General features: G+C 41.3%; 7 protein-coding genes and 1 non-coding gene across 11 annotated transcripts; 4 read left to right on the forward strand and 4 right to left on the reverse strand.

Moving 5' to 3' along the window:
- The first annotated feature begins 20,464 nt into the window (after positions 1 to 20,464).
- On the forward strand, positions 20,465 to 44,887 carry MIS18BP1 (MIS18 binding protein 1). The gene is made up of 16 exons (XM_063290588.1): positions 20,465 to 21,048; positions 21,700 to 21,831; positions 24,637 to 25,052; positions 26,238 to 26,320; positions 27,367 to 27,497; positions 28,449 to 28,539; positions 31,730 to 31,884; positions 34,200 to 34,366; positions 36,485 to 36,593; positions 38,834 to 39,719; positions 40,036 to 40,208; positions 40,737 to 40,876; positions 41,749 to 41,894; positions 42,311 to 42,395; positions 43,065 to 43,122; positions 44,327 to 44,887. Exons 1-16 carry the CDS (start codon positions 20,472 to 20,474, stop codon positions 44,416 to 44,418), a joined length of 3,441 nt encoding a protein of 1,146 aa, XP_063146658.1. The 5' UTR covers positions 20,465 to 20,471; the 3' UTR covers positions 44,419 to 44,887.
- A 6,177-nt stretch (positions 44,888 to 51,064) lies between these two features.
- On the reverse strand, positions 51,065 to 101,963 carry FANCM (FA complementation group M). The gene is made up of 23 exons (XM_063289093.1): positions 101,492 to 101,963; positions 98,223 to 98,395; positions 96,132 to 96,209; positions 95,310 to 95,468; positions 93,493 to 93,624; positions 92,001 to 92,133; positions 87,625 to 87,747; positions 86,833 to 86,931; positions 86,185 to 86,369; positions 84,570 to 84,776; positions 83,288 to 83,522; positions 78,783 to 78,940; positions 77,569 to 77,721; positions 69,905 to 71,768; positions 67,914 to 67,990; positions 67,753 to 67,818; positions 58,637 to 58,771; positions 57,448 to 57,604; positions 56,859 to 56,965; positions 54,759 to 55,274; positions 53,097 to 53,445; positions 51,914 to 52,205; positions 51,065 to 51,279 (listed from the first exon to the last, which is right to left on the reverse strand). The coding sequence occupies exons 1-23, from the start codon at positions 101,961 to 101,963 to the stop codon at positions 51,165 to 51,167; spliced, it is 5,985 nt and encodes a 1,994-aa protein (XP_063145163.1). The 3' UTR covers positions 51,065 to 51,164.
- Positions 101,964 to 102,692: 729 nt separating this feature from the next.
- Positions 102,693 to 114,266, forward strand: FKBP3 (FKBP prolyl isomerase 3). The gene is made up of 6 exons (XM_063290591.1): positions 102,693 to 102,981; positions 108,431 to 108,532; positions 109,184 to 109,291; positions 110,219 to 110,354; positions 110,726 to 110,793; positions 111,649 to 114,266. Exons 1-6 carry the CDS (start codon positions 102,880 to 102,882, stop codon positions 111,802 to 111,804), a joined length of 672 nt encoding a protein of 223 aa, XP_063146661.1. The 5' UTR covers positions 102,693 to 102,879; the 3' UTR covers positions 111,805 to 114,266.
- On the reverse strand, positions 113,454 to 141,870 carry PRPF39 (pre-mRNA processing factor 39). Of its 2 annotated transcripts, none has more exons than XM_063290589.1 (14): positions 141,753 to 141,870; positions 136,273 to 136,636; positions 132,653 to 132,778; positions 131,872 to 131,990; positions 130,818 to 130,985; positions 128,026 to 128,194; positions 126,619 to 126,726; positions 123,937 to 124,101; positions 123,489 to 123,615; positions 118,775 to 119,043; positions 116,731 to 116,915; positions 116,342 to 116,416; positions 115,205 to 115,325; positions 113,454 to 114,154 (listed from the first exon to the last, which is right to left on the reverse strand). In XM_063290589.1, the coding sequence occupies exons 2-14, from the start codon at positions 136,600 to 136,602 to the stop codon at positions 114,098 to 114,100; spliced, it is 2,019 nt and encodes a 672-aa protein (XP_063146659.1). In that variant the 5' UTR covers positions 136,603 to 136,636; positions 141,753 to 141,870; the 3' UTR covers positions 113,454 to 114,097. The 2 variants fall into 2 exon arrangements, with proteins under 2 accessions (XP_063146659.1, XP_063146660.1); XM_063290590.1 differs by lacking the exon at positions 141,753 to 141,870 and adding an exon at positions 141,226 to 141,243.
- Positions 118,631 to 118,714, reverse strand: LOC134488708 (small nucleolar RNA SNORD127). Its single transcript, XR_010067025.1, has one exon. It is a non-coding gene; the product is annotated as a small nucleolar RNA SNORD127 (small nucleolar RNA).
- A 4,337-nt stretch (positions 141,871 to 146,207) lies between the features above and the next one.
- TOGARAM1 (TOG array regulator of axonemal microtubules 1) lies at positions 146,208 to 178,672 on the reverse strand. Of its 3 annotated transcripts, none has more exons than XM_063290593.1 (22): positions 177,503 to 178,672; positions 173,452 to 173,503; positions 171,551 to 171,685; positions 170,400 to 170,696; positions 168,892 to 169,157; positions 168,246 to 168,478; positions 166,984 to 167,084; positions 164,180 to 164,347; positions 163,263 to 163,361; positions 162,601 to 162,776; positions 161,534 to 161,690; positions 160,676 to 160,753; positions 159,742 to 159,895; positions 159,301 to 159,406; positions 156,756 to 156,991; positions 154,883 to 155,041; positions 153,847 to 153,973; positions 152,650 to 152,765; positions 151,495 to 151,684; positions 149,019 to 149,238; positions 147,885 to 147,971; positions 146,208 to 147,355 (listed from the first exon to the last, which is right to left on the reverse strand). In XM_063290593.1, exons 1-22 carry the CDS (start codon positions 178,655 to 178,657, stop codon positions 147,102 to 147,104), a joined length of 4,566 nt encoding a protein of 1,521 aa, XP_063146663.1. In that variant the 5' UTR covers positions 178,658 to 178,672; the 3' UTR covers positions 146,208 to 147,101. The 3 variants fall into 3 exon arrangements, with proteins under 3 accessions (XP_063146663.1, XP_063146662.1, XP_063146664.1); XM_063290592.1 differs by having other exon boundaries at positions 159,742 to 159,901; XM_063290594.1 differs by having other exon boundaries at positions 147,216 to 147,355; positions 147,885 to 147,951; positions 159,742 to 159,901.
- A 511-nt stretch (positions 178,673 to 179,183) lies between these two features.
- KLHL28 (kelch like family member 28) lies at positions 179,184 to 193,989 on the forward strand. Its single transcript, XM_063290595.1, has 5 exons — positions 179,184 to 179,304; positions 182,357 to 183,255; positions 184,845 to 185,288; positions 187,534 to 187,742; positions 189,769 to 193,989. Exons 2-5 carry the CDS (start codon positions 182,357 to 182,359, stop codon positions 189,930 to 189,932), a joined length of 1,716 nt encoding a protein of 571 aa, XP_063146665.1. The 5' UTR covers positions 179,184 to 179,304; the 3' UTR covers positions 189,933 to 193,989.
- A 7,518-nt stretch (positions 193,990 to 201,507) lies between these two features.
- TMX1 (thioredoxin related transmembrane protein 1) lies at positions 201,508 to 212,945 on the forward strand. Its single transcript, XM_063290596.1, has 8 exons — positions 201,508 to 201,736; positions 203,557 to 203,672; positions 204,758 to 204,803; positions 206,879 to 207,007; positions 209,010 to 209,055; positions 209,147 to 209,248; positions 209,335 to 209,404; positions 211,205 to 212,945. The coding sequence occupies exons 1-8, from the start codon at positions 201,543 to 201,545 to the stop codon at positions 211,372 to 211,374; spliced, it is 873 nt and encodes a 290-aa protein (XP_063146666.1). The 5' UTR covers positions 201,508 to 201,542; the 3' UTR covers positions 211,375 to 212,945.
- Positions 212,946 to 288,358: the final 75,413 nt, after the last annotated feature.

Raw genomic sequence — 288,358 nt, forward strand, 5'->3', positions numbered from 1 at the left:
TTTGTACAATTCATTGAAACATGAACTAACCGAACAACCACATTTGTATGATATGCTAAGCCACAAAAGAGCCTAATCAGGATAAAAGCTAATCATACTTAGCATGTTGTGGGAATACATCGGTTAGGTCTCTTTACTTGACTTAGTTGAATATGTGTGAGTGCAGAGCCTCTGATTTTAGGAGACCAATAAATGGGCTGCAAAACATACAGTAGGTTTTTCTCTTTAACTACACTTATTTTTCCCTTGTACCATCCAAATGTAATCACTGGCCCATCCTCCAAGATCCACATGTGGCCTTTGAGCAACACTGTTTTGCATTTTTTCCCCGCAAGAAATGCTCCATTATGACAGGCTTAACTTGTGGAGAATGTGCCTTGATAACAATGCAGAAGGGGAACAACGATAGACCAGAGTTACACAAAAATTCAGTAGTCCAGCTGAAATGGCATATGGATCATCACTTGGAAAAACAATCCGCCCAGAGTTCCTCTTTTGGGGGAGATGGGTGGTAACTAAATTTGAATAATAAATAAATAAATAAATTCACTGCTCTGGGGTTGAAATACTGTATATCTGAGTAAATACAGGGAAATAATGCTTTCCCTTGGACATACTGGGTTCACACAATATACTAAACCCTAAACTAGGTTGACAATGCACAATTGCTGTTCTCGCATAAGAATATGCCTAAGAATATTAATTAGATTAAGATTTAACATGATGCCTGCTACATGTAACATACTAAGATCGTCACTGGTATAGAGACAAATAAAACCCCTTCTCCGTTATCTCTAAATGGACAGATCACATACAAGGAAACCAAGGTAATAGTATGCAATTAGTACGCATGTTAGGAAATTCTAGGATAGGGAAATGACCAGTAAATGTTTTAAAAGACCATGTAGGGAATGAAGTGCCTTTGTATGTACAATAAATGTAAAGTTTAATTATATAAGGCAAAAGTATACATTAAACTAATGAGAAATGGACACGTGTTATGCATGTTTTTAACTAACATAGCCATCCCAATGCTGGTATTTATTTTATTCATTTGTATTTATTAAACAGATTTCTACGCCACAGCAATCAAAAGACTCTCAGCAGCTTACATACAAAAAGTACAATTTAAAAAGATGAAACACCATAAACAGTACAAAATGCAACAGTACTGGGAGACAGATCGTACAACAAATTGTTGCTGAACAAACATTTCTCTTTATCTGTTGGCCTCCTCTACCCATTGGGCATGGAACTGTACCATGCCCAATGATACAGTTATACCACAAACCTGGGCTTCCAAAAATGCTGAACTATCCACTACCCAGTGCCATTTTAGCTTAGTCTCACCTGTTCTGTAAACCCACCTCTTGGCATTATGATAATACTGTAGGAACAACCACCAGTCAGAAAATATCAGGGACGGTCAGACCCCTGACAGTGTCTTTCTGATCCTTGAAGTTTCAAAATGGGTATGAAAGGAATCCAACTAGGAAAGGAGAAGATCTCCATCTAGTGGAGGCATGAAATACCTCCTTCCACTGTACCCATTAGCCTGTTGCAAATAAAATACATGTTATGGCACATTATATTGTGCACTCAATTCTTTGCTCTAATACTCCTTTGAGATGCATATCCCTTTTTCCTTTCTTTTTTGTTTGCAATTACACATAAATGGCATGCATGTAGCAGATTTCCAATTCGAATCCTCTTCATCCTACATCTATCCCTTTGGGCTCTCGAAGAAGATAGGTGGCCAAATGTGTGGAGGTAGGAGGGGACTAGCACTTAACAGCTGGGAGGGGAAAAGGGCTGGAGTGAAGAAGCAAAGTAGGGAGGAGTAGGTGTCACGCCAATAGCCAGAGACAGGATGTTCTGTTTCTTCTAGAATTTTTTTTTCCTGTGCCCTCAAGGCAGTGTTGACTCCTGGCGACTGTCTGGACAAGTCCCTGCAGTTTTCTTGGCAATATTTTAGAAGTGGTTTGCCATTGCCTTCTTTCTAGGGCTGATGGTGACTGGCCCAAGGTCACCCAGCTGGCTTTGTGCTTAGGGCAGGGCTAGAACTCATAGTCTCCCAGTTTTTAGCCTGGTACTTTAACCACTACACCAGACTGGCCCTCTTCTAGAATTTAGGAGGTGTTTTTGGATTTTTCTTTATTATTTTAACTAAGTTTTAAATCAGTTGAAATAAACTCATGAAGAAAGGGAAGAGTTTCACCAGGGGCTACTATCCATGTTGCATTAATGAAACTTATACATTTATCACATCTATTGTCAGCATATTTCTTAAATTAATGCTGTACTTTCTCTAAGGAAATAGCCATGCAAGTATTCCAGGGCAGCAAAAAGTTATATCTGTATTATATTCCAAAATGTCTGTCACTGAAGAGGAAAATGCACTTTGGTTTTTCTGTAAATTGGGCTTATTTGTGAGGTAAAGCAATCACATGCAAATTGTGATTATGGTGATAAGAACTCTTGCCTGAAGTCTCACAGATAAGATCAAAGTGAAGAACTCTGTAAAATTCTGATTATTGAAAGATTTAAATCTATTAATTGATTGATTAAAAATGTCTGAATACTGCCCATATTGTATGATTTATATGGTAGAGGCCCCCACAAGTACTGTTCTTCTGCCTCATCATGGGGTGGGGGGGTTCTTGGGAGGGATGAGTGAAGAACCTTGGGAGTGTATGCCATGCATATATACTCCCAGCAGGGTCACCCAAGGCATGAAGGTCATCCCAGCTCTCCAGCTAAAGCAAGCAGGCATTTATACTGGGCAGCAGCGATAAAGGAAGATGCTGGAGGCAGATGATCACTTTAGTGACAATGGCAAAGACATCAATTCATACTGCATGGGAGAAGGCAATGGCAAGCCACTCCTGTATTTCTGCCAAGAAAACCACATGGATCAAAAATATAAAATGATTGATGATATAGCTAGGTGATGGGCCCCTCAGGTCAGATGGCACACAATATGCCACTGAGCAAGAGCTGAGGATCTTCCAGAGTACTAATGGCATTTATGATGTGGCTAAATTAAAGCCTTCAGGACATCTAATTGCTGATGTCGCCATACAGAAAAAGAAAATCCGAAGCTGCAGAGATAGAATTACAGGAGGAACATGGCATGGACACAGAAAAGCTTAACACGGTGATAGAAGAAATGAAATGACTACAAATTGACATTTTAGGCAGCAGTGAATTGCGATGGACTGGTCGGGGATGCTTTCAGTCAGAAGTTCACACTGTTTATTACTCAGGACATGAAAAACAAAGAAAAAATGGTGTTGTTTGTAATGGCATGTGGAAATGACCTTGGGAGACAGGAGGAAGAGCCGCAGACCGGACAACTGGCATGTAAAAGGTATCTCAGCCCACAGAAGAAGGAGGGGGGCATGGGAAGCATTTCAGAAGGGACCCTCCCTAGTTCTTCCAGAGAATAAAAGGAAAGGAGGGGAAGAATACTTTCAGTCTTGCAAGATTCTGTTAATGGAATCCTACAATAAAGATAGAGCTAGTACTCCTGGGTGTGCTTCTTTCTGGACTACCATGAAGGGCTAACATTGCTTTTATACTTAGGAAGGGTAAGGACAGTACTTGGCTACAATGCAATCAATGACCAAATAATATCAATTAGAATTTGTGGACAGCCCTTTAATATGACGATCGTTCAAGTTTATGCTCCAACCACCAAAGCAGAAGAAGAGGTTGATGAGTTTTAGGATCAAGTTCAATTTGAAATTGACAAAACTTCAAAGCAATATGTGCTGCTTGTGATCAATGTCGAAGTTGGAAACATGAAAGAGGATAATGTAGTTGATTGAATGGCTTAGGAAACCAAAATGAAGCACCAGACTGACTTATCAATTTCTGCCACTCCAATAATTTCTTCATAGCTAACACTGTCTTCAAACAATCAAAATGACATGTCTATACATGGACATCACCAAATGGAGTATACAGAAATAAAATTGACTATATTATTGCTAAAAGGAGGTGGAGGAGCTCAATTATAACATCAAAGACATGGCCAGGTGCCGACTGTGGAACAGATCGCAAACTGCTCATATGCAAGTTCCAAATTAAGCTAAAGAAGAAGGAAGCCAGTCAGCTTGCATGATATGATCTTGAGCACATACCCACCATTTTCAAGGAAAACATCAGGAATCACTTTGAAGTCCTCAACCTCATTGATGGAGAACCAGAGCAATTATGGAATGAACTTAAAGAAGTTAGTAAGGATGAATGCAAAAAGAGACTGCCAAAAATGAAGAAAGAGGAGGCAAACTGGATGTTAGAACAAACCATGGAAATTGCCAAGAAGAGAAGAGAAGCCAAAGCCAGGGAAAACAAAAATCTCAGAGAGGAACTTAACGAAGAGTTTCAGAGAGCTGTTAGAAAAGACAAGAAGCAGTATTACAACAACATCTGTAAAGACACTGAAGATGGAAACAGACATAGACAAACAAGGAAAGTCTTTCAGAAGATCTCTGAACTCAGAAGGAGGCTCCAACCTTGAATTGATATGCTAACAGACTCCAATGGACAGATAGTAACCGATTCAAAGAAGATAAAAGGAAGATGGAGTACACTGAAATACTGTACAGTATGGATGTCAACATCCAAGATACCTTAGAAGATTTTCCCTACTTACAGTAACCTCCAGTACTAGGAGATGAAATTAGATCAGCACTCCGGTCATTACTAGGTCAGGAGGCTACAGGAACTGGTGGAATACCCCACTGAAATATGGCAAGCAACAGAAGAAGAATCAGTACAGGTTCTAACCAAGCTTTGCCAGCAAATCTGGAGAATGACAAAGTGGCCAACAGATTGGAAGAGGTCAATCTACATTCCAATACCAAAAAAAGGAGACTTAACAGAATGTGCAAACTATAGCCATTCCTCATTTAGCAACTACCTCAGCTAGTGGCCATTTGCAAATGCAACAGTAATAAATGGTAATAAAAAATTCATTTTCTGACCAATGTGTGCATTTACAGCCCAGTTTCATGCACCTGACAACACATGCTGGAGTGAGAGTAACACTGGTGTAGCTGTACGAGATCACTTTATTTGAATGAGACGACAGTAACCAGTGATCTTTGCAGTCTTTTTTTTCTCCCTTTCTCTCTCTCACATGTTCACTCAGCAACCATTTTGCTAATGACCAAGTCATTGGAACGGAACATGGTCGCTAAACGAGAAGGGTGTATATTGTACAATATCCTTAATTTCACATGTTAGCAAAATACTGTTTAGGGTCATCCGATGCAGGTTAGAGCCATACATAGAAAAAGAGATGCCAGATGTTCAAGCTGGCTTTAGAAAAGGCCGAGGAACACAAGACATTATTGCTGATGCATGCTGGATAATTGAGAAAGCCAAAGAGCACCAAAAAGAAATCAATATATAATGTATCGATTATAGGAAGGCTTTCAACTGTGTTGATCATGTCAAGCTGTGGAATGTGCTCAGAAAAATGGGAATCCCAGAACATCATATTGTCCTCATGAGAAACTTATATACAGGTCAAGAAGCCACAGTATGGACAGGCATGGAGGGCACAAAGCTTCTATGCAAAACTCTGACTCTTACTCTTCAGAGAAAATCATGCTGAGGGTAAAAGGGGAAGAACTGGAAACAGAGGAGGAAAACTGCAATAGTAGGAAGACGATGTACAAGCACGAGGCTGGAAGGGAGAGAGAAGATGTGTTGTAACTGTTATCTCAGTATAGTCTGAGCTGGGAAAGGAAGTGCAAAAGCAGTGTCCAGTCTGCCAGCATTCTGCAAGCTGCAGCATTTTAAAGGCATTCAAGAGAAGCTGTTTTAAAACGTTTCCCCCCCCCCTTTACTTTGGTGAATGAGTATGGCTGTCTTTAAAATGAAATTGAGATTTCAAGAATTATGCAAAAGTAAATAAGCCCATGGTGAAAGGTGAAAGGTCCCCTGTGCAAGCACTGAGTCATGTCTGACCCTTTGGGGGGATGCCACTTTTGCAACATTTTCTTGGCAGACTATAGCAGGGTGCTTTGCCATTGCCTTCCCCAGTCGTCACCTTCCCCAGCAAGCTGGGTGCTCACTTTACCGACCTCAAAATGGAAGGCTGAGTCAACCTGAGCCGCTACCCAAGAATCCAGCTTCTGCTGGGATCGAATTCGGGTCGTGGGGAGAGTTTTCAGTAGCAATACTGCTGCCTACCACTCTGCACCACATGAGGCTTCAAATAAGCCCATACCTCCCATTAAATTATTGTTTTAAATATTAGCTCTATAAAATGGTAAAGGTCTATCACTTTGATATATAAATTAAATTTTAATTATTAAAAGTCATATATTTCTTGCCCAAAACTATCCCCAAAGTTTTATTCATGGAAGAGGGGGCACATAAATGTAGCTTATCATTTAGGTTATCATTAGGTCATGGTACTGCAAACTTTAAGAACCCCAGCCTCACACTAATGGAATAAAATATGCACTAAACACACATTGGCTGGGTCTACACATCATACTAAGCCTGGTTTATTTTATAAGCCATAGTGAACGTGTTCACATATTGCACTAAAGCATAAACCATACTTACCATCTACAAAAGCTAGATTCATATAACATGCTAAGACACAAAGAAGCCACATTATGCCAGAGTTTAAAAAAAATATGTTCTTTGTTTTTTATTATTTTAATTTAATGGCTGCCCATCTCAAATTCATGACTCTGGGCAGCTAACAGTCTTAAAAGAAAATATAAAAGCATAAAGAAAAGAAAAATAGAAAACAACCCACATAGAAATGGCAGCCGGAATAAAAACAGACCCATCAATCACACATCAACATAACCAATGTACAGGCTTGCCTCCACCTCCTGATCCCCCTGGGCTGGTGACAAAACGAAGTCTTTAAGGCGTTATGAAAGGCTGACAGCACTGGGGCCAATCTAATCTTGGCGGGAATTATGTTCCAAAAGGTGGGTACCGCAACAGAAAATTTTGGCAATCCAAAGCTACTTTATTATCTATGATTTACTCAGTGGACCCAGTATCTGGGATTGTACAAGATACTAGCCATAAACTAACCACATGGGCAAGGTTTACAAAAAATACTAGGCTGAAATATGGTTGTTGTTGGTTCAGTATATCATTTAAATGTAGTCACAGAACGAGTATAATTATATGACTTCCTGTATGGAGATAACCTTGAAGAAAATATGCAGCAGCATTTAGGAAAACATCAGTTTAGTCTGGAAAGACAGGAATAGGTGAGGAAGAACCTTGCCTTGACCCTCTTCGATATATGAGGGATGGAAAGAGAAATTTTGTCTGGCTTTCAAGATTCTGTTATTATAGCCTGTATCAGTAAAGCAGAGTTCTAGTATTTCTTGAGCTGTCTGTTTCCTGACCCGGTCTACTTTGAGAGGCTGACACTTCTAGACTGGGCTCACACAAGACAGTTGTCTAGGCTAAAATAGGGGTTTGGGGGAACTAAAACAACAATCCCCCTTTCCTCTTTGACATCCAGTTTGCAGAACTTGGTAATTTTCAATTTCTTTAAAATACCTTTTCCTATATATGTTCTCTTTGACAAGTCTCATGTGTTGTTATTGTTGTTTGAGAACACTACATGTGGAACAACAAATAGGGGTCTCCGGGGATCATTATGTTGTTTAAAAAGTGGTTGGCTGAGTTTCATGCATTTAATCCCAGGACAACAGTTAGGCTTAATGACACATTCTGTGTTGGAGAACACTCCCGGGAATACCATGGATAGCCAAGAAAACAAACAAATGGATGATTGAACAAATCAACCCAGGGTTCTCACTCAAGGCACAAATGACCAGCTCACTTTTTCATACTTCACATATCATCTTATTTGAAGACCTAGCTCTCTGGAGAAGTCTATAAAGTTGGGAAAAGTGGAAGGAAAGAGAAGAAGACAATCAGCAGCAAGGCAGATGGACTCAATTACACTGGTGATGGCTGTACAGCCATTGGACAGTGGATGGCAGACAGATCATCATGAAGAAAGTCCATCCATGTGATTGCTAAGAGTCAATGCCAGGATGGCACATAAACAGTCAATGATTAGCTGACAAAGATAGACGTAAAAAGAGAATTCTTAGGGCTGAGAGTTCCAAGCTTGGGAAAACGGCTTATTTTGTACTACAATTTTCCCAATGTGGTGTTATCCAGAGATATTGGACTTTTTGTTGTTGTTTATTCGTTTAGTCGCTTCCGACTCTTCGTGACTTTATGGACCAGCCCACGCCAGAGCTTCCTGTCGGTCTTGCCCTTGGTCGGACCCTCTTCCTTTTGCCCTCCACTCTCCCTAGCATCAGCATCTTCTCCAGGGTGTCCTGTCTTCTCATTATGTGGCCAAAGTATTTCAGTTTTGCCTTTAATATCATTCCCTCAAGTGAGCAGTCTGGCTTTATTTCCTGGAGGATGGACTGGTTTGATCTTCTTGCAGTCCAAGGCACTCTCAGAATTTTCCTCCAACACCACAGTTCAAAAGCATCTATCTTCCTTCTCTCAGCCTTCCTTATGGTCCAGCTCTCGCAGCCATATGTTACTACGGGGAACACCATTGCTTTAACTTTAATATCTTTCCCTCAAGTGAGCAGTCTGAATCTGAAAACCTTTGCCTAGCACTGTGCTTTGAGTGTTACTACTTCTCTAATAGAAAGGGCTTGAAATGGAACAAATAAGTTCGACCAACATGTTTGTATAGTCCACTAAAGTGAATTCAAATTAGCAGACTGTCATTAGTAAAACAAGAGCCAGAGGCATGGCTGGCATTCCCTACAGTGTAATTTGATCTTGTTCTCAGCGGCTAATTATATGAACAAACACATCTTCCATTAACTCTGCCTGATAAACTGCTTTTGGGTGGATACTATCTGCAAGACGTGCAAAATCCTACTTATTTTCTTCTTTTACAAGGGAAAGATACCTATGTTTGTATATTGCATACTGTATATGCATGTTGTATCTTGTTTGTAGTCCATTATTTTATTTATTTATTTATATTTATTTGTTTATTTTTATTCCCCCTTTATTATTTCTATAAATAACTCAAGGCAGTGAACATACCTAATACTCCTTCCTCCTCCTACTGTATTTTCCCCACAACAGCAACCCTGTGAGGTGAGAGAGGGTGACTGGCCCAAGGTCACCCAGCCGGCTTTCATGCCTAAGGTGGGACTAGAACTCTCAGACTCCTGGTTTCTAGCCTGGAGCCTTCACCACTAGACCAAACTGGCTCTTATTCTGTTTATCCTGCTGAAGTCCAAGGGGATAAACAGAACAATGGCAAAAATATAATAGAACCAGAAAAAGTATCTGTGCAAATGTAACAGATAAGCCATAATTTTTAGATGCACCTAGGAACTAACCATTTATGAAGGTTAAAATAATTTGACTTAAACTCAGTTACAGCTAATGACTGGAAAATAAGTATAGCTGGTTCCTTTGCTCAGCCAAGCAACAAGGCCATGCCCGTACTGCAGATGGGGACTATTTTGAACTTGGCTGATCAGAAGCCTGGAACATGTTGTTTTTATCAGTCCATTAACGTTTGTAGCTGTGGTTAGAACTGTTAAGGACTACTACAATAAACTTGTCCAATTAGGTTTAAAACGAAGCCAACCAAGCTTATATGCAGATGTCTCCAGTTCACAGAGGGCTTAGAAAATTCTATATAACTGAGCACAAATGCACAACTTGAGAAATCCCACATCTGAATGCCAGTTTTAACCTCTGTGTGAACTTGTACCTTTACATATCCCTTTAGGTATCCTTTTTGTAGTACCACTATATCTGATATGTCATATTTACAACAAAGGAAGGCAGCCTTGAATTTAAGACAACCCCCACTTCCAAAAACAAAGATCAGATTAAAAATGTATGTATTAAAAAAAATGTATCTGCTCAACTTCCCTACTTTATCAACTAATGGTGTTAGCTCCCACTAAAATTAGTCCTGAGGACTTTTCCTCCTAATAAATATGCACAAATCACTGACTCATATATGTTTGAACATAGATGCAATGGCCAGAGGCCACAGTCCAAAAAAGGGCAGGACAAAATATAGGTAGTCCTCACTTACCAACCACAATTGGGACCGGCAACTCCACCGCTAAGCTCCACAGAAGCTAAGCGAAAAATCATCTGACCAGGCCAAACTTATGACATCACTTCTGCTTCCGTTATTAAGCGAATCACTGCAGTCATTAAGCGAGACATAATGTGACCATGACTTGCGATTTCACTTCTGCGTCCTCCATTAATTCTGCTTGTTGGAAGCCAGTTGTGAAGCTCACAAATGTTAATCAGGTGACTGCGACAGTCATTAATATGCGCCAGTTGTGAAGCACCTAAATGGTGATCACATGACTGCAGGATACTACAACAGCTGCAAATGCAAGGATTAGTCACAAAGCTGCATTTATTCAACCATCTTAACTTTGAACGGTTGCTAAACAAGGCAGTCGGTAAGCAAGGACTATCTGTAAATAAATAAATGATTGCCCATATACAAATCACACACAATCATGCAAACTCAAGAAAGGGAGAAACTGGATATCTTATTCAGCAAGCATAAAACAATACATATTTATTCTGTAAGATGTCCCATTGACTTCAATAATTCTTATTCCTTGGTAAACACACTTAGGAGTTTTAGTTCTGATCTGTGTGTATGCTAGCCTCATTCTCCTCTCTTTCCCCCTCCATATGTAAGAGGATAAAATTGTCTCTGTCCATGGAGAGTCTCCACCGATTGAGAATCTTGATTTTTCCCAAGCTCTTATATGCATGAAAAGCTTCCATAGATACCAGCAATCAAATAGGAAAACTGTTTTAATTAGATAAAGAATTGGCTTTCTCCCTACCTCCCCCCCTTTTTTTTTATTAATACAAGTATATGTGGATAAATAGACCAGTAATATTTGCACAGTTATTTGCACAATGGCAGCAAACAGAACTGCAACTCTGAGATGTTGAATAGATTGTAATTTCTCACAAACTTGAAAGTTACATGATAGAAGAATCCATAGTCTTTCAGATAACATATCCATTAACTCTGAGTTCCTATGTGTGCAAACAGACTACACTGACTGATTATGTGCCATCAAGTCGTTGTCGATTCTTAGCAAACACAGAGATTTTCTCCATGACAATCTGTCCCTAACCTGGTCTTTCAAGTCTGCCAACAGTGCACTCATTGTCACTGTAACTGGGTTCATTTACCTTGCTGCTGATCATCCTCTTCTTTCCTTTCCTTCTACCTTTCCCAACATTACAGCCTTTTCTAGAGAGCTGGGTCTTCGCATAATGTGTCTGAAGAAAGATAATTAAACAGATTGCATTGGTTTCTGATTTTTTTAAAACTATGTGAAATTCAGTTTTCATTCAGAGAAGAACAAGCATCCTGGGAAATACCTATAAAATATTTTGTGGCAGCTTTTCACTGAGCAGTACTGAAATGCTTTGTAACATTTCTGGAGCATGGACTGATCAGTACTAGACAGTGCTTTCTATTTTAACTAGATTATAACATGAAATAAGGAAACTTTAAACCAAAATGTCCATGACATACTGTATACTAACATAATACACCTTATTGTTGTTGTTGCTTACTCGTTTAGTCGCTTCCGACTCTTTGTGACTTTATGGACCAGCCCATGCCAGAACTTCCTGTCGGTTGTCAACACCCCCAGCTCCCCCAGGGACGAGTCCGTCACCTCTAGAATATCATCCATCCACCTTGCCCTTGGTCGGCCCCTCTTCCTTTTGCCTTCCACTCTCCCCAGCATCAGCACCTCCTGTCTTCTCATTATGTGGCCAAAGTATTTCAGTTTTGCCTTTAATATCGTTCCCTCAAGTGAGCAGTCTGGCTTTATTTCCTGGAGGATGGACTGGTTTGATCTTCTTGCAGTCCAAGGCACTCTCAGAATTTTCCTCCAACACCACAGTTCAAAAGCATCTATCTTCCTTCTCTCAGCCTTCCTTATGGTCCAGCTCTCGCAGCCATATGTTACTACGGGGAACACCATTGCTTTAACTATGCGGACCTTTGTTGTCAGTGTGATGTCTCTGCTCTTGACTATTTTATCGAGATTGGTCATTGCTCTTCTCCCAAGGATTAAGCGTCTTCTGATTTCCTGACTGCAGTCAGCATCTGCAGTAATCTTTGCACCTAGGAATACAAAGTCTTTCACTGCTTCTACATTTTCTCCCTCTATTTGCCAGTTATCAATCAAGCTGGTTGCCATAATCTTGGTTTTTTTGAGGTTTAGCTGCAAGCCAGCTTTTGCACTTTCTTCTTTCACCTTCATCATAAGGCTCCTCAGTTCCTCTTCGCTTTCAGCCATCAAAGTGGTATCATCTGCATATCTGAGATTGTTAATGTTTCTTCCAGTGATTTTAACTCCAGCCTTGGATTCCGCAAGCCCTGCATGTCGCATGATGTGTTCTGCATACAAGTTGAATAGGTAGGGTGAGAGTATACAGCCCTGCCGTACTCCTTTCCCAATCTTAAACCAGTCCGTTGTTCCGTGGTCTGTTCTTACTGTTGCTACTTGGTCGTTATACAGATTCTTCAGGAGGCAGACAAGATGACTTGGTATCCCCATACCACTAAGAATTTGCCACAATTTGTTATGGTCCACACAGTCAAAGGCTTTAGAATAGTCAATAAAACAGAAATAGATGTTTTTCTGAAACTCCCTGGCTTTTTCCATTATCCAGCGGATATTGGCAATTTGGTCCCTAGTTCCTTTGCCTTTTCTAAACCCAGCTTGTACATCTGGCAATTCTCGCTCCATGAATTGCTGAAGTCTACCTTGCAGGATCTTGAGGATTACCTTACTGGCCTGTGAAATGAGTGCCACTGTTCGACAGTTTGAGCATTCTTTAGTGTTTCCCTTTTTTGGTATGGAGATATAGGTTGATTTTTTCGAATCTGATGGCCATTCTTGCGTTTTCCAAATTTGCTGGCATATGGCATGCATTACCTTGACCGCATCGTCTCGCAAGATTTTGAACAGTTCAGCTGGGATGCCGTCGTCTCCTGCTGCCTTGTTATTAGCAATGCTTCTTAAGGCCCATTCAACCTCACTCTTCAGAATGTCTGGCTCTAACTCACTGACCACACTGTCAAAGCTATCCCCAATATTGCTATCCTTCCTATGCAGGTCTTCCGTATATTCTTGCCACTTTTTCTTGATCTCTTCTTATACAATGGCTACGTCTCATAACATTAGTGAATTCTAAACTGATAGAATGCCTATATGTTCATAACTATAATTTTAGGCTCTATAAAACAACTTTCCAAAGGCCAAGAGTAGAGGTCATCCTCACTTCGGAGGGTAAACTGTTGCATAGGAGGGGAGCCCCAACAGAGAACACCCACTTTTGGTCCCCCTCCCAGTTAGACAGGGATCCTGAGCAGGTGTTCTCTTACAGTCTGGATCAGGAAGGCAGATTTGCAGGAAATGTATTCTCTTAGATACATAGGCTTTAGGCCATTAGGGCTTTAAGATAGCAATCATCACCTTGAATTGCACTTGGAAACATTCTGGTAGCCAGTGTATCTTCTGCAGCAATGGTATAATATGGCACTATCAAGACTAATTGGCAAGCATGCCAGCTGGTGCTTTTGGTAGAAGCTGGAGTTTCCAGGTTGTCTTCAAGGGAAGCCCCATATAGGGCTCCCTACACTGAAGTCATCTAAACTTATTTATATTATATATAAATAAGTTTAGATGACTGCAATGTAGCTGTCATCTAAACTTATTTAGCTTCAACTGGTCCAGAATGCGGCTGCGTGAGCAGTTATTGGTGCCCCCAAAAAGGCACATGTAACACCGCTGCTGCGCAAGCTGCACTGGGTGCCAGTTTGCTTCTGGGTCCAATTCAAGGTGTTGGTTATGACCTTTAAAGCCCTACATGGCATGGGGACAGGTTACCTGAGAGACTGCCTCATCCCCATCACATCGACCCACCCTACCCGGTCATGCAGAGAGGGCATGCTACGAACCCCGCCGGTAAGGGAATTCCACCTGGTGGGGTCCAGGAAGCGGGCCTTCTCTGCAGTGGCACCCGCCCTCTGGAATATTCTGCCCCCGGAGGTGAGACAGGCCCATTTGCTCCTGGACTTCCGGAAGAACCTAAAAACCTGGTTCTGCCGCCTCGCTTGGGGTGGGAGGGGCACCAGTTCATCTTGCGGGTGGCTAGTATCATAGATCTTTCCCCAAAAAACAAGATCTGCACTGCTTGGATTTTATATTTTATATCTATTTTATTTTTTACTGATATATTTCTATTGTAATTTATATGTTTTGATTGGGATTTTATCGTAAACCGCCCAGAGTCCCCTTTTCGGGAGAGATGGGCGGTGATAGAAATTTGAAAAATAAATAAATAAATATTTATATAAACTTATTTATATTATATATGATATGTACTGTATATTGCAGTCATCTAAACTTACAGAAATATAATGCAGCACAATCTTATACAGGTTGTATTCACTTGACAACCACAACTGGGACCAGCAACTCCACCACTAAGCGACATAGTTGTTAAGTGAAACATCACGTGACCATGGATTTATGTCAGTTCTGCTGTGGTTAAGTGAATCACCCATGCTCATTAAGCGACACATCATATGACTGTGACTTGTAATTTTACTGCTGGATTCTTCATTGACTTTGCTTGTTGGAAGCCAGTTGTGAAGCTCGCAAATGGCAATCACATGACCATAGGACACTGCGACGGTTGTAAATGAACGCCGGTTGCGAAGTGCCTGAATCACAATCACATGACCACAGGGATACTGCAACAGTTGTAACTTCAAGGACCAGTCATGAAGTTACTTCGCTAAAGGACCGGTCACTAAATAAAGCAGTTGTTAGCCAACGAATACCTTTATGTTTCAAGTATTAGGCTATGTCACTGGTTCTTAAACTGGGTGTAATTACTCCTAAAGTGGTAATTTGGGCATATGCTGGGGTAATGGAGCAATCTGAAATTGCTTGCTTGTGAGTTGAGGATAGTTTGGGCTGCTGCTGCTGAGATGCTTGTGTAAAATAGTTTAGTTTTTGCTAAAGCTTTTTTTTTTTTAAAGCATTTATGAATAACTATAGATTGGAGATTTTGGCATTAAGCTCAAAGATTTATACTCTTTGTCATATAATAAAAATAAGTCAATGTACTTTGTTTAGTATGGTCAATCTTTTATTAATTTATTATGTGCCATCAAGTCATTTTCAACTCCTAGTGGCCACATGGATTTTCTCCGTAATGAACTAAACCTAAACTGTTCTTTCAAGTCTCCCAATGGTGCAGTCATCGCCACTGTAACTGAGTCCATCCACCTTGCTGCTGGTCATCCCCTTCTCCTCTTTCTTTCTACCTTTCCCAGAATTAGAGCCTTTTCCAGAGAGCTAGGTCTTTGATGTATCTGAAGTAGGATAATTTGAGCCTGGTCATTTGTGTGTTCTCAAGTGAGAACTCTGGATTGATTTGTTTGATGATCCATTTGTTTGTTTTCTTGGCTGTCCACAATGTACTCAGGAGTCTTCTCCAACACCAAAGTTCAAAGGCATCAATACTCTTCCTGTCCTGCTTCTTTAAAGTCTATTTATTAATTTATACTGAATATTATTTGTATACCTTTAGTAATTTTCTTTGTCCACTGATTGCCATTATATCTTTTGAGACTATCTTTATTTTAAATGAATAAATAAAAGGGAAAAAAGTCTTTTTTGTGTGTGGGGGTTAATGACATTATTTGAGACTGGAAAAGGGGTAGTTGTGTCAAACCCATTTAAAAACCACTGTGCTAAGTTACAGTTTGTTTAATTGTGTTGCTGTGTTGATGTAGGCAAATGGCTGAGTTTGCATAACAAACTGAACCATAAACCATGCTTTATAAACTCCAGTGAGTTATAAACTACCTCAGCTTTGATGGAGAACCAACCTTGACAGTTTCCCATTGAAGTAATCAGCTTTCTCACAGAGATTTCACAAATTGGGATGTCAACATCCTTTTTTAGCCAAACCAAGGAATTATATTAGCTCCATAGTATTCTATTTTGGGTTCACACATTGCATTAAACTATAATCTGGTTTGCTTGAGTTTGGTTTTGCCTATGAACTACAGCCACTGTGGTGGATAAAACTATTGTTCGTGGCTTAGCACAATGGGTGAAGTCAGCTGTCATGCAATGGATGAACCAAGCAGTGAGTGAAGAAATCACAAAGACCCCAGGTAGAAAGCAGATAAAAGTTTCTTAGGACACACTTTCTAAAGCCGAAAATTAGAAATTAAAGTCCAGGAAATAGGGAGAGCATCACATTGGATATAGCTGCCCGAGGAACCATGTATGTGTGTGTGTGTGTGTGTTTTCCCCCCTGTTCAATCAATTCCCGGAGACTGCCTGAACAAGCCCTTGCAGTTTTCTTGGCAAGGTTTTTCGGAAGCGGTTTGCCATTGCCTCCTTCCTAGGGCTGAGAGAGAGTGACTGGCCCAGCTGGCTTCATGCCTAAGGCGGAACTAGACCACACAGTCTCTCGGTTTCTAGCCTGATGCCTTAACCACTACACCAAACTGGCTCTCACGTATATGTATTACAGTAATGTTATAATTATAAGCCTGATTGTACACACACACAATTATTTCGTATAATATCGATAAGACTATCTTTTCATCAAAGGTTAATCGTACGGTTTAGTCACTGCAAATGAAATAAATACTGAACCAATGAATAAATAACCATTCATACTCAGGGTTCAACTAACTGGATGTAGGAAAGTAATAAAATATTGGCGCGGCCTCCTGCCCATCCTACTCCTATTCTTTTGCCCTTGCGGCGAGGCGTTCTATTCTTTTTAAGGTCCGCCCCTGACGTCATCCTAAAGGAACCGCCCTAGCCAGCGACTGACCTTCCCTTCGGCTGGCAATCTTTGCCAGACTCCAAAATGGCCCACCAAGCCGCGCATAGCGGCGGCGACTATGATGACGTTTACACAGCCATTCCAGCTCATCGACCAATCAGCGGCAGACAGGGTGGTGCGCGAGGAATTCGAACTGTGTGGCGGTTGACGTCCGCGCTGTGGGTGGGCGGACGGACGGACGGACGAACGAACGGACAGGACCGGACGGAGGGGAGAAAAGGTGGGTGGACAAATGGCTACTCGCTGAGGTAGCTTCAAGGGCGGGAAGCGGGGTGGCTGTGGGTCTTTTCCGTCAGCTGCTTTCGAGCTGTCCGGGCCGGGGGTTGGATGGCGGGGAAAAGATTTTGCTGCAGGGCCTGCTTCCACACCAGCGAAAGCCCCCTTTTTCCTCCCCGCCTCGCAGCTCCGGATGAGAGCGCCACTAAGCCCTTCAGGACGTTCGCGGGAAATCCTCTGGTGGGTGATTTATTAAAATATTATTTCAACCTACTCCTGATTTCATATGTTTAGGACTTGTTAAGATAAGAGTCGAAGCCCTCACAGGTCTGCAGGGCTCCAGGTTGGGGAACCCCTGGAACTTTGGGGCAGCCCCTGAAAAGTACCCTCCTCCTCTCAGGACTTGTCTCTGTCAGATTTGGGGGCGCTTTCGTCTGCCACGTGGAGATCAGGCTGCTGAGCTACTTGGCAGGGATATTGTAACCCGGTAATCCATCAACTCCTTTACGGAGTATGAGAAGGCAGTAGCAAAGAGTTAAAGGAAGATTTTGCATTTACATAGTTTTGTTTTTTTGAAGAATCCCTGGCTTTCGCAACTTCACTCTGTTCTTGCAGAACAGGGGTGGGCAGCCTACACTCCCAGAACCACTGGTAGCACTCCAGTTCTGTTTACTACTATGGCCGTGCAAGCTCCCTCTGATTATCATAGGAATGGAATGATAAATGACTGGTGAAAATAGACGGTAATTCCTGCTGCTTTGAGGTGGGAAAAAATGAATACAGTACTGTATTCTAAATCCTCAGATAGCCATCTCAAAGGAAAAGCAGAGGAATCCCCCTAAATTTGTCCCCAAATCCCAGTCCATCCAAACTTCCACAGCAAGGTCACAGAGAGGTCTTCTTAACCTCTCAGCAGCTTTTGAAACCATCGACCATGCTATCCTTTTGGGTTGGCTCAGGGAGTTGGGGTGGGTGGTGTGGTTTTGTGCTGGTTCACCTCCTTCCTCCAGGGCCAGTCCCAATCAGTGTTGATAGGGAGCGAGAGATCCTGCCCACAGTCCCTCCTTTGTGGGGTGCCACAGGGTTTGGTTCTCTCCCTGCTCCTCTTTAACATCTACATGAAACCACTGGCTGAGATCATCCGTTGCCACGGGGTGAGATATCATCAATACACTGATGATACTCAACTATACATCTCCATCCTGGGTGACATAAGTGATGCTGTGTCTACCCTTTCTCAGTGCCTGGAGGCTGTGGGGGTCTGGATGGGGAACAACAGACTTCAGCTGAACCCTGGTAAGACAGAGTGGCTGTGGGTTAGGGGCTCCCGGGTATCCAGGAACTTACCATCTTTAGCTCTGGATGGGGTTGCACTGCCCCAGACAGATCTGATGTGAAACCTGGGGGTTCTCCTGGACTCACAGCTCCTGCTCGAAGAGCAGGTGGCAGTCGTGGCCAGGGGAGCCTTTGCGCAGCTTTGTGTTGTGCACCAGCTGTGCCCCTTCCTGGATCGGGAAGCCCTCCAGTCACTCATGCCCTAGTCATCTTCCATATAGACTTGTAACACGCTGTACATGGGGCTACATTGAAGAGCATCTGGAAGCTACAGCTGGTTCAGAATGTGGCCGCGTGAGCAGTTTTAGGAGCCCCAGGGATGGTGCATATAACACCTTTGCTGCGCAAGCTGCATTGGGTGCCAGTTTGCTTCTGGTTCCAATTCAAGGTGTTGGTTATCACCTTCAAAGCCCTACATGGCATGGGTCCAGGTTACCTGAGGGACCGCCTCACCCCCGCTACATCAACCCGTCCCACCTGGTCAGGCAGCGAGGGCATGTTACGGACCTTGTCCATGAGGGATTACCGATTGGCAGGGTCCAGGAGGAGGGCCTTCTCTGCTGTGGCGCCTGCCCTTTGGAATAAGTTACCCCCAGAGGTAAGACAGGCCCCCACTCTCCTGGCCTTCTGGAAGGGGGTTAAAACCTGGCTGGGCCATCTTGCTTGGGGTGGGAGGGGGGATAGCCACTCATGGGGGTGGTTGCCACCGTGATGAGGCCAACAATAAGATCTTTGTTTGCCATCTTGAATTTATAGTTTATATTTTGTATTTTTACATTTATATATATATATATATATATATGTATATATATATATACACACACACTGTGTTGTTTTAGTGACATGTTATTTTTGTCATTAAACTGCCCAGAGTTGTTGTATACAAGATGGGTGATGGAGGAATATGACAAATAAATAAATAAATAAAGATTACATCAAAGTGACAATAAGGTGGTGCTGTGATGCAAAACTTGACCCTAAGCACTGTACTTGCAACCTGATGTCTGATGTAAATATATAAGTTTTGGATTTTGTGTCATGGCACATTTAACATGTCATTCCTCCTCCATTTCCGATCACTAGTGTCTGTGCCAGTCCCAGCACTCTGTGGACCTCACCTTCTCTAAAAGTGTTATATGTGACCCTTGGCAAGCAAGTGTTTGCTTGCCTTGTTAAAAACGAATAAACACGATACTGTTCTTGCTCTCTGGAAGAACTGCAGCCTTGGTGTAATCCCGTTGTATGAGGAGAGTTGTTCTACCCTACGGTAACCAAAAATCAGAAGGAAAATGGTAGTGCTCACAAAAGCCTATGCCTTTTAATAAAATTTGTTACCCTGAAAAGTAACAAAGACTACCAGACTCCTCCAAAGTTAATTCCAGTAACTTTGAAATAAATGTTGTTAGCTTCATTTGGGTTTGCTAAAGTGCCTGATGGATTATCTATGCTGGAAGAGTATATCATCTGTTCTTCTTCTGAATTTTGCAGACAAAATTTGTATGCTCTACATCATGGGTTATGTATTCAACCCTTAGATGGATTGATTGCTCAATATCTTATGTCATTCTGGTGCAATTTCTATGTTGCAGCAGCCTTATATTACCGGATAGAAAATGTCCTTTCATATTTTAGAACTAAATTTTCAAAATGCCACTAGGTACATTTCATTATATTGTGTTAGTATGTTTCTCATTTGCAATTTAAGCATTAAATAATTTAGAGAATTTAGATGCATTTAGCATGGGTTGTCACAAAGTTGGTTCCTGTTACTTCATAACATAACTAATTTTTTTTAAAGCTAAAATGTAATGGAATACAGTTCACATTTGCAGATCTCAGACATTTTCCATTTAATTTAAAAAGTCATCTATAATAAAACGAGCTTGTTTTTGGAGATGCTATACCTTTAGAAGATTGAATGATTTCAACATCTCTACTTCTGTTTAACAGGAAAGGAAAAAATGTCCTTGAAAGCAGTTTCTCTACATAATATCCCTGGTGGTACACCTTTAAAGGATTTTGTAAAATTCCAAGTGAATTGTACTTCTGATTCGGCAGAAATTCTTCCTTCAGTGGTTCTTGCTTGCCAAAAAATTTGCTCGGGCAAAGAGATTAAAAGAATAAATGTTTTCCAGTCCACTTTAATATCTGGTGATATGCATTCTAAAGAATTCCTTGACTTCAGTGAAATAAAACCACCTTCTGAAGGAGCCCTGGGGCTGGTTTCTTCATGTCAGAAACAGAAAACTATGCCACTGACAAGGAGTGCCTTTCTAAAACGTAAAGCTTGTGAGCCATTATCTCTTGAATCGCCAGCAAAAATCTTCTCAAGAATGAAAAAAAGAGCAGTTCTTGTCAAAGAGAAAAACAATCCTCTAGAAACTAAATTGTTGGACTCAAAAAGTACCACAGATTATATTCTCACTCCTGAGAGGCACCGTGCCTTTCTGCAAAGACCAGAAAAAATACCCATAGTTGAAGATAAACCAGAGACAAAGCTGGATGAGGATTTTCTTGAAGAATCCAATGTAGAAACAGGTTGGTGTATAAATTCTTCCATATTTGCTTTGCTTAATGGCAGTATCTGACTTAGATGTGTGAGATATGATTACAAAAATAACCTGACTAAGGCTTCTACCTAGCAGTGATAGAAATTAGGCAGCCTGCTCCCAGCCTTAACTTAGACTTCTGTTATAAAATATTTGCTAATAGGTTTACCTTCACAATATGCTTGAACAAACTCCCCATTTCATCTGTTACCTATTGCTTTCCCCCCAACTTTCTCTTATTGTTCATTTTTTACACCCTGTATATTTCTGCCCTGCATGCACAAAGCTGCTTTAAACCACACTTGAATCATTGTTTCCCAACACCACTTCTTAAAGATAGCTGTCATTTGTAGCGTCCTGGCCCTCCAGCAACAGTATGCAGTCAAAAAATTAACTAATGGGATAATAGAGGAGTGATGAGGAAATATTTAATTAATTAACAGATTGTCAAATTATATGTTGGGCACTCCTGAGATCTCTCAGAAGCACATCTGAATTTCCTCAGTGATAACCCTTGTCTGTTGCTCTGGTTATATTGTATGAAGAAGACTATTAAATACAGTCTTCTAAAAGATTATCTTTAATATACTGGGTATTGAAAACTACTTGTCAGCGGGTTTGAGAGTTTTTGCCTTTTCAGTTTCAGTGGCAAATCCTACTGCAGTGAACAAAAATCTATGTACTGCAATAACAAGTCCTCCAGTTCTGGAATCACCTAACAAGTTCTTCTCTCGTGTGAAACAGAAGTTGCAGGAGAATCTGCTGCAAAAAGGTAATTCTTTTCATAGGCAATGAGAGGCTTTGCATATATTTTGTCTTGAAATTCTGTCTTCAATCTTTCCATCTGCAGGCTGCAACAATGTCTTGTGGTCATTGCAGAAAGTATAATTTTCTTGTAAAAAATGTTCTGCTTTTGATCACTAAAGTTACATGGAAAACTACCAAATGATTTGTAGTTGCTTTTATTTGTTTATTCATCATTCTAATTACAGATTGGGAACTTCTGAAATTTCCTCTGATGCCATAAAAATATATGCATTTACTTTTCTCAAAATAGAAATGGTCATCAGGTAGCACATGCACCTTTCAGCAAGCTCTTCATATATATATATATTTATTAATAATTTTTATGCAGATAAAAGATACATGTAAAGAAAAAAATAAGGCAGGCAGGCAAGCAAAACAAAGAAAGAAAAATAGTTAAAGAAACAAGAATCAGATATATAAGCGACTTCCAACCTTCTTTTCAATCATTATAAACAAACTTATTATCACTCCTTCCTCTTGATATTACAAAAATCCCTTCAGCCCCTTATTTAGTTCTTTTTCAATCATCAAATCATCACTTTTTTCCATGTTTAGCAAAAAGTCCATAAAATATTTCCAGGCTTTTATAAAAGTACTTACTGTTTTGTTCCTGACCAAAGAGGTCAGTTTTGCCCTTTCTGCCAATTCTGACATCTTCACAATCCATTCCTCCATTGTGGGACTTTCAGTATTCTTCCATCTCTGTGCATATAATAATTGTGCTGCAGTTACCATATATAAAATAAGTCTTCCATGAGACTTTTCTAATTGGCTATCTATAAATCCCAGTAAAAAGAGTTCTGGCTTTTTCTTGCTACTGATCTTTAAAATTCTTGGTATCATTGTACGTATTTGTATCCAAAATTTTCTGGCTTTTTCACAAATCCACCATGCATGGTAAAGTGTCCCTTCACGTTTTTCACATTTCCAGCTCCTCATTATTGCTAATCACTCCATCGTGGTTTGTCCACAGCTCATGCCTTCCATCAGGAAAGAAAAGTGGGGCTAGGGCAAAATGGGCAGACTGCTGGAGCTTGCCAGGCCTTCCCGGTGAGGATAGGCACACAAACAAACCTCTCCACGCAGGTTGAAGCAGGTGATAGCTCTCTGATTTGTCCTGTATGGAGTATCGTTCTCTGCAGGAGTCAACAGGAATGACGGCAGTCTGTTCCTCCTACATGGAGAAAGGAATATCAGGGTAACGGAATGATGTCATTCCATTAAGGTCCTCCATTGAGTCACATGGCCCACACTGACAGACTGTGATCTGGATCAGATCCAATTTTCCACTGGTACTCTGAAAGCACTGGATGTTGGCCTCATTCATTAATGCAAAACACTGCAAAATAGACTATAGATAATACTTCTGAGTTATCACTTCAGTGAAGTGTTCAAAAGGTTTTCTTCTACATTAAATCTTTTCTTTATTTTTCTTTATTTTTATGTTTTATTGTAATTTCTTTGATTGTGAGCTGCCCAGAGTTGTTGAGAGTAGGGATACATAAACATTTAATAAGTAATAATTATTATTATTTCCTGATGAGTCTTGAGTTTATCAAGTGTGTTTGATCATAAATGAGGCTTTGAAGAAAAAACAAAATAACTCTTCAGTTGCAAGCTTATATAAAGAATGAGATGCTATTTACAGGTAGTCCTTGTTTAACAATGCTCATTGGGACCAGAAACTCCATTGTTAAGTGATGCAATTGTAAGTTGAAAAACTATGTGACCATGCCACTTAGTGGCAGCAGTTCTGGCAGTCCCGGTTGCCGTCATTAGAGGACTGTATGGGTCGTTAAGCGAGGACCTCACATGATCATGACTTCTGACTTCCTGCCAGCTTCCTCATTGACTTTGCTTGTGGGAAGCCGGCAGGGAAGGTCGCAAATTGTGTAAGTATGAGGTCCAATTGTAACTACCACTCATTCAGTGCTGTCGCAAGTTTTGACTGTCACTGACTGAGTGATCATTAAACAAGGATCACCTGTATTTATTTAATTCATTTATTTGCTAACATTTATATCCCACCCAGCTTCAAAGATTCCAGGAGGCTAACATCCAAATAAAGCTCATAATATAGTACTGTAAATATCACAATGATAATGTAACAATAAGTTAAAGGCAAAAACTTTCAAATGTCTCTAACCCTTGTGTGCATTTTGGCTTTACCTTATGTGGGAATGTGGGGACTGTACAGATTTCAGGGGGTATCATATTGTACAAGGATGGGGCAACTATTGAAGTGACCCATTTCTGGGTCCTTCATCCTTTGATTTATTGAGGGAAGGGACATCCTGAGCATCCCTTCAGGTATGATTAAATGGAATGGAGAGATCCTCTCTGGAGCAAACAAGTTGCATAAGCAGCCTGGTCTTAAGCTATGTAGGACTTTAGGTAACAACTAGTACACTATGTTCTATTCTGAAACAAACTTGTAACCAGTGCAGCACCTGTAATATTTGTGTGGTACTGCTGTACTGATTTTTACTTACCAACATACAAACTGCTACATTTTGTATGAGTTGAAGTTCCTGAGTATTTTTCAAGGGCAGCTCCAAGTAGAACATGTAGCAGTAATCAAACTTTGATGTGTTAAGGGATGAATAACTACCACTAAAGCCGCCTGTTCTAAGAAATTAACATGACTGAGGAAAAAAATGTTTTATGGATGCATAACAACTGATCCTGAAACAGTAGTTATCAAGTGAATGTTTCCTGTAGCAGATGCTTCACTGTACTAAATTAAAATTTGTCTCTCCTTTGCCTTCAGCAAAGCAACCTTTAATCACATCCAGTCCAACAAAAAAGCTTACTACTTTTAATGAAGAATGTCTAAGTACTACTGCTTGCCAGGATGAGGAGTTTATTGTGGAACCTGCTGAATTGGTCAATGAGACTTTTAACATAATGCCTAATCCTCTGATTGTGAGTGATGGTCCTGTTAAATCTAGAGAATTCTTGAAGGAAGGAGCATCTGGAAAATGTCCTCAAGAAAGAGGAGTGGTACATCCATCCAATAAAAACTATGGCCAAAAAGGAGGAGAAAATTTAGGTGCCTGGCCACAGAAATCTTCCCAGCACTTGTGTGATATAATTTTTGCTACTCCAAAAGTCCATATACCAAGGAAACAAAGACATGCTTCCAAGGTGCCCTTGGATGAACCTGACACAGGAACAAATGAAAAGGTAGGAGCTTTTATTTTATTTTATCCATTTTTTTAAAAAAGATCTTGGCTGGCTGGAAGAACAATACACACCAGCCATAGCCAAACATAACTAAAAGGGGCTCCACAACCACCTTTTCTTGTGTTACAATATTTTTTTCACTACTGGTGGTTGTTTCAGTTCAAACATTCTTATCAGAACAGGTAATCTTGGTTATAACTGGTCCACCAGGATATTTTCTGTTAGCTGTTTCATTGAAAAAATGGCAGTGAGTAGGCTTGCACAGTGCTTCAGGTTCTGTTTCAGAAAGGCATTTTGTAGTACTTGGGAGAGTGAATTTGCAAGTTGTTTGCAACTCTAAAACAGCTGCTTTTCCTGGCATTACCTGGCAGCTGCAGATAATATATTACTTTCTGAACCCTAATTCTTATCTTATCTTATCTGTCTAGTAATTTGTTTTCATATTGCTCTTTTAGGCAATATTTTTAGGGAAGGTTAATCTTGAAGAGGCGTAACTCTGGAAAAATGCTCTTTCTTTAAATAATTTTAGAAAAATCCTGGAAATTGCTAACTCCTTACAGAGACATCTCCATTTGTTTGTACCAGCGTGAATATCAGGGATTGAATAAATGATCCAGAGACATGTGGAATCCTGCAATTTTTATTTAAAAAATTATATGTCTGAAATCTGTTTTTTAAATTGGTTTTAAATTTCTGTAATATAATAATGGAGTCTCCATTTCCTTCAGAATCTCAGAATAACTTCAGAAACTTTTAGAACTTCAGAATAAACAAATCTGTAGGCTTCAAGCTTTTCCTGGATTCAATTCCTGCTTTGGGATTGTTTATAAAGATAGTGGGATATATAAAAAGAGGCGAATGGCTTTGTGCATATTGTGTATATCATTCTCTCTTACTGTTTGCTTGAATGGCACAACATATATACATAAAAGATAGGGTACATTATAACACTAGCCATGCAAGTTCTTTGCTCCAAAGTTTCAGAATAAAATGCTTTGTATTTGGGGTCAAATCATATAAACACATGTGCACATTTTGAATTTAAGTACTGATCACAAATACAAGGAAGTAGCATGAATCTGAGAAGGTCTTTGGACTATGTGTTTTTGCAGTTGGGTGCAAACTAATAACAATTATGACAAAAAATAATTATAGTTCCTATTTTTTCTAATTTGGTTCTCAAAGGAAAAACAGGTGATACGTATCAGCAGATGGAGAATCAAAGTGATCAATAACAATACTGCTGTGTGTCTGGAAGGAAAACGGAGGCAAGTGACTGCTTTTCACTTCTGTTTAAATATGTCTATATGGTTTTTAATCATTGCCATGGATAGCCCTTGGATTTAGTATTATTGAATTATTTTATTGGGTTTATCTCTAAAAGCTAGACTTCTATAAGTTTGTCTCAGAGGAGCCTAGAGTAATTTAAAAGAAAAGGAAAGACGAGTTACAAATACAGTGAACCTCTAAAGCAATAAAAAACAAAGGAAAGCAAAATAGGCAAACTTAGAGTAGTTGTCATGCCATAAATTTAGCAGTGGACAGCTTTGTAAGAATGAAAAGTTGAGTTTGGATTGATTCCTTGATCTTGTTTTCCAAGTAATGCTGTGGATGACAGAATTATCTCTTCTCCCATGCTATTTTTTGAAAATCTTGGTATCCAGCTCCTTCCCTTCCTCCCTCTCTTCCTTTGCCAGCCTACATTTTGTAAAACTAAAAAGATGGGGTTTAGGTACTAAATTGTAGTAATCCTTGCTGGGCATTGTAATGTGAATGGGTTATTATTCACTGAATTCTCTCATGTATTCCTTTCATTTGCATTCTACCTTTCTGTTTAATCCGAGCATATAAAGTAGCTTACAATTTAAGTTCCTTAGAGAAAATTGAATATATTCTAGATATTACCTACATCTTGAATAGGCTTATGTATTTATCAAAATTTATTACTTCTGTCCAGTCCATCCTATACCAGTTAGATAAAACAATTAACAAAGGCCTTAAACCCTTTTACAGTAAATTCAAAAGGGGCCTGCAATTGTTTCTTCATAAGGAAAATACTTGACAAGTCCGTCTTCTTCACAGAATGAAATACATAATTCACAATATAAAATGCATACCTTGTGCCCAATAATATGATTTTTCTAGAAAATCATTTTGTACAGAGTACTTTTTAGTTCTTCGGTTCAGATTCATAGAGGGAAGTGGGAGAAAGAAATTATAATGGACTCACAGTACTTTTCTAGCTGGAATCCTAAGGAAGTATAATGATGAGATTAATTCTTTTCTAATTAGGATTTGTCCCCTTTTATTTTAGAGATATGAAGAATATCTTCTGGCATAGCAATGCAATTGTAGAACGCATTGCACACAATCAAGTCAAAACCTTGACAGGAAATGTCTACATGTTAGAAGGGCATATTGATCCAGTTAATATGAAGAAAGAAGGTAGGAGAAAAGGAAAACCACAGTGACAGCCTAGGATTTTCATACGCTTCTTATGAAGATGGATTCTACCTTGCTGCTTCTTTTCCATCTGTTTATGCTGACCTAACTTCAGCTGGCCTGTTACCCAAACTGTCAATCTCTAGCAGTTATTCATGAGTAGATCTTGTCCTACACTGGGACCTGTGTGGCACCTGCACAGACTAAAATAGGGTAACAATATAAGAGCTAGTATTGATCTCTGTGCTGCTGAATGCAGGTACTTAACTTCCGGTTCCCTTCTGGTGTTTGATGAAATCTTCTACTAGCAGCAGCACATGTCTGATCTGTGCTTGTCATATAAGGTTGTAAAATACCACATTACTAAATATCAGTTTGTTTCAAATGATAGCTTGAATAAGTAATAGTGTTTGCAATAAGGGTTTAATATATTTATTATACCTATTGATAAATTTGCTTAATGTGACTAGGATGATGATGATGATTGAAATAACCTCATAAAGGGCAGGACTTTGTGATTCTAATTTGCAAGGGGTACAGAAATCTGTATTCTCGTTTTATTTGTGTATGCTACCCAATATAATCTAAGTTGCTTTTTGAGTTTATGTGCTCCCTCTCAAAATTTGCCTCCTTTTTTAATTTAATACTGATGATTGTACAATAGTAGCATCAGCTTAAATAGAATCTTGGATGTCAATAACTTCTAAAATATGTAAGTTTTTTCTATCTAGAAGATGCCAAGATGACATTTGCATAAAAACAAATGTAAGCATTATTTTTTTAAAAAGAGGGGATATAATAATGATTAGATATAATTTGGGATTTTCCTAAAATTCTGTAATCCTGTAAGATTATCCCTGTTTTGATCTCCTTCAAAGGTTTGAAAAATGGGTATATGAAGCACCCTTCTAAAACATAACAACTGTCCAAAGGCTATACCTTTGTTTCAAACAGGAATACCATCTAAATTCATAAAGAAGTTTGGGACTGGAATCCCAAGAAATTGGAAAATGCTTGTTGATGATTTGCTTCATTACTTTAAAAGGTCAGTGTCACTGAAAATATTTGTTTTTTGAGTCATTGTGGTGGATGTGATTGTTGGTAATAATTTCTTCTTTGAAATATGTAAGAAAAACTTTGTGAAAAGGTCTACAGATTTATTTATACTGTTGTATTTCATGTATGACCTCAGGTAGTTTATACTAATTTTATCCTTTCTCTTGAGTCAATTTCTAGAGTATTTCTACTGACAGTTCCCCAAACTGCGGTCAGTAATGTTTCAGTGGGAAGATTGGTTATCCTTGGCTGTTTGAAAGAAGAGCAAATTTGATACAGGGACTTTGATACAGGGACTTTGTGGGCATCCAGGTCTGCTTCTGCAAAGCTCTATGGCAGGGATGGGGAAACTCTTTCCTGTTGGGCTGAATACAACTATGGGGGGATCCCTATTTAACTCAGTAGGCTTCTTTCTATGGCCCTATTATGTTCCCTTGCAGTTGTCAAAAAGGGAGAAAAAGGTTGGATGAAATGCTATGAAAGTGCTCCCTTTCTTTTTGGTAGAGGGAAAAAGCTAGTGTATCCTGCTGTTATCTGTTTTGTCTTGCCCCCCTCTCTAATCTTTTCCCTCTTGTTTTCTTCCTGTCAGTGACAGGAAGGGGTAAAAGCATCGCGTTTTTCTATATGTGGGAATTAGGAAAAAATGCCCAAATGTCCTCCTGCACAAGGAAAAAGAAACTGTTATTTCCTTCATGCATATTCATTCATTCATTCTTCAAACTTCTATTACCGTCCATCTCCCCCAAGGAAGGGGGACTCTGGGTGGTTTACAATAAAACCAAGATTAAAATCATAAAATATAAGTTACAATAAATGCAATAATAAATAAAAATGAGATAAATACCAAACCCAAGAGGCAACGTTCTTATTCGGTGGGAAAGATCTATTGTGCTAGCCACCCCCAGGACAAGCTATTACCTCTCCCACCCAAAGCGAGGCGGCAGAACCAGGTTTTCAAGTTCATATACAGAAGCTCAAAGAAATTTCTTTATTTCACTGATCAGAAAGATGTGAGGACATCAGAGGTAGCGTTTTGGAGGGAGGTACAGTATATCTGTGCTGCCTCAATCACTGAGGTAACTTTAGACCTTCTAGGTCCCCTTTCCATCACTTGCCTGAAATCTAAGCCAGGCAAGAGGAACTTCAGCTTGTAAGCATCTAACCCATGAGACTGTTCCATTCAAGCATGGCATCTCTCTTCTACACATATATCCCTGCTCTCAGTCCATTCCATTCTACTTCATCTATACCTTATTTCTTTCCCTTTTCTAGAGAAAGTGGAGGGCGGGGTGTCAGTTGACACCAATAGATAACTGAGAAAACACAGGAGGCTTCTGCTGATTTGTCAGGTATATGCTGAGGTGGCAGAGCTGTACCCATAGGGTAAAAGTGAAAGGTTTCATCCTCTCCCAGAAGTACTCTGGGTTTTCCACACATGGCCCTACCTTCCTGCACCTTGGGATAGCTGCTTCATAATGATTTGTTGCTACCATCTACCTCTCAGAGGAATGCTTTCACCTAGCCTATAGCCTTACAGCAGGTAATAGAAAAAAATAAAGTGGTTAAAAATGAAATAATTGAAGTAAAGTGGTTAACAATGAAATAATTTCTATAGTACCACCTTCTAGGAAGCGTGTGACATGGGAATTCAGTTCACCTGCCACAAGTGATGAATAAAATTATTTTATTGAAAACAAAAATAGACTGTAAAAATACCTTTCATTGCTTTTAGTGGTCACATGTAAATCATGCCATGGCAAAGGAGATAAAATATATCACCATTCAAAACACAGCATCTGAAAAGCATATGCCATAGCAAACCTTTAAAGGACAATATAAGATTCTTACCAGACACACAATGATAAATGCACTAATAAAAAGGCAGCACTCACGAAAAGAGGTGGCAAATATTAGAAACTATAAACTAACTATTATTAACTAGCAGACCCAGAAAATAAATTACTTGATGCAATTCTTAGCTAATCTTTCTCTGTTCCTCTAGAGACTAAATGATGCTTGGAATAGATACTACCTATAAGCCAATTTTCCTTCCTGCTTCCCACAAATTCCAGTTCAACCTTGGAGGAAAATCTTGACACTCTTTTCTCCTCATACCTTGGCACACTTTGCTCCTTTTCTTCCAGTTCTAACTCAAATTTTTTTCAAGACAAATACTTTTCACTGGAATAGGGAGAAGTTGGGGAGAATCTCTTCCTGTATACCTGAGCAGGAGTGTACCACACTAAGGAAGATTCCACTTGAACTTATGGACAGTCTATTAGAAAAAACTCATGGAAGATTGTTTTTATATATGGTAACTGCAGCAAGATTATTATATGCACCAAGATGGAAAGATCCAGAAATATCTACAGTGGAGGAATGGTTGGTGAAGACGACAGAATTTGCAGAAATGGCAAAATTGACTTGTTTGATTAGGGAAAAGACAATAAATACATTTATTAGTGACTGGAAACTTTTATGGACTTTTTGCTGAAAATGGAAAAGAATGAACTGGTGATTTATGGATTTGATGATTAGAAAGGGTAAAATATGGGAAGAAGAAAATCATGATGTAAACTTAAAAAAGGGAGGACGGACAATAAATTTATTTGTAACTGCTTTAAAGAAAATTGGAAGCTGCTTTATACTTCTTTTCCTTTTCTTTTTTCTTTATTCACCATTTTTCTTTTCTCTTTCTTAAATTTGTATAGTTTTATTATTGCATAAAGTTCTTCAGTAACAATTAATTTTTTTAAGAAAGGAAGATTCCATTTGAGAAATGTATGTGCTGGTTTTGCAGCCAACAGTTTGGAATCTTGTGAAGGCAGGTCAGCTTCGAAACACAGGCCTTCTCCTGCTGCTATAGGCAGAGTCCTAGGAAACAGACGTTTCTGGAGGAATGGATGGCAGCAGGGGTTGGGGTTAATGGAATTGCCTCCGTCTGTTAAAGACAGCCTTCTAGAACAGGTGCGGGTCTGGATAGGCATCTCAGGCTTGCTGTAATTCCACATATTCGATCTAAGCAGACTACTTCAGAAAGGGCTCTCTTGTGTTTCAGAAAGGAGGAGCTGCAGCATAATTACCGGTACCAGTGTTAATGTTTTAAAGATAATATATATGAAAAAAATCTTAAAAGATTGAGGTGATTAATGTTACTTACCCAAACCTTTAAATCTTAGGAGAGAACAGCAAGCATTACCTGGAAGTGGGGATAGCAAAGCAAGAGAAACTGAATGCTCAGAAGAACTGGATCTGCCCCAAAATATTGAGAGAAAATGTAAAAGAAAAGACACCACTTATGATGTATTACCACTGCAAAATAGTAAAATATATGGTACGTATATTCTTTCTGTGGTTCTTGGAAGGTTATGGTAGCAAAACAGTATTTTAAAAAATGCTGCTGTATTTATGATGTTCCCATCCCCCAGTAATCTCCTATGAAATTTACATTTGTTCACAATGGGAGAAGCTATTGAAACCAAATGGGTGGGAGGTAGAAATGGTTGCAAATATACTGAGAAATACTAAAATGTTTGTTGGAAGGTTTCAAACAAACGCACCCCCGTTCTATATTTTTCCTTGGCAAACCGCCATTTTCTCCCCCCAGAATACTGTCTTCTTGCAATATTGCCTTCCCCTTGAGTGAGGTAAAAGATTAAAAGTTACAAAATAGACTGGGTTCCAAGAGGGGATGCCAGAGATTAAAATGTAAAAGGAAGCCCAGCTGTTAAAACAAAGAATTCCCTTCCAATTTAATCAGAAATCATGGAACACAAAAGGTTGCCCATTCACAGACTTTAGCAGAGCCCCTTCAGGTAAAGGTTCTTCCCCAGCCAAACAGACCTCCATAATCCAGTCACAAAAGATTCCTCCCAAGGTGAACAGTCCAGGCTAGTAGACAACACCAACAGCAGGGGGCCTGACCACAGAGCGCCTCCTCTCTGAACTCTGGTAAACTGCACTTCCCTCAAGTTCCTAGCGGGTGGGAACACCTTTGCATAGCAACATATAAGGGGCTGGTTGGGAAATACATGCGTGGCCACCTTCCAACCAGCATACTCTGTACATTCTCTTGGACAATAAAACAATTACCTCTGCTCAAGCAATTGCCTGTGTTTCTTCATTCCCGGCTAAGGATGAACCCTTGGTAAGTTTTCCTTCCAACATGTTTTTAAAGATCAGCAGTTGCTTGGGAATGGCTGCTTGCCTGGTGAATTTTAACTCTTTTTGTGAAATCTAAACAGTTTCTCTTTTCTTCCCAGTCTAATTACATCATGCCTCATTTCTAGCCAGTTTTGTTCTCCTCTTCTCTTTCCTACGTCCCCAGTGCAGTTACCTCTACCTTGAGCCCAGATGTCCATCCATTTTTCCCTTTAATTTTGCTGTTTCTGTTTCTGTTTTTTTTTTTTTAAGTGGGGAGATGAGTGTGTACTTTTGTGTTCTTATCTGTGATGATTGTATGAGAGATACACATTGGCATATACAGATGTGGAATTAATGGATTTTAAAATAAGGAATATTAATGTAATTAAAATTAATTAATTTTAATGTAATGATGATTGCAATTAATATCCTCTTTTTCATGGCTGTGCCCTTTTGTGGAATATAGCTTTTGAGGTGCAGCTGAAATGAACATTAGAAGAGCCAGTATGGTCTAGTGGTTAAGCTGCTGGGTAGAAACCAGGAGGCTGTGAGTTCTAGTCGTGCCTTAGGCATGAAAGCTGGCTGGGTGACCTTGGGCCAGTCACTCTCTCTCAGCCCAACCCAACTCACAGGGTGGTTGTTGTGGGGAAAATAGGAGGAGGGAGTATTAGGTAAGTTCGCCGCCTTGAGTTATTTATAAAAATAGTAAAGGTGGGATAAAAATCAAACAAATAAATAAATAAATTAAACTGCAGCCACTCCTTGTTTAGCGACTACCTCGTTTAGCGACCATTTACAAATATGACTAATAAAAAAAATGTGCACACTTGGGACCAAATTTTGTGCACCTCACAACAATGCACGTTGGAGTGAGAGTAACATTGGCATAGCTGTATGAGAAAACTTTATCTAAATGAGATGGCAGCAACCAGTGATCTTCGCAGCGCCTCTTTCTCTTTCTCAATCATGTGCTAGCTTAGCAACCATTTCACTTAGTGACCATTTCACTTCCAATTTAAAGAACAGATTGTGGTTGCTAAACAAGGAAAGGGTGTATTAGCCCAGATTATTCCACTAACCCTGTTAGTTCTACGCTCCAATGTATTCTATGGATTGTGAAAGAGGTATATCTAGATGAACATAATGTTCAGATGCAGGTAAGTTACATGGCAGGAAATAGCCTTTTGTATTAAATGTTTTAAAGAAACCCAAACTAACAATTTCTATTACCAATAACTGTTGCTTCTATAGACTCCTGTCTTTGTTGTAAGTCATCTTAAGCTAATAAAAATTTACTGAACTTTTATGAAATCTGTTTATATCATATCCTGTGTTCAGAGAGAACTGAATTAAATGCTCAAGTAGGGTTACTTCATCTTTTCCTTTGGTCCTCTGTGAGGGTGCTTGCAACTTCATGTTGGCACTTATAGTCCAGTGCCCTATTACACAGTGGTAGAAATTTATCTGTTGCTGAAGAATATTTTGTTTCTTTCTTTTCCTTGATAGGTATGCAGATGAAAACAACGAATCTGCAGAATGACCATGATACAGGCTTCACCCGTAGTGGGAGGCGTGTCAAGCCACCCATGCAGTTCTGGTGTGGGGAACGAATACTTATTGATCAGGCATTAAATGTCACCATGACCAAAGGAGGTACCAACTACTTATCACCTGTAAGATTTCCTTTTTTCCCTATATGTTAATTATTCTGGAGTGATGGAAGTGATAGAAATTTTAAGCAGGTGCTTGTAGGCATTTTGGATGGAGATAAATAAACTGATAAAATTATGGATTGAAAAATTCACTGATATGGATAGTGATATCTAATTTATCTTGGAAATGGTTGCACTTTCCCTGAGGCTAAAGGAGTCAGTTGAGGTAATCTGAGGGTGCTCCTGGATTCAACATTTTGAAAAAAAAAAATGTGTAGATAACACCAGTGAGTGAGTCTGTTATTTGCTGCCTTTTACCTAGTGGTAAAAGGAGGGTTGAGGTTGAGGGACGCGGTGGCGCTGCGGGTCGGCGGTTCGAAACTGCGCGGCGGGGTGAGCTCCCGTTGCTCGTCCCAGCTTCTGCACACCAAGCAGTTCGAAAACATGCAAATGTGAGTAGATTAATTGGTACCGCTTCGGCGGGAAGGTAACGGCGTTCCGTGAGTCATGCTGGCCACATGACCCGGAAGTGTCCTATGGACAACGCCGGCTCCAAGGCTTTGAAACGGAGATGAGCACCGCCCCCTAGAGTCGGACACGACTGGACTTTACGTCAAGGGAAACCTTTACCTTTACCTACCTAGTGGTTGGCTTGTGATGACCTTTTTAGACAAAGCTAGCTTTGTCTGTGGGACATATGCTGTGTCTATATTTTCAATGAATTGTTGGAATGTTATTCATGCTGCTGTATTTAAATATAGTTATAAACATAAATGTGTACACACTATGATAGCAAGCAGACTGACATTCAGAATATATTATGTAGTTTTCTCTCAGTTATACATATGGTTTCATCATTTCAGGTCCAGTTTAAAAATGCTGGGTTTGGGCTTTAAGGAGTAAAAGTTTGCTTGCTTGCTTGTTTTTTAAACTAAAACACCATGCTGTCCTAGTTTGCTCCTTCTACTTGCTCCAGAAGGCTGGACCAAATGTTTCAGGTGTCCTTGTGATGAAGTAGAAGGTTTCCTGCCCTCAGTTACTGATCCTGCTTGTTCACCATTGGGAGTTCCCTTCTCATTTTTGCTTCCTTGTTTGTTTCTTTTTTTTCTTCTTCGCATGACCTCAAATAGCCTAAACAGTCCAGCATTATCCTTAATAGAGATGCTTTGAGTTTCAAACATTCCCTGATACTTCTGAGGTCTGATTCTTCTGAGAAATATTCCAATGCTGTGAAAAAATTGTAGTAGTACTAGAATACTCTTGGTGCGGTAGAACCATTCCAAGGATGGAAAGTTTTGACTTGAAACATTTTGAGCACTTTTATATTAAGAGCCTGACCAGAAGCAGTCTTTGCAGTGGTCCCACATTTACAGGATGTGGGGAGGAGGGATTGGAATTTTAAAGAGAAAATGATCATATTATTGGGTTGCTGATTCTACTGAACAATTGTAAAGAACTTACAATTTCTATATTTTGTTGATGCTTATTGCAGTACTGTTAGCAATTTCTGAAACTGTTATTTTGAAATCTTGTACATTACCTTAAAGCAGCAACTGTACCCTGAAAGGTACTGTATATTCAGATAATAAAATTTGTAGTGCATAAGGCTTGAGCTTTCAATGGACTGAGAGAGTAGGTTCAAATCATAGAATCATAAAGTTGGAAAAGACCATTTAAGACATTGAACCAAATCTCCTGCTAACTTCAAGAAATCAAAAAAAGTTTCTGCTTGAAGACATCCAGTATGGGGGAGACCAATAGTTCAGAAATTTTTAGAAAATTACAAAATCGTATATTAGAAAGACAGTTAGTTAGAACATGCCTTCCTGTATTTTGCAATCTGGATTGATAGTGAACAAGTTGTGGCCATTTGCGTGAAACAGCCTCAGGTAGCTGAAGAATGCCTGTCTATAATTACCCAGTTACCTTTTCTCAAGTCTTTTTTTTTTTGCAAGACAGCTTCTATCCCATAATAATCCTCATTACATTTCTTGCAATCTATTCCAATTTGTCTGAATCCGTTTTAAAGCATGGTATTAAGAAAATCAACAGAGTACTCAAGGTGGAATTTGACTAGTAGAGGATAGAATGGCACTTTTTGAAATTATATGGCTCTGTTTGCTTTTCTTGTTCCTCAAGACAGTGAGCAGCACAAAACCTAAGGATAGGCAGACTTTCAAGTCTCCAAGGAAAAATGGTGAGAGTCTTTTAAAGGAACATACAGAAACGTCTCCCAACCAAGCTAAAGGTAGAGAATATTTTAGTTTATTTTTGAAGTTACTGATTCAAAAATTCTATTAGTGAACAGGTTTCCCCACCTTTACTTGCAGAACATGATGGATAATGGGTTTTACCCATGCTAGGGTCATAACTGCTATTAGTTTACAAAAGAATTTTCTTCAGGTCAGTTAAGTACATGATCAGAGAGGTAGACAGAGGGGCAGGAAGTGTGTGTATTGATCTTCTTTATAGCTAGTAACTTTCCCCATGCAATTTTCTAAGGCATGACTTGTACTGTTTCAGGTATATATTATGACAAAGTTTGGGCATTTTGCAGTATTAATGTTGCGTGAGCTGGACTTGATTGCATTAGGGTTCCCTTAAATGTAAGACATTTTCCAAAAGTTTTGTTCTCTTCTGCCTTTCTGTTCTAAGGGAAAAGTCAGTTGGATTGCCAGTATTCAGGTTTTGTTTGTAAAATTATTTCTGCCCTGCCTCTTCTCTTCAAAAGAGTCGTCATATCCATAAAAATAATAAATATAAATTTATGTAAACATAAAAACAACATTAAACTAAGCATTAAAACAGATTCAAACCATATCAAAAAAGCTGTAAGAAAATGGCCCATATGAAAATTTCTAAGATGGGGTGGAAGGCCTGTGGCTCTTCTGATATTGCTGAACTGTAATACCCAGAAGCTCCAGCTGGCATGGACAATGATGGGAGATGATGATAGTCATTGTTAGCCACCAGTGGAATATAGATTCCCCAGCCCAGCTCTATAGAATTTTTGGCTTACCTTTATCAGTGTTGCCCAAACTGCAGATCGGAGCTGCTTTTGAAGGACAATGTTGTAAGAGAACTATGGGGAGTTCATCTTTTCCAGCTCCGTCTGCTGCATTACTTAGTGACATAGCAGGTGACAGCAGACTAGAATTGGAGATGCAGTGCCTGTGGTCTGCAATCTTCCTGATGATGTGCCAACAGTTCACAATTTTAAGTGCAAGCTACTGCATTTGGGTGGCCAGGACTGCGCAGGAATATGGCCTATGCACTGTCTTCCCAAACTGGCTATGATAATCTTGGTGTGGCATTAAATTAACTGTGGCTTCTTGTACAGTACTGGGAGATTTCAGTGTTGAAGGTGCTCAGTCCAAAGTGGTTTAAAAAGTCATCTTCTCTAATTATCATGGCCCTGTCCCAACAACTCTTTCATCCCACACATCAGTTTGGGCACACACTGGATTTGATACTCTGTTTGGGTGAATTTGGTGATCCAAAGGTAGGGAGCCCTGCATCGCTCCCTGGTCAATTGGTACAAACCACTGCAAAAGCAAGATTGGTTAAAATGGTCCAGGCCGGGTAACTGATGAGTTGGAAAAGGAGGACAACTGAAATTAAATAAAGACAGCAGAGAAATTGTTGGTAAATAGGAAAGTGAACTCAGACATTAAAGTTCCTGTTTTGGATGGAGTTGCATTTCCCTGAAACAGCAGGTTCAGAGTCTGGGGTTACTCTGTGATCCTCAGCGCTTATTGGACGTGGTCGAGGCAAGGGGTGTTTCTATACCGTTACGGGTTATGTGCCTGTGCAACCCTCCTTGTACCAGGCACATTTGGATAGTTTTCCATACCTGGGTTATACAATATCGTGACTATGCAAAGTATTCTACATAGGCTATGCTGGCAAATTGTTCGAAGCCGCAGTTGATGTAAAATAGGACGGTTTAGCTGCTAGCCTATGAAAGATACAGGGATTATATACCTGTACTAAAAAGATATGCACTGGTTACCAGTTGTTTACCAGGCACAATTTAAACTGTTGGGGCTTAAAGGAAAGCATTGTCTCTCACGTTAACAAATCTGTCTGGCTGTTCAGTCCTGCAGGAGAGGTTGTTTTGAAAATGCCCCCTCTGTTTAAAGCCCTTCTTTCTGGCATGTAAGAGAGGGTTTTCTCCTGTTCCAATGATACGGAATACATTCCCTTGGAGCTGACTTTTGTTCCTACTCTCAGTATTTTAAAAAGACACACCTCTTTTGTTATGCTTCTAATGGTTAATTTTAGGGTAAGATTTAGTATTGATTTTTGTTTTTAAATTGTTATGTTTGTTTTTGCTTTTTAAATTCTGTTAGTTGCCTTGAATGCTTGCCAGAGTAGAAAGTTAGAGAATACATTAATTCTATTAATAAATTATACTTTATTTTCACTGATTTAGAGCTTAAGCTAACATTTATTTCCAAATCTTTCTTCCAAAACGATTTTACCTAGGAAGAACTAATACAAAATCTGAGAGCATAACTAGGAAAACGGAATGTAAATTGAAGCAAAAATCAGAACACCTTATTTCAGATACTGAGGAAAATTATTCTGAATTTGTCATTAAAGATATTTGCAAGAAGACAGCCGTTGTTATATTGACACCATTGAACCAGAAAATGTCACAAGAAAAGCAGCACTCAAAGGATAACAGGAGGCCCAGAAAGGAGCAAAATGTGGCTAAGAAGGGGGCAAAGATTACTTGCTATGAAAGAAGCTTGGCTGATGGAGAGTTAGACACTTTGAAATGCCCATTAAATTTGTTGAAACAGTGTCACCAAGCTGAGAAAGTTGTGGAAAGTGTTCCTTGCATAGATGAAGATGAATCTAGTGAAGATATCCCATGTATCAAAAGGAAAGCACAACCTTTCAAAAGAGAAACATTCAACAAAGAGCATAATAATACACAAAAACCATGTGAGCTCATGGGTACCGAGACTTGTAGAGAACCTTCTCGGAGCGGAAAGATGCGATGTTCTTACTCTGGCCAAAAGGGCATGCTGAAAGAATTTTGTAACAAGATTTCTTCTCCTGGCTTGGGTACCAGTTCTGGGCTAGAGAAACGGAATAGACAAAAGTCACAGAAGAGGTTCAAGAAGGCCAGAAAGAATGCCCTTGGATCAGAGACTGAAAGTGAAAACAGCATTGAGGAATTTCCTGTGAAAGAAAGTAGGTTAAAAATAGCGGCCAGGATAACTAATGGTCACATTTCAACTAGTGGAGAAAGCTTGCCTGTGATCAGAAGGACGTGCAGCCAAAGAACGTTAGGAAATGCTGTGGAGTCTCTTCCAGATAATAATGAAGACTGGACTGAAGAAGAATTGCTAAAGTTGTATAGGCAAGTAGTGATGGTCTGACCATAACTTTCCCTTATGCTGTAAGATGGTGTCTGTAAAGTTGTAACCTACAGAGCTTTTCTAATGCAAGATAAAGAAATCTGATTCCATATTAGTCAGCAAAGTTATTTGAAAGCTTTATTTTCCTAATCCCCTAAGCAATCCTATAAATGATTTTCCTCCTTTACAACTCCCAACTTCTCTGCAAATTCCTGATCTTTTCTACCTCTCTTCTACCTCCCCTTTTAGATTCTTTGTAGTGCCCACCCATCACACTATCGATACCAAAATCATAGCATAATCCTTCATGTTTTATAGGGCAGTGGCTTCTTTTCCTAAACACAAAAATGGTTTTTGGTTGGATGTGGCAAAGACTGTGGGAACGCGATCTGCTGAAGAATGCCAGCAGAAGTACATGACAGAGCAGGAAGGTAGAAAATGGGCCCCAAAGAGGACCACCAAGCCTGGAAAAATGGAGGAAAGAGGTACACGTCCTGATCTCTTCCCTGTCTTCTCCCATGCAAAGCCAAACGCGCTTCAAGATTCCAGTTCTGAGAGAATGTGGTTGTGGGAGTCTGGGTAGACTATCTGCAGGAGCACAGCGTTTTCCTGTTTGTTTAGGGGTGCACTTGAATTTTGCAAAATTAGGCAAGCACTTTCTGTTTTAAGATAATTAAAGACCAATTTTTGAATCTGTACTTGAGAATATTGGGAGAGGTTCTCAGAATGCTGAGAAGAGATACCAGGGCAGTGACAGGGTGAGAATCTGTATTATTTTTCACTTGTTGGAAAAGATGGCTATGTATGTGTTAATTCTGTCTTTAAAATCACTCAATGAACCCATATGTGTATGTTGTTTAAACACAATTTGGACAAGGGTTGAACAACATTCCAGTCTAAAAAGTTGAGGTTACTGAAGACAACATAAAGGTTTTAAGTGGCTTCTAACCTTTGTCTACAATTTCCATCCTCTTGCAAAAAAGAATCTCCATGTCAGTTTGTACCATTCTTGCTGGTAGATAGGGGGACAAAGCAGCCATTGGCAAAGGTGGGAACACTGAAAAGAAAACAACAGATGCGGAACTTCCTTGAACAGATGCCCAAGGATAACCACGATGACATCTTTGCTGCAACTCCTTTTCAGAATAAGAACACAAAAGTAAATATACCTGTTATATATATTAGAATACTTCTAGGTGGGATCCATCAGAAGGGGCTTACTAGGAATGCTAGAAAAGCCCATTACAAGCTGGAAAGTTGTCCTTTTTCTAGTCTTGCAAATTGGGATATCGGTTCATCCTTGATTTTGTTCTGGCCTTCAAAAATAAGTTTGTAGGAATCATGGCTTACGACTGGATCTTGAGATCAATCCAAAATGTACAGTATATATCCCTACAACAGACATTCCCCAAAATTTCTGGCATCAGGTGGGATTCTACCTATTGCAGAGAGTTGCAAATACACTGTTAGTTGTGAGTAGCTAATAGAAGTACAAAAGAAGGAAAATACAGAAAAAACCACACACCCACACTGTTGTACTTTGCTGTTGTGTTATTTATATATGAACCATTCTCTAGAATTCTCCCCATCTATAGCAGCAACCCCCACTCTGGTCCTTCTCCTTGAGAGTTTCTTTCAAATGATACTGTAGATTTATTGGACTAGGCCTCTGTCTTTTCCATTTGCCTATCCTTTACTCGACTTCCTAACTGCTTCTGGGCCTTTTCCCTTACAGATCTTCACAACCTGGATTCTCTCACACAGCTTTCCAATCATTACCCTGCCCATGTAACTCTTCCTGTCAGTAAGGCCCACTTCAGTTATTAAAACTATGCTTCTTTCACATAAATAACTAACAATTATCCACCTTGATTATGGATAATTTGCAATAATTGCATCAGCTTAACTAATCAGTGAAAAAGTGCAATAGAATGTAGGTGACATGAGAAAGATGCTCTTGGTTGGGGATAGTATCGTGAACTTACAGCAAACACCTTCTTTTTCTGGGGATAACAAAGATATGATCTGTAGTTGCCACAGTTCTGCGTGGCCCCAGAGGAGGATGTTTTCCAGTTGAAAGACAGTCATCCTGTCACACCTGCTTCAGCTATTTTCCCTTGGGTGAAGACACCCCAGTGTGACCATGTCAGCCCTGGTATGCTGGAATCCCTGGATAGGTAGGTACTCTGGATAGAGTCTACTCATTATTTTAAATGGGAAAAGTAACTGCCGTATTATGGGCAGAACTCATTCTAGGTTCACTGAGGTCACTGTTGGCAAGTGTGTAAAATTCACACATAAATACACGATGCTGGCAATAAGATAAGATTGGGGCAAGCAACAGGGACACTGGGCTATGTGAGCATTCTGGAACATGCTGCTTTGGGTTGGGGGACAAAAGCAGGAGAAACTATTGAAAATAAAAGGATATTAAGCAGCAGATTTTGTGGGGGAAGATAATAAGAATAAGCATCTGGTGCTGCTGCAAGCTCTCTGATGATAAGCAGAGTTGGCCTTGCTTGTTGCATCAGATAAGCAAGTGACACACATTCACATACGCAAATTATCTGCTTAATTTTTTTTTTAATTTTAGAAAAGATCGTGAAAAACATGTCTTTCACATGCAAAATAATATCAAAGGCAAGGAGCGCACGTGGCAGAATGTAAAGAGGAAATTGGTAATGCTTTTCCTTCGTTTCTCCTATTTGAAGACAGATTCCTGCATCTTTACTTTTAAAAGGCAATTAGTGCATTTTTCTTGTCTGTCTAAGAGGCTCTAGAAGCTATTAATTGGGCCTGGTTACACTTTCGGTAACAATATTTTTTTCTGAATAAATAAAAACAGTTATCAAATCCATTTCAGATGCAAACATTTATTAAGAGCTAAAAATGAAAAAGGAACCTGAAGGACAGAGAGACAAGAGGAGGTCAGAACAAAGTGCCAGCAAAGTTTCTTAATCAACCTCATCAGAGGACTTTCGTGGCTTTGCTTGGTGGTTCTGAGATCTGTTGAACCACAAATGCCCCTGTTTTCAAGGACAATTCATAAAACCATTTTCCAGTAACAAGCTGTTATTTTCTGTTTATTCACAATCTTGAAAAAAATGGTTCTTGGCTGGTTACCTACTGGCTGACCATCCTAATCTAGAGACTTTAGCATCTCCCTCTGCTTGCACGTAGCATCTGGGAGTTGCAGCCTGAAGTGGATATTCCAAGACTTCAAGATTAATCAGATGTAAACTGCAGCCCAGGGTCCTTGGCTGGCTTGTTTATTCTGGGCACCTGCCACAAAGCTTTTTTACAAGCTGCTTGTTTGGAGGGAGTAATATATCCTTTGTTTCCATCAGGCGGGGACAGTGTTCACTACTCCCACATCTCGAAGAACAAATGTCTTTAATTTTGAAGGTAGGCATGTTGCATTTGCCTTATACTACTTTGTCAAGGTTTAGGATTGGACTTGGAGTCCCCAATATGGCACCATGAAGCATCAATATGGCTGCAGCCGTGTCCTTTTTTAAAAAAGCATTCTAAATAACAGTGTAACAAAAAAATGGAAATCTGGCACATTGCAAAGCAAAGGTTACATCGTCAATGCAGATCTTTTGTGAATGGGCAAGCATCCAGTTTGCAAGAATACCTACAATGTGTCCTCAGAATTCAAAGTGTTTCCAACAGTCCAAAAAGGGGGAGCCATGGGTTGGATGATCACAAGACCTGATTCTGATTCTGATTGCCAATTGAAGGGAAGGAGTTTTTTGGCCTTATATATAGTACCTTTCCCTTTTGAGAGGTTCCAAAGAAATTTCTGTGCATTATATGAATATGGGGGTAGTATCAGATGGAGGGATGGAAGTAGTAGTCTATGCTGCATATATGAGAAATGTTGCAGAATGCAGTAGAAAACAGCATGTTTCAGGGTTTGGTAATTTGAAAGTATTTCCTTCTGCACCATTCATTTGCAAGCCTGAACATGAAGCCAGAAGACAAAGGTGCTCACGGGGTTTAGTGACTGCATAATTAAGAATTAGTTCTAGACTCAGGGACCCAATTTTACTACTGCTATTTTCCTGAATATATTTCCCAGGGTGGGAAATCTCAATTTTAAATGTAGATATTCAGTAATTGAAATCTGTAAGTATTAACACTGGACTGCCCTACACAAATTACAGAGATAATCTGTTCTTTTGGACTTTACAGAAATTTTTATTTAATTGTTAAATGAATCAAGCCTGATTCCTGGGACCGTGACATAACTTTGCATATGATTTGTCATATTCTCCTAAGTTGGTTGGTTTGGGGTAGGGTTTTCTTTATTTATTTTTTTATTCCCAGTCTAGCCTTCAACCCTGGGATTCCTTGGCCTGACCTTGCTTAGCTTTTGAGGATCAGCCAGAGTCAGTTTAGGTGTTGCTGTCTGGTGTGTCATAATATGATCCCTGACTGGTGAATTTAGATTCACTTCTGTCTCATGCAGTGTAGAATTTCTCCCTCCAGGATCAGCTGAGCCTTTCACATGTTGGCTAGAAGATTCTGTTGAGGATGGCATCACATGGGAGAACTTTAGATACTGTCATCCTTGTAACCAGATTTTCTTCTCATCTTGCTATAGATATTGCAACTTCTGATGGGGTGGGGCATCTCTTCCAAGTGGAACAAGGAATACAGTCTGATGAAGAGGATGATATGTATTTTTCCACATAGCCAGGAGCTACCTGCCTCAGGCTCAAACTGTGCCAATTTTGGGGGGACATTCTCATCTCACCTTCTAGCTTCAGTGATTTCTCCAGGCTATTTTTAATCAATTGCAAATGGCCGAGTTTTGATTTCAGTCTGTTTTGAGTTGAATTAAGTGGCTCCTCAGTTCTATGCTGTCAAAGTGTTCAAAATATGGAGAAATCTACCATAGGTACTTATCTTTCTTCTTTAGAAGAAGTGATGTGGAGATTATGTGGAGAAGTAGCTGTGGTGATTACCTTTTTTTTTAATAGAAGTAAAATAATGTTTTTAAAAGTTACTTGTCCAATAAGCCTCAAGAGCATTGTTTGTAATAGCAAAGGATCTCTATATTTTCTCTGCAAAGAACAGTGATTATGTATTTTTGTATTAAACTTGCTTTCTTAGTACCTTTTAAATGTTTCTGATACCTTTTTAATTTGGCAGTTACAGAGAAACCGGATACACAAAATACAATTGAAAACGTGCATTAGCCCACTATGTAGTTTGCTTCTGTCTGGCATGTTTTGTGAACCAAGATAAGTTAGTTCAATAAATCTGGGGTAACACATTGTGTATACACAGCTACTTGGTCAGTGTATAAGCTAGAAGTGGCACACTCTAACAATTTTGAGAAGAGGAAAGTAATAGGAGAACTATTCCAGACTTTCTATGAAAAGGAATAAGGTCTTCTAGAATTCTGCTGCCTCTTCTAGTGAGCAGGTAGCATTCATTAGGGTTTTTTTCTTATATTGATAACTGTACCAACATCTGCATATATACTACAGCTGGCTTTTTAAAACCCTTTAAATGACTACTCTACAATCAACTTGTGGTCTGTGAGCCACTGTATACAGGCAGTAGGCAGTGGGGAAGGGAGATAATGTAAGAATAACCAGCCCTCTCATTAATTGCTCTTTTCCTCATGGTAGGCCTACTGAAAATAATTTTACAGTGAGTACAATATTTGTGAATGAACATTGCTGTTGGAAATCATTGCATATTTAATAGCCGTGATTGACTCTCATACACCATGGGAGCTATTTCAAGTGTTTAAATAGCTTTCTTACATGGTAATCTGCAAAAACTTTCAGTGGTAATGTAGGGTACTAACTGTTGTACTAAGGCTACAAATCTCTGCTGTAATACTCAGAATGTCCACTAGATGACAGCAAAGGGACCCCAAACTCTACTGTCATCTATTGGTTGTCTGTAATGTTTCAGTTTTGATCTTATGCTGTACTAGTCTCTTCCCCCGCTGGAAAATACCTCTTGCATGAACCAATGCTTGAATTATGAAAGTTGTGGCAGGATGAACCCCTCATCCCACAGAGTTGGGCGCTGACATCAGCTGTTGTGTATTAAGCCAAGATATAAGATTTATTTGATGTTGTGCCTTACTATCCTCTTCAGTTCTGCAGCTATTCCCTTGTCTAAATCTGTGTCATAAAACAGACTGTTCTACTGTATTTATGTGCCACTATGTCATCTAATGGGAAGCTGTGGAATTTGCCCCTAGGCTATATTAACTGAGTATGATTTGTAGTACAGCTGTATTTCAGTGGCCCTTAGCTATCTGTGTGATCTATCTGTTTAGCGAATTATGCTACAAATAAATGTTTCCTGCATTTCAGAAAAAAAAATTAAACCAATATAGAAGACTTCTCAACAAAATATACTGCTGGATAGTATGGTTTCTAAGATAGCTAGTTACCAGTGTTGTCTTTCAGCCCTTCATAGTAATGTGACAATTAAACAAAAGACAAGTCTGAGAACTAACTTTTATTTATTTGCTAGATTTGTATGACCACCCAATTTGCAAAAAGTGATTCTGGGCAAATTCTAATTGGTAGGAACATTATGTTCTTTGAAAAAAACAAAATGACAGGAAGGTAAAGCAGTATGTTGAGTTAGCCACTTAGTACCTATCCTGCCATGAGAACATTTGAAAATTTAATTGTTGATTTGGCATTAATACTCTTATGAATATACATCTTGGTTAAGAATCTAAGCCATTAATTGATCTGCTTGGATGAAGACTTAGTCTTTGTGAGATGGTTGAACTTTGGCACTTAGAACAAAGTTAAACTGCTAATGAAATTAAGCACTGGGGAGCGGAGCAAGATTAGATCAATGTACTACCTATTCCCAGGGCACAGAAGCCTCATGCAGGGACTTGCTTTCCTATGTATGGAGTAAATGATGTGGGAATTGGTACCTATGCATATCATTCCTACATTTCCACTGAACAGTTCCTTGAAAAGACCTTCACCATTCAGTGGGAAGACCTGAAAATGGGGAGTAACAGCATCTGCATTTATCTTAACCACAACTGAGATTGTCTTTTCAGGTTTCTGATAGCAGATATGGCTGTAAGGGTTCATTTCAATATGCCTATTGTCCTCTGATTTTCACACTAAATGTGCAAGATCTTTTAAAGAGCTCATTAAGAGATTAGTAACACTGCATTCTTGCTCACATTCCCAAACCAACAGATGTGCAATTTAAGAACTTCAAAGAAAAATAGTCCTTCATCGCTTTTGGAGCAAGTTCTGGCTGAGCTAGCAATATTTACTATTAATGGCCGTAATAGTTCAGTAACCAGGTAATTACAGATTGCTTCTAAGCATTTCTCACAGTAAAATCTCTTCAGTTTTTAAAAACCTAAGGGATTGAATAACACAAGTTAGAAGCAGCTTTCTCCAAACTATGTAGCAGACCAGCTGCACAGCCCAATTAGTTTTTACTTATTGAGAAAATTGCTTGTGGTTTCCTAATTTCTCTGTTCTATCTTTTCCATTCCTCCAAATGTTATCTTAATGAGAATTTCAATAAGACACTTTGATGGTTAGCTCTTCACACACTGGAAAGAGACCTTGGAAGGAAGAATATGCAAAATAATGAGTTTACAATGTGTTCCTCAAGAGGTCTGTACTGAGAATAAAGAATCCTTTATGAGAGTTTTTGTCCAAGCTCAGAACAAAAAACCAGGGACAAATGCAGGATTGTACATTGTTTCAGATATTCTAGCCTGCTGTGATTATTTTGTTTTTAAACATTGCCAAAGCCAAATGCATTAGTTAATTAAACAGCAGGCACAGGATCCATTCTGAGAGGAGGAGATGGGTGAGCATAAGAGATAAGAGCACATGTCCAACATCGGAGAATCATTTTGGATGCTACTGCTGGTAGAATCAAGATTATAGACCCAAAGGGACCTTGAGGAGACTAAGGCAAGGTAACTATTACATGTCTATCCCTACTCCACCCCACCTCCCATAATCTATAATCCTGTGTACTTAGACCAGTGTTTCCCAACTTTAAGACATGTGAACTTTGACTTCCAGAATTCTCCAGCCAGACATGCTGGCTGGGGAATTCTAGGAGTTGAACTCCACACATCTTAAAGTTGCTAAGGTTGAGAAACACTGACTTAGACCAAACAATATTCTGACTTGTTAAGAGGGAAGGATCTTTTCCTCCCCCTCTGCTTGCTTTTCATCCCCCTTACAATTCTCTATTTTTCTTCTCAAAATAGCCACCATCCCTCCAAAAATTCTATTTATTTTCAGATTCAGATTTGGAAGCCCAACATGGAATTGTCTGAATCTTCAGGGGGCAAGTTGCTCCACAGAAGGGTGGGAGTCACTGAGAAGGCTCAACCATTGCATTCTCTTGATGGAGGGACTCCTAAAGCTTTCCTGCCAGTTCTCTCTGGATGAGCAGTCAACCTGGAGAAGGGAGACTATAAGAGATACCCAAACCCTGAGCTTCCAAGGTGACAATCAGCACCTTGAATTGCAAATGCAGCTCCCGTTAGCAGTGTGACATGGGCAAATCTAGGTGCATTCATAGCTACAGCCTATTGCATGCTGTACCAGATGAAGCTTCAAATGGTCTTCAAGGGCAACCCTATGTAGAGTAAGTTGCAGGCCAGATGAGAAATTACAAGAGCATGGATGATGGGCACAATGGCTGTCGATTCAGTAATAGGCAAAACGGGCACACAAAATATTGTTTAAAAACCTTTATCACCCCTGTTAGTCCTCGATTTACAACCACAATAGGGACTGGAAAATTTGTTGTTAAGTGATGCCATCATTAACTGAGGCATCATGTGACCACATTGCTTAGCGACGTTAATCCCCATTGCTGTCCTTAAGCAAGGTCATGGATCATAAAGCAAGCATCTCAGTGGGGAAGCTGACAGGAAGTTGCAGGTCTTGGCTGCTGCTGGATGGGAAAGGGAGGGAGTGCATGGGTGGCTAGGCAGGTGCAGTGTGAGTGCAATGGGGCTTCAGGTGGCTGCTGCCAGGTGGGGGAGGGTGTGCAAGTGGCCAGGGAAGGTGTATGTGGCCATGGAGGTGCGGCGCAAGCACAGTGTGGCTTGGGATGTGAGAGGGTGTGTGGGTGGCCAGTGAGGTGTGGTGCGAGCACAGAGGGGCCTGGGGGGTGCACGGGTGGGGGAGAATTAACAACTTGCGACCTTCCCAGCCGGCTTCCCTATTGACTTTGCTTGTGGAAAGCTGGCAGGGAAGCTAACAAATCGTGATCACGTGACTGTGGGACACTGCAACTGTCCTAAATGTGAGCAGGTTGCCGAGTGTCCAGATCGTGATCACATGACTGCGGGGATGCTGGAACAGCCGGAACTTAGTCATAACCACCACTCATTTCACACCGTCATAACTTCAAGCAGTGGCTGAATGAGTGGTCATTAACCGAGGACTAGCTGCATGGCTTCCATCTGCTGTTCAAGTAGGAGCCATGAGTCCAGCAAGCCAGTTCCATGTGCTGGTTTCAGTGGAGGAGGCAAATGCCCATGAAATCAGCAGGCTAGATCCAGGCGCAGTGCAAGTGATGGTGTGCAAGGCTTGCAGAGGTGCTGGGGAACAAACACGCTGAGGAGAAAGTCTGATAGAAGATGCAACAGTGGGAAGCAGCGAGGTGCGAGGAGTGTGCTGATACAGGCAGCTAGAGTGCTACATTTGCAGCGAGGCTTGTGAAGAGTCTTGGCTGGAGAAGCAGGGGGAAGAGGCACAAGAAGAGGACAAGTGTAAGAAGATGGGAGTGACAGGATACGGGAGATGACAGGAGTAGAATTGGGAAGTCGAATGAAGACTGTGTGCACAACAGCTTACTGGAGGCTGAAGAGTAGATGTAAGCCAGGTCAAGTCCGTAATCAAAAACGCCCAATGTCTTGGAAAGCGCAGAGAGAAAAACCAGAGACTTGGTCAAGAACATGCTGAGGTTGAAAAAGTAGCAGGAGTCGGGAGCAACAAAATGTGGATTACATAGCCAGATGCTGAAGTGGCTTCCAGTAATGGGAGGTGGTCCGTGAGCAGTTTAAATCCTTTCCCTGCCAAGTGTGTGCAGCTGACTCTCCTCTTGCTCAGCAGTTGCCAATATTGGGGCACCAGGTTGCTTGCAGGGTCAGCTAGCTGTTGTTTACTCAGGAGGTACTTATTTTGACAGGGTCTAGGACTCTCAAGTGGGGGGGGCGGTATTCCTCCCTGGTTCTTGGAACCCACGCTGGCCAAGGAAGGGTATCTGCTAATGTAACACCTGGCAGGACCTGCTCCACCCACATCTTGGAGCCTGGCCCTGAGGCCATGGCAGCCAGCTCTGTTTGAGGCAGCACAACCTTGTCCAGAACTAAAAACAGACTGTCTAGATTTAGTTGGCTTTCTAATCCCCAGTCCCTTTTGGAGGTGAGGGTCCCAAGGTTTGTTGACCATTACAACCAGATAAGTATATTTTGGCTGTTCGGTTCATGGGATATGTTGGTCTATTCTTACTGATTCATTGCTGAGTGTAGTTTCTTATCTAATCTTTTTAAAAAAATTCTACTTGGCCAATTTTGCTGATTTAGGGTGACTGATAGCATTGACTACAACCCTATCTATTTTTGTAGCTTTGGGGGAAAAGCAAGGGAACTCATACTCTTATAAAGATAATTCAACAGAGTCTGAAGTTTGTTCCACTGGAACATTCAAAATATTTCCAAAGAAATTCTGAATGAAGCTGTTTAATTCCAAGTTTAAAATAAACCTTTTTGTGTCCATGCGATGCAGATTACAGATGAACAAGGCAATTGAAAGAGGTCCTTTGCAACACACATGAGTGAAGCAACCTTGCTCAAAGCATTAAACAACTACATCTTCCAGAAGGGTCAGAACAGCTGCTTTAAAGGCTTTTCTTGGTTGTCTCCACAGCTTTCCAAACCAAATGGCTGCTTTAGCATTTTGAGGAATGCTTTACTGACGTTAATGTGCTTTGTGAAGCACTTCCTTAGAATACTTTGCACAGACCCTAATACACACCCCTATGCAGAAGACAGTTCTGTGCATCTGACAAATCCTTTCAATCCCTCTTTCTTTTAACATCTCCCTCTCCAAGTATCTACAGAACAGGAAGACTACACGGGTGGTTTTCATAGCATCAAACCTTTATCCTTTAATTGAGAAAAATAGCTGCCTTCAGAAGTAAGAGAAAGCAGAAAGGATTTCTTCATCTACTTAAGAGCCTTCCTTCATAAGCATACCTATGGAGTAAGTAGTAACCTAAGGAAGGAGGACACATTTACTATTGCCTGATTTCTATAGAGGAACAGGACATCTTGCAATACAGAAACTCAGTTTGTTTGAAATTTTATTTACATATCTTACACTGAATGAAAGTAATAATAAAGTGCTTCTGTTTAAAAGGGATGCCCCACTTTGATTCGTAGGGGGTCATGTGACAATCATGGGCAGCATCTGAGTATCAAAGGTGTAGTGGATGTAGCGGTAGACCTCCTCTGCTTTCTGCAGATTGACCTGAGTGCGGCCTGCCATCTCACTTGGAGTACTGGAAAGGAAGAAGGAAAGGAATGCTTCTCATTAAGGCATCAGTTGTAGTCAGTAGCCTTCATCAATAACACAAGCAGGAAGAATAGGAAAACTACTGGAAAAGACAGAACAATCAGAAAGGTTCACATGGAGGTCATAATGGCAATACCTGGCTGTGTTGTTGGCTTAAATATTCGGGTCCTATACATTCTCGTGGCTACCTTTATTGATTTAATTTACGTGGCCACCCATCCTGCCATAGTGACTCTGGATGGCTAAAAACATATAAGCACTGTACAAAACAACATCAAAATGAATGACATACAATCTCTCTGATCTACTGTATGAAAACTAACGATATATGTGAGAATACCCAACTAAACTTTCTGAATAAAGACAGTGACTTTAAACCTTTTTTTGAACAATACAACAGTTCCTAATGCATTATCACTGGATGAATCATCGGCTGTCGGATTAGAAGTTTCTGGTTTGATTTACAGTAAAGCACCAAAGGAGAGATGGCTTTTACCATGACAGCTCGATAAAATTTTCAGATTCAAAAAAGACAGAACAAAATGTAGCCCACCGTAACCAATCGATCTGCTTTTAACCAACAAATGGTCCAGCTCAGAACAATCAAAGGGGAACTGTACCTGTTCGCCATCTCTTTCAGAGAATCAAAATGGTGGCACAAGGCCAGAGCCAGAGTGTAGCTGACACAGGGAATGCTCAAATAGAAATGGAAAACATCTTGTCTGGGTCCCTCGACTTCTGTTGGCACATGGATGGCTGCGTTCTTCCGCTGTTCCACCAAAGCTAGTTCCTTTAGCAAGTTCGCCGTTTCCACTTGGCAGGCACTGAAGAGCACTTTGATTCCTGCCTGACTGAACGCGGATAACATCCCATCATAGGGCTTGGTTCTGTGGAATACCCTCCACACTTCTCCTGAAAGGTTGAAACACAAAAACTCACCATCCACATTTCTCACACTGGCACGACACACGGACACACAAACAAGCTAATGACATTTTAGCCTAGTCTTCTGTGCAAACCCAGTTCCTGTGATTAGTTTACAGTCAGTTTGTCACATCAATACATAACACCTGAGTTGAGCAAACCACAGGTGAGCAAATATATACAAAAGAAGAAACCACAGCAGCTCAGACCAAAATCAAATCAAATCAAATTACAGCCAAAAGCTCAGAAAATCAGTGAGATAAAACCTACATACACGCGCACACACACACACACACACACACACACACACACACACACTGTGTGTGTGTGTGTGTGTGTGTGTGTGTCTACAAGTAGTAAAATATAATGTAAGATATGTAACAAATAATAGAAACAATACAAGGTAAGGAATACAATAATGGTAGAGTAAGGTAAAATACAAGTAAATAGATGAAAGTCAAAATCTTCAGCTGAAAGGAAGGTGAGTAGAACAAACAGAGGCACAGAACTAAGCATCCTGGGAGGATATACTAGTCCTCATTAAACTTTGAAAGTCTGGATAAAATTGTTTTCACAGTCTTGCAAAATGTCAGGAATGATGGGGCAAGGCATGCCTCTAGGAACAAAATCCTCCAAAGGTGATAAAGTCTTTCTTCTGATCCATGACCTGCTCATCTCCCAAAGAGGCAGGACCCTGATGTAATTCTCTTGCTCCTTCCCAGTTTGTAACTCTCTTTCTAGTCTCCCATTCAGGAAGCACCCTCTTGAGGTACGGCTTTTTTCCTATTTAGCAATTAATCTCATAACCAGCAAAGCTAAAAACTGTACCTGAAGAACAGCTGAGTCCCAGAGGGAGACCTACTAGGCCAAGATACCAACCTGTCCTAGTTCTTTCCTTCTCCACAATTATACAGATCCGATCAAACTTGCTCTTCAGCTGTTGTATTCTCTGGACCATTTTACTCCGATGTGTATTGTTCACTAATTCTGTCTGACACTTCCTTTCCACTGCCAGACGGTTGCTGACAATATAATCGCAGGAACCCAGAGAACAAATCTGAACCTTGACTCCATGAACAGTTTTCAGGGTTGAAATGACTTCTGGCCCGGAGGAGATCTCATGGTTATCCACCAGAATGCAGAGAGGCGCTTGGTTCTTTGAGTTCCTTAAGGACAGCTCACTGGAGGAAGAAGGAAGTCCAGGAGGGTTCTCTGAAGACGTTTCTGGCTGCAAAGATCACAACAAAAATCACTCAGCAGGTTTAGAACAGCAAATATCTAAAGAAATTGGGGGATGGTCTTTTAGTATTTGTACTGTGTCAGTCAAAGTACCTACTGCCTGCAGGTACACAGAAAATACAGATTACAATTTCTAATTAAAGAGACATCATTGGGAAAAATATTTGCTGGAAGAATGGAAAAATGCCATTTTTAATTTAGGATGGCTATCTTCTAATATTGCTACAGAAGAAAAGCTTAGTCATTCTCCATTTAAAGTTTTATGTACATATATGTTCCTTCTGTTAAAGGTAAAGGTTTCCCTTGACGTAAAGTCCAGTCGTGTCCGACTCTAGGGGGCGGTGCTCATCTCCGTTTCAAAGCCTTGGAGCCGGCGTTATCCATAGGACACTTCCGGGTCATGTGGCCAGCATGACTCACGGAACGCCGTTACCTTCCCGCCGAAGCGGTACCAATTAATCTACTCACATTTGCATGTTTTCGAACTGCTTGGTGTGCAGGAGCTGGGACGAGCAACGGGAGCTCACCCCGCCGCGCGGTTTCGAACCGCCGACCTTCCGATCGACAGCTCAGCGGTTTAACCCGCAGCGCCACCGCGTCCCTTCTGTTAAATGTCAATATTTTTACAGTGTGCACACTTCTTTAGTCTCATAGAACCATATGGTTGGAAGGGGCCTTCTAGCTCCTGCTTGAACAAAGCCAATAAAGAACAGTCCACCACCTGTTTGGGTAATCGTTTCTCTGCTGGAGTCTTACTGTTAGAAAGTTTTCCCTACTTCATTTGGAATTTGCCTTCCTGTAATTTAAATCCATTATTCTATGTTCTGCATTCTGGAACCAGAGAAAATAATTCTTGATCTTCATTTTTGTGACACACTTTCAGGTACCTGAAGGGTGCTGTTATATCCCTCCTTAGTCATCTCTTCTCCAAGCTAAACTTATCTAGATCCGTCATTCTCTCCCTGTAGCTCTTGGTTTCTAGTTCCTTGAGCAACTTTGTTGCCATTCTGTGAACCTGTTTTAATTTCTTCTTAGAGTGTTGTCTAGCATTGACTATAGCAGTCAAGGCTGGGCCTGACTTATTGCAAAATGAGTAGATAGACTAAATGGACTAACACAACATACTAATAATATGTCAGAATTAGCGACTGCGAGGGTCTATGAAATCTTTTACTGAAGATTCTCAAGAGAAATGTGGCAAGGGCTTAAACCAATCACTTTTTAAAGGTTTCTCCTGACTCCTTAGTTCCATTATTCTAAGCATTGCCACAGAAAAAGCAGTAATTAAAAAAACAGCCCTACCTTCAGCATAGTCTGGAACTGTCCACCCAGAAGCTCTGATTTGCACTGATCTTTGCTTTGAGGATGAAAATCCAACTGTTCCAAGCATACCTGGGCATGGCTTTCTTGCGGTTGGCAGCTTTTAAGTTCTGGAACTGACAATTTTTGGTGCAGAGTCTGATCCATAGTTAAGGAAGTAACATTAGAATCCTTATCAGCTTTAGCACTGACTCGTGACTCCATCAGTTCTTCCTTTTTATCAGTTCCCTCATCTTCACTAGATCTGTTAAGAATCCGAACCCAAGTTAATCTCTTTGGCACCAATGGAGTTCCTGTTTTCTGTTTCACATGGCCCTCTTTCAGTTTTTTCCTGTGCCGGGTCTGGTATTGTTTTTTCCCATTCACAAAACTTTCTTCCCCTAAAAGGTCAAAATTGATGCACATTTCTTCTTCATTGGAACTACTTCTGGGGTTACCTTCTTCATTGTCCTCAACACAGAAACTATCCTCTACGTAGCATTCATCTTGCTCTGGAATCTGAGAAGAAGCAGGACAAATCCTGACAAATAGCTATGTCTCATAAAAGAGAGGAGCAAAATGAAATGTTATTAGACATTATCAGTAATATGCTAGTCATACTGGGTGTCATGCGCTGCCTACCTCCGAGTAACACACAGACACTGATTCCGTTGAAGCAGGCTCTGGTTTATTCGTAGTGTAGATACAGTGGTAGAAAAAAGCTGAGAGTGACAGGAGCGCGCCGGTGCGGGGTTTAAATACCCTGCGCCGGTCAGCGCCCCCTCACTCGAGGTTACGTCACCCCCCCTTTGTCCAACATGCTGTCTTGCCGGTAGGTGAGGGGTTGCGAGGCCCCGCTGGCGCTCCGGGATCGCCCATCATCGGTTTCCTTATTCCTCCGGTGATTGCTGTCAGCTGGGCGATCTCCGTTGCGCTAGCGCTAACAGCTTGGGTGTGCCTCGCGATCCGTTTAGCCATTGTATCTTGTTCTTTCGTCTTTGTGAGTTGATGGCTGCTTATCTTGAGCCCCTTCCCCTGTTTCCTTGTTATTGTCATGTGTGCCATTGCGCTGATGTCTTCAGCTCAACGGCACTCATGACACTGGGTCTCTGACCACTACTGATCCCAGTTCAGAGTTTTAGCACTTAAAAACCTTTACAACATAGGTTCAAGATACTTTAAAACCTGCCTAATTGAATATGTATCTAAAAGTATATTAAAATCTTCAATATAAAACCTTCTCTTGGTGCCTGGCCTATCTTCTTCGTAGCTGTGTCTCAGTGATGGAATGCTCTTGCATAGCTCCCATTTTGTTGACCTTTTGACAGCTTGCAAAGAACTATTTTTCCAAGTGCTTATGTGCTTCCATGTGCTTTTATCTAGTTCTTGTGATCATGCTCACTTTTAGCTATTCATATTTCTCTATATGTATTCGTGTCCAAAAACAGCAGGAATTAAATTGTCTGATTTCACAAACTGAAGCAGAGTGAAACCCAATTAATAATTGGATGGGAGATCACCAGGAAATCCCAGGGCTAAGGATGTGTCCATGAAGTCATCGAGAGTATGGTCAAAGATTTTACTTCGTACACAGTGCATTCGGAAAGTATTCAGACCCCCTTCACTTTTTAAAATTTTGTTATGTTCCAGCCTGATACGACAATCATTCAAATTCATTTTTTTTCTCATTACTCTACACTCAGTACCCCATAATGACAAAGTGAAAACAGAATTTTAGAAATGTCTGTAAATTTATTAAAAAGGAAAAACTGAAGATCAGCCTGGTCACTCTGTTTCGTACCTGCTGTAGCTTCCAAGTAATCTTTAAAGCCCCATGAGGTAGTCTAGATGTATGATAATAAAGGTATTACTTACTATTGCCAAGTTTTGCCAGCTCAGGTAGGACTGTAAAAATCTCCTTAAAACATTCTCACTTGTGATTGTTGTATTTGGAACGTTTCTGTTTTCTATTAGGTAAACCACCATGAAAATGTTCCTTACAATACAATGATACATAGGCATTTCAAAGCATTTGCAGATTCAGACCAATCAGTGATTTGGTTCCATTTATTACAGTACCACTTTCTTTGTTTGACTTGTTACCTGTGAGAAAACAGCCATTGGACTGTATCCTTTATGCACCATCTTGTACTTGTTGCCAACAGCTGGACTACGTACAGATTTCAGATAAACTGCCTGCATCTCAGATTCTGTGTAGAGAAAGAAAAAGGACAGACAGAAAAGTAATTGAAACCACACTCGATCTTCAGTCTTGTCTTTCTCTCAAGGTGGAAGGAATCTCCACTTGGTATTTTTGTCATATAAAAGCTGTAACCTATAGAAAGGTTTGCTTATGGACCCATTATAATTCCTTTTATACACGTATCTCCATGGGCTTATAGTTACTCTGGAAGGGGAACTTCTAGCAGACCAACAGCAGTTTCTTTCCAAGGAAAGTCGCATATTTAGGTGTTGGGGAGAGGAATTAGCAAGAATGTAATGGGAACTTTAACATCCACCCCGCCCCCCGCAACACACAGACACTGCTGTTTCAAAATTAAAAGCCAGGAGCAGAAATGGAAATATGTTATTCATATCTAAGAAAGTTACTTGTTGGACCATGAAAAGACACGAATAAGTTCAAAGAGAGTATCAATTGATTGGGGTAAAAAAAAAGATTTTCACTACATACCATTTAAATCCTGAGCAATCTGTGTCTCATCATTAAGAAACTGAACAAGGGAGGGACTAAATTCATTGTCTGAACTTATACTTTCATCAGATGAAATTTCCTCAGCTCCTTCTTCAGAAAGTTCTGCCTCGTCATCTATGAAATGCTTGGCTGCATTCTACATGATGCAAAAGAGAGTTCTGGATACAATTCCATTTCAAAGAATTCACTTTAGAACTGAAACATAAAACCCACTTAACAGAAAGCTATAAATTTCAATAATGGCAGGCTGGCCAAAAAATACATTAGCTGGAACTAAGGATCTGTTTCCAAAGAGCTTACAGCAAATTACAAATGAGGCTGTTCTTAAATTCTAGCAGCTGATTCATGGACCATTCTTGGGATCCTCTAAGTCTGCTAAAGTGCTTCACCTCCAGGTGTCAAGGTTTTAAATTACTGAAATAGAAATTTATATTTACCAAAAGGAGAACAGGATTCTGACTGTTTAAAATACACTATACTGTTATGCTATACAAAACCAACTAGACAGTTGTTTGCTATATAAATATGTTAACTGCCGAGAATGTTCAGGTGCGATCAATAAATGGGCAAAGCTACAGTTTTCTGTTTTTTCCCAAAAGTGCAGCCACCTGGGAAATTTGACTCAGATGATGGCTTACTCTATTTGTATTAAAAACGACCAGGTCAGAATTTCCTTTCTCATGCTTTTATTATGCATAATGTTTAAAATGTTAGTTCGTTAATTTTTTAGGGCTTGATTTGCCTGACTGGGAATAACTTTTTCTTGATTGTACATTTGGTATAAATTTATTTATTATTTGTTTGCTGCCTCAATCACCAAAATAACTTTAGACAAAAGGACTCTTTCTAAAGAAATTATGTTCATTCTGAATCCTGCAGAATTCTGGAGGATTTCTAGCGTTATCAGTTCAAAGGCAAGATTATAGTGAGAAAAACATATTCACACCAGACAAGTCTCATCTCGTTTCATGTCAGAAATGCAGGAAGTAGAAAGGGGGAGCTATTAATTAAAATCTAAACAATTAAAAACATTTAATAAAATATAAAATGTATATAGCTTTAGCCCAATACCGGGTCACTTTGATGGCAGAGGAGTTTCCAACCAGTAAGTCACGCTGTGTGCATGTCGGACCAGACAAGTTATTCCCACTGATAGTAACATCCTTACCTTGATCGCAGCTTTGTCCCCTCCCTTCTGCCTTTTCATATCTTTAACTGGCTTCTTGGTGCAGCTCTTTCGGCCACGCGACACTGGGTTTGATTTCTTGGCCAAATCTATGCTTTCATCACTAGAGACATCTGACTAAAATGTAACACAGTCATTGATTAAAAATAACATCAAAATCAGCTTTTTCATTACAAATACATATAGTGATGCAGAGAGTTTTAAAAATTAACAGTCAGACGAAACCAGAACTTTTCTTATTAGGACTTATGGACTCTCAACTAGAAGAGGCTCATGGACGATTGGTTTTATATATGGTAACTGCAGCGAGGTTATTATATGCACAAAGATTGAAAACTATAGAAATGCCCATAATGGAGGAACGGATTGTGAAGATGGCTGAGTGTGCAGAAATGGTTAAATTGACTTGTTTGATCAAGGAGGGAGCTACAATTACTTTTATAAAAGACTGGAAACCCTTTATAGACTTTTTGCTGAAAATAGATAAAAATGAACTGCCGATTTTGGGACTTACTGATTAAAAAGGTTTGTTTATGGGAAGAAGGGAACTATGATATGCAACATGGGAGGGTGGAGATGGAAATTGCTATGTTTGTAACTATTGCTAAAAAGATTGGAAGTTGCTTCTTTAGCTATCTTTCTTTTTCTTGCTTGTTATCCTTCACTTTTTCTTTTACCCTTTTATAATCTTTTTCTTTTTCATCTTCTATGTTTTGGTAGTTTTTAAATCTTTGTAAAACCTTTTAATAAAAAATTATTTTAAAAAATAGCTTTTTCATGTCTCCAAGCCTGTATTCTCCCTCGTACTGAAAGCTGAAAGAGATGATAGGAAGGTTTTAGGAAATGTGCCACTCGCTGTGCAAGGCTTTAAAAACGGGAGGGAGGGAGGAATACATTTGCCATCTCATTTACTGTTCTTTTCAGTAATTGCTTACATCTTTGGAGCTCTTTAGCACAGGGTTCCTCAACCTTGGCAACTCTAAGCTTTGCTAGCTGGGGAATTCTGGGAGTTGAAGTCCGCACAGCTTAGAGTTGCCAAGGTTGAGGAACCCTGCTTTAGCACACTGAATTTCCCAACAGTCGATAGTTAAGGCATCATGCTTTGCACTCATAACAAATGGCATCAGCAGGTGTGGCCCAAAAGCCTCCCATACAGGGCACTGATATTGCCCCAGTAGCACTGTGGAAAGTGAACTGGTTTCCAGGCCCAATGTATACCATATATTCCTTTGATTTTTCAAGTCTTGAGTGGTTTGGGTCTCAGTTATTTTAAGAGTTGCCTTTACCCCCTTAACTCCCTGTATGTCATGCGCTGCCTACCTCTGAATAACATTCAGACACTGGTTTGCGAATCAGGCTCTGGTTTATTGCAGGGCAGGTACAGCGTTGGTAGAAAAAAGCTGAGAGTGACAGGAGCGCGCCGGTGCGGGGTTTAAATACCCCGCGCCGGTCAGCGCCCCCTCGCTCACGGTCACGTCACCCCCCTTTGTCCCATGCGTTGCCCTGCCGGTGGGTGAGGGTTTCCGGGATCGCCCATCATCAGGTTTCCATTCTTCTGCTGATTGCTTTCAGCTGGGCGATCCCCGTTGTATTGCCGCTGATGGCTTGGGTGGCTCCGTGATCCGTTTAGCTATTGTTTGTTAGCCGTTAGTCGTTGTGGGTTGATGGCTACTTAACTTGTACCCCTTCACCTATTTCCTTGTCATTGTCATGTGTGCCATTGCGCTGATGACTTTAGCTCAACGGCACTCATGACATACTGCCCCCTTTTCGAATAGTGTTCTCCCCCGGTTTTCTGGGTTTTCCCCGTGGAGCTGTCAAAACGCCACATTTTTTTTTTTTTTTTTCAAAGTTCCCGCCGGAGTAGTTGTCGCCCCTCCCTTTGCTCCTCCCTCTGCCACGTGCCTTCCCAGGGTGTGTCCATGGTGCGCATGCTCGGGTCCTGACCTGGCGTGCGCATGCTCCAGCCACACCCTGTTTGTTTGGCTCAGTTCGGCGAGGCGAGAGGCGTGGCTGGTCGGGTGCTTCTCAGCTCCAGGTAGGGCCCTTCTTTTCTTATTTAGAGTGCGTCGCCTTTGTTGTGTCTCCTGGGCGTTGCCCCCAGGTTGCCCTGTTGACTTGCTTGCCACTCCCCCGCGGCCGGGGGGCGGGGGGAGGGTGCTGGCGATCGTTTGTCACCACCCCGTGGGCCCGGGGCGGGGGGAGTGAGTCCCGGGGGGGGGAAGGTCCACCCAAGTCGCGGGCTTGGGGGGGGCCCTTTCCCTTGGGGCACGGGAGGCGGGGGGGGGCCTGCGGGGGGGGTGTTTGGTTTTGCTGACCTTGGTTGCGGTTTGTCGGGGTATGCCCGGTGAAATGCTCTGGTCAGGTCAGGCGCGTTAACGTTGTGCGCCGCCACCCATTCCGGGTGGGGGAAGTGTTTCCACCTGACCAGATAGTGTAGAGTTCCTCGTTGCTTGCGGGAGTCGAGAATGTCCCTTATCTCGAAGTGGTGCTGCCCGTCGATCATTAGCGGTGCGGGCTGTGGCGTGCTTGGGTGCCATCGGGAGGTGGTTGCCGGTTTTAGGAGGCTGGTGTGGAACACCGGGTGGAGTCTCCGGAGGTTGTGTGGCAGGTCCAGGCGTATTGCTACCGGGTTCACTATTTGCGTGACTCGGAACGGCCCGATGTACTTAGGCCCCAGTTTTTTCGAGGGTTGGGTTGACTTTAGGAACTTGGTGGATAGATAGGCCATATCCCCCGCCTGGAACGTCGGTTGTTGGCGCCGGTGCTTGTCGGCCTGCTCTTTGTAGGCAGCCTGTGCCTCCTTCAGCGCCGCCGTGATTACTGGCCATGCTTCCGCGATCTTCCGTCCCCAGTCGCTAGCGTCCACCTGGGGTTCCGGGGGTTGAGGTAGCTCCGGTATGGGGACGAAGTCGCGCCCCGAGACTACTTCGAACGGAGTTTTCCCCGTGCTCGTGTGGACGGCGTTGTTGTATGCGACTTCGGCGAACGGGAGCAGTTCAGCCCAGTCGTCTTGGTGGTAGTTAGTATATGATCGTATAAATTGCTCTAAGGTGGCATTAAGAACCTCAGTGGCTCCGTCCGTCTGAGGGTGCCAAGCCGTAGATAGGGCCTGTTGGGTCCCCGTCAGCTTCAGGAAGGCCCGCCAGAATTTGGAGGTGAACTGTGTGCCCCTGTCGGTCACCACCCGTGCGGGACATCCGTGTAGCCTGTACACGTGGATGAGGAAGAGTTTGGCTAGCTGTTGTGAGGATGGGACCGACGTGCAGGGGATGAAGTGGGCCTGCTTTGAGAAGTAGTCCTTCACCACCCAAATGGCCGTTTTCTTCTGGCTGGGTGGGAGGTCCACTATAAAATCCATAGAGATTTCCTCCCATGGGCGGGAGGGTTCTGCCACCCGTTGCAATAGCCCCGCGGGTTTGCCTGGTGCCCGTTTGACCCTAGCGCACGTTGGGCAGGACGCCACGTAGGTTTTTACGTCTCGCCTGAGCACGGGCCACCAGAATTGACGCCGTGTTAGGTGTAGGGTCTTGAGGAACCCAAAGTGTCCCGCTTGCTTGGCGTCGTGTGACCTATGCAAGATCGCCTGGCGTTGCGAGTCCGGGACGTAGATTCTGCCTTCCCCCCATGCCAGGTCTTGCGCCATCGTTACCTTGTCGGGGTTTGCCAGGAGCCAGGGGTCGGTTTTGAGGGCGGCGGCGAGGTCCGTGCGCATTCCCCCTGGTAGTTGCGGTTGGCTTCTTTCCGTCGCCGGTTGTCCCGCCGTCGGCTGCGCCGTAGAGTCGAGCTGCCTCCGTGCGCCGCTTCGGGTGGTCACGGCCATCCCCAGTTGCGAGGCGGATAGGACCGTCCCAATGGTGTCTGGGGCGGGCTCTTCGTCTTGAGGCAGTCGGGAGAGGGCGTCGGCCAGGAAGTTCTTCTTGCCCGGCATGAACTTCAGCTGGAAATCAAAGCGGCTGAAGAATTGGGCCCATCGGACCTGTTTTGGGCTAAGGCGTCTAGGCGTTCGTAGGGCCTCGAGGTTCCGGTGGTCCGTCCAGACCTCGAATGGTTGGGTGGCTCCCTCGAGTAGGTGTCGCCATGTCTCTAGTGCCGATTTCACCGCGAAGGCTTCTTTCTCCCAGACGTGCCATCGCCTCTCTGTCTCGGAGAACTTCCTTGACAGGTAGGCGCATGGTTTCAGGAGTCCCGTGGGGTCTTTCTGTAGCAGGATGGCTCCCAGGGAGAAGTCTGAGGCGTCGGCTTGGACCACGAACGGCCGTTCTGGGTCCGGGTGCGCGAGGATTGGCTCCGTAGTGAACAGCGCTTTCAGCTTGTCGAATGCGGTCTGGCACGCGGGAGTCCAATTCAGCACTGTGCCTGGGTTCTTGGCGCGTCGGGTGTCCCCCACCCCTTTGGTTTTGAGGAGGTCCGTTAAGGGGAGGGCTATCTCAGCGAACCCCCGGGCGAATGACCTGTAGAAATTCGCGAATCCCAGGAAGCTCTGTAGTTGCCGTCTGTTGCGGGGCCGCTCCCAGTTTAGCACCGCTTCGACTTTTGCGGGGTCCATTTCGATGCCGTCCCCGGAGATTCGATACCCCAGATAGTCTAGGCGCTCTTTGTGAAACTCGCACTTTGTAGGCTTTGCATAGAGCTGCGCCCTTCTGAGCTTGTCGAGGACTTGCCTGACTAGGGTTACATGTTCCTCGTGCGTTTTTGTGTAAATAAGGACGTCGTCGATGTAGACCAGGACCCCTTTAAACAGATGTTCATGCAGTACCTCATTGATGAGCTGCATGAACACCCCAGGGGCCCCCGCGAGTCCGAAGGGCAGTACCATGTACTGGAAAGCGCCTAGGGGGCAGTTAAACGCCGTCTTCCATTCGTCCCCCTCCCTGATTCGGATGCGATAGTACGCCTCGCGAAGGTCCAATTTGGAAAAGACTTTGCCCGTGGACAGGTGGGCGAGCATGTCCTTCACCAGGGGTAAGGGGTATTTGTTGGACAGGGAAGCCGCGTTTAGGCCCCGGTAGTCGGTGCAGAGCCGTAGGGTCCCGTCTTTCTTCTCCCGGAATAAGACGGGGGCTCCGACCGGTGAGCATGCTGGCTCTATGAATCCCCTGTCTAGGTTTTTATCGATGAACTCCCGGAGGGTTGCCATCTCCTTCGGGGTCATCGAATAGATCTTTGGTCGAGGTAAGGGGACGTCGGGCAGTAGGTCGATCCGGCAATCCATCTTGCGGTGGGGGGGTAGTTGGTCAGCCTCTGCCTCTCCGAAGACCTCGGAGAAGTCGGCGTATTGTTCTGGTAGGTCTGCTGTGGTAGCGGCGTTGTCTTGTGTGGTCGCCTCCGCTCGTCCTACCGTGGGGTTGCTTTTGCCAGCTGGTACTGGTGCTCGATACTCGCCGTCGCCGAATGTGAAGGTGCGGGTCGCCCAGTTGATCCGCGGGTTGTTTGTCGCGAGCCATGGCATCCCCAGGACTGCAATGGGCCGTCCGATGTGCGTGACTACGAACGATGTGCGCTCGGTGTGAGTGCCCATTTGCAGGGTGACCGGCTCGGTTTGTAGCGTGGCTGGTTTCCCTCCCGCTGTAGAGCCGTCCAGCTGGTGGAATGCCAGCGGCGTGGGGAGGGGGAAGCAGCGGAGGTCGAGTTTGGCGACTAGGTCGGGGTGGATGAGGTTTTTTGAGCACCCCGAGTCCACTAGTGCCGCGGCCGTGGTGGCTCCGTTGCCGGCAGAGAGTTGAATTGCTGCCAATATTACGGAGCTTTTGTCGTTTCGTTGAGGTGGTCCGCGTTGCTGTCCCACCGCCTGCCTCGCCACGCGTCTCAGAGCAGGTGGGGAGCATTTTCCGCCGGCTGGTCGGGGTCGGTATTGTCCTCTTCCCCCCAGTAAGCGTCCCAGCCCTCTTCCGGTGTCGCTGTGGCCACGGTCATTCGGCGGTGAGGAGGCGGCCCCGGGTTGGGTGGTTTGGGGCTAATTTTCGGGGTGGGCTTGGGCGCGCTGGTCGGCGGTCGGTTGGCGAAGCAATCCGCCGTCTTGTGCCCTAATTTGCCACACCTCCCGCAGGGCTCCCGGTTGAACTTCTTTTTTGGGTATATGGGGCCGGCCATCCCCCCGTGTGGTGCGGGTACCTTTTTCCCGGCATAGTTTGTGTCTTCCGTGGTTGTCATGAGGAAGGTGCGGTGCGCGTGTTCGGCTTTCCCCGCGAGGTGGATCCACCCGTGTAACGTTTCTGGGTCGTCGCGGTAGAGGGCCCATTGGAGAACGTCGCGGTTGAGCCCCCTTTTGAAGATTTCCAGCAGGGTGGTCTCGGACCAGTCGCTGACCTTCCCCGCGAGGGCTTTGAACTCCAGGGCGTAGTCAGGGACCGTGCGTGTGCCCTGTTTAAGTCTTTGGAGTGCGCTTTTCGCCCGTACTTTGGCTAGGGGGTCTTCGAAGTAGTTTTTCATCTCTTTGATGAAAGCAGGGAAGGTGGCGAGGGCGGGGGAGCTGGACTCGTACAGTTGGACGTACCAGTCCGCCGCCCTGTCTTGGAGTTTGATCGCCACGGCGGCGATCTTGTCGGCCTCGGAGTCATAGGAGTGTCCGTGCCTCCCCATGAACTCCCTAGCGTTGGTCACGAAAAACGAGAGTTTTGTGGGGGTCCCATCGAAGAAGATGGGGAAGTCCTTTGGGGCCCGGGCGTTTTGTGCGGCCCCGCCTCTCGCTTCCCGGGGTGTGGTGTCGGCCGCCTGTGCCGTCTGCTGGCTCTCCGCTGGCCCGTGTGGGTTCGGTGCTTCGCTCGGGGTGTGGGCTTGTGCGGGGACGTCGGGTGGCGCGGGGGGCATAAGCGCCTGGAGCATGGTCCGGAGTTCCGTCAGTTGAGCCCGCATGGCCGCGAGTTCAGCTCGTGCCTCCTCGTCCACAGCCCGCGCCGCCGCTAGGGCCGGTTCCGTTGGCGCGTCCTCGGGGGTGGGTTGCCGGCGGGGTTCATCGTCCCTCTGCCGCGGGTCCGCTTCCTCCGCCGTCTGATGGGTGTCTCCGTCGTCCTCCTCCGTGTTGAGCGCCGTGGGGCTGTCGCTCCACGCCCGTTGCTGGGGTGCGATGTGGAGCGCGGGGTCCTCCGCTGGTTTCGGAAGTCGTGCTGCTCCCTCCCGCGGTCGGGTTGCCTCCGTCGCCATCTCCCCTTGGGGTTGGAGCTGAGGCTCGGGTCGGGTGGGGTGGGCGTCCATGGCTCCGGGAGTCCGCGGTGCCTCTGGCCTTGGTCGGTCCTCCTCTGTCTCTTGCCGCGCGGCTCGCCCTCCTTGCCCGCGCCGTTCCGGCCTCATCTTGCTGGTCTTCTTGCCGTCTACTCCTCCCGCGGCTCGTTGTCGTCCGGTGGGGCTCGGCGAGGCTGAGTTTATGACTCTCAGCTTTATGTCATGCGCTGCCTACCTCTGAATAACATTCAGACACTGGTTTGCGAATCAGGCTCTGGTTTATTGCAGGGCAGGTACAGCGTTGGTAGAAAAAAGCTGAGAGTGACAGGAGCGCGCCGGTGCGGGGTTTAAATACCCCGCGCCGGTCAGCGCCCCCTCGCTCACGGTCACGTCACCCCCCTTTGTCCCATGCGTTGCCCTGCCGGTGGGTGAGGGTTTCCGGGATCGCCCATCATCAGGTTTCCATTCTTCTGCTGATTGCTTTCAGCTGGGCGATCCCCGTTGTATTGCCGCTGATGGCTTGGGTGGCTCCGTGATCCGTTTAGCTATTGTTTGTTAGCCGTTAGTCGTTGTGGGTTGATGGCTACTTAACTTGTACCCCTTCACCTATTTCCTTGTCATTGTCATGTGTGCCATTGCGCTGATGACTTTAGCTCAACGGCACTCATGACACTGTATTTTATGGTCGATAACACAAGGATTTCTTATTTGTCTGCTACAAAATGGGGTTAGCTAGATGAAGAAGGGACAGAGTCTTCTCGTATCTCTTGAAATCCCACTACTGTTACAGGCCACTTAGGGCTGAATTTTTCTTTGGCTTGAGTCGAGTTTTAGTGTGAAGAATTTTTAACTTATTTTAGCACTCTCTTGTTTGGAAGTTTACGATTTGTTCAGCAACTGTACTGATTTCTGTTATTCTATCACTTTATTGGATGTTTATTATATAAATTACCTGAGATCGCATAGTTAAAAGCAGCCTAAAATATCTTTAAATACATACTGTAAATGTATGGACAGTTAAGTTCATCTGTTCCTTTGAGTCTGAATAGCAATAATGGGTTGTTGTCCTACTACTACTGATAAAGTATTCCATCCAATGAGAAGACAACCCTGTTACACAGAATAATTACAATTGCTATGACGAACCATTTTACAAATTGCCATAGAGTGTAGTTCTATGTTCTACTGCCTTTACTACTAACCCCTTTTTCTCTGCATGTATAAATGTTTGTATAGTATATGTGAGTGTATGTGGATGTGTGTGTGTATATGCATTCACACATTCATATATGCATAAATCACAAATGATACATCTTATAAAATAAGCTTATGCCATAACAAATTTATTAAACTTGAAAAATAAGACGGTTGTTTTTGCTGAAACAAGCTAACGTCACTAGTCAGTGTGTATAATAATGAGGGATTTAGACCAATGGCCTGATGTGGTATAAAATAGCTTTCAGTTTTCCAATATTGTGAACAGTATTACAATATTATTATTGCAAAATAAAAAAAATATTTTACTGTTAGAGTAGACAGATATGTGATGGGGGGAGGGGAGGTGCCTTCATGGGAGGTGCCTCCTGGACAAATCCATGCAGTTTTTGTGGCAACATTTTAGAAATGGTTTATCTTCTTCCTAGGGCTGAGAGAATGACTAGCTTTGTGCCTAAGGCAGGACTAGAACTCCCAGTCTCCCAGTTTCTAGTCTGCTGACTTTAACCAATACACCAAATTGGCTCTCATTTGAACATTACCAGACCTTTTACTTAAAAACTTAAATTAAAAAGAAATTCTTCTCCTATGTTAGCAAACTAAGCAATCCTGCCATGCTGATGGACAACATAAAATTTTACTTAGATATGCTTATTCAAGCCAAGTTGAGCGACACATGTTTTAGGTACATTCTTTCTACACTATTCAGAGAAGAAACTTACTGCAATGAGTGGACGCTTCCGTTTCTTGACAGCATGAATTGGTGATTCAAAGTCACAGTCACTAATCTAAGAAAGAATGAATGAATGAACATCTATTTAGAAGTCCCAAAGAGTAATGTTTTATTTACTTAAAATTGCTTAATTGTAGCTAAATTACTCACATCTGGAGTTCTCAAAATGTTTCTTTTTCTCTTTTTTTTCTTGAGAGAAGACAATTTTTCACCTTCATTGCTGTCTCCTACAGTGAAGAATTAATAAAAAGAACCTGAAAATTTCCCCATGCAATGTACTAATTAGTTAGACAGAAAATATACATTTCAAAATATGTAAGGCAATTTCTTGTTTGCCAGAAATTCCCTAACAATGCAAAGCTAGAGAGGTTAAAACAGTATTTCCCATCAGGGGAACAAAATAAAAGAGATGGGAAAACATTAGGCATGGGTCCAGGGTACCCGAGGGACCGTCTCATCCCCACTGCACATCAACCCGTCCCACCCGATCATGCAGGGAGGGCATGTTACGGACCCCGTCTGTAAGAGAATTCCATCTGGCAGGGTCCAGGGAGCAGGCCTTCTCTGCAGTGGCCCCTGCCCTTTGGAACATCCTTCCCCCAGAGATAAGATAGATTCCATCTCTTGTGGCCTTTAGAAAACAACTGAAGACCTGGTTTTGCCACCTTGCCTGGGTCAAGGAGGGAAATAATCACTCCTGTAAATGGCTGGTGCCCTAAAATGGCCCTTTAGATGTATGTGAGTGGTATTATAACTATTATTGTCATGTGGATTTTATACTATATTTATGGTTTATATTATTATACTGTATTTGATATTTATTGTGTTTATAATAGATGCTTTTACCGTTGTTGTAAACAGCCCAGAGTCCCTCCTTTGTGGGGAGATGGGCACTGGCAAAATTCAATCAATCAATCAATCAATCAATCAATCAATCAGCTTTACTTATTGAATCTGGACATGACTGCTGTCCATACAAATAAGCCCTCTAGCACAAGAAGCATATCCAACTAGCTGAGTTTCTGTATTTTGTTTCTCATCCCTAATCAAGTGCATTATTCTTTATTTTGAGGAGGAAATAAGAGATATACCAAGAGGTCAGTCTGATACAATATTTCAAAGCAGCAAATCAAATCTTGCTTATCAGTCTTAGGACAGCTTTATGATGATTTCCAAGAATCATTCTTTTACCTACAAATGCTTCTGTGTGCATTTAAATGTACAAACCCAGCAACTGTAAAAAAATAAATAAATAGGGATCATATATATTCTCACAAGAAGATGCACCATTTGAAATTAGGATTATTTTAGTTAATGTAACATGGAAATAACTTAAAAGTTCTAGAAATTATTCTCTAGGGGTATGAAGAGCTTCAAAATGGCATTCAAAGCTATGCTCAAGCACCTTCTAAAAGTGCTCTGACAAAGTGTAGTGGCCTCATTTCCAAATGGAGCAAAATGGCTGTGCCACCTCATTCCAACCAAAAAGGCAAGTGGGCTATCCAAAGTGGTTAGCCGATCTCAGTGCTTTGACAAAGCACCTCCACTCCACACACCCCTTTTATTCTCACATACTCCAATTCATATTTAAGTAGTTTGATGTACACTGCCTGCAGCACTATCTTTTAAAAAGAGCACAGCTTCTTAGGAAGCCTAGTGAACTTTAATAAAACTAAAGTTCATGGAGAGACAAATGTGATGCCCTTAAAGGGCTGCATGTTATGTGGTAGCCATGTTCATTAATTTTACATAATGTTTTATGTATCTTATTTCTGTTTTGCATATTGGTATTTGGAACATGTTCTCTTTTCTTGAAAAGCAAATCATAAATAACAGTTAACTAATAGGAAAGCAAATTATATATGATTGTTTCCTTGCAATGACACAGAGATACCCAAATCACTGATTTAGCTTCAGAAAACCTGGGAGTTATTTTTATATGTGAACAATTACTACTAATATGTGTGAGAGAATCTATGAGTTCTAACATATTTATATTTGAGCATTCAAGAATCAGAAGATGCATTATGTCATCTAGATATAGCTGCATCATTTTTCTTACACATTCATTCTTGCATTTAAAATCTTAACTTCAGCAGAAAGCCTGCTAGAATAATTTAGGTTTTCATTTTTGGTCTTACCAGGTTCATGGGATGGAACATCCTCTACTCCAAAAGCTGATTTTGCCAAGACTTTAACTATACTGCTGTTTGCTTTCCTTGAAACTCTCCTCTGTGAGATTTCTGGATTATTTCTAGAGCAAGAACCCACAGTTCTAATATGTATCACCTGTCCACCTCTTGGTGTGGAACACACAGTTTCTACGAAGTTTGGTGACTGGTAAAATCTCTGTCTTGCTGGTGTCAAAGGAGATGCCAAGGAAATAGCATGTTCAATCACTGCTCGACCAGAATTCTGGTTTTGCAAGTTTAATGGTGTAGAAGATTTAGTCACATTAAAATCTTCATTAATAGGATATTTCTTTACCAAGCTACTATCTGAGAGAGAGGTTTCAACCCTATTGGAGTGACTAGCTACAGGGCTCCCCCTATTTTTCATGGAGTTCATTTGCTCTAAGGTCTCATCTTCTGACTCTTGAAAAGAAAATCCAAGGTCAAAGTTAAGAGAGAACAAATCCTGAGAAGCATTATACAGCTCTCCATGATCATGGGGGTTTGCTTTGCTTCCATGATCGAGATCACCAGAGACCTCCACTGCTTTATCTCTATGTGGTATCAAAGAAGGTACGGGATTTGCTTTGCAAACAGAGACAAGTTTGTCAGAAAAATGCCATTCAAAGATTCTTGCTTTGTTACTCTGTGCGTTGGCTTGGCTACACAAGCCAGGTAATTCTGAAGGCATCCCCATTTTTTCAACTGGAGGATGGCTACTCTCTGCACAGTGATTTCTCAATAAACGCATAGAACAATCTTCATCAGGGCTTACATTTCTTCCAGATCGTTTGCACATTTTTTTACAGCTTTTACCACCATCCCTTTCCAAAGAATTCATCATTGGATTATCATTTACTATTGACAGTTTTCCCCCTTGAATTCCATTCTGTTCTTCAGTTTCATCCTCAAAAATGTCATCCCAGCTAAGATCATTTACACTGCTAATGAAAGTATCTGGAATGTTATTTGTTTCCAAATGATAGGTATCCACTGAACACTGTTTATGGGTATTTAAGAGTTCACAGCTGTTCGGAGGTGAAATGGATACACTCTTGAAACATACATTTTTTTCTGGAAAAATATTGTCTTTAGACCTACTGGAAACATATTGCTGCAATGAATCAAATTGCGGGCCTTCATTCACCCTCTTTTCCAAAGAAGCAAAGCATTCATTCAGAGATGGCGGGGACTGCGACAGAAGTCTTGCTACATTTATCTGGATGTCTTTTCCCCAAGAAAGGTCTTCATCAGCATTTGCTTCAGAAAACCCAAACAAATCAGTATCTGGCACTGGTAGATAAAATAAAGATGAAAGATGTGAATCATCTGCAAAGCAACCATAGCCAGAATCCACACACTGTCCATTCTGTATGCAACTTTCAGGGGCCGGCTGAATTATTTTTGTTACAGCCTTTTCAGGATTAACATGAGTGCTTCCTTGAATACTTGTGTTGGTGGCTGCATCCATATTTTCTTGATTCTCATCTGCCAAACTTTTATGTCCTGTAGCTTCAAGAAATGGTGATATGCTTGTTGAAAAGCAATCTGAAAAGCTGTCATCCTTTTTAGCATGAGCTGCAGTTTCTACACCAATCACTTGAGGTCTTCTCACAGATTTAAAACTGGCCGCTTTAAAGAGTGACATACATTCTGCATCAAACTCCTGTAAGGAATGTTTCCCTTTGGCTATAGCTGCTGCTTTCTTCCCAGATAATGATCCTTTTTCAAGAGCCACAGTATCACAGCACCTTTTGTTTATCTGAACATTTGATGCATGAACATCTTCCCGAGGAACATAAGGTTGAATTTCCAACTCATAGGTGCACTCTCCCTAGTTAAGACAATAAAGAAAAAAAAAACTTTATTTTTGAAGTTTACACAGTTACAATCTTTACCTTTGCATCATTTGTATTCACTATGCTGCTGTCATTTTACAGAATGGAAATTGATAGAAAAGAGGAAGCATATGCCCAAGTTCACTCAATGAGCCTTCTACCTTTTCAGGTAATTTATTTGAAATTCAAGGCCAATGCTGTCAACTTGAGCACATTGATTTGCTTCTTCTTTTTGAATGTGACAAGACTGAATAGAAAGGGAGGAGTTGCATCATACGTTACATTAATAAAAATAATAGTTATTATTCAATTTATATTCTTTTTTGCACAAAATATACTCAAGATGACAGAAATATTCACAACTGCATAGCAATCTAAGGGAATCCACTTGGTGGCTTTAAAATAAATTGAAATTTGGGTGGATCAAAGTAAGTGGGTTAATATAATTGAAAGAAGGAATAAAAACAATGTTGTTATTGATGACTACTATTGGCTATCCAGCCAAGGATAAGACTTTCCAAAAGTTAATTGCAGAGATTTCAAAGAGGCAAGAAACAGTAGCAATGGGGGACTGTAAGTATATCAATTGTTGGAAGATAAATTTTGCCCAGCATGGTCCTTCAGGAAAATTCCACACTTCTGTCACTCACAACTTTCTATTTCAGAAGATGCAAGAAGATTCAAGTGGATACTCTTGATTTAATGTTAACCAATAGGGAGGACTTAACTGAAAAAAAGTAGAAGTAGCAATAATATTTATAATAATATATTATTATTTTCCATGTAATGCTAACATTATTGATTTTAAATAAAAATTAAAGATGAGTATAGTGATATGCATATTACATACTTCAAGAAAACACATTTTAATAAATTCAGAACAATAATAAGTCAGATTCCATGGCAAGTGAAACTAATGAGAAATTAAGTTCTAAAAAAATCTGAATCACAAAGAATTCAAATGAGAGAAAATGGAGGACAACAGAAGCCGGTGTCAGTGAACAAAAATATATATATGGTTCTGCAGCCTCGCTTGGGGTGGAGAGGGGAATAGAGTTACATGGGGATGGTTGTTATAGACCACTCCTCCCACACTTGGGCTGTTTTAGATGTTTCATAGCTTGGATTTTTTATTCTTTATTTCTATTTATAGTATTTTTACTGGATTTTATTTTTTGTATTATTCTGATGGTTTTAATCACTTGTTGTAAACCGCCCAGAGGCCTCCGACGGGAGGAGATGGGCGGGGATAAATTAGATAAATAAATAAACAAATATATTTAAAAAACTAGGTTATCAAACACTCACTGAAGATAGCAAAAGGCTGATAGATACAAAGGAAAGGCATGACTTTCTTACTTTGGCTCATTTTTCTCCAAAAAGAGGGTAGCATTAAGGAACTATTAACTCAATCAATCAACCAAGCAGCAAACAACAGCCCAATCAAAGAACTCCCAAGGAGAGAACCACACCCCCACCAGCACAAGCAGGGCAAGCCACGGTATATAAACTGAGAGCAAGGCCCACTCCCTCTTCGCACTGAAGATGTTGCCTAGTCTGGCAATGAAACGTCTGCAAGAAAAAAACAGGGCTCAGAACACCAAGGACTCCACAAGAAGAACTTTTCTATAATTTTGGACTGCTAAATGCACATAACCTTTTTTACAGAAACAAACAAATCTGATAAAGATATAAAAAAGCAATCCTCTGGGGAAGGTAGAGTACTTAAATTTCACATCAGTTAGCATGATTCCAGAGTCACTGGGAGTCAGATGGCATATACATCATCATCATCATCATCATGAATGTCTCACTAAATGCTTTATAAAGAGTATAGTAAAGAGTGAAAAGACTCCATCAAGTTCAAATAGACTCCAGATTACTAAGCAGACATATCCATGCAGTTTTCTTTGCAACAGTATGGAAATAGTTTGCTTCTCTCTCTCCTTAATCTAGCCTCCAGTTCTGAAATTCCATGGTAGTCTCCCATCCAGCTACCAACCAGGCTCAAATCTGCTTAGTTTTTGAGCCCAGACAAAGCCAGCCAGGTGCTGCCACCTGCTGAATTAGATTAACAAGTACAGTTTTATTTTCTTACATGTCCAAGTAACAATTTAATGTTCCATGGCAAAATCATACCTACATTTTTGGACTGCAAAACTTGATTGCCAGAAGTATTTTAGAAAGCGTCATGCTTATTTTTAAAAAATGGATTAAAAACAGATTATGTAAAAAATCACAATCCCCGATCAGCTTGCAATTTAAGAGCTTTTGCTGCCTGTTCTAATGCTGAGCATTTAAATGATGATGATTTTAATTAGTCATCAATGGAATGTGTGTCTGCTAGAAAATGGAAAGCTGTTCTGCTCCTGATAGTTTAATTTCCATTACTGAGTCAACTATATATATTCTCTATGAGTGAATCACAATGAATGAATCACAGTGTATGAATCACACAATGAATGACCCACAGTGTAAGGCAGTGTATGTACATGTGCAAAATCAAAAGTTATATAAAATTATCTACATAGTATGTATTCATCTGAGCTGCTGGAGATATAATCAGATGAGGTCCTGACATCTTGCCTTATCAAGGTTTAAATCAAAGAAATATGGGAGCATGAGAACAGCAAACTGGAGATCAAAGGTACATCATACAGCAAGACACATTAGAAAAATAGGAGGATAATTCATAATTCATCTTCAGGGATGCTATTCAAAATGCCCAATGAAATGCATGCCTAAGGCTTACAGAATCAGAGAAAAAGAGAGTTGGGAGGGGGTGTACTGGCCATCCAACCCTCTGCTCATTACAGGAATCCAAATTAAGGAATTCTGTCAGATGGCTGTTCAGCTTCTACTTCAACACATCCAATGAAGGGCAGCCCACTGTCCCTCAGAGTAATTAGTTCCACTGTCAAAAATGTTTTTCCTAACATTCAGCTGGGAGCTGCCCTGTACAACTATATATAATTCTATGACCTTCACTTGGGGATAATAGAAAACAGAGATGTCATTCTCAGAGTGACACTCCTTCATGTACTTGAAGAGTTATCATATCCCCTCTCAAACTCTTCACAAGGCTACCTCTACTCAGTTCCCTCAGCCTCTAAGACTTAGTTCTAATCCCCTGATCATTCTTACTGACCTTTTTATCTGTTCCAATTTGTCTGACTTCTTCTTAAAGCATGGTGCCCTGGACACAGTACATGAGGTCAGGTCTGACTAATGCAGAACAGAGTGAACTATTAGTTCTCTGATTTGGAAACTCAACACTTCCACTGATGCAGTCAAAAACTGTATTCGTCTTTTTTGGAAACTACTTATATTGGGTTCAGCTACAATTCCTACATACGTGGATTCTCATACATTCTCAAGCCAGATATCCCATTCCATATTTCTAGATTTATTTATTTTTTGCATTAATAACTTTGCCTTTAATTACTAAATTCCATTCTAGTACTTCTGTAACCTAACTCTGTCTACTAAAGCAATAGGCATTTCTTCGAGTTTTGTATCATCTGTAAATTTTATGAGTGTTCTTCCCCAAGTCATCATTAAAATTGTTGAGAAGTACCAGTCACAGGACAAAATCCTAAGGTACTCCATATCCTCACTCTAGTTTGATAAAGAACTGCTAATGACTTAATAAACCCATCTTCATAAACTTCCAATGCTGGCACTGGGTGAAATGAAGCCACGTTTTAATGAATTTGTTAGCAAACTTCATGTAATCCTAGAGGGACTGCTGCTGTCATACATTACAATATACTGAAGAAGCAAATATCTCAATCTAGCCAGGATCAAGCCCCTTATTAGCACTTATTAGTGCTTAATTTTGCACATGTGGGATACCCCTACTGAATATTCCATAAAAAATTAAGACTTGCCCAGACCAAGGTCCATCTTAGTCCAGCGTTTTGTTTCCCTCAGTAGCCAGCCATTTGCCTTTATGATGCTGACAAGGAGGAGATATACCCTTTCCTGCCACTGTTGCCTTGCAACTGCTATTTGGAGGCATGCTACCTCCAAGGTTAATGTTTGAGATACATAGCCTTTAATTCCAGGAGGATTTTGTTTAAAGCTAAGATGGTGCTACTGGCTAATTGGTAATTTTCACTATGCTTCCGGCAATAAATCCTGGACAAGACCCAGTGCTTATCATATCTGCTGTTAATTGTGAAACCCATTTACCCCCAAAACATTAGGGTTTCCCCACATGTCATTGACAGCACCTCTGCCGTTATATTTGTTTATAAACTGGAGATTCAGACTCAATATCGTTGGATCTGTCCTGAAACAGGAACACTGACTAAAAGAAAAAAAATAGTCACAAACCAAAAGATTCTCCCATTTGGGGCCATTCTTTTTTTGGTCATTTTTATGATTGCTGTTGCAATAGGAGTAACTACTATATGGGAACAGGCACTATATCCACACTCCTGCACATTCTGGAGCACTTTTTGGAGATTAAACCTGAAACACTGCACAGCTCTATTTTTCTTTTTACAAGATTGTGCCTGATTTAACAACTAGAAGTCAGCTTAAACATTTCCAGAGAGAAAGTAAACTATGTTCTAACCCATACCTTCATTATGCTGTTCTTCCTAAGCATCAGGAAATGACCAGGTAGGAAGTCCATCCTTTTTTTTTTTCCACTAATATTACCCTGTGGGCGGAAACTTCTTAGCTGAGGGGAAATGGAAATGCATCTCCAATTTTATGTAGAGTTCTAGAAGCTGCATGCTAAGGCCATGTGATTTACAAAGACTCTAAAAAACTGAGACAACCTTGAATGTTCTAAAAAACCAGAACATTGGCAAAATGAAAAATAATAAAAATGGATATAGGATTATAGGATTCCAAAGCGCTGGTATTAGGGTATAGCCAATCAGTGCTTGATTAATAAAAACAACTGAGAGGTGAACTTGTATGACAAGATATACCAGTCCATCCTATTTAATCTGAATAAAAATACATTATTCTGGGTTGTTAAGATAGTTATTTATCCAAAATGACCATGCCAATTGATGCAAAAGATAAAACATGTTGTATGTTTGAGAACTGTGGATTTTTGGGATACTAGAGATTATTTGCAAAAGAATAAGTACTATGGAAAATGAGAATCAGAAGCATTTGGTGTTCTGGATTTCTGCTTTTATACAGCTCTGCAATGAGGGGAGAATAACCATGGACAAAAGAAAGATTTAACAACATGGACAAAAAATTATTAGAGGTCTCTTTTCTTCAAGATACCTTCCTAAAGAGAACATATATAATTTCCTGAAGTTCACATTTTTAAAGATTTGCTTGCAAATTTATTCTTCTTTCTGGTTATGTTTGTTTACTGTCACTGTCTTGAAGTCCTAATTCCATTACACTTTTGGTAACACTGAAATTCAAAAAGAATGGAAGTACCGTCACCTTTTTTATGAATCCTTCCCCCCGCCCCACTGTTATCTACAATGTAACTACCAAACTAGTTAAAAGTCACTGGGAAAAATGAGTAACTTTATGAGTCATTATCTGAAAAAGTCAAACTAATTGCTAGTGAAAAAACTACCTATCAATAAGCTTCATTACCTTGAGATCAGGCAAAATAGTAAGTTTTTAATAGGTGTGTCAACATCTTCTTAAAGAGAGGGCATAATCTTCCTTGGTTTATTGTGCTTGAATAAAACACATACAGAGACATGCTTTGGGCACATCAAATCTATTCCAGAATCCTGTTTCACAAAGAGGCCAATCAGCTGCATGTGGGAGCTTAGAAACAGGATATGAGGGCAGTTCACTCACCTGTTCATGTCTCATTTGCTCTATCATGTCCATAACACTAATGAAGTGGAAGCAACGATCAGAGTGATCCACCAGATAGGTAGGGAAAGGCCGGTTCTGCCAGACTCTCCATTCTGTGAGCGACAGTTCATGAACTTCTTTAGTTTCCAACTCCTAAGATTTCAAAACACAAAGAGAACAAAATGCTCCCAATACTTCTCACAGCCCAGATTTATCAAAAGAATAATCCAAAATAAAGATCTTAGCTTATAAAGAAAATCTTAACTTTTATTGTGTTTTTCATACAATAAAAAAGCATTTTATTTTAGCACCAATTTACTATTTAACAGACTGAGAATGCTGAAGCATTCATTTCTTGTACTCCACAGTATTTCTAAGTTTATACATATAAATCACAATATTCGTTTGTTTAGTTATAGCAGCCATATAGTTCCTCCTTTTTTACTTCCTTGTGTAAAATAATTTAATTCCTTTTTAAGATCAATATCTACAACAACTTTCTCCAACAAGTGCAGATTCTTGGGGCTTCAAGGATTTTTTAGCAATGACCATATTGGCTGTGAATTCTAAGAGTTGAAGTCCATAGAATAAGGAGGGCATCCAGATGAAAGGAGGTTATTATCTTTTAAGGATCATGTCTGTTGTAACTGATTGCCACAAGATCCTTTATTTACAATGATTAGATGCTGCATTAAGTGCCTGGCATTTCCTCTAATCATCTGAAGTTGTATTTGTATATTTTTAAAGAAGAAAGTCTTGAAGGTATGTATGTGTAAAGGTAAAGGTAAAGGTTCCCCTTGACATTAAGTCCAGTCGTGTCCGACTCTAGGGGGCGGTGCTCATCTCCGTTTCAAAGCCGAAGAGCCGGCATTTGTCCGTAGACACTTCCGTGGTCATGTGGCCGGCATGACATGGAATGCCGTTACCTGCCCACTGAAGCGGTACCTATTAATCGACTCACATTTGCATGTTTTCGAACTGCTAGGTTGGCAGAAGCTGGGACTAGCAATGGGAGCTCACCCCGTCACACGGATTTGAACCGCCGACCTTCCGATCGGCAAGCTCAGCAGCTCAGCGGTTTAATATTTATATTAAAACATATCTGTTACCCTTGACAACAGCTCAAGGCATTTTTTCCTGGCTTAAGTACTTTTTTCATGATCTTGAGCCAGGCGACATTACTCCAAACAAAGTACGTAAATGTTTCAACTTACTGTTCTCATATCTTTGCACTCTAATGTTACAAAGTGACTCCGTGGCATTATTGGCTGTTTTATTCCTTCACCAGCTTTAATTTTATATAGTCTATCCCATCTTTCAAATTCCTCGGCTGTAAGACTCCAGCTTTCAGTTGGACTGGCTTGCTTTGCACCTGGCAAATATTTGGAGGTAAGAAGGAAATTGGTATTTGCAACAAAAACAGTAAGAAGAAAATTCTCTTGCTTGAATGCCCAGTGCATGACTTGCCAGAAAGCTCTTTCAGATACCATGGTGCTTAAAAGTTTTTGAACCCTTCTGAATTTTCAATATTTCTGCATAAATGCGCAGAGGGTACATACTTGTATGTGGCAAAAGTATGTGAACCTTTGCTTTCAGTAATTTGGGCAGTAATAACTGCAACTAAACATTTCCAATAATTGTTGATCAGTTTTGCACATCAGCTTGGAGGGATTTTAGCCCGTTCCTCCTTATAGAAAAGCTTCAACTCAGGGACTGTGAGGATTGTGGGTTCAGATATCCCAATAGTAAGAAATTTCTCTGGAACCAGTCAGGTCTCAGTAAAGTATTTCTTTTATTGAAAGATACAGTTCCACCTCCATCTACATCTAAAGACTCAAGCGAATGAGATTTCCCAATTCCCTCCTTTTACTAGTCCCAGTTTCATGCCTTCATTTGAAATTGAATATTTACAACTGCTATTGGTTTTACAACATGATTCCCAGCAATATCCTTTACTGACCGTTTGCTGATAAGGAGTTAGCAACAACATTCTGGTGTCAGCCTGCTGGGTCACTTTGAGATGTCTGTTTCTCACACAGCAATCAAACCTCCCCCTCCCTCCTTTACAGCCCTTGACAGAGGAGAAGGACCAGAAGGGGTTTTATGGCTTCTGGGACCAAACCTCTGACAGGGATGTTGGTGGACTTCCTTGCATGAATTGCCCGCTTCAGGTCCTTCCACTTCTTAAACCATTTCTGTAGGATTAAGGTCAGGACTTTGACTTGGCTATTGTAAAACTGTCGTCTGCTTTAATCATTCTTTGGTTGTATGATTTGTGTGTTTTGAGTCGTCTTGCTGCATGACCCACTTTTTCTTGAGCTTCACTTCAGACAGATACCCTGACATTCTCCGGTAGAATTTGCTGCTACAATTCAGAATTCATAGTTCCATCAATAATGGCAAGCCCTCTTTGCTCTTATTGGAGAGTAGTGGCTTTCTCCTTGCAACCCTGCCATGCAGACCGTTGTTGTTCAGTGTTCTCCTGATGGTGGCCTCATGAACCCTGACATTTGCCAATGCAAGAGAGACCTTTAGTGCCTTAGAGGTTACCCGGGGATTCTTTGAGAGCTCCTGGAGTATTACACACCTTGCTCTTGGTATGATGTTGGTTGGTCGACCATTCCTGGGGAGGGTAACAATGGTATTGAATTGCCTCCATTTGTACACAGTCTGTCTGACAGTGGACTGGTGGAGTCCAAACTTTTTGGAAATAATTTAGTAACCTTTTCCAGCATGGTGACCATCAACAAATGTTTCTTTGCAGATCCTCAGAAAACTCCTTTGTTTGAGCCATGGTATACTTACACATACCTGTGTTGTGAAGATCAGACTTCGATAGTGAATACCCAGAATTCGGTTCTTTAAATAATTATCATCCCATTGATTGAAACAACTGACCCTCATTTCCCCTTCAAATGAGCTGATAATCCTAGAGGTTCACATACTTTCGCCACACACAAATACATAGCTTTTGATCATTTTCCTCAATAAAGAATTTATTTGTTTAACTGGGTTCTCTTTATCTAGTTTTAGGACTTGTATGGAGAACAGATCACATTTTAGGTTATATTTATGCAGAAATATTGAAAATTCAAGTGTTCAGAAACCTTTTAGCACCACTGTACTTATAGTCCATAGTCAGATTATTACCCAACTGTACTGGGCATGCTCTATGATGGATCCTGCTGAGGGAGAACTGTGAACTGTAACCATCATATTCTCTCCTGTTTCATGTCTTTGCCTGGCTATGCAGCAATATCAGTTGGTTGAGGCCTCTTTGTTTGCTATGCGAGATTCACGAGAAGCAAGCTGAGCTACTGAACTAAGTTCTATCACATGAGATCAGACCATTTGCTATAATCATCCAGGCTAAATAAACCTTTCAAAGCACTTTCTCTTTCATGATTTTAAACATATTGGCATTTTTCCTCCTTACGATCTCTGAAAAATCACTATTAAAAAGCAACAGCTGCTTTTATATTCATGGCCAACTTAGCCGTATGCAGGTCTTTTAAATAATGGTGTTTTGATATAAATTTTGCAGTGAAAATCAGAAAAACAAATGGATCTGGTTCAGCCTATAAACTTTTAGATCTAATGGGCTAAATTTGAGAAATGAATGAATGAATGAAAGCAGTACCACAGAAGGCTATGCATGCTTTGAAATAATTCAGAAGTAGTGCTTTGGACCTTAAATGAACACAGTATCTCTCTGCTATTCATTAAAGCAGGCATATTGTCATGAGTACTGATGGTGAGCAGGAGGCGGCCCCTATCCAGGGGGGAAAATGCATGTGTAGTTTAGAGACTTTGAGCTGTCACTCAAAGAAACCCAGAACAGACCTGCCTTGAGTTTTGGGGTTTATCTCTCTGGGTTTTCCCACACTTCTTCAGTTTGGTAGGATTTTCTGTCTACAATAGCAGTAATAAACACTAGAGACTTCTTCCTCGTCTCGGCGTGGTCCTTGCTTAGTCAGGGCACATATCTTTTTTTAAGCTTCTGTTTGAGCCTGAAAAAAGATGCTGCTGCATTAAGCGTCTGATTAAAAATACAGATTTAATTATTTGACCTGTAGGAGCTTTTTTTCAGGCTCACATGGAAGCCTGAGAAAGATGTGCTCGCTCATCTTTTCCAAAGCACTTTTTCAAAATAATTTTTGAAGTGTACATAGTCCTATATTGCCATATTCATGCACATCAATGGAAAATTATACACACACACATGCACAAATTATATATAGAATTATTATATTGGAGATTGCTGAAATGAGTGTTAATTCATCCTCCAAGGACATGTATTTATGCAGTGGTATTTCTTCCTCTGTTGCTATTCCCCCCCGCCCCAAAAGAAGCTTATAGATCTCTTAAGTGCCTCCTTGTCTCTTAGATCCCTTTATTCCATTTTTGCACAAACGTAAGCTATTATTTATGAGTAACCCAAAACTGCTTTGTTGCTTTTCTAACATTTATTTTTCTTCACTGGACAGAGATACACAGGCATTCCCAGTCACAATTTCTGATCAGAGATCAACACAGATGATGTTTGAAAATACTTATGGCTCTGGCCTAATTTAGAGGATAAGAGTCACTGAGATAGTAAATACTACATATGCAGAATCAATACTTGTTACCGCTCCCCAAATTTCTCTTCATTGGCCGTGGGAGTGTTGATGCTGCTGGCATCTGTAGTTCAGCAATACATTGAAGGCAACAAGCCCCCCTCTGCTGTATGCAAAGGCATTAAAACAAACACTTACTGTACGTAGTAAGCATTTTTTCCCACTTCTATGTTTCCAGTATCAAGTGCAATAAATTTCTGACATAAACAGTAAGATTACCAAGGCTGCCTTGCCTTGCTCAGAAACATTTCTGGGATATCTGGTTGCCTTCTTAAATGGGCTAGATGGATAAAGAAAGACTTGAGCTCACTCAGGTTGAGCTCAGTTTCTGGTAGCTACGTACAAACACCATGTTTTCTTCATCATACAAATATTAATGCCAAGCAATTTTGGCACAGAGTTAGAGAAGAAGCACTATTTGCTTCTTCTCAGTGCCTAGAAAACAAGATCTAGAATGTTGCTAAAAATAGATTGTGATTCAACTGTGATCACAAACATGCTCTATAAGGAAAGAGCCCTGGCTGAAAGAATTCAGAAAAGGTTCTACGGCAGGGTTTCTCAGCCACAGAACTTTAAGATGGGGGGACATGCTGGCTGGGGAATTCTGGGCATTGAATTCACCCATCTTAAAGTTGCTGGGAAATTCTATGGCAATTATCTTCTTTATTCAGTTTAAATAAGTCAAGGAATCATACAAATTGATTTAGTTAAAAAGAGACCAACGTTTTTTTTTCAGTAGATGAGATGTGCCATGCGACAATGTTAAACAGGTATTTCACAAAGATAGGAATTATGCTTTGAGTAAGAATAAGAAATTGGTAAAACCTAACACACCAAGGTATTCATCTCAGTCAGCCTTCTAGTTAAACACCATCATGCCATTCCTGTCTAGCTTAAAGAGGTATACTATTTTATTTAATTTTTATGGCTAATATATATGACCTTTCTTTTTATGCAACGTATGAAAGAATTCTAGGTTTTGTTGATCATAATTCTGCCAATCAGTTACACTGGGCAACCTTCCTGTACCTTGTACGAGGGACAGCTTTGGTGTGTGTGTGGGTGGCCACTCAAATTCAATGGATGTCTTCTCTTCTTACCTGCACTTGTAGAATTGAGAAAACCCTTTTGCCTCAAAGCAAGGCTCCTCTTCTCTTTTGAGCTGGATGTGGAAGTGTCTGTCTCCCTCTCTGCAGGTGTAATCAGCATCCGGTGCATTTTGGGGTTTAGGCCTTCTGGAATCATACGTGGGCTGTGCTGGTACAAATGGAGGCCTTTATTTTTAGAAAGAGTTTTCAGAAGATTTTTTCTGTTGGATTGGCTTTGATTGTAAGTCTATAGAGGAGAGAAGAATTTGGCATTTTTTTATGGTAAAACTCCTAATCTTTTCCTAGTTCACTTAATTGCAAGTGTGCTTTACACTAAAGCAGGCTTACAGGCCTAGTTTACTTCCTTTAATACAATCCTTCTGGGTACCAGCTCACTATCAATCAGCATTCTGTTTTTCACATGCAAACAAATACCAATATCCTAGTTTTCAACCCATAAAGTGATTTGATAACATTTCTGGAACTTACTGTACATCAGAAGTTGCTTTGCAGAACTCACATTATGTCCTCTCACTATGAGACCAACCTCTGATAATGTATCAGGTGAAGATTTTTAATTTTTATTCAGTTTATAGAGATAGGCAAAGCAAAGTACTTAAACAGTCACTATACTTAATTAAATCTATGTTAACATTTTTAGTCAAAGGCCAGCTAATACATTAACCCTTAAAATGCCCCATGATGTATACAATAACAAAGGATTAAACCATGACCAGGGACTCCATAACTCTTATTGACTGAAGGAACATAATAATGCGAAAAGAAAGTATCGTTAATGTAAGGTGGCCAGAGGATTTATTGGAGCAGAGCAAAACAGCAGCATCATAATTGTGACTCCACTGACATGCTGTTACAGATCACGCTGTCCACAACTACCCTAACTTCAGCTCTTAGTCTGAGAAATCTGATAACCAGTCTAAATAATAAAAAAAAACAGTCAAATCTCTTCTCCCTACATTTACTGAACTAATAATAAATAATCTTTCCTTTGTCAGTTTTATGGAAATAGGTTTTCTGGACATAATCCTAAATGCCTCTAGCAGCAACCCCTGTCCCAAGTCCTACAGACTGTACTACTGCCATCGTCAGAACCACCACCACCACCACTGGGGTGCCAGGTTCTGTTAGATAATACTTTCTTTCAGCCTTATTTGGTGGCAAAACCTAGGATCTGAATGGATTTTTTGGGGGAAAAAATAGAACACTAAAATCACTGTGTGTAGAATTTGTTAGGAAGGAGCAAAACAAACTTCTGTTTGCAGTCTCATCTTACTCGCTCTTCCCTTCCTTCAGAAAGAATGACAACAATGCGCCCTTGCCGTTTGCGTCCAGTTCGGCCCATTCGCTGCACAAGACGAATCGGACTTTTTTGAGCATCAAAACAAATTATGAGGTCCACTTCTCCAATATCCAAGCCTTCTTCTCCTACGCATGTGGAGACCAATGTGTTGTAGCCACCCTCCCGGAAACGCTTCACTACCTAAAGGAAAAAACAGCTTAAGTTTTCACTTGATTCTTGCAGGGCTTAAGAAAACAAATCCATGTTGCAAGGAAATACTGCGAGAGCAGTGGCGTCATAGAACTCGGAATATGCATGAGATGCCGGGAAATGAGGATCGGTGTACCTCTCAAGAATAGTGGGGAATGGGGTATTGAAGCAGGCACTGTAGTTAATATGGAACAATTGAATTTTTTTAGATAATAGCCCTACTTAAACAGATAGGGTCAGTTCAAATTGTTCAATTGTCCAGTACATTTTAGGAACTTTATCAATTACTATACTGCTCTATTACAAAACATATTGTTTTTTACACAAAGTAAGCAATTGATAATAAGCACAATCACAAAGATCCAAAGGAAGGAAGAACAGAAATACTGTACACAGTTACTTCTCTGGCCCTATCCATGCAACTCTCTTATCCAGCCCAAAGTAGTTATAGTGTTAGCATGTCATGTGAACACTCTAACCAGTTGGAGACAGGGATAGATGGGGCTAATTTCATCCCAAGCAGTTCCAAAATAACCTTAACGACTGTAAGTAACTTGGTGAACCATATGTGCACAGTTGAGAAGCTTAATGAAGCAATAAGCATTTTCCCTGCTGCTGAATCAGAGAAGAGCCCCATAAAATGACCTTCACTAAGCACTGCCTTCTTTTTACTTCTTCTCTGTAGGCACCTTGACAAAAGGGGTAGAAAATAGGCAGAAAACGGTGAGAGTGGATAAGGGCCTCCTTATTCTCTAAGGGGTCAAACTTGATTGGGGCACTATGTATTTTTAAACCTGTGTTCTGTTGGGAGAGAGAGAGGGGGACTGGCAGGACATGACAGTCACCTGGTTTCTTCTGGGTGATGGAAGAACTTTGAAAGCCACTCCTGGTTTTCTGCATCTCTGGCACTTGGGAGCAAGCCAGTTTCTCAAGGGAGCAGCTGATTTATGCACACAAAGCTATGAAATTCTGCTTCTCGTTACATCTTTATCTCTATAGAAGGAATAACTACTTCTCGTATTAAAAATAACTAATAGGTAACACGTTTTATTATTTGAAAAACACAACAATATTACAGATCTGAAAAACACTAACAGTTCTGTAGCCAAATAGTGATCACATGCTCATGGCTGTAAGCAGGGCAGTTACATGTTTGCTAGTTTTATTCATTTCAAGTGAATTTAACTAATATCTGAGCACAGCACTGGAACCCTGGTGAAATTAGATTTTACACAGTGCAGCATGTTTTAAGAATTTTTCTATGGGTATTGCTGCATTACAAAACTATTTTCTTGGCACCTGAAATCTGTTTGGGATGATAATTTACAAATTTATTAAGGATGACATTTGTTATGCCATGCAGGACAATTTGTATCCCTGTCCCCACTCACTTCATTACCTCAAGCTGTTCCTTCTGTGTAAAACCCTTTGTGCTTTTGCCTGTAGAATGGCCTACAAAAGTCATGACTCTCACAACTGGGTAGTGATAGCTAAGCATCTCCGCAATTTCCTGAACACTGTCACGGAAGGAGGAGAAGATCATCACTCTGGTATCTGCAGGTCTGACTTCAGATGTAGTCTGATCTATGTAATATAGAAAGCAAACCAATAACCTACAACTTAGTGAACACAGATGGAGAAATTTGGTACAGGTTGCCACAAGCACAATCTCTAGTTAATCAATTTCACTGGATAGCATGCCTAATCAAGACTAAGCATCATGCTAGTAAAATGGAACTAGTAAAGTTAAATAAGTACACAAAGAACATTTATTTTTAAAGGATAAATTGTGCCAAACTGAAAGCCACACATTCTGGAAAGCCAAATATTTAGCCAGAGTCTTTTAGATAAGGACAGTATAAAATGAATGGTAAAATATTAAAGAATAAATAATTCATACTTCATAAGATTCAAAGCAGAAAGTATTAGGGTACAGAATATAAATCTAACAGGAGACTGCTCGTGTTAAATTGAATCAGAGTTTTCACCAATACTATTTGATTACTGTAGCCTTTTTCTTAGCAGTTGAATTACATCCTGTATTTACCTTCATGTTCTCTCCAGGATCTGAAATGTTCTACTACAACTTCTTCTAATTTCTTTAACTTCGGATGGCCATAAATGAAAGTCTTCATGTTTTCAGTTCCTGCTAAGCCCAAAATTTTTAATTTTAGACATAAAAATAGGTAGACAGCCTTAACTTTTTAAAAACCTCTATGAAAGGTTACCATTCATATTATAAAATTGTCTCCTTAATAATATTACTAAGGGGAAAACCTGTAAGCTATATTGTACAGTTAAGGATTTATATATTCATTCAAACATAAACTTCAGAAAGAGACCCAGTTTGGTATAGTGGTTAAGGCACCAGGCTAGAAACTGGAAGGACGTGCGTTTTATCTCTGCCTTAGGCATGAAACCAGCTAGATAACTTTGGGCCAGTCATACTCTCAGCCCTAGGAAAAAAGCAATGGCAAACCACTTCCAAAAAAGTTGCCCAAAAGACTGTATAGACTTATTGAGGTAGTTACCAGGAGTCAATACTGACTTGAAGGCCCTTCAAAAAGGTATGAATGAACACACACACACACACAAGGCGGGGGGGACACCTTTGTCAAAATAAATAAGAGTGATTTCAAATTTAAACCAAAACAGGGATACCTCTTAATATCTGAAAACAATTAACTTTACCCCTAAGCAGCAATATTCATGCTACATAAAGACAGCCTTCACCTGGAATATCCATGGGTATTTTAAAGATATCCTTCATTCCTAAGTAGAGTCACTTGACATACTGAACAAACAGCACTGCTGTATTTTGACTAGATAAATTGCCAACCTAGTTCAGAGATGCTGCCCTTTGATGAGGTCAAAGTTGGGTTAAGAAACATGTTTTCAAGCTGGTTGTACAGTACCATGAATTCCTCATTACGCCCAAGTTCATTTTTGGCTCGAGTCATACCTTAGAAAGAAAGGTAAGTGAATTTAAAAACATTAAACTTTAGATCTCTGGCTTCCACAAACTGCACATCAAGCTAGACATTAGAATTTGTTTTGCAGTCTGCAGTGAAAATTAAACAGATATGTGTGCTGGTTAATGACCACAATAAAGTCCTCTCAGACATAGATAAGGAATAAAGCATTATTACAACATAATTAATACATTCATTATTTCTCCACTCTTATTGCATCTGCGGAATGCCGCCCAGCGGCCCTGTTTAAGATTAGCCAATCCCTTTTAGGGAAGGGGGAGTCAGAAATTCATCTACAGGGCCATGCTGAGGAATTTTCTGGGCATCTGCAGGATAAAATTGCTTGGATCTGGTCCCAGCTGGACTCTGAGCGTGAGTCAGAATCTGGGGAGATACCCAGGGAATGTACTCACCATGTTATCTGGGAACAGTTTGACCCTGCTGAACCCGAGAAAGTGGATAGGATCCTCCAGACTGTAAATCCCACCACTTGCCAATTAGATCCATGTCCCTCCTGGCTGGTGAAAGCAGCACGGGAGGTGATATGTGGTTGGGTCCAGGCAATGGTAAACATATCCTTGAGAGAGGGGGTGTTCCCAGCAGCCTTTAAGGAAGCGCTGGTGCACCCCCTCCTCAAGAAACCATCATTGGACCCTACTATTCTGGACAATTTTCGTCCAGTCTCCCACCTCCCCTTTTTGGGGAAGGTGGTTGAGAAAGTGGTGGCATTGCAGCTCCAGAGGATTCTGGATGAAACGGATTATCTAGACCCCTTTCAGTCAGGTTTCAGGCCCGGATATGGGACGCAAATGGCACTGGTTGCACTTATGGAGGATCTGCGGCAGGAGCAGGATGGAGGCAGTGCATCCATCCTTGCTTTTCTTGACCTCTCAGCGGCTTTTGATACCATCGACCATGGTATCCTTCTAGACTGACTCAGGGAGTTGGGGGTAGGCGGTGTGGTCCTGTGCTGGTTCACCTCCTTCCTCCAGGGTCAGTCCCAGTCAGTGTTGATAGGGAGCAAGAGATCCAGCCCACGGCCCCTACTTTGTGGGGTGCCACAGGGTTCAGTACTCTCTCCTCTCCTTTTTAATATCTACATGAAACCACTGGGCGAGATCATCTGTCACCACGGGATGAGGTATCATCAATATGCTGATGATTCTCAGCTATACATCTCCATCCCGGGGGAAGTAAGTGATGCTGTGGCTACCCTTTACAGGTGCCTGGGGGCTGTTGGGGTCTGGATGGGGAACTACAGGCTTTGGCTGAACCCTGGTAAGAGGGAGTGGCTGCAGATTAATGGCTCGTCATCTGGGAAATTGTCATCTTTAGTTCTGGATGGGGTTGCACTGCCCCAGACAGACCCGGTCCGTAACTTGGGGGTCCTCCTGGACTTATGACTCCTGTTTGAAGAGCAGGTGGCAGTCGTGGCCAGGAGGGCCTTTACACAACTTTGTGTTGTTTGCCAGTTACGCCCTTTCCTGGACCGAGAGGCCCTTCGAACAGTTACTCATGCCCTGGTTATCTCCCTGGTTATATTATAGACTACTATAATGCAGTCTACATGGGGCTACCAGAAGCTACAGCTGGTCCAGAACGCAGCCATGCGGGCAATTTTAGGTGCCCCAAGGGTGGCACATGTAACACCTCTGTTGCACGAGCTGTGCTGGGTTTCAGTTTGCTTCCAGATCCAATTCAAGGTGTTGGTTATGACCTTTAAAGCCCTACATGGCATGGGGCCAGGTTACCTGAAGGACTGTCTCGTCCCCGTCACATCGATTTGCCCCACCTGGGCATGCAGTGAGGGCATGCTATGGACCCCGTTGGCTAGAGAATTCCATCTGGTGGGGTAGTGGAAGCGTGCCTTCTCTGCAGTAGCTCCTACCCTCTGGAACATTCTTCCCTCAGAGGTGAGACAGGCCCCCTCGCTCCTGGACTTTTGCAAGAAATTAAAGGCCTGGTTCTACCACCATGCCTGGGGCGGGAAGGAGAATACTCACTCCTGGGGATGGCTTGCCCCCTAAAATGGCCCTGTGTTATCTGCGGACTGATAGAGAACTCTGGACCATCTGGACTTTATCATTTTATATGTTATTCTATATTTATATTTATTATATAATATTTATATTGTATTGTTATTTAATTTTCTTTTTATTGTAAACCACCCAGAGTCCCTCTTCGTGGGGAGATGGATTAGATAGATAGATAGATACAGTTGGAAGAGACATTAAAGATCTTTTAAGTCAAAGTGCCAGTGATATAGTGACTCCACTATAATGGCTTCCGTGATAGGTTTCCATCCTTTTTCTGCCTCAAATCCCGTAAAGAAGGACAGCTCATTCCAACCCCCTTCCGGCAGTTATTCTCCTATGAAATAGCTGGCATCATTATGAAGTTCTTTCTAATATTGTTAGATTCTCTTTTCTTGAAGAATGGCTTTATTAGCTTTGCAACAGCTAATCAAATATTTGAAAATGGCTGTGTCAATTTTCAAGGCTATCATGTCTAACACTACTTAAAAATGTACTTCAAATACATTCAAGATAGCTTTGAGCTTATGGAGTATTAAAGATTAGGAATGAATATATATATATATATATATATATATATATATATAGAGAGAGAGAGAGAGAGAGAGTGTTTGTGTGTGTGTGACAGGGTGTAAGATGCAGGCAGGAACAGGGTATGAGCTAGACCCCCCCAAGTCCAGATGGGAGATTCTACAGAAGATTGTGGAGTATAACAGGGTTAAGATCCTGTGGGGCTTCCAGATCCAGACAGACAGGCAGGTACTGGCCAGTCAACCAGACATCATACTAGTAGACAAGGACCAGAAGACAGCAGTGGTGATAGATGTAGTGGTGCCAAGTGACAGCAACATCAGGAAAAAGGAGTACGAAAAGCTGGAGAAGAACCAGGTCCTGAAGGAGGAACTAGAGAGGATGTGGAAAGTGAAGGCCAAAGTGGTCCCAGTGGTGGTAGGGACACTTGGGGCTGTGACTCCTAAGCTGGGAGAGTGATTCCAGCAGATCCCAGGACCAACCTCAGAGCTCTCTGTCCAGAAGAGTGCAATGATAGGAACAGTTAAGATACTGTGCAGAACCTCAAGCTCCCAGACCTCTGGTAGAGGACCCAAGCTTGAGGAAGACACATACCACCCATAGGGGTGAGAAGGAAGATAGATAGATAGATAGATAGATAAAATAAATCTATCTTGGGTGAACTGAGAGAACCAAATTAAATAGAACAGAGGCTTTGCTTTGGATAGACACATTTCTCATATTCATGATGTGCCTCCATCCTTGATTCTTCTGCGATCATTACTGAAGACAATACAAGTCCCATTTTCATCAGACCTAGGTGGCATTTTTATCTACTGCTCTGATGTCAGAAATAACATCTCAGGAATGGGCCAGTACAGGGACTTCCAGTTGGGACATGGCGAACTGAACAGTTGTGCCAGCAGGTTCAGCAGGTGGAACTGACAACACAGCAATTTTTTTCGGGCTCAGGCAGATTTTCCTGAAGCCCAGGAGTGTTCTCCAGATAAAGGAAAACACCTGGAATCTTCCCATCAGTTCTCCGGACAGCTGCTTGCAACCAGAGGATCGCAAACAGCGTTTTGCGTCCAACTGGTAAGAGCTAGCTGGGAGGCTGGGACACCATTTTCCAAGCCTTCACTGAATTCCAATTTCCTCAAGAACATCCGTCTTATATCAATTTGTGGGTATGTGCAAGTCAGTTATTCCTCCCAACTAAAAGCAGTATTTTCCCTTTTGTCAGCTCTTTATACCCGAAGATAATCAACGGTGCCTCTGCCAGAATGGATGAATTGTATGTTTTTTCCTCTGGTATGAACTGATTGATTATGTCGAAATCACTATCAATATCTGGATCTTCTATATTACTACATGCCAATTTCTTCCTGAAAAACATTTTGGTTTTTGCGATGTTACACTATTTTCCAAACTTCTGTCAATTTTAAAAAAGATAAACTTATCGATGGGAAAATGTTTTTGATAACTTTAAAAGCTTGACAATATATAAATATATTTCAAGTTAATTTATGAATTAGCAAATGTGAAAACAATGTTCTATTCCCATATCTTCTGAATTTCTAAATACATTCAATTTCTAGTATTCCTTTACAAATATTTTAATAGATATATAAAATACATCTAAATGCCCATGGTAGAGTTGGAATGGAAATAAAACCAGATTTTAAGTAGGCATTCCTTACCTTTTGATCCATCCAAAATTCCACGTAAGAAGATATGCAATGATCTCATTCCCATTTGTAGTAATAGTTCGTAACCATGATACAAACTAATACAAAGAGCAAAATCTCCTTCTATTACACCTTGGTGAATTCCCTGGGGAAAAATCATCTCTAATTTCAGCAAAAGAATTATAGTTATACAGATTTATATGTAACAGGAATTTTACTGTGATTCTACCTACAGTTTAAGTAAATAATAACATAAAGTAGACTTCTACCGAGAGTAACTCTCTAAGTACTTTTTATTCCGTTACCAGCTTACTGAGAAAATGAATATTTTGAAGGCTGAAATGCTATATACAGTAAATGGCACAGAGAACTGTAGTGAGAGGAATCCCATTTTGAGATTCAGTCACTGCAAGAATCTGAATTTATTTGGATAAATGGGCAACGACATCCAAAGCCTACACAAATTTATATAGATTCCATCTCAGGTGAGCTTTTAAAAGAGGAGGGGGCAGCTCTACTTTGCTTTTTTCTCAAAGGAAGTATGGGTGCATCTCTTCCTTAGCCATTTCAGAGCCAGATAAGGAATTCTGTAACCCAAAGGTTGGGTTGGAGATCCAGAAAAAATGTATCAATTTAAAGGGCACTGGAGCTGGATGTGAGATTAGAGCTTTGGTTTTAATTTTATGGAAAATGAGTTGAACTATGCTGCTTTTTCATTTTGTCTTAGCTCTGTGCATGCACATGGATGCTCCTGGCTGAAGGAGCAAAGCCTGGACGATGGTTTTAGAATTTTCTTTTCCTTTCTCCTTTTGTTTATTCAATCCAATCTTTGTTTTAGTACTTTACTTTTAGTCTTTAGTACTTTAATTTTAATCTGTTTTAGTACTTTAATTTTAGTACTCATAATAAATACTTGGATTCTTACTGAGCCAGTTATTTTAATTCTGAAAGGATTTTAATCTAAGCACATGTTTCTCCCCACTTAGTTAGCTACAAAAAGGAAGGAAAGCAGGGAAAGAGATCACCACTTTACCTATTCCTGAGTGCCACTGTGAAAAAGTGCCAGGTGGTGGCATTTACTGAACAGGCTCTGCCAAGAGTGTGGAGGATGCGGTAGCAACTGAGAGGCCTGTCCCGTGGGAATCAAGAGGGGCCAGTCCAGCACATCCCAGACATGCATTTGAATGTCACTCATTACAAATATGATTATACATGTCATGAGTACTGATGGCGAGCAGGAGGGGGCCTCTATCCAGGGTGGAAAACGCATGCGTAGTACTGAGGAATTAAGCAGCCATTCAAAGAGACACAGATCAGACCCACCTTAACTTTTGGGGTTTATATGTCTGGGTTTTTCCCACGCTTCTTCAGTTTGTTAGGATTCTGTTTTATGTAGCAGTAATAAACGCTAGAGACCTACTCCTTGACTCAGCGTGATTTCTGACTGTTAGGACAATACCGAAGGAAACACAACTCAGATACGCAGACTGCTGGGAATATGTACCTCAAAATGTGAAGCAGGATTTTTCCTAAATTGATCTCGTGCTAGAATTATCTGATACTTTGTAAGAGCAGGTATTTCACGTTGTGATAAGACCCGAAGTCTAGTTAGCCGACTGGTAAACATTTCCAAGACCTGCATATAAAACAGAAGACACAAATGAAATTTATCCATATCACAAATGGCTTTGCACAGCACAGAGAAACAATTCCTAGTATGAGCTATTTCACCACAGGATGAACTAAAGAGACACTCAAGGCTTCTAAACAAGTAGTTATCCAGTCTCTTATTGTTTAGTAGATGGGTGGCAGATTCTGAGAGGTAAGGGATACAACTCGGCCTCCTTCTGCAGGGCCCCAGAAGGACATCCAGTGACATTATCGGACTAAATGACCAAAATTTTTCAGTGTGATAGTAGTGGTGGCAGCATGTGGCTGTGAGAAAGTGATACTTTTGTGGAAGTGTTAAGCCTCTGGGAGACAAACCATTAGTATTCTCAACCACTCATTGCCTGAAACTGCACCACCAAAATTCAGGCATTTTGCCACTGAATTTTGATGGCATGATTGGGGGTGAGTGGGTGTGTTAAGGGCTGCATTCAATCTGCAGTTAGACATTAACAAGTTATACACCCTGAAATCCATTGCCCATCAGATACTGGCTGTGAAAGCCTACACCAGTATTTTGACATAAACCTACAAAGACATAAATACAAAGGGCCCAATTATTTGAAAAGGTGCCTCCAACATTATTTAAGCCATATGATAAGATCAGTCAGAAAAGTCCTGTTCTGGTCCCAAAGATAGTTATAATTCATTGTGTGCTGACTTGGAGTAAGGCCTTCTCCTTGGCAGAATCCCAGTTATACAATTCTCTACCTAGAATACATTTTGTTCCCTGTCTTGTCTTAGTCTTCTGTTGGACAAGCTTGTTCTTCCAGGCACTTGCAGGTTAACAACTATTCTAGGACAAGACTTTTGATTTAATTATTTTACAGGAGCTCACTTTGTTTTTTTGCCTTTCATCAAACTTTTCCATGAAAGATTGTTTTTAATATTTTTGTATACCATTCTGGGCTCCTCTAGGAAGAACAGAGGTATAAAAAGAAAGTAATTGGGAATGTAATAATAAAACAGTAATTAAATGCATTAACCAAAACCAAGATGATAACTACAGAAGACAGTAGATCTGGCCTCAAATACAACTCATCATTATCTTCTAAAATCAATAGATAGTAATTTCTTTTGAGGCTAGTTCTGTAGATTCTCTTAAATATCCACTGGAGACTTTAATTTCAACAAAGATCTGTTTGTTACACACACTTATAAAGGAATCATAATTACAGCTCACTGTAATGTGATCTGCACAGGGCCAACTAGGAAATGAAAAAACAGAATCCCCTAAAATCCTTTTTAAGTTCAGCACCCAGTTAATTACAAAACTGCCCAAAGCTCGTCTCTGAGTTCTTCGAAGAATAAACCACAGCCTTTGATCAGACATGCTGGAGTGACTTTATTGAGAGAAACTTCAGCAAAATGCAAACACAATCAGGATAATTCACCATTGAGCGTTAAGCATCCCATTGTCCATTTTGCTTTAATTACACATTTCATTGTTTTAAGTTTTAAACTTTCAGAAAATAAGTTCAGAAACACTAGTAAATCCAATATTTTATTTAACAAGCTCAATGAGCAGAACTTCTTTAGCAAAATGAAAAAATAAATTTAGTAATTCAAATGGCAAATAAAATTTTGCTTAATTCTTACATGTTATTTCTACCTTCCTTGATTTTCATAGTTCTAAAACGAAGTAGAACTCACCCGTATATATGCATTCTGAATTTCAGCCAATTCTTTCCCAAGTGGAACAACACATTTTTCGACCCGTCGCTCGTAAGAATAAGGCTGAATATCAGGAGAATCTTCAGAGCAAAGTTCTATGTGTGAAATTAACAGGTTGGTAATAACTTGCTGCACAGCCTGTGAAGAAGTGGCAAAGAAGTTGTTATGATCTTGATCAGCCTCATGTTAGCATGGTAAAGATCAGACATATCTGGACACAGCGTTTCAGAGAGCTAAATTCTTTTAGACACTTATAACCTTTCCTAATCTCTACAGACTGTTTTGCAAATCTTACAGAACAGCAGGATTGAATGAGGGAAGAATTCAATTTGGCCTAACTGTGGAGTTTGTGGTACACGCATTAAGATACAAATACAGGATTACTTGACACAGAATTGCTAAGATCAGGCTGGTTATGCATGTACGATTTTTAAATTTTAAAAATATATTGGGATAAACTTGTGAGTATATTGCAAAAGCTTTTTCCTCAGAACTGATAACATATAAAAAATATTTTTACCCCAAACGTAAATAGTGGATATGTCACATTCTCAACGTGCACCTGCAGAAGATACCAGTGGCTTCCAATATTTTATTAATGACATCTATTAAGGAATAGTTTTTGCCGGTTCCATCTTGTCAGTTTAAACCCTCAGCTGATAAAGAAACCATACCATAGAAGGAAACAGCTTTGCAGAACTGAGACGTGCACTCAAGCACAGCAATTATTTTAAAGATCGACACAGATAATGTATGATTACTAAGAAAATCTAGGTCCCTGAACAAAAGGAATTGGCTCACCTTTGCATCACTGCCAGGAGTTGCAGTTAGAGCCAAGACTCGAAACTCTTTGGTATATTTGCATAATTCTTTCACAACCTGAAGGGAGAATAACTTTAATTACCACTAAGTTTGTTCTATTAGAACCAAAATAATTCTAATAAAATGCAAATATGAACAGCTGGCAGCTTCCAACGTAAGCTGCAGAGCGTGAGCTGGAAGTGTTCCTGGTGTCCCGTGCCGGCTGTTCGTGAGGCTTTCCAGGAGCGCTTTCAACACGAGCTGCAGCGTGCGCGCTGATCCTCCAGGAAGCCTGCGTCCGCTTCCTCCAGTTCCGCCACCACCCCAACAGTGCCTCCCACACAGCCGCCTCCTTTGCCTGGAGAGCCACTGCTGGCTCTCTTGCCTCGCCTGGCGATAGAGAACGCCATGCCTCGCTGACCTGCCACCTCCTCCCCAGCCAGGCCTGGCAAGCTCTCTTCGGCAGATGAGGCTCCGCCACCCTGCCGCACTCATCCCAGGACTGCACTCACCCAGTGCCTGGGTCCCGGGCCAGCAGCAGGAGGGAGAAGATGGCAAAGGTCAGCAGAGTGCAGGGCAGCCACAAGGGCAGAGATGGGGGGAGACCGGCAGGTTGGGGGAGTTGAAGCAAAAGCGAGAGCGGCAGGGCAGGAAAAGTGTGAGGTCCTCGCTTAACAATGGCGCTGTCCCAGCCACAATCAAGACTACTGGAACTGCTATTGCTAAGCAGTGCAGTCACATGTTGTTTCGCCCAATGACATCACTTAGTGACAGAAATTCCAGTCCCAATTGTGATTGTAAGTCAAGGACTACCTGTACAGAAAATATGTACTGGCAAAGCAGGAAGCAAAGCCTGGAGGGAGGTTTGACAACACTCCCATAATCTGAACAAGTCTGATTAGGTTTTTTTTTTTTTTTAGGTGATCTCTCCTCTAAGCTGGTTATGGTTCCCTGGGGAGGTCATGACCCACACTTTGAAAACCTCTTCTCTAGAGTCTTAAACTTACAGTATAATTTCTGAAACAGATGGACATATTTAAAATATCTGGAATATGTACACAATGTCTTCTTTAAAAAGAAATTCTGTTACTTCTGGAGATCTAAGAACCACACACAGAGTTTATAACTCAAACATTCCACATTTTATGGTTCTTCCTGTTCTGACTTCCACTGTTATGGCATCGTCAGAAATTAGGGTTTAAAAGATGAGGGAGACAGCATGTTTTCTATCAAAATAGCTGTTGACTTCTCTTTCCCAGGAATCTTTTCATTTCATTGGCCTCTGGCCAAATGTTTTTTCTTGAAAAATTTCTATATTTTCTTTGCTAACATTCTTATCCAAATTATATTATTTATATGATGCCTCTTCGGTTATGTTGAAGAGAAATGTAGAAAAAAGTAGAAAAAGTAGATTAGTCCTACACCAATTAAAAAGAATCTGGAAAGAAGTTAAAAAAAGAAACAGAAAAGAAGTACATTCTTGTGGCTTACTGGCAACCTTTTAAATTACAGCTAAAACAGAATCAATTTCAGATTTTTTACTTATAACATGAGATTTAAGAACTACCTAGTGGCAAAAATTAATCTACCATATTTCTGTTTTTTTAACATGTATATAATGGTGGTGTGCCTGTAGGATGAGAAGTGGAGTTTTTCAACTCTCGTCCCAGAAATCCTGTGTCTTGATACAGTCTTTTTCAGTACATACATTGAAGAGTCTATATAAAAATACTATTCTAATTCAGTTCCAAATAGCCTCTTGATGTTCTGAAGTACTCATCAACAGGTGGGAGTGGCTTAACTAGCATCTAAAGCAGTGGTAGACAACGTACAGTTCTTGATCAAATTTCAAAATCCCTGTTTAGGAAATCAGTTCAAACTTATAGAAAGAGCTGACTGTCCTTTCCCTCCAATCTACTGCTTGGGAGAGAAAGAGCAGAAAAGAGAAATGGATGCCTTCATCAATTTTTGGCTCTGGCCACACGCATTGTTTCCTCCAGTCTAACGTGTGCTCCCCAACAGATGGCTTTTCAAATAATAATCTAGTCAATTATATAGGACAGAGTATTAAGCTTGTACAATACACAATACCTGACAATATGCATGATTTCCAAGAGCTTTGTGGGCTTCATCAATAACCAGGCATTTAATTTCTGCTGCTGGACATGTTCCACGAGATAGATCATTTGCCATTATTTGTGGAGTGAGAAAGAAGACTCTTTTGTTGCACCAGATTTCTTTCCGATCAACAATTTGGGTACCTCCTGAAAAAAGATGAGCAAAATCTGTAGTGATGTCTAAACATACATACCACAGGCATTTCACTGGTAATTCACATGAAATGCATATTCTACCAAAGTTAACATTAAAAGATTCCTGGCAAAGAGAAGTCAACCATTCTGGCTCTTCTTGACCTCTCAGCGGCTTTCGATACCATCGACCATGGTATCCTTTTGGGTCGGCTCAGGGAGTTGGGGGTGGGTGGCGTAGTTTTGCACTGGTTCACCTCCTTCCTCCAGGGCTGGTCCCAATCGGTGGTGATAGGGCAGGAGAGATCGGCCCCACGGCCCCTTCTTTGTGGGGTGCCACAGGGATCAGTACTCTCCCCTCTCCTTTTTAACATCTACATGAAACCACTGGGTAAGATCATCCGTCACCATGGGATGAGGTATCATCAGTATGCTGATGATACTCAACTGTATATGTCCATCCCAGGTGAAGTAAGTGATGCTGTGACCACCCTTTCCGAGTGCCTGGGGGCTGTGGGGGCCTGGATGGGGAACAACAGGCTTCGACTGAACCCTAGTAAGACGGAGTGGCTGTGGATTAATGGCACCTCAGGTGCCAGGAACTTGTCATCTTTAATGCTGGATGGGGTTGCACTGCCCCAGACAGACCCGGTGCGTAACTTGGGGGTCCTCTTGGACTCACAACTCCTGCTCGAAGATCAAGTGGCAGTCGTGGCCAGGAGGGCCTTTGCGCAACTTCAGGTTCTGCGCCAGTTACACCCTTTCCTAGACCAAGAGGCCCTTCGAATGGTCACTCATGCCCTGGTCATCTCCCATATAGACTACTGTAATGAGCTCTACATGGGGCTACCCTTGAAGAATATCCAGAAGCTTCAGCTGGTGCAGAATGCAGCTGCACGGACAAGCTTGGGCGTTCCAAGATCAGCACACATAACACCTCTACTGCGTGAGCTGCATTGGGTTCCAGTTTGTTTCCGGGTCCAATTCAAGGTGTTGGTTATTACCTTTAAAGCCCTACATGGCATGGGGCCAGGATATCTGAGGGACCGTCTCATCCCTATTACATCGACCCGCCCCACCCGGTCATGCAGAGAAGGCATGTTACAGACCCCATCCATAAAAGAATTTCATCTAGCGGGGTCTCGGAATCGTGGCTTCTCTGCTGTAGCTCCCGCCCTTTGGAACATCCTCCCCCCAGAGGCGAGATAAGCCCCCTTGCTCCTGGACTTCCGAAAAAAGATTAAAGACCTGGTTTTGTCAGCAGGCTTGGAATGGGAGGGGGAATAGTTATACCTGGGGATGGCTAGTGCCCTAAGTGATTTTGAGGGGCCTGTTACACTCACAGACTGATTAAAATCTTTTGCCACTTAGATTTTATTATATCTTTATTTTATTGCATTGTTGTATTGAAGTGGTTTTAAATTTTAACTTCATTTTATTGTAAACTGCCCAGAGTCCCCCATGAGGTGGAGACAGGCGGTGAATAAATTTATAAATAAATAAAAATAAAAATAAATGCATTCTTATACTTTAAAAATCAGCCTACAGGTTCCTACACTGCTAGCCAGAGAAACATTTTTACGTTACAGCATTTCAGAATAAAAGAAGAAAAAAAATCTTGCTCTATCCCATTTTAATCAGAATGATAGTACTGAAAATGGGAAATTACTTGCATTTTGCATGAAGTACCAGTCAGTGATCATGAATATTGTCATAGATCAAACTGAGGAGGTTCAATGCACTATTTTTTTTCCAATCTAAAGCCCACCAAATGTGTTGGACTACAAAGCACCTAATAGTCGCACTAGCTTGCAAAACAGAAACTACAGTTCAAAGCCTGGCCAAGAACTGATTCATTGCAAGGCATCTTGTCTGTGTTTAGGTACTACAGAAGCATACTGTACATATGTATACATGGGGGAGATGGGCGGTGATAGAAATATGATAAATAAAATAAAAAATAAAATAAATATACACTCCATCTTGTAAACCGACAGGAAGCTCTGGCGTGGGCTGGTCCATGAAGTCACGAAGAGTCGGAAGCGACTAAACGAATAAACAACAACCATCTTGTAAATAAAATACTCACGGTAGTCAGAATCCAGTCCTCTACACACTTTAACCATGCAGAGGACTGGTTCTTAAACTGGGGGTAATTAACCTCAAGGAGGTAATTTGGGCATATCCTGGGGATAATGGAGATATTTTTAATTGCTTGTGAGTCAGTTTGGGACTGCCCCTGCCAAGACACTTCAGTTAAACAACGGAGTCAGGTTTTTTTGTGCGGGCAATGACATTATTCGAGAAAAGGGGTAATTGGTAAAAATTTGGGGAAAGGGTAATTGGTCAAACAGTTTAAGAAGCACCAATGAGAGGATTTAATTGCTAGAATTAATCACATTTCTCTTAACCATCTTGGGAGCAAACAGACTTGGTGAAAGTCAAAAATTAGCACACAAGCAGGAATGCAAAGAATTCTTAAGAAAAAAACAGCATATTCATTGTAATTCCAGGTATCTTTTTTCCCCAAATTATGCAGTTTTGTACAGAAGGATGGATTTTGCAGATAAGTACCTAACATTTAAAAATAAATTAACAAGGATCTGCCTGCTGCTCCAAAGAGTCAGCACAACTGTTATTCAATTTATTCTGTATACTTTAGAACTATATGCAGCATGCTTCAGTGTTTTTTTAAAACAAGGTTGCTGAATAAAGTACAAGATAGTAACTACAACATGAAATTAACAACCCAACCATGGCTTAGAATGTATGTGATCAACAGAAATTGGGCTGCTTGGAAGTGGTTCTGACAAATCAGGACCTCAATCCAACTGCAACTGGGCATGTAAAAAGGAAAAAAATCCTTTCAGTTCAGTTGCACGACTGGTCCGTTTCCTCGGAAGCAAGGGGTGCCCTTGTCTTTATCTGGAACTTCTTTTCAGCTTCACAATCTCTCTTATAGCACTGGTTACTATCGCTTCCCACCCAAGCACTGATCACATCCCGCGTAGCTTTTCAAGGGAGCAGGCAAAGATACGAGCTCCTCTCCGATCACGGATCACGCAAAACAGCGCATTCCTGGGCACGTGCAGGGCGCGACCAAGCACCCACCTGTCATCTCGGCCATATGCACAGCGGGGATGCCCAGGAGGCGGGCGCAGGCCTCCCGTTGCTGAGCCACTAACGGCTTGGTCGGGGCCAGGAAGAGGATCTTGCCGCCAGGAAACCACCGGTAGAAATTGTACATGACCACGGCGGCCACCAGTGTTTTGCCCAGCCCGGTCGGCAAGCAGAGCAGCGTGTTGGCCAGGAGCGCCTCCCGCGCCGCTCGAACCTGGTAAGAACGTTCCTCGACGCGCCCGCCGGTCGGGAACATCCACAGAGCGCCCGGCGCGCCGCCGATGAATCCACGCGCACCGCGACTGGCTGGAGGAGAAGGCCAGGATCGCGAATCCGCTGCCTCGGCCTCCACGGCCGCCGCCAGCAGCGCCGCCTCCTCCTCCTCTTCTTCCACCGCCGGCACAGGAGTAGGCTGCGCTCCCCATGCTTGGAAGAGCGTGGCCTGCCGGCTTCTGCCTTTCATTTCACCAGCGCCTCCGCCGCCTTCCCGCTGTCCTCCCGCAACCCACCTCAGCCGGCAGCGACGCCATCTTGACGGCCATCGAAAACCCCGCCACCTCCGAGGAGGCCTCTGATTGGCCGAGCCCAAGAGGGCGGCCCGATCACGTGCTCCCTTGTCTCACTCTTCATCGCCATCACGGAAGGGGGCGTTTTGGCGGGAGGGAGAAGCGACTTTTTTTGCCATTCATTATAGAAGTGCCTGCAGACGTGCAAATACGGTGATATATGTTTCCACCAGTCGCCTCCAAGGATCTCCCAAAGAACTGCTAAGAAGATCACACACGAGCATTTGGTTTTACATCTCCATTTCTGAAAATACACAGTCCAGCCGTTGACATCCACTCTGTCTTTAACGTCTTAACTCTGAATCGCGAAAGGCTGGACAGAAGTCAAAGCAGGAGTGGACTACATTTCCCAGCATACATTGCGGAGATTTCTTGCGATTGCTACTTTGGCCAGTTTCTCTGGTAGATTTGGTTTTGTGTTTTTAATGCCCAGTGCACCGCGCAGTCCCTCTATAGCAGAAGATATGAGGTAGAAATAGAAGGCGGGAAGGTAGAAGTGGGAGTTTTAGAGGGAGCAATCAACTCTCAAGGACAGACTACAATACCCAGCATGCATCAGGAGCTGCTCCGCTAGCCTGGCTTTTGCGTCGTCCCAATTATGTGACAGCAGTGAGCCTCTCCTTTCCCGGATAGGACTACGCTACCCAGCAAGCCCAACAGGAAGAGGCAAACGGAACCGCGTCTGGATGGAGGTCGCGGGGCGCACCAAGGCATGCTGGGGTTGTACTTCCGGCGGTGGGCGTGTGAGGGGCCCCTGAAGCGCGGAAGAGTTCCCGAACTTGTTCCGAACAGGCGCTCGCGTGAGGCGATGCCATGGCGGACCGCGCGCGCCCTTGGAGCCTGGAGGAGCTGCGGAGCGACGCGCTGCCCAAGCGGGAGATTGTCCACTTTCTGCAGGAGCAAGCGGCACACAGGGTGGGGGCCGGAGGCGCGATCTGACGGGTGGGCAGGCTGCATTCACACGTTTACGTGGGGTAGAATGGGCGCGTGTCGCCGCCGTGCTTTAATTTGGCCGGGAGATGTGTGTGAAGTTGTGAGGTCCCCTTCCCCCCTGCCTTTTTTGCCCTCGTTTCGTCCCCCATTTCCCCTTGGTCAAGGCTCCCCATTTGTTAACCCTGTCCCGCCCGTCGGACCAAACCATATAGATCTCTTCAGACGTGACGAGAGCCTTTAGGTGGGGCCGACTTCTCTTTCCTCCCTTTTTCATCTCACGTGACTGCGGTATTCCCCCATGCCAGCTTGGGTTTATCTGAAAGGGTTGTAGGGATAGCGGGAAAAACAGACTTTCTACGCCTACGGGGGTTCGTCTCTCCTTTTCAGACAGGAGAATCAATGCTTCAGTGGGAAGCGACAGCGTTGTAGAAAGACGTTTCTCATTCTCACGTTATAATCTTTCTAGACCTTTCCAGGTACCGGGATGAATGGTTGAAGGAAAACTGGTTTGCGCCATAATGAAAATCAGTACTCCCTTACCAAAAAGCTTCTCCTAGAGCATGTCTGTACTTTTTTTGCAAGTATGAGTGAGAATGAATGCATACAAATATGGCCATCCAATTATGGCTAAAATGATTTAATGATCTTTTTTTTTTCGTTCTAAAAGTTTGGGTTCTCTAAGGCCAAGAAACCCATTGAAAAATGCACCAGGTTCTCTGTTTAGTATTTGAAGCAGCCCATTTAATAATTACTTGTCAGGTGATCGCTTACTTTCTGGCATATGGCTATTGTAGGTGGGGTATATCCTTCCTCCCCATTACTTGATAGGATTCCTTCTGTACTTTGATATTGCATTTAATGGTCTTAGTTGCTTGTTGTAAAGGCCCTGCAGGCTAGTAATTTACAGCTCATTCTCTATAGAGATCTCTATGTCTAAGTGTGAAGGTTTATAATTTTTAGCTGGTAAGGAAAGCATATACAACTTTAATGAATTTTCAAAATTACTTAATAGTTCTTAATGCCAATTGTGGCTGTTTATTTATTTCATTTATTTGCCATCTGCTTAGAGGAGCTATTTCTGTTTGTTTGGGGCTTATTTATTTGCATATTTATTGTCTGCCTTTTCAGAATGTATAATCTCATGTTTGAACCTGGAAACAAAAGATGTTTATAGGACTATGTTTAAGAAATGAGTTTCCTCTCTGGAATGAGGAGAAATGTCTGGAAACCTTCGGTTCTAGACACATTTGTAGAGACATGCTTTTAAAAGATCTTTAAATGTCATAGAGATCGATAGTCTGATTCCATTACTGACAAGCCAGGATGGAGTAGTTTATAGTTACAGATTGGTCATGCAGTAATTACTTCAATGCAGGCTTTAATGCATTGATTTTTTGCCATTCTTTTAACTGATCATTGGATGCCACTGGGACACTTTGCCTTGAATTCCAGAGCATGCCAGAACATTAAAATTACGTGCTGCTGTTAAGGGCAGTAATCTAATTTTTTTTTGAAATGCAGAAAATCTGTCCTTTGGATAATGCAGCAAAAACAAGACATAGGCCTTGGAGACAGGTTTCTGCATGCATTCATCTGATATTATCTGTAATAATTTGAAAGGAATTTCTGGGGAATAAAAAGCCCTAATTTTTTAAATTGAAATTGTTCTTATGAATTCTTTAAGAAACAAAGAAGCTTTCAGTTTACAGTGCACAGGAGAAAGATAATGTATAACTGAAAGCTTCTTTGACTCTTTCTTCTATTTTTAATTTTAGCTGAAATAGATCTTGGACATGAGATCATAGGCATGCCTATATGGAATTTCCCACATGGATGAACCAGCCCCTGAGATTATTGTTTTTAAAAACAATTTGATTTGTTTTTAAATTTATTTAAAGCTGATCTGCAATCTCATGAGCTGCTTATATTGCAAATGAATTGTATGTTTATCTTCCATAAAATTGGCAGATATGAAAAATGAAGAGAGATGTTTATTCTACAGAAGAGAATGATACTCTTTTCACTGTGTCTTTTGCTCTTTTTCTGCCTTATGATTGAGTTGCATTTTGCAGTTTGCTGTGACTGCTTTGAAAGGAGTTCTTTGTATAGGAATCCCAAGTTCCAGGATTTCAGGAGCAATAATTGGATTTATTTGATGCTGGTAGAAACTTTGGATATGCTTCAAATTTCTGCATTGTAAAGTGTATATCTATCTATCTATCTATCTATCTATCTATCTAATCTATCTAATCTATCTAATCTATCTAATCTATCTATCTAATTTATCCCCGCCCATCTCCTCCCATCGGAGGCCTCTGGGCGGTTTACAACAAATGATTAAAACCATCAGAATAATAAAATACAATAAAAATTCTATAAATAGAAATAAAAATAAAGAAGAAAAATCCAAGCGATGAAAGATCTAAAACAGTCCAAGTGTGGGAGGAGTGGTCTATAACAACCATCTCCATGTAACTCTATTCCCCTCTCCACCCCAAGTGAGGTGGCAGAACCAGGTCTTCAGACTCTGCCGAAAGGCCAGGAGCGATGGGGCCAATCTCACCTCCGGGGGCAGCATGTTCCACAGGGCGGGAGCTACTGCGGAGAAGGCCCGCTTCCTGGACCCCGCCAGATGAAATTCTTTTACAGACGGGGTCCGTAGCATGCCCTCTCTGCATGATCGGGTGGGACAGGTTGATGTAATGGGGAAGAGGCGGTCCTTCAGGTAACCTGGCCCCATGCCACGTAGGGCTTTAAAGGTGATAACCAACACTTTGAATTGGACCCGGAAGCAAACTGGTACCCAATGCAGCTCGCGCAGCAGTGGTGTTACATGTGCCCTTCTGGGGGCACCAAAAACAGCTCACGCAGCTGCATTCTGGACCAGCTGAAGGTTCCGGATACTTTTCAAGGGTAGCCCCATGTAGAGCGCTTTACAGTAGTCTATCGAAGGGCATGAGTGACTGTTCGAAGGGCCTCCTGGTCCAGGAAGGGACGTAACTGGTGCACAGCACGTAGCTGCAGAAAGGCTCTCCTGGCCACAGCTGCCACCTGCTCTTCGAGCAGGAGCCGTGAGTCCAGGAGGACCCCCAAGTTACGCACTGGGTCTGTCTGGGGCAGTGCAACCCCATCCAGAACCAGAGATGTTAATGTCCTGGATACAGAACAACCAATAACCCACACCCACTCAGTCTTACCGGGGTTCAGTTGAAGCCTGTTGTTCCCCATCCAGGCCCCCACAGCCCCCAGACACTCAGAGATGGTGGTCACGGCATCCCTTATTTCACCCGGGATGGAGATATACAATTGAGTATCATCAGCATACTGATGATACCTCATCCCATGGTGACGGATGATCTCACCCAGCGGTTTCATGTAGATGTTAAAAAGGAGAGGGGAGAGTACTGATTCCTGTGGCACCCCACAAAGAAGGGTCCATGGGGCCGATATCTCCTCCCCTATCAACACCAACTGGGATCGGCCCTGGAGGAAGGAGGTGAACCAGCGGAAGACTACTCCGCCCACCCCCAACTCCCTGAGATGCCCAAAAAGGATACCATGGTCGATGGTATCGAAAGCCGCTGAGAGATCAAGGAGAGCGAGGATGGATGCACTACCTCCATCCCACTCCCGCCAGAGATCATCCATAAGTGTGACCAATGCCGTTTCCATCCCATAACCGGGCCTGAAACCGGACTGAAAGGGGTCTAGATAATCCGTTTCCTCCAGGACCCTCTGGAGCTGCAAAGCCACCACTTTCTCAACCACCTTCCCTGAAAAGGGGAGGTGGGAGACTGGATGAAAATTGTCCAGAACAGTAGGGTCCAGCGATGGCTTCTTGAGGAGGGGGTGTACCAACGCCTCTTTAAAGGCTGCCGGAAACACCCTCTCTCCCAAGGATGTATTAACCATCGCATGGACCCAACCACATGTCACCTTCCGAGCTGCTTTTACTAGCCAGGAGGGACACGGGTCTAGATGGCATTTGTGGTGGCATTTACTGTCCGTAGGATCCTGTCCACTTCCTCAGGTCCAACAGGATCAAACTGCTCCCAGATAACTGGGTAAGCCTGTTCCCCTGGTATCTCTCCAGACCATGCCTCATGCCTGGAGTCCAACTTGGAGCAGATCCAAGGGATTTTGTCCTGCAGATGCTCAGCAAATTCCTCCGCACGGCCCTGTAGGTGGGTCACTGAACACACCTTCCCCCAAAGGGATTGAATGATCTTAAATTGGGCCGTCAGGCGGCATTCTGCAGACGCAATAAGAGTGGAGAAGTATTGACATTTCGCCGCTTTTATCGCCACAAGGTAGGCCTTAATAGCGGCTTTTACCTGTGTTCGGTCGAATTCAGTCTGTCTTCCTCCAGTGGCGCTCTAGGCATCTCTTAACCCTCTTCAGAACCCTCAACTCCTCCGTAAACCACGGGGAGTGCCGGGTTCGATGGGACAAGAGAGGCCGCACAGGCACAATCCTGTCCAAGGCCCCGGCCGCCTCCCTATTCCAGGCTGCAGCTAGGGCCTCCGCTGGATCGTGCAGCAGATCACCGGGTATCACCCCCAGTTCCCTCTGAAACCCTGCCGGGTCCATCAGTTGCCAGGGGTGGACCAATCGAATGGGTCCTGCCTCCCTGGTGGGGGGTGGCATAAGAGAATCTCAGGGCCATCAGGGTGTGATCTGACCATGACAAAGGGGACAGCTGTAACTCTCCCCTCAGATCACATTGCCACTGCTCCAACAAGAAAACCAAGTCTGGGGTGTGACCACTGTCTCGAGTCGGGTCCCAAATTATCTGGGACAGGCCCATGGCTGCCATGGTAGCCATGAACTCCCGAGCTGCCTCTGAGGCACACCCCAGGGATGGCAGGTTGAAGTTCCCCAGAACCATAAGCCTGGGGAACTCCACCGCCAGCCCTGAGACGGCCTCAGGCAGGGAGGTTGTCATGCAGCAGGGAGGCTGGTAGAGCAGCAACACTCCGAACTGTTCTCGGGAACCCAACTTGAAGAACAGGGTCTCACAACCAGCCACTTGTGGAGCAGGGCCCCCGAAGGCCACAAGAGACTCTCGGATGACAACAGCCACCCCTCCTCCCCTGCCCTGGGATCTCGGCTGGTGCCATACTGTAAACCCAGCTGGCCACATTTCCGAAAGGGGCACCCTCCCTTCCACGCCCAGCCAGGTCTCAGTAATACATGCCAGGTCTGCCCCCTCCTCTGTGATCAAGTCACATATGAGGGGGGGCTTGTTATTAACTGACCTGGCATTAAGAAACAGCAGCCGGAAACCAGGGCCCCTATGGATCTGCTGACCAGATGGTATATACCATTCCATACCAAAACCATGGTATATACCATTCCAGTTCACTTTGCAGTGTAGGCAAATTTGTCATTTATTACATGAAGCTGAGCTTACCTTAAGTTTTGTTTCTAGTTTCTTGCAGAGCACAAGTTGCTTGGTCAGATAAAAAATGTGGCTAAAACTGCTACCAAGGATCAGTTAATAACAGCATACAACCAGCTTTTTGAAACAAAGGTAGGTTCCTGTCTTGTTTAAAAGGAGTTATTATATTATATTTTTATGCACAAGTCTTATGTTTGTCTTATTTTACCAGTGCTTTATCTGTAAACTGAAAATAGATGGAAAGCTCAGTGGATAGATCAGGTACTTTTTTCTAAAAAGGTGCTGGGCATCTCTAGTTAAAATGCACCACGGACTTGCTGTGCTGAAGAAGTTCTTTTCCAAATTCTTAGATGTACTACTTCTAATCAGAGTAGGATGAGTATATAAAAATGGTCAAACTAACTTTCAAAACTCATTTGTTACTTGAATGTTCTCTCCAGAACTAGATAGCACTCATCCATTTTATATGGGAGAACAATACTGACATTTTAGAGGAAGATTTTAAGATTGCACCAAGAGAATATATGTGAAATGGCTTGAAGTTTCAAAATCACCAGTACTAATAACAACAACAAAAGGCCGTACAGCTTGAATCCGCACATATACTATGCTGATACATTACGACATCCTAGGTTCTTAAGAAGAACTTGATGCTAATGAAGGTCAAGCAGCAGCTAAAGAACTGGTAGCTGTGATTTCACATTGTTGTGTATAATAATAATAAATGTTACTACTGCTAATAATATCCTTAGATAGATCACTAAAAGGTATGTTCTTTTCCAGAGCTTTAAGGACACAGAGAGTACTGAGCAAGTGGCAGAACAGGTGAAAAATGTCAAGATTGATGAAGGCCAACCGAAAAAGACAAAACCTGAAGAAGTTGTTGATGAGGTAATCTGGGGCATACCTCAATCATATTTTTCGATTTCTGGTAGAGGAGTACATAAAAAAACTGTACAAATAAGAGAGGGATATAAAAGAATAACAATATGCCTAGTATAGCATGGATATGTAAGAACCAGGTTTAGTTGCCTATTGAAAACACTGCTGTGATTATAAAAAACATAGTGCAAAATAGGGGGTTATAGCTTTTATATCTAAGTTAATTCACAGTGTGATAATTAAAAGTGTCTGAATTTGAGCTGGCAGTGACTTCTGTTTTGCTCTATATCATTTCGAGTTCTATTCTTATTTCTGAAATCAGTTGCTTTTTCTCTGTATGGGACAAATAGGTCAACTCAGGCTTGAACACATAATCCTTTTAAAATAAAAAATATTTATGTTCAAATATTTATTTATTTGTCATGTTTATTTACTGCCCATCTCATGTACGACTCTGGGCGGTTATATATATTATTAAATATATATATGACTTTGAGCTTAATGGTGTATGTATATCACAATCCTCCATCTATTTTTTCAGGACTGAACTCCACTGTAGTAAGTAGGACACATTTCTGGAAATGTGTGTATAAAATGATACATTGTTTGTCAGTTCATAGTTTTACACTTTTTTCGGACCAGCTGCATAAAGACATTTGCAAAGAATTTTCAGTTAAACTGTGGTCCTAATCTTCACAGAGCTATTAATTAGCAGTTTTTCCAGTTGCTAAAAAGATTTGTTGCACATAGATAAATACCCCCTCCCCTAGAAGGGGGACAGAACCCATGCAAATCCGTGTAAAATGTATACTTCTCCAACTGAGAGTGTATGAAAAGGAAGGTGGACTGTATATACCATTCTAAAGATAGACTATACAAAACAACCCTTTGAAATAGTGAGGTTGACTGTTTTGTTTCTTTCCACTTTCAATGCAGGCCTCCCCAAAATATGCTAAGTCAATTCTGAAAAAGGGGGATAAAATCAACTTTCCGAAAAAGGGTGATGTTGTTCACTGCTGGTATACAGGAAAGCTGCAAGATGGAACAGTCTTTGACAGTAATGTTCAGACAAGTAAGTGTTTAGAAAAAGATAGCTCTTTTTTAAAAAGCTGGCAAAGCTTTTGAAGGTTCGAGTGGCCTTCATTGAAGGCATGATGATGGAGCTGCAGTGTTAAAATAAATTGGAGTTGAGTAAAACTGTACTCCAAATGCTCTACAATTTGCATTTTTTCAAGCCAGAATGGAGGTGTTTTCTGTCCATTGTGGAGAGAAAGAAGGTAGAAAGACTTTACTGGAGTTTTTGTGAATCAAGCCAGGTCTTCCCTACATTGTATTTCCTACTCACACAGAAAGGAAAAAGACATAAATATTATATTAAGATTTGAGTTTGGTAAGGGTTTCCTGTTGTTAATCTGATAGATTTGGTTGCAAATTATCTTTCAGGTTCAAAGAAAAAAAAAGCATCTCAACCACTGAGCTTCAAAGTTGGTGTTGGAAAAGTGATTCGAGGTGTAAGTAAGCTAATGTGGGTGGCTGAGTGTATCAGGTTCTCATGCTCTTTCATTATTAGAAAATAGCTTTGGCCCTGCAGCTGTTAGGCCATCTATCTGAATTCTTTCAACAAGAGGAGGCATTGGTATATGTGATCCCAGGAGCCCTTTAGATTCTTTTATCCTGCCAGGAAAGAGTGGAAGCACACCATCGGAAGTCTGGCCATACTTTTCCTGCATGCAAAAATCTTGGACCAGTGTCATAATTGCAAAGGTTTGTGGGGAGGGCTGTGTATCATACATGTATCATATGTATGATGTATATCATACATGTTTGCAGCTGTCATTTCTGATACTTTCCTTAGTTCTAGTTTTGGGTTGAGGGAAGATTGTTTTCTAGTTCTGTATCTTTCCCAAGGGATAAAACTGCAGTCTGCAGGCTTGTTAGTTTGTATTAACAAACTTCTGTGATATTGCAGTCTCTAGGTTATAAAGGAGTTCCTTAGACTTACCTTGTTATTTAAATCACATAGATAGAAAAATAAAAAATGAATTATTCCATTGCCAACAAACGGACGAATAAAAGATAGTGAGCCACCCAGAGTCACTGGTTGAGATGGGCGGCTATAGAAATTGAATGAACGAATGAATGAATGAATGTAGATTGAATGTTCTGTAGAGTCCATCTCCTTAATTTTCAGATGAGTTTTGTAGGCCTGATGAAAATATCTTGTGCTGTTTCTAAATAATACTTAGCATGTGATGTGTGGAGCTCTAATAGAATGGCTTCAGCATCAGCGGAGAATGAGAAAGCAACGTTTTTATGTGTCCTTATTAATACTGTAGCCAGAACATGTTTCTCTTCTGATTTTTCAGTGGGATGAAGCCTTGTTGACGATGAGCAAAGGAGAGAAGGCTAATCTGGAAATTGAGCCAGAATGGGCTTATGGGAAAAAAGGGCAGCCCGATGCCAAATATCCTTGTGACATTTATCACTGTGTACAGATTGCAAAAAACATTTTTTGCATATGACTACAATAGTGACTAAGAGCACACTATTTTTTTTCTGACCAGTTTTACAGCGTTGCAGAAGCCACCATTGCTGTCCATTACACTAACAGTGTCTTCATTGATAGCTCCATCAGTGGACTTCTCTATAGATTTGTGGAACAATGGAGCATTAAGGAGGTAGGACAGAATAAGGCAAAGTTCAAGTAGTAATCTTGGTCCACTTATCTAATATTGGATGCAAAGCAGGAAGGAAAAAAAAATGTCTCCCCAACTTAATTAGATGTTCTCTTGTTGCCTGATCTTGGTGACTAAGTAATCTTTAATTGCCTGCAGTAATGGTGTAATTGGGGAAAGGGAGAGAGAGACTCCTTAAATTAAAGCAACTACGAATTAGCAAATAGGTAGAAAAGGAGAAATGGACATTGGTGGGTGGTTAGAACATTTTAGGTTTTCCAATTTCATGCTTAAATCCTCCAATGGGCATCTGCTTCCAGCAATGTCTAGCTGCTTTTCTGACTATGACAATACCAGGCCTAAAATGATAACGGTAAGTAGTTCTGCATCAGAGCCCAAGAACTACTTCTGTGTAATTGGCATATTTGTGTCTGAAGATGAAGAGATGGCATTGCCAGTTGTAATGGGGAAGAAATCTTAAAATCTCTGAGCATCCTGCTCGATTATAATGTGCAACACAGAATTTATGAACACCCATTACTCAGTTGCGAAAGCTCCCATTTGAGTTATATGCTGAAGAAGAATGACTTGTGAAAGGTCACGTAAGTTAGAAGAAATGACGTCGGCCTTTTAAGTCTGGATACATTTGCAAAACAGTATCTATTATGTAAGAAATTCCTTAACTTCTATTTCAGGATTCCACCCAATGCAAAACTTTTCTTTGAAGTTGAACTGGTAGATATTGAATGATGGATTGTCGTCTCTTCAGACTCAAATAATTGTAAAGATACTTCTGATTTCAGGGAAATGCAAACGTGGCCTTTTATCTGATAGATGGAAGAATCAAAAGCTCTTATTGCAATTACAGTACAATATCTGTATAACTAAAAACTAGTTTATATGTGGCTTTGACTGATGTTCTCTAGCAAGGTCTCGCAGAAAAATGCTCTGGTTTATTAAGCACTTTGTGCTCTCTATGAAAAGAAGTTTAAGCTGAGGGTTCCTGATTTGCTGGGTCATAGTTTCGATCCCTTTCAGCCAAATCGCCACACACATTTTGTTAATCTATTTTAGTCTTTCTGATGCTACAAGGAATGAGAGATCGCATATGCTTAAATCAGTAAACTTAATCCTGCAGGTGTACATATCAGAATAGCAGGGCATAGAGTGGGTTATTTGACTGGAGCATATTCAGTCAAATGTACACCATGTTGTATTTCAACTAGGACAGAGGGTTTGAATGCTCTTACTTTCAAAGCAGATTGACATAAGGAAAGAGTACAGTTAAGACTTTTTGGACCAAATATGCACCCTGGCTTCTGCAAAGTGTAGAAATACAAGTGCCTTACGTGCAAAGTTTGAAAATCAATGCCGAAAAGAAACTTGGAACTGAATAGCAGTACAGGTGAAACTGCCAGAAAGAAGCCATGATCCAAAATAAATTTAACAAACAGCCCACTTGGTGGTTCAAAAGGAAAAGGTACTTTTCAGAAAGATTACACAATTTGGTTTTATTACAAAAAGGCATTTTAAACAAAAAACTAAACTTACACATGAAAATTCCAATACAAAATCCATCCTAAGACACAGCATGGTTCTAGGAACACACTTCATTTTAGTCACTCAAAGAGATACCCTATACATTATGCATCCCCATCTGTTAACATTTTTCTAAAAGCTCACAGCTTTTGGGTGCTGCAATTGTAAACTGGTAAAACCAAACAGATGCAGGAAAAGGGGTGTGGAACTTTGAAAAGATTCAAGCACACTTTACCTCAGGAGAGAAGGAAAGTGTTATTTCCTGGCCTGGGTAGTGTTTGAGATTGCTGGGGCAGATTCTGGCCAGTATTTAATACATGTTAACAGCTTGCAAATTAACTTTCCCAATGAATTATCAACACTACTTCATATAATTGCTTGATAATTTTACTGTTGGGAAAGCTGATTGCATGGTAGACTAAATACAGCAAGATACCAACATGAGTTTGTCACAAGAACCCTGTGAAAATCAACTCATTATACATGCAAAAAAGACAAGAATCACGTGACAGTTTGTTCACATCCCTATTTCTTTCTCTTTTACAAAAGAAAAGCCTTAACAAAACATTGTGAAATTCCATTTCTGGCTAAATTGTTCTGCTCAGGTTGAAGATGACTGATAATACTGTCCATAATTCCATGCATTTGAGTAGTTGTACTAAAGGGGAAAAAATGGAGAAAGTTAATACCCTGAATAGTTGATGTGCTATAAACTCCAGTATTAACCAGCGTGAAGTAGCTAAACAATTATTAAAGTAAGTTGAAAGCTGAAGTTCTCAAGGTGTAATATATACAGGTAGTCTTGCTTAATAATAGTAATTGGGACCGACAATTCAGTTGTTAAGCAGTGTGGTCATAAAGTGTGATGTCACGTGACGGTTCTGACTGCTAGCAGCCGTTGTGGCAGTTCCAGTTGCCATTGTTAGGAGAATCCCACGTGATCGCGGCATCCCTCAGTCACGTGATTGCCATTTGCAACCTCCTGCTGGCTTCCCCACTGACTTTGCTTGTTGGAAGCTGGCAGTGAAGGTTGCAAATGGCAATCACATGATGGGGGGACACTGCAACCATTGTAATTGTGTACTGGTCACCAAGCACCTGGTTACCAAGCACCTGAATTGCGACTACAGGGAACAGTCATAAGTCCCCTCATTCAGCACTGTTGTAATTTCAAAAGACTGCTGAATGAGTGGTTGCTGAACAAGGACTACCTGTCTTAACAACCACAATTTGGATCAGAATTTAGGTCGCTGATGTGGTCGTTAAGCAAATCTGGACCTGATTTTATGACTATTTTTGTGGTGGTCATTAAGCGAATCACGCGGTTCCCTACTGATTTTGCTTATTGGAAGCTGGCTGGGAAGGCTGAAAATGGCAATCATGTGACCACAGGACGCTGCGATGGCTGTAAATGCACAACGGTCGCTAAGCACCCAAATTGTAATCACATGACTGTGGGGGTGCTGCGATGGTTGCAAACGTGAGTAAGGATTGTAAGTCGGTGTTTTCAGCGCTGTTGTAACTCCAGACAGTCGCTAAACGAATGATCATTAAGTAAGGGCTACCTGTATTAAGGTATATAGACCTACTCTTACAGTACTATTAAATTGGGATACAACCTATTTTTAAAATTAAGTAATTTCAGTTGGTGGGGAACAGGTAGAATTTAAGTATTTGGTCTGAAAGCTTCCAGACAAATGATACTCACCTGATACCAGGCGTTGTAATTGTAGGCTGCCTGATTTGCTTGCATGTCTCCATCTGTTACTTGTCCAGATATAAGACCTGCTTCGTCACTGTGAATTCGTTTCTCATCTGTTTCTTCACAGCTGCAAGAATAGTTTGTGTTAGTTCTTTACGAAGCAGACCCTTGAAGAAATTCTTGAGTTTTTTCCCCCAACTACTGTATGCATGAGAGGAAATGCTGTGCTTTCCTGCAAAAGTTGCACCAGGCCATGCATTTCCTATCGAATTGTAACTGGAAAGTACAGTCACTTTTAACCAAAATTTAACCTCTCAGTGGAGAGTGCCCGAATTTTTCAGGGCCCTTCCCCCTGATGCGGAATAGAAAGAGGGTGCTTTTTGACTGTGACCATCGCAGAACGTCTGGGTCCCAAGGCAGGTTGGTTTGGCAGAACATCCCAAGTTTCTCCAGTGTGTTCCAGCAGTACTGAATAACGAACTTTCTTTTTCTTGTTACGATATTTTTTTCTAGAAAATGATTTTTGCAGTCATGCTTGGAGAATACTGGGGTTTTCTTTCATTTTTTAATGCATGTGGTTTTTAAACTGAAGGCTGGAATTCAACATCCTAGGCCACACACATAAACTTTGTACAGTATACATTTCATATCGCATTTAAATTTTAAAAGGCTGCATGGGTTAAAACAAACAGTTCCCTCGTTTCCTTCAACAGGATAACTGAAGAAATTATGGGAGGCCTTTTAAGCTGCATGTTATGTGAATGACATCTGCAAGGAGGTGTCAATTATTTCTTCCTTTAATAGAATTGGATTGTATACGTAAAGAGCATGCAAATAGTATTTACTACTGCTATCTATACAATTATTTATTTAGAGTTCACTAAAGTGCGGGCTATTCTACTCCATGTCAAAATTGATTTTAGGGAACTCCCTGGTCACATCAAGGAGAAATGTACCTATTTTTCTTGCTCATGTTTTCTGGAAAGGTACTGTGAGCTTTCAACATACACATCATTTGTGTTTGGACAGCTCAGACATGCGGCGCCAACTTTAGTAAAGATTCAAAAATATAACAGCAAATAATTACATCTATATTTCAAAAAGCAATCAAGTACTCTAAAGCTAAAATAAAAGTGTTTGTACCCATTCTCTGCTCTCCTTTTTAAACATTCTTGTTCCTTTAAAAGGGCTTGATGTTCTTCATAAGCATCCAAAAGCCTGCCAAAAGGAAAGAAGACAGGTTCAGTTGTGTGAGATTCCTGCTCCAGATATATTCTGCAACAGTTGTGACACCAAACACTTAGGTTTTCTATACTGCTTTTGCTCTGTAGTTGGTATTTCTAGCTCTCAATATAATTGTTTTTTTAAATGTGCTATTGAAGTCAGGGTAAAACTGAAAATATAACAATTGTAGGGTTGGAATTTCATGGGGAATTTATGAAGAATAAGCTTGATCATCTTGACTTTTGTAGCCTACAAGTCATTCATGGATCCAAAAGTCAAAGGCTGTCACCACTAAAGATAAATCTCACTTGTTCACATCCAGGCCAAAGTCTTCAAGGAATTCCACTTTTCGCTGAGAAAATATAATCCTCATTTTTATAGGCAACGTTCCATTGATCGCTCTGTCAAAACATAAAATGATGTTCTCCTCATTCTGCTTTAGATCTCCACTGTATTCTATTTCCAACAGATTGAGATACAGTTTTGGATTATCCTGTGCAAAACACAAAACAATTCAAAGTGAATTAAGTTCCCAAGTGATTACCTACCATCATTTGAGAATGGTCTGGTTTGTATACAATGGTTAAATAGGTTACGTTTATTCTACAGGTTTCCTCAAACTTCTAAATGTATACCAGATAACACTTTGGCAATAAAACTGGAAGCATGGTTTGAACCCTGGCTTACTATGTATGAGAATCCTGAGTAACTCTTGGGGTTTTAAAATGTTTGTCGATGCCACAAAATAGAGATTGACAAAATATACCTAGATTACTTTGCTGAATTCGTATATTTTATTTATTTATTAAATTTCTACACCACCTCACTCCCAGCAACTTTGGGCAGTTATTTTATTTATATATATATATATATATATAAAAATAACAAAACAAAACAGGAAAAAACCCAAAGCCAATACAATAATAAAAACAAGTAAAAAAGGATGGTGAAAAACAGGCAACAAACAAACCCTCACTACCTAGAAGTGGACTTCAATCACTCTTGCCAGACAAGTCTTCAAGGCCCTCCAGAACACCAGCAGGGTAGGAACCTTTATAAGATGGGACCATATTTTGTGCTATGTAAATCCAGGCATAGTTTGCAATCATGATTTACAACTTAACAGTAGATAAACTCGTCACTGGCTTTTCAGCAAGCCATGGCTTAGTATATGTGAACTTAGCCAACGTCTCTGAGGTGCGTAAATCCATTGGCTCCACTCCCCGTGGAGCAGTACACCCAAATGCCTGCTCTGCTCCTGAAGGCTTCCTGCCTGACTTAAAATCCTGCACAATTCCGTTTCTGAGCCTAAACTTAAACACAGAGCAGGTTCCCTAGTTCAGTTTCTCCAGTGTGTGGAAGGAGCCAGACAGATGCTAAGAAGACAACAGAAGGGCAAACAGAGCTTGTGCAGCTCTAATCTAATATTCTTATTAAGTGAAATCATTGGAGGATCTAGTGCAAGAAGACAGCTCATTAGCTCTTTGTATGAATACTGCACAAATACATTTTTTGCAACAGGTTTCAAATTACAGCAAATATTAGGTGTCCTAATAGCACAAACACTTCTTGACAGCTGAGCCAATCCATTGGGAATGTGTGTCATACTTCCATTAAAGAAATTATTAGCATTTTTACCATCCCCAGAAACTTGAATGGCTCAACTAGTCAGAATATCCTCCAGGAAGAGGAAGCATACAAGCAAGCCTCCCCTATCCATTATAAGTATACACCTGTGAGAACTGATTGATGTCTTGCACCATAATCAAAACACAGTACGTGTTGAAGATGCAAGGCCTTGGAAGCTTGTATGCCTTGTCCATAAGTTGCAATATATATTGTGGCATCTGAATGGAACCTTGCACATAAAACAAAAATTCATGATATTCAACGTTCCTCTCTAAAAAATATCAGAGAAGCTACCTCAAATATGCCCTCAAATAAGGGCATCTGTGTTCTGGATAATCCCACACTCCCAGGAACGTTTCCTGCTACAATGTGAATAACTCCACATTTTTCATTTAGAAATCTGCATTGCTTATTTTGAACCCAACTAATTCAAGTACTGTGATCTACCATTTCTGGCCACATTATACCACCAAGATATAGGATCACACCACTTTCAATGCCAGGTATTTCCCATGCCAGAATAATTTTCTTTGGAAGGGAAGCCTGAAATTTAGGGAGGCACAAGAGTAATGGTAAGCCAAGCAACATCAGGTTAGAGGGACTGTTGTCTCCATACTGCAGCTACGTGCATTGCAGAGTTCAAAGGAATCATCACAGTTGCCAGCTATATTTACTTCTTCCTAAGGTAAGACAAAGAGATGAACTCCTGGGAAAATTACATACCCTGTCTCTATCAATGGCCTCCAAAAGAACTTTCCTGGCTTTTGGAAGATTCTTCTGAATTTTGAAAAGGTGCCGAGCAAGTTTTACAGCAAAGAAAGAGGCTTCGTAGTTTGATTTGGCATTTTTCACAGCTTCCTGAAGCAGGTGCTCAGCCTCCTCCATGTTTCCATGTCTCCGTTCTAAACTAACTCTTCGTAAACGAATCATGGCCAATCCTGAAACATTCTCCTCAAAGATCTTCAGAATTCTTCTGGCTTCATTGATGTTCCCTAGAAGTAGGAGAGAAAGTATGTGTGGACTAGGAACTGCAAATTGACCTGAGCCCATCAAATCTTCAAGGATATCTCTCCATCCCAACATCAAGATTCAGCTTTGCCCTTTCATTCATGTTTGTGGATATTATGGAATGCATACTAGTTGGATTTCCAGCAGTCAAGAATCTCTGGTTCACAGAACCACGGAGGGATCAGAAAGATACACCAATTAAGGAAACAAGAGGTACTCCAATTTAGCATCAAGACAGAACTTTGCTTCATTTGTGCTAGTTTCAAAAACCTACTAACAGAGGTAGCCTTAATTGAAGCCGGCTCTTCTAAGCAGCTGAGCAGTAACCTTTCCATGCAACTCCTTTTGCTACCCTGAACGGAGGGTGTCCTTGGCCAGGTTGCTACTCCCATTGGTTCTGGCAGGCAGAACCAAAGAATTTTTTCTGCAACCCCAAGGTGAAAATAATAAAGAACAATTCCTACCAAATTTAAAGAAAACATGCCTTCAAGCTAAGCTTGATTCCTGGTGAGTGCATCTATGTACTTTTCTTGGCACTGATACCTAACGTAGTTTTCTGCTACCATATCCTACAATGTCTAACTTCATAACCTCACCAAGAACCCTGAAATTTCCAGACAGCTCTCCATCCAACCACACTGATCACAACAAGATTTGTTAGGACCTCCCACATCCTGAGGTTAGATACTGGCAAGCAATGGAACAGGAGACACATAGGCTTAAGGGAAAAACTATAGATACAAGGAAAAGAAAAGATCTTCCAATTAAGTAAAAAATTAACGGGAATGATGCCCTGTGAAGGAACTTCGTAGTAAAGCCAGTGTTCCATTTTTCTACACCCCTGGAGAGCAGCCTCAAGTAGAACTCACCAGAGAAGTCCCAAAAGTTGGGGACTAGTTGCTGAGCAGAACTCTGACTGTGATTCTGTTTCACACAGGACTTTTCCTTTATAGGAGGCTTCAGCTGAGACCTATGAACTAAACCTGTAGTGTCCCAACAAGGGATTGATGGCGGACCATGCTGCCAACCTGCACATGTTCAGTGGCATCTTGGTAGAAAAAGAAACAAGCTGGCTACATGCCTTGTGGAATTGGCTGTGATATCCGTTGTGGCACCCTTTTATCAATGAGCTATGCAGGTTCAGATTCACCTGGTAATCACAGAGGGTACCTCATAGCCAAAGACAAGTGACTGGAAGGATGGTGCCAGTCCTTAGCTCTGTTGAGGCAGAGACTGATTGCTCTCCAGATGTACAACCTGTATTACTGCTTCTGTGGTAGCACAAAAGATTTAGAAGAAGGCAAAGAGCTACACGGACTATAGAATTTACCTTGGACATGAATGTGGGATCTCTGTGGAGGACCACGGATTAGAGAAAGATCTGTTTGAAGTTATGGCCATGAGGAAAGCCATTTTCCAAAAAACACATTTACTAAGCAGAAGGGTTTGAAAGGCCAGTACAGCAGAGTTGTGTGGCTATGAAAAGTTAATCCTGAGAACCTAAAAGGACTGAAGCCACAACTGAAACCTATGTTCTAACATTCTGGGTCAATGTAAATGATAGATACCCATTTACAAAAAGGCCGGTATCTGAAGAAATGGTCTTTGTGCCACTTCCCTTTTCTACTTGGCAGAAAATGAGCCAGGTGGTTTCAACTATCTGGAATACTGATGCTCCATGGGAGGCCACAGTGGTCTGGATGGAGACTGAGTCACAGTCTAGAATCTACAACAACTGTTTACTTCCAGATGTGCAGTTGTAGCCAGCTCAGGTCTGAATGAAACTGGCTCCCTGGCTGAGAAGATTCTGTCTGAATGGAGAATACAAGACTGCAAAACCAACTCCAAGCACCAAGGTCTTCTGGGACACAGAGTGCTACTAAAATGACTCTTTTTTCCATGTATGCCTTGTGCAGAACACCAGCCAGCAGAGAGAGTGGTGGAGAAGTGAAGAGAAGACTCTTGGGCTGTTTAATTTTCAGCCTAGGGCTACTTTCATGGAAATGCAAGATGAACCAGCTTATCTTGCAGTTGGCTGCTGATACAAAGTGGACTACTTATAGGGGACTCCAAATCTCATAGTAATCTCAGGAATTACTTGTGGATAAATTACTCTGTTCTTCCAAATCCACAGCTGGCTGAGCTACCTCACTCTTAAAATGAAGGAATGTCTGAGATAGTAAACGAAGCTACAATTCTTCTAGCATCTTTGCCAATCCAAATGAAAAGCAGTGTGTCAAATTCTCAATCAGATATTCAAATCTCACAAATCTCTAGTGGGATGAGTGAATGAGTTAAGTACAGGTTTTGAGGATTCAGGAATGCTAGCCAGTCCAAGGGATAACTCAATGGTGGGAACTAGTTGCTACTTAAGGGTAGGCCTTAAGTTCCCCATCTGGAATTTGCAGTATTGAGCCATTTGCAATAAAGAACAACTTTCCAATCCACATTCTACTAAAAAATATTAAAAGAAGATTGAATATCAGATTGAAAATAAATCTGCCAACGGAACCAGTTCTATAACCCTGAGGTCAATGTTTGGATATGCTTCTTCATCTGGTGTGACCTGGGAGAAACTATAAAACAGTTATGAGGTGTGTCTTGAAACTCTATGCTGTAGCCATAGGAAACAATGTGAATCATTCAAGTGTCTATGGTGGTAAGGGCCAACTGCTCAGTGAATAGATGAAGCCTGACATCTACTGGCAAATCTTGTTTCTTGGGGTCCTATTGTGCATGGTGGAGAAGGGTGGCCCCAGGGCATCTGGTGCTTGAGATAGCAGTTTGATCTTATGATTCTAGCTGAGGATAGAAAAGACAAGAGGAGTGAGGTAGGCTTGTAGTGGTGGTCAGAAGGGAGTTCTTTTTATCTTTGCTTTCAATTATGAACTTGTCTAGAGGCTCTCAAAAGGGCCTGCCACTCTCAAAGCTACTGAAGTACTGCCTTGAATTTAATATCTTAAGTTTAAGGTCTCTAGAGATAGATGTCTGCACATAGCTATGCTGGGAGAGGTGCCCTGGCCAAGAACTGCAATAAATCTAGGCTGCAATCAGCTATGTAGGTCAGAGTCAGATTATTAAAGCCTTAGTGGACCAACAACAATTTTATGGGGTTGTGCTCAGAAGCTGCATGGACCATGGTATCACTGCCCAAGGAAGTGGTAGCTGCTGCCTTGATTATTAAAGCACTGGCCCTTGTAAACTTTCTAAAAGATCATTATGTTTGTCAGGATGTCTGGATCATCTCCATCTTTTGAGATCATGGCCTCTAAGATGGCTTCTTAGGCATCCACTAGTGGGACCCTTAAAAGGAAAAAACAGCAAAGAATACATTAGCAGAAAACTCCTGTTGCAACCTTACAAAGTAATGGGCTCAACCTGCTAATGGCAACAAGTGCTATTTACGATCTTTTGGTCCTGCTTGCATGAAAGGAGCAAGCCCTAGGAAAAACCATTACACAACGGCCTGGTAGAAGTTAAAACTTTTCAATTCTCCCTGACCTTTCAGTGTGCCAAGTTTAAAGACAGAAACAGGAATTTCATTTTAGTGGAGCTAACGAGTGGCAATTACAAATAATGGTTGATAACAACTTGAATAATGCAGCACTTAAGTGTTTGCATTATCCAAAGACAGATACAAACAAAAGATAAAGGCATGCACTGCTGCCTGCATTATTTGTTAAAAAACTAAATATCCTTTATATAATCTCTTCTTCCTTGATTTAAACCATTTCCCAAAAAACAAGACAGCGCGCGGGTTACAATGGGAACTCACAGAAAAATGTGATTAACTTAATGTCTGCAAATCATGAACAATCTTTAGCCAGAACTTTGAGAAAAGGTTTGTGAGACTCCTAAAATGCTACATTCAGGGAAGATATTATGTAAACATATGCAAACTATTCTATGCATATACCATTCCATGCACAGATCAGTTCATATCAGGTACTCTGTGCCTGGAGCAAAGCAAGTATGTGTTTGTCCAGGCATGGACCTAGAATATCTGCAGTTCATCAAACTGCTGGAACTATCTTATGCTGATAAATTTTTCCCACTGCTGGCATGCCACATTTCTTTTCTTCCTTCCTTTCTTTTTTTTTTTAAAGGGAGGGGGGTCATATAGTGCCCATGACACGGAAATGCTATTAGTCCCCCAAAAGAATTTGCACAAGTGAGAAAAATGAGATTAAAATAGTTCTAAGAAGTACCCCAAATCTCGAGCAATACATCAGAAATATCTCAAAGATTTTTGACTCCTGGTGACTGACTGTCTGGACTAGCAGTATCTCCAACATCTGCCTTGTTATATTTTGGGCAGTGAGAAAGGGGAAGGGGAGGGTATGCACAGGTAATTGTGCAATTAGACCCAGAATCTAAACGTAATGAGCCAATTCAAGAGAGACACATAGGCCCACTGTTTGCGCCTCACCTTGCTGTTCTTCAAAAGCTGCCCAGAGCAAGTGCACCATCGGTTTCTTCGAGAGGTGTATCGTGCAGGCCCGGCTGTATACGTGCCTCACCCCTTCAATGCTGTGGTTCTCCATGTACTTGGCATACTGCATTTGAAGACAGAGCAGAGACTGAATGATTCCCAGCTTACTCTGGGTTGCTAAATACTTGAGAGAACTGTAAAATTCTTGTGTTTTAAACCCATTCAGCACCTTTATTGAACCATTAGACTAGTTTCTGTAAGGAAGGACGAAGAGAGGCAACGAAGTTGGCATATGCAGCTGTCAAATCTGGTTGCAAGCAGACCATCTCCTAATGCAACAGATATAGTTATACATGAACAACATTCAAACAAGAGTACAGAAGGTTAGTCACTGATCATCAATGTTTGCAAAGAGTAGAAGTGGCATAGGAGAAACGCCCCTTACCTTGATCCAGAATTCTTCATAGAGAGCACAGGAGATCACACAACGCTCAAAAAGAACCACTACTCGTTCATGAGTTCCATTCTCAATCTCAAAGTCCAAATACTCCTTCCAGTTCTTCAGCTGGGTTTTCTCCAGAGGTTTAACATGAAAATAAGGTCGTTTTATCTGAAATGGACATAAATTAGGGAAAGTCATGAAAGCCCACTTCATTTTACACTTTGCTCTTTACAGATATAAACAACTTGAATTATCAGCTGTCTCTCAGCAAACCTATTTATTTCGTTCCCATCCAATTTTTGTCATCCTTGCCATCTTTATTCTTCGATTGTCTTTTGCTCTTTTAAACCACGCAGAGTCTCTGGGAGTCAGGCAGCATATAAATTTAATAAATTTTTAAATTCTTACTATGATCAGTCTTGTATATTATACTCAACTATAACCAGTTTGTGTGTTGGATATAGCTTTCTAAAAATGAAAAGAACCAAAACTAAATACTATGTGAAGCAAACACTCAGCTCCTGGACATGCATTGATTTTCAGAAGCAGGTTGTAAGAATCTTCAAGGTGGTCAGTTCTAAGAATGCAATATAACCAGCTTGTAGACAAGCAAGGAAGTCACTCAGAAATAAAAAGGCCCATCTAGACACAACATAATCATTATGTCTAAAGAAGCATTGATCTTAAGAAGATTGTGTATGATGGCAAGACTATAAAACTCTAGCCTTACAGGAAAAGAGAAGACCCATTCTACAAGACAATGTATGCCCAAATTTCTCTTCTTCATCTTGCTTCATCCTTACTTTGGCCTAACCTAATATTCTGACAACAGTCAGAATTCTCTTCTTCCTTGAACTTGTTCTATGTTAACAAAATTCCTATTAGACATAAAACAGTTGGGTATTATAAAAGAAAAGCAGCACGCAGAGAGACATCAAATAAATAAAATATGCTTGCTGTGTGACCCTGGCTTAGTAACTTAGAACACACAGCTGCTGGCACAGCCGTGAGGAGCAGGAAGTACAGAAAAAATGGACGTTGGACACTGAAGGATAGAATTTTTAAAAAATAAATTATACAAATAAAGTACAATGATTCAAGAACAGCCTACAGTTGTCTTTACTGTAAGTTTAAATATTATTTCAAGTAAAATATTACTTTCTAAAATAAAGCTATTAATTAAAATATGCTGACTGCAGTAGAAGCTAAAGGGAGTACAAAAGGATTTGGAACCATACCTAGGTTACTCAAAATTATCTACATTTATAGTATTTATTTGCTCTGACTCACCCATTTTGAGTGACTTGTCAGACTGCACAGTATCCCATTTAACTGAAATGTACAGACTCCAAGCATCATGTCATCAAGCAACATTTACGCAAGAAGCTGCAGACATGATGCCCTTGGCAAAAAGCATATTACTAGTGCTAGGTATGTCCAAGGACCCTATTCCTGACTAAAATTATCTTCAATACGTTTTATGGACAGCATTTTCAGGGAAAAAACTCACACTGGGGGCCTTTGCAGTTATAAAGCCACATATAATAAAATAAAATTATGAAAAGCAGAAAACGAGAGAAGATGTATGCTGTTCCAGCAAAGACCAATCTTTAATCAATGTAAACACCTGAAATGACCCTAAAATCAGAGCATTTTAGACTTTTCTAGCTCTGGAAAGCAGATGAACATCATGTGCTGAAATTTTAAAATGTTCAAATTAATTGAGAATGTAGGGAAAGGGTTCCCATAGGTGGGAAACAGATTTCTAATTTCTTTTACTATAGTTTTTATCAGTAGAACAGCTGTCTGTTCTGACATTTTTAGGTCTATGCTATAGGCCATTTTGCTGGGAATTCTGGTACTCATAGTACAAGTGCATTTGCATGGTATAAAGACTGAAAGGTTGGCCTAAACTAAAGCTACTTATGAAAACTTGGCAGATTCATAATGTATGTTTCCTTAAAATACTGAGAAGGAAATGTGTATGAGGAGACAGCGTGCATGTACTACAACCTCTAACTTTGCAAAATGAGGGCAGATTTTATTTTTCCCTATGATCTGTTTCAAATGCAGTTTAAACTACAAAATGAAATGCCTACATACATTCTAACCTACCTAAACAAAAATCCATTCAACATTTTCACTAAAGGTGGCATGTTTGTTAATTAGCAATGGTCAATACTGTTTTGTAAAGCCACAAACATGCAGCTGGCAGCTTCCTTTTAAAAAAATGTCAGTATGTTACCATGTGTCAAGCAAATGGAAGAGCCAAGGCAATGTCCCATCAACTGTATAGCATAGCAAAACTGTTCTCACTGACAGAACACTGAAATGTCTTCCTCATGAAAACATTTATTTTCAAATTTGTATGCCATCAAATTTTCATGCCTCATAGCACCTTACTATATTCTATTACACAGTAATTTTTTTTCCAAATAATAATAAAATATTGAAATGCAATACTCAATAATAAGAATCAAGTTTTTCTAACAATAAACATCCATGTATCAGCAATCACAACCATTCCCCACAGAATGGAAAAGGTTAAGTCTTTAAAAACTTCTACAAAGCCATCAGCAAGGGGGCCAGCCTAATTTCTAGAGGGAGGCTGTTTAATAATGCAGTGCCATGGCAGAAATGTAGTATCTATCTTCAACTTTGACAAGATTATTCAAATGAACTTACCCCTTCTTCAAAATTCCACCGTTTGCTGACTTCATGCTCATTGTGATTGAACATTTCTTGATGAATCTCAATGATTCTGTGACGCATGTTTTCTATTTCAGTGATTAGCTAAACCAGATATTGGAAGTGTTAATACAATTCAGGCAGGGAGACATTTTTATTTAGACGTTTCTGAAACAAGTACCTACTCTGGATGAGAATGAAAAAAATCTATACTAGTGGGACTGTAAAATATGATGTGTTTCAATAGGACTGCTGCTACATATTCCAGTTTAAGATGAATAAAAACCCTAAAATTAACAATGACCTTCTACTCCCACAGCCTTTATCAAAAGACAATACTTGACTACACACAGAATGGAAAATACATCTCAATGGACTCTAAGAATCCTGAAGAATGATTACCAGTCACTTGACAGTATTGTGCTAGACTATTTGCCTGTGGCTAGACCACACTAAAAAAAATGTGGTTTCTTTCGTTTGGGTCTTAGTGTGCTTTACCTTGCAGTGAACCTGGAAAACCATGGTTTATGGCTTTACATGTTTTGGAGATCCAACCACTTGTAGCTTATTCAATATACCATGTTAATGTCCTAGCACAATATCTGAAACAAGGATGTGCAAAATGATGGGGAAGATGTTTCCATTTGAACTTGGAACAAACCATCAGGTTCCAGATATTCTGCTGATCAAGAATTATCCTGTGGTTGCACCACAATTAATTCAGTTGAGAAGAAAGAAAACCATACAGTCAAATCAGTACACCCTTCCTCCAATAACCTTTCCTGTTCCACAGCAAGGAAGTGACAGGTAAGGGGTAGGGAAATGAAACGGAGTATCTCCACCTAAAAGCACTTGGAAACTTTCAAATAAAAGTTTCAAATTGGGCAGAGTTGTTATTGACTTTACCTTGCAGTGGACGGGTTGTGTGCATGTGTGTGTTAAACGCAGATACCTGAACTAGTTTACCAGACCAGTATAACTTTTTAAAAATATCTGCCTAAACTGTATCTGTACTAGAATATTTGTAAGTTGTTGTTGAGTTTCTATATTAACATGTGGGAAAACTGACAAGTTGGCTGAAAGGTCAGATCCTGCACTGAATCAGGGTACCAAAATTATTACATGAGATTTCAGAAGCATCCAAGGAAATGGATGTTTAAAGGCAGACAGATAGAAGACAAGAACTGGGACATATAGAATGTGAGCATAAATGCACATACATTTGTGTTTCTGTACAGAAACAAAGTTCTGAACACAACTTTGAATGGCACTTTCAACAGAAACACTTCCAAGCATGTTTTTCCCTGCAAACAGCTGACTAAATTATACAAAACTGCTAGCACCCAAGAAGTTGGTTACTGTACTTACAAACTGCACTCTTATTCAACAATGTTGATTGCTTACTTTAGCAGGGTCAGTGATATCTTCAATTCCAGAAGGTTGGTTATCCCCAGGGGGTTCATCCTCCCCATTATGACTATTGGCGGCAGAAGCAAGTTCTTTACGCAGCTGAATAAATTGTTCAGTAGTAAGAAGGTCTCGAGGCAGATTATTCTGGACGTGCTCTTTGAACCTGCAAAGAGTGGGAAGTCTGAGTATTTTATGTTCACTACTACACAACACAGAGGTCAGGGTGAACCATTAGCTATTCCAAGCTCACTACACATACTACTGAAGCACACGCACAGTTCTGAACAGCTAGAGAAAGATAAAGCAGCTCAGACTTATGCCAAAGAGCTCTGAGAACATCACCATTCAATTTCAGTTTTAATCTGTGGAAGTATATGACTTTGCATCTTCCAGATTAAGAAAGGTTTATTTCTTCTATCTGAACTACATAATAAAGTAGCTGAACTTGTTAGGTCTTTTTAACTGCAGGCAAGTTAGCAGAAGCCACTAGTTTAACATGAATGCCTTCTGCAGTCCCAAGAATATAAAATGCAGTTATAAAATGGATGAAGAAAAAACATTAATCTTCCAGACAGAAAACACTAAAGAGAAGTTCACTGGCTATATTTTAAAGATTACTCAAGACTGCCTCCACCACTGGCTTCTACTCTGCATACAGCTTCACAGCAACTTTTCCCAAGCTGAAGCCACCATGTATTGAATTGCAATTCTAATTTTCTTCTGCTGGCATAGCAACTGCAGTAGACCATGTTAGGGAGGGCTGCAGCTGCACAACTGACCACCTAGAAACATTTCAGAAATCTAGCACATACATTTATGTTCTTTAATAGGCCGACAGATTTAGTTCTCATGTACAATGTAATGTAAGTCTAATTAATAAAAGAATGAATTCTGTGGGATAGACCCAATGCGATATCCATTAATGTAATGGGATTATTCTTTCCTTCCTCGTTCTCCCTGATTTTCCAATATGGCCTCCACACATGGGTGGAATGCAAGGGTGCCTCAGAAAAGGAAGGGGGTCCATTTTAACAATCTACTGGTGGATACACATAGTTGGATATAACGCTCCATCAGTCCTTCAGATCCTTCTGTAAAGTCTAAGAACAATTTAACACTCTAGAAGTCTTCCAAACAGGCCAGATCTGCAACCCCTCAATGTCTCTTATGTAGCCTACTGCAAGGGTCCTTGGGCCACCCAAATCTACTCCCAGTGCCCACGCAATCTCATTGGGGAATTGGGTGCATAAACTCTGTGTACCTTTTCAGCAATACCATCAACTTCTCAAGAGCTTGCCCAACAATATGTGGGATGCTGGGAGCTGAATTCCCTTAGAGCAGGTTTCTCAACCAGGGTTCCGTGGAACCCCAGGGTCCGACAAGAGGTCGGTAGGGGTTCCTTGGGAGATCACGATTTATTTTAAAAATTATTTCAAATTTGGGCACCGTCACATTCAAGAGGTAAGTTTCATTTTTTATTTTTAGTTTAAAAACATTGTTGATGCATATATACAGGACTAAACATGAAGCAAATATAATACTTTTGTAACTTTTGGCCTATATTTGAACCTGAACGTGCAGGGGTTCCCTGAGGCCTGCAAAATATGTCAAGGGTTCCTGTCCTAATAGTCAGGAATCACGCTGAGATGAGGAGCAAGTCTCTAGTGTTTATTACTGCTACATAAGACAGAATCCTAACTGAAGAACCGTGGGAAAACCCAGACAGATAAACCCCAAAAGTCAAGGCGGGTCTGATCTGTGTCTCTTTGAATGGCTGCTTAATTCCTCAGTACTACGCCTGCGTTTTCCCCCCTGGATAGAGGCCCCCTCCTGCTCGCCATCAGTACTCGTGACAGTTCCTCCAGGTTCAAAAAGTTGAGAACGGCTGCATTAGAGACTAAAACACATGAGAAGATTAATAGATCATCTTTTCATGCTTTTTCTTTGGCAGAATGGGATATTTTGTTTGTATTTACTTACTCAGACAACAAAAATACATATGCACATTCATAAGTGGTCCAGGACTAGGAATCAGCACCACATCCTATACCAAGATTCAAAAGTCTGCCATTCCTAATGGCACACAGTGACTTAACTGTTCTTAAAATTGTTTTGGTAAGAGTAGTAAAACTGTACTGTTTTGCAAAGCACAGAGAAGTTGTTTTAAAAATGGTTTGGACAATACTTCAGTGTGAAAACACAGCTCATTACACCTCACTTAAATGTTACTATTACATGTTTATCCTGCCTTTTATATATTTGGGCCAACTCAAGGTGTCGAACATACCTAATACTCCTGCCTCTTCTGCAAAACAACAACTCTGTGGGGTGGGGTGGGCTGGGCTGAGAGAGTGTGACTCAACTCAACTCAGGAAAAATCTACAGAACAATATTGTGGAATCTGGTTCTTCACAATGTGGCAAAATATGGCTGGAGAGAAGTTCAAAAACACTCAGGAAAGGATTCCTGCCTTGATCTGTAGGTCAAATTACTATGTTACCATGTAAGTAATATGGCACACAATTTCTTTAATTTACCAATGGTCATTATCATAAAATGGTATTTAAAAATCACCTTTAATTACAATATTATTATACAATGAGTATTTTTACTAAGTTATGCTGCACTTTTCCTGTTTGGAGTAAATCACGAAAGGGTTCAAACCCACCTCCAGGCAAAAGGCTGAATGTATTTTAACAACCGCCAAGAATTTTCAGCATTGTAAAAATGTAGCATACAGTAATACCGAGAGAAGAACACTATCCAAACAATTATAATCCTGATACCTTTGGAAGTGATGGCTGTATAGCTGTGTTGGAATTCCAAGAATACGATCAAATATAGTAGTCACTGCTCTCAAATTGCCTTGCTCATTTTCCCAATTGATATACATTTCCCAGAGTTTGTCTGAGCGGAAATCTGTCCCTGCAGCAAGCACTGCATGTTCATAGGTCCTGGGGCAGAAACATGAACAAGGTATTTTTTCATCAGCACAAAATGCACCATGTACCAAATCAGCAATGTTTAATTTAAAAAAGAATGAAGCCACCAAGACATGATTTCAAACTATTTAACACAGAATACCTTTTAGATATTTAAAGCAGAATACCATGTTTAGCACTCTATTGTATGCGATTGGAAAAGTTACAGCCTTATACAAAACAAATAGCCTTCCTCAAATTCAGTCCTTTCAATATTTTGGAACAACTTCTTTCAGGCCCAACCAATGATTTCCCAGCAAGAAACACCGAACTTCTATGCCATATGATTAAAAAAAAAAAGAAGCATGGCAGTGGCAAGCAAGGATCTGAGTTGTAATCTGGTGCCACTACACTATGCTGTTAATTACTTTTTTAAAAAATAAAACTATACATATCATGCATAGGATTTTTATTCACATGCCTACACACTATCTAAAGCAGTGTTTCTCAACCTTGGCAGCTTGAAGGTGTGTGGACTTCAACACCCCGAATTCCCTACCCAGCCATGTTGGCTGGGGAATTCTGGGAGTTGAAGTCCATACAACTTAAAGTTGCCAAGGTTGAGAAACACTGATCTAAGGGAAATGAATTTTAGAAGGTGTTCTGAAGGCTGAGCACAACACCAGACCAATCTGGCCTTTAGTAAACCAGTAAACAAGTACACTTCAACTGTAAGCATCATCAGTTCCTGAAGCCCTTGCAGTAAATGACAATTCTAATTCCAAGCAATTGTGAAGAGAGAAGCAATGTGCTTCTCCAGGCAGAATCCTGGGGTGTCCTTTCATATGACCAAGCACAGCCCTAAGTAGAATTCCGCTGCACATGATAACATATATCAGATTCTTTTCAACCAACTTACCCTCTAATGGTCCCAACAGTTTCTACATCACTGGAATCCAGTGTTTCTTTGAGGAAATTTATATAATGAATCCAGAGATCAACACTAAGAGGTATCGCCTGGAGTCCTCGCCGATACACCTACAAAGAGAACACCAAATAGCTATCCTTCGAACCTTTAGTTAGGCAAGATGAGAGAGGCAACACTGTGTTATCTGGTGAACCTTACGAAATACTAATGTACTGGAATTTTGTTTAAATAATCTACCATTACCATTTGGGTGGAGGTTGGCTAGAACATGGCAATGCTCTGATCTCCACGTGCGGAGTCTTGATCTTCAAAGCGCAGCAGTCCCTGCATCTGACCAGGCTGTGTGGGCAGGCTTTGGGGTACAGACCATAGGGCACAGACCCTTTAGAGCACCAATGACAGCGTCTGACCAAAAATGCAATAAGATGTAGCAATGGTGACCAGCAAAACCAACCACAGCGTTTGAATTTTGTGAAATAATAAATGTATAATGTAAGTGACAGAAAAGCCCTGCCCTACTTGTTAAGCTGCAGTGTAATGCAGACGCTTGCACTGCAAAGCTTGACAAACTGTAGTAGAGGTTTAACGCACCTGCCAACAAAGAAAGAAGATATTAGCTCCAAAGGCCATAAGGAGTGACAAGTGTAAATAGAAAACCCTGTATGAAAGTGGCAGGTACTGGCAGCCAAAGAATTTCTTGCAACGCAGTGGTTTGGTCATCATTTGGCTCACAGAACCCAAGAGCAACAGCTGCATTCCACTATATACATACCTCATCTGACTGTTTCATGTTATTGTGCCGCTTCTCGAGGTCTGCATACTTCTTCCAATAGCCATAACAATATGGGTAATGAGCGAAAAAACTGTCAAAGGCTTTCCTTGCAGCTGGTAAATGGTTCTGGGAAAAAATACACAGTGCACGATTTAGCAGTTTTAGACTCTGCAGTAGATTGGGAGGGAAAAAAAACTAACTTGTGTATCATCTGCCTTAAAAATAGAATCAAAATAAACATCTTGAGGGAGGAAGTGACTGAAAAATCTATTTGAAGATCAAGAGCCCAAGATTCAAAACATTATTACTTCCCCATAAAACATTTAAAAGAACAGCTATCCACTTGACTATGTACACTCTTGATCTGAGTATAATCCAAATGAAAGAAAAGCCCAGTATACCTTGGAAACAACTTTCCTCTTTAAAATTCTACAGATACAGCCAAAAGTACTGGTATCCCTCCACTTTTCCCCAATGAATCCCAATTTACCATGAAATAAGTTGAAACTGACCCAAATAAACGGCATCCACCATTCTTTATTCCACAGTCCATAAAGTAGAAACTTTGCTTTTGATGTATGACATAACATGTTCTTGTAAATAATAAAACAAATGAATAAAATACTTTTGTCTGGACCTGTATAACATTCTGTAATTTACCAAGCAGCTTCTTGCTGTTTAATTAATAACTTGAGCACAAAGATGGGTTACACAATTACTTGTCTTCTACTCTGTTTTCTCTGCAGGAAACTTTGGTAATCAGCAGCCAGATGTAATTGGTTCAATTAAGGTAACACAAGATACACTTATTTTAATGAGCCATCTAATCCATTACTTGGATAATTTTTCTTATTTTTTAAAGAACATTGGATTGATTGGATTGCCCAGCTTAATCAAGAACTATCTGCTATCAAGAGGCAAGGCTTTAAATTGCTGTAGATTCCACATGGTTCCTCCAAACTACAGTAAAGACTCACTTTATTACATTAATTGGGAGGGGAAAGAATATTTGTTATTGCTTATTGAAAGAATTTGTGTTGATTTATGTATGCCATAAGCACATTACACAAATGGATGCAACTGACATGACTCACATTATTTGCATAATATCTTCATATATAATTTGTAAATCACTTCAGGTATCATGACATTAAGGAAAAATTAACATAAATTTAATTGGCTTGCCTGGTCTACTTTGGATGCAAAGGACTACTCTGCAATTTCAGAGAGATGTCTGGACAGAAATCCTGAAATTTGCTAAATGGAGGGCTGTTAAATCAAGCTTTCACCATATTTTAAAACATACATGGCAACATTCCACAAGTCCAAAATACTAAATCTTTATTGTCTTATTTTGACATATGTGATAAAGAAGATTCAGCAGCTTAAAGCTTTCTTAAGCAAATTAAATACACATGTGTCAAAAAAAAAAAGACCTTGAAACATTAATGGTTAAAGTAGATTCTAAAGTAGGGATTCATAAAACGCATTGTAGCAGTACTGCGAATTCCTATACTTTTGCAGTCAGTTCCAAATGCTTTTTTTAAACACGTAAAGATCTTAAAGTCTTGTGCATATTTTTGAAACTATGCTCTTTTCTTAAAGGTAAAGGTTTCCCTTGACAGTAAGACCAGTCGTGTCCGACTCTAGGGGGCGATGCTCATCTCTGTTTCAAAGCCGAAGAGCCGGCGTTTGTCCGTAGACACTTCCGTGTTCATGTGGCCAGCATGACTAAACGGAACGCCGTTACCTGCCCACCGAAGCGGAACCTATTAATCTACTCACATTTGCATGTTTTCGAACTGCTAGGTTGGCAGGAGCTGGGACTAGCAACGGGAGCTCACACAAAACAGTATACAAGCCTTTAGGGACAGCAAGCGTTTAAGTTCACACATGCATTTCTCACACATACATATATAAAGCCATCTTCCATTCATACACATGAGACTATTTTAATAGTCAGTTCAGAGTTCCTTCTTCCCAGCTACAAATGAAGATTGCTGAATTCCAACAGCTATTAATGATAGAAACATAATATTGACGGGCTATCTAAAATGAAAGAATTAAGGACTTGTACCAGAGATTAAAGGCATATATCCTAAGGGCCACAGGCTGTCACATTGTCCATTCCACACTTCCTGGTCCATTGTCTATGGTCTTTCCCTTCTCCACACTTCTAGATTCTCTTACCCACGTAATTATTGTCACTGCTGCTGCCACTCCCATTGCCCTTCCATATACCTATGCTTTGCTATCATCTATATATCCTCTGGGGGGAGATGGGCAGTGGCAAAATTTGAATTATAAATAAATAAATAACTACTAAAACTCTCGTGTCAGTTTGTAACCTTCAATTGGGTGAAACAGTGCATCATGGTGCAACATGTTTTGAAACAAGATACCACAAATGGGCTAATTTACAGAATGCGTCCAAACTCCGGGACCCATTGTCCTGGCTAAGCAAGAATCACGCCGAGATGAGGAAGGAGTCTCTAGTGTTTCATTAATGCTATAGTAGACAGAAAATCCTACCAAACTGAAGAAGTGTGGGAAAACCCAGACAGATAAAGGCGGGTCTGTTCTGTGTCTCTTTGAATGACAGCTCAAACTCTCTAAACTATGCATGCGTTTTTGCCCCTGGATAGTGACCCCTCCTGTTCACCATCAGTACTCATGACATCCATGACTCCCATGGAACTGACATTTTGCGAATTTTACGAAACACTTTATGACATAATACAAAATGCCATAAAACATTTCCTGTGGTCAACTCCTGATGGTGACTGTGCTGTACAATTCAATATGAATGACATGGGCTATTTTCAAGGCAGATACATCTCTCCCTGAAGTTTGAAGAACTTTTCCAGTACATTAGAAGCTCTGCCATTGTTGAAGGCATTGAGGAATCTGGTAGGGAAATCTCTCTGAAATGACTCAATGGGTCATGGGTTGTCTAGTAGACATTAATTCTTTGTATCCTAGACCGAGTTTTCCTACACACTGGCCTCCCCAAGTGACTGAAAGAGACTTCTTCTCTTGTACAGGCAAAATAATGGCAAACTGCTGCTACAGGACCCTTCTCCTTGCCCTTTACACACAAATCTATCACCAGAACATCTGGTTTGAATACTCAGAATATTTTAAGAGTGCTAGAACTTCAAGGTGCAGATTAGTGGAAGAAATCATATACCAAAGGCATCTTCTGGTGGAAATGATGGGAAGAAGTGAAGAAAATCAATATTTGGAAGCTGGACAGTCTTCAGATGTGTATTCATTTTGCTCTCAATTCACCCATTTCTTACAGGTGGCATGCAAAACATTTTACAACACTGAATGTGGTTCTTAGTATAAGACAGATCAACCACTCATATTCAACAAGGAAGCCTATTTTCTATAAATGTTACTTTCTTAAACTATTATTCAGAAACATAAAAAAATCAATTATTTTTATATGAAGTTTCAATATATCGTGTATGTTTAATTCTTGAGCTCTTTCATGAAACACTAACATGACTTCCCTGAACTTCAGGGATCACATATTGGCTAGAACCATGAAATTATTGCTCATACATTCAAGCAGTGGACACCACTACACACACATAAAAGACAGAACTACTTACCTCTTGTTCTACATATTGAAGGAGGTAAACCCAACCTGTGAAATCTTGTGGGTTAGTTTCAACTACTTTCCAGAACTTTTCAAAGTCAGCAGGGAACGAATTTTCAGGATCAGAAGTCTTTATAGTTTCTGTGTCTGGTATTTCAGTGTCCTGAACAGTCTCTTCCTGGGAATTGGCACTAGGAGAATTATCAGGGGACTGCTCCATCTCCATGACACTCATGATCTCTGTGCTAAAGTCAGCTGTCTGCTCATTCTTGGCTTCAGTGTCCTTACCCATGTTCTCACTTTTCAAGTTGCTGTTGTCTTCTTTATGTTCTGAACTCTGCATAGCGACTGGTACCTTTTTATCTTTATGAAGTAGTCTGTAAATGCAGAAAATGAACAGCATTAGTACTGTCTGTTGAATTTTCATTATATAGGCATCTGACAATACTTGTTTTAGTAAATATAACTTTTGATAGAGGACAATTAAGTTAGATGAACCAAAGCTGAATGAAAGCATCTCAAGTCTTTCTAACATATAGATTGACGGCAAAGTATATAAAGCAAAGTATCAGAGTCAAAATCTTTTCAAGTCCTACAACAAAACTATCTTGATTAACAAGTGTGTAAAATTCTAACTGGAGTAAACAACTATCCACTCAAATAAACAGCAAAAGCAAACACTTAGCTTTACAAAATCAATTTAATGTAAGAACTTACTATTTTTAATGTTTAATGTGTATATTGCAGCTTCACAGATAAATCTGGAAAAACACAAATTATGACTGCTCAATAAAAATCCAAAGGTGAAAAGAATAAATTCAGCTCAAAGAAATACAGAGCACCAAAATAAACAGCTGAACTCACATCTTAAGCTGCAGCTCTCATAATGAGAAATAATTAACACACTATTTCAGCATAACTATGGTCTGCACAAATTACAAGAAAAAGGAAAATATTTGCATTGTATTTCATATCCTACAATATCCAAATAAAATGTTATATCACTATATCTGACGGTATTGATTTCATGGTGTTTCTCACCCATCTCTACCTCCGAATTCTACAAGGGAGGAGCCAAAGATTCTTATATAAGCATCATCTTCTTTATTCTCAATTACCAGTCAAAACAAGTAAATAAATTAAGCTTTGTGTCCTGCTTCCTTACTGTCAGTCTCACTGAATCAAATTCCAAGAAATTCAACTAAGGTGGGGGGGGGGGGGGAGATGGAGGAACATCTGAGCTTGTCACACAAAAGAGATAACCTGCTCATTCCAATCATTGGCATACACCTAGCAGCAGCTTTCATAGCAAAGGAAGGCACAAGGAAAAGGCAAATCAGCTGCCCTAGCCTGCAATTAAAGAGTGGCAAGAAAGCCCAATCACATCTCATCCCTGAGAGCCATGCATCATCTTTGATAATCCCTAACTTTGATATAAAAAGGCTTGAGGGAAGTGTTATCTATTAATTTCAATCAAGCTGGAACTACAGGACTGACCTTGATGTGGTATCCTCACAGAATGCTTCTGAGTTTGTTGGTATTAATTAACAACATATAATCAAGAACTTTCTAGATGACAATCAATCAGAGCAGCCTATAATTGGGGTAATAGAGTTATCTCAGTTCCCAAAGTCATTCCATGGGAAATGGATTTTAAGTAATACTTTTAGAACACAAAGAAAACCAAAAGCTTTTGAACATGTGTGCAGAGAGGGACTTGGGACTGAATATTAAAAAAAAAATCTGTCATTAGTCAAAATAGAAATCAGACAGTGAACCTATTCACTAGAACTGAGATTTCACAAAAGACTACTTATGAAGGGGTATGAAGCTTTGCCTTTTAGAGCAAATACTTGGCTATACAAAGGCTTGGATCTCGATATGTATTCCTCCAATGTAGGAAAAAAAATGTCATTATTCATGGTTCAGAAAAAAAGATCTAAAAATACAATGGTAATAACCACAATTCTCAAGTTACAATTTTCAAGGTATTTATGAGGAGGACATGGAATGTGTGAACGTCACCCCTGAAGATGCCTTGGATCAAGTCAAATGGACACGGATATGCCGACAAGCAGACCCTGCCATAGCGCGGGAATAACGCTAGGAAGAAAAGTCAGATATAAAGCTTCAAATTGTTTCACTTTGGTTGGGTATGTAAGTCTTCTAATGAGCCTACTTGACTCCTGATGACTTCACTGTTTTCACAATTTTTTTGGCAACAGTACAGAAATGGTTTGCCACAATATTCTTTCAAGATGTTTTTGGTCCAGGGATTACCTGATAGTCTCTGATCCAAGTATTTGCCAGGACAGATCCTATTTAACTTCTGAGCCCCCAAAAGATTCCATATGCATTTTCATGCTCAACACATTACCAAAGTGGTAGCCCTATTCTTACTTAGCCAGGATAAGCCTTCTTGAACATAGCTGAACTCATATTGTGTACATGTGTAGAATCCAAATGCATACATATTTAGTAGTAGTTGGCTGAAGATTAAACAGAAAGGTATTTAAATTTCATATTAAGAAACAAAAACACTTTTGTGAAAGACATTGAATAAACTCATTTTTTTAAAAGAGGTACAAAATATGTAGATTGTACAGAATTTAAAAATATTTTGGGGGGGTCAGGAATGGGTTAAAAAAATAGATTTGGAAATCCTAAGTAGTTTCTAAAATCTTGAAGTTGGTATAGAGAACCACAGAGTTGATCTTGGAGAAACTATGGGATGGCAGTTAGAAAAATATGATTTAAGTCCAGGACAAAAAGAAAACTTTAGAAACTCAGACTAGCTACGCCTTAATTCCCTTGAGTATAAGAGGGAGGGAGGGAAAATATCAGACTTTCAATATTGTCACTATAGATTATATCAATAGAATTTTTTTACTGTCATATTTCTTTACCGCCCAACTTGTAATGACTCTGGGCAAGTTCCAATCATTCTTGTGTGTCCTGACCTGGCCTACATTATTGCTGTATTATTTTTATGGCATTTAAGGGTTTGAGATAATATGAATTAATGCTACACTTTTTATGTTTTTATTTATTTATTTGATTTGTATGGCCATTCATCTTATACAATCTAACCCTGGATGGCTAAGAACCATAACATAGAAAAATTAAAGAAAACCACATTTATGGCAACATACATAGAATGTCCAAGGTAAACAATAAAAAGTAATAAATTTCCAAATTATAAGGGAAAAAAAACAATATTCACTGGCATCAAATTATTCTTCAAATCCCCCCCCCCAAAACAATTTAGTTTTAATAACTTTTGGAAGAGCAACAACAGGGGGGTGAGTCTGATCTCCAGAAATAGGGAGTTCCAGAGCACAGGCACAGAAAAACGGTGCCTGCAAACTTCGGTTCCCTTCACTCTGTGAAAGACTACTTTCCAGCTGAAAAAGGCATTTCAGAAGGTACCTCAGAGCCAAGCCCGAGAGCTATATAGGTCAAAGCAAGCACTTTGAATTGCACCTGGAAGCTGATAGAAGGCACAGGAACACTCTTACTCATGGGGACAAGAGCCAGCTAATAACCAACCGTAAGAAGGAATCCTGGACCAACTGAAGCTTCTGAGTGATCTTCAAAGAGAATTTCATGTGGGGCAGATGGGCAGTGATAAAAATTTGATAAATAAATAAATTTAAATAAATTTCATGTAAAGTACATTGCAGTAGTCTAAGCACATGGTGGTAAGGACATGTGTTATTGCCTTGAGATCTCCCCTCTTCAGATCTCAATGTACAAATAGCAATTAAAAGCCTATTTTGTCCCCTTTAGATTCTAATAACAGCCAGACCTGGGTCAAGATAATGACAGGATCTCCTGCATGACTGGATGTACTGATACTGTACCACAAACTGACAGATGAGCAAATCAAGCCACTTCATGTACATGTTAAAATCCAGGAGGGATAGAACCAATGGAGCAATCACTAGGCCAATCTCTGTTCACCTAGGCAAACTGACAGTAAACATTGCTGGTGTCCTATAATGCAAACAGAAAAGAGGGGAGGTGGGAAAATATAAGCTTGGGAAGCATAGATATTTAGAAGATGCAAACCCACAGAGCACTAGGAAACAAGAGAGACTTAGCTGAACAAATATAATCTTCATATTTACATCATGTCTGCATCTCTACTGCCCACATTATTTTACCCCATTTGCTCTTCTACTTCCAGCCCTACAATTTATTTCTTTTGCTTAAAAGATTTCAAGTGATGGGACCAGAAGTCTGACAATCCAGTGAAAACAAACATTAATCTCCACAGAGATAAATCTGTTAACCAAAGAAAAATGAACTCCCCAAATCCCAAATGCTGCTTCCTTTAAAAAATTTCATCCTGATTATATCAGCTACAAATAAACAAATTAATATGCACGATTTTTTGCTGCCTTCCCCTAAAGTTATATTATTTCTTCACTGCAGGAGTCTGATCAGCAATGCCAGCTGATAAACATTAAGGACACAAAAAACTCACTGGCTCCTTGGGCAGTGGAATCGAGAGAGTAAGAATGCAGGTCAATGAATAATGTAACTTTCTTCCATGCTATTCTTTGTTACTTCCTTTAAATCTCCTTTCAAAGCCCATATTCCCATGAAGTCTTTCAAAACCCCCGGTTCCTGTAACACACTTCAGGTATGTGCCGCTGTAAAATTTCATACTTCTTCTCTGACATGCCTGTCTCTTAACTCTATCGTTTCCTTTTTAGTGGCAAGCCCCACCGGCCATGACATCTGTTCTCGTGTATTCCTTACTGGATTATGACCATTGAAAGGGCTGAGTCAGGATTAGAAAGTTATGCATGTAGCCATTGATTAGGAGGAGCGATGCAAAGTGAACACACGCATAATCACGCCTTTCTCTCATGACCTAAACCAGCTTCCCAAGCGTCTTAAGCGTGCGATACTACAGCCACATGGCTGGCGAGCACCCGAATCATAGTCTAACACATACGGAAAGCGCCAGCTTGGGCAAAGCAATTCTAATCGGAGGAGTAAGGCTGGGAGAAACTCGCTAGGCGGGCTCCTTGTCTGAAGCTCCAGGCGGACATTCCATGCCGGGGAGAAAGAAAGCTGGACTCGCCCGCTCTCCCGGCAACAACGCCCGATCCAGCGAACTCGGTTCACGCCGCTCCTTCTACAAAGAGTAGCGAAAGAGGGGCTTCTCCCTCGCTTGCGCGCGCGCTTGCCCCCCTGCCCCCACGCACGCGCGCACGCCTTCGCCCGCCATAGGGGGCACAGCCGCCGCCTCAGGCCGCGCCAGCCTCGAGGGGGGCGGGGAAAGACGCCAAACGGCGGAGGGGAAGGCACGGGACGTATGTCGGAGGGCACGCTCACCTCCCCTTCCCGGGCTGCCAACCGCCTTGCCCTCCCCTCGCCTCAGCGAGCGTGGCTGGCGAAGCGGTTGCTTTTTTACCTCCCTCAGACCTCTAACACGCACACGAGGATGCTTCTCGTTCTTTCGCCCGTTTCCCCACAGACCTGGCGCGTGTTCTCTGCCATCAGTCCCGCCCGCCCAGTCGTCGCCGTCGACGCGATCCTCTGAGCGGCCTCCGGTCCGTCAGCCGTCCGATCGAGCGTACTGCGCAGGCGCGCCAGACCCAAGGCCTCTCTTTTTGGTGCAATCTGACTTGCGCCGACGGCGGGAAGAAGGAGGCGCATGCGTGTTGGTGCCCAGCCGGAGGCACGGAAGACAATCCCCTAAAAGAGCATGCGCTCGAAAGGAGTCTAGCTCGGCCTTCCTGCGACGTGGCTGTTGCGGGCCTCTAGAGACTGGAGAGCGGTATCAGTCCGCGATTCACGCTATGCCGCTGGTTACGGGCTAGTGTAGGGTCAACTCCCTGCTCTAGTTAAGCCCCTTCTTCTGTTGTGTTACTCCAAATGTGGACGCGGTGCAGTTCTAATCGTCTTCGGCTAAAATGGCGGCGTAGCCAGGCAGGCTCCTACGTTCACCCAAGCGCCTATCCCGTCACTCCCTGCCCTGTAATGGCTTAATCTCGTTTGGGAGGTGCAGACATGCGATTTTTTTGTTTCTGTGTGATATCTGGGAACTCGTGGGCACACTTGACAGGGGAAAACTCCCAGCACAATTTTGACAATATTTGCTGAGATGAAGGAAGGCGTCCTATATTCTCGTCAGAATTTAGCTGGTTAGAAACGCGTTGTAAGTGTGTTCCATCACTGAAGAATACCTCGGCAAGAACTGAGGCGCTAAGGAGAAGGATCTCTGGAAAGCTCAAGCGCTGCCAAAAAAAAACCCACTTGTGCTCTTCAAGGACTTGTTCCTGTCATTGTAATTTGCTAATCTAGGTGATTGAAGAACGAAGCTACCCAATCGTTCACGTCAGATTTATTACAGGAAAATAGTCACTGCCAAAAGTTATCAAACTCGGTACCGAGAAAGCTCATCCGTCCCCTATGCTGAATGACTTCGATCATTCATCGGAATTTTTTTTTCATTTACATTGAAGCGTGCTCAACAAAGGCGAATTGATCAATCTCATAAAAATGCTTCTAGATTATACTTAGGAGGTGACTGAGGGGGCAATTGAAAAAAAAATCTGAAATACTTTATTCTCCAGTAATGTTTTGGAGTCGGGAAGCATCTAAAACTAACAAAATAATTCTATACTAGAGCTATCCAAAAACTTTTTAAGATCTTGCAGCTGAAGAATAAATATTTTTAGTTTGAACTCAGCTGTTGATCCCTCTATAAATGAATAAACAAACCTTGTAACTTAGCATTTGAAATCTCCCTGTACATGATCAGGTAACTCGACTCCCAGCTGTTGTTGGATCCCTGCTGTGTGTTTTTTAAATGGTTTCAAACGTTTGTTATGAAGTAGTTTTTCTTTTAATTTGATCTTTGTACATTTACAGATAAATAAAAATACAGATAACTTGCTAGTTTGTTTGATACAGTTTTGTATTTTTTCCTCTGCTAAATATTTGGTTTTATAGTAGTAAAATAATAGTTTTCTTTCTGTTTAATAGTGTCATCAGGTGAGCCTGTGGCATACTAAATGGTGAAGGATGTTTGGAGTTGCAGTCAAAAATGTCACTTTAAATATGTTAACTGTGTTCTAAGCTTGCAAGTATTAACCTTGTTCCTTACTCTGTTTCAGTGATATGTTCCCACCTTTTCTTGTTTTAAAGGGTTAACCCTATGCTTTGGTACTTAAGAGAATTGGTGTACTGTACTGCTGTGTCACAGGGTTTTTCTTCTTCTTCTAAATATTACATAACAGACTACAAATAATATTGTATTAAAAACTAGGAAAAAATAAAATATGACATCATCTATTTATAACATTAATGGAAATGTACAGAAATTCCTAATCTTATTGCTTAGCAAATGTTTGAGTTTTTTTTCCAAGTTGTATACTTGAGGGTTTTTTTTTCTCCATTAAATGATGTTTTTTTTTCTCAGAGACCTATTAAAGAATTGTGTTTCCTACCTTCATCTCTTTATTCCTGCTTTCAGGAATTCCCTAGCATTTTTTAAAAATTTGGCGTGGTTTAAGATGCTCACAGTTTCCCAGTTGAAATTGTGGTTGAGTCTGTCCATGTGTTGTGAGATTAAGTGTCATGTTCACCGTTCCAATGTTACCGTTACATCGTAACATTTCGCATGTCATTTGGCTGATGCGTGTTTCGTCTGGGAGAGGAGGAGGATTCCATCTCGTGGGATTGTTATATGTTAGCAGCTGGATTGGAATGTGTTTGGGTTATCTCCTGTGTTCAAGGTTCCTTTCCCAGGACATCAGCAGAAACGGTTACCAGCACCGGGGGGGGGGGGGGGGGGGGGAGTTTGCAATGGCAGGGCGAGGGGAGGGATTACGTTTGAGCCGAGGGTTTTTAGTTTGTATTTGGCGCGCTTTTGCTCATTCTCAGCTTTCTCTGTATTTGCATACTATTCTTTAATAAACCAGATATCATTAAGTTCTTGCTTGTGAGTCTGAGTCTATTAGGGTAGGCAATCCTTACATTAAGGAGTTCTCATTGTGTCTTCTGACTGCTAGTTGGTGTTCGTGGATGCGCTCTGCTAGTCTTCTGCCTGTCTGTTCTACATAGTGGCTGTTACAGTCTTTGCACTGTATGTTTTAAATAACTCCTGGTTTTTCTTCTTGGGCTACTGGGTCTTTTGGGTTGCTTAAGATGAAGTTTTAGTTGGTTTATGTGCTACAATAATGCTGAGTAGTTGCAGGCTGTTGGTTGTATTGGAGATGTTTTGATGCATAAGAGTGTTACCCTTTCATAGGTTGAACTTGTTTTGTTGCGGTGGGTTGTGTCAGACACTTTTTGATGAAGTTCTGTGGGTGTCCATTGTGTTAGAAGTTGTTGTACTGTATAGGTAATTTGTTTCCTCTTTCTTACTTGCTTGGTTGCGCTTTCTGGTGGGTTCTTGCTTTTTCTTTTTTGTGCCTTTTGGGTTAATCAAACTTGACTGCATGGACAAGTTGTGGGGAAGCAACAGTGTTGTGGGAAGGTGATTTGGAGGATCCTTGGAACTGGTGGGGGGCTAAATCACTACATCCCTTGCATGTGCAACCCCACTGCAACTAAGAAAAACAATAATTAAAGGAAGAAATAAATGCTGAGACAGATATAAAATGGGGAGGCTACCAGTGTAAGTGGGGAAATGTTAAAATATGGATTTGGTTGTTTATGAGTGTGCAAGGTTTTGTTTGTAAAAATTTCATTTGTGTCGGGTAATTGGAAGTATGCCATTGTTTCACTGTTCAAAAGGAGAGCAGCAGTAGTAAATGTCAAAATTCCAGGGGGTTCTGTCTGTGCCTGGGAGAGTCTGGTAAAATGCTAACTGAGAAGACTATGAGGTGATATTGAACAAAATGTGGGAAGCGCAGTCCAACTTTATGCTGGGCAGATGGGCAGACAAGATTTTTGTTCTTCATTAAGTCATTGAGAAATAACAGACATTTCTTAATAAAGAGAAAACAAAGTTGAATTATGGAATGTTTTACATGAATATGGACTTGAAGTTCGGTTGCCAAATGCAGTGAGAATGGTCTATGATGGAAGCAAAGCATGCATGAGAATAGTTGGATTGCTTAGTGAATGGTTCAAAAGGGATTAAGACCTGGATATGTGATGTCCCTTTTGGTTGTTTAATATGTTTACTGATAAATGTAGAAGAACTACCTGTAATGATATGAGAGATGTGATGTTTGGGATGTGCATGTGTATTTGCTTTCAAATATAGATGATGTCAGATCATGGACTGAGATACTGAATGATTTGCAGCAAATATTACAAGATGTGTTGTATAATGCACCAAGGAAAACACATGAATATTAACGGTTGTTGGGAAAAAAATAAAATATACAAGTTCTGGTGGCAAGTTAGTAGTATGTATGTGATCTGTTCCAAGGAATGAATGTTTGTCAAAAGAAGTAGGAATGGTTATGCTACTGTGTCTTATGAAAGCAAGAACTATGTGTCTTAGTAGAAACATAAAAGGTGAATGCAGCAAGAATGCAATACTTAAGTACGTGCTGAGTAAGTATACAAACTGTGACTGACCAGTAAAGTATGCTGAAGTGATTTGGTCATACTGAAAAAATGAATGAGCATAGAACTGCAAAACAGTACATGAAGGATGAATGCCCAGGGTAAAAGGGGAAGGTTGAGGTGTTGGTGAGAATCTGGGGGAAAAAAGAGGTGAGAAGTTTAAAGAACAAAAGACAATGTATGAAATGCTGAATGAATGGGGTGGAACCAAAGGTAGGGAGATGCAATGAATGGTATTGGTGTAAAAACTTTTTAGCTATGTTTCCTTTACTAATTTGGTTTACTATTTCATACTCCTTTTCTGTGCTCCAAAACAGCACAGCACTATCAGTATGTACCTATGTGTCAGATAATGTTTAAACAAAAAACAGTAATTTTCAAGACAAGCAGAAAAGAGAAATAACATTATTTACAGAAATAAAGCCATTTATTTTTATAACTTTCTTTCAGATAATACAGTACTTGTAGGTGTCATATTTTGAGAGCAGAACTGGCACTATATTGCTGAGGATTGCACATAAGGTCAGAAAAGTTAACACCTTTATAAATTTTGGACAGATAAAATTCAGTAATATTTTTCACACTAAAATATGGAAGCTATATGCAACACGTGCCATCTCTTTTAAGATGTGTTCAAAATCTGTAAAAAAATTATTTTCTATAAATTTTGGTCAACATGCTTCATTAAAACCTTGTCAAAGTTTTACAACAATGTGCAGTTAATTATGCCCAACTGTCAAGCAGATGTAATACATCAACAGCAGCAAAAGCAAGCTAACACTGCACAATCATGAGTGGGACTGATTTTTAAATACATTTTTTTCACAAATATCAGACAGAACCCTGTTCTTCATGTCTCTCCAAAGTCCCTTCCCCCCCTTTAAGGCTATATGAGAAGACATGTCACAACATGATTTCATGATTAAAACTATTTCTAAATTTCATCTTCGTTAGTACACACAGGGCACCATGCCACCAAGTCAAAAAGAGTGCAAAGAAGCAGAGTTGACTTTGCTTTCACAGACATCCAATCCCAATTCTATAGAATCTTGGAACAGCACCAGGAGAGGAAGGAAGTTTGCAAGTGCCGTACTGATTTTGGTTTCAGCCTAGGACTCAAACTGGAAAAATAGTCCTAAATGGTTGGTCATTAAAAGCAGTCACTCCAATTTCATTTCTGCATGAAAAGCGCAAACTTAATAAAGGCAGGCTGCTGGAGAATGATCCACTCCAGCCCGTGTAAAACTATGTTGTTATCCAGAACCTGTAATAACCTTTATATCCATATCAGGGTCTGCTTCAGGTAGTTTGGTCAAGGAATTCCTCCAGAGTTCTTTTTATGTGTGGGGGCTGAGACACAGCTTGGATCAACAGATTCTGACCCATTTGTGCAAAAAGTGCTTTTGACAGTTTAGCAGTGGCTGCCCGAATATTTCCACCAGCTCCAGGTAAGGAGCCACTGTTCGTCATGTTGCCCAACAAATGCCACAAAACCACCAAGACTTTCTGCTCCACTGCATGAGGCTTCCGTGGATACAGCTCAACAACGAGCTCTGGATTCAGGAAAAGAACCAAGGGAGAAAGGTGGTTATTTTTCATAAAAATATATGGCAAGAGGATGCCTTCCTTCCCAGATTATGTCCCGAAACTGAAGAGAAATTCTATCTTAATACCATCTTCTTAAGTAGACTATTGTTGCAAATACAGAAGCAACTGTGGTGGCCCCTATCAAATTATGAACATATGTACTGCATTCAAAAAGTCAAAGCATCTTCTAGAAACACGGTAAAAATTGGAAGAACAAACAGCTTTCTACCAAACTTAAAATTCTTCCTCTGCTTTCAAACACTTCAAATGAATGGAATATTAACAGACTCTATTACATTTGCTTTTCAGTTTACTGGCCCTGAGCTTCAGAATAAAACCCTACCTAGTGCCAACACTGCAATACAGGTAACCCTTGAATAATAAAGACTCCTGAAGATACATGACAGACTTACTCAATATGGATCAGCCTTACGGAGAAAAATCACTGATGAGAAAAAAAAAGACATGAAGCATAAAGAAAACTGAGTGCCTTACCAGCTAGTTTTTCAGTTATGTCTTGTTTGGCTTTTCCATTCAGAAATTGGGCCTTTGTGCAGAATGGCTGGAGAAGCAGATAATTGTCTTGAAGCAAAGGAAACAAGGACATAAAACAGGATTTGCTTCAGGAGACTTAGCTCTGAGTTCTATTAACAGACTTCAGTATAAAACAATGATGATGAAATGTGGTTGTAGAGTTTAGAGGATGGCAAGGGGATAGAAAAATTTAGTCTTAAGTGTCAGAAATCACAGAATCTCAATCGCTGAGTTTACATGCTGCATTAAATCAAAGTATAGTTTGTTTGGATTCACTTAGCATGATGGATAATTCAGCTATTGTGACTTGTGAACTACAATTTCTGTGGGCTGGGTAGGGTGGAGAGCGCTCCTGCTTTTTCATTATTGTTTTAATTCTGAAGGCTACCTGAGAAACATGGCACTGCAGTGATATCACCAGAATGGTTGAGACTTTTTTTTTAAAGGTATTCTAAAAATTGAGTTCTAATTGTGGGAGTGGGGTTACAGAAAGCAGGCAACTTAAATTGGAGAGGAGAAAAAATAAAGTATGGTACCAAGACCTACCTAGAGTTACCTAGGTGATTGAGACAGCATAAAAACAAATATTTGGCTACCAAATTTCAGTAGTACAATATAGTGTAACTCTAGGAGCTACCAAAAAAAAAAGGGGGGGGATATTTCACTTCCAAATTTCAGTAGCACAATATAGTGTAACTCTAGGAGCTACCAAAAAAAAAAAAAAGAGAGAAGGCCTACAAGCAACACATGGGCCAGTAGTTTAATTTGAGTGGACCTTTATGACATAGTCAACAAACTATGGATAACCTAAACCATAACTCAGCATATATTATTGCAACTTGTGAAATGTGAAACTTCCAACAAGTTTTTCCTACATCCTGCAAATCTTCTGAAATTGCCCTAAAGTACTGTTGGAATGAGACTGGTACATTTGAGGAATGTTTATAAACTGAACAAAGCAAGCATTAATATACCCACATTTGTATTATAAGTAGATAAGGTAAAAACCCATACATTCCAAGTTGTTACGTCCCCTCTTTTTCACAACACTACTTCTTAAAGCTCAGTCTAGTAGATAAAAGAAAAATAGATTACCTAAGTGTTGACAAAGAGCCTGGATGACATTGGTGGCAGCAGCATAGATGCCTGGGTTCTTAGAATTCAGATTGTTATCAACCAAGGCAGGAATCAACATGTTGATAACAGGAGATAGTTTCTCTTTCAACAGAGGAATCAACTGGTGCATGGTCTCTAGAGCAACCTGATTGACTTTGCTGTTTGAGTCATGTAAGCGAGACTTGAAGGCATCAAAGATCTAGACAGACACATGATTACAATAGTTGGAATTATTCTCTTTGACCAAATATATATTTAAACTGTCAATTTTTAAAATGTGGAATCTTGTGGAAAACAGTGTTCAGGTCCCAACTCTCAGGAATTTTCAGTATAACCTGAAGCAAGTTCTTGTTCTCTTTCTTTCCTATATTGATTCACTGGTGGAATATCCCCAAGAATTGAGTCGGTGAAAAGACAGTAAACCCCTTTGCAAATCAAGGGCATACATACAACACATACGTAAGCAGTTTGAAACCTCTCTAACCGATATGCTTCCTAATTCAAGAATACCTAAAAACCCCAAGTAGTAAAGGAGTCTGAACTCCAAGGGATTCTCAATTGCTTAAGGAGTATCTGACAAAGAAATACCATACAAAGGAAACAGATAATAAACAATGATAATTAGGATGGTGAGTGACCTGCTAATTTAAGGCAATTCATTTTGCAATGTGATAGTATGGAGTTAACAAGATACATGATATATGGATATAGTTAGAAATACAGCTAATCTGCAAGAATAAAAATATATGGAGAGATACTGTGATTGGTGTTGGGGTAAACTAGACTTAGCCAAATTTCCTTTTTATTTCCTGCCTTCTTTTTTTCCCTCTATTTCTCACTCATTTTCTGCACTACGTTGCTTAACACAACGTAGTGTAATGGGTATGTTTTAATATCTATGCTGTGATAGTTATTTGACCTCACTGCAAAGCTGACAAGGAGTGATACCCTTATTAATGCAGATGTTTTCTATATAAGTACTTAATGCTGCAAAATATAAATGGAAAAAATTGACTTTTTACTCATTAAAATCTTACCTTATGGTTTTACCAGAGGTTAAAAACCACAGATAAATCTGTGTTCTGGCTAAATTGGGTGTCTTATATTATTTGAGTCAACACAATTCTGTGGAACCAATGTTTAAAATGTTTGTAAAATTAAACTTTATCTCAGAATGTTTGTAAGGAGTCCATTTGACTGAAGCATTTGTTGTTCAGTATTTTAAGTACCGACATGCCTGGAGGTTTGGAGAAATAAACTGTGGCTCATAAATCAATAAATGTTCTTTGTAGAAGGCTGGTGTAATCAAAAAGTTATTTATGAGGCCTTTGAAACAATGAGCTTGAACTGCCCTGTCCTGATAAACTAATGAAAGCTGTTTGAATAACATGAAACTACTTTCCTATAATCTTAAATTAATATAACAAAAAGGTTTCACTGTGTGTATTAAGACACTTCAGAGAATGTCTAGGTGGGGTGAGTTGCGATGATCTTGCCACTGAAAGTACAACTGATCAACAGTAACAACAACAATCCTGTTAATTCTAGTCCAAAATCTGGCAATAACTTAACCATCAAAACCATATTGATTAATGTTCCAGTTCCTGAAGGTGTGTTTGTTTTTCTTGGCAATATTCCAAGTATTTGGAATCTATCAGGATGCAAGAATTGCAGAGTATACTTTCTGGAGTGTTCTGTTTATCATTTCTAGGCCTCTCCCCCTTTATTTCTTGTTATCATTATTGACTTTGAGGTTTCAATATATTAATACCGTTCTATGTATTTAAAGTTTTTTTTTGGTTAGCTATTTTGATATAGTAAAATAAAATACTTTTTAACCATCTCAAGACTAAAATTAAATTCTAGAGTACCAATGTGATGTAGAATGTGTGTCCAGAAAAGAAACTAGGTAGGGGCAAGTTTTATATCTTAAGCTTAATTAAATATGTTATGAGACAGTCATGTCCTAGTTATGTAGAAAGTTTTTCCTATGTTGCTCCTGCCATCTTGGGGCTACCAAGAATACATCTTGCAGGATGGTTCCATGTACTGGCCAGATGGATTCTGGACAGCTGCAAGATGACAGATGCAGCACATAAAATGCACTCTACATAACTCGGCTTTCTTCATATTAAGGAAGCTCAGGAAACGGAACTCAAAAAAGCATTCTTGCCACGCCATGTTCTTGCCGCCAGAACAGACAATACCAGGCTACATGGACTAATGTTCTGACGACATATATGGCATCCTTCTTGATCTTTGCTCTCTCCCTCCAGCTGTAACTACGATTCTATCTACAGGGTTAGAGATTCACTTTTCCTTATAGTCATCTATTTGTTTCTTGAATTTCTATTATATTTTTCAGTGTAAGTATCGTGGGTTTTTTTACCTATGTGATTTCCTGCCAGTTCTAGAGAGACCACTAAAGGTTCTGTTGTAACCTATATGATGTTACCTTCACAATGTTCGCAACAACAAGGTCTTGGTTGTTCTCTGTGTCTGCTAACAGTTGTTTAATTCCATTAATTCGATCACGGAAATCTTTTGCATTCAGTAAAGTTGTTATAAGCTTTACATATTCAGCACTTTCCAAAGCATTGCGAGGAACTAATTTCCTGGACATGTCACGAATTTCTCTAATCTCTCTGTTGAGAAAATAATGAGAGCATTCTGTAGTTGTATAGTCTAACCATGGATCTTTCCTATTTATGTACTGTGTTACAATTTTTGCAATAACCTTAAAGTTACTAAATGTATTAGCTTCTAAAAGATTACAAAAACAACAACAACTGAGTTCTCTTGGACTCTAAAGAGAACATGTCAGTTATAAGTTGCATCTGGACTAGAAACTCATCTGAAATATAATCAAATATCACTGAAGATTTCAATTTTTAACATGAATACAAAGAGGTACCTACTATTAGGAGTTTGATGCAACAATTATTGACATAAAAATTAAGTGCAAAAGAAGTAGTCAGAGGTTATCAACTGCACAGCCAGAAAAATAAAGCTCAGTACTAGGTTTATAGTTTCAACTAAAGTATGCGTTCATTGATTCGAGAAATATTTCCACCCTGCAGATCAAGTAGTGATTATCAGGGTGAAACCATAAGCAATTCCATTAAATGAAAAATCATTTACTGTAGAAAACTGCTATGTTGAAAATAGTTATTTTGGTTAGTAAATGATAGAAGGGTCTTCTATATATTCCTTGAATTATTTATCTTCTTCTCCTTAGATGCACGTTTTGCTTGTTCTTCTGGAATGTCACCAGTGACAGACCAGTTAAAGCCTTTCAAGTACTAACATAAGGAAAAAAATTATTATTTAAACTTTTGGCGTCTCACACACAACATGCATTAAAACCTGACAATTTAGTTTTTAAAAAGCAGCAATTGTATCATGCACATAAAAAGGAAGCCTGAAACATTAATTTGGTATTTTCTTTTCAATTTTTCTCTTCCAAGTTTACAAATACATTCCAAATCCAATTTTCCACTTATGCTGAACAACAAGAGCAAGTAAAACATCTCAATTTTTCTTCTGGAGTTGCAACATCTGAAGGATGTTATTTAGAAGGCAGCTTTGAAGCAGGAGGGCACAACTATACCTGTCACTTGCACTGAGTACTTCACGTGACATGTTTGATCTTGAACTGTCTATGTTGCCAGTATGAGAACGCCTTCCTTTGGCTGAGGGTGTAACTATTGGCATCTCCCCAAGCCCCTGAAATTATGTAACAAGGATTAAAAAAAAAGTTTATTTCAATTCGTTTTATGTTGCCTCATATCTCCATTTACCTCTAGCACTGTAACCCCAAGAAAGGAGGGCACATTTATAAAAAATGGGTTCCTGTCTCATACGTTTGTTAAAATGCAAAGACACAGGAGAAAATAGAGAAACAGAGAAAAAGTAAAACAATGAATTCAGAAGGTTCTGATAAAAAAAAATTAAACTACCTCTGATAAATAGGCTTGAGAGAAACATTTAATTTTTCTTCTGTGCTAAAGTGAAGGGCATGATGGAGTTCCAAGACTCAAAATTTGTTTTCAAATTGAAATCCAAGGCCTAGGAACCAGGTGTCCAGCCTTAATAGTCCTCAAAGGCTAACGAATTCTAATTAGTAACAAAAGCAACAGCAAATGCATACCTCTTTAAAAACCCTCCTCTCTCCCGTATCATAAACCTTTACTATAAGAGAAAGGTTATATATATATATATACACACACACACACACACACACACACACACACACACTCTCTATTAATATATTAATTTAGTAAAGAGAAAGGAAAAAAAAATATATATATATATATACACACACACACACACACACACACACTATTAATATATTAATTTAGTAAAGAGAAAGGAAAAATTATCCCTCACCTCTATGATGAAAGGTTATATACACACACACACACACACACACACACACACATTATTAATATATTAATTTAGTAAAGAGAAAGGGAAAATTATCCCTCACCTCTATGATGCAGCCCAGTAACTATCTTTTCAGTCGGGCTGCAAAAGACAGGACTTGAGAAAAGTTACTCAAGGAAGCTCAATAGCATACATCTGCTAAAGAGAGGAACTGGTAAAAGGACTTTACATAAGATCAAAAGGCAGAGAGGTACAATGATACAGAAGTATGCCTTCAAATACACTTTTAAAACAAACATCTTTATTGTAAAGCTATCCAAGCCATATAGTAGCATGTTCAGTTCATTATCATTCCCAAAATTCCTATCACCTTCCTGGCTCATTTTTATTCAATTTTATTCTGGAGTGCTTTACAACATACCTTGTGACGCAGATTGCTGACTGTCTCTTTAACATAAGGCAAGTCCTTTGGCGGCACATGCTTTTCAAGCATTTTATCGAAGTCTGCATGTGTCATCAAAGTGAAAAGCATCTTTCGCCCATAGTATCTACAAAGACCACAAATTTTTTTTATTAATATATACTCATGTAATTAATCTGTATTTCCTTCAGACCACATTCTTTTTCTAAACAAAACAAAAATAAATATTGTGAAAAGGAAAGGAAGAAAATTATGTTGACCGAGCCTTTCCCAGCCTGGCCACTTTGTCTTTGCTCTAGCAAAAAGAAATCCTGAATCAACATACTAACCGAACGAGATTCGCTACGTTCATGCCATTCTTGCATACTTGAAGATCAGTGGACAAATACCGTAAGTAACCGGTTTGTAAAATGGAAATAACGGTGTCCAGACAAAATTGTGAACACACATAGAGACTATAATATCAGATGCAGGAATTTATACCCTAGTTCCATAAAAAATATCTGAAAAAATGATTATTTTATTTATTTATTATTCAAATTTAATTACTGCCCATCTCCCCCAAAAGAGGGACTTTATTTCCCATAAATGCAACAGCTTAAGCGAAAGGGCTTAATTCAATAATGTGATGGGCTAAAAAACCAAATATGCAACAACTTTCAGCTAAGCCAAACAATTGTTTTTTTCACATCAGCGTTTTGGAATTTCTCAAGTTTTGTTGCAAAGTTCTCGTTTCTCCTTCTCACATACACCCTGTAAACAAGGCATCCAGAATGTGAAAAGAAAAGGTCACCTTTTATAAAAAAGGAAGTCTGTAACCTCATCTGAAGGTACTTAATCAGTGTCTCCTGCATGAGATAAATTTTCACAGCTGAAAACACCATTTGAGCTTCTTTGATCTGTCAAGCCATCTTGATATTTCTTCAAGAACTAAGACAGAAACTTAAGTTTTCATAGAAAACAGATTCTAAAACGTCTTCATATTTTCAAAAATCAACACATTCATCATTTCCCCTCACTCTCTGCATCTGCTCACCTTGTTTCTTGTGAACCATCCTGGACAAATTTGGCCACAGCAGACAAAATCTTGTCAGTTATATCCTTAATGCCAGACAATATACGTCCTGGTCCCATGTGCTCTACAACGTCAGATAAGTGTTGGGCTGTGCATCTTCTTACTGCTGTATTTAAGTGGCTGGTTAGAATGAAGAGCATATGCAGATTAGAAAAATATAACTATTATTTATTGTAATAGTGATGCTGACAGCCCTTTTGAAAATTCTTACGCATTTTTACTAACTGAATCAAGATAACAAAGACATAAAATCCCAGATATATGGAGCTAAATGTTATGCATTTGGCTAGTAACAAAGCAAGGCCCTTTAAGTAGCAGCCCCCTTCCAAACAACATGATTCCAGATTAAAATACAGGTGTGTTGCAGCAAAAAGCAGCTAGACAAGGGTTTCCCCCCCCCAACTAAAACTAAGGAAATGATGTCTTGAATAATGGAGAAGTAGCAACAATAGAAGAACTCATGCTAATAAGCATGCTTGAATGTTTTCTTGGGCAAGCATCACTTGCTTATATCCTGCTTTTCCACCAAACATGATTTTCAAGATGGCTTACAAAAACCCTTAGAGTAAACCAGGTTATGCACAATGCATAAAGGGAGTAAGAATAGTTAGCCCAAAAATTAAAGACACGAGAAAAGGAAATATAGGGAAATCTAGTTTACACCCAAACCACCTCCATCCTTGGTTCCATCATGTCCATTCACTGCTTTGTACATTAACATTTTTTCAAGATCTAATCAATTCTATCCATCTATATGACTAAATTAGTTCAGCATAATCTTTCTGTACTACTTATATTTCATTCTCACTCATCTAGCACTTTTTCATTCTTGACCCTATTTATATTTGTTTTACCTCAGACACTTCTTGAGTACCCCATACAAGAACAAGTTCTTATACAGTTACAAGTGAACAGCCTAATACCAAATCAGTTTGTCACTAAAATTAGAGATAGGCAGAGACCGTTACTCCCACCTGAATGAGAGTGGCTTGTAGCCTATACATTGCATGGACAGGAGAAAGAGGCAGAACTGTTATTTCCCTATGTTCCTATTTTTAGTAAATATTCTAACAAGGTGCACAAATTCACCTAATTGCTCTAGTTTCTTCCTATTTACGTACAGCTGGTGCTCACTCACATTTTCTCTGTCAAACACAGCTATCTTGCTCTTTGCTACATAAATTTTCAAATTCCAACTGTCCAGTGTATCATACAATCTAACATTCACTGCATATCATTCAGGTTTACAGACACTAATACAATATCACCTACAAGCAAAAGTAAATGCACATTCACATCCCCGACAAGCACATTACCACCATTACCACCATTCTTTATACATTTATCCTGAAATACTTTAAACAATTGAGGGATTATCACATATCCCTTTCTTACTCCTTGTTGAATTATTCACTTAAGCATTGCATTTATTCTCAGGCATGCTTTACTTCAATCATGTATTGCTCTAACCACATTCAGCAACCCAACTTCAATCCAATATTAATGCAAAATGTTCCATCACTTGAACACATTCACTTTACCATATGCTTTCTCTAAATCAAGAAATGTACATTTTCTTTTTCATTCATACATTTCCAAATGACCTGCTCAAAAGCTAAAATCTGGTCTGCATAAAGCCACGCTGTACTTCTCAATTTTGCTCATTTTCATCTCTGATATGCTATGTTAAAATGAAGACTCTCTTAGATGAATCATCAGACTTTCAACAGGTTAGCTGAATTTTGATAATGATTAGATTTGCTTGACAGTTCTACTTATTCTATTTTATTCAGAGTCAAGAAAGCCTCTGAAAGGCCATAATTCAAAATTCTACCTTTGACCTCCATTGATCAGAGAAGAAAGAGCACGCGCAGGAGTCACATTATTAACCATAGCTTTCAGTGCTTTGTCAACGTCCTCCCTAATGAAGGTGTTTGATTCCCCAGCCTTATGCAAAAGGACTTTAACTGTATTATCTAGTTCTTGATCCATGCTCTTTTTCAGGTAGTTGAACAAATCTCCTAAACAAACAACCGCAGCTCGGGAAACAACAGAACGTAAATTTTTCACCTACAAAAAGAAAGACCTGAATAAGCAACAGTTGGCAAAACACTACTGCTGATTTTGAACCCCCCTGCCCCCCCCCACAGCTATTACATTAAAGTGTACATGTATGCAAGCACGTTACATGGAATATCACAATAACGGCAACAATATAACACACAACCCATTAAGCTGGATTAACCAGGTCCACGTCCCACTTTCTGGGGCTAATGAAGCATGCACTTGCCAAAAAATGCTCATACTTTAAGAAGCTATGTTGGCACTAGTTGTTTAATTTCTTACTACAAACATGGGTGATCTCTTGGAATTTACAGTCATTCAGGGAATAAGCGCTGATGTGGTTCAGGGTAAACAACTCTAAAATGATGCACTGTTGGCACACAAACAAAGTCATTTATCTGAAAATGTAGCCTGAGATGCAGTGATTGACTAGGAAAAAGAGTATGGGTTTTGATGGATAACTTTACAAAAATGTGACCCCAGTGTGCCACTGTTGTAGAAAAAGGCAAATTCACTGTTGTGAAAATAGGCAAATTTTTCCTATAATTAAAAACATACAGCATATATATATATTATGTGACAAATTTTAGAACACTGTAATATGAGCTCTAGATGCCAGATGTCAAAAAATGGAAGTGAAGGACTAAAAACGTTGTTCCCACTTCCACCCCAGAAAAGAGCAAATAAAATGATCAAGAGGCTGGATCAAATCTTGCTGGATAATATGAACAGAAAGGTGTTAATCCCACTCATGTCTTCGGACATCCCACAGCGATTTTGGTGACTCATTGTAGCAAAGAATACTGGACTAGATAGGCCTTTGGTTTGATCCAGTAAGTTTGTTCTTCAGTTGATACCACTTTGCTTAGTGGGGCTTAGATACAGGTAGTTCTCAACCTACAACGCAAATGGGACTGGAATTTCCATCACTAAGCCATGCGGTCGTAAAGGTTGTTAGGCAAGGCAACTTCCTGCTGGCTTCCCACAACCGAAGTCAAGGTAGAAGCTGGTAGGAAGTTGCAAGTCCCAGGCCGGCAGGCAGGTAAGTGGCCTCTGCTGGGTAGGGGAGGGAGCAAGGGGATGCACGGGGATGTGGGGGAGGGCACATAGGTCAGGGAGGGTGCGCAAAAGGTGCGGTGCGGGTTGGGAAGGGTGCATGACAGTCTGAGGGTGTGTAAGAGGCACAGGTTGGGGAAGATGCCTGCAAGGCACCGCATGGGTTGAGCAAGCTGTGTGGGGATGTGGTGCAAGTCAGAGAGGTACACAATTGGCCAGTGCAAGTGCAGAGGGGCTGGGGGTGTGTGCGGGTGGAGGACACTTACCCCACTGAGTTGCAACCTTCCCTGCTGGCTTCCCCATTGACTTTCTGTGATTATGGGGTACTTGGCAACTGGCCGTAAGTACAAATGGGTTGCCAACCATCCAGATCATAATCACGTGACTGCAGGGGTGCTGGGATGGCCAGAACTCCAAAGACCGGTCATAACCACCATTTGTTCAGTGCCATAGTAACTTGGCATGGTCACTGACTGAATGGTCGTAGGTTGAGGACTACCTGTATATGCACACAAGGCTATAGCTTTAAGCTACAGAAGTGTATAGTAAAAAGTATCACAAATCTGCAAAACTAAAATTTGGGTAATTTTGCTTAAGTTAGATAGGCCAGAAATGTTATAAGAAAAATTATTTTATCAACCCTTTTTCTAAATAAAGTCTCACAGAAATGAAGATGGAGCCAAGCGAAAATGAACCTTCAATGTTTTTTTGCTATTATACATTTTTTTTCCCCTGCTCTTTGTGTTAGAACAGGGACGGACAATCTTTTGGAGGCCAGGAGTCACAGTTAATATTTTGGGAAATGCAGTGGCGACACTAGATCAGGCAATAATGCAACCTATGTAGCAACTAGATTTTAACCTTGGCTTTTGGATAATCTTGTGAGAGTTATTTTTTAAAACATTAAGCATAAACATGATTTACACTAATATTTTCATGTGTTTCCTGCCTCCAAATGGAAAAAAAAATGTATTGCCAATATTTGGTAATAACAGTTAGAGAAGGCACTGGAGATAACCAAGAAAAAAGTTGGGGCCACAGGTCACCAATCCTGTATTAAGACAATTAAGTTGTGGAAGTAGCAAAGCTCGTAAATAAGGAAAGCATTTAGAGTAAAATGCAAGGTTAAAATCAAGGGGATGCAAAAATCAATATACAAATTACAAGGAAAGCAGCTAATAGCAAATACCATGTCATTCAGTGCCTTCCCCGCCACCAAAAAATCAAGCTGAGATCTGAAAAAATAGAAAAAAACTTACTTCTTGAACAACAGCCAGACTAGTTTCATGCAGCTTTGCAGTTAGAGCATCAGAGTGATAGGCAGAAAGACACCTAACTGAATTCAGGCCTTCAATTTTCTTCTCCCTGTGTTGAAACAAAAGATCCATATTGCACAGAACAGGCAAAAAGCTCAGATACATTAAAAATTCTCAACTTATATATTTATCAAGCTTCTAAAACTAAAAATAACTAATTATTTTTAATTAAAAATAAAATTAAAAATAACTATTTAATGAGAGATTACATCCTGGGAAAATTCCAGTAAGAGAAAAACGTAAGATTTTACATTTAAAGTAAGATTCTGTGCCCACTGCTTTTTATTTAGCTATGTCCAAGAGGAGCTTTTCTCCCTCATCCCAGTTATCTTTATCAAAACCAAAAATTAAAATAATAAAAAAGATTGAGGCTGAGAAACATACCAATCATTATCAGCAAGAAACTGCAATGCTTCCAAAAGAGCAACTTCAGGTTTGGGGAAGGGTCTCAAATCTGATGGTTCCATTATTTCTGCACTGTGTGTGACAGGTAACGTCCGATCCTTGAACTGCATTTGTGGACCTGGAGAGTCTTCACCTGCAACTTCATCCATTTGATTATGCAAAAGTGACCTAACTCTGTGATGTGAATAAGCCATTTATTTATTTATTTATTTATTTATTCATTGTGTTTATATGGCCGCCCAACTCAGACGTGACTCTGGGTGGCATACAAGAACTCATCAAACAAAAAACACAAAAGAAAACAGTGCATACTGTTAGAAACAAACTAAGACAAGAACACAGCAGTCAGAAGTGAATTGTACTATAGCTCATCAGTTGGGAATTCTGCTTATCCTAACCCAAACACCCAGGGAAAAAGTCAGTTCTCCAGTGCCCTTCCAGAGGCCTGCAGGGTTGGGGCAAATTGCATATCGGCTAATTAAGGAAACAAGTTTCCTACACTTGGTGAAAATATATACTGCCAGCGCACTGAGAGCGGCAAAAGTTAGAAGGGACAGACCGGACTATTTCTACTGTTGTCAGTCCTGTTCAGAAACCTAGAGAGGGTCTGCTTAAGGTCACTTCTATGAGAAGTAAATGAGATGTGGACCAGAAGACAGGCCTTGTTTGTGGGGTGTCCCTACCACAAATAGGTATGGCCCATTCCGGAAGACCGTATTTTTCAGTTGGGCTTTGGCTCCTAGCACGATGAAGGCACAAGCTTTTAGCTATACTATTAGTTCCATTAATGACCATTAGGAGAGGCTATTTTTGTTTATGCTGTATTTTACCAATGGTTTACTGTATATCACCCACAGTACTGATGGGGCGGTACAGAAATATTCTAAAATAAATAAATAATAAAAAGAATTACCTGAGTCTAGCAAGATCAAAGGTTGTGTCTTTTTTATACTTGATGTTCTTTTCAACAAAGGACTGAAAGCAACAGTTCCTTAAGAGTAAAAAAAAAGATGGCCTTTTAGAATATTTCCATAATGCTCTCTGTAAATGTTCTCTTTAACAAAATACAGAAAGCAGCATTTCCTAATACTAGGTATTAAAAAGTTTCTATAAATTATCTTGTAAGGCTACAAACACAACTGATTAATACAAACAAAAACTACATTTGGATAAAAGAACAATTGGATTTTTCTGACAGCCATGTCGAACATCAAACATTTTAGCTTTGTTCTTTATGATATGCTTATCTGCCTGCAGCAACACTTAAAAAAACACCCTGAGAACTAGGAAGCAGCAGTATATCATTATGTACTTGAGACTGCACTGAAAAAAAAAAAAATCAGGAACACACCCTTGTGTACAGGCTACAAAACCTTAGTAAAGGTAAAGGTTTCCCTTGACATTAAATCCAGTTGTGTCTGACTCTAGGGGGCAGTGCTCGTCTCCGTTTCAAAGCCGAAGAGCCGGCGTTTGTCTGTAGACACTTCCGGGTCATGTGGCCAGCATGACGACACGGAACGCCGTTACCTCCCCGCCAAAGCGGTACCTATTAATCTACTCACATTTGCATGTTTTCGAACTGCTAGGTTGGCAGGAGCTGGGACTAGCAATGGGAGCTCACCCCGTCACGCGGATTCAAACCACCGACCTTCCGATCGGCAAGCTCAGCAGCTCAGCGGTTTAACCCGTAGCGCCACCGTGTCCCTTTACAGAACCTTAGATGCCAGTTATTTTGGAAACCATATTAAACAGTAAGGAAATGATGGATTACTGCTTTCTGTTGTCATCTTTTCTGATTCACTGATCTTGAGCAGTTCCCAAGGGTTGGATTCCTTTTTTCCCAGATCTCTAATTTGCTGGTGCTCTTTTTCCTCTCTCTTCTTCTGTCTCATCTTTTCTCGGGCAGATTTGGATAAGGCAACTTTCATCTGCAACAAATATACACAATATGTGATGAATAAACAGTGTAGCACTCTAATAAAAAAGAAAATAACCTATATCCACAGCCAACATTTCTCCTCTTTTTCAGACACAAGATGTGAACCCACTCCAGCATTTCAGATGGATGCTCTGCAAGACTGATTATGTGCCATCAAGTCAGTGTCGACTCTTAGTGACCACACAGATTTAAGTTATTTCAATTATAACAAATGCAGAGGAATTGTCCTTTGGTGGTACGTGCACATTTAGTGTGAAATGGAGGGGAGCCAAAACCAAGAATTCTTATGTAACTAAATGGAGTAAGCATAAAATGACGACTTGATTAATAAGCGAGACTAAACAAGATGTTCATCAACTGCTCTGTGGGAAGGATTCTTAAAGTTTATTAGTTTTTAAATAATTGTTACTGTGTTTTACTGCTGTTTATATACCTTGCAAGCTGCTTTAAGAACACTGTCATCCTAAATGTAAGAATATAATGAGTAAAAATAAAAATAGATATTTTGCATTTATTTCCTGGACTCAGAATAAAACACAGGAAGATAAATGTATTTGTTAACATGCTACTGCAGACATCAGGAACTATATGAAATTCACTCTAAATTCCATTATGACCCTCTCTATATGCGTATTCTTTGGTCATGTGTACCATGTACACAAATGAGATAAAATTAACGGCTGGCATGTCAAATTGCGTATTTCTAACTGCTTTCTCATTTGACTAATATCTGAAGTCCTGAAGACACTCACTTGATACAGTTATATGTCACATTTTGGGAAAACTTCCATATATAGCCACCATATCAATAGGTGTACTGTATTATGAAATCTGAAAAATATCATGATGTGGGCTGACTGCATTTTTTCTTAAACAATGTAATTAACGTCCATTCTTACATCTCTTTCATTTTCCACATCTAGGCAAGGTGCAGAGCTTTGCTGCTGGACAGCTCTCCCATAGATCCCAGAAAGAGGTTCCATTCTTGGTTTGAACGAAGGTGCATCTCCATTCTCCATTGAGAATATTATGGACTGACCATACGTTGGAGCTGAAGTGGGGCTGTCAAACACTCCTGAAATGCACAACTCGTTGGATTACCAAAAGAGAACCAAAGCTTAATTTTGTTCCATATTTGTATGCAAGGAATCTAATTAAAATATTTTTTTAAAGTAACAGATTTTCAAACTGAATTAACCAAAAAGGAATAGTACCATGTCTCCTCAATGTATACAAGTCCTTTGTCCTTTTTGTAATTTTTTTGGTGTTATTGCTAGTAGAATGCTGAAATGGATATAGTACACTAGGCTCAAAGACAGGAACAGATTTTTTTAAAATTTTAATTCCTAATTACAGTTGCTCATCTGGGAATATTACTGGCTTCACTAAAGGCATACAGTATAAGGAAGGGAGAGCTGTGGTAGGGAGAGGATCACGTAATATGATCACTGTTCTATTCTTGGTATATTTGATGTTTTCTTATAATTGCACTCTGATTATTTTGACTGAAAGGTAGGATAATCAAAGATATAATAAACTGAAAATTAATTGTTTGAAATACCTTTTCCAACAATAACTACAGAGTCTTCTGACAAGGCACTCGGTGAAATGTATTCTAGACTACTCAACTGCTGTAAACTTGAAGGAGGCCCCGTAAATCCTGTGGGAAAAAAAAATGACATCAGAATTTAGTCTCTCCCAAAGAAATCATTTTCCTTTTCTTCACAAAATTAAGGGAAAAAAAATAACCTTGCAATTATGTCATTAATACCCCAATACTATATAAGCTTTGCACAGTAAGATTTCTTGATATCATGGAGCCAACTCTAAAAAAAGAAAAAAAAATCCTCTGAAAAACTGAGCAGTTAATAATTGTTGTTTATATGCCAGAGAGATGAAAAAGGAAAAACCATGTATTCATATTTTCTGTACTAAACAAAATTATTCTTGCCATAGAAATTACATATAACCTGGTTTGGGTAAAATGCTAAACTGAAGCCTCCTTCAGTAACTAACAACTGAAGTTTCCTAAGTGAAAAAGGAGAGGATAGTATTGAAACAGCACAAGAAAAGCTGATTTTGACAATATAGTCACCTGCAAAGGCATCCATTCAGGTAGATCCAGAAAAGTCTCTAAAAACAACAGGTCATTTTATTAACTTCAGCGTGGAAGTCTCTGGCTTATCAATAAATAACTAACCTATTACCTACAAACAGGGCTTTAATGTGTGTGATTCTTTCCTCATTTCTCTGAAGATTATTTCAGCTTAACTTTAAAACAGAAAGCTGCATTCTGCTGCATCGGAATACTACAGTTTACTTTATACAACGGTGGCATGTAGTAATTAGAAAAAGTGAAGGAAAGGAGTGAAAAAAAGCAAGGCAGATGCAGGCCTCTATACAGAAATGTATGCAGCAGTTCATGACATCCAGCTCCATATTCTCCTCTCTCTTTGTGTGGCGTCCATAATTACTCACCTTTTGTGGATTTACAATGCCTTTGATACTCTTTGCTCTGCCCTTTCAGAATGGCAGGAGACAAAACTTTCTGTCTGTCATCTTCATAATCTCCTGATCCATTTCCCCAGCTCAGATGCTGGCCACTAACACTCACACAGGAAGTTGCTTTTTCATGAAACATTGTTCCTGAAGGATAAATTCACAGCAAGTTGTTTCATGATAATCACTGGAAAATGTCAAACATTTTAGATGCCATTTGATGACACCTGTAGAATTATTTCACACAAATTCTGCACAGTACACACACTGGTATCTCTTTACGGTCACTTTACACACATACACAAGTCTGCTTTGTATTATAGAGATGAAGGGCTATAGCACAGGCCTGTACAATTCATCTAGGGGGAGGGGCCACACTGATAAATTAAAATCCTTGTGGGCCACAAAGAAATACCTGGAGTGACGATCAGCTGTTCTGCGTCCAGCAGAGTGGCAGAAGCACTGGAGCTTTCAGTGGTGGTGGTGCTTGGAGGTGCTCTGCAGCATGTCTTTTGGGTGGTGGCAGCTGTCAGTTTATAGGTAGTCCTCCTAACTGAGACCAGAATTTCCATCGCTAAGCAAAGTGGTCATTAAGCAAAACATCACGTGACCACGCTGCTTAGCAATGGCAATTCCGGCAGTGGTCATTAGGAGAGGACTGCACGCTTCTCCTGCCCTGCGCAAACTGCCTCCGCTTCAACTCCCCTTACCTGCCTATCTCCCCCAACTTCGAGGACCATTTGGAAGTCCATTTTTTCAGCACCACTGTAACTTTGAATTGTCACTGAACAAATGGTTGTAGCCCAAGGACTACCTGTATATTACTTTTTAAAAAATGTTGGCAGGGTGCACAAGGCTGCCTGGGGGCTACACGTTGTATAGGCCTGCCATAGCATATTGCACAAAAATACAGCACAAGAAACTGACAAGGAGCTACTTCTCCAAGGAAGATGCCACGGGCGACAGCTGCTACCTTACTGTTGTATTTTTAATGAAAGTTTTCCATGTTTAAAAATTATTTCATAGTATTGATTGGCAACATAATGAAAACATCATTTCTAGCAGTATTAGAACTGTCTTGTGTTTACTGCTGAGCTGTTAAATCAGTTTATTAGCAGAAGTGGCGGGGGGAGACTAGTGACCATCTAGCAGCTCCTTATTTAAGTTCCTGCTCCGTGACCAGCCTTATTTCTCTGGAATAGTCCTCATAGGCTATTAGCACAGTTTCAGTTCCATTAATGTCTTTGAGCCCCATGTATCCAAGCTATGAAACAAGGGCATGGTACTACATTTATCCATGAGTTGGAACCTGGTGCACTTAATAGGCACCTAATTTCTATTCCATGCTTCCTTCCCATAGTTTTCTATGTCTCTCTCCACGTATTATTTCCGTGAACTAATCAGGGTGTAAGAGATGAACTGTTGTATTTACTCCATTCCACATTTGGTTTCTGAACTGCATTTTGTAACACGGGGGCCTGGGATTCCTCATAGTAATTCAAGTCCCCAACGGTTCCACCTGTCATGACTTTTGTTCACTTAGGAACACGCAATTACATACTTTTGCTACTACAATGGTTATCGTAAGATGACAGAAACATACCGCAAGAGGGAATCTTGTCCAACTCCCTGCTTGGTTAAAATGCTGCTAAAGCATTTCAGACAATAACCCTGCTGCTGTTTGGAGACACCCAGCAAAGAACACGCCTCTTCACAAGACAAGCCCATTGGTTGGCAGCTCCTACTGTCAGAAAATTCCTCCGAATATCTAACCCGATACCTAAAGTTCCCTGTAGTTACATCCACTAGTTCTGTTCTGCTGTCTCAACAGAGAGTAAGTCTACTCCCACCTTTTTACGCCAATGCTTTAAACATCTGAAGACTGCTATCGTATCCCTCTTCATTCTTCCCTTCTAATCCATTTTGAACTTACGACAATAAGCCCTGGGAGGTAGTGTCGCTAGTGCATATAGTGGATTTTCAGAAAGAAAGTGAAACCTTTTCTTCTGAAAGTACCAGCTGTGATTTTCTTTTTCTTTCTACCCCTTGCTCAATCAGCATCCCACTTCTGAAATTTGCCTCTTTTCTCTTTGGGGAAAAGTTTTCAACTATTTTCTAAGGACCTTCTTCATTCATATCTTCTATTTCTTATTTTTTTCGTTCAACCATAACTACTAGGAATAATCCTAAGTTTGTGCTACAGAAAATGTGTAGCTTTTTTAGTTAAAAAAAAAACCCAAACAACTGGTCAAATACATTTTAAATTCTTAATTTTTGATAGTGGTTTTCAAAGTTTTCTCACAGTGATCTAGTACAGTTAATATTCTTTTTGTATATTGTATTTCCACCTAAATTTCTTTCTAGTGTTTTTCTTGCAGGTGCAGGGTCCACTTTTTTGGATCAACCGTTGATCCACTGGTTGTGACAGGAATTAACCGACTGGCTTGCTGCCCAAGCCTGGTGTCGTGGGCTGAGAGACAGCAATGGGCCCAAAGTCACCCAGCTGGCTTTCATGCCTAAGGCGGGACTAGAACTCATAGTCTCCTGGTTTCTAGCCTTGAGCCTTGATATTAATGTACTGATCAAGTACATGTATAGATACAAATCTATGGGATGGTGCATATAAATATTTTATATGCATGGGTATGTGTGTGTGTGTGTATACGTGTGTGTGTGTGTGAATTAATACACTGGGGAAATGTGGTAACACAGGCATATTACTAACAAGAAAAGTGTCTTCATTTTACTAAATACAATGTTTTCTCCTATTCCCAATACCATACCTGTACTGGGACTCTGCTCCACAATGATAGAACCTCGATTCCGTGCAGGTGAGAGCTTTGTGGGGCGGGAATTACCTCCAGGTAGAGAAAAGATGTCTGATCTATTAAAACAGAAAGGTATTTAAGATTAATATACACCAACTTTGCACAGGGACTCCAATGCTGACTATCAAATTATTCTGAACAAACTATCTGTAGATTGAACACACTAGAAAAATTGAATTACTTTCTCAGGAACACTAAATGTGGCTGGCATCAGAATGGTAAGTTCAAGGAAGTGCTTCCAGCTAGAAATTCAAACGAAGTGAAAAAAGTGATTCTTCAGCAAGATTTGAGAGGGTCAAGCCAGTGAAGTTTACACTTAGTATTTACTCAGAAACTAATAGAACATATTCCCAGGAATGTTCCCTTCCCTTACTGTCTAAATGTGGGGGATGGGGGGAAGGAAAGAGAGCTGCCCACAGAGAGCTAATTTGCATATTAAAATACCTAAATGTGTGCTACAGTACTCTTAGCTTTGAAGTCATAAATTCAAGGACCACAAGTGAGTGTCAGATTACCTGCTTTGTATATGCATGTACAGTTGGAAGTGTCCCCATATGAAATCCTAAAGAGCTCCTGTTGGTTAAGGTAGACAATACTTGGCTGAACTAACTAACTTCCTTAGATACGAGGTTTATGAGGCAAATAACTGTTTCATCAACAACTGATGACACTGACAAATAGAGCTTAAGGTTTCTCAGCAACAGGTGATAAAATGTTTTTTGGTTTTCAAAGCAATGTTCTAAATCTCCCAAAATACCACTGTTTAAGATCTAGATAAGGGATGCACAATTTTTCCAGGCCAGGGCATATACTCCAAAAGTGGCACACCAGGACAAAACACTAAATTTGATTGTTTTTTTTTAAAATGTGGATTATGTTTAATTAAAATTAAATTCTGCTAATTACTCTCCAGTCAATTATTTAATCAGAAGCTGCTGTAATTTGTTAACAGGTACTAGAAATCCCTGAGGGTTGCACCCAAGTTGGCCCAGGGGTGGCCATGAGGTCTCAAAGCTGTGCTCCTCTGATCTACAGTAAATGACGTAAGAACACTTCTGTATCATCACCCTTCTCCAAGTAATGGATTATTTGGTTAAACAGCAAACTAAGTAGCTGAACAACACTAAGGTGGCTTAGTATAAATGATGATCAAGCACAATCTTTCCCCCAAACTTAAAAAACATAAATATCATTCTTAAGTTCTGAATAAAACTCACATTGTTCTTAATCCTTGAGGGGCTGTAGAGAGTGGGGATGTTACAGACTCCAGGCTATAAACTCCACTTTCACTGTAAGAGCTAGTACTTGGAGATGACAAGCAGGAAGGGGACTCTGAAGTTAGATCAAGCTTCAGTACGGAGTCAGGGCTTTCAAGATCAGAAGTGCTGCCGCTCAACTTTGCTCTCTTCTTAGCTGCACTATTACGAAGAGACCGAAGAGAACTATGCATCTAAAGAGAAGGAACAACATATAATCCATGTGGTAAAGAAAAATATGAATTCAAACACTGTCTATTATTTCTTTATTATTGGACATTTGGATGAAGAGCACGACTATTTGGTTAAAAGGTTCATTTCCTGCTCATGTACTTCTGCTGTGCAATAATACTTATTTTCTAATAAATACTTAGTACCATTGATTTCAGCATCCATGTTGAGTTAACAAAAGTACTATAGCAGAAGGTAAGCAAGAACTCCAAGGCTATCAATAACATTATTTTTTAAAAAGCACCTGTAAGTGATAAAAATACATATAAATCACAAAGGACAAAACACCACGTCAACCATGAAACTACGCCACATAAGAAGTCCGTGGAAATAAAAAGAACAGGCACATTTACTATTAATCAAACTGAACTCCTACCTCTTCCTCATCAAACTCTTTTTCATTGATGTTTAACTCTGAAAGATCAGTGGCCAATTTCTTATCCCTTTCACTTAGCCAGATGTCTTCTGGCTCCCCATTCTTTTGTCCCATTGAACTGATTTCTGCTTTATCAGGCAAGGGGCTCACCCCCCTGGGGATTGGAGGCACTGGCTTCGTTCCACTCAGGCCTCTCCTTGAAGCTGGGGACCTCACAAAGGCAGGTTTCAGCTGAATAGGAGAAGGAGTATCTTGAGGCTTCACCTCTGTATGAAGAGATCATATAGGTCATGTTAGCAATGTGCTGCTGAGGTTTTAAAAGGAGCACATACTGATTTATGTAGAATGGAATCACTAGACAGATACTGTACTACTATCGCATTATCCACACCGGCTTCTAAAGTTTTCAGTTTATTTGCTTTTACCTATTACCCTTCAACACCAAGTGAAAGAGCCCCTTTATGCATGCCCTCCCTGAAACAAATGCTTACCAGCTTTCAAGCTCTCTTCCCTTGAAATGTGTTAAATCTTGAGATTGGGGACTCCTCTTAAAAGCAGTTCAACACTTTTCTGTGTAAGCATGTGCATAGTGGCTACTGATAAAAACATCCTGGATTAATATTTTAAACCATGGATCTATCCATTAGCAAGATGAGCATGTGTTCCTGGAGGAAGAGTCTATAGAACTCCAGATGGTCATGGCAGGATGAAGTCTAAATAGCCCCCATTCTACATCCAATCGGTTTTCTTTCTCCTGAGGCCTAGTAAGCAACTCACCTCCATTGCTAGATGAGCTGAGGCAGGATGAAGTGTGCACCGTATCACACTTCACAAGTTAAGCCAGAGGAAGCTACGCCTTTTTGTTAATGAATTGGCATTCCTACGTAATTCCTCTGAGGAAAAAGTGAGGTAAACTGCTTATTTCAAGCATAAACTCCGTATATGCTTGAAATAAATTTTATTTATTTAATTTACTTCATAGGCCACCCATCTCCCCAATTACTCTGGTTAGCTTACAACTAAAAAAACAACTTATTGAAAGAAAATAGAAGAGCAACACACAAAAACAAAAACAAAACTAAACTAAAGCAAAGCAAATTAATCTTTGAGTTTAACAATAATTGATTGCTTCAGGTATATTTAATTCTGTAAGATGACATTAAATTCAGGGATATCTGTTAAAATATTCTTATTAAATTGATTGCAAGCTCAGAAAAATATTGAGTATATCAGAAATAAATTAGTCTAGTACTGGTCTTTTTTGTTCATTACGAAGAAAACTAAGATAAAACTGCTATTAGATGGAAACTTAATTAAACAAATACCGACATAGGAGAACGTAAATTACCGCCTTTGAAGAAATGTTGTTAAAGCTTAAGAGGGAATTGTACTACTAATGTCTCTATCTCTGGCATCTACTCTCCTTTTTCCTTTCCTGGCAACGTGTTTCCAGATTTTGTGCACATTATTGGAAGCTGCACAGAACAGATTATTACCAAAAATGTTACCTGCTTCCTCTCCTGATATTGGGCTGGAAAACTTCTTCTGATGTGTAGGTTTTGGAAGCCCTTCGAAGCTCTTAAGAGGCCAGGAATTAGAGAAATTAACAGCATGATCTTGTGATTTCTTAAGTGAATCTGTTGGTGGAGAGGTGTGCTTTGGACTCTGCCTGGGTGATGAAAATGGGTAGGATGGAAGAATGAATGCTCCTTGGCTAGTATGACAGCCCAGGAGAGGAGATGTATGCTCAGGTGGGCTACAAAAGGTCCGCTGCGGCTTGTTGGTAAAATTGAGGCTAGTACACACTGTTTGGAAAAGAGACAAAGTAGACAATCTACATGAAAGAATCCTAAAAAAGAATAGCACTGGCAAATCATTTTTGATCATTAACCTTTAATGATAACACCATGGAAGATTTTTGTATGAGCTCCTAATTATTTCAAGCAGAAGCCCTTTTTAGTACTTGCTAGTCCATATATTAAACCAGGTTATGCTGTCTTTCTTTTCCTGGGGGCTGGCTCTTCAGATGTTGCAGCACTACAATTCTCATACTCACTCCTATTGGCTAAGACTAACGGGAACTGGAATGTAACAACATGTGGAATACCACAAACTGCATTTCCTTGATCTATATAACAGGATAGATACAGTAAGACTATTTAAAAGATAAGTAGGTTTTCCCAGTAGGGCTATAAGCAAAAATAACGAACGGTAATTAAACATTAAATTAAAACATTTTAATTTAGAAATTTGAATATTAAAGAGAAGAGCAGAGGAGAAACTGATCTAACATAAGATATTCTAAATACAGAACTGTTGCTTTAACTTAGTGGTAATGCTTGTGCTTGGCCTAGATAAGATCAATCTGTGCCATTCTGATTAAGGATCTTAGACTGCAGTGCTGGGAAAGAGGTCTGCCTTAGAAACTGCTATCAGTACCCAGCTAATTAGGCTAAATATCTAAATTAGTACACCTTAGTATTGTAATTATTTAGATGGCTAATTTGATCCCTCTGTATTTGAAATATTGATGGAACACCTTATTATCCACAAATTTGTTTCAGAATATTAGGGCCCTTATGGAGCAGAAAAGCAGTCAGGAGAAGTCTACTACTACTGAATGCTGAGTACTATCCAGGTTAGTCATGCTATTCAATACCTTTATCTTGCCACGGACTGCTAAGTCCTAGAAACTGTAGGTCAGAATCCACACTACCACTCTTGCCACGGCTATGAGAGAAACCAAGCAGACTGCACTTTCCTGAAATATGTGGCTGATGAGAGGCCATCACACCTTTCAAGGAAAAAGAAAGGCTAGTTAAATATGTTTCCATGTCCTGTTGACAGTGACAAGTTCAATTCAAATTTTAAAATATTGAGCAAATAAAGTTCATCCTGTCACTTATTTTTAGTGTAAGAAGAACAGCATGAAAGAAACATGTAAAAATCCACCCTCTGACATTTTTAGCAAGATTTTTTTTTTATGTACTGTACATAAGACAGAGTAATATATCCTGTGTTTTTTTGCCATAGCATATCAAAAGCAGAACATTATATTTGCTTAAGTATCTGTTTTAATCAGATATATAAAGTTTCCATGGTAGGGGAAAAAAAGCAACCCCCAATACTTTTGTATAATGATAATTCATAATAATATTTATTACATTTGTGATAGCTGCCCACTCTATTAGACTCTAGGTGGTTTACAAAATCCAGAAACAATAAAAACAACTAAATGCACATAACCACACAGAAACATGCAGCCCAGACTAAACCAATCAAAAAGATAAACCATATAGATATGACAGGGGCCCATAAATACATCAATAAGCATATTAACCCCAGGCCTGGGAACAAAGCCAGGTTTTAAGAGCTTTCCAGCTCTTAACATACTACTGTAAGACTTCTGTAATATTTATAGCTCATACCTATATCAGTATGCTAACCATATATCCCATGTTCATTCCCATGCTTCACTGGCTCCTTTTTTCTGTCTACAAATCCCAGCAGCCCCTTGGCTTCAGCTGTCACTCAGAAGTGGGGAGAAACAAGAAATATTGTATTGAAGTCAACCGCATTTTAACTTAGGTAAAGGTAAAGGTTTCCCTTGACGTAAAGTCCAGTCGTGTCCGACTCTAGGGGGCGGTGCTCATCTCCGTTTCAAAGCCTTGGAGCCGGCGTTGTCCATAGGACACTTCCAGGTCATGTGGCCAGCATGACTCACGGAACGCCGTTACCTTCCCGCCGAAGCGGTACCAATTAATCTACTCACATTTGCATGTTTTCGAACTGCTTGGTGTGCAGAAGCTGGGACGAGCAACGGGAGCTCACCCCGCCGCGCGGTTTCGAACCGCCGACCTTCCGATCAACAGCTCAGCGGTTTAACCCGCAGCGCCACCGCGTCCCTTGCATTTTAACTTAGGAAAGTACAATGTCTGGGTTTGTTTATTAAAACAAAGAAACAAACAAATGCCAAAGTTCTCTTTTTCTAAGTTAAAATACAGTTGATTTTAATACTGTATTTCTTTGGGATATTCCCTGAATCATCTTCTCCTGCACCTTTTCTAAGCAGAAATAAAAAGAAGAAATTAATGTTTTGATTAAGTTAGAGTGCATATAAACTGCAAAGAAACTTCTCATATGTTCTAACAGCTGGGCAACCAGTGCACTATACGTTCTTATCCTCTCAGTCTCAGTCTCATTCTCTCTTACTTTGTCTGCTTAGACAGAATCCTTTCCCAACATTTTAAAGGTAACAGTGGGAGTACTAAAGAAAAGGAAACATCTGATTCTTTTGAGCTATGATTAAGTGAGGCAGCTTCAAAAAATGTTCAACCGTACCACAATTCAGAATAATTTAGCAGTTCTTTGTTCTGTCTTACTCAGGCCAGACAACAAAAGAGAACGGAGGGGATGGCAGAACAGGCTGCTGCTCTGTCACATCAGGAACAGGCATCTGGATGGAAGAACCCTTTCCAGTTCTAGTGTACCATTCTGTCACTACAAATGACTCTGATGCTCTCAAGAGCTCTGTACATACTTCGTACTTCACTGACTTACCTTGAGAAGGTCTTAATTTAGGAGAGTGAAGAAAATCATTTGATGTCGAGCACTGCAGCAGAAAGAAAAGGCAAATAGTACTATAACGTTATTTATATCCATTTTTTCATTTGCAAAATTAAGAGGAAAGAAATGCACTGACTAGAATGCAAAACCTGGATGTACTGAAGTTTTTAAAAAGGATATTTTAACGAATTCTTAAAAGTCTGATAATTTCTGATGAGCCACTTTGGTCCTGCTATAACAACTCCACTCCACTCCACTGGTCCTTGGAACAGTGCAAGTTTCAATAGATACAGAATTGAAAGTCAGCTTAAGAAACCATCTAGTTTACTACAAATCTCAGCCTTTATCAAACAAAGATGATTTTTCTGAACAATCATTACAAAAGACTAATTTCTGTACCTGCTAGTTTTCCTGTATTGGTCTGTGCTATTACTGAACTCCTATGAACAATGCTGACTTCACAGATTCCTTTAGCCACTGTGGGGCTACTTACGTTAATCTGTAACGAAACTGAGCTCATTGGAATGTACCTGATTGTAATTATTAATCTTCAAATCCCTGGGAAACCTTAGCTAAAAAATTAAAGACTGTGAAAATTATACTCATTTACTTTTCTCTAACTTATCCTAACTCTAAAAACCCAACGATTTACCTTCAATAATTAATGTAAAATTAACATATTGGCCTGACCATAATGAAATTATTCTGAAGGTTTAAGACACTTCCATCTTATGGCCCTTCTATTTAGAAAGGCATTGTTCAAAGGCAATGTCAGTTTTACCTAATTTTGTTATCTACTGAATTTGGTTTTGCTAGGTAACTTTCATTTTTTTCTTTTAAATTATTTTTTATTTATGCATCGTACTGTATTTATATAGCTGTCCATCTCACAGATTTTAATAAGTCTGAAACAAACAAGGAAAATAAAAGGGCATGAAAACCTTACACTTGCAACATAATGGCATCACCTCCATTACACTACACAAAAGAAATGTCCAGGGGTGAGGTCTAAGAAAGGACAGAAGTATATATAAAATTACTTGAGGAACAGAGATGTACAGCAAATTTAAGCAGCAACTTCAGCTGTTGATTCAAAAACTTTCAGGGCACTTTCTAAATATAGACAATCAAACCTTGATCAGCTATAATGGCTTGAACAAATCCACCAAGATCAGGGCCTGCACTCTCCTGAAAGTCAGTTGCTAAGTTCATGCTCTGCATGGGGAATATTCACAACTGGAATGTTTAAAAAATTGGGTCTGATCTAGCATCTTTGGAATATCTGACAGCTTCTAATTTCCTTCTTAATAGCACCTATTCAAGACACTGACTATACACTGTCAATTTTTGCCAATATCATGTTCCTATGTGTAATTTCAGAAGAAGGAAACATATGATGGAGTTTAAACCTCAGCTAACCTCCCATAATTCCATGTTCCCTCAAACCCAAATCTTCCTTCCTACATACAACTACAAGTTCTGCATGAAAATACATTTTAAATAGAAGAGCACAGCTTGGGAAGACTATCCAGATACCCAAAGCATGCATGCATGCATGCATGCATGCATGCATGCATTCATTCATTCATTCATTCATTCATTCATTCATTCATTCATTCATTCATTTATTTTCTCCTGCCTTTATTATTTTTATAAATAACTCAAGGCGGAGAACATACCCAATACTCCCTCCTCCTCCTCCTATTTTCCCCACAACAGCAACCCTGTGAGGTGAGTTGGGCTGAAAGAGAGTGACTGGATCAAGGTCACCCAGCCAGCTTTCATGCCTAAGGCGGGACTAGAACTCACAGTCTCCTGGTTTCTAGCCCATTGCCTTAACCACTAGACCAAACTGGCTCAAATTTGCCTCAAATTCATCCATTTACATAATTCAACCATCAGGAAAACTTGAAGAGGAGAAGAGAGTATTCCTATTACCTTTCAGACATATGTAATTAGGAAAGTAATCACTCTATATTGAACCTTATGTGCTGCACACGGAGTGTTCCAAATTCAAGGCAGGACATGTTGCAAGCCCTGATGAGCTACTGAGTTATACAATGTTAAAGAGAACAGAACTGTTCATATGAAGAATTTCTTACATTTATGGTACATGGTGGGATAACAGGCTCAAATCAAAACATAAGTCAGTAAACTTCCTACATATATATATATAAAAATGAAACCCCAGTTGTCATTCTTTCAATAAATAAGAGCCATCTGACTGAGAAATTTCCAAAAGAGTAGAAGCCATGGGGAGTGGGGAGAAACACTGCTTCCAAAATTTAGAATTTTCTGAGCAAAATTTCTTGTTTAAACTCACCAATACTAGTATTCAAAACATGAAATGTAAAGATTGCAACAGAAACAAGCCAACTGTTATAATCTTTCTCCACTATCATATAAAGATATCAATTAATTAATAAAAATTAAAGATGAGACATACTCTGTTCCTTAAGCAGCAAATACATTACAAAATAGTTTCAAGGAATGTTCCTAACAGAGAGTAATTTTGCCTAATTGCTTATAAACAAGCTTCCAAGAAATCTGACAAAGAATATTTTGTAAGTACTGTAAAAGTCAGAGTTTCCCAATTATTAGTCCTAAAATGATTAAGCTAACTATTATTTATATGGGTATGACAGCAAGTATGCAAGGACAGTCTTCTTAAAAAAAATACCATCTCAATGAATTGTTCACCTATTTGAGTTTTGCATTTGAAAAGACATGTACTTTCTCTTTAAAGGTCTTGCCAAACCCCCATAGTTTATAAAATTGGATTCAAATCCTTGCACAGCCGTGAAAGCTCACTAGGTGATTTGGGGCCAGCATTCTCCCCCAGCCCAATCTATCTCACAGGGTTATCGTTCTGAGGAAATGAAGCTCCAATGACTTAAGAGATTTATTACAAATCTAATGTCTAATAATTTTCTGCATATTACATTTTTATTCAGTTTGAGCACTGAAGGGAACAGTAAAAATGCCGAATACATTTTTTAACGTTTATAAAAAGCATTTTTTTTTTTAGAAACGTAAGCTAAAGCCAATAAAGATCCCAATTAATATTTAAAGCATCTGGTGAAAGAATGGTGGTTTGGCTACTGTGTTAGAGAGTGGATGCCAGTGGCACTCCAGTTTCAAGAGTAATACCTTCTACAGTTCAGAGTGACACAGGAGGAGGCCTTCTTCTACATGCTGTATTGGTAAAGTCATAGTTTGAAGGCATCATCAAAAGGGCCTCTCCAGCATACCTTAATGGCAGAACAAGTTCTTGACAGTAAAGCGAAAGGCCTTAAGCTTAATATCAACACCTTAAATTGTGCCCAGCTAGCAACCGGCGAGCAGTGCAACAACCCTCTCCAAATTTCACTTTTAACACCCACAAAACCATGACTGTGACTACACAACTGTGCAGCATGATGATCATACTCAAGAATTATATCAGAATGTAGTAACCAAGAGGATCAAATCAGGTGATCTGACAGTTAAGTCTTGAGGTGCTGGGTGAAAGAATAAAATTAGAGTTGCATCATTTTTATTTCTTTAGATCTATATTTATTTCTTTAATTAATTTTTATCCCACCTTTACTATTTTTATAAATAACTCAAGGTAGTGAACTATGTCCCACCCATAACTATGGCATTAAGGCCAGCTTCCAACAATTAAATCACAATTATGCTATTACAGTAACAAAATGCGATACCTTAAAATATTATTTAAAACATAAGGCATACTAAGAATATCTAAAACTAAGTTCAGTTGGGCCACTCAAATTTCAGGGAATGGCAGGATAAACAAATTGTCAGTTAAAAATCTGGAGTGAAGGGGTCTAGTCTTCATTCTTTAACAGAATGCAAACTAATTTTCCCTAACCTCGTACCACACCATCCAGACATGTTGGACTCCAAGTGTCTTCAGCCCTACACAGCAGAGTTACTGAGAATGCTGGCTGGTGGAAGCTCTAGCCCAAAGATATCTGGAGGATACCATGTTGGAAAAGAGCAATTTAGACTACTGTACCATACAAGCAATGTTTTTACTTACTGGTTCACTTCCTTTCACAAAACAAGTTTGGTTCCCAGGTCTTTCGCTCTCCCAAGGCAGTTTCCCTTTCCCAGCACTTAACACCCGCCGGGGACATACTCCTTGATCTGCAAAAGGGGAAAAAGACCCAGCAGTCTCTCCAGAGTAGCTGTGGGCACTCTGGATACGGTTGCTCTCCAGGAGCCAATCTGTGTCCGCTCCATGGGGCAAATGGAAGCCGCGCCCATTTGCTGAGGAAGGCAGGGGAACAGCATACTCCACAAACCACTGGTCCGTCAGCTTGGGAAGGGTTTTTCTTGCCAACCGGGCCTGCACAGCACTCATAACTCCTTCACAATTATCCTGAAGTTCAACAACGTCCACAGCCTTGAAGATGAGGCTGGTGCGACCGGGACCCAGGGCCGAGGCTAACACAGCAAAAGCCTCTAGGGCGGCGTGACGAACCCGGCGCTTGCTGTCCGCCAGAGCAGGGGCAAGCGCAGCCACCAGCTTAGGGAGCTCGAAATCCTCGCTAGGAAAGGTGAGGAGAGCAGCGATGGAGATGGCCAGAACAACTTCTCGGACACGGGAATTGCGATGCTGCAGGTGCTCGGGGCGCAGCAGAAGATCCAGCACGGGCTGAGGGCCGGCTGCCCGCATCAGGCCCAGAAAGAGTTGGTGGTACTCCTGGCGGATGGCCAGCTTAGCGTCGCCCAGCACCTTAGCCGCGGCCGCCACCAACGGCTCCAAGCGGGACCGGCTTCCCGCGGCCGGGCCTAGGCGAACAGCAAGCAGCCGCAGCCCTTCCAGCGCACCCAACGCCACCTTGAAGTTAGAGTCGTCCAGCAGCGCCCGCAACAGGCTGAGCAGCCCAAGGAGGCTAGGTGGCGGCAGGCAGGCCAAGGCCGCGCCCGGCGCCTCGCCCAAAACCCGCTTTAGCTGCTCCATGGCGCCCACGCGGCCTCGGTAGTCGTGCTGGTCCAGCAGCCGCGCGTGCAACTCCGATGGGACCAGCCCGAAGCGCAGCGTGGCTCCTGCTTGGGTCGATGGCGGGACGCGGCCTGCGGGAAAAGAGGCGGCGGGCACCTCCCACTGCTCCCCGCCGCCGCGGCCCCCTCCTCCGCCGCCCCCTCCTCCGCCGGCGGCACCCGCTTCCTGCTCTTCCTCTCTGGCCATGCCCCTCTCCAGGGCCTTGCCCGGCTGCCCCGCCAGCCCGCCCCGAGGCCGCCGCCGCCGCCGCCGGGCCCCTCACAGGGGAGCATCGCCGTCTCCAGGGAAACGCGTCACCGCCGCTATCGCCACCTCCTTCGCCGCCTCAGTCACGACGGAGGCATCATTGCGCGTGCGCACAAAGCCCAGCGGGGGAGCAGAACCACAGCGCCTGTCAATCGCTCCACAGAAAACGCAGAGGACGAGCCACGAAGGGCGGGAACAATGCTCACGCGGGACGCGTGTGCGGACGTTCGTGGAGCGCCTCGGTGTGCAATACGCGCCGGGATATGTAGTCCAGTCCCTCACGAAACCGAGCAAGGGACAGGGCTAGGAACTTAGATGCTGCTATAATTATCTACACCCACGGTTGTTTTGTTCTGTTTAAAATGTGAACTTCTATCTGGTAGTAATGCAGCCACCCCATGCATGGCGAAAAGGCTGCCGGGCAGCGAAACTTTGGAGGAGGAGTCTGTGGGTCGTTAGCGGAAGTGACGCACCACAGCCGTCGCCTCTTTCTCTCCTCCTCTTCCGCTGTGTCTGGCTGTGTTGTTGTGCCTGAGAGGAGCCCGCTGAGGCCCCCGCCCGGACTGGGCTGCAGTCACGAAAGTCCGGTGAGTGCCCCCCGCAAGGTTTACTGTGAGGGAGTGACCGAAATGGGGGGACATTGGACTGGAAAGAGCCTGGCTGGGGGTCTAATGATTTCGATAAGAAATCAGCATAATATGATAGGAAGGTTGGAAGGGATGACTTTGGTTGAGGAGGGCCTTGTTTCTCTCCGTTCCTCGCCTACTTCGCAAATGGGTGTGAGATGGGCATTTGTTAAAACATTTGGGCTCTTCCTCAGGCAGGTTAAGATAACTTTGTCATCTCTCCATCCTCGCCCCCATCCCCCGTGTTATACCTCCGAGAATAAAAATCCCCTTCGTTTTTCCTCTTCGCTGGCACTTCACTCTTCCTCTGTCTCTGCATTAACTTTTACCAAACTATTTTCATGTCTACCCAACATGGAGGTTGGAGATGATAGCAGTTGTGGGTCATGTTGAGGAAAATTGTTCTGCCTCAGCTAAGATGCATGACTCTCTTTTGACCCTTTTTCTTTATTAATATAATTAAAACAGTGAGACATTGGAATAGCTCCTCATGACCAAGTTTCTCCATCCTGCTTTTACCTCCTTTCTATTTTTTCCCTAGCCTAAAACCTAGAGTTGTAGTGTTTCAGTCATTGCTAACCATAGTATTGGGAAGTTAGCCAGCAGTTGGTGTTGCTAGACCTGAATGCAAGAATGGGAAATGATTGGCTTGGTTCTCAAGGGAATTTGTAGCAATTTCTGTAGTCACCTCTATCTGGTATGTTTGTCTTGAGACTAGAATAATGGTGTTAAAGCTAAGTGGCTGTGGTTGTTGGGGCCTACTGGTTCCAGGGCTATGTCATCTTTGGTGCTGGATGGGGTTGCACTACCCCAGACAAACCCAGTGCGCAGTCTGGGGGTCCTCTTGACTCACGACTCCTGCTCGATGAGCAGGTGGCAGTCGTGCCTAGGAGGGCCTCTGCACAGCTTTGTCTTGTGCACCAGTTGCACCCATTCCTTGATCCGCAGGCTCTGCTTACAGTCACTCATGCCCTATTGAACTACTGCAATGCACTCTACATGGGGCTGCCCTTGAAGAGTATCCAGAAGCTTTAGCTGGTACAGATGCAGCAGCGTGGGCAGTTATATGTGTTCTGAGAACAGCACATGTTACATTTCTGCTCTGTGGGCTGCATTGGTTGCCAGTCTGCTTCTGGGTCCAATTCAAGGTGCTGGTTCTGACCTTTAAAGCCCTTCATGGCATGGGGATGGGTAATCTGAGGGACCGCCTCTCCCTGGTTACATCAGCCTGCCTCATCAGATCTTGCATAGAAGGCATGTTTGTTTGTTGGTTGGTTTATGTATGTATGTATATTGCGGACACCATTGGCTAGGGACTTAAATTTGGTGGGTCCCAGGGGACGTGCCTTCTCTGCTGTGGCATCCACCTTATGGAACATCCTTCCCCCTGAGATTAGAACTGCTCCATCCCTTTTGATATTCTGAAAGGCCCTCAGGATCTGGTTATGTGATCAGGCCTGGGGCTCCCAGGGAACTGGAGACTTGCTTAGGTGGCTTCATTGTTGAGGGGGCCATTTTTATCGTACCTCGTTTGGTAGGATCAAAAACATCTTTGGTTTTTTATGATATTTATGATAGGTTTTTATATTTTTATCTGCTGTTATATTAATTGTTTTTATCAGATTGTTTCAAGCCTCCCAGAGTCACCTCTAGTGAGATGAGCAGCTATATAAATTGGGTTAATAAAATAAATAAATAAAATTTGCCTTGGACTGAGGGTATCATGATAAAATGTACAGGCTGTAAATTGCTGGTTTTCAAATGTAGGGGTGGATTTTAACTTTTTTTTTTTTTTTTTTGTATAATGTAGGGACCTGTGGTGGTTCTAGAGAGTTCACTTTTTACCAGTTCTTGTAATAAGGCTTTTCAAAGTAATCAGTGCCAGAAATGAGTGAGCATGCCATAGCCATAAAGGTTCATGGACCCCAAAGCAAAGCACTTAGAGTTTGTGTAAAGTTTTAAGATTTGACACTGAAAAGTTGTGGCCCTTGTCATCCCCATAACAGAAACAGTACTTCAGTGAGTCCCTGACTACGTGTTTGCTTTTCTGTACCCTCTGAAGCAGCTCTTTAGAATCTTATTCAAAGCACTGACCAGCCACATGAAGCACATAAGCTGAGCAGTATAAGATAGAGAATATATACCCATCCTACAGTTACCATCTTATTGCATCTTTGGGCAGGCTTGTTATTTTCTGCTTCATGATAGTAATGTTTCGGTCTCAGATTTTTTATTTAAGTCCAACTCATGTTTCTTATCAATTGTTATTCAGACACAGCATCAGTAAATCATTGAAACTAAAAAGCAGCATGATAAATAACCTCACACACAAACACACACACACTAAGAAAAAAATATAATTTGGGAATGTATACGCATATTTGCAGTTTTAAGGAGAAATATGAAAATCTCTTTTTAATACATTTTCAGTATTTCTGTCCAAAAAGACAGGCAGAGATACTGATACGAATTGAAAAGGATAAAAAAGCTCAGTGATTCTTTAAAAAATAGGAATGGTTCGAAACAAAATGCAAAGAGCATAATCTGAAGACATTCATAATCTAGAGAGAGGCTGTTCCATAATGTTGGTACTATGTCGGAAAAGCAGCACTTTGTGGCTCTGACACCATTCACTTCATAGAAATGGGATATCATGTGTAGCTTCCGCAAGACAGCTTCCTTGGATGAGCTGAATCTGGTTGGAGTAGGTAGTCTTGGAAGTACATAGGTGCCAAGCCATATAAGTCAAACTGGAAATCTATTGGTAACCAACGTAGGGTCCACAAAAGAGGTGTAACATGACTGTAGCGGCTAATGCCGTTCAACAAGCAGACCGCTCCATTTTGGACCAGCCACAGTTTCTGAGAGGTCTTCAAAGCTGCCCTATGTAGAATACATTGCATTGTGCTGGGGGCATGAATCCTTGAATTGCTTTATACGTATCTATCAAAAGTATTTTAGTTGAAAATTTATGGAAGTGTGTTTTGTTTTAAGTTTAGTTTTTTTTTAACAGATGGACCAGTCATCTCCAACCTATATGATTGCTAATTTAATTCCCTTGCACTCAGAGCAACTCTTGCAAGGCCTGAACCTACTCCGTCAGCACCATGAACTCTGCGATGTCATCCTTCGTGTTGGAGAAGCCAAGATCCATGCCCATAAAGTTGTGCTTGCTAGCATCAGCCCATATTTCAAAGCCATGTTCAGTGGCAATCTCTCTGAGAAAGAGAACTCAGAGGTGGAATTCCAGTGCATTGCGGAAGCGGCTCTGCAGGCCATAGTGGAATATGCCTATACAGGGACTGTATTCATATCACAGGACACTGTGGAATCGCTTCTGCCTGCTGCCAATCTCTTGCAAATCAAGCTTGTGCTGAAAGAATGTTGTACCTTTTTGGAAAGCCAGCTGGATCCTGGCAACTGCATTGGGATTTCCCGTTTCGCAGAGACATATGGCTGCCATGATCTTTACGCAGCTGCCAATAAATATATTTGTCAGAACTTTGAAGATGTTTGTCAAACAGAAGAGTTCTTTGAACTTACCCATTCTGAGCTGGATGAAATTGTTTCCAATGACTGCTTGAATGTAGTTACGGAGGAAATGGTTTTTTATGCACTGGAATCTTGGATCAAATATGATGTGCAGAAGCGTCAGAAATTTCTGGCACAGCTGCTTCATTGTGTACGGTTGCCTCTGTTGAGTGTCAAATTTCTCACAAGGCTTTATGAAGCCAATCATCTCATTCGTGATGACCACACCTGTAAACACCTGTTGAATGAAGCCCTGAAGTACCATTTCATGCCTGAACACAGGCTTTCATATCAGACTGTACTAACTACACGTCCTCGCTGCCCTCCTAAAGTGCTCTGTGCGGTGGGAGGAAAAGCTGGACTCTTTGCTTGTTTGGAAAGGTGAGAAATAACAGCCACAAGAACCACAACAACAACAACTAAAAAAAAACTGGGTTTGAGCAGGTTTGTCTTGCTAATCTCTTCTGTTCACAAGTCAAGGTAGCTAGCAGTGGAGCCCACCCCTGCGGAAAATTGGATGATAAGAGTTTTTGACAACCTTCAGTTGCTTGTTGTGCTATAGTACAAGAAGGGGAATAGTCTGGGATGGAAAAGCCTCAGAAAATCAGATTATTGACCAGGGTGTTATAAGTTGCAAAGTTCTTCATTTTGTTGTTCTTACTGTCACAGCCCTATAAGAATCATTAGCATTCTTTTAGTCCAGGAATATATTTATATCGTAATCATATGAATCTAATAATTTATCCTGTTTATTTAAAAAGCAGAGAGATTTCGCAGGGTTTTTTTCACAATTAAGCATAAAATGATGGTACAAATGAGATCAAAACTGAGCTGCAAATCTAAATTCCATTCTGTTAGAAGTACGAATGGCCTTATTATTTTTGTTTGTCAAATATCAGAGCTCTTACTATAACAACAGAAATATGGCGAGGTTGGATAGCCTGTGATCAGTCTCATTTCCTTAAATTGCTAACTGTAAAATTTATGACTGAGCTCATATTTGGAAAGATGACAACCTACCGGAGGCTCTTCTCCCCCTACCTCACCTTTTAAGGGCTATATTTTACTTGACTACATTCTCTCCAAATATTGAGTAGTAGTCACTTTTATAGTAATATCACTGTGGAATGAGTACTGCTACTTGGTAAATACCCTTTCTTCCTGGGAATGCTTGCCCTCAGACCATTCTAAAGGTTTAGGAGATCTTACAGAATAGATTTTTTTTTGTATGAATTGCTTATATATTGAATTTAACCTACTGTTGCAGCAGCAGTAATTGAAAGACTATGAAGGATAGATGAGAAACCAGCTAGGATGTTTTCACTCTCCAAACTTTGCCCATTAAACAGAATCTAAGTTCAGGTGAGCAATATTTTCATTAAAGAGGTGAGCTGTTTTTCAAACAATAAAGCTCTGCTTTGGTAGACTTTGAGTGATATAAAGTGTCCTGCTGCAAGGAAGATTTTGTGAAGGAATCCCCCATATATTCTCAGAGGAAATAATGATTGCATTCTTATTTTAGTTTCATATTAATGTTGCAATTAAAATTAGTTTAAGATTTCTTATCCTGATTTTCTTTCCAATTCTTACAATTTAGGGTCTGGATTCATACCTCACACTGAGCAGTGGTTTGTATATGATTAGTTTGATGAATTTACCACAGAGATCACACATAACTGTTAAGCCATCAACTATTATTTACAAGCCATAATGACTTGGTTTGCACAAGGCATTAAGCCCAAATCAAAACATGAATTCAGTCCCAATGTTTTTGTGTGTAGGAGTGCTCCCTCGGTCTATTTAGAAGATGGCTCTATATCAAGCAGCTCTAACCAGCAATTTCTTTTTTTTAACAGCACCTCTTGAATGAGGAGATATAGGTTAAAAGTATTTACATTCCATTTTGGGTAGTGGCTTTTGATATGTTGGCATTCCATTTTGCCTCATGACTTTTTTTTTCCCTCCTCCAGTGTTGAAATGTATTTTCCTAAGAATGACTCCTGGATAGGCTTGGCACCTCTGAGTGTTCCTCGCTATGAATTTGGAGTCTGTGCCCTTGATCAGAAGATCTATGTAATAGGAGGAATTGCAACCCATATGTGTCAAGGCATCAATTATCGGAAGCATGAAAGCTCTGTGGAATGCTGGGACCCTGATACAAACACTTGGACATCTGTGGAGAGTATGAATGAGAGCCGAAGTACTCTGGGAGTAGCAGTTCTGTCACGAGAAATCTATGCTTTGGGGGGTTATGATGGGCAGTCCTACCTGCAGTCAGTGGAGAAGTATATTCCAAAGGTGAAGGAGTGGCAGCCTGTTGCACCAATGAACAAAACCAGGAGTTGCTTTGCTGCAGCCATTTTAGATGGAATGATTTATGCCATTGGGGGCTATGGTCCAGCTCATATGAACAGGCAAGTGTATATTTAAACTTGGTGGTGGGGGAATATATATATACATACACACAAATATATATATAACTCTATAAATGATATTATATAGAGTTATAAACATAACTCTATAAATGATATTATATGCAGGACTGTCTACCATATTATTAATTATTCCCAGTGTGCCTTGTTAATTCATGCTTTAGGTGATTTGTCCAAGGAATTCCCTGTGATTGTTTGTTAAAATTGTAATTGTGTTTTTCTTCAAAACTTGGGAGGAAGAAATTGTATGTTTAGTTAGGATTTAAATCATCTTGTAGCTAGAAAGAGGCTTAGAAATGTGCTTGAACCATTTATTGGTCATGTGCATGCCAAGCTTTGATTCTACCTAAATTCTCACTTTATGAGAGCTCCTGTTTGATGACGCAAGAATAGTTATCTAATAGTCAAGCTTTGTAGGGCAACATAGTTTCAGCAGATGGTGGTTATGTTTCTGAGATACACTGAAATGTGAAGTAGCCACATTTTATGCTAGCATGTTGTGTAAATGCACTCGTGGCTAGGTCACTGTTCAGTGTGCTGTGTTAACCCAATTTTCTGAAGTATAAGGGAAACAATGGTTAAATTAACCATGGATAAGAGTATAATGTGAACACAGTCTAGGAATTTTTTTCCTATATCTGTGTTGGTTTAAATTGGAGTGAGAATTCCCCAGGTTAGACCCATATAAAATTAGAGTCCAAGTTATCAACTATGGTTTTTATGTCATTTAACTCTAGCCCAATCCATTCTGCAGACTTTCAGTAGGCAATCTTCATTGAAAAAAAAAACTTAAATCAGAAGTATTATCCTGGAGTTAAAATTGTTCTAAAACTTAATCAAAACTTGGCTATATAAAGAACATCACAAACATGGAACAACACTGCTGCAGGCAGATGTTCATCTCTTTTCCTGATTGGTGGAAAAATAGCTTCACAGTCATCTAGCAGAACTTAAATTAGCATGTGATTTGTATGTGGTTAGTACAAAGAAATCTTGGAAGTTCTTGAAGGAAATGTAGAACCTCGAGCATTGTCCTGATTTATGGCCTGTTTGGAAGAAGAAAGGTTTGTGTTTCCCAAACGCAAAGGGGTTTTTTTTGGCAGGGGGTGGTGTTTGCCAGCAGTATAAACAGACTGGAGGCTGCTTATTTTCTTTTGTTCAGGTATAACATTAGCTAGCTGAACTATTTTTGAGACCAAGAGAGTACTAAGAGCTAAAGTAATAACTCATATTTGTACTACTTTCTTGATAAATCATCTGATTTTCTAGGACCAGTCCTATATGGATTTTTAGCCCAGAGGTTATAGATCTTGGCTTAAATGCCTGTTACTATTTCTTGCTACTCCTGGCCTATTCCTCTTTTCTTCAAGGTATGTGAAGATCACTTGGAAAGGAAAAAGGGTAGTTTATTTTCATTCCTTCTGGACTTTTGTAGAAGCCCAGTGAAGAGGCATGCAGAGAAATGCACTGTTCTTTTCCTTGGAGTTTTGCAGTTCACTGAAAATTTGCAGGAGGGGAGGACAAAAGAAGTTTGTGGTGGATGTGAATGCAGAGGTGATTCTTTCTGGTAATCTAGGGAATGGATTTATAGAATCCTATCCATGACCAACTGGCCAGTGGTGATGAATACAGAGCAAAACTAGGCAGACCTGTTTGCTTGAGCTAAATCAAACAGGGCAGGTGCAAAATTTTCATGGCCTTACACTGCTGCTGGCAAATATTTGAGTCTCTTTACCTTACTGTCCTATCTTTGCTACCTGTTTACATTGTTCGTTATTTCTGTTTCACACTTCGTTTTCTATACAGTATGTGGAAATGTTTGCAGTATTTTAATCATCAAAAAGACTCACAACCCAATCCCATTAAATGAGGGTGGGGGGGTTATATGATATTGTGGCTAGATGCAATATTCCCTTTACCCCTCAGTTGCATAATTGTCTTACATCCATTGATTTAAAAATTAGTTGCTTCTTTTTGTGCCTTAAGCCATATTCAATCATTTATCCCCTTTTGATCTATGATTTCCACCTTGACTGTAGAGTTTTTATGTGCTATCAAAATATCTTGACTATAACTGTTGTATTATGGAATATCTCAAGAGGCCATTGAAGCTGCATTCATGTGGGAATCACAGCATGCTGGTTATCCCTCATGAATGCAGTTACAGTAGTGTCTTGGAGTAATCAGTGAAAACTCATTAAATACTGTTGTTTGTTTTCATCTGCAGTATGGAACGTTATGATCCCAACAAGGACTCCTGGGAAACAGTTGCACCAATGGCAGACAAGAGAATAAACTTTGGTGTTGGGGTTATGCTAGGCTTCATTTTTGTAGTTGGTGGGCATAATGGTGTTTCTCACTTGTCCAGCGTTGAGCGGTATGATCCACACCAAAACCAGTGGACTCTTTGTTGTCCAATGAAGGAACCCAGAACAGGTAATAAGCTTTTCAGTAGCTGCTCCTGTTCAGCTAAATTTTGCTGTTCTTTTTTTCATGTGACTTTGAGAGTAATTAAGTCTTACCTTGAACAAATTCACCATCACTAAGTTCTCCCTTACCATGCCATTTCTATGCAAATAGGATATCAGGTAAGAATATCCTAAAGGGCTATTCAACTGTCTTTTCCTAAAAGAAACTTATCCTTGCTGTGGTAGACCAAAGAATCTTGGAAAAAGGAAGAGAGATTTCCTTGAATAGCATTAATATCATCAGTAATTTAGGACACAAGTAGGCAAACTATTTACAACCAATGACTGCATTTCTTTTTCTTTTTTTTTTCCTCCGAAGGTGAAAGAGACATGGGGATTATATTAATAAAGATGGTGGGCATCAAAACTTTGGCCCATTTAGGGTTTTGGAGAGTTTTTTTTTTTTTTAAACATAAAATAAGTTAGTTAAGACTAGTTTCATAGGAATAAGGACTTCAGCATGGAAGATACAGCTCCATGTCTATTTTAGATTTAGAGGCTTTGGTGAGTGAGTGATCCTAGAAATTATGAGCAGGTGGGGAGCATGCCCCTTTTAATTCTTCTAGATCTTTCAGCAGCTTTTGCTTTCAGTATTGAAATTGTAGTGAACCTTAGGTCAGCACGCTAGCCATATTATCATTGAGATATGGTCAGTGAATAGAAGAAATTTGGTTTACTGGGCCACAGATCCTGATTTTTCTCCCTGTTGTCACTTGGGGTCACTTCAGCTTGCTGTGAATGTTTTCTTACAAGGGCACTTTCAGCAGTTCATATATATGGGGGGGGGGGTGGCCACTCAGAGGTTTGGTAGTGAATGTAGCTCACATGTGCATGGGGGAGGGTACCTTTTACCAACACAGGAGGGTCAGTTTTTCATTTTCTGATAGCTTAAGTTGAGCATGATTTTTTTTTTTTTGGAGTACTGATTTGGGACTTGATTCTACAAACAGTTTCTTTTGTTTGTGGCCTTTAAAGTTTTCTCACTTGTGTTATAAAGAATTACATTAAAATATGCCTCATAACAACAGTGAACTATGAAAGGCCTGTTTGTTTGTTTTTTCCTCCTGAACTGAATGGACCCAACTTGGCCTTCATGACCTCCCTTTAATTGGGCCCTAGAGAATGTGGCTATTTCAACTCTTGTTCTCAAGGATAAACTGTTGCTTTTTTCTTCTGTTAAAGCTCTTTATGAGACTAAAAGCATAACCTCCTTGTGGGGAGACTAAAAGAGTCCCTCCTTGTGGGGGAGATGGGCGGTGATAAATTTGATAGATAGATAGATAAATAAAAAACAAACAAACAAACCTGGAGGTCTAGAATTTGTTCCAGAAAGCATTTTCTGCCCGTTCCATTCATGATGTTAGAATAATACAAATAGAAGAGAAGATTTGTAGTTTGGGATTGAACTGCGGAGTCCTTGGTGTTCTCTGAGCTTGGTTTTCTTCTTGCAGATATTTCGTTACCTGACTAGGTAACATCTTCAGTGCTAGAAGAGAGTGGGGTTTGCTCTTTGTTTTTATACAGTAGCTTGTCCTGTCACTGTTCGTGGGGGTGTTGTTTTCTCCTTGGTAGTTCCTTGGTAGAATTATATTTGGCCATTTCTAGTTCTGAGTTTCCTGTGTGATTGCCTTTTGCTAGGCTGCATGATAGGGGAGGGCGGTGAAGAGATGAGTTGAAGCAAGAATGTAATAATGTTCCTCCCTTCCTTCAAGAAGAAATCTGACCTTCAGACATTTTCCACCCTCCACATTATGGCATTCATTATCATTATATTATTAGGTTTTTATCCTGCCTTTTTTATACATAACTGAAGGTGGTGTATAACATACGTAATACTCCTACCTCCTATTTTCCTCACAGCAACTGCAAGCACTTTAACACTTATTTAAATTGTGGTTGTTGTTTTTTTTCAGTTTGTATCTCTTCTCTGTGAAAAGGACTTGACATTGTAACATTCAATATACAAATATGTTTTCTTTTTTCTTCCCCAATAGGAGTTGGTGCGGCTGTAATTGATACCAATCTTTATGTAGTTGGTGGACACTCAGGGTCATCTTATCTTAATACTGTACAGAAATATGACCCTATATCTGATAACTGGCTGGACACTGCTGGTATGATGTACTGTCGATGCAATTTTGGCTTGACTGCACTTTGAAGAAGAATATATCTGAGGACTCAACAAGCACTGAAGATACCCAGCCTGTACAGAACAGAAGCTGAATTTCTTCAAGACGGGAGAAAGGAGAGACAGCTTAAGTATAATGCAAACAGGTGAACCCCAAATAAGAATTGGATATTGTTGATAGGAAAGAAATGGAAGGAGGGGATGTGGAATTGTGTTTCCAATGGGGATACAAATTGCATACTGTTACTGATCTGAAATAATTTATCTTGATACAAGAAGCACTGTGTTGCCTGCAGTAGGCATAGAAACTCCCAGACTCAGAGCTTTGATCTTCTTTATCTTCCTGTGACTGGCATAGGTATTATTGCTCAAGGGTTGGGATCATTTGAGTGTATTGCACAATCTTACTAGATGTCTGTCTCCATCTTTACATAGAGACCATGATTGCTTCACAATTTTTTATGAACAGTTAAAGGGCTGCCTTTTCCCTCCACCCACTACACAGGTTTTGTAAATATCTGATACTGTAATCTGTTTATCTGCACTTAATACACCTCCTCCCTTTTGGGGGGAAACTTGCTGGAGGATATGAATGGATAGCTATTTTCAGCTTAATGCACTTAAAGTTTTATTTTTATCCTTATACTATTTGGACCTGCCTGTACATCTAAAACATAACTCTTCTCACCCTTTATCTGAAGATCTATAGCTTACAATCTGATAAAGAGAGAAAACCCATGTTGCTTGGGTTACCGAAATAATGCATATCCCAGCACATGTGTCAATGTTCCAAAAAGAAATATCTTCCCACTTCTGTGCATAAATCTGTGGTACGTAGCCCACATCTGACTTCAAAGAATGTACAACCAAATTTTCAGGGTGTGTACTGACTTTGACATGGTGCTAAACAATTAGATCGTTGAGATTGCTAGAAATTGTAAGACCAAGTCCCACTAAAATAAGAGGGATTAATTTTCAAATAAATATGTACAGCATTGGACTAAGGTGAAATATTGATTAAAGTAATACATTTTCTTCATTTGGTGATCTGCAGGATGTGTAATGAATGATGCCAGACTAAAATATGAAGGACTCTTTACTTATTTTTCTTCTCGCTGCCTCTGAGAATGTTCAAACTTTTCTTGTGCTAAGAAGAATGTTAGGAGAAATGAGCATGTTTGGAGAAATCAAACCTGAACAGATTAGAGAATGAAGGGAGTATTTATTATTTGATGAGCGTGTTTGGAGAAATCAAACCTGGACAGATTAGAGAATGAAGGAAGTATTTATTATTTGATGAGCATGTTTGGAGAAATCAAACCTGAACAGATTAGAGAATGAAGGGAGTATTTATTATTTCCTGATAGATAGTTCTTTTCCTTAAAAAATGAATTAGGCAACACCTAGTAGTGGATATTTATCTCACTGCACTCTTCAGCAGCAGTCCCTCCAAATGTTGCTTTGAGGTATCCTTCAACTCAGCAGAACTTTTTTGGTAGTGGTTGGTTTGTTCTGTAACAGGACAGTTCCTCTAATAAATTGAAATCTAGTCATCAATAGGTCATCCTGAAACTCACTGTTAGGTTCTGAGACTGAAGCATGAGCCTGTATTTTAATACTATTTCACATAGATAACGGAAACTGTTTCTGCAGGTTTCTATTTCAGGCATTTTTCAGTGTATATTTCTGCTTTGTCAAAGGAGTTGTACTTAAATTTACTCCTGTCTGCCTTTTCCCCCTTTGAAAATACATTTCTTCTCATCTCCCTTTAGCATGACTTTTGGTAGTATTCACAAACATGCAATAATAAGATGTGTGGCTGCCTTGTATTTTGAGCCTTTTACTTCTGTCTTCATAAAAGGGGAGATTATGGACTAGTGCTCTGTAATAAGAATGGCAGCTAACCAAGCTGCAAAGGCTCTTCTTCTTCCATAAGCTAATCAATGTTCTAATTAAAACCAGAAGAGCACACTTCTTAAAATACTTAACATCACTTTTCTACCAACACTTGAACATGTTATCAAATCCTAAAAGTCTTGTTTAGGTATTTGTAGAGTTCAGCAGAGTTTTGAAGCAACTTAACTGATGCAACAAGCAATTTCTAATATGCTAGTTGATACCTGTTATGCAGCAATAATAGCATAATGCAACATTTACATTGATTATTTTTTATGCATGGAATTGTGCACTTAGGACACTCATTCATTTCAGTCAAACTCATTTGAGAGATCTGGACTCTGAAGAAAGCAACAGTTTGGGACAATAGAAGCACTTGCTTGTTGTGGATCAGCAGCTATTCAGTTTCAATTCATGAAAGTGCATGGTTAAATTGTTCTGTGTCCTAGGTCTCTCTCCAAGCTGCCTTTGAATTTAGAAAAAATATACTGATACCTAATAGGTGTTTAAGAAGGTACTCACGTAGTGAGATTCTGGGAATAGAAAGAACAGTTCTGAACAGTGAGTGAGAGAAAAGTGGTCATGGAGTGGAGAATGGTAAAAAATGTTTCTGTAGCTGAAGGACTTAAGAAGAGTTTGCCTGGTTATCTGCCTTGTTCGTGGCATGTTTTGCAGAGCATCCACTCAAGCTGTTTTGGTAGGCTGATCCGAACATGAGAGTTAAGGATATTTTTTCCTTTTGTTTTAAAAAAGGAGTCCAGACCATGACAACATTTGATATTCTTCAGCCCTTTTGGGTGATGGCATGTACCCAGTAGGAAGTCAGTTAATACAGCACTTTTTGTGTTATTAGTAATCTCCAGGTAGTTTGAGGGTGGTCCTTGTTGTGCAGTTCAGATAAGGACACTGCTGATTTATTTGAGTCTAGCATGAGTCTGCAGGGAGATTTGGTTGGTTGATTTTTAATGATGTAGACCATCTGTATTAAAAACAAATTAAGGCACAAATAGCTATTTTAGTCAAGATCAGATTAATTGCAGATTAATTCACTAGTGCAGTAGACACTGTCGTCGTAGCAAATACAGGGAATAATATATTTAAATAAACTCACCATAGTCGCTTCTGTGTTATTTTGCCATTCACTGAATTGCTCAAGCGTAGACAAATTGGACGACCAATTTCAACATTTGTAGGCTGCAATAAGCTTATTATAGTTCAGCTATGGAGAAGGCCTTTTCCTAAAATAGTACCTACCTTAACATCCAGTTCCACAAAACCATTCAAGTGGCTTATTTAATGATTAAGCAAAAGCACTTTACAATTTCCTGGCTGCTTATTTTCAGGCTTTTCTTTTGTTTGGAAAAATAATAGTTAAACCCACAGCTTTGTACGTAAGTTAGATAGGGCAGCATTATATACATATGTAATACCCCCCGTTTGAAAGGACAGCTCCAGAACCAGACAAATGTTTCCAGTGTGAGCATCTATTGTTACAGAAGAATTTATCTTCTCATAATATATCTATCCATTCATGATAAATGAATAATTATGAGAGAGAAATTAGCCCTCAGCCCTTGGCTAGCTCTTCTCTTCTCTTCTCTTCGGGCAGGGAATAGGAAATGATATAGAAGGGTTCCTGGATATATGTCAACCAGAGTGTAAGATTGGGGCATTCTAGTGGGTAAGGATTTTTGTTACATGGCAAACCTAGGCAGCCTTCTATTTCCTTTTTTTTCTTCTACCCCATCTACGAAGGTTCATTCGTTAACTCCTTCCATTGTATGAAAGAATATGAACTCTCCTACATGCCTTAAATCCCTTTTCATTCATAAAAGAACTGAGAAATAAGTCCTTTCTTTGCCTTACATGCTATGCTGTGCTTTCACCTCTCTGACCCAATGCCAAGCCTTCCTGCACTGTAGTTTTCAGTAGGATTCTGGCCTGCATAAAGGGATTTTCTGTGGATGTTATCAGACAGGCAATAGTGTTTATGTTTGCATTCTTCTACCAGCAGAGTTTCATGTTCTTTCTCTCTCTGCCATCTTTCTTTACAAAGGTGGTAGCTGAGTGGGAAACCACTCAATAATTTCTTCCCTTTTGTTTGCTAAATGTGGTCATGTTTCATTGTTCTTGCTACAGTATTTCATTTGAATGTGCACTGTTTACTAAATAAATTTATGAAAGCAAAAAAGTTCAGTTGTAATTTTTTAACTTGATTATCTTCACCTTTAAATATCATAGATAAACCAGGAATATTCTTTAGTAAACACACTTTTATTTCCAATATGCTAAGCCAAGTCAGGCAGTAATCATGGATAACGTACTTGCCTGACCCTGCAGCACCACATGACATGGCAGTCAGCTGCAGGTTGCCAGTTGCCCTTGATTTTGCTCAGTATGTGACACATTTATATTGGCTGCCTAGCTGACAGTTTGTTTTGGGGACGTATTGAGAGATGCCTAGAGCGCCGCTGGAGGAAGACAAAGACTGAATTCGACCGAACACAGGTAAAAGCCGCCATTAAGGCCTACCTTGTGGCGATAAAAGCGGCAAAATGTCAATATTTCTCCGCTCTTATTGCGTCTGCAGAATGCCACCTGATGGCCCTGTTTAAAATCACTCGATCCCTTTTGAGGAAGGTGGGTTCAGTGACCCACCTACAGGGCCGTGTGAATGAATTTGCTGAGCATCTGCAGGACAAAATCCCTTGGATCCGCTCCAAGTTGGACTCCAGGCGTGAGGCGTGGTCTGGAGAGATACCAGGGGAACAGGCTTACCCAGTTATCTGGGAGCAGTTTGATCCTGTTGGACCTGAGGAAGTGGACAGGATCCTACGGACCGTAAATGCCACCACATGCCATCTAGACCCATGCCCCTCCTGGCTAGTAAAAGTGGGCCAGGAGGTGACATGTGGTTGGGTCCATGTGATGGTTAATACATCCTTGGGAGAGAGGGTGTTTCCAGTGGCCTTTAAAGAGGCGTTGGTACACCCCCTCCTCAAGAAGCCATCGCTGGACCCTACTGTTCTGGACAATTTTCATCCAGTCTCCCACCTTCCCTTTTTGGGGAAGGTGGTTGAGAAAGTGGTGGCATTACAACTTCAGAGGATTCTGGATGAAACGGATTATCTAGACCCCTTTCAGTCAGGTTTCAGGCCCGGTTAAGGGATAGAAACGGCATTGGTCGCACTTATGGATGATCTCTGGCGGGAGCAGGATGGAGGCAGTGCATCCATCCTCGCTCTCCTTGATCTCTCAGGGCTTTCGATATCATTGACCATGGTATCCTTTTGGGGCGGCTCAGGAAGTTGGGGGTGGGTGGTGTAGTTTTACGCTGGTTCACCTCCTTCCTCCAGGGCTGATCCCAGTCGGTGTTGATAGGGGAGGAGAGATTGGGCCCGTGGCCCCTTCTTTGTGGGGTGCCACAGGTATCAGTACTCTCCCCTCTCCTTTTTAACATCTACATGAAACCGCTGGGTGAGATCATCCGTCACCATGGGATGAGGTATCATCAGTATGCTGATGATACTCAATTGTATATCTCCATCCTGGGTGAAGTAAGTGATGCCGTGACCACCCTCTCCGAGTGTCTGGGGGCTGTGGGGGCCTGAATGGGGAACAACAGGCTTCAACTGAACCCTGTTAAGACCAAGTGGCTGTGGGTTAATGGTTCTTCTGTATCCGGGACATTAACATCTCTGGTTCTGGATGGGGTTGCACTGCCCCAGACAGACCCGGTGCGTAACTTGGGGGTCCTCCTGGACTCACGGCTCCTGCTCAAAGAGCAGGTGGCAGCCGTGGCCAGGAGAGACTTTGTGTAGCTACGTGCTGTGCATCAGTTACACCCCTTCCTGGACCAGGAGGCCCTTCGAACAGTCACTCATGCCCTTGTTATCTCTCAGATAGACTATTGCAATGCGGTCTACATGGGGCTACCCTTGAAAAGTATCCGGAACCTTCAGCTGGTCCAGAATGCAGCTGTGTGAGCTGTTTTTGGTGCCCTCAGAAGGGCACATGTAACACCACTGCTGCTTGAGCTGCATTGGGTACCAGTTTGCTTCCAGGTCCAATTCAAGGTGTTGGTTATCACCTTTAAAGCCCTACGTGGCATGGGGCCAGGTTACCTGAGGGACCGCCTCTTCCCCATTACATCAACCCATCCCACCCGATCGTGTAGGGAGGGCATGCTACGGACCCCGTCTGTAAAAGAATTTCATCTGGCGGGGTCCAGGAAGCAGGCCTTCTCCGCAGTAGCTCCCGCCCTGTGGAACATGCTGCCCCCAGAGGTGAGATTGGTCCCATCACTCCTGGTCTTTTGGTGGAGTCTGAAGACCTGGTTCTGCCGCCTCGCTTGGGTTGGAGAGGGGAATAGAGCTACATGGGGATGGTTGTTATAGACCACTCCTCCCATACGTGGACTGTTTTAGATGCTTCTCCACTTGGATTTTTTTATTTTTTATTTATATTTATATTATTTTTTACTGTTTTACTTTTTATATTATTGTGATGGTTTTAATCGGCTGTAAACCACCCAGAGTCCTCCGATGGGAGGCGATGGGTGGGGATAAATTAGATAAATAAATAAATATTCTTTTTTAAATAAATTTCTTTAATCACTACTCCACGATTCATTGGTGTAAAGTTAAAATGGTGGACTAGGACTAAGGAACCTAGCCTGCAATTGCCTTTTATCTAATGCCTATTACCCAGTAATGGCATTGATCCAGGCAAATTTTCTGCCTGTGGTGGAGGCAAATCTTTCTATGCTGCAAGGTGATTGATTGATTTGATTGAACTTCCTTCTGTGAGTAGCAACGGAAAAGAGAGTAATTTTAAAATATTTATTTAAGTTACAAGAGGCAAATGGTAGAGATGTACACATCCAGCACTAACTAAAATTAAAGACTTAAAGGAACACATCAGTGAAATGGGAAATATAATGTAAGATATATGCAATAACTGGGAGCAAGAGAACAAAATTAAATAGAGGAAAAAATGTAAAAGCAATGGAAAAGTAAGAGAGACAGCATTAAGATAGTGATTTACAGTATACAAGGTTGATTATTCTGGGTTCACAAAAAATGCTAGACTCAAATATTGATGGCTAGTTTTTCATTCTGGTTTATGCAAATCCAACAAAGATTATTTATGTTTCAATGTGTTGTGTAAACCCAGGAATTGTTGAGTGCAAGAGCAGTTTTTGTTGCAAGAACACAGCTTTGGAGATACGCCATTCTAGGAATGTGTCCATGAAATCACCAGGTGCTTTCAAAGGGATCTCAGAGGATTCTGAAGACATTAGAGAAAAGGTAATTAAAGCCTTACCAAATTTTTTGGAATGGGAGAAGATGGTACAGAAGCAGAAATTGACAAAGTTTATAGAATAAATACAAGAGACCAAGTTCTGCAGCAGCATTTTAATACAAGACTGAAAATTGATAATAGAGATGTAATTGTGCTTAAAGAAATTCTGATTAGAATACTGCATAAGAGAAAAGTATACTTCTTTCTGACTGACAGACTTAAACAGAAGAAGATTCCATTTTGATGGTACAAACTGGAAGGAGTGATTTTTACTTTCAAACAGCAGAGGTTTTGGCTGAATTCTGTGCAGAAAGCAAGAGAATTTCTAGAAAAATTCAAAGAACTGGAGATAATACAAATGGATGTGACAGATGAGACTACACAAAAGCCTTTATAGGTGCAACAGGAAAGTGAAAGGGATAATACTGAATTGGGTGCTACAGGTACTGGCTTTTCTAAATTTTTGTCCTGATAGATTACAAATGGTTAACATGGAATATAAATGAAGCAAATGCTCCTCAAAAGAAAAAAAAATATTATTTCAAAAAATTAAAGCAAGATATAATTTGCTTACAAGAAACACATATTAGAAAAAAGGATATAAAATATTTGACTTACAAAACTTTGGCAAATTTATCTCAGCAGGAACAGAAAAAAAGGAGATGTTTTGTATATAAACCCCTTACGGACTTTTTGCCCAAAACAGAAAAAAATGAATTTATAATCCATGGTTTTGACAATTAGATAGGATAGATTATAGAAAGAAGAGAGTCACAATGTAACTTTTGAGAAAGAGGTAAATCTACAATTGTACTTACAACTGTTGTAAAGAAGATTGGAAGGCACTTTTTTATATCTTTCTATTTTTCTTCTATTTCTCTCCTTTTTTCTTTCTGCGCTCTGGCTTTCTCTTTTACTTCTTCCTTTTTCTTTTTTCCTTCTTTATTTTAGTTTGTATTAGTTTGTATTCTTGTTTTTGAAACTTTCAATAAAATTACATTTAAAAAAAGAATTGATTAGATAAAGCTAAACACTAGCTAGAAGCATAAACACAGTAAAAATTGTTTATATTCCATTTATGTAAAACCTTCTATGTTCCACCCTGCAGCCTAATACTGCAGGTTCCCAGAGTAGTTTAAAAAATAATAAAAGCAAGATAAAAACAGACCTTGCCATCAAACTTCCAGTCCAAAAGACATGACACAAAAAAGAAAGGAGATGGGAGTGAAAAGATAATGGAGGCACCAGTTTATAGTGCTAGGATGACCAGCTGTGATGGAAATGAGTTGTGCAGGATGGTCCAGATGACCTCTTTCACTTCCAGAGCAGATGGCCCTGTTGTCTTTTTTCACAGGACATTTGATTCCAATAGCCTTGTGGGAGTAAACAGAGATCATAAGAATGACAGTGATTAACATATTTCAATCAAAACAATGGAAAAAAAAGTTTCCTAATACTAGGTTCATTCATCTATTATATCCATCTAGTATTGGACTAGATGGCCTTTAGTCAATGACTGCATTTGAGATCTTGGCTGATCTCAGAAGCTAGGCAGGGTCAGCTTGATTAGTGCTGCTCAATGACTAGGGATGTCCAAAACCTAATGCTTGGGGAACAAACATTCCAGGCAACTCCAGAACTTGTCACTGTAAATGACATATTGTGGAGTAGAATTAAATTCTTCACTACACCAAGTGAATCCCATTGTTAAGTAACTTTCTGGACAGAAATCTCCTGTGTTTTTGTACTTGCCTTAATCTTGCTAATTATGGACCAATATTTTTCTTTTTCATTTGTATTTCCTCATTTGTCTGCCTGACCCCTGTCATTTTCATATTTTCTCATTTTACTGACAAGCTTATCCATTACACTGCTGCCATCCTGGATCTGCCACAGATCATTAATTAACAAGTGTGACCAGTACTAAATTCCACCCTGAAACCTGACTGAAGCTGATCTAGGTAATCCATTTCCTCCAGGATTCTTATCAGCTGCAGACTGAACATCTTCTCAACAAGGGAGGTTGGAAACTGGCCAATAGTTATCTGTTGGGAAACAAGTATATGAGTATACAGGGAATGAGTAAAGGTAGTCCTCATTTACTGACCACAACTGGGACTGGCAACTTGGTTGTTAAGCAAAGCAGTTGCTAAGTGAAACTGCCACTGTGCTTATGATCTTACTTCAGCTTTCCTTTGCTTTACAGACCTGCAGTGGTCATAAGTGTGAGGCTTGGTTGTAAAGTTACTTTTTAATCACCATTGTAACTGCAAATAGTCACTAAATGAGGCAGTTGCTAAACGAGGACTCCCTGTATATGAGCTGGTGAGCTTAAAGAGGGTTTTGGGAGAATAAGGAGGTGAACAAGCTTTTGGCAGGTAGAAAGAAAAAGGCAAAAGAAACTGCTGCTGGATTTTTCTATTTAGCCCTGTAAAACTACCCCAATCCTTCAGGGAGGCCTGGCCTTGAAACAGTGTTCTTCCCTGGCAGAAAGCTGAACTGCTCTGTCAAACAGGAATGTTACGTGAGAAGAAAGGAACCTAGTTACTGTAAAGGAAAAGAACTGTCTAAACTTCCTTCCAGACTTGCCTGTTAGAGAGAGGAAAAGTACAGTAAAAGGACATAAACTGCTACTGCCAACACGATTTCTCTCTTTAGATGGACATTATAATTTCATTTACTAGTTTGAAAGGCAGAAGCTTCAAAGGAGACCTATTTGTTTTCAAACCCTCCCCTGCAAGCATAAAGGGCAGGTGTGAATAAATTTAACCTCCTGATTCTGCAACTGCTCTCCTCTACGGAAAGAGGTAACCACCACAACATGCTGTGGACAGAGAATATGACTTTGATTTTTAGATATATGAAAATACATCCCAGAACAGCAAGCCTGGGCAAAAGCCAACTTTCATTTTGTAGCATGCTATTTCTGCATTCTAACTAAACTCTCTACCTACCAATATGAAACTCAGCATCTGAAGATGGACTTTTGGGTGGAGTGCCCAATTAAATGTGTCTCATTCAGACTAATCTGTTAGACTGGGTTTAAGTAAAGTTACTTTTTCATCACCTTCATAGCTGCAAACAGTCAGCTATGAGGCAGTTGCTAAGCAAGAACTACCTGTAGTGGCAAATGATTCTTTAGTCCAAGTTACTTATATCTTGCTTTGTTCCATTTATCCTCTCATTAGACTGAGTGATGATGTGCCGTGAAGCAGAAAAATAAAGAAGTATGACTTGCAATGGCAGAGGTTTATTCCTTAATTTCTATCTTTTTTGGCCAAACTGTTTGCTATTGTTGGTAATGCTGTGTGTGTACAAACATTTTGGACTGACAGGTATGCTGCCCTATCATATCCAAGACCCACTTAGTTGTAATTACAGATTACATCAGTTTTAGGTTTATATTCACTTTAATCTTATTTCTGCTGGTCAATCTGTAACCCATCCAGAGTCAGGTATGACTAGGGTGGCATATAAGCTCAATTAATAACATAAAGGGCTCCCTAAAAGCCACATTGAGCAGATCAAATTGGTTAAAGACAGAAGAGCTGATTTGAAAGCTGGCAAAAGTAATAACCCTGACAAGGAATGGAACGGGATTTTGCAAAATTTCCAACTTTCTGGCTGATTACACCCCATCTTTCCACCCCTCTTTGATCCAAAGCTGCCTGCCTGAAAGTTGTCCAGATAAATTGGACTGAACATCACCTATCTCAGGCAAGCATGCTCAGGAGGTGAAGTATTCCAGTTTATTTATTTATTTATATTTATTTATTACTCACATTTCTATTACCCCACATCTCCCCCCAAGAGGGGGACTCTGAACTCAGTTCATTCAGAGCAGAGGTTTTGAAACACTGTGTTCTGTGGAACATCAGGATCCTCCAGTTAAGTTGAAGGTCCTACGGTCAGGAGAAGGAATTTGGGTGGATTCTTGCAGCCATTCCATTTCACTAGCCATAACCAAGCAAAAGTACCCTATCTAATAAAAAATAAAAATAAATCTATTAATGAAGAAATGATGTCATGCCTAACATTTAATAAAGAAAGAACACGGGAAAGAACGTGTATTTCATTATTCCTTTTTACAAAGAAATCGTCACGGCGGTTCCTGATTCATTTTATCTATCCACTGCGGGAGCTCCGCCGTCTTGAAAATTCCGCGAAACGCTGACGTCGAACTCGTCCAACTGAGAAAGCCGCTCCAAAGCAGGGGAGGGACGGAGGGGGCGGGGGCGAACTGAGCAAGCTGTGATTGGCTCGCTGCGGAACAGTTCTCCAATCAATTAGAGATGGGAGGAAGGACTACCAGCCGCCTCGGGCAGCGGAAGCGAGAAACCGCACGCATGCCCGGTCTCTTCCCAGGGGTGACTCGCCCCTTTTCCCGGCATTCTCTCTGATTTGTTTCCTGGCGCCCAGCCAAGCCGGAAGTGGCCCAAGATGGTGGCGGTCGTTAGTCCCCTTCGTGCCTCCTCAGCGAAGCCGGCCTGGGTAGCGGCGGCGGCGGCGGCGGGGTTGCTGCTGGTGCTGCTGCTGATAGGGCCGGGACCTGCGTTGGCCGGGCGGAATCAAGTCAAAGTGCTGACTGACGGAGCGTGGCAGGAACTGCTGCAGGGCGAGTGGATGGTGGAATTGTGAGTCCTCGCGGGCGGAGGAGCAGCTCTTTTCCCAGAAGTACCCGGGGAACCGTAGGATTGGGAGGGACCACAATGACCAACTAGTCCCACCTTCAAGAAAGAGGACTGTGCACCTGCTCAGGGGTACTCCGCTCCGCCCTTCGCCAGTCCCCTTCGCCCAGTTCACTCGCCAGTCTTGGGAAGAGAGGATGCCTTGACCTTCCTATCTCTTCCTTGGGGCCGCCCATCTAACTCTCGAGGGCAGTGTTTGTCAGCCATGGCTACTTTAAGATGTGTGGACTTCAACTCCCAGAATTCCCCAGCCAGCATCTTAAAGTTGCCAGGGTCGACAAACACCGCTCGAGGGGAATTTTGCATCCTTGATTTGGTGACCCTTTGGGGGAGGGGAGTTTCTACCCAGTATAAACCATTATGCCCGGGTGGGAGGAGCTCCACTAACTGTTTCGAGCCAGCCGCTGTTCTGCGGAACTGGAAGCAGGAGCACGTGGTTCTGGCTTTTGAATGAACAAAAAATGAGTAGGCCAAGACTGAAGTGCCGGTCGCAGTCTTTCTCCCACCCAGCACCTCCCAGTGTGCTGCATCCTAACTGCCCTGTTTTCCCCATGCCCCTGCTCCTTTGTTCAGTGCAGTATATCCCACTGGTCTGTTTGTGTCCCCATCACATTTTCTCCCTCCCCTCAGCCACTGCCACTGGACTGGCTTGTGCAAGTCTAGGCGGTTAGGAACAGGAGTCCCTGCCGCCTGCATCCCCGCCCTGCTCTCAATGGCTTCTGCCTGGAGCAAAACAGCTCCAGTTTGTTCCATGCATGGACCAGAACATGAGTGTTTTGGTTGGGCACAGATCGCCTAAAACCAGCTGTTCTGTGCATGGAACAGTTAATGTATGAAACATTTTGCACATCTCTAGCATTTGGTTGTTGAGATGCTCCATTCAAGGGCATTTTGTCTCCTCTTACTGAATTATTTTAGTTATTAAGGTTAATGTTCCCATGAATGAATTGTCACATGAAGCAAGATAACGTAATAAAACAATTCTGTGTGTCATAGAATCCGGTGAAGTTGATCAAGGTTTTATGAATGCAAGCTACTTTATATTACTGAGTTAGAACCTCAGTGGTTTCTTTACTCCAGAGTATCACCTCTGGCTGGCAGTAGCTGTTGAAATTCTTGGGCAAAGAGGCTTTTTCTAGCCACCACAACTTCACATTCTTTGAGTTAGATATGCCAAGGAATGAGCTAGGAACATTTTGTGTGCAGGGCATATGCTCTTCCCTTGAAATTTAGCCTCTTTTAATCTTGAATATTTCTTACATTGTATCCGGTTTTGCTCTACAATACTCTCTTTTGTCATACCATAAGGTAGCCAATATAGAGTGCCTTTCAGATGTTTTGGACTATAGTTTCCATAAATCACATTAGCAGTATACTAATATACATTATGAGAGCCAGTTTGGTGTAGTGGTTAAGGCCTCGTACTAAAAACTGGAAAACCATGAGTTCTAATCCTGCCATAGGCATGAAAGCCAGCTGGGTGACCTTGGGCCAGTCACTTTCTCTCAGCCCTAGGAAGGAGGCAACGGCAAAGCATTTCTGAAAAACCTTGCCAAGAAAACTGCAGGGACTTGTCCAGGCAGTCTCCGAGAATCGGACATGATTGAATGGATTAAAATATAAACACACGCACGTAGACACACACGCACAATATACAGGAAGTATATACTCCAAAACACCTGCAGTTTTTTTACTCTCAACTATAGAAAGAAAGGTTTTTTTTTTTATTCTGTATAACAGTTGGTTACATAACATTTATTTTTCAGCTATGCTCCTTGGTGTCCGGCCTGTCAGAATTTACAGCCAGAATGGGAAAGCTTTGCCGAATGGGGAGAGGATCTTGAAGTGAACATTGCCAAAGTCGATGTAACAGAGCAGCCAGGTAAGTTGTTCTTCTATTGTGAATAGAATAATACGTTTCATTATTTTAGAGTACGTTATGCACAGTTGCAAGGTTTTTCTCCAACCTGAAATTTGCTTTCAGTGCTAAATGCAATTTGTATGTAGTCTCAGGCATTTTCCATCAGATAAATTCAAACTTATGTTCTGAGGATTTCTGATAGTGCTTCAGGATCTTTTTGGGAATTCCTTAGTGAGAAGTTAAATTAATGTTGAAAACGCTTTCAGGAGATCCATTTGGACTACTAGTGTCCTTGCACTGGCGACACTTCAGTGTAGACAAAGTAAGATAATGAATTCATTCCTCTGAGTCCTCTGCTTAGTTGATAAACTGATAAGGAAAGTTTTTTTGAACAAAAGAAGTCCTATAATCAGATACATAATTTCAGTAGTGAGGTTTGTAAGTGGAAAGTTTTCCATTCAAAATCATTCCTCTTTCATGAACTATGTAGCTGGAGCAAATTACATGAAATTAGGGAAGCTATTCACTCCCAGTTTTATTTGTGGTATGGAAACAATAACAATTGTTGGTTTGCTGAAACCTTATGTTTGCTGCTATTGTTACAACTTTAAAGTTAGCAAGCTGTGTGTTGGGAAAATTGAATAACGTAATAGTTTGGTAACTAAATAGTTTAATAGCTTATTGTAAGCTGAATAGTTTCATGGCTGATAACATGCTTGAAAAATGAAACATTAGCTTCACCAACTGGAAAGATCTGACCAATTCCATTTTTGTCTGCCTGTTGAATTTTTAACATAAATAACATATCTAACTAATAATAATAGATGAGAAATGGATGGTTTTTACTGACCAAGGAATGACAGTTCTGGATATGGCTGTTGGTAATATTTATATTGTTTGTAGGATGCTGGTGATGGGATGGGATGGTCTTGAATAATGTTACTTGTAACCTTTGCCTCTTTAAAAAAGTCATCTGCAATTGTATGCATAATTAGAATGAGGAAACTTAACTTGAGCAAAGTCAATGTATTTGTGACTGATTACCTTGAGATATACAGTATCTACTGAACTCTTGATCTTCATTTTGTCTCTGGATCATTATACAGGACTAAGTGGAAGGTTTGTCATAACAGCACTTCCCACCATTTACCAGTAAGTGCTTTAAAACCTATTGAGATGCCATAACTCCTGAGGTTTTTATGTCAAAAGCAAAATAGGAAAATATAACAACTCTCATTTTTCTATTGTAGTAGTTCCGAACTTCAGTGGATGCAGCTGTCTGAAGAATGATAAAAGACCTGGCATTTAAAATCATTAAGGGAATCAAATCTGTAAAGTAGTACTTGTTAAATTCTATTTTGTCCTCAAAACATAGAAATAGATTGATACTTAATCAGCTTTTCCTGTTAGCAGTAAATGACAGAGGTTTCTCTTCCATCGTAGAGGGCTCTTGCAGAAATGATGACAGATTTATAATTTTAACTGCGTTTTTGTCCCTTAATCAGTCAAGGCTAAATCACAACAATGTCCCACTGAAACCTTTGGGATCAGTTAGTTTGTTTTAATACAGTTTCATAACTAAATGGATCAGGGTTGTTGATGGAAGTATGTATTTATCAAACTTGTATGCTGTGCAGCTCATAACAAGGACATTACAATAAAACCAATTAAAAGGAAGATAACAGATGGCAAGAATGACAGTCCGGATGGAAACGAGAGAAGGGGTCTCGCTGTCCCTCAGTGTCTTTGCACAAGGCTAACTTGCAAAATAAAACAAGGGGAAACAAGCAATTAAAGGAAAGATCTTGAGACATAATTAAAACAAGCCATAACTCAAGACTGAAAACAAAATCAAACAAAATCATAACCCTGTCTTCCTCATCCTGATGCCTTCTGGCTGACTGAGGATGAATAGTATAAGATATAGGGCATCTGAAAACATTGTATCAGCTAATCCTATTAAGGTAAATTAATGAACTTCTTGATATGCAAGCTGTAGAGGACAGTGGGACCCCTAGAATCGAAAGCTGGAATCTCAAACCTCCCTTCCCAGAAACTCTCTGGGTCTCAACAGTTTGTCCTTGCCTACTGGTTTGGGGTAGTGGCTTGGAAGCTCCCACTGTTGCTTTCTGTTTTCTGGGCAGCGATTCATCTGATGTTCTCCCACTTACCCTCATAACCTGCGGTGCCTCACCTGGCACTTAAAATATCAAAATAAAAGAGAATTTTTGTAATGCTACTTCCTGGATATATGATATAGAGGTTTGCCCCCGTGAAATAGGCCAGTTTTGCAAGAGGTAACAGATCTTGCCTGTTATTTATTATTATTAAAAAAAATGAGGCTAGAGATGGTTAAAAAAAATTAGCAAGAGGTAACAGATCTTGCCTGTTATTTATTATTATTAAAAAAAATGAGGCTAGAGATGGTTAAAAAAAATTAGAACAGATCTGGAAAAGACTATGGAGAAGACACACACACACACACACACACACACCCACCCCCGGAGATATAATTTAAGGCTGACGTAAAGCTTAGTTTCCAAACTCAGAATAATAAGAAAATTAGGCAATGAGGCTCGACTTAGCACAACACAGAACTGGAATTAAACCTAGTGCAGTGTCTAGCTAAATGTTTTTACTTTTACTTTACTTTTACTTTATTTTACTGAAATAGCAAATTTTTGAAGCAAAAGTTGCTCTGCTTCAATTACCTGGGCTACTTCATCATGCTTGCCATCTCTTTTTCCTTTATTTTTTATGTTTTATTGTAATTTCTTTGTTTGATTGTGCTGAACTGCCCAGAGTCATTGAGAGTCAGGCAGCATACAAGTTTAATAAATTATTATTATTATTATCATCATCATCATCATCACTTCTAACTTTGGGGGAAGATTCCACTTTAATCAGAGGCTCCTGCGAGATGGTAAACCCCACTGTTTTCTAACCTTGGTACACATAGGTATGCCCTTTGTTTTTAAAAGGCCCAAACTTTCCTATCTCCAGTGGAGGGAGATGCTGGGTTAATTTGACTCTGGAGATGACCAAGGCCTTGTTTCACTTGAGGGAATGTGGATTGAGAGTCTGTCTAGCAGATAGACTGCACTCGACACAGGTGTATTGGGCTGAGCATGGTAATTCATCAGATAACCTTCTCTCTACAGTGTTGCTACGTGAGAAGTTATTTTATGAGAATTTTAATTGATTGACGTGGCTCTTATTTTGGACAGTTGTAAAGATGGAGAATTTAGACGGTACCAAGGTCCCCGAACTAAAAGTGACTTTATCAATTTCATCAGTGAACAAGAATGGAAGTCTGTTGAGCCTGTCTCTTCATGGCTTGGACCATCTTCATTTCTGTAAGTGTCAGCAGAAATCTTTCTGCTCCCTAGTAGGCTTGGGCAACAATGAAATGCCAAAGCTTGAATTCTGAATTTGTTTGTTTGTTTGTTTTATTTATCAAATTTCGTCACCGCCAATCTCCCTCAAGATGAATCCAGTTAATTTACAAGTCGCCTGGAAAACTTTTAACACCAGCTACTCTGTGTGTGTGTGTGTGTGTGTGTGTGTTTGTTTCCTGCCATGCTTAATCATTTATGAAGCTGGTATCAGGTTAAGGCCTGAACTAATGATTTCTGAAAACAGCAACAGTCTCGACTGAGTCTAGTTATTTTGCTTTCATTCTTTTCCTTTAAGAAGCTTAGGGTAACAAGATAGGTCATACCTAATTGTTTCACTTTATTCTGTAGTGGTCCACCACCACCTCATGTGCTGGGTCCAGTTATGAGCACCTCACTTTAAAAGGATTCAGGCAAATTGCAATAGGTTCAGAGAAAGACAAAGCCAATGAGAATGATCAGGGGCCTAGAAATCCTTTGAAGAGAACTTAAAGGAATTGGGTGTTGAATGTTTTAACAGCTTTAAGAGGAAAAGATGGAAGTTGAATGTTTTGAAGGGTACACTATGTCCAAGCCCTCAGTGTATTAAGTAAGTAATTCTATAAAGGACATAAATTTAATTGGCTATGACTTGTTTGTATCAAACCCATGCTGCCTCTTATTACAGGTAGTCCTCACTTAACAGCTATTCGTTCAGTGACAGTTCAGACTTACAACGGTGTTGAAAAAAACGACTTATGACCAGTTCTCACACTTACGACTATTGCAGCATCCCCACAGTCACATGATCATGATTTGGGTGCTTGGCAACTGGTTCACATTTATGACTGTCACAGCATCCTGTGGTCACGTGATTGCCATTTTCGACCTTCCCGGCTGGCTTCTGGCAAGCAAAATCAATGGGCAGCTGCGTGATTTGCTTCATGACCACGTGAATCACTTAGTACCCACAGTGATTCACTTAACAACTGCCACTAAAAAGGTTGTGAAATTGGGCAGGGTTCACTTAATGACCGCTTCACTTAGCAACCCAAATTCTGGTCCCAGTTGTGGTGGTTAAGCGAGAACTACCTGTAATTATTGCATTCCTATCCAAGGACTCACAAATATGCTGTTTAATAATCTGTCTGAGGATCCTGCCTGGTGTAAACATCAAGCTGACATGTCTTTAATGTCCTATGTTGCCTTCCTCCCCTTGTTTGAAGATAGGGGCATTTGCCCTCCTGCAGTCTTTTGGGATGGGACCCCATCAATTCTCCAGGAACGCTGCGAGTACCTTTGTCAGTTCTTTCCATGCCAAGAATGTAATTCATCTGGCCTTGGAGACTTGAGTTCTTTTAAATCTTTCTCCTTGTTTATCTGAATTGCTGCTCCATTCCACTAGTGGCACAGTGATGGGCAGCAAAGGCTTTGTTTCCCTTCTGAGATAAAACAGACATACAATGTTAGTTAAGGTAGTCTGCCTTTTCTCTTTTACCTGCCTTCTCTCTTTCATCTCCTTCTCCTCATAACAGACTTAGAACCTATCATTTCTGGCATACCCCAGCCCCGTTTTGTTGTTGTTGTTTTGGGCATTTCTTGCAAGCCTCAGCTGATTGCATGACAACCATATTTCCTCCTCTGATTATAGGCCTCCTTATTTTTCCTACGCAGGCCCTTCTTTCCTTTTCAGCATTTCAGAAAGCGCTGCGTGTTTCTACATTGATCTCTTTAGATGTCTTCCACTTTTTCTTCTAATAGAATCATTTACAATTGGGTTTTGGTTGTAGCTGAACATGGGAATTGATTCTGTTGCAGTCAAATGGAAATTGCATGTGCAACTTTAATAGAAGTTGAACACTGAATCCCAAATGGACTGCTTAGAATCACTGAAATCCACTGAAAGGTCCTTAATTGTAGATGTTATTTTTGCCTCTTTGACTGTAGTATTACCCTTTATTTTATTTCCTGTGCTTCTTTGCAGGATGAGCAGCATGTCTGCCCTGTTTCAGCTTTCCATGTGGATTAGGGTATGTGCCACATCTTCCTCTAAGTCAGATGGCAGATTGGATCTGATCTGCTATCCCAGCTGATTCTCAAGTTTGTTTTCCTCCCTTTCAGCACTGTCACAATTACTTCACAGAAAATCTTGGCATACCGAACTGGGGATCCTATGCAATTTTTGCGTTTGTAACTTTGTTTTCGGGGTTGCTGCTAGGGCTTGTAAGTAAGCATTTCTTTTTGTACTCAATTAAAAGGAGAAGGTAAAGCCTGAATGCAGTACTGAAGAACATTGGTTTTCTTTTCAGATCATGGTGTTTCTGGCTGATTGTGTGTGTCCCTCTAAAAAGCAAAGGCCACAGCAGCATCCTTATCAGAGTAAGTACATTGCATGCCCTAAGTGCATTTTTTCTCAGAGTGAAACAAGAAAAGGGAGCTTTAAGCAGTGAGCCAGTCTTGAAATTATCACCTTGTGGTGATGGAATTCTTTCTTCATGTGGTTTCATTTTTCATTTTATTTTCCTGCTAGTTGGAGTGTATGTCCTCTAACCTCACAAAGCCTAGGTATGTCCCCCAAGCTTCCCAAAAGTTGAATAATATGAAGAGAAATTATAAAACACATGAGGAATTAAACTACCTGTTAATTAAACAGTGACACTTACTGTTTTTTTTTCCTAGCCCTGCCCACTTTCAGCAACACCACTCACTGGTCAAGTGGAGCTTTCCGCTCTGCCCTAGATCTTACTCCTAAAGCAGCAACAATTGAGGGAGGCAGACTCTGTTGCTTTGTCTGCAAGGAGATAGAGGTGCTATTGTGTCTGGTTGGGCCTTTTAAATAACTGTAAGGATTCAGCAAGAGCCACAGAGGGCTTCTGATTTTGTCTGAAGGTGCATTAATGAAAGAGTGATGAGGAGGGAACCCTTTCACCCAAGTTTGATACAAATAAACCATTCTTTCTGGTCCTAGGGAGGTTATGCAACTTAAACAATGATCCTCTGTGGCGTAACGCCCATATTCCTCACACAGTAGAATACAAAGTCAGAGAAGGAGTAACAACATTCCCTTGGGAGGGACCCAACTGGAAGGCAAAATTTATAGCACGTGTCAGTCCTATAGATAAGTTTCACCTCTCCAGGAAATCATGAGATGGCTTAGCAAGCAGCTCTTCCCCACCCCTCATCTTCAGGATTGGGACATGCTGCCTGGCTTTATAAAACCCATGTCAAAATCTTACCCATGCAATGGTTTGAATCGTGACTTGCTGTTTTGTTCATTGGCAGAAGTGAGAGGAAGTAATTACTTTATTTCTTAGATTTGTATCTTGCTTTTCCTCCAAGAGTTCACCATGGGTTACTTGGGAATCTCTCTTAATTTTACCTACATATCAAACTGCAGGAATTAGGTCATGGACCAAAGACACCCAATCCATAGTTCAAGGTGGATTTGAACCCTGGTTATGCTCTAGCAACTTAACTATTAGAGCAACTGCCTCTCTAGGGCCACAAGTATGTATTTTCCCCCTCTTGTTCACAGAAGGGAAAGAAAGCCATTTTTGCCATCTCCCCCTTTATAACCTTAGCACCTCTCCTGTGCTATTCCAGGGGTCACCCGACCCTCCAGTTCTAGAGTAATTATACAAAATCGCAGAAGGAAATGAATGAAAATTGATTCTGTCCTCAAACCATTTTTGACAGTGAAAATATCCTATGAGTGGACTTCCGCTGTCATGAATTTAAAACCAAATTAATGTTTATGCAGTGCTTTAAAAACACTTAAGGAATTCTGGAAGTGCTAGGCATTATTGTTTGCTCCGTTCTACGTGACTTCTGCAGAACTGGAATGTGCCCTCTGCATTAATGAAGCTAAAATCCCACACAATTTTTTTTTTTTTTTTAAGATTATTGTTTCTACAAACTGGGGCTCCTGAATTAGTTGGATTGTTGCCTCCACGATCCTAACCTAAGGTTTGCTACTTGAGATTAATAATAAGTGCAGCCCACCCCTTTTGTTAAAAGTGGGCAGCATGATTTCTGGGAACTCCAGGGATGCAGTTGAAGAGATTTGGCGGGGCGGGTGGGGGAGTGGTCACCTGCATACTGCATGTGCAGATTGTTCATCCTGCTTCTTCCGCATCTAAACAGATGAATGGCAATGCTGGGTGTCCTTCCCTTTTTTAGAAAACCTACTGGAACCTGCTCAGCATTTGAAAAAAAAAAGTGAAGGGCCTGATGGAGTCAATCTTCTTGATGATGGAATGGACCATGGAGAGCCGAGGTGCCCTGTCCCTTCACCGAACCCTGTGAGACAGCGTGTCATGAAACCTGCTTCCGAAGCAGAACAGTCATAGCTCTCACCAGCCGGCTCACCTTCTGGAGTTCCTGAGTGGATAACTGTTGTCCAGATATGCAGATGGGCAGGGGAGGTAGGGAAGTCCTCCTCTTCCACCTCCCAAGAGAACTGAGACTCAGAATCGTTTTGAGGTGGCGAAAAACTGTTTCTGAATCTTTCAGTGGGACAAGTTTAAAGCATGGTGATGGACGTGCTTTATGTGTCTCCCTGGGACAGGTCTGGGAGGTGCGAAGGGTTAATTTGCCTATGGGGCAGTGAACTCCAGAATTTGGATGAGTTCACAGGAACCAGTCTGCAGTGCTGGATAGCATTGGGCCCAAAAGCTGATGATCCTTCCTGCAGAAGCCTTTCTCTCCAGGTAGAAGTAACCTAGGAGGAAAAAGCTTTCTTCTGTACTTGTTTGGATCCCAACTCAAGGGGCTGCTTCTTGGCTTGCTTTTACAGGTGCAAAAAAACCCCCCAAAAAACAAAAACAAAAAGCCTTTTTTCATTCTGACTGATAATAAAAAAACGATCTAGCTAATTTTGGACTCCCTGGACGATTTGAGGCCTGGGATTTTTGAATAGCAGCTGATTCTCCCAAATGCTTGGATCCTGTGGCAAGAGTTTTTTGTTTTTGTTTTTTCAAAAATTGCTTGTTCTATGAGCTTGTTATGTCAGAGACTATTGTTCAAAAGTGAAAGAGCCCAAAGTAGCCCTTTTGCCTAGTCTGAACACTAGTGTGGTACATTGTCCCCCACCCGATCCTCAATATTGGATTTTCTCCTCTTCGTGTGGTAGTTTTCCTCACTTCCCCTTTTGTATCTCCTGTTTGTCGTACCAGATTGATGGAGATGCCATATTCCAAACTTTGCCCAACAGTGTTGCTTGGTTGGCACATCAAACTTCATAGGCAACTAATTGGCAAGAAAAATAAGTAATCATGTAGAGTTAGTTTAGTTATCTTGTTACTTATTCTTAATAGCTTAAAGACTAAGGCTTAGAGCTTCATTAGAGATTCCTGGAGGGCGGGATGCCATTGTTAGCCTAGTTTCCAATTTCTTTCCCTGGTGGAATTTTCTGTTTAGATCTTTGAATGAAATTTCATTTTTATCAGTATTTCAGGACAACGGATTCTTGCAGCAGCTTCTGTCAGCATCGCACAAAGCCAAGAAATTCCATCAGCTCTCATTTTTTCATGTACTGTATTTCCATTCCTCTTAGTTCTGTTTCCTAAGGCACAACGTTCTCAGAAAGGTTTCTGATACTAGCTTTTTTTTTTTTTTTTTTTTGCACTCCAGAAAGTCACTTTAAGGACGTTTCAGCTTAATGAAAAATACTGCTTAAGGAGGAAGACTCAAGGGTCATTTGACATGGCTGGCTAGCCTGCCTTAGCCACCTGTTTCTTTGACAAATCACAGGTTTTCTTGATAAGTTTGAAAAGTTTTAGAAAAATAGGATATTTCCCTGCAAAGGCAATAGTATATGACTTTAGCTGATAATAGTAGGATACAGTGCAGTTGGGATAGTATGAAGCAGGCTTAGAGCAGTTTGGTTTTGTATCAAAGTATCTCTTTTTCCCTCCTTAAAGCTTCCGTTACAGTCTCATGAAGAACAGAATTTATCTGCCATTTTCTACTTTGTCACCTTTTTCTGAACCCTGCCCAAGAGCTTTGATGTATATAACGGGGAATTCAGAGACCACAGTGTTGCTTGATTTTCTATTGGCATTTTCTGTCTGTGCAAAAAAATATTTCATGTTTTCTTGCTAAGGCAGATGCTGGCCAGTAAGCAGCCGTCTTCTCCCCTGCCTGCTTGTGGTTTTCCTGTTTCCCTAAATGGTCTTCCAGCCGTTCGGAATCAGGTTCTTTGGCTCTCTATGTGAGTTTGCCTTTGCCACAGAGAATTGGCTCAGTTAACATTTCTTCCTCTCTACCCCAGCTGCGGTATGAATTTTTCAGAATGTTTTGAAAAGTGTCTTGTTTGTGTTCAGCTCCCGAGACAAGGATATGCAAAGAGGTTGCTCTGTTTGTCAGTTCGTCTTAAATTTAACCAAGTCTGATTGAAACCAGCTTCTCAGGCCCCAGTTCTTGCTGCTTTACATTGGCCACATACTGGCAAGTGGGGCTTCTGTGCCGAAGCATTGAAATTGATGCATATTTGCTCTAACCTGAGTCAGCAGGCGTCCTGGAAAGCAGCCTAGCTTCATTCTTGGGGGGGAAAGGATTGTGCACTCCAATCTACGGGAAATTGCTACTAACCTCCACTGGCTTTCCTGCTAGCCACTCATCCTCGGAAGCTGCTGTTGCTCCTAAGAACCCCTTCGGTTTCCTTGAAATGGAAATATTTCTCCTCCCTGCAGACAAAAATCTGGATTTTATTGCTGAGTTACTCTCCCAGGCATGGTCAGCACATCCTCCACTGAAAGAACCGTTCAAGCAAAATAAATTGTCACATGATGGAGGGATAGGTTCTAAGCCTACCTGTTCTTGGCTGCACTCTCTTCTTGCAAGGAATTGTCTTTTTACAGAGCAGGCTAAGCATATGCAATCTAAAGTCAGAAAATTCTTTCTTAGAGCTTTTTGTGGGCTGGCAGTTAAGTAACCCTGAATACACATTGAGCTATGCAGGAGAGGAAGGGTGAGATGGGGGTCACATCTGAGGACTCTGCTGTGCTGAAGGAATTATTCTTCATCAGCTCACTCTTGACATAAGCCAGTTTAGAGAGAGACTAGCAGCCCCTTGTTACTTGTCCAAGGATGTAAGAACTAAAGCATGTTCAGTATTCAGCTGTTCAGCTGATGTGTTCATTATAATTGGTGTTTTTTGTCCTCTTAAGGAAGCATTTCCAAGTAATAAAGTTATCTCCACGTCTGGACCTTTATTTATTTGTAGCTTGATTGTTCTTTAAGGGTCACCCTTAGTATCCTCAGTTGGAGAATCCCAAATGTAGCAGAGCGACTTTGGAACAGGTCGCCTTTTGCTTTGACACAATTAGCAGTGAAATGGCCCAAAGCTGCTCTTGAGCAATAATATGAATATGAACCAATTCTGTAGTTGCTGAATTACAATAATCCTTTGATTGTTATTCCACTTATTTCTTGGAGTTAAAAAAAAAAATCACCAATGTCAAAAATAATTGAAAGGCAGGCAATGCACATAGGTTGTCTGTTTGAAACCCTTTTTTAAAAACTCTGCTTTCTGTCTGAAAAGGTTCCCAAAGCCACCAAGAATGGTGGTAATGATGAAGGAGACCTCATGGGGCAATGTGGGAAACCAAGATGCAACTTGTGTGGTTAGAAAGTGTCTTGGGTGCCTTTCCACAAACTCCCCACCCACTAAGTTTATTGTGCAACTCTCAAAAGCAGCTGTTTCTTTTTTCCAGGATTATACTGCAGCTGCAGAAAAAAGCCATGTACTCTAAAGCATATTTTCTGAATCGTTTCCAAAGTGATGCACTGTTAACCATGTCAGTAATCATATGATTCCTCATTTGCAGTATAAGTTCTGGTTCAGTTTCTATCTATTGAGATAAAGTATACCGTGCAGATTTTCTGCACTGACTTGGCCCATTTTATTTCCAACTTCCCCTTGTTTATTTCCTTTTTCTTTTGAAATTTCCTGTTTAGTGAAATGTGTGCAGGGTGGTTTGCCGTTGCCTTCCCCAGTCATTGCCTTCCCCAGCAAGCTGGGTACTCATTTTACTGACCTCGGAAGGATGGAAGGCTGAATCGAGTCGACCTGAGCCGGCTACTCGAGAATCCAGCTTCCTCTGGGATCGAACTCGGGTTGTGGGGAGAGTTTTGGTTGCAGTACTGCTGCCTACCACTCTGCGCCACACGAGGCATAGGAAAAGTGAAATGTTACTGTTAGTAAATTGCCATATAAGTGTGTATACACGCACACACATGTGGACACACATACATAGACACACTTATACAGTACTTCGTACCAATTGAAGCAAACAGGACTTGGTTTATGCATTGTGATTAGAGTTTCTAATTGGTTCAAGAGTTGTGTCACAGACTAGATCCTATCCACCACTGAGACTTAACACCAAAATAGCTTCCTGTCTGAAGAAATTTGTGGCCAGCTGTCCTGAGATTTGGGCTTAGTCTGCCTAGAAATTTAACTTTTTTGCTGTGAATGGAACATTATTTTTTAACCTAGTTTGAGGAGAGTTGAGATTGCCTGTTGACATGACATGTAAATATTTACTTCCCTGATGCTCTTTTTTCTCAGCACCTCCAGACGGGATTGAAGGCTTAGGTATCAGCATAGGTTCTACATCAAGCCATGACCTAGATTATTAGTTGTGTGAACCCAGCCATCGTAGCTCAAGAATCATGGTCATTGGGGCAGAACAGAATGCTCATTCTCAGTCTCCTTTCTGGAGTGCTATTGGGAGGCACATAAAGTACAGGAAGATGTTGTTGTTAGTTGCCATCAAGTTGTTTACGACTCATGGCGACCCTATGTGTAACAGAACAAAATGCTGTTATTGAGTGCCTTCTGACCTGAGTGGCTCATTTTCCAGCACTATATCGCAAAACATTCTGTCATAATCCATAGGGTTTTCATTGGCACGTTTTCAGGAGTGGATTGCTGGGCTTGCTCCCTAGTCTGTTCTTTGTCTGGAAGCTCTGCTGAAACCTGTCCACCATGGATGACCCTTTTCATAGTAGAACTACTGATGGCATAGCTTCCAGCATCATAGCAACACGCAAGCCACCACAGTACGACAAACTGACAGGATAGAGGCCAAGAAATATGTATTAATGGAGTCCCCTGCCTGATTTTCCCTTCAGACCAGCCTGCTGGTGAAAATATGATGATAATCCAGCAGGTGGCAGCAAAGCTCTATAGGCAAACACAATATGCCACTCTAGAGGTGGATAGGCAAAAACACTTAAACCAATGCAAGCAGACCGCTGGCACCTAATACCCAAAAGGTGACGCAGCAGCTTTTCAAATTATCTCTGGGAAAGCCAGGAGAAGCTGCATAGTTTCCAGTATGGCATCAAGAATGTATGGAGGATGAAGATGAAAAAATATTTCTGATTATTCAAAAGGAAATAAAGTCAATCTGTGCAATTGCTACTCGAAGAGACCAATACAAAAGAGGAAATGTACACATTAGAGATCTGCACCCTGCGGACAGCCTATCATCCAGACTATTGATGCCCTGTTAGGAGCTGCTCGTGGGCATCTAGCCTGCTGCTGGGAATAAAATACTGCACTAGTTACATTTGGGTGTGATCCAACTGCTTATTTTCAGATCTATCTTCCGTTCGCTTCTCTTGTTCTGAAGGAGATCGGTTCTGCATCCAGAATTTCAAACTCCTGCTGGGGAATGAGCATCCTGGGCTTCCTTGCTTATTTGTTCATTTAATTCAATTTATGTGCCCGCCCATCTCAACATAGTAGCTCTGAGCAGCTACAATAGTTAAAAACCCAACCAACAATGAAAATAAAATCCATAACTGTTAGCCAAGGTAAAAAACAAACTCATAACCATCTCAGAGGCTCTAGTTGACAATCCAACCACAGCCATGTCTTCAGGTCCTTATGAAAGGCCAACAGGGTTGGGGCCAATCTGATCTCTGTGTGGGTTGATGTTCTACAGGCCAGGCACAATGACAAAAAAGGCTCTCTTCCTGGTCCTGCCAGATGACATTTTTTAATTGACAGGATGTGTGACATGCCTCTGCCCAATATAATGGGACAGGTAGAAACGAGGAGAGGCAGTCCCACAACTACCCCTGTCCTATGGCATGATAGGCTGCATAGGTGACCACCAGCACCTTGAATTTTTCTCCTTGTTCCCAGTTGACTCCTTTTTACCATAGGTCAAGCATTCTGAAAAGATTGCCTCTGTTATAATAGCAGTTCATAATCAATAAGTCTTGTTAGTGTTATTAGGTGCTTACTGCCCTGGAACCTGATTGCTCCCACCTTGTACGCCCATGAAAAAGGTATGGACAACCAGTTCAGGCTTAAGTCATCCTCTGGATAAATTGCTTATTGTTGACTTGACCCACATAAAAAAAATGGAATATACTTTACCCATTGATCAACTTTCAGGAAGGGAGCTGGCGTTTACTAGTCTCAGATATCTGTAATATAATCACTAATCTTGCCTTCCTTCAGGAACGAGATGCTCTGAATCTCCATTCAGATGCAATCATACCTATCCTAGCACTTGAAATCAAGTTTTACAATGACTTGGGTGGATTGGGTCTAGCAATGCACCCAGTTTTTGGTGCAGTCATCCTGAAAAGTAGGTCAATGGCAACTTCTGCAAGCTTTTTGCAATATTTTGCCATCCAGTGATTTTTCAGGGTGATCAGCACACCTATCTTTTTCATCCCAGCAAAAAAGTGATGGACACTGGAGACCTCTGATGATAAGGGACTTTGGGACAACTGAGCAGACCCAAAGGAGATTGATTTCCACTGGCGTGTGCAGACCTTTGAAGGACACAGGACTCTTTCAGGCTTGGGAACATTGCTCTATTTTGGTCTAGGCTAATATTCAGTGTTGCTGCTATTTTGTTAATCTTATCGTTTGATCATCTCTCTTTTTTTTATTATGAATTTTATTAAGTTTAAAGAGAAAGAAAAAAGCTATGAAAAAACAAAATACTACAAAAAAAGAAGAAAAACTAAAAAGGTGTGAAAACACAGAAGAATTTTTTTTTTTGCATTACAGAAAGATGTGACTTCCGACTTTTAACAGCAAGGATATACAAAAAATTTCCATAATCAATCTCTTACTCTATATTAAACCAAAATCACATTATTTCTATAAATCATTCCTCTTTAGCACAGTATAAAAATCACTAAGTACAGTTACTCCTTCCCCTTATTAAAGAAAAAAATTCATATAAATCTAAACAACTCCCCCCCCAAATAACACTTATTTAATTATTCCTTTCCCACTACTATACATTTCTGTCTACTATAATAAATGTCAAACTAAAAAGCACATAAATCTGCCATTATACTAAATAATACAACGGTTTTAATAATCTTAATAAACCCAAGAAAGAAAAACAATTTGAAACAATGACCTTAAATCAAATTCTTAAAACCATCCAAATAAACATTTTTATACCCTAATAATCTTAATCCATATCCTTAAAAACAATAACATCAGTCAAACCCTAAAAGCTATCTAGATAAACATTCTTTAACCCTTATCCCACTGCAAAATAAACCAAAGCATTTACATATCCCCACAATGTGCACAGAGCTTTTCTCTTGAAAAAATCAAACAGCCCAACTGCCCCTCTCAAAAATTCCAACTTCTCTTCAGAAAACCTCCCATACATAATGACCCCATTTCACCAAAAAGTCAATTTTACTTAATTGCTTGCAGATTCCTTTCTCTATTGATTTTCTCCAACTCAACTATCCAATCTTCATCCAGCATCTCAACAGAAATCCCGATCTCCCTCTTAGAAGAAACTTTTCTATCACTGTTGAATTCCTCAGTTTCATCCACTACATCCCCAACCAGGTGACACATTTTAAAGCTCATATTTTCCACAATGTCCTGAATGTCTTACATAAGAACTTGGTAGGGGTCAGAAAGGATCTGTTTAAAATCTTGGTGGAAGTCAGAGAGAATCTGTTTAAAATCTTCCATGTCTCATGCAGTAGATTATGGCACCCCCTAGGAGCTTAACCAGCAAAAGTCGAAGACATGAAAAGGTTCCAAAGTATGTTTACACAAAGTGAAAATGAGATAGAAGGTTCCCAAGAGAAAGTAGAAACAGAAAGCTGAAGGTTTAAATCAGCTGATTCAACGTGTAGGAAAATGCTAATATCCTCAAATTTAATACCAAAATAATAACAGGAAGACAATTATTTACTCTCAATCCTCCTTTATATCTGGAAGGGAAATGAATACCAAAACTTAAAAAAGAATTTTTTAAAAAAGTAATCCCCAAAATAATGATAAGCACCAAGAGAACCCGCTTCTCCTTGCTGTAGAAAGCCTCTCTTAGGGTACACATACTTTAAATATATATATTTGGTGATTTAGAAATGGGGTGGCCAGTCTTAGTGTCCCTTTAAGGCTACAGTGTGGCTTGGAAAGTGGTGACGTCCCAGCCTCCCAGCTAGCTCTTACCAGTTGAATGTGAAACACTGTTTGCAAACTTCTGGCTGCAAGCAGCTATCTGGAGGCAGATGGGGTGATTCCTGGTGTTTTCCTTTATCTGGAGGATTCTCCTAGATTTCAGGAAAACCTGTGTGAGCCCGAAAAAAATTGCCACAGTGTCAGTTCCATCTGCGGAGCCCGCAGGCACAGCTGCTCAGTCCGCCATGTCCCCACCGGAAGCCTTGTTTGATCATCTCTTAGATGTGTGTGTGTGTGTGTGGAGGGAAGAATTAGTTCTCAGACATTCAAACAAGTATCCAAGTTTTCTGTCAGCCCTTTGAGATTGTCCAGAATAGGAAACAAACTCCTCAGGAAGACTAGAAGTAAGCTTTTTGGAGATAGGCTATATTAACAGAATCTTGCAAGTCTAATTGTATTTTTCCTCCCCTCCCTCTTATACCCCCAGTGAATCAGGGAGGAGCCAGCCTGAACTTCTTCCTAATACCATTTCCTTTCCCAGAGCTCAAGGAATGCTTCTGCTTTTTTTGTTTTTGTAACGGCTTCTGAATATTTCTCTCCATGGTTCTATGTTTTCCTAGAATGGGCCTGACACTGGAACTGAATACAAAGGTGTAATATAACCTATACCCTACCCTTCTCCAACTGGTTGGCAATGATGGGACTTACAGTCCATCATTTCTGGAGGGCATCAATTGGGAGACAGCTAGTCTAGATATGGAACCCAGTCAGTGGTGAAAGAAAGTAATAACATAAATAAAATATGCGCTTGGCTGAATCACATCAAGAAAAAGGAGACCAGGTATTTACACATTTGGTAACCTTAACCCAGGGCTGCAACTAGGGTCTGTGTCACTCAGGGCGAACATGGATTCCACACCCATTTTGGCACACACCCCACAGCACGGTGCCCAGGGCACATGTCCCGGTTGCGGCCCTGCCTTAACCCCCTAATAAGATGAAGCTGGCATGTTGAATATAGCCCAGTTCAGCTGAACACAGCAATCATGGCAATAGGCCAATCTTCCTGATGTGAGGAGAGGAAAGCCCTGCTGTGTGTGGCATGCAGGAAGGATAGCGGAATGTTTATCTCCAGCAGCTCTTTGTGTCTGGCTTGGTCTCAAAGGCCTAACAACAAGGGAGCAGTTTATTTATACCGGGCAATTTGTTCCATGTTATCATACATTGGGAACTATAAGCTCTTTTTAGACAAAGAGACAGCAAGTATGGAATGATTTCTTTGCCAGCATTCATCTACCTATACAGGAGGGATTTGTAATAATGAAAACCTGGATAGGCCAGAAAGAATACTTCCAGAGCACAGCCTTCCTATCTCCCAACTGTTTCCAAATCTGCTTTCAAAAACTCCTAAGACTGAGCTGAGTTGCTTTGATTATGATCAGATCTATTCAGACATCAGGATGTAATGAACACTGGCAAGTTTACATTTTTGCATATCTGCAGAGAACTGTCAACCAATCAGGGCTCCCTTTTCTGGCCAAAAAATGAGTTTGTCCTGTCCACTCCTGTGTGTGTGTTTTTAAATCAGGTTGTTAACTAGGAATCCCAATTAGACATATAGATTAATGCTCCCTGGGGTCAGCACAAATCTTTGGCATAGAATTGAGGAAATGCCAGTTTCTGTGGTTCATAACTAGCTAACAGAGCTACATCATAACTGGCAAGAGTTGATCTAGGAAAGTATGCTATTCATAATTCCACCTCTTCCTCCATTAATGAATTACAGCATTCATTACAGGGTAATCAAACTTTGGAATCCGCTACCATGAGAAGTAGTGCAGGCTACCAGCCGGGCTGGCTTTAAAATAGTTTGGGCCAGTTTGTGGAAATCATAGGGATCAATGACTATTAGCCCTGATGGCGGTGTGACTGCCTCTGAAGGCCATCTGCTGGAAATCTTAGATTCTTACATACATAGCTTCACTCAGTTATTATTGAAATTATATAAAGCCTGTTATTTTGGCACAACAATACTTGGGTAACTCTAGAAGATGCACTAAGTCTCTAGAGGGAAAATGATCTTAGCCATTTTGTTGCCTATTAATCTTTCAAGGCCCAGCTCACAGCAGCAAGATAGGATGAACCAACAAATCTTAGACCCATCTCTCACCATTCCCCCTCTTTGGTGGGTTTCCACAGTTACTACAATTTGGACTAGAAGTCTTTCAGCACAAGAATGGAATATCCCTCCCTTCATTCTGATGCTCTGTAGAATGTTATGTACCATGTATCTGTAGTCTAGTGGCAAATTCTCACTAACAGCCATGGTAGCAGTGGACTGGGGCTGGCGTAGGTCATATTTCTGCTAGTTTTCTTCGCTCCTACCCTGTCATCTCTACCACTCTCCAATGCATTTGTCAGACTACACCATCTGTCTTCTCTGCTAAGGAGAAGAAGAGAAAAGAAGAGGAAGCGAATAAGCAATGTGCTTTCCCCCATACAAAGCTTCTAGGAGAACTAATTTGTTCAGGTTTATGAAATATTTCAAGGTGGGAAAGTGCTCTTGCACTGGTGTCCTCCAATTTCAGCAAAGGAGGACAGAATATCTCATCCAGGGGAAGAGAAAACAACTGGTAGACCTGAAGGCTGTTTTTCCTCTTCCACACAGATATACAAAACATGACATAGTGTGCCCTTTTTCACCTGAGTAAAAAGCCCAGATGTTTGCTCCAAGAAGAATGGCTGAAGTAGGAAAAATCTGAAGTGGTGTGATTGCAAAGGAGAAGAGTGTCTTTCATGCCCTGACTGGAAGAACCTTTCTTAGCAAAATCACAAAAGGCAGGCAGGCAGGCAGGAAGAAAGGAAAGAGTTGAGGAATTGTCAACTCACCATACTTTCACCCTGGGACATCACTAGGTGTGATGACATCATTTGCACACTCCACCAGTGTTATGGACAGGGATGCAGGGGAACAGCTGTAACTGAAAGTCCTTTACAGGGTTGGCACCCCAGTTGTGGAATATCTTCTGCATCTACATTACCTTCTTTGATATCAGCATGGATACATGGGTATTTTTTTCTAAAAATTTAAGAACAGTCTCAAAATTACCTTATACCGCTAAGAATATTTTCCATGCTTAAGATGATCCTTCACTATTCAGTCCCTATAATGACTTCAGGATTTTGTTTTGACGGCTTTGGCTTGTGATATTTTATTACCAAACTCTTCTAAGCCATCCCAAGAACTTTGGTGTTAGGTGACATATATATTCTATTGATTAATAATTGAGTAATGGAACAGGGGAAGGACTTTTCTCTAGCTAAGATGTCAGAGAGCCATTGCTAACCAAAGTAGTATATACTGTGGGAAGTGGCTTGACAAGTTAAACAAAGTGCATGTTTCTATTTCATCCTCCTTTTGTTTATTTAATAAAATGCCATTCTGACTTCCTGGGAGGGAGAAGGACAATGCATGGTATATGGACCAGGGATGTCCATGAAAGTAGGGAGAAGGTAAAAAAAGTTGAGATGGTGGCAGCAACTGCATGATTAAAGTCCAGCCCCTTTTTATGTGCACTGGCAATGCATGTAGAAGGGGTTGGGCTTTGAATACATGGTACTGGCTGCCACCTTAATCCCCCAACATTGCAGATGCCCCTTATATTGACCCATCTGAGTAGTATATGATTATCTGCACCAGTTGAATACACCAGGTTTGCCCAGCTCATGTCCTTCATATCTGTTGGACTTCATCTCCAGCCAGAATTATAGGAGTTCAAATCCAATACAACTGGACGAGTCCAGGGCTTGAGATACGCACACACAGCATGTCCCTCCACAACGGGCTGCCCTTGTTTTCCTGTATAGGCCTGGACTCACTGATGACCTGTTCTTTCTCTAGAAGTGGGGAAATGATCGCAATTTTTTTTGGAGTAACTGTACAACTCCCATGCATGTGTGAGTCCCGCTGGGGCCCCGTGATTTGCTTGTTTGCAATCTCTGGCAAAGGAGGGAAAGCAGCTTGTGCAATATGCAGACTTAAAAGGGTGATATTTTCATCTTGGAAGCAAGGGTTGTTTTTCCCTCCTCATCAGGGAAAGCACAGAGAGGCAGCATTTAATTAATCTGGGGTTAATTAAAACTCTGCAAAAACAATCACCTTCATGAAAGCCAAGGTTTGACACTTAAGGCTACTCAGGACACAACGCAACATGTTGCAGTCTCTAAGGTACTCATAGGCAGCCCTCTGAATAAAGACTCGTGGTGAAACCTCTGCTCTTGGGAACCAATTACCAAGAAATCTGCAAACAGCTAAGATTGCTCTTGAGGAAAGGAAGCCGTTGCCAGCCAGTGTCCAGTGTCCAGTGTCCAGTGTCCAAGGACAGGGCCAGCTCTACTGTTAGGCAGAATGATGTCAATGCCTTGGACAGATGATGAGATGTGGCCTCTTCAAGCCTCTTTCTCATGCACCCTCCAGTTTCTGCTATGTTGGACCTGTCCCAGCCTGCCGTATTGGATTTGAAAGCCACTATCTGCCATCAATGTTAAAGTGAGATTTTACTGTCAGTCTAATCAGCTTGTGTACATTAACTGAGGAGGGGTGCCATGTTTTCCTTCATTTTACATGGCAAACTATCTGGATCTGGATCTGAATAAGCTCTTACTGTTCACCTAAAAGCTGCATGTGAGTGGGGGACTGATTTGATCCTCCATACTGTTCTCTGCTAGGAAACAGAGGGTTAGAACCTCAATAGGATCATATGCATGATCTTCTAAGGCATTTGTTTCCATGTAAATAAACATGAGGCAGTTCCACCAGTTCTATTGGATCCTCACCAGCCGTGAAACAGGTCGTGTCATCTAGTAAGTCCATAGAACAGTCTGGTTATTGTGAGATGTGGTCCCCCAGTTTTGCTCAGGAGCCCCTCAAACCCTGGAATTACTCCTGGGCAGCAGGCATTCCTCTTTCAACCAATGGCTTGTAAAGGGGGAGAGGATTGTCTGATTTTTGGAATACAAAGGAATTCTCCCCCTGCCCCTTCCCATGAATTATTTTCCTGTACTATACTCTCAAACTATTTTCATATCAGCTGAGAAAAAAATGTGCTTGGAAGAAGATGGAAGAAAGTAAGTTGCAGGTGAATTGGGCAGGGGGGCTTTTACTGCTCACTCTTCTTTTAACATGGGACCTTATTTCCCCCACTCTCCCTGTTTTTAATGATTATAGCAGTCCTGCACTGAAACAGGAGATATGGCTAATGTTGTAAGTCGGGATAGGTGAACCGTCAATTTCAATTTCTGTCCATTTTGCAAATACATCAAGTGTGATTTGTTGCTTTGAGTGAAATGTGCCTGTATTACGGGGCACATTTTTCCAAAGATGGAGAGGATTATTGGTTTGTGTATAGGTTCAAAACCACAAAATTAGATTGATTGTATTTGAATGCAAATCTAAAGAAATTTCTCTCTCATCCCATCCCTAGTCATAACTCGTTTGGCCCTTTCCATACCACTGCTTGATCAACCCATTGCAGCAATTCCTTCGACATGCAGCTAAATGAGTGTATTCCCAGATATTCTTTTGAAAGCCAAATATTTCTCACTGCAAAAGACTTTGTAATATTTCCTTTGTCCTAACAGCAGCCAAGCCATCTCTTCCTTTCAGGGCAAAAAAAGATTGTTTTGATGGTATCCCAGTACACTGGCAATATTTTCTCACTTTCTATTGTGTTTTGGGGGGGGAAAAACAGGGGGATTTAACCGATTGCTGTACTTACTGGAGCTGATAACAGTCACAAAAGTGCATCTCTCAAGCTTGATGTATTAAATACTTCAAAAGATATTTGGATGGTATAAAACCTTAGTGCAAGACACTAAAAGATCAGGGCCTCCCTCTTGCTATCCAGAATCTACCCCAAACTTCTGGCTGCAGAAAGCATGCACGATGTTTTTATTCCCACAAGTGTATCTTTGTAAGGTCTGACAGTATAAAAATGTAATTGTTTGTTTGAAGAACATTTTGTTGTTCTTCCATAATACTCAGAATCAATAGCTTCAGGCAGAAGCTTGACTTGCCTGAGGCTAAGGCTGGTCCTGCACTGTAGACAAATATTACTGTGTCAGTTTTTATAGCTCGGTTCCTTTGTTATATGAGGCTGTACAGAGATAATCTAGAATGCACCAAGAACTATGGTTGCTCACACGAAACCCAGTAGCAGTAGCTTTCCCAGTTCAAGAAGAAGAATTAACAGTACATGGCAGGCATATGGGACTGACTTAGTTTTCTTTTGGTTACGTAACAATCAAGGAGAAAAGGAAGGGCAAAGTCTATCAAGAGAGTCACCCAAGGTAGCCAGAAATTTCAAAGGATCCAAGAGAAGAACAAAGACAGGGTTTACAGCCTAAGGTACAGGGTAAGGTATCAAACCATTGGTCATAAAAGCACATGTAGGATTCATCCTCATGTCCTTCTAGTCCAGTGTTTTTCAACCTCAGCAACTTTAAGACGTGTGGACTTCAACTCCCAGAATTCCCCCAGCCAGCATGCTAGCTGGGAGATTTCTGGAAGTTGAAGTCCACACATCTTAAAGTTGCTGAGGTTGAGAAACACTGCTCTAGCCACAGCAGAAACATGTCCTGGAAACCATTTTTAAATGACATATCCTCATGATGCTCAGCGGGGGTCACTTAAAATTGATTTTAGCTGTTCCTTCTTCTCCCAGTGCAATTTTTGCTGTGGGCATGATCTAATATGCCTAATTGACAATCAGTTTATGACACACTCAGGGGCTGGGATGTGCACAACTCCTATTGACACCTCTTCAATCACTGGGCACTGCCTTCTATGGCCAGTTTTGAGTGGGGAACAGAGGGGGAGCAGGAAATGCAGTGAATGTGAAGTTGAAGATAGGGGTGAGCACTGATGGGCAGAAACAAAAACAAAGATGGCAAGGACCTAACAGAAGAAGAAGAGATCAAGAAAAGGTGGCAAGAATATACAGAAGACCTGTATAGGAAGGATAACAATATCGGGGATAGCTTTGACAGTGTGGTCAGTGAGCTAGAGCCAGACATCCTGAAGAGTGAGGTTGAGTGGGCCTTAAGAAGCATTGCTAATAACAAGGCAGCAGAAGATGAACTGTTCAAAATCTTGCGAGATGATGCTGTCAAGGTAATGCATGCTATATGCCAGCAAATTTGGAAAACACAAGAACGGCCATCAGACTGGAAAAAATCAACTTATATCCCCATACCAAAAAAGGGAGACACTAAAGAATGTTCAAACTGTCGAACAGTGGCACTCATTTCACAGGCCAGTAAGGTAATGCTCAAGATCCTGCAAGGTAGACTTCAGCAATTCATGGAGCGAGAATTGCCAGATGCACAAGCTGGGTTTAGAAAAGGCAGAGGAACTAGGGACCAAATTGCCAATATCTGCTGGATAATGGAAAAAGCCAGGGAGTTTCAGAAAAAGATTTATTTCTGTTTTATTGACTATTCTAAAGCCTTTGACTGTGTGGACCATAACAAATTGTGGCAAGTTCTTAGCGGTATGGGGATACCAAGTCATCTTTTATGCCTCCTGAAGAATCTGTATAACGACCAAGTAGCAACAGTAAGAACAGACCATGGAACAACAGACTGATTTAAGATTGGGAAAGGAGTATGGCAGGGCTGTATACTCTCACCCTACCTATTCAACTTGTATGCAGAACACATCATGCGACATGCTGGGCTTGAGGAATCCAAGGCTGGAGTTAAAATCGCTGGAAGAAACATTAACAATCTCAGATATGCAGATGATACCACTTGGATGGCTGAATGCGAAGAGGAACTGAGGAGCCTTATGATGAAGGTGAAAGAAGAAAGTGCAAAAGCTGGCTTGAAGCTAAATCTCCAAAAAACCAAGATTATGGCAACCAGCTTGATTGATAACTGGCAAATAGAGGGAGAAAGTGTAGAAGCAATGAAAGACTTTGTATTTCTATGTGCAAAGATTACTGCGCATACTGCCTGCAGTCAGGAAATCAGAAGACGCTTAATCCTTGGGAGAAGAGCAATGACAAATCTCAGTAAAATAGTTAAGAGCAGAGACATCACACTGACAACAAAGGCCCGCATAGTTAAAGCAATGGTGTTCCCCGTAGTAAGATATGGCTGCGAGAGCTGGACCATAAGGAAAGCTGAGAGAAGGAAGATAGATGCTTTGGTACTGTGGTGTTGGAGGAAAATTCTGAGAGTGCCTTGGACTGCAAGAAGATCCAACCAGTCCATCCTCCAGGAAATAAAGCCAGACTGCTCACTTGAGGGAATGATATTCAAGGCAAAACTGAAATACTTTGGCCACACAATGAGAAGACAGGACACCCTGGAGAAGATGCTGATGCTAGGGAGAGCGGAAGGCAAAAGGAAGAGGGGCTGACCAAGGGCAAGGTGGATGGATGATATTCTAGAGGTGACGGACTCGTCCCTGGGGGAGCTGGGGATGTTGACGACCGACAGGAAGCTCTGGCGTGGGCTGGTCCATGAAGTCACGAAGAGTCGGAAGCGACTAAACGAATAAACAACAACAACAACTGATGGGCAGATGTTCTCTGTGCTCAGCTGTTGGCTTATCCAGGCAGAGCAGTCATTGGATGCAGCAGCATCCAAAAGAGTGGAATAAGGGGAGGGTTCAGACTGATGGAAGTGTTGTGGCATTGCAAGGCAAGCCTTGTCCCTTTATCTATGTCGCTACACCACATGCACCCCCAAAGAGGCAAAGCCTTCATCATTCTGACAAAAGCAGGGAGATCCATTGAACGCTGCTTGGATGAAGGCGCTGTCTGTGAACTGTAGACTCCCCATCATATGGATGAAACCAGGGTAAAAGCATCAGTGATTTGCAGGGCAACCGATATGAAATGCAAATAGGATGCAAAGCACTTTGGGAACTCTTTGCAGATCAAATGTGCTGCGTATAGCACACTTCCTAGTAGCAGCTCCACAGGGTCTCATTAGAAAGAGGACTTTCCTATTAATTGCTTCCAGATGTGACATATCTAAACAATCAGGCAAGATGTGGAGGAAAAACTTGTACTGCAATAAAACAGAAGGCACCTTCAAGGAACTGAATTAACCCGAGGAAACAATCAGTTTTCTCTGTTGCTCAGGAAAGTGCTTAGAATAAAATAAATAAAACTGCCTAAGAAAGGGGCTTTTCTGGCTTTTCTAAGAAGGTGGTTCTAAAATCAGGGGACCTCTCAGAAAAGGCCCTGCTTTGAATAGCCACATAGCCTAATCTTTCTAAGCAGTGGGCCATACAACATGTCTCTGTAAACCAGGGTTTCTCAACCTTGGTAACTTGAAGATGTGTGGTCTTCAACCCCCAGAACTCCCCAGCCAGCCGTTAGAATTTTTTTTATTTCCTTACCAGGTTCGTTTCTGAGCCAGGACCAAAGAAACAGGCAGTTGCATGAAATTAAGCTCTCTATTTTCACCCAAGAGCAAAAGTGAAGACAGCGAGCTGTTAGGTGGTCGATCGTGCAGGACCCACTTCTTCCAGCACATTATATACATTCCATTCAACTCCTCCTTTAGAATACCACCCCTTACTCAGTTACTCATACTCCACCTTAACCTCGTTCCATATTAGGAGCTTCCTTCCTTCACTCCACCTTAACATCATTCCATACAGTATATGAAACTTCCTTCCATCCTTGCTAGGGCTCCCTGACCATTATTAAACAATGCCTTTCCTCTGGAGAAGCTATCCTTGGAATGTACACCTTATCTTGTTTTTGTGGGCACAGCTATCTAGCAAGGCCTGTTAGAAAGGGAGAGTAAGAAAGCCAACACAACTCTTCAAGTTAACATGGTTTCAGAGTCATCATAACAGAGCAAATGTTTCTAATATATGAATGCTAAATATACTGTAAAATATATGAATATGAAATATATTTGTATTTAAGTTCTATATATGTAAAACCTACCACAGCCATGCTGGCTGGGGAATTCTGGGAGTTGAAGTCCACACATCTTCAGGTTTGCTAAGCTCGAGAAACTGTGCTCTAAACAGTAACACTTACTGACAGCATCATACCATGAGAGTTTCAGATTTCATGTCCATAAACCATTTACAGCTTTGTAGGGAAGAAACATCATCTTGTATTCTGCTTGAAAACAGAATTGGGTACAGCTGATCCAAACCTGTCTTACATTGTCCATAAAATGCTTGCCTCTGCTTCTTGTACTACAGTAACTAGTTTTTAAGCCCTTTCAAGATGGACTGGGAGGGCTGCTCTGGATCATTTGATACCCATTCCAGCAGGTTATAATTCCTCAGGAGTTCTTAGGCTGTTGAAAGATTCCAGTCTGAGATTTGATTTGATGACAATTTGATCAAATCTCTCAATCAAAATGAGCTTCCGATCATGATTGTCAATCTGGGTGGAATCATCCAGTTTATCTGACTTGATCTGCAAACAGTTCTTTGTTCAAGCTCATGGACTTTCCTAAAAGTAAGCACCAAATTCAGTCCTGCTGACTGTATGCTTGATAATGTAAAACACATTGAGGTTTATTAAGAGCTCTACAGCTAGTGGAAAAGCAAGCTTTTGATTAAATTGCTAGTGTGAAATGGCAACTCCATAAATAAAGGGGAGAATGATATCCATCCACCAGTGGATTCTTTTCATTCCCTCTGACTTCCTCCATGTTACTCTGTCCCAAACCATTACCAAGTTTGCAAGCCTCATTATCACCTCATTCACTTGCAGAACAAAGGCAGTCCCCAGGGAGTGCAACAAAATAGGACGTGTTATGGCAAGCTCTGCCCCACGATGATGTCACTGCCCAAGCTCCTTCTTGACCTGCATCATTATGATCCTGCTGCGGGGCAAGACTTGCACAGTGACATCACCACCCATGTTCGGACATTGTGAAAGTCCATCTGATTCCTTTTGCTGTGCTGGTAAGAACTAGGCTGACCAGCCCAGCCAGCTTGTTTTCTGCCATAATTGTTAATTCCAGCTAGGAGCCGACTGGTGCTGTTGGCCTGTATTTTTGTTGCAAGAAAAATTAAACAATCTTCTTTTTTGGGGGGGGCACTCCCTGCTTGGATTTTTTATTTTTTCCTGGGAATTACATATGTCAGTTGACTTCACTAGCAGTGGTGTGGAGGAACAGAGAAGAAACTAGAAGGGAATTCAGAGGCAAGTGCAGTGCTGTATGAGGAACGAGCAAGGGAAAATACAAATTTATTTATTTATTTATTTATCTAATTTGTCACTGCCCATCTCCTCTGAACAAAGGGACTCTGGGCGGTTTACCGCATAAAACAATAACTATACAATAAAATTCCAATATAAAATATAAACTAAAACAATTAAAAAAACTACCAAATATAATAAAATCCCGATGGCTATCATCTCATTCAATTCTTGCATAGGAGGGGCACTTCAAGGCACTAGCCAACCCCAAGTATGATTATTCTCCTCCCTGCCCCAAGCCAGAAGGCAGAGCCAGGTCTTCAATTCCCTCTGGAAGGCTAGGAACAAATACTGCTGTAGCATGGGGTGGATGACTGGGACTGTGCAGATGGGTTCCACTTTGTATGCACATTTGTACACATTTCAAGCCAGATTATTCATAGAGGTCATGCTGGCAGAAGCTTGAGTGATTCCTACTTGCCTCTTTTTCTCTGGACACTTTCACAGATGTCCCTGGGAATTTGGGAAGTCAGTGGCAAATGCTGCCTTTTCATAGTACAGAAGGCAGACTTATCTGCGTCAAGCTGAGCACAACTACCACCATACAGGAAAGGACTGGAAATCATTGCCCAGATTAGGGGCTGATTCGGCAGCTTTGGAGGTAACGTGAGCCTCCAATTGGAATGGAGCTCGGCTGTCAAAGCGCAGTGTGCTAATTTCCATTTAACATGCAGAATTGTTCGGATAAACTCTGACCCACTTTCAGCCCATCCATTATTCATTGGGTGCCCTTTGAAACAAACCGCTTTCAACATGATCTGCTGCATCTCTTCCCTGTAAAGGCAGAGCAAAAAATGTCAGAGAAGCCTCCTAGGCAACTCTGCAAGCATGACTGTTGCTTGCTGCATCAGTAGCTCAACAGGGCTTAGCTGGAGGGCGATTGGACAGATGCGGCTGGGGTCCGATGCCACTCTCAGGAGGTTGCAAATGCTTCCATCTTCTGTGGTTTGACCTCATTTCATATACGTTGGCAATACTTCTGTCATCCTTATTTTGCAATCAATTCAGATTCAGAGTAGTTGCAAGGCAACACATATTCTGAGTCTTGACAAGCTGGCCAGGAGGGCAGTCATAGCCATTGGTTAGCTCAGTGTTTCTCAACCTTAGAAATTTAAAGATGTGTGGACTTCAACTCCCAGAATTCCCCCAGCCAGTGACTTAAAATTGCCTATGTTGAGAAACACTGGGTTAACCTAATACGGTAGAGTACATTCAATCACTGAATCCTGCTCATGGAGAAGGAAGGGATTGGATGGACATGATATTGGATCAAAACAGCCAAGCTGTATCTGGAGAAGAGGGTAGAGTTTTGCTCAAAGAAGCTATGTGAGAAAAAAACGGTTTGTCAGAGTGGTGAGAACTTTACCAGAAATGCATTAGTAATTTGCCATCCTTCTTCACTTGGTGTTGGTGGGAGTAGTGCAGAAACGATTAGCAATGATACTGGTCTTCTTGCTTGGAAGCATTTTTTTAGAACAGGGTATTAAAACAAAATAAGAGCAGACCACAACCCTCTTTGGCCTGCCTCCAAAGAACGTGATAATTTTGAATCAGTGTCAGGTTCCCCACCTTGAACTTGCAGCAGCTACCCAGAAACTCAATGGTTGTTAGAGCTAGATAAAACTCTTTATATTGCATGCTAGCATGAAGCCACTCTAAGCAGTTCTCTGTCTTCTGTCAATGTAAGAATGTCTCTCCATATACTGTACCTCCTGCAGGTTAAATCTGGGGCCTCTTTTTTGAGCCATTCCCACAGCAGCTTACCAGCCTTATATCGGTATAGGCTTCTATTCCTGAATCACTGCAAGACAACCTGCCCTCCACTGGAATCTGCATGGATTGCTTTTATGAAGGGTCCAGATGCAAGGATCGGTTCAGCAAATAAAATTTGCTGGGAGAAAAGGTTCTGCCTTTGAAGCTTCCTGGCTTCCTCTCTCTCATCCCAACCTACCTCACAGGGTTCCTGGTGTGTGTGTGTTGGGTGGGGGGGATGCTGCATACTAAATCTCCTGGGCATCCTGGACAGCTTGCAATGAGTCAGGCTTGCATACACCCCAACTGAACAGGACAAGCTGATCAAAGGACAGAAGCTTTGCTCTCCTTTAAAGAGCTGAGAATGTGAACCATTACCATGATCACAAACCACTCTGCAATGGGGTGGCATCACTGGGGTTTTTGCTGGCTTCTTCCACAGTTGAGCAAACAGAAAGAAACAGATCAGTGGGTGCACAATGGCATGGAAGCCAGCTCTACCTGCCAATGTTTGAAAAATCCAACAGTGGGAGATGTCAGTTTGTTTTTCTTTTCCTCCTAGTTTCAAATTCCCGTGCTCTTTCTATGCTGCTTGAGCAGCGATGAAAAGAAACAAGAAAACAGGAGAGACATTTTAATCATTATATATATTCAGATTGCACGACTAAGGGCATTTACAGGCAAAACCTTTAAGAGGAATCTTCCTGCCATACTGTAAGCTGGAAAAGTAAATGAATTTATTACTAAATATAAAAACCATTCATTTGCTGCAAATCCTGGAGGCCAGGAGACAGACAGACAGACAGAGATATCTTCCCCACCTGCTGAGTCCTGCTGTGCTGCCTCATCATGGCAGGGGGGTATTCCTAGGAGGATGAGTGAAGAACAGTGGAAGTGTATGCCAAGCGTATATAATCCCAGTGGGGTCACCCAAGACATGAAGGCCATCCCAGCTGCCCAGCTAAAGCAAGCAGGGACCTACTGTATATTGGGTTGCAGCGATATAGGAAGATGTTGGAGGTGGATGATCAAAAGACAGAAAAATACATTCTAATAGTCAGCCCATTGGTTCATCTAGACCAGCATTGTTGACACAAAATGATCAGATCTTTAAGGTTTCTGGGGAAAATAAATTGGGGGTGGGGTGGGGTGGGGTGGGGAAGGAAAAGCTCCAGATGTTTCTTTTACCAAGCTGCTAGGATATCCTGTTTCCACATACTTCCTTCCAAATGACACCAAGATCTTTATCTATAAGCCCAATATTAATATATTTAGCAGATCTTAATATCTGCTAAAGAATGTCCATGTTTTCATCTTTGGTTTTCTAAGATGTATTTCTGCAGGGAGTATTTCCTCAGCCCTTTCCTCCTCACCCCTTTCCTTCTCTCTGTTTCTTCATGCTTCCACAGGTCGGTATGATATATTTCCACCTGGAATGGAGTAAATGCACTCATTTTTCATTCTATTCTACTTCCCTTCTTTCTCCATTGAAGGCCATTTCACTGAAAGAGTTCATACTGGTTCCATCCTAAACCTGTCAGTGAGCAGATAAGAAAACGTGAACCTGGGAAACATTCTACACAGCTGGTTTCCTGTTTGGACTAGGCTTTTGGCACCACTCTCTGCGTAGAGGTGGGTTATGTAGAGCTTTGGAAAGGATTCAGAAACAGTGGTTCACCGCATGTGTAGATGCAAATGTAGCAGTTGCCTTTGATTCTTTACAGTAGCCATGTCTTTTCTGGGGATCATAGGAAAAGACATAACTGCTTTGAAGAATGGTAGTCTGGACCACTTTTGAAAAATGAATGAGCATGATGGATTTCATGTTTAAATAAATTTTTAATCTCAGATGCATCACTTAAAGATACTGATTATTGATTATAAATCCTGTTTCAAAAGGAAATAAAATGCATGGAAATAATGTGGTAGTCAATGCATATCTCCCTGGCTACCCTGCTTATTTGCCTGCTTATTATTTTTATAATATTACTTTGCTTATGGTAATATGATAGTGTTTACAGATTTTTAAAAATTAACTCTGTATCTGCCACTCTTTTCTTCTCTCCCTCCTCCTAAATCTACTGAAGAACCGAAACCTATATTCTTGAAACTTTTTCTCTGTAGCTATCTTAAAAAAATTTGTAACCTAGATTAACTGGAAGCAACTAGATTATTTTTTTTAAACAAACAGAACCTTAAAGCAATGTTTGAAAAAAGGCTTTGCTTTGAATCTTCCCCAGGAAAATCAATATGGGTAGGATTATTATCTACATCTTGAGCTGTTAAAGAGAGACAGGGTTTTTCTCTGGAAAATGTTGGGAAAATGTGCAGGCAGCCATTTTCTGTCCAGTGGAATAAGGGAGGATCGGGTGGCGTTGGATTGGAATAGAGCTTCTCTAGTTTCTATGGTAACCAATCTAAATGACTGCATCATTGCAAAAATGGATGTTCAAATTCAGAAAGATAAATGCAAACATTAAAGAAACTATACAGACATTCTCTCTCTTCCCCATAAGTGCATTTTAAAAGAAGTTAGGAAATAGAAGCATACAGTATAAAAATGAAGAAGCAGGATGCCTGATGAGTAAACTAACCTGTATTATTGGAGATACCAGGGGCAACTGCATGGGGGGATGTCAAAAGTCAAGTTGGTGGTCCCAGTGCACATGCTATGTATGTAAAAAAGGGCCAGAGTTTTAATCCTATGGTTGTCATCTTTACTCTTTTGACATTCCCCCACCAAGTGATACCAAAAATCAGAATTATTGGAATAACATATATTCTCTGCCTTGCTAAAACACAGGCTTTGTTTAATATTCCAAGCAGGGATGGGGGGAAAGTTCATTTCTTTTGCATTTTCAAACCAAAATAAGATGTGAAACCTAGTTTTCATTTGAAATTCACAGCTCTCTAAATTTTGCAATGCTATTAGACACTGATTTCTAAAAAATTGATTAGGGAAATATCTGTACAATAATGCATTTATTCATGAAAATAATCATGCATTACATGAGGGAAAGTTACAGGCAAAAATTGTATATTGTCCATCTCTGGAAGAAAAGTTCATGAAAACGCATACATATTTTACAACTAACTTTTTAAAAAATCAGATTTCACAAATCAAAACCAGCTAGATTTACCAAAGTGGGAAACTGTGGAAAACAAAAACGGACAAATTTGCAGGAGTAGGAAACTGAATGAAACCAGAATTGGCAGATTTGCCTATCCCTGGTTCTAAGTGCTTTCCTGGAATAAATCTGTTTTTCTTCTTAGTGCTGTGGTAATATGCTCAGATCCATCTCATTCTTGCTACCACTTGCCTTAATTGTAAGTGGTTTTAATGTTTTATAAGAGGCTTTTCAGCCATCCAGAAAGTTTATTAATTTTTCCAAAATCTAAGGCTCTTTGTTCAAAGCCTCAGACTGATTTCTTTCTTGATCTCCCTATTTATTGTAATTGACTTCCTTTCTCATTTGACCTCTTCTTTCTTCTTGCCACCCACCCACATCCCAGGCTGTTCCTCTCACCTTACACACTCTACTTTACATTCTAGGAGTGCTATTCCAGTCTCCACTGTGTGTGTCCCCTTGAGCTGTTAATTTGCAACATCCCTGTCTGAAAATTTTCTAACTGTATTAGAAAGAAACTCATCTAATCCTGTCCTGCAATTCTCCCTTTCCTTTCCTGTTACAAAACTTCTTCAGTGTTTTCTACCTTCTCAGGACCATTACTTATATTACAGTTACATGTATGGATACTCAAATCCAAGATTTAAATCAGGAAAGGGAACATATTCAGCCTTCAGGCCACAAACAGGCTATATATCAGAAATGGAAACTGGCATCCCATCAAAGGACCCTTACAGCATTTTTGGAATAAACTGGATTCAAAGAATTGACCTGTTTGAGGGGTTAAGAGTGGGCAATTTTAGCCTTTGCTTGGATGTTGAAGGCCCAATCACCTTAGCTGGGAAAAATGGTTCTTCTCCCACCCATCGAACAATATTGTAGATGGGGACGTAATCATTAGCAGATGAGTTAGTCCCCTTGGATCTTAGATATCTCCAGATTACTCATGGAATGTTAGTAATCCCAGATGTTACATCAGTTTCTGCCTGGCTTCAGCTGGCTTAGGAATGCTCAGGTGGCTGCTAACTGTGGCAGATTTCAGAAACATTGTTCTGGCCCTGAGAGGTTGGGGCAATTGTCTGCCTCCCTAGTTCTCCAACCATCAAAATATCTATTGGTAGGATGCCTACTAGAAGATGTTCCTATGGATTCAGAGGTGGATCATATTCCACTCTGTATCTTTCTGGAACATGTTCACAACATGTCTGTTTTGTGAGCAAAGCTCAAATTGTGAGGAATGAATGTTGACCACCAGGGCACAGACAAATGTTTTTGAGCAAGCTTTTGTTCCAAGAGAATGAGAAAATACCTTTTAGAAAGGGAAGTGGGGGAAAGGAACATGGCACTTAAAAGTCGAAGTCCCTTGGTGAGAATATCACAGGGTTGAGAAGTACCTTGAAACTGGAGTAGACTTTTGCCTCTTTCAGAATGGCTCTGTATCAAGTTATTATTTTTTCTTCCAAAGAACATTCAAAAGAAAAGATTAAATTGCTGTACATTCTCTTTTCAAAAACACTGCCCATTGTAAAAGTAGCATTGTCTTCCCACCCACTCCTTCAAATTAAGAATAGTCTGTATTAATGTGACTTCTGCATAACTATATCATTGATATGTATATACTTATCTTTAATTGGTGCCAAAGTATAAATTGTACAGGGCACAGCATTGAACAAAGTGATCCAACTTTAGCTGAAACTTTTGTTTTACTGCTTCCTTTCTTACTGCATTGTTCCTTAGTAAGAAAATTTGGCTAGTACTGTGCTTCACTGATAGTCACCACTAACAGCTGCCTCCATATCTCCCAGTTGCTTTCCAGATGGAATCCACAGAAAAAAGGAACATTTCCCAGAGGATAGTGCTATGGGCCCTATAGCTAAGTTCCAGTAGTAACACTATTTTTTAAAAAAAAATCATTTTCAAAGTCCTTTTGCATATCAGTTTAAGTCTGTTCATTTTATTTTTATCTTTGCAAAGCAGATTTCTTCTCTGACAGATTTATGTCTGAGATTTTAATAAAATACTTGAACATAAATTAACTGAGAATTTTAGGGGCAAAGAGGGGATTTACTTACTTTTCAAGGTGATTGGGACTATTGGATTTTTTTTCCCTCCTCCCTCCTTAGCAAAGTCAGCCGACACAGTCACAGCAATGGGGCCTTTCCACAAAGACTACACCCACTTCACAATGCTTTCTGGAGTACCCTGTGAGCACATCGTATTTCTTTTCCTAGGGAAGGATTAATGCTAGCCAAGCTTCGTTCCTCCTAGTATTTATCCCACCATGAGTCCACTGGAAATCATCATCATCATCATAATTTGCTCCTGCCAAATCCATGGTAATTTTTAAAACTCCGTTACAGAGACAGCCAGTCCAGTGTAAAGGTTAAGATTTCAGATGAGGACTGGGGAGACCCAGATTCAGGTTCCCCTTCAGCCAATGAAACTGATTGGATGACTTTGGACCAGTCCCTCTCTCTCAGTTCAACTCAAAAATTGTTGTTATGCAAAGACTGAATGAACACCACTTTAAACTCCTGGAAGCAGGGTGGGATACAAATCTATTAAGTCTATAATATACACACAGAAGCTGACACTGTAGACTGGCCATATCAAGGCACTTGGCCACTTTGAAGGTACAGTGTTCTAATCAGTGGACCTCTCTTTCCTGTTATCTTTCTAGGGAAACGAAAGGTGAAAACTAAGAGGGCCAAAATAAAATTAATGTTTCAAGGGATCTATAAGGCTCAGTCATCTGTATTTGGATTGTGTACCAGGACTGGCTTGGATAGATGATAATGTTCAGAGATGGTTGTTTCATATAATTTCAAATAGCCACACAACCTTGTTGGCTGAGTCTATTTGCACAGTCAGCCTCTGGCAATCGAGTGTAAAGACAATGAAGTGTTAGGAAATCAAATGAAGAGCAAGCTATGTGAATTAGCTCTGGATTGCATAGTACCTAAATCATAAAATCTGTCATAGCTACAATGTAGTTCAGTCTTCCTAAATCTGTTATTCTCCAGATGTGTTGGTCTCCTGAAAATTGACTGGTGGTGGATGTGGTCACAAGACTTGCAGTCCAACATGCCTGAAGGGCATCAAGTTGGGGAGGGCTGAATTAAGTGACTCGCCTTGCTATGTAAAGATCAAATTGTTTCCAACTCATCTGTCTCCCATCTACATCTCTGGGAAAGTTAGAAACTGAAAGTGATTATTTTCAAAGTATGATTCTCACTAAGTTCTATATAGCAAGTTTTATTGAGATCAAAGGGATAGAGTTATAAGAATCCCAACAGCTGAACTACTGTATGTCCAATTTTTGAAAATATTTGAACCAATATATCCCTAAGTACAACAGAGCATAGATTTTTCTTATTCTTTCTAAAGTCTTCCTGTGATGCACTGAGCAGGTAGACCTTTCACTGATAACAGAGAAGCTTGTAGCTCCCTGGTTTCATAATGGTCTCCTGACTGTTCATCAGTATAGGAACTCACTATTATACAAGCAGGTTATAAAAACTATCCTTTTAGTTTGTAGTCCTCTGTATTATTCAGTGATGTCTTGCTTCTGTATTGGGAACCAATTAGAATTATGGATTGAAAGAGGCAATCTGAAATAAAATACAAGTATTGGATGCAGAGATTCTAGATCTCTGCAGTTGAGTAAGTTGCAGTTGTCCATTGTTAGAGCCAAAATTTATCCCCTGGGTCCCCTGCCTGTGCCTTTAATCAGAAAGATTAATCAAAGACCTCAGGGATACACGTGGTCTCCCGAAGCCCCAGGCATTGCTCCTGGAGACTTTCCAAAGGTTGCCACAGAGTTCTAATTTCTAAGGAAATGGAAGGAGGGGGAAAAAAAAAACTAAATTCACGAGGAATAATCATATAAATTCTGCTTTATTTGATTTAAATGGAAATAAATCAAATATAATATGTTCAAAGGCTGTTTGGGGGGAGTGCAGCCCTTAGCAACTATTCAAATGCCAACTATTCAAGACAGCTGTTAAATCACCCAAATTGTATACACTTGCAATAACTAATGCAGAATAGGTGAAGCAATAGTTTGATCAAGACAAGACAACTTTTGAGGTACCTATTGTTCAGAGTGCTGGAAAGCGTTTGTCCTGAGAGATCAGAAAAAAACACCAGGCATTTCTATAAAAATAAGTGCATGTATCAAAACATAAAACATAAACAGTTTCCATATCCAGAGCCCTGGATAGGCACAAAAGCTTTTTACATAGACATATTTTACAAGCTCATACACTCACATGCACAGAGCTAGAAGAGGCTGCTGGAACGAGAGGCTGCAAAAACAAAACTGAAACCTTCTGGTGGCAAGTTCCTCCAGGTAATCAGCAGTTTTTTCTTATATGGTCATCCTTTTCACACCCCAACCTGAGGACAATTAAGTCTGACCTTCTCACCCTGCCAAAGTGATTTGTTACCATAGTAACTTCTCTACAGCTAAAATTTCTGGCAGAAAACACCATTTACCAACACCTATAACTTAGGCTCACTCAACTCCTAGTGAGTATGTGGCCATGTTGTTTTTCATGAGTATGACAGTTGTTTTCTATGTCTTCTTCTTTTGATACTCTAGGCCAACCTTCAGTTCTGAATGTTTGGCTGTCTTCCATCCAGTACTAACCTACTGTTTCTTCCACCTGAAATTAGGTTAGCTCCATCCTTGTTAATGTTCAGGAAGTCCCTCAAGACCTGGTTATGACACCAGGCTTGCGGGTCCCAGATTCACTTGTTGAGATGGATGGCTATAGAAAACAAACAAACAAACAAACAAATTTTCAGCTGGCTCCCCTATTATGGGTGATATGTGATTGCTATACTTCTCTCTCCATTTATTTTTAAAAAATTTAATATGATTGTCTATATTTTTATAATGATTGTTTTAATAACAATTGTTTTTATACTGTGGTTTTACTTGATTGTTGTATGCTGCCCAGATCCTTGGGAGAAGAGCAATGACAAATCTCAGTAAAATAGTTAAGAGCAGAGACATCACACTGACAGCAAAGGTCCGCATAGTTAAAGCCATGGTGTTCCTGGTACTAACATATGGCTGCGAGAGCTGGACCATAAGGAAGGCTGAGAGAAGGAAGATAGATGCTTTGGAACTGTGGTGTTGGAGGAAAATTCTGAGAGTGCCTTGGACTGCAAGAAGATCAAACCAGTCCATCCTCCAGGAAATAAAGCCAGACTGCTCACTTGAGGGAATGATATTAAGAGCAAAACTGAAGTCCTTTGGCCACATAATGAGAAGACAGGACACCCTGGAGAAGATGCTGATGCTAGGGAGAGTGGAGGGCAAAAGGAAGAGAGGCCGACCAAGGGCAAGGTGGATGGATGATATTCTAGAGGTGATGGATTTGTCCCTGGGGGAGCTGGGGGTGTTGACGACTGACAGGAAGCTCTGGCGTGGGCTGATCCATGAAATCATGAAGAGTCGGAAGCGACTGAACGAATAAACAACAACAACAACATGCTGCCCAGAGTCACTTCTGGTGAGATGGGCAGCTACATAAATTTGATATATCAAGAAATAAAATAAAAACCAATCAGCTAAGGTTGGCTGGATGCTGCCACCAGCTGTCACAAGAAATGTATATAGAAGAGTACAGCTTAAAAAAAAAAAAGACTCTGGAAATTTCTCTCCTGGTCCTTTTGCTTTCCCAATCAGCACAGTCATTCATGGGACAGCCCAGATCAGTTGGACTACAATTCCCATCTTCTCCTACCAGCATAGCCAATGGAGATAATGAGAACCATTACCTGACACAGTTAGAAGGTGTGATGTTTCAGGAATTGAGCTTGGACTGGATCTCCAGGGCTCCAGATAAAGCATGACATGTTGGCAATCATGCTGTTAGCCAAGATAAAAGAAACCCAACCCATCCTGTTTAGAGGAACTCATTTTTATGCCTTGCATATCCCTTCTAACCTTGCTTTCCAAAATCAAGGTTGATGCGTCCCATGCCAAATTAAATCAAAGAAGTATGCAATAATGAAAAGGGTAGCATTCCATGAAAATTACCACTTTCAGTTAAAGGAGCGATGGTTTGTTAAATATGCAGAAATTACAATGTCAACATAACTTTGCCAATGAGTTTCCCTTCCCCTTCCCTTTCTTCTCCTGAGTGCCTCAAAATTGCCTTGGAAGGAAAGTACAGTTTGGAGGGGTTTCCTTCACAGTGTGTTACCTCCTCTCATATTCTGCTGGATGAAATTAACCCTGTTAAGTACTAAGTTGGACAAAGCATGGCTTCTGAGATAATGGAATAGCAAGAATATAAGTCCATTCCAGAATATAAGAATATAAGTACATTTTTGGAGTAGGTTTGAATAAACTTGTTTCCTTAATCCCTTTTTCCCCCCGCAGTTCTAGCCATGAAAAAAAAAAAGCTGATTAGTTGAAAGGCTGTAAATGGGAGAGGCCTGATGGGAAATAAGGTTTATTTCATGGAAATAAGGAAACTTTGGTTTAGAAATAAATGTTGGAACTCAAAAATACTCACCAAACTTGGTCTGAAGCACAAGTGGGCCTCATTTTGAGCTGTGTGTACCTGCCAGCCCTATGTTTGTTTTACCCTAGAAAGATGGATAGCACAAACATCATTGATTTTTTTAAAAGAAAAATCTTAAAATGGGTGTATTAGGCTTCCATTGCTGTTAGCCCAGCTAGTTTGCTTAATCCTCTTCAATGGATAAAACATTTCAAGGCCCTCCCTTTGGTATTACCACTACATCACCAATGGCCTCTGTGGCCTTGGAGGAAAGCTAGAGCATAAAAATGGCAACATCTGCTCACAAAAAGGTTCCATTCCTTCTTCTGGAGAAGTGTTTCTCAATCTCAGCAACTTTTAGATGTGGGAACTTCAATTCCCAGAACTTCCTAGCCAGCATGCTCACTGGGGAATTCTGGGAGTTGAAGTCCCCACATCTTAAAGTTGCCAAGGTTGAGAAACACTGTTTTAGATCTAGGTATAAACTGAAGTCTAAAATATAATATTCAGCTAGGATGAATTTTTACTTCCTGTAAAGTTCAGTTTGGGGAACTGAATTTGGAACATAAATAAAGCCTTGCTGGATCTCAGTCTAGTTATCTATACAGCCATCTAGGCCCACCAAGCCTATCAATTCCCAGAGATGTCCTCCCACAGTGAAGGGAGAATCTGCCAAGTTTGGTTTCTCTGATACTGCCCCCCCACCCCCTGCTTGATTTTGGTTTCTCTTCTTCTTGAAAAGTTTGTACTAAAACATCTATGATTTTTGTGCCTTTTAAAATCTAAGATACTTATTTCAGTTATAGCTTTTGCAAGCATGTTTTCCTAAAGCAATGCATTCTGAAGAGTACCATTTGGTCATACACGTGCTGTTCCTTTTTGGGGTAAGTAATATAATGCAAAGGAATAGTGAGCCAAAGAAGTTAAGGCAGGAGGGAAGAAAAAAGGAAAGGAGAGTTAGGTAATTCTTTTTTATACCAACACCATTCACTATATCTGTCATGAGTACTGATGGTGAGCAGGAGGGGGCCCCTATCCAGGGGGGAAAACGCATGCGTAGTACTGAAGAATTAAGCAGCCATTCAAAGAGACACAGATCAGACCCGCCTTAACTTTTGGGGTTTATCTGTCTGGGTTTTTCCCACGCTTCTTCAGTTTGTTAGCATTTTCTGTCTAATGTAGCAGCAATAAAACACTAGAGACCTACTCCTTGTCTCAGCGTGGTTCCTGGCTGTTAGGACAATGTCTCTCCATTGCTTTGTATCCTTGCAAACCATCCTAGATTCCATTATGTCTGAATACCATTTCATATATTGTCTTTTGTCTTTCAAAAGACAAGTTCTCTTTATTGCTCCATCCAACCACAACTTTAGTCTTCTCCTTCCTCTCAATAAGTGCATTATCCTTCATGCATTTGTTTTGCAATTTTACCTTTATTCATTTTTCTATATGACCAAACCACCTCAATATTCTTCTTTCATACTGATTGCTCATTTTCAGTCTACTTTCTTTGATAATCAATTCATTCCTATCTCTTCCTGTTTTACCACACATACAATTTCCACTGCATTCAACTTCCTGTTAGGTTTCTCTTGACATATCCAACTTTCACTTCCATAAAATGAAAGTCTAAGTTGGTATATTGTTTTCTGAAATTCTTGTGTTACCGGCTAATTTAGAATTTGAAGGATGGATACCGAAGCAGGAGAACATTAAAAGAGGTGCCAGGACTGAAACAAACACCCTCATGTTTATTTAAATTGTCCTCATTAATTACATGCAGCACCAGGGGCACCTCCTCCATCTGCCACGATGAACCCAAGTGGCAGGGATGGTCTCCGGAATTCAGCTCACAAAGGGGTTGCTCTCGTTGGGCAAGTTTTATAGCCCTGCAACCTCTCTTTCCCCCTCCACCCATAGAGTTGCTTAGTTTAGCAACAGCAAAGGAGGGTTACATATTAATGAAGATTAAGTGTCCTGTAGGCATTGGGTGCCTGCTAAGACAAAAGAGGGAAATAAGTATCTGATTGGGGTTAGGGCTGGAGGTTTGTTATCTCACAACTTGACCGAGTAAATGGGAAGAGCTCATTTGTCTGAGCAGCCTCTCTGCCAGGTGTTAATTAAAAAATGTGGGTGAATCACAGGATGTACATCCTCATATACTGCCATGTTAGATTAGATGTTTAAATTTTTTTATCCCACCTTTATTATTTTTTTATAAGTAACTCAAGGTGGCGAAAATGTTCATTCCTTGGAACAGGTCATTCGTAACTTTCTACCAGCATTTGCAGTAAGTTCACCAGTCATTTCATTTCCCCACACTCTGGCCCTGCTTCCTACTCTAGGGTAGTGGCTTGGTGGTTTCCATGGCTAGCACATCTTCCAAGGGGACACCTCACCTTGTCTTGACTCCACTAACCAGTGTGTGAGAAAAGTGGGGCTCCCACACCCTTCTGCTTTTCTGGCAAGTAAATAGATAAACATGAAATAATGACATTATTGTTATATTGCTGTCTCCTGGCCATACAGCATTTAGGGAGGAAAGTGGAGGATTCAGCTCTTCATTGTGAATATGCAAGGCTGCAGGATCTAGAGCTGCCCAATTTACAATATACAGCAGCTGACAAATGGATTAAATTAAACAAATCCCCAAAGACCACAAGATGGCACTGATTTGCTACCATTCCACCAGGTTCTGAGTTTTACTGGAGTCAAATAATTTCTCAGGGAAATATATATAAAATCTGAAGAGATTTTAATGAAAGGAAATATCCTCATGCACAACCTGGTATATGCATAAAAGACTGAAGTATATACAATCACTGAGCTTGTGCAGAGGTATAAAGGAAAGAAGTGCACACAGTCGAAAGAAATTAAAATCAAAACATAGCTTCTGTCTATAACACTTATCTATTTCTTAAAGGGAATCTGAATCCCAAAGCAAAGTCCCCTTACTTCCCTGGAACTTCCTTGGCATCTAGGGATAATTCCAGCAATTTATTGGAGGTGTTGGGACATGGTACAGCAGGCACATTAACTTTCTTCTCCATTTCCCCAAAGTTCTGCCTTTGCCTTTTAAAAGGATGGGCCCTTTTCTCTATCTAGGAGGGGAAGGGAATCACCTGGATGTGTGTACTAAAGCCCATGCCAGAGAGAAAATGTATATTCAAATTAAATGCTGTACAGCTTTTAGACTGGCAAGGAAGCTGAAATATTGTGAATGCTGTCTAGCAATTAACAACAATTCCATATTCTGTAAAGAGAAACAACTCTGGTTTCTGATACCTTAATTTTCAGATACATATTCCTTGTTCCATCATACAACCTATTTAACATGAGAGCCAGTTTGGTCTACTGGTTAAGGTGCTGGGCTAGAAACCAGGTGTGTGTGAGTTCTAGTCCTGCCTTAGGCATGAAAGCCGATTGGGTGACCTTGGGCCAGTCACTCCCTCTCAGCCCAACTCACCTCACAGGGTGGTTGTTGTGGGGAAAATAGGAGGAGGAAGGAGTATGTCCTGACTCCCAGGAAACACTCTGAGACAGGGAACTGGTCTCTAATGTTTATTGCTAATACATAACAGTAATCCTAACAAACTGAAGAAACGTGGGAAAAACCCAGCCATATAAACCCCAAAGGTTAAGGCGGTCCCAATCTGTGTCTCTTTGAATGGCTGCCCAATTCCTCAGTGCTACGCATGCGCTTAACAGTCTGGATGGGAGCCCCCTGCTCGCCATCCTTGCTCATGACTCCTTGCTAGAGTATTAGGTATGTTCGCTGCCTTGAATTATTTATAAAAATAATAAAGGCAGGGTAAAAATTAAATAAATAAACAAATGTACAGTAAATCATTCATTTCCTCAGCCAACATGGCATCATTTGCATGCAAAACTACATTTACATTCATGTCTTCAACCAAGACATCTCTAATACCATCATAAGCATCCTTATACATTTATCGATACATGCATTAAATAGCCAAATGGACATTATGTATCCTTGTCATTGACTGATTATGTGCCATCAAGTGGTTTTTGACTCCGAGCGACCACATAGATAGATTTTCTTCGTGACAATCTATCCCTAACCTGTTCTTTCAATCTCATCAACTCAGAGGTATACATGGCATGATGGCACACACTTGGAAAAATAGCAGCACTAGACCAATTCCCATAAAAATGCCTTCACCGAATGAATTTCATTCAATGAGTCTCCCCATCCCACTTCTGTATTGGACCGCATCTTCTAGAATTCCTAGTGGGGAAGTTTCAGTCCAACACATCTGGAGGGGACTAAGCTGGAAAAGGCTGAACTAGTACAACATGGTATTCTGCACTAGGAATCCCAGAAACAGCAGAACACATAACCAGCACCTGTTGCCATGTACAGTTTTATCTGCCATGCATACGTTTCTGATTTAGACTTTGCAACAGTTCCCTGTTGTGTATACACCCAATGATTTGTGGTTTGCTCCAACTATAGATATTAAATCATGATCTAATCATTGCAATCACCAATCACTGCAAAAATAAAGCACAGATTCCAAATATGAACATGATAAAAATCCATCAGGGAGTTAATATTAAATTCACAGTAGTTATTACTTTCTATCGCTCCCTCCTGAAATAGGCAAGAAATAATGCTCTCAGGACTTCCTACCAAATGAGCTCCACAAAAGGGGTCTGGAGGCTGCATGTAGTCCGTGAGCTGCAGTGTATCGATGTTGTTTTAGCCCAGTCTTTAAATGAAAATGTAATATGGAACAAGATCACTGTGATCTTTAACACAATCGAGGTGCAGGGCTAATTTAAGGAAACTCTCTTTGTTGACACTTCTACTTGGAGCCCTCCACAAGATTTGAGACTACAGCTCCTAAAATTCCCTTCAGGGATTTTGGGAGCTATCATTCCCATATACCAGCCTAAAATTTTTTTTTTTTTTAAATTGTATGGCATAGCAGTTCGGTGTTCATGCTGCTTTTCTTGCTGGGAAATCCTTGTGAGGTCCAGCAGCCAGATGTGTAGACTATTTAGCTGCGACAAGTCATGTTGCCCGGGGTGCACCACGAGGGGGCTAGTCTACATTGCACCGAGTTGGACTGAGAGAGAGGGACTGGCCCAAGGTCCCCCAGCCGGCTCTCATGCCTGAGGTGGGACTAGAACTCACAGACTCCTGGTTTCTAGCCCAGCACCTTAACCACTAGACCAAACTGGCTCTCCAGCCTAAAGGTGATTGGGAAGTATGAAAACAGGATTTAGGTGCTGCACAAACTGCAAGTGAATTTCATGTGGAATTTTCTTCTTGAAAGGAGGACAATATCACAGTCAGAAATGGTAGACCTGAAGCTGGAGCATGCCGGACTGCAGTGCTTGCTTCTCTTAGCATCTCTCTCATTTTTCCTGCAGCCTCCTCCCCCATAACCACTTTTCTTCCAGGAGTCATTTAAAAACTCAGCACATCACGACAGTCATAACAAATATACTTATGTCCATTAACAATTGCCTAGAGCATAGCAGAGGAATAGTGCAGATCTATCAATTACCCCGGTGGAAAGCAAACCTGCTTTCTGTGATAACAGCCTTCTCCTTTAGTCTGTCACCAGGGACAGGAAAAACATCTCTTCTCCTGAAAAGGTTTAATCTGCTTTCCCCCACTGGTGGCAAGCTGCCTGCAGGCCTCCAGGGATGCTGCTGCTGCTATTGTGAGAGCTGTTGCAGAGAGCTTGCTGGAGGTGGAAGAAAAGGGTTTTTTGACAGGTGTTGGCTTCTTTGTGCATCCACTACTGATGTGGCCCTCATTGTCAACACAATTTGGGGATTTGTGTCCACATATCTGGTGTTCTCCACAAACCCTGTTGAAGTGATCCAGATGGGTGTATAACTGAAAATGTGAGGCAAAGTGAGCAGTGACTTCCCTCTCTAGATCATGCTGGTGATGTCACCGAAGACCTGGTCTCCATTGGTACAGCATGATTGTCTGCCGCAGAGATAATCCACTCTCTGCAGAGGACAATCCACTATCAGAGTTCCAGCTCACGTACAGCTTTGCAGGTTTGCAAAGGCTTCCCAATGCAGATAACTGTGCTGTACCTGTGGAGGCCACCTCTTCAGAGGTACCTCCAGCATGAACTGAAGAGACAAGGGACTGTTGACAGCTTCTCACGGGTACCATTTTATGTACCCATAGATCATCTGAAGAGGGCTTAGCCTTTCACACAAAGTTAGATGTTTTTTCACCATACCCACTTTCTGGATTGTAGCACAGTATGCCCTTCAAGAGCCAAGTGCAGCCCTCAACCTGAACCAAAGAAAAAAGAGAAGGAAATAATATATGCATTTCTATATTTTAAAATATTGCAACATATACTTTACAAGTGGAACACACCTAATGCCAAAAATCTATGGGGTGAACTCTGGGTTAAATGATCAGGGAGCCCAGCAATGACTAGCATGTCAAATGACCCTGACCAATTGGATTGTTCAGCAATGTATGGCAATAGCCCTAATCCACTAAGGACTAGAGAAGCTCCCTGTTCAGGATGAAAACCTTGGTGATTGTCAAAATATCTAGACCCCCCCCCCAATACATTCACATCTTATGAGGACCTCTGGTCATCATTGCTCCCTTTTAAAAAATAAAAGTGCCTCTGTTCATTCCCAATTTCTCTGTTATCCTATAATCATAATTTGATTTCTTATGTGGGACAGATCAGTCATCCCAGACATGTTTACTGAGCTGAAGTCATCAGGATTACACATTTACTTGGCATTATCTGCACAGCAAGAGATGTGGAATAAAGATGGAAGTGTTGAGTCTTCTCAACTGTGCCAAATATGGAGAACGAAAGCAGGATGGCCAGTCATTGGCTGCATTCAGGCAATATGCCAAACATAACACACTAACCCACAAAACAAAACAAGATTCAAAATAACCAGGCTTTGTAGCTACTATGTATAATTATCATGGTTGGGCTTGTTATAATATGAATACAACCATTCAATATGACACAATTGAACATATTTTTTTCCTATATGGTTTCTGCTTTTATTACTACTCTTACCACGATTATCCTCTGAGCATGTAGAGAATGAGTATGGTGACACAGAGACATCACTGGAGACCAGGCCCATCACTTTCAGGCTGAAAAAATGCCTGTCAGTTACCCATGCCTGTTATCTCTGGTTGCAAAGTAATAGCCAAAAGCCATTTAGTGAAAAGTTTAAAACAAGGAAAGAGGAAAAACAGCAAAACCAAAGAGATTCTTCTTTGCATAATGGTTTACACTGGGAACCATTAGGATGGTGTAGTGAACTCTGCTCAGTGAAGGTGGCATCCCTGGTAGGAATCATCAGAATGAAGAGCTGAAGGCCATGGTGTTCCCTTCATCCTCAAGACAACTGCGCAGAAATCCAGACATGTGAAAAAAAGTTTGGAGAACTTGAAGGTGGCGAATAACCCTCTCCTAATAAAAATCATAGGCACCATTCTGATTTGGAGCATGAACAATGTTTTGAAACTCGAAGTAGGCTCTTTCCACCATTTAAAAAAAAAATCAAAGTTTAAAACTGGTGTTTTGAGCTAAAAAATTGGACTAGTGTGTTGCCTTAAATACATTGGATAAAATTCCAATGTCTTTGAGGAACTGGAAGTAGCCCATTTTGTATAAGAGTTATTTACGGGACCATCTCTCCCCAGTTGTTTCTATCCATCCTATCCGATCTGACAGGAAGGGAATCCATCAGCTAGGGAGTTTCAGATGGTGGGGCCCAGAAGGAGGGCCTTTTCTGCTGTGGCACCTGTCCTTTGGAACATCATTCCCGTTCCCTGGGAAAACAGCCAGGTTTTTATTGTCTTTTGGAACATCAACGGGATGGGAACCATATGGATCTCTGGAAGGATGCTGTCCCAGAGGGCAGGTGCCATGACAGAGAAGACATGCTTCTGGAGTCCCACTAGATGGCATTGTTTAATCGAAATGAGAATGTATGCAACATCCTCTGAAAATTCTAAATGTGAATGCCAGTGCAAACTGTTTGGGAGCCCCTGATCTTATAGAAAGAAATAATGAATGATTAAATTTGAATAAAACCAGATCACTTAAAAGAAAGGGGATGACTTTTGATAAGAAAGAGGAAGAATGTAGAGGTGCTTGTCTGGACCAATGATATTGAAGAGACAGTTTTCTCTGATATGAAAGTAACTTGAAGCAGGTTGCAGGGAATCACAAGACTTGCCCACCCCACATTTTCCTCTTAAGATGAAGACAGCTAACTAGGGGAAAATCAGTAGGCTAGATTGATTGATTTCCTTGTATGGTTAGTAAGAGGTGAGTGAGATAGCAGTCAGAGTGAACATTTTATTGGCATGAGAATGCCAGGGTTTAACGCCCCTATCAACCATGAAGTTCCCAGCATAGTCATCAGCCCGTAACAGAGCTACTGTGCAGCTAAGAACAGAGCCATTTCTAAGGCGCAGCTAAGAGTGGAGTAATCTCGAGGTAGACGATTTAAGCTCCTAGGAGAGAAAAACTAGGAGTTCATTTGAGACACAAAACTTCCTTTTTCCTTTAAAACCCTAAACCTTGGAACTACAATAAGCTTTGCTAGGATAAAGGGCAAAGTTGGGAGGATCCTCTGTAAGAGCAAATCATAGGCTGGGTTTACACATTGTGGTTTATAACCCACATGGGTTAGTGTGATAAACTCAGTATGCTTTATTCTACAAGCCATGGTTAAGTGTAATGTGAAAACAAAATCAATGTGTGTGTGTGTGTGTGTGTGTGTATAGAGAGAGAGAGAGAGGGAGACACTGTTAACTATAAAAAGAGAATTCTGAGACCAGGACAGATGATTTCTCCCTTTTCTATTGAAAACCAGTGTTTTGTTTGCACATGCAGTCCAAGAAAATGTAATGCTTGCTTTGGATGAAGCCAAACCAAGAATATATGAACGTCGCTCATAGAGAGTGTGACCCAGACAAACACTAACAGCTGAGAGGTCACATCTTGCTCTTGGCTGGAGATCTTTACATTACATTATCTGTTTTCTTACCAAAACCTTTGTCATTCTACCTCAAACAACCATTCTTGTGTGAGATAATTACCTAATGCATAGGAGGGGAGAATGGCTCTCTATTTTAATTTTGAAAAATGTTTCTTGCCTTTTCCCTAGCCAACTTAACTCTAGCTCAAGATAACAAAACAATGAACCTACTGCTTTTTCTTCATTTCATGCATTTCTGAGCATTGTCAAGAAATCCAATCATTTCCCTTTCACACCCTGCTATTCCCACATCGCTAAGGAAAGAGCCGTGTGCCTGGCAGAGCAAAACCTCTGGAGGTTTTTCAGGAAAGGCAACAACTGGCAGAGATTTCTGAAGACACTGCAGCAGAAGTCTGATTGTGTTGGGCTAAGTGGCAAAAGCTAAAGACTGTGGAGGTTTACCTTCAGGCAGGAGAGATCTGTAACATTTTGAAAAGGGAAGAGAGTAGATTACTATTTGTCATTTTTCAGAATTCCATAGCTAAAAATTGATTGCAAGTTCAGGGAACATGAAAGGGAAGCCAGTGGGATGTTTCCATCTTCAAATCATGTTTCATCTGCTCCAAAATAAAGATGTCTATGTGTCATGGCCACAATTACCTGTGACAAGCCCATGATTAACACTGGGACCATAAACTCACAAGCTACACAGGACTCTCCCCTAGGGCATGGACATTAAAACTTCCCAGGACCTGCAGCCTTGGCAATACCACCATCTCTGAGACATGGTCCAGGAGCTCCTGAAGGACACTTCTAGGCAGCTAGGTAGATGGTACACCAGCAGCAGCCTAAGCTTGTCAGTGCAGCCCAATTCCACACAAAGACACTCACTCCATCATCTCTGGAGCAGTAATCCTCACCACTGAATGTCTTGGACAACCATAGCTACATCCCTTCCCCATTCATGCAGGAACTGATAGTCAGCTGGGAATATATCTGATAGGGCTTCAATACGTCCTCATCACTACCTGGCTAGGTCTCAATAATACACATCAGGTCATTATGTTTGTCCATCAACATGTGGTGGATGGATGTTGTCTTATTGTGTACTGACCTGCCATTAACTGGCAGCAGTCTGAGACCAAGGCTTTTAATAATCTGACCATCTGTACCCAGGACAAGGGCCTCTAGTTCAGAAGAGGGAATCTTCACTAAAGTGAGGGTCATCTTTCTCCCAGAATGGCCTACCCAGCCCCCCTGCTATACCTTCCTCTGCCTGACACTATGTGGCATATGGGCTTTAGTGACCTTGCATGACTGCTGTTCTGCTGGTGTGAGCCAGCCACTGTGGAGTGAGTAAAAGGGAAGAGGTTGGTCAAATATGGCCTCGAAGGGCAGCTGCACTGTCACCAGGGCTGATGAGCTGACCTGGCTGCTAGCTAAGGCTGTTGTGGTGAGATTTTGAGACAGCAGTCCCATTGGTCCAGCCTAGTATATTAGTGTTGAGGACTAGAGCCCTGGGTCTAGCCCTCCTCAGTTGCTAGGGGAGATGTTGCCAGTCTTAGTAAAAATTGGAGAGGGAAAGAGAAGAGAAGAGAAAAAGTCTCTGTGCAGAATGAACTTAGTGGATGGAGAGAAAAGTGGGACAGTGAAGTTACGAGTGTCAAGCAGTTGTCAGTTTCTGGTCAGGAAGGGAGAAGATAGGTCCATGGATAGCTTCCCTGGAAGAAGGGAAGTGAAGACCCAGAGCTCCACCCAATATGGGAAGGAGGAATCCAGCATACTGCAGGTAGTGGCTTCACCCAAGACCCAAGAAGGGAAGGAGGGAATTGGCTGTCAGTGGTGAAGCCCTGGTCCATGGGGAAGGATTGGGCAGAAGACCCTGAGAAAGTTCTTCTCCCAATGGAGAAGCAGTGTTTGGCTGAGCAGACCTTGGAGAAAATCAAGGTGTGCTGAGCATACAACAGTAAAATTCCAATTCATTCTTCTCTTTTCACACTCTCTCTTTTTAAGTCCAGAAACCAGGGAGGGAGTTGGAGTGAAAGAGGGAAGAAAACAAAGCTGGTAGCGGGAGAGGGAGAGATAGTCTCTGGGAGGAAGATTTAGGAGGAAACCTGACACTGGGTGAATACTAGGACTGTGTTGTAAATATTTGTGGTAAAGTGCCTCACAGTAAATAGGAAAAAAAAGCATAAAAGCCTTACTGTCTTGTTTTCTGTGTCAGGTGCCACCCTTGCAGAACAAAATACACTTCCAGTTCAAAAAGAACTCCATCACATTGTGACTTACTATCATGACAGTGACCCCTACCATAGAACCTCCAGAACAGCTGAATGCAAATTCTGTATCTGGAATAAATAGTGCTTTCTGAATATGTATGGTTGGGAAGCATCCAAAAGGGTAAAGACTTTGCCTCCAGACTGTTTTAAATTAATGAAATGTACACAACTGACATAATTTCATAACTCTTTATATGGGGTGAGGTAAAGAGGGAAAAGGAAAGAGACTGATGAATAATGTGTTATGCTCTTCAGAAGGTAGTTGAGATATGCATGCATTCCTGGTGAATGCTCTTTTCTGATTGTGTAACTGGCAATATGTATCATGATTATGATGAAATAATTCTTATGGAAACTATGTACTTACTGTACATGCACATGTGGTGACTAAGGCTAATTGGCTGAAGAGATAAGGCCTTATTAAAAAAGGTTCTTGAATAAACACTGAAATCCTAGAATCCAGTTTCTACCACTGTTCAAACCAGTTTCATGTGTATCTAAAGTCAGATTATATTTATTGGTTTGTTCATTAACAAAAAAATGAATCTTATTGGCTTCCTTCTTTGGATGTTGTTACCACTAGATATGAGTCTCTTTTGGAGATCAATGGGAGTTGAGTTGTGCCACTTCATATTGCAGGAGGAGATGCTTTCATGATGGAATACTCCCCAATTCTCTTGAAATTACCTCTGAGATACTACTTTTCCATATGTAGCTTACTATAACCTAGAAATGAATGGAAAACACCTCAGTGATACCTAGGCTGTCTTTTGCATCCTCCTTCTAGAAAGACCTTTACTGCCAATGAAACATGGAACTCCTCAGCTTTCAGACCTTCTCCCACCCAGCATGATGGTGACTGAGCTGATTCTGGATTCTGTCATTAGAACTTTCCAGAACATTGCTATAGATATATCAGCTATCATATTCTCTCCTATTTGAAATGACTGATGAAGTTGGTGGAAAGTCACAAGGCATTAGCAATGTCCTAACAGTCAGGAATCACGCTGAGATGAGGAATAGGTCTCTAGTGTTTATTACTGCTACATAAGACAGAAAATCCTAACAAACTGAAGAAGCGTGGGAAAAACCCAGACAGATAAACCCCAAAAGTTAAGGCAGTGTCTCTTTGAATGGCTGCTTAATTCCTCAGTACAACGCATGCGTTTTCCCCCCTGGATAGAGGCCCCCTCCTGCTCGCCATCAGTACTCATGACAAGCAACCATAGTTCTCACATGGCTTTTGTTGGCAGAGTGCTAGAAAGCATTTGGCCCAGGAGAGATCAGAAAAGTCACACACCAGGCATTTCTATAAAAATAATTTTATTTATAGAAAACAAACATATTTAAAGGCTGTTTGCTGAGAGGAGAGATTTCTCTCAGCTGCATACTCTCTGCAAGCCTACACAGAAGGGAAACTGAAACTAAAACAAGTCCAGGCAAGTTCTTCTCCCTAGGCAATGCAACCATTAACACGTGAAAAGGGGACAATTAAATTCAACCTCTTCACCTGGCCTAAATGATTAGTTACCATAGTAACCTTAATCTGTAGTAGAAAACAATATTAACACTCCCCTTTTTATACTACAGAATAAGATGCAAAACAATTTGCTTTGTTAACTCTTTGTGTCTTGGTACAGCAAGAGGTTTGGTTAAAATATCAGCAATCATGTCTTTTGATTCACAATATTTCAACATTATTTCTCCTTTGCTTATCATATCTTTGATATGTTGATATCTAATATTGATATGTTTTGTCCTATTTTTGCAGGCTTCAGATTTTGCCATAGCAATGCAAGCTTGATTATCCTCATAAACAGTTATAGGCTGGTTCACTTCCCTGCCTATGTCTTTTAACAAATGTTTAAACCATATAACCTTCAGCAAAGGATCGTTACCTTGTCGTGGTGCTGGAGCTTGAGCACCTCAATGATGCCATGAGCTAAACCATGAAGGGTCACCCAAGACAGGAAGGTCATGACAGAGAGGTCAGACTAAATGCGATCCCTGGGGAAGGTAATGGCAACCCACCCCAGTATTCTTGCCGTGAAAACTAAATGGATCAGTACAACCAGAGATATGTTGGTATACCATCGGAAGATGAGACCCCCAGGTCAGAAGATGGTCAAAATGCTACTGGGGAGGAACAGAGGATGAGTTCAACTAGCCCCAGACATGATGACGCAGCTAGCTCAAAGCTGAAAGGACGGCTAGCAGCCGACGGTGCTAGTGGTGAACAGCGAATCCGATGTTCTAAGGATCAACACACCATTGGAACCTGGAATGTAAGATCTATGAGCCAGGGCAAATTGGATGTGGTTATTGGTGAGATGTCAAGATTAAAGATAGACATTCTGGGCGTCAGTGAACTGAAATGGACTGGAATGGGCCACTTCACATCAAATGACCACCAGATCTACTACTGTGGACAAGAGGACCACAGAAGAAATGGAGTAGCCTTCATAATTAATAGTAAAGTGGTGAAAGCAGTGCTTGGATACAATCCAAAAAATGACAGAATGATCTCAATTCGAATTCAGGGCAAGCCATCTAACATCACAGTGATCCAAATATACGCCCCAACCACAAATGCTGAAGAAGCTGAAGTAGAGCATTTCTATGAGGATCTGCAGCACCTACTGGACAACACGCCTAAAAGAGATGTTATTTTCATCACAGGAGACTGGAATGCTAAGGTGGGCAGTCAAATGACACCTGGAATTACAGGTAAGTATGGCCTGGGAGAACAAAACAAAGCAGGACATAGGCTGATAGAATTTTGCCAAGGCAATTCACTCTGCATAACAAACACTCTCTTCCAACAACCGAAGAGACAGCTTTATACATGGACTTCCCCAGATGGACAACACCGAAATCAGATTGACTACATCCTTTGCAGCCAAAGGTGGCGGACATCTGTACAGTCGGTAAAAACAAGACCTGGAGCTGTCTGTAGTTCCGATCACGAACTTCTTCTTGCACAATTTAGGATCAGGCTAAAGAGATTAGGGAAGACCCACAGAGCAGCTAGATATGAGCTCACTAATATTCCTAAGGAATATGCAGTGGAGGTGAAGAATAGATTTAAGGGACTGTAGATAGGGTCCCAGAAGAACTCTGGACAGAAGTTGGCAGCATTGTTCAGGAGGCGGCAACAAAATACATCCCAAAGAAAGAGAAAACCAAGAAGGCAAAATGGCTGTCTGCTGAGACCCTAGAAGTAGCCCAAGAAAGAAGGAAAGCAAAAGGCAACAGTGATAGGGGGAGATATGCCCAATTAAATGCAAAATTCCAGAGGTTAGCCAGAAGAGATAAGGAATTATTTTTAAACAAACAATGCACGGAAGTGGAAGAAGACAATAGAATAGGAAGGACAAGAGACCTCTTCCAGAAAATTAGAAACATCAGAGCTAAATTCCAGGCCAAAATGCGTATGATCAAAAACAAAGATGGCAAGGACCTAACAGAAGAAGAAGAGATCAAGAAAAGGTGGCAAGAATATACAGAAGTCCTGTATAGGAAGGATAACAATATCGGGGATAGCTTTGATGGTGTGGTCAGTGAGCTAGAGCCAGACATCCTGAAGAGTGAGGTTGAATGGGCCTTAAGAAGCATTGCTAATAACAAGGCAGCAGAAGACGAAGGGATCCCAGCTGAACTGTTCAAAATCTTGCGAGATGATGCTGTCAAGGTAATGCATGCTATATGCCAGCAAATGTGGAAAATACAAGAATGGCCATCAGATTGGAAAAAATCAACTTATATCCCCATACCAAAAAAGGGGAACACTAAAGAATGTTCAAACTGTCGAACAGTGGCACTCATTTCACATGCCAGTAAGGTAATGCTCAAGATCCTTCAAGGTAGACTTCAGCAGTTCATGGAGCAAGAATTGCCAGATGTACAAGCTGGGTTTAGAAAAGGGAGAGGAACTAGGGACCAAATTGCCAATATCCGCTGGATATTGGAAAAAGCCAGGGAGTTTCAGAAAAACATCTATTTCTGTTTAATTGACTATTCTAAAGCCTTTGACTGTGTGGACCATAACAAATTGTGGCAAGTTCTTAGTGGTATGGGGATACTAAGTCATCTTGTATGCCTCCTGAAGAATCTGTATAACGACCAGGTAGCGACAGTAAGAGCAGACCACGGAACAACGGACTGGTTTAAGATTGGGAAAGGAGTACGGCAGGGCTGTATACTCTCACCCTACCTATTCAACTTGTATGCAGAACACATCATGCAACATGCTGGGCTTGAGGAATCCAAGGCTGGAGTTAAAATCGCTGGAAGAAACATTAACAATCTCAGATATGCAGATGATACCACTTTGATGGCTGAAAGTGAAGAGGAACTGAGGAGCCTTATGATGAAGGTGAAAGAAGAAAGTGCAAAAGCTGGCTTGCTGCTAAACCTCCAAAAAACCAAGATTATGGCAACCAGCTTGATTGATAACTGGCAAATAGAGGGAGAAAATGTAGAAGCAGTGAAAGACTTTGTATTCCTAGGTGCAAAGATTACTGTAGATGCTGACTGCAGTCAGGAAATCAGAAGACGCTTAATCCTTGGGAGAAGAGCAATGACAAATCTCGATAAAATAGTTAAGAGCAGAGACATCACACTGACAACAAAGGCCCACATAGTTAAAGCAATGGTGTTCCCCGTAGTAACATATGGCTGCGAGAGCTGGACCATAAGGAAGGCTGAGAGAAGGAAGATCGATGCTTTTGAACTGTGGTGTTGGAGGAAACTTCTGAGAGTGCCTTGGACTGCAAGAAGATCAAACCAGTCCATCCTCCAGGAAATAAAGCCAGACTGCTCACTTGAGGGAACGATATTAAAGGCAAAACTGAAATACTTTGGCCACATAATGAGAAGACAGGACACCCTGGAGAAGATGTTGATGCTAGGCAGAGTGGAAGACAAAAGGAAGAGGGGCCGACCAAGGGCAAGGTGGATGGATGATATTCTAGAGGTGACGGACTTGTCCCTGGGGGAGCTGGGGGTGTTGACGACCGACAGGAAGCTCTGGCGTGGGCTGGTCCATGTAGTCACGAAGAGTCGGAAGCGACTAAACAAATAAACAACAAACAAACCATATAACCTCATTACAGGTTTGTGTTAGAGAATAAAACTCTGCTTCTGCAGTGGAAAGAGCAACAAGTGTTTGCTTTCTAGAATGCCAGCCTAAGCTTGACCCAGCAAATTGAATTAAAATCCTAGAAGTGGATTTCCTGTCACTAACATCTGCTCCCCAATCAGAATCGGCAAAAGCCTGCAATTTCTCTGTTCCAGAGGCATTTAGCTTCAGGCAATAATTCTTTGTTCCTTGCAAATACCTCATTAACCTCTTCAGTGCTGCTTTTCCAGTAGATGTAGGCTTCTCTACCTGTCTACTTAAAATGGCCACAGAATTTGAGATGTCTGGGCGAGAGTGATTTGCAATGTATAGTAAACTTCCAATTGCAGATCTATATTTCTCTGCCTCAGTTAATTGAGTTTCTCCTATATCTTTCTGAAAATCTATTATCATTGGAGTAGAGACTGGTTTACAGTCTTGCCTATTAAAATCCTCTAGGAGCTTTTGAATTTTACTACGTTGGTTTAACAGAAAGCTACCATCCTTCTCCCTGTGTATTTCCAAACCTAGGTAATTTGTTACAGTTCCAAGGCTTTTTAATGTGAAATGGCTTTTCATGCAGGCTTCCAAATCAAGCCTTTCTTTTTCTGTTGATGTGAACAGCAGCAAATCATCAACATAAATGCACAGATACATACAGCCTTGTTTGTCTTTCTTCATATATACACATGGATCTGCTTTTCGTTTTTCAAAACCAAAATTCTGCGGTTTTTCATCTAATTTTTGGTTCCAGGATCTAGCAGCTTGTTTTAATTCATAGATTGACTTCTGCAGTTCACAGACCAGATTCTCCACTTTTTCATAGCCAGGGTGTAATGAACACAGATATAGAGCATGGTACAAGGTTTCACAGCAGCTCCCTCCCAAATAGAAACATGTGTCAGTGCCATGGCATGTGAAACATTACAATGTACAGTGTACACTGAAACAGTGAACATGACATACTGCCCCCCCAAAGAAAGAAAACACTAAGCAGCAGGCTTCAAAGGGTAAGCCAAGTGGAAACAGCGAACTAAATCAGGAGCATTAACGTGGTGAGCAGACACCCATTCAGGATGAGGAAAGTGTTTCCATTGGACCAGATACTGGAAGGTGCCTTGAAGCTTGCAAGAATCAACGACCTCCTTGACCTCAAAGTGCTGTTGGCCATCAATCATGATCGGAGCAGGAGGAGGAGGTTGGGGATGCCAGCGGGAGGAGTGGTGGACAGGCTTGAGCAAGCCGCAATGGAAAACAGGGTGCAAGTATTTCAAATTGTGAGGCAGGTCCAATTTAACAGTAACTGGATTGATAAGACCAACAATAGGGAAAGGACCAATGAACTTGGGAGCAAGTTTTTTAGAGGGTTGTGGTGACTTGATAAATTTGGTAGATAGATACACCTGATCCCCAATCTTGAAGTCGTGTTGCAAGGAACGATGCTTATCGGCTTGAAACTTGTAAGCAGCCTGGGCATCAGCCAAAGCCTGTTGAATCACTGTAATGCCTCAAGCTCCTTCTGAGTCATTGGATAAATTTTTGGCTTGGGCAATTGAGCATTGGGAACCAACTCTATTGCACAGTCAGTTTTCCGGTGGGGGGGTAGCTGATCTGCTTCCATTTCCCCAAAAACATCTGCAAAGTCTTGGTATTGATCGGGTAAGCCTTCTAGATGTACCAAGTTAGGGCGTGGAGTGGCGATTGCAGCCCTTTCAACCCATGCACATGAAGGTCTCTCCGCTGTAGGAGCTTGGTAAAACCCATCTTTAAAAGTCACAGTTCTGTGTTCCCAGTTTATATATAGGCTTCGATAGGTCAACCAGGGGATCCCCAGAATTACCAAGGGATTGCCAACAGGTGCTACTACAAATTTCAAAGTCTCACGGTGGCTACCCATTTGCATTGCGACAGTTCCAGTGAAATGGGTTGCCGCCCCCCCCCCCACCGTTGAACCATCCAACTGTGTGAAGATCAAAGGCTGCTGGAGGGGGAAGCTAGGCAGGTCCAAAGCAGCAACCAGATCAGGGTGAATTAGACACCTGGATCACCCAGAGTCAACTAAAGCCCAGACCTCTGCAGTTTTTGTGCGGGAGCCCAATTTCACTTTTACTGCTAAAGTGGGACAGTCAGCACTCACCATAGCATCCTCGTGCCCATCCTCCTCCACCTGCCTGCAGGCGCTCTTCATGGCAGGTGGCTGGCGTTTCCTGCTGGCTCCTTAGAGTCATCTTCAGCCTCTCCCGAGAAGTAGAATACTTCCTCAGCGTCGGCTGTGCCCTTGGCTGCTGTCATCCGCTGCAAGGGGGGGGGGCGATTTGGCCGGCAGCTTGCCCGCTCGATCTCCAGCCTTGGCTTTTGGGCAATCAGCTGCTTGATGCCCTTCCTTTCCGCATCTGAGACACTGACCCCTTGCATAGCGCCAATATCTCTCCTCTTCCCAGGCTCTATAGCCTGGCCAGGCAGCAGTTGCAGCACTTTGGGGTCCCCTCATGGTGGCGGGTGGTTTTTCAGGTCTTCTGGTTTGCATGAAGGTATGCTGGGTGTGCTCAGCATTGTTGGCCAGACAGATCCATTCGTACATTGACTCTGGGTCGTCCCTACACAACGCCCACTGTAGGACGTCCTGGTTGAGTCCCTCTTTAAACCGTTCTATTAAGGTTGACTGAGACCAGTTGGGGATTTTCCCAGCCAAAGCCTTAAACTCCAGGGCATAATCAGCTACTGACATTTGGCCCTGGGTAAGATCCTTCAGCGCCTTCTTAGCTCTTGTCTTGGCCAGAGGATCCTCAAAATGCAGCTTTAACACCCACATGAAGTCCTTGAAATACTCAAGTTCAGGGGAGTCAGCCTCACTTAAGTGAACATACCAGTCAGCCACTCAACCCTTCAACTTGGTGGCAATGGCAGTTATCTCAGCCTCTTCAGAAGGGAAGTATGCTCCAAACTGCTTCATGTAACTTTTAGCATTGGTTAGAAAGGAAGATAACTTGGTTGAATCCCCATCAAACTTGACAGAAAAGTCTCTCACCCCCACTCCTGTTGGAGCAGAATCGGCGGCTGCTTGAGTGGTTGGGCCCCAGGTTATAGTAGTTCTCCCTCTTCGGGGTGGGGACACTGGTGGTCAAGCTCTGCAGGGTGGAGATTCATCCCGGAGCCGTCTCCGACCCCGCTCCACTGGCGGTCTGGGTGGGAGGATGGGGGATGGTTGTGTGAAGCTGGGATCTCCTCCGTGCCTCCCCTGCCCCCACAATGACAGAGACAGGTTTCTTAACATGTACTTCATCGATTCTATTTTGGCCTCCACCACTCTTAGCCTTTCAGGGGTTTGAGATTCCTCCCTCCCTCGCATGTTAGGCTGTCTCTCTGTTGATACCGTGGTAGATTCTACATCTGGGGTCAGTGGGAACCGATACTTCCAGGATGCCTGGGACATCCCTGACTGGGGTTCTCCCATTTCATCTGAGGTGATCAACTGTGTGGGTGATTCGCTGGGTGCTGGTTGCTCTGGTTGTCCCCCATCATCAGATTCCTCCACCTCAGGGCTGGAACTCAATTCCTCCTGGAAATCTGAAGGTTCTGGAGTGAGGCTCAGTTCTCTGCTCTTGACCGTCGACTCAGGCATCAAGCTAGCCATCTCCTCAAGTCCCCCGATCGTGAGCTTGGACTCGGCCATCGTTAACTATTTTCCCTCACCAGAAACTAATCTTGGTAGGAGCTAACGGTACAACTTTGGTGATTCTCAGCTTTATGTAATGAATGCCTATTCTAAAACACTATCAGACTCATGAGCCGGGATTCAAAGATATCTGATTTATTAAAGAATAGTATGCAGGATCACAAAGAAAGCTGAGAATGACAAAAGCGCGCCAAATGAAAACTAAAATCCCTCGGTGCAAATGAGATCCCTCCCCCCATAGAATCTTCCCAAGTTCACAATCCCAGGTGCTCCTAACAGCTTCTGATGGTCCGCGGGAAAAGTCCTTGAACAGAGAACATAACCCAAACACATTCCATTGTAATGAACACAGATACAGAGCATGGTACAAGGATTCACAGCAGCTCCCTCCCAAACAGAAATGCGTGTCAGTGCCATGGCATGTGAAACGTTACGATGTACAGTGTACATTGAAACAGTGAACATGACACAGGGGGTTGCTGCATGTATAATTTGTGATCTAAATCACCATAGAGAAATGCAGTTTGAATGTCATAGTGGTGAACTGACATTCCTTTGAGTGCAGCAATTTTTAACAGTAATCTAATTGATTCACCTTTAGTAACTGGTGCAAAAGTCTTGTCAAAGTCTAAATCTTTCCTTTGAGTGAACCCTTTTGCAACTAACCTTGCTTTATATTTTTGGATTTTGCCATCAGCATCCCTTTTCAGTTTGAAAACCCACCTGCAACCTAGACAGCGTTCATTGGGAGGTAGATTTACCAGTTTCCATGTTTTATTTTCTTTCAAGGATGCTAACTCCTGTTGCATGGCAGAATGCCAATTTTGTGCAATCTCAGGTGGTAAAGCAGTCACTTGTTCTAAAGACTCAGGTTCTATGAATATGTGAAAAGCCTTTACTGTCTCAGCCTGAAAAATGTGATGGAGGAATGCCTTTATTACTCCTCTGAGATCTGCGAGGTAATACAGGGCTTAAAGTTTGACTCCTATCACTTTCCTGAGAAGCATCTGTCTCATCAGACAGATCTTCAGTTTGCTTTTCTGGTTTAATGTCCTCATCAGGCAAAAGATCGCTATCAGCAAGTCCTTGCTGTTCTCTTGTGGTGGTCAGATCAACTGGAGAGCTAGAATTTAATCTCCCCCAGTTTTGTTCAGCAAAAGAACCTGTAGCTCCTCTGGCTTTGTTCATAGCCAACAAAGATGGCTTTCTTTGTTGTGGGGCCTCCTTTCCTTCTCTGTTGTTTTGGAATATGAACCCAAGCAGTGCTACCAAACACTCTAAGATGGTTTACCTTTGGTTTCACACCATAAAACAAATGGAATGGAGTGTCCTGAATCACAGAGTTATACAATCTGTTCTGTACATAAGTGGCAGTAGATATTGCCTCTCCCCAGTACTTAAAACATAATCGTGAATCTTTAAGCATGCATTCCATCGCATTTTGCAAGGTTCTGCCCTTTCTTTCAGCAACACCATTTTGCTGAGTGGTGTAAGGGTTAGAAAGAATTTGTTCTATCCCCTTTTCCACTAGGAACCTTTTGAATTTGTGAGAAAGGTACTTTCCTCCTCTATCACATTGGAGTGCAGATACAGGCCTAAGGAATTTTCTATCTGCCCATGTCACAAAACTTTTAAATTTCTCAAATGCCTCATCTTTGTGTTTTAAGATGTAGATAAATGTGTATCTTGAGAAATGATCAGTGATGGTCATTGCATACCTTGCTTGTCCAAGACTTGGAGCAAAAGGACCAATAATGTCAGAGTGTACAATTTCCAAAGGTCTAGTTGTAACTCTGTCACTGTGCTTACTCACAGGAGCTTTTAGTGTTTTGCATTCTTTGCAAACTACACAATCTAAGTATTTGTCACAGGGTTTTATCTTTAGGTCAGCACACAGCTGTGGCATTTGTGCTATATACTTGAAATTAGCATGACCAGATCTCCTGTGCATCAGGTGTACACATTGGTCATGATATGGCGTGTTGCCAACTGCAGCCTTGCAGCTTGGCTTCCTTGCATTTTGCACAATGTACAAGGAGTCTTTTAATATACCAGTAGCACACAATTTCCCATTTTTACGTATCTCACAACCATTTTTCTTAAATGTTATGATATACCCTGTTGCAGCCAATTGTGCCACAGATAAAAGGTTTGATTGTAAATTTGGCACATACAACACACCTTTTACAGTTTCTCCTAAGCAGGATAAATACAAGTCACCTTGTCCCATAATTTTGGTCACAGACCCATCAGCCAAAGTTACACTTTGTCTTTCAGTTTTAGACAGTGACACAAAAGAGCTTTTACAATTACAAAAATGACAATTGGCCCCAGAATCTAACACCCATGCATCAGAATTACCCTTCTCAGCAACCTGTGCAATTTGGGTTGTCTGAACAGCCTTCTTCTGTGTTGCCCTTGTGTTCTTCTTCTCTGTCTTTCTACTCTTGGGTCTCAAGGCACAGTCTTTCTGCAAATGTCCAGCTGAACCACAAGTGAAGCATTGCTGGCTTGCTAGTGCTGTGGCCTCAGCTTCCTTTCCCTTGTTTTCCCTTGTTTTCTGGTACTGCAGCTTTCCAGAAGAGATGGGGGGGATCTTTCCTCTCTCTTCTCCCATTCAGTGAGTAAGCACTGTGTAACATACGATGGGGTGATGTCTGCTTCAGGCATAGCCTCCAGGGTACAAATCAGTATGTCCCACGTTTCATTCAGTGAGGACAGGAGGATATAGGATTTTGTGAGAGGTGTAAATTCCATTCCTCTCTCCTGCAACTCAACAAACAGCTGCCGAATATAATGCAGGTGCTCAGGAAGGCTATCTCCTTCTGCAAGGTAGGCTTTGTACAGCTTTTTTGTCAGGGTAACTTTACTCCCTGCTGTTGCCTTTACATATAAGTGTAATGATTACCTTAATCCAAATAAAACTCTCAGACTCAAAATCACAATTCAGGTTCTGGGTTTATTTAGAATAGGGTGCAAACAGGTAAAAAGCTGAGAATAAGAAAAGCGCGCCTAAACTCAAACTAAATAGCATCGTTTCAAACATCAGCCCACCCTCTCCTTCGCATCCAGTACAACCCCACATTCCCAAGTGCTCCTAACAAGCTCTGCTGATCAACGGGTAAAAAGACCTTGACATTTAAGAGATAGCCGAAACACATTCCTCCCGTACAAGGTCTCTCAGCAGCACCCTCCCAGCCAGCGACATGTATCAGCACTTTGGCAAGTGAACCGTTACGATGCAGAAACACCGCAACGGTGAACATGACAATAAGTCTCTCAAAGCGTCCCAAAGTTGCTTTGCAGACTGCATACCTCGCACGTGGACTAGCTGATTGTCCTCAACTCCCAGGATAATGGTGGCTCTAGCCTGCTCATCCTGTCTCAGCCATTCAGCACTGGGATTTTGGGGGGGTTGCTCACCAATTGGCAGCCAAAGATTCTCTCTGCGAAGATACATCTTCAGGGCCCAATTCAAATAGTTGGTCTCTGATAGGTGCTCCAGAGGCATTGCTGAGGGCTGGGAGGGCTTCTTCCTTCTTTTGCAAGTCACCTCAGCTGGCTTCTTTGTCCTGTAGACCAGCAGTTGCTGGAAAATCTCCAGGTGGCTTCAAAGAAAATCTTCACAGGTCTTCGCTACCTGCCTTTAAATTGTCCATGAGGTGTGGAGCTAATCTTTCTATTCTCTCTGGGGTTTTACTGGGTTTCTTACTGGGTTTACTGGGCTGCTTACTGGGCCCATAACCTGTTGGCAGAGTGCTAGAAAGCATTTGGCCCAGGAGAGATCAGAAAAGTCACACACCAGGCATTTCTATAAAAATAATTTTATTTACAGAAAATAAACATATCTAAAGGCTGTTTGCTGAGAGGAGAGATTTCTCTCAGCTGCATACTCTCTGCAAGCCTACACAGAAGGGAAACTGAAACTAAAACAAGTCCAGGCAAGTTCTTCTCCTTAGGCAATGCAACCATTAACACGTGAAAAGGGGACAATTAAATTCAACCTCTTCACCTGGCCTAAATGATTAGTTACCATAGTAACCTTAATCTATAGTAGGAAACATATTAACAGTTTTTAGATGTGGAAAACATGAACCCTGCCATTCCAGATCTTACAACATAGGAAAGAGACACTATTCTCTTTATGTTGAGAGACACATTCCTTTTGTTTCAGGAATCCATGCCAGAGAATAGAACCTTTCTGTCCTATCTTTTTTGTTTCAAAGAATCTCCCAGGATCTGATTTAATCAAGGTGACTCAGAAGATCAAAAAATCTACCACACAGTGCCCTGATACAATCAGCAAGTTTCCTCAAAGAAATACAGGGAACATTGTTTATAGGTTTAATTAAAATGCTGCATATGAAAGTTTTATTTTATTTATTTAAGATATTTATATCCTGCCTTTCCTCCAAAAGTTCAAGGCAGTTGCCATAGGGATCTCCATTCATTTTATCCACACAATACCATCTTTATGAGATAGGTTAGGCTAAGACAATGACTGGCTCAAATTCATCTAGTCAATTTTCTTGATAGAGAGTAGACTTCAGCCTGGGTCTGTCCAGCCATTGTCCAATACTTTAACCATTACACCATGCTGGCTCTCAGAACTTGCTAATCTGATTTGTGCTGAGGACCCTGCTAAAGTGTTCACATAAATATATCTAGTTTTAAATATTTTATCATGCTGAGGCATCAAATATTAATGAGGCAATCCAAAATGGGAATCAACACAGAGGAGCCTTTTCTGTCAGAACTTTGCAGGCAATTAGAGCAAAGAGGAGAAGCAAGAAAATGTCATGCGCTGCCTACCTCTGAATAACGTTCAGACGCTGATTTGCAAAGCAGGTTCTGGTTTATTTCAGGGTAGGTACAACGTTGGTAGAAAAAAGCTGAGAGTGACAGGAGCGCGCCGGTGCGGGGTTTAAATACCCCGCGCCGGTCAGCGCCCCCTCGCTCTCGGTCACGTCACCCCCCTTTGTCCCATGCGTTGCCCTGCCATTGGTTGAGGGTTTCCGGGATCGCCCATCCTCAGGTTTCCATTCTTCTGCTGATTGCTTTCAGCTGGGCGATCCCCGTTGTATTGCCGCTGATGGCTTGGGTGGCTCCGTGATTCGTTTAGCTATTGTTTGTTAGCCGTTAGTCGTTGTGGGTTGATGGCTACTTAACTTGTGCCCCTTCACTTATTTCCTTGTCATTGTCATGAGTGCCATTGCGCTGATGACTTTAGCTCAACGGCACTCATGACATACTGCCCCCTTTTCGAATAGTGTTCTCCCCCGGTTTTCTTGGTTTTCCCCGTGGAGCTGTCAAAACGCTACATTTTTTTTTTTTTTTTTTTTTCAAAGTTCCCGCCGGAGTAGTTGTCGCCCCTCCCTTTGCTCCTCCCTCTACCACGTGCCTTCCCCGGGTGTGTCCATGGTGCGCATGCTCGGGTTCTGACCTGGCGTGCGCATGCTCCAACCACACCCTGTTTGTTTGGCTCAGTTCGGCGAGGCGAGAGGCGTGGCTGGTCGGGTGCTGCTCAGCTCCAGGTAGGGCCCTTCTTTTCTTATTTAGAGTGCGTCGCCTTTGTTGTGTCTCCTGGGCGTTGCCCCCAGGTTGCCCTGTTGCCTTGCTTGCCACTCCCCCGCGGCCGGGGGGCGGGGGGAGGGTGCTGGCGATCGTTTGTCACCACCCCGTGGGCCCGGGGCGGGGGGAGTGAGTCCCGGGGGGGGGAAGGTCCACCCAAGTCGCGGGCTTGGGGGGGGCCCTTTCCCTTGGGGCACGGGAGGCGGGGGGGGGGCCTGCGGGGGGGGGGTTGGTTTTGCTGACCTTGATTGCGGTTTGTCGGGGTATGCCCGGTGAAATGCTCTGGTCAGGTCAGGCGCGTTAACGTTGTGCGCCGCCACCCATTCCGGGTGGGGGAAGTGTTTCCACCTGACCAGATAGTGTAGAGTTCCTCGTTGCTTGCGGGAGTCGAGGATGTCCCTGATCTCGAAGTGGTGTTGCCCGTCGATCATTAGCGGTGCGGGCTGTGGCGTGCTTGGGTGCCATCGGGAGGTGGTTGCCGGTTTTAGGAGGCTGGTATGGAACACCGGGTGGAGTCTCCGGAGGTTGTGTGGCAGGTCCAGGCGTATTGCTACCGGGTTCACTATTTGCGTGACTCGGAACGGCCCGATGTACTTAGGCCCCAGTTTTTTCGAGGGTTGGGTTGACTTTAGGAACTTGGTGGAGAGATAGGCCATATCCCCCGCCTGGAACGTCGGTTGTTGGCGCCGGTGCTTGTCGGCCTGCTCTTTGTAAGCAGCCTGTGCCTCCTTCAGCGCCGCCGTGATTACTGGCCATGCTTCCGCGATCTTCCGTCCCCAGTCGCTGGCGTCCACCTGGGGTTCCGGGGGTTGAGGTAGCTCCGGTATGGGGACGAAGTCGCGCCCCGAGACTACTTCGAACGGGGTTTTCCCCGTGCTCGTGTGGACGGCGTTGTTGTATGCGACTTCGGCGAACGGGAGCAGTTCAGCCCAGTCGTCTTGGTGGTAGTTCGTATATGATCGTATAAATTGCTCTAAGGTGGCATTAAGAACCTCAGTGGCTCCGTCCGTCTGCGGATGCCAAGCCGTAGATAGGGCCTGTTGGGTCCCCGTCAGCTTCAGGAAGGCCCGCCAGAATTTGGAGGTGAACTGTGTGCCCCTGTCGGTCACCACACGTGCGGGACATCCGTGTAGCCTGTACACGTGGATGAGGAAGAGTTTGGCTAGTTGTTGTGAGGATGGGACCGACGTGCAGGGGATGAAGTGGGCCTGCTTTGAGAAGTAGTCCTTCACCACCCAAATGGCCGTTTTCTTCTGGCTGGGTGGGAGGTCCACTATAAAATCCATAGAGATTTCCTCCCATGGGCGGGAGGGTTCTGCCACCCGTTGCAATAGCCCCGCGGGTTTGCCTGGTGCCCGTTTGGCCCTAGCGCACGTTGGGCAGGACGCCACGTAGGTTTTTACGTCTCGCCTGAGCGCGGGCCACCAGAATTGGCGCCGTGTTAGGTGTAGGGTCTTGAGGAACCCAAAGTGTCCCGCTTGCTTGGCGTCGTGTGACCTATGCAAGATCGCCTGGCGTTGCGAGTCCGGGACGTAGATTCTGCCTTCCCCCCATGCCAGGTCTTGCGCCATCGTTACCTTGTCGGGGTTTGCCAGGAACCAGGGGTCGGTTTTGAGGGCGGCGGCGAGGTCCGTGCGCATTCCCCCTGGTAGTTGCGGTTGGCTTCTTTCCGTCGCCGGTTGTCCCGCCGTCGGCTGCGCCGTAGCGTCGAGCTGCCTCCGTGCGCCGCTTCGGGTGGTCACGGCCATCCCCAGTTGCGAGGCGGATAGGACCGTCCCAATGGTGTCTGGGGCGGGCTCTTCGTCTTGGGGCAGCCGGGAGAGGGCGTCGGCCAGGAAGTTCTTCTTGCCCGGCATGAACTTCAGCTGGAACTCAAAGCGGCTGAAGAATTGGGCCCATCGGACCTGTTTTGGGCTAAGGCGTCTAGGCGTTCGTAGGGCCTCGAGGTTCCGGTGGTCCGTCCAGACCTCGAATGGTTGGGTGGCTCCCTCGAGTAGGTGACGCCATGTCTCTAGTGCCGATTTCACCGCGAAGGCTTCTTTCTCCCAGACGTGCCATCGCCTCTCTGTCTCGGAGAACTTCCTTGACAGGTAGGCGCATGGTTTCAGGAGCCCTGTGGAGTCTTTTTGTAGCAGGATGGCTCCCAGGGAGAAGTCTGAGGCGTCGGCTTGGACCACGAACGGCCGTTCTGGGTCCGGGTGTGCGAGGATTGGCTCCGTCGTGAACAGCGCTTTCAGCTTGTCGAATGCGGTCTGGCACGCGGGAGTCCAATTCAGCACTGTGCCTGGGTTCTTGGCGCGTCGGGTGTCCCCCACCCCTTTGGTTTTGAGGAGGTCCGTTAAGGGGAGGGCTATCTCAGCGAACCCCCGGGCGAAGGACCTGTAGAAATTCGCGAATCCCAGGAAGCTCTGTAGTTGCCGTCTGTTGCGGGGCCGCTCCCAGTTTAGCACCGCTTCGACTTTTGCGGGGTCCATTTCGATGCCGTCCCCGGAGATTCGATACCCCAAATAGTCTAGGCGCTCTTTGTGAAACTCGCACTTTGTAGGCTTTGCATAGAGCTGCGCCCTTCTGAGCTTGTCGAGGACTTGCCTGACTAAGGTTACGTGTTCCTCGTGTGTTTTTGTGTAAATGAGGACGTCGTCGATGTAGACCAGGACCCCTTTAAACAGATGTTCATGCAGTACCTCATTGATGAGCTGCATGAACACCCCAGGGGCCCCCGCGAGTCCGAAGGGCAGTACCTTGTACTGGAAGGCGCCTAGGGGGCAGTTAAACGCCGTCTTCCATTCGTCCCCCTCCCTGATTCGGATGCGATAGTACGCCTCGCGAAGGTCCAATTTGGAAAAGACTTTGCCCGTGGAGAGGTGGGCGAGCATGTCCTTTACCAGGGGTAAGGGGTATTTGTTGGACAGGGAAGCCGCGTTTAGGCCCCGGTAGTCGGTGCAGAGCCGTAGGGTCCCGTCTTTCTTCTCCCGGAATAAGATGGGGGCTCCGACCGGTGAGCATGCTGGCTCTATGAATCCCCTGTCTAGGTTTTTATCGATGAACTCCCGGAGGGTTGCCATCTCCTTCGGGGTCATCGAATAGATCTTTGGTCTAGGTAGGGGGACGTCGGGCAGTAGGTCGATCCGGCAATCCGTCTTGCGGTGGGGGGGTAGTTGGTCTGCCTCTGCCTCTCCGAAGACCTCGGAGAAGTCGGCGTATTGTTCTGGTAGGTCTGCTGTGGTAGCGGCGTTGTCTTGTGTGGTCGCCTCCGCTCGTCCTACCGTGGGGTTGCTTTTGCCAGCTGGTGCTGGTGCTCGATACTCGCCGTCGCCGAATGTGAAGGTGCGGGTCGCCCAGTTGATCCGCGGGTTGTTTTTCGCGAGCCATGGCATCCCCAGGACTGCAATGGGCCGTCCGATGGGCGTGACTACGAACGATGTGCGCTCGGTGTGAGTGCCCATTTGCAGGGTGACCGGCTCGGTTTGTAGCGTGGCTGGTTTCCCTCCCGCTGTAGAGCCGTCCAGCTGGTGGAATGCCAGCGGCGTGGGGAGGGGGAAGCAGCGGAGGTCGAGTTTGGCGACTAGGTCGGGGTGGATGAGGTTTTTTGAGCACCCCGAGTCCACTAGTGCCGCGGCCGTGGTGGCTCCGTTGCCGGCAGAGAGTTGGATTGCTGCCATTATTACGGAGCTTTTGTCGTTTCGTTGAGGTGGTCCGCGTTGCTGTCCCACCGCCTGCCTCGCCACGCGTCTCAGAGCAGGCGGGGAGCATTTCCCGCCGGCTGGTCGGGGTCGGTATTGTCCTCTTCCCCCCAGTACGCGTCCCAGCCCTCTTCCGGTGTCGCTGTGGCCACGGTCATTCGGCGGTGAGGGGGCGGCCCCGGGTTGGGTGGTTTGGGGCTAATTTTCGGGGCGGGCTTGGGCGCGCTGGTCGGCGGTCGGTTGGCGAAGCAATCCGCCGTCTTGTGCCCTAATTTGCCACACTTCCCGCAGGGCTCCCGGTTGAACCTCTTTTTTGGGTATATGGGGCCGGCCATCCCCCCGTGTGGTGCGGGTACCTTTTTCCCGACATAGTTTGTGTCTTCCGTGGTTGTCATAAGGAAGGTGCGGTGCGCGTGTTCGGCTCTCCCCGCGAGGTGGATCCACCCGTGTAACGTTTCTGGGTCGTCGCGGTAGAGGGCCCATTGGAGAACGTCGCGGTTGAGCCCCCTTTTGAAGATTTCCAGCAGGGTGGTCTCAGACCAGTCGCAGACCTTTCCCGCGAGGGCTTTGAACTCCAGGGCGTAGTCAGGGACCGTGCGTGTGCCCTGTTTAAGTCTCTGGAGTGCGCTTTTCGCCCGTACTTTAGCTAGGGGGTCTTCGAAGTAGTCTTTCATCTCTTTGATGAAAGCAGGGAAGGTGGCGAGGGCGGGGGAGCTGGACTCGTACAGTTGGACGTACCAGTCCGCCGCCCTGTCTTGGAGTTTGATCGCCACGGCGGCGATCTTGTCGGCCTCGGAGTCATAGGAGTGTCCGTGCCTCCCCATGAACTCCCTAGCGTTGGTAATGAAAAACGAGAGTTTTGAGGGGGTCCCATCGAAGAAGATGGGGAAGTCCTTTGGGGCCCGGGCGTTTTGTGCGGCCCCGCCTCTCGCTTCCCGGGGTGTGGTGTCGGCCGCCTGTGCCGTCTGCTGGCTCTCCGCTGGCCCGTGTGGGTTCGGTGCTTCGCTCGGGGTGTGGGCTTGTGCGGGGACGTCGTTGGGTGGCGTGGGGGGCATAAGCGCCTGGAGCATGGTCCGGAGTTCTGTCAGCTGAGCCCACATGGCCGCGAGTTCAGCTCGTGCCTCCTCGTCCACAGCCCGCGCCGCCGCTGGGGCCGGTTCCGTTGGCGCGTCCTCGGGGGTGGGTTGCCGGTGGGGTTCATCGTCCCTCCGCCGCGGGTCCGCTTCCTCCTCCGTCTGATGGGTGTCTCCGTCGTCCTCCTCCGTGTTGAGCACCGTGGGGCTGTCGCTCCACGCCCGTTGCTGGGGTGCGATGTGGGGCGCGGGGTCCTCCGCTGGTTTCGGAAGTCGTGCTGCTCCCTCCCGCGGTCGGGTTGCCTCCGTCGCCATCTCCCCTTGGGGTTGGAGCTGAGGCTCGGGTCGGGTGGGGTGGGCGTCCATGGCTCCGGGAGTCCGCGGTGCCTCTGGCCTCGGTCGGTCCTCCTCTGTCTCTTGCCGCGCGGCTCGCCCTCCTTGCCCGCGCCGTTCCGGCCTCATCTTGCTGGTCTTCTCGCCGTCTACTCCTCCCGCGGCTCGTTGTCGTCCGGTGGGGCTCGGCGAGGCTGAGTTTATGACTCTCAGCTTTATGTCATGCGCTGCCTACCTCTGAATAACGTTCAGACGCTGATTTGCAAAGCAGGTTCTGGTTTATTTCAGGGTAGGTACAACGTTGGTAGAAAAAAGCTGAGAGTGACAGGAGCGCGCCGGTGCGGGGTTTAAATACCCCGCGCCGGTCAGCGCCCCCTCGCTCTCGGTCACGTCACCCCCCTTTGTCCCATGCGTTGCCCTGCCATTGGTTGAGGGTTTCCGGGATCGCCCATCCTCAGGTTTCCATTCTTCTGCTGATTGCTTTCAGCTGGGCGATCCCCGTTGTATTGCCGCTGATGGCTTGGGTGGCTCCGTGATTCGTTTAGCTATTGTTTGTTAGCCGTTAGTCGTTGTGGGTTGATGGCTACTTAACTTGTGCCCCTTCACTTATTTCCTTGTCATTGTCATGAGTGCCATTGCGCTGATGACTTTAGCTCAACGGCACTCATGACAGAAAAGGGCAATCATTTCAATCTTTATCCCCAGCCAGTTGGTAGGACTCCATCTTCACAAACAAACAACATTTGTCCCTGATCACAAATTAAATGAAACGATTCCCAACAAATGTTTCTTTATTGCTATTCTCTGCTATGTGGCATGTTTAAGGACAATTTCATTTATTGAACAATTACATGGATGTACTAAATAGCAGGACTCATCCTGTGGGTACCAAACCACCAGTCCTCCAAGAGACAAGTAGAATCTTAAAGATGATGAACATTCAACATGATTCCAAAGTCAGAGCTGTAAGCTTTGGACCTCAGCTGGAAGACATCGTTGTCATTCCAAGATTCACTGTAAATTGGCTAAACAGGATCCTGTTATTCATTCCAAGTTATTGGTCCCTTTCACAAATGTGTTGGGACTACAGCTCCCTAACCCTGCAGTTACAGCCTTTTGGGAACATTACAGTCCTAACACATCTGGAAAACATCAGAGCGAGGAAGACAAGTGTCCCAGATATTAGTTATGACACCCTTAGGGCCGCAGATTGTATTCTTTACTTCAGATGTCATCCTTCCTTTCCCCATTCTCAGGATACAAAGCTAGGAGATATTTTGATCAGTGGGGTAGAGGTAGAGAAAAATAGTTTGTATTTGCAACATTCTCTTCTGTATATCCAGGGTGTTGTAGGGGTTTTGCCTAATATAACCAATGTGTGAGCTACTGTGGCCTAGTGGTTAAGGTATTGATTTGGGACTGGGAATGCCCCAGTTCAAGTCCACAACAAGCCATGAAAACTTATATAAAACTCAAATAACAATTATTTATTAAGGTGTTGTGCAAAATGCATAACATCACAGATAAAATACATCTGTAAATCACAGTTGCATAGAGTACAAATGTATGTGTGTTTGGAGCAGGTGCACAACAATAGAGCAAATTTTAGTGTGAATCTTTTAAAAATCCCAAGAGCAAAACTGAAAATTGACGGAGTCACAAAACAAAAAAATGGAGATGGTCTGAAAGGGGCTCATTTTTTAAAAATGAGAAACTTGAAGAAACTGAAATGTCCATACTGACCATCCCTTTTAGAGGGGGGAGGTGCTAATGAACCCTGCTCCCCATCATTTGTCCCCCCCAGTAATTCCTCCATCCCTCATGATTCTATTCCTAACAGGCTTATTCCTGCTTGGGATGTCCAGTTGCAGTAAAACAGAAGCAGAGGAACTGTGAATGGAAAGAAGTAGTTGGGGCAGCATTAAGTCCTATGTCACCACTCTTTGGCTAAGGAAGAATTTTCGTAATTATTTCATCACAAGATCTCCATTTATGTGTTAATGGTTCACAGTGGTAGTAGTAGAAGTTGCCCCCTAGGGATAGACAACCTATGGACCTCCACATTTTGCTGAATTTGAACTCTCAGCAGACCTAGTCACAATGGCCACTGGTGAGGAATGCTAGAACTATTGTGGGGTGAGGTATGAGCAATATATGGATGTACTGGAAGTAAGGATAGTTTGCAAGGATAGAAAGGTAGGGAGAGGTATAGTGAATGGTATTGGTGTAAATTAGATTTAGCTAGATTTCCCTTCTTCTTCTACTAGCTTATGTCTTTAAACTATTTAGCTTACTAGTTCCAAGCCCTTTTCCAGAGGCATCCCTTTCTCTCTCTCTCTCTCTGTGTAAAATGATTAAAGCAGCAATGCACAGATGTGACAGATGTGCATCCTTTTGTATATGAGTTGTGACATGCCTAAAATGGCAGAACTTGTGTTGCAGTGGCACAACACTGCTTTTGTCATTTTAAAGTGATGGCTACTGTGGATATCTCTGTCCTTTTCTAAGCTTTGCAGAATTGTGTTTATTATCCAAGAGAATAGCATGAGGGGGACAAATACCCACACCCACACCACCTTTTCTCCAAGACCTCAGAGTGACTTACAAGGAGAACTCTGTCCTTTGAGGAGGTTAGGCTAAGAGTGACTGGCCCAAAGTCACCCAGTCAATTCCAGAGCTGAGGGTGGATGTGAATCCATGTCTTTCCAGGCCCAGGCCAATAACTTAGCCAATAGAGCACACTGGCTCTTCATTTTCACACATCAATTTTGTCAGGCAAAACCACTACTGAATAACTATTTCCATTAATTCAGACAGTGAAACCTGCTAACATTGTGACATATCCTAGTGAATTTCATTCCTCTGCCTTTTGAATGAAAAAGCAAGGCATGGATTAACCATAATTTGTTCTTTCAATCCCAAGATATCCCTTCTTTTTTTAATTCAAAACCTTTCAGCCTGATGAAGAACTAAACATGTTACAAATGATGGAGGGATGTGGGAAAAACCCATATTGCCCTAAAGCAGCAGTTCTCAAACATTTTGGTCTCAAGACCCCTTTACATTTTTAAAAATTATTGAGGACCCCAGACAGCTTTGGTTATATGGGTTATATCTATTGATATGTACTATATTAAAAATTAAAACTGAGAAATGTTAAAATATTTGCTTATTTGACTTTGAGGACCCCTTAAAAGAGTCTTGGGACCCCCAGAGGTCCCCAGACCACATTTTGAGAACTGCTGTTATAAAGCAACTTGTCCCTGGGACACTAGGATTGCCCCTTAAACTGTCCCTGCTTACTTATGTCAGGGAGAATTTTGTTGGAAGTTGTCATGAGTAAGGATGGTGAGCAGGGGGCTCCCATCCAGGCTGTAAAGCGCATGCGTAGCACTGAGGAATTAGGTAGCCATTCCAAGAGACACAGATCGGGCCCGCCTTAACCTTTGGGGTTTATATGTCTGGGTTTTTCCCACGCTTCTTCAGTTTGTTAGGATTTTCCTGTTATGTAGCAGCAATAAAACACCAGAGACCTGTTCCTTGTCTCAGCGTGGTTCCTGGCTGTTAGGACAGAAGTCCTGGCAAATCCAGCATGCCTCATTTGCATGTGAATTAACATGTAAATTAAGTCATCCCACAATGCAACTCTGAGCAAGCTGTTTGTTGCCACTCCCACTTCCTCTTTCTTCTCCACCAGAAGCAAGCACATGGATATGTGCTGCTCTCCTCCATTCTGGGCACCATGTGGTGGGCCTGGAATTCCCCTTTCTTCCACACAGCTCTTGGCAGCTGTAGGACTGAGAATTTAGGGCAAAACTAAGTATTTAGAAAGGAAAGAAGAACAAAGGAACCTCATCTTTTCCACCAAGATGGATGTAACAAAAGCAACAATAACATCAGTAAGATTCGTTTTACTTCATAACCTAATATGTCTGAGCTTGTGATTCTTTATGCTTGGGAGGGCTGAGTGTGTAAGATCAATAACCTGCATTTCTCTGGCATGCTCACTGAAGCTATCTAAGATAATTTTCTTTTTCTGTGCCAGCTTCTCAGCTGTGTTATAAGCTGTGCTCCATTTCAGTGGTTCTAGCAGGCCACTGAATTGGCTTCAAACTTCACTTGTTAAATTTCTGTGTCCATCAGGCTCTTTCTGTAGATATAAAATCAGGGTCTAAAAAAAGCCCTTTGTGGCAAACACAGTTTTTCAACACCATTAGGCAGGGGATGATGCAACTTCTTATTTATTATGATTGAAAGGACACACTACTCCCCCCCCCCCAAAAGTAAGAATGATTACAACAAAGAGAAAGAAATAGATCATAATTGCTCAGAAGGCAAACTCTGTATAATAATAAAACATCCTACAGATGTGCAACCACCACCCTGCCCCAAGGCCAGGGAGAATAGCAAGTTTTCAATGACTTTCCCAACAACCTCATGGTGGGAGCTCTGTAGATCTCTTTCTAGAGCATACAGGCATTAAAATGGTAGTCATAATAGAGTCACTTTCTCTCAGTCCAGTCTACCTCCCAGGGTTGCTATTGTGGGGTCCATCAAATCAAACATCCTGCTCAGTGCAGGAATTCCAAATTAAAGCTTTTCAGACAGATGGCAGTCCAGTTCTGCTTAAGACCATCCATGATGAAGCCAATTTAGTGGCCTGCTAGGATGAACTGAATTGGAGCTGAGCTTATAACACAGCTGAGAAGCTGGCCAGAAAAAGATTATCTTTAAAATAGTTTCAATGAGCATGCCAGAGAAATACAGGTTATGGATCTTACACACTCAGCCCTCCCAAGCATAAAGAATCACACGCTTAGACACATTAGGTTAAGAAGAAAAATAATTTCTTACTGAGTTTATTGTTGCTTCTGTTACATCCACCTTGGTGGAAAAGATGAGGTTCTTCTTTTCTTTCTAAATACTTAGTTTTGCCCTAAACTCTCGGCCCTACAGCTGCCAAGAGCTGTGTGGAAGAAAGGGGAATTCCAGGCCCACCACATGGTGCCCAGAATGGAGGAGAGCAGCACATAAGTGTGCTGGCTTCTGGTGGAGAAGAAGGAAGAGAGAAACAGGAAGTGGCAACAAACAGCTTGCTCAGAGTTGCATTGTGGGACAACTTAATTTACATGTTAATTCACATGCAAATGAGGCATGCTGGATTTGCCAGGACTTCCAACACACTCAAGGGGAGCCCACCATGGCAACTGCTCTTAACTTTGGGGATTTTTTTTTTCTAATGTTCAATCAGAATCAAGGAAAGATTATAGCTGTGGAAGTCCATCTTAAGTGTTTTACATCTTTCATGCAGTTTGACACTCCAATGGAAAACTACATATCCATACAATTGTTATTTTCTTAATATATACTGTATATTCCCCCCAACTAATTAAAGAGTAAAATGCATTCCTCTGCTCTGTCTTCTGTACAGCTCAGTGTGCTTTTACTTCCCAACTCCAGCAAAGCCCAGGATCACTGCACTGTAATTATGGCATTGATATTCTCTCTCTCTGAAGCCCTTGAGCAAAACAAAACAAACAAAACAAGCAAAAAAGAAAAAAAAACCTCCCAAAACCCAGGGACACAGTAATGTGCAAGGCCATTGCTATCCTTTCTTCCATTTCTTCTTCTTTGCAGCCCTTCAGAGTTGTCATTAGCAAAAATAGCCAGCTCTTGTTTATGTTGGTGCATTGCAGTTGCTCTGGAGAATGAATTTTTCTGACCTTAAGCAATTTTTGCTGGCTAGTGGACAGAAATCTAAGATAAAGGAGGCCTCTTCTGTGGAGCTCCACATCACTTTGATGGAGCAGGTACCAGAAGTACTTCTGCTGGATTGGATCTGGTAGAGTAAAGGCAGTTATCAATTGTGACCAATCCTTGTTAGTTTTAATCTGCACTGACTGGCTCACCGTACAGCTACAGTATTCTTCACTTTAGATTGGGGCAGTGATGTGATCTTTCTTCTGGTTCATTTTTATCCTGAAAAAAAGATTCATGAGAATTTACTTGGAATCCTCCCATTCTCCATTTTTAAAAAAATCAGTGTTCCTGCCTCTGCTTGGGACTTCTATCTTATCCTGCTATGGAAAATAGGAGAACAAATGGGCAGTCCCTGCTGTTATTGTGTTATTGTGTGCAGAATATCTGACCCTCACTCCCAGCCTCCTCAGCACTGAAGTTCCTTCTTGTTCTATAACTTACAGCACCGAGAAAAAAAATCATGGAGGGAAAAGCGCTTATGGATTGCAAACTGTACTTAAGTCTCCCTACTGAAGCTGCCGCCTCTCTCTGATGGGTTCACACGCTGCAGGAAATCATAATGTTTGGTTGATGGCTAAACCTGTGTGAACCCAATTAACTGTGGCATAATCCACAAACTGAGGTTAAACAAGCCAGAGTGCTATGAATCCAGCCAATGTTGGAAGTTTTTTTTTAAGCAAGCAAACAAAAGGAGCAAGTGATGGGGTTATATGCCTAAAACTACCCATTCTGTGAGTAAAGGTAGGATGAGATTCTTTCTTTTATCTATTGTTGGGCTTTGTCTTTCAAGATCAGATGGGCTAAAAATAAATTACTGCAGAGCTGAAAAAATGCAGCAAAGGACACCCAACAATCAAGAGCAAGAAGAATTTTTCATAGAAAGAAAAGTTATTATGGCCGAGCTCATTGATGATCACATTAAGCTATGTTTCCCCCTGCCCCCATGATTACCCAACTAAATCACAGTTATCTGGGATAATCTGATAAACTATAAATCATGATTTACAAACCAAAGGCTGGATTCAAACAACATGCAAAGCCATGATCAATCCAGCCTCATTGTGGTTTATTGTGGATGAATAAACCAGCCAATGTTGGAAGTTTTTTTTTAAGCAAGCAAACAAAAGGAGCAAGTGATGGGGTTATATGCCTAAAACTACCCATTCTGTGAGTAAAGGTAGGATGAGATTCTTTCTTTTATCTATTGTTGGGCTTTGTCTTTCAAGATCAGATGGGCTAAAAATAAATTACTGCAGAGCTGAAAAAATGCAGCAAAGGACACCCAACAATCAAGAGCAAGAAGAATTTTTCATAGAAAGAAAAGTTATTATGGCCGAGCTCATTGATGATCACATTAAGCTATGTTTCCCCCTGCCCCCATGATTACCCAACTAAATCACAGTTATCTGGGATAATCTGATAAACTATAAATCATGATTTACAAACCAAAGGCTGGATTCAAACAACATGCAAAGCCATGATCAATCCAGCCTCATTGTGGTTTATTGTGGATGAATAAACCAGCCAATGTTGGAAGTTTTTTTTTAAGCAAGCAAACAAAAGGAGCAAGTGATGGGGTTATATGCCTAAAATTACCCATTCTGTGAGTAAAGGTAGGATGAGATTCTTTCTCTTGTAATACTAGAATCTGTGATCATGTAATTAAACTGAATGGCAAAAGACACAGGATAGATACAAGGAAATATTTTAGCCAAAATTTATAGAGTTCAATCTATGAATGGGACGCGGTGGCGCTGTGGGTTAAACCACTGAGCTGTCGATTGGAAGGTCGGCGGTTCGAAACCGCACGGCGGGGTGAGCTCCCGTTGCTCGTCCCAGCTCCTGCTCACCTAGCAGTTCGAAAACATGCCAATGTGAGTAGATCAATAGGTACCGCTTCGGCGGGAAGGTAACGGCGTTCCGTGTCGTCATGCTGACCGCATGACCCGGAAGTGTCTATGACAACGCCGGCTCCAAGGCTTTGAAACGGAGATGAGCATCGCCCCCTAGAGTTGGATTCGACTGGACTTTACGTCAAGGGAAACCTTTACCTTTACCTAATCTATGGAGGCCAGGTTTCATGTGTATGGAAATACTGTTTTATCTTCTTGTACTGTTTAATCTGATTATAACATACATACATATCATTATAAGGGACGCGGTGGCGCTGCGGGTTAAACCGCTGAGCTGCCGATCGGAAGGTCGGCGGTTCGAAACCGCGCGGCGGGGTGAGCTCCCGTTGCTCGTCCCAGCTCCTGCTCACCTAGCAGTTCGAAAACATGCAAATGTGAGTAGATCAATAGGTACCGCTTCGGCGGGAAGGTAACGGCGTTCCGAGTCGTCATGCTGGCCACATGACCCGGAAGTGTCTATGACAACGCCGGCTCCAAGGCTTAGAAACGGAGATGAGCACCGCCCCCTAGAGTCGGATTCGACTGGACTTTACGTCAAGGGAAACCTTTACCTTTACTTACTGTTTAATCTGATTATAACATACATACATATCATTATTGCTTATCTTCAGTCATATACGTGCACAACATGGAAGTGTACACACAAAATAATCGACTAGAAACTCTTAACATTTGATAGGCTGCTAATCAGAAAGCTTTTCTATTTCCCTTGGATTGGAAATGGGAAGATCCAAGGGACAAAGAGTCCTGGAAAAGAGGAATTAAGGCCTTACTGAGGAGCTGAATGGGGAATCTTCATGGGCTGGATAAAGCCTATGGCTTGGTGACTGCCCATATTAAATCCATGATTTGTCAGTGTTTCACATATCACCTCTTTTCATTGTTCTCAAGGTGAGAATTTTGTATGCACTGGAATTCGGCTTGGTTTGCCATCTGGCTCCTATTGTAACAAAGCTAAGTGAGTTATAAAAGCACAGCATCTATTTGTCATGCTTACAGGCAACAGGAAATGAGAATTTATTCAGGTCAGGTCGGCTAGTACAAGCAAGCTTACCTTGTAAGAAGCAAGGATGGACTACAGAAGTGATGTACGCTCTACAGTGTCAGAGCCCCTGTATTTACAGATCCCAAAGTTCCCTCTGCCCATATTTGCTGAAATTGGTATGCTGTTTTCTGCCATTTTGAGGCAAGATGCACATGAGAATTGTAGCATAAACCCTAATTTCAGTTTGAAGTAGCTTGGCAAATAGCTCAGATCTCAAAACTCAGGAAAACACCCCACCTATTGCAGTCTTCAGCTAATTCCCAAATGTTAAATGAGGCCTCCAGCCATGAAAAGTTGCTTCTCCCCACTTACCCCAAGAGAGATCATTGCAATATTATATGGCAGTGCAAAAAGGCAGATTGACAATCATTCTGGATTTACTATGAATCACAAATTGAGCAAAAATCAGCTACAACAATGCAAAACAAATGCAAACCATTCAAGGTTGAAATCATGGGTCAGATGCACAACCCAAGGTTTTTGTCCATTCCCAGCCATTTTTTCAGCTGCTTGTTCATTTGGTGTTCCCCTTCTCACCTGATCCTACAGAATCCACCTCTAGCAAATTTTCCTACAGCCAAGAAGATGAGCAATGGAAGCCACCCATATTAATAGAAAAGAGAAGATGTTAGTTCCTTTTTACTGCTGTTTAAATATAATTACCTCTACCAGCATTGGTTCTTAGTACCCTGTAATTGGCAAATTCATTAGTGAACTCTTCATATTGCATCTGCTCCTAGTACTTTACAATACCTGTCAAATAATTTTAAATTAAATTTAGCAGCTTTAAGATTAGATATGATAGGACTAAGTGGATGGCAAATTAACTTTCTTTAAAAAGTTCATGGAGTTTAATAAAGGAGGTAGTTGAGGAGGATCTGCAGTGTTCTTTCTTGCTTTACTTTGAATTCCATAACGTTGAGGAAAAGGAGGAGGAACCACCATCAAGACAATGGTCGGATAAAATAAATCTGAGTCCAGACCGGAACTGTAACCTGAGAAAGCATCTCAGACAAGATCCTCCTTAGTTCTCATGAAGATAAAGTGGGTGGGGGGAATGTATTCAGACTTACAAGATTCTGTTACTATAACCTTATAATAAAAGTAGTATTAGCATACATAACTTTGGTTTCCTAGTCTGGTCTACCTTGAAGGGCTGACACATTATTTCTATGTTTCTTCAGTCCTTCCCTCCAAGTTCCACAAGGACCAAAAAGATGTGCATGTGTGCTAGGCAGTTGCTTTGTGTGGCTTCATACCATATATCTTTTTTAAAATAACTTTACTCCCCCCTGCCCCCCCCCGAAAGGAAACAAGACAGCAGGGCAGTGATGTCATCAAAGGTGCCAGGATCAAAATAATTGCTCCTCTGTATACATTGCAGGTGCTTTCATTCACACAGGCACTCAATGTGCTGTACTGCTAAAATGCTTCACCTCTTTGATACATAAATGCATCAGCCCAGAACTTGATAGGTTTTTTTTTTTCTATGTAGAAATCTACAGAGGCATTTTACAGAATAAAAATATGTCCAAATGCAGTGCAGTAGTTTGGGAACAGTAATGAAATAAAATCTAGGTATGTTCAGTAGCCTTTTGCATTCCATCAGGCTCAGCTTCCTTCAGCTGCTGCACAGACTCTACTGCCCTCTGTTCATTTATATGCATCTCAGCATTCCTTTATGCTTGGCTTGCTATTGAACTAATAAGCCAGACTCCATCTCCACTAAGAAATTAGCTTTGCTGACGAGTGAAATATATCAATCTCTTATAGGCAATTCCAGCCGCAGCTGGTCTACAAATAACATTCAGCTCTTCTGACTGGACTGAAGTTTATAACATAAAAAGTTGAGGGTCTGGATTGCTTCTTGCTTATTTGTTTTGTAGAAATCCTCTGTTCTGTGACAAGAAAATCCAAGCTGCATGATTAAAAGAGACAATCCAGATTGGTTTAAACTAACCCCGTGGCTGTCTGTGTGCTTTGCACGCGTGCATATGTACGCACACACACCATCTGATATTTTAACTTCACCAGTGTTTCCCTCTTTCTAAAGCTTTCTCACATCTTGGTCATTTACTTCATCACACTTTTATTGACCACTTTTCTGAAAAGGGGTTTGATGTAACTTGGTATACAGATGACTAACCCTTGGTCATCCAAATACTGCTGAACCACAATGCACAGCCAGCATGGGCAAAAATGACAGATGGTGTAAATTGTCAGTTTTCTTACCCTAACCTCACATAAAATACATAGACTTTACTTTTGTGCCAATAGCTGTCACTGGCAAAATGCAACAGCTCCAGAAAGTGGCAGATATACTGTACATAGGAAGGAGCTGTCTAGTTCTTCTCCCTCAGTATCATAATGACAGGAACCAGATTACTATAGGTATCTGTCTGTCTGTCTGTCTGTCTGTCTGTCTGTCTATCAAATTTATTCCCTACCCATCTCAGAGAGTGACTCTGGGCGGTTTACATAAAATAGGAACAAAACATTAACTAAAATATAGTAAAACAGTACAGTAAAAACAGTCTTCTTAATACGTAATATGTTCCAAAAGATGGCTGGTAAAATGTTCTTGATTTAATTTCCAGGGAGCAACTTTAGGGTGCCAGCCACCTCCAGGGTTGGCCACCCCTCTTCATCCAGGGGGGTGGGGCAAGTGGAGCATGTGCCCCGGGCGCTGTGCTGGGGCGGTGCCAAAATGAGTGCTGGGGGGGGTGCCAAAATGGGCACAGAATCCATGTTTGCCCAGGGTGACACAGAGCCTAGCTGCAGCCCTGTCTTCATCCCCCTTGTGAGATGGCAAAGTCAGGTCTTTAATCCTTTCTGGAAGGCTGGGAGAGTGAGGGCTCACCTCATCTCTGGGGGAAGAGTATTCCATAGGGCGGGGGCAACAGTAGAGAAGGCCCTCTTCCTGGGACTCACCAGATGACATTCTTTCGGTGAAGGGACCCTCTGCCTGACCAGGTGGGACAGGTCAATGTAATGGGGATGAGACGGTCCCTCAGGTGACCTGGGCCCATGCCATGTAGGGCTTTAAAGGTGATAACCAACACCTTGAATTGGACCTGGAAGCAGACTGGGACCCAATGCAGCTCCTGCAGCAAAGGTGTTACATGTGCCACCCTTGGGGCACCCAAGATTGCTCATGCAGCTGCATTTTGAACCAGTTGTAGTTTCTAGATACTCTCCAAAGGTAGTCCCATGTACAGTGCATTGCAATAGTCTATACGGGAGATGGGAGGTTGCTTCAAATAATCTGTAGACTTCTGTAGGTATGGCTTAGATCAGTGTTTCTCAGTTTTGGCAGCTTGTAGATGTGTGGACTTCAACTCCCAGAATTCCCCAGCCAGCAATCTTAAAGTTGCACAGGTTGAAAAACACTGGCTTAGATGAAGTCCAGGTAGAGGACAGCTCCCTCTGCCTTTGTGTAGCAGAAAGAAAATGCTAACTCTTCCCCTAGCCTTTTTCATTCTACAGGGAACCCAGAAATAACATCAGCAATACATGGAAGGAAATTCCTGAACAGAACTAGAGAAGAAATAGGAAGCTAGTGTTAGAAGGTCAAAGAGAGATCGGGAAGGGTTACTATTTTGCATGAAACTATCCTAATAAAGTAAATTACTTCTATACAATTGGAAATTGGACTTTTGATTACACCACCAATGTTATATCACCCATCATCAGCCTATCTTGCTTCCTTGCATTAAAGGGTACTACTTGACCCTGACATTGATAGAAGTTGTCAGGGAGTATCTCTCTATTTAGAATTTAAATCTCCAGTGCCAGATGAAGTGCGTTCCAGGATACTGAAAGAACCTGAAGATGGCCTAGCTAGATCTTTATGTTCTCTGTTTGACAAATGCTGGAACATGAGTAAAATACCAGATAACTGATGAAAGGCAAATGCAGTCCCTGTTTCCAGAAAAAGGAAAAAGGAAGATCCAGGCAGCAGTAGAATCATCAGCTTGATTTTGATATCTGGAAGATTCCAAAACAGATCATAAGAGACTGCTCTGTGACCATTTGGAAACAATGTGATGTTACCAGAAATCAGTACTGATTTGTGAGAACAAAGCTTTCCAGAATATCTTATCTCATTCTTTTGAGCAGGTAATTTCTTTAGTAGTTTGTGTAATGCTGAAAATAATAGAAACCCAGGAAACAACCAAATGCAAAGGGTGAGGATGGGGAACACACAGTTTAGCAAAAGTTTGGAATGGTAGCTAGTTGCAACCTGAAAATAAATTAGCACTTTGATGTGACTGCAAAAAGGCAAATGGAATTTTAGGATGCATCAACAGAAATATAGTTTCTAAATCATAGAAGGTCATTGTTTCACTTTAAACTCTGACCTTAGGTGCTGTATCTGGGCCTGGGCGCCATACTTTAAGAAGGATTCAGGCAAACTGGAAAGATTTAGAGCTTTCCTTAAGCTTCTTGACTGCCATATGTAAACCTGCTGAAAATGAAACCAACTTAAAAAAACAGAAACCTTCCCCGATTTCAGTCCATCTTTCAGTGGTCCACCAGAGAATTTGTTTTTTTAAAAATGGTAAGAATTTCATATTGTTTAAAAAGAGAGAGCGAGAGAGGTCCAAAGTTTTAGCATTCTGTTAATGAAGTGGCTATAAAAACTTCCTGTGTTTCACCAGTCCATAAATGAAACAAAGAAAAAATAAAAACAGAGGCTCACCAGTTGAGGTCCAGAAAGGGGCAGGTAGCCTAGCAGCCCAGGACAAAACACCTGAGGAAGGAAGCAACCAGTGACCAGAGGAGTGGGGGTGTTGTTCCCATCACAGCACACATCGCTAACTGGTATGTATGGAGGTGTTTGCCTTCAAAGAAATGAAGTATAACAGGAAAACTGGACAGTAATGCTAGATGTTTAGTAGGAAAAGGTAAGTGAAAGTTGCCTTTTTGGTGGGCTGGGAATGAACAGAGGACAATGTCATGCCCTTGAGAAACATACTTGGGCTGGAGAACCTGGCCATTCAGATCACCCTTAAGGAAGAGAATGAAGTTGCTCAGGGATCTGGGAATGTCTATCTTGAGAAGAGCAGACTGACTGAGGGTGTGGCAGCTCTCTTCAAATACCTGAAAAGATGTCTCACAGAAAAATGTCAAGACCTGTTCTTTATTATTCCAGAGTACAAGGTGTGCAATAATGGATTTAAGTTAAGAAGATCCACTTGAATGTAAGCTAACAGGAAAAGCTGTTTGACAGTGGAAGCATATCTTCAGAGATATGGTAGTCTCCTTTTCCCTGGATTTGAAATATTGAGGTGGCTCCACCATTTTTAATACCTGCTGTTCACCAAACATTTATTTTTCTCTCTTAGCTTTAAGCTTTTTATAATTTTAGAGCTTATAATAATAATAATAATAATAATAATAATAATAATAATATCAATTGTTTTGTAAATATTCATTATTTTTTAGCTTTGTTGTATGCTGCCCAGGGTCACTTGTTTGTGAGATGGGCAGCTATATAAACATGAATAAACAAATAAACAAACAAATAAATAAATGTGTTCATGGAGGCTAGCAGACCTCTGTCAAGAATATTGTAATTTCAATTCCTATATGAAACTGGAAATTGGATTTGATGGCCTAAAATGTCCCTTTCCAATTCTAAAATTTTATGATTCTTATCATATATTTGACTATTTTGATACTCAGCCTCCTTCATCCTTATGAAAAGAGTAAGTTATTTCCATTTTCTATTTGCGAAGGAAGTTCCTTCAAGAACTTCATATGGCCTTTTTCTTCAAAAGCAAATCTCAGTACTGAGACTAAGCTGGAAAAGTTACCCCAACTAGATGGTCTTCTATTATTACTCAAGTATTTATCTCCTTTCAAAGCTGAATACATGCACTCATGTAACTGTTACATTTAAGGCCTTTCTGGGGATTTGGCAAATGGAATTGTAGAGGGAAGATGGGGACTCGCACACTGTCCCTTCCTTCAGCCATCAGCTGTGGTTGAATGAAAAGATCTGAAAACAGGCTGTAACTAACTTTAGGTAAAAGCCACAGCAGTTCTCTAGCAACTGAAAATCCTGACTGAACTGATTCCTTCCTGATCACATGGAGCATGGTAGTAACACAGTTATAGCCTATCTCAATGCATTCTCTATCAACACAGGAAGAATTGAAATAGAGGGGCAGGGTGATCATCAAAAGAAGACCCTAGGAAACATGACAGAATTAAAGTTTATTGCCAGTAATCGGGAGGATACAGCAACTACTTGATCTACCTGAGACCGCATAATTGCTACCGAATGGCAGCAACATTTGCTGTTCTTGTTACATCTGCTACTGACACCCTTGTTCTAGAACTACTGGATTTGGGCTACAAAGATCTGCAGAAATTTGGGTGATCACAAGCTGGTAGCAAAGAATTAATTAGAGTTTTGGGTAACTCATTGCTACCACCTAGCAGTTGTCAGGTTTTTTTTTTTTGCAGCCCAGAACTGCTAATCTTATCCTATCTTCTTCCAAAGGGCTTGGGGTCTTCTGACTGTGCAGGTAATGGTGAGGATGAGGAGAAAGAACCATCACAACTTCCAGTGATAAACAGACTAGGTAAATAAAGAGAGCACTGATACCTTTGTGCTGCTCAAAGGGACCCAGAAAAGTGCATCCAGCCTCCAGTAGCTAGCAGTCACTTTTACAAGCTAAACATGATGTAGGATAAATGCAGGATTATGCTGCTCCATGTACTGCAACCTTCTCCAACTTAAAGCCCTTCAAATATTTTGGGACTATAATTCCCTAAATGTCTATCCATGCTGGATGGGAATTCTGAGGGTTGTAGGGCACCATCTTA

The sequence above is a fragment of the Candoia aspera genome, chromosome 1 (genome assembly GCF_035149785.1).
Source record: "Candoia aspera isolate rCanAsp1 chromosome 1, rCanAsp1.hap2, whole genome shotgun sequence".
In the NCBI taxonomy this organism is placed as follows: domain Eukaryota; kingdom Metazoa; phylum Chordata; class Lepidosauria; order Squamata; family Boidae; genus Candoia; species Candoia aspera.

Excerpts from the sequence above, each read along its gene's own strand:
- MIS18BP1 (XM_063290588.1), top strand. The coding sequence starts at position 20,472 with ATGTCCTTGAAAGCAGTTTCTCTACATAATATCCCTGGTGGTACACCT. Across the intron at positions 40,877-41,748 it reads TTCAGAATAAGAACACAAAA|TTGCCACAGTTCTGCGTGGC; the intron begins GTAAATATACCT and ends TATGATCTGTAG. Across the intron at positions 42,396-43,064 it reads AGAATGTAAAGAGGAAATTG|GCGGGGACAGTGTTCACTAC; the intron begins GTAATGCTTTTC and ends TGTTTCCATCAG.
- FANCM (XM_063289093.1), bottom strand. The coding sequence starts at position 101,963 with ATGAAAGGCAGAAGCCGGCAGGCCACGCTCTTCCAAGCATGGGGAGCG. Across the intron at positions 77,722-78,782 it reads AGTGCAAAGATATGAGAACA|GAGTTGGAAACTAAAGAAGT; the intron begins GTAAGTTGAAAC and ends TTGAAATCTTAG. Across the intron at positions 67,819-67,913 it reads ACATTTTGAGAACTCCAGAT|ATTAGTGACTGTGACTTTGA; the intron begins GTGAGTAATTTA and ends ATTCTTTCTTAG.
- FKBP3 (XM_063290591.1), top strand. The coding sequence starts at position 102,880 with ATGGCGGACCGCGCGCGCCCTTGGAGCCTGGAGGAGCTGCGGAGCGAC. Across the intron at positions 102,982-108,430 it reads AGGAGCAAGCGGCACACAGG|TTTCTTGCAGAGCACAAGTT; the intron begins GTGGGGGCCGGA and ends TTTTGTTTCTAG. Across the intron at positions 110,355-110,725 it reads TGACAGTAATGTTCAGACAA|GTTCAAAGAAAAAAAAAGCA; the intron begins GTAAGTGTTTAG and ends ATTATCTTTCAG.
- PRPF39 (XM_063290589.1), bottom strand. The coding sequence starts at position 136,602 with ATGCAGAGTTCAGAACATAAAGAAGACAACAGCAACTTGAAAAGTGAG. Across the intron at positions 128,195-130,817 it reads TACAGCCATCACTTCCAAAG|GTTCAAAGAGCACGTCCAGA; the intron begins GTATCAGGATTA and ends CACTCTTTGCAG. Across the intron at positions 123,616-123,936 it reads ATGAAGAATTCTGGATCAAG|TATGCCAAGTACATGGAGAA; the intron begins GTAAGGGGCGTT and ends CTTCAAATGCAG.
- TOGARAM1 (XM_063290592.1), bottom strand. The coding sequence starts at position 178,657 with ATGGCCAGAGAGGAAGAGCAGGAAGCGGGTGCCGCCGGCGGAGGAGGG. Across the intron at positions 155,042-156,755 it reads CTGATCAATGGAGGTCAAAG|CCACTTAAATACAGCAGTAA; the intron begins GTAGAATTTTGA and ends CATTCTAACCAG. Across the intron at positions 147,356-147,884 it reads CATAACTGAAAAACTAGCTG|AGCTCGTTGTTGAGCTGTAT; the intron begins GTAAGGCACTCA and ends TCCTGAATCCAG.
- KLHL28 (XM_063290595.1), top strand. The coding sequence starts at position 182,357 with ATGGACCAGTCATCTCCAACCTATATGATTGCTAATTTAATTCCCTTG. Across the intron at positions 183,256-184,844 it reads CTCTTTGCTTGTTTGGAAAG|TGTTGAAATGTATTTTCCTA; the intron begins GTGAGAAATAAC and ends TCCCTCCTCCAG. Across the intron at positions 187,743-189,768 it reads AATGAAGGAACCCAGAACAG|GAGTTGGTGCGGCTGTAATT; the intron begins GTAATAAGCTTT and ends CTTCCCCAATAG.
- TMX1 (XM_063290596.1), top strand. The coding sequence starts at position 201,543 with ATGGTGGCGGTCGTTAGTCCCCTTCGTGCCTCCTCAGCGAAGCCGGCC. Across the intron at positions 204,804-206,878 it reads GCACTTCCCACCATTTACCA|TTGTAAAGATGGAGAATTTA; the intron begins GTAAGTGCTTTA and ends TATTTTGGACAG. Across the intron at positions 209,249-209,334 it reads CGGGGTTGCTGCTAGGGCTT|ATCATGGTGTTTCTGGCTGA; the intron begins GTAAGTAAGCAT and ends TTTTCTTTTCAG.